Raw genomic sequence first — 222,509 nt, 5'->3', positions numbered from 1 at the left:
CAATTCTTTGTGCCCATTGACCAAGCTTGCTGATTTTTCTTGGGTTTTGGAGGGAAGAAGGGGATTCAGAGTGGTTCACTTGATAGTCACTATTTCAGGAAAGTGGGCAAGTCATAGCATAACCTGTAAATTATCAGGTATTCAAAGAGATTACCCTGCATCTTTGTAAAGTTTGCAAATCATGTTATGCTTATATATGGTAATGCAAAATTCTGCATTAAAACAAGCAGAAGAGAGCTTGATTTATTTCATTGAAGACTATTAAACAAAAAAGTGCCTTAGTAGATCTAGAGCAGCATAACTGACAAGGCTGTGCTGCTGTCTAAACCCAAGACTGGAAAGTTACATCTACCCTGTCTTTAAAGCAGGGAGCAACAAAGAGCATGGTACATACATGAGAGACATCTGGGGCCTCAAAGGCTGTGTCCACACAACACATAGAAGATTCACCTATATTTTCACTCCTCAGTCTCAGTGAGTAGTTTAACAGTGAGACATCTGTTGTGGTTTTGGCGGGGGGGGGGGGGATAACGATCCTGCGAATCTTGGTGTAGAACCTGCATGTCCTACCCTTCTCTCCCTAGTTTGAGAGAATGTGGAGTCTACAGAATGCAAGAGGGATGAGCAGCTCAGCTGGACATTAAGTCTCAGCTGACCTTTACCTGCTGGAGGGAAAAGGACTAACACATCAGAGGGGAAAAAAAGGAAGAGAGAAGGGGAAAGCGGTATTCACACCTTCTAAATTTAGGCATCCAACCGTAGGTACCTGCCTGTCTCCATTTACTTCAGAGAGAACTGATGCTCTTAAATTTAGGTTCTCCAAATCATATCTTAGTGCAGTACATGAAGTTGGTGGTGTTAATGCCTCTGCCCCTATTCCCTGGTGGCAGAAAGAAAGCAGAAAAGTCAGCTGAGAACTTTGACCATAGTAGACTGGCTCTCCCTGGAGTAATTTATTTAGTAATAGTGTGGCACAAAACTGAATGGGGACCTGGCCCTGCAAAGTAGGAAGTTTCTAAGCAATCTGATCCTTTGTTCGGTTGTTTTGATGGCTACTACTTCACACAGAATTTTTTCTTAAGCTGTAAGAGTTAAAACCAAAAGAATTAAAGTGAGTGGCAGTCTTTAGGAAAAAAATAATGCCACTGTGTTGAAAGTTACATCCAGGAGGTTACACTCTAGTTCTGCAATCTGCCTCTAAGCTTTCCATACTTGCTGTTTATTTCTGCACTTGCTCAGGAACACCCAGTACTGTGGGTGGGGTTTAGCTTGATCTCACTGGGGTAGCAGGTAAGGCTGAACTGTCATTTCCAATGAGCATTAAATATTGAAAACACAAAATCATCCTCTCTTTGGCAAGTCTTAAGTTTCCATAAGCAGCAGATGGTATACAAGGCAGGGCTAGGCACCTATAAAGACCTCTGTTTCTCAACTGCATATCTCTAGCACCTGACAGCCAGCCGTCCTCTGATTAGAGTCAGAGGAAGTGGGTGTGCCTGCCATTAGCAAAGACAAAGTAATATTGCTAGAGACTTTTCCTCTTGTGAGCTTTCTTTTTGTGACTTTTCATCTTAGAACCACTTCTCTGCACAGGCTGCAGACAGTGCTTTGGGAGACGGGCTGCCTGAAAGACGCTGCAGAATGTGAACTGTGGCATTGTGGTGCTAAACAGGATTTGGTGAGGTGGGGGGAGAGAGCTAGAAACCTATGTCCTCAAGTAGCTCTTATTTGAGCACTCTGGTTTCAAAAAGCAAGTGAAAGCATACATTGCCTCAGTGGCTGATCTGGATGTGTGTGATAAATGTTAGTCATTCCCCCTTGGTTGCTTGCAGCTGTAGAGCAAGGAACAAGGCAACCTGGAGTTCTGAAAAAATAGACAAGATTAGCCAAAAAGTAATAATTAGCAAGAAGAAAGGTGAGAAACAAGCACAAGCTTTTTTAAACTGTTCTTGCCGTGGAAAACAGGCAATATTGTGAGAGACCTTTTGGGCATCCTCCTCAAAATAGTCTCTTCGGTATAGCATCACATTTGGGGCAGCATTAACATTAGTGGTAGGGCTAGAAAGGCCAGCAACAAAGGCCACCAGCTTTCTGACCACTGTTTCTGAGATCTGTGAGCCAGGTTTATCTTCCCACTGACTTTGCCACTGTAGTTGAATGTGTAGACTTAGGTCCTAGACTTAGGAAGGCTTATCAGAATAATACAGTAAGTGTGGCCCCTGTAACACTTCAGATGTCCACCTGCTTGTTAGTTTTACTGTGCTATCCTGTGGTTACCGAAGACAACAGCTCCCTAATGAGTCCCTTCAAGAACAGACTAGAGCTGACACATCGGTGATCATAAGGCAGTCACACCTCGCCACTATGAAAACTCCCCCCCATAGAAGTCAGTCCCCAGAATGCTTTGGTAGCCTATACTTTAAAGGCAAAGTCTTTAGTACGTTTTTGCATGCTGTGATTACCTGCAGGAGCTGCATGTAAAGATCAGAGAACAAAGCCAGTGTGGCTACTGACAGGTACATCCTGCGTCATTGCAAGCCACATCAAATCAATGCCATTTCTGGCACTTTTTTGCCTCTTAAATTTCATGGGGTATGTAACTGAATTGAACACATAATGGGACAGCAGCAGCTTCCTGGAGAGTCCTACAATTTGGTTAGAATTAGTCATCACCACAGAGAGTTTCAAAGACTTTGGATACAGCTTTAATAAGCTGCAAACACTTAGATCAGGATTTACATCATAAATCTTGCCTTTTTGTTCTACTTAAATGGGAGTGTCTACAAATCAGGTTAATATAATTTAACAGTACAGTAGTTAAGTAACAAAAAAGATCATTATTGGTAGTACTATCTAAGAGCCAGAACAACCCTGCTTACAACTGCCAGCTAAGATCTGACTCATCTAAGGTATTTTATAGCAACCATATGTTAGGCATGTCTGTCTCCCCTATTATGCAAAAAAAAGATAACGTTTCCTAATCAGGATTTACCACTGAGCAGGATTTTCCATAAACATCTCAGTATTGCAAGCACTATCCACAGCTAGGAGAAAGCCTTTTGCAGACACTTCCGATTTGTTATTTTAATGGAATAAATGGCTACAAATCTGTGGCTAGTACTGATGCAGCAAGGCTGGCTGTAGTTCAAAGTATAGGTATGTTACTTTGGCAGTTGACATGTTAAAACATCACCTGGGAATTCTGTGTTAGAAGGTAATTTCAGAATACCTGCACTTCTTATGCAAAAAAACCCCAGGTGTTTCAAATTGAAGACACTGTCTCGAAGCAGGAACAAACATGCGATAGATTAAAAATACTTCACTGAGACAGTGCAAGCAAAGTTCTATTGGTATAGTATATTCACCTGCATAGCCAGAAAAGAGAGGGTGAATTCCTATCAGTACCGGAGAGAAAGATTAAAAATTAAGTTTGAAAATATTAAGGTCTTTTGATAACAATGCAGTTGGTTAAGCTAGAATAATCATTGCATTTTAACAAAGGCAGACACTGTTGTAAACCCTGTTGGCTGTTGATTTTTGAGCAAGTTTTACATCCAGTTCACTTTTACACAGAAACCTGCCTAAGCCTACACCCCTCCGCAGTCTGACTTGAGTCCTCCTTGCACAAAGACTGGTTCAATGTTCATCAGCCTTAACTATTCCTAGGCTCTGGCTGCAGTATCTGAGTGGTCTAAAGGAGTAATATGGAGGATGAAGCTGCAGTCCCCACACTCCCGTCTGTTCTCAAAAGGGCAGTAGTTTTACTGCTTAAAGCTCTGATGACAAAGCTCCTGTTGATGCAAATGAGAGCAAACTGTTTTCTTGGTAATCACATACCTTGTTTAGGAATCACAATCTTTCATTTTTAGAAGAGAATGCCTTCACTTAAAAGCTTTTTTGAATACATTCTTTTTTTCTGAACTGTGGGCTCTCATTAAATAAAATAAAAAGCAAAGTAGGTATTTTTGCTGCTTAAGATCCTTGGCTTATTATAGAATTTCACAACTAGAAGCGTAGTTAAAGTGTTTCTTCCTTATTAAGATAATTTCTCCAGAGGGCATTTGAAAACTTGGAAAATAAGTGGTTTTACAGATACTACATTAGCCCTCAACAGCTCTGGGTCAAATACATGTCATCTCTGCTAACTATTCATTTCTAAGATCCTCCCAAGCTCTGCTTTTTTGTACACCGAACATCTGATGCTTCTTGTTTTTCTTCTATAACCACAGATGTGCCCTCTTCAAAAACTCACAATCTCAAAATACTAAACTGACAAGCTGAGTGTCAAACCACACACCCCAAGCAGCAAGCAGTGCTGAAGAAAAACAGAATCACGCTTGAAGAAAAACAGAAGAAATCACACAAATTGTTTCCAAAGAATGAATCTGAAACATTTTCAACTCAGTGCAAGCATTGTTTCTTAAGAATCCAAATGCCATTTGATGCTTTTTGGTTTTATCCTCACTTACTGTATAAGCAGAGGCTGCTCTCAGAAAGAAGAGATTAATTTGAACAACGCTTTATGTATTTGTGTTAAGATGAGTTTTATCTCTCTTTGAGCTAAACTGGAGCCTTGCTATGGGACCAAGATGGGTCACCTTGTTTGCCAAAAAGCAGCATGGGTGTTCCTGTGCTAGCTGAGTTACACACTAGGGTAAGTGAGGCCTCTTCACTGGGAACGTGTGGTTTGTGTGCGCCATGGAGCCTCTCTGCATCAGACCCCCCATGTGTTGCTCACCAAGAGCACACCAGAGAGCTGGACAGGAGCTGAGCAAAGCTCCTGTCGTGAGCAAGCAGCCCCACAGCTACCGGTTTGCTGTAGCAAGTCCCTACATTACAGAAGGCTATTTGAGCCCAAGGGAGTGAAGTGATTTGTCCAGGTCTTCATGGACAGGCTATAGCAGGACCCACAGCTCTTTCAGCTTTAGCGCATATCTGCAAGCCATCCCTCCTCCCACTGCAGAGGCTGATGTGGGACAAGATTTGGTCCACAATGCTCTAGTGCTAAGGTGCCAATTATTTATAATTCAGCTTGGCAGTAATGCTATGAGTTATCTAAAAGGCCTCATGATACTGTCCTGCAAACGATGGCATGTAGAAGCAGTAGAAGGTGTCATTTTCATACTGAAAAAATATATAAGACCAGCTAGCTGGTTTCTTAATTAAACTGTCAAGCACACTTCACACTTTGCAGCATGCTGTCACCTTCTCTCTACAGTTCAAATTTGTCATAGCATTAAAAAAAAAAGTTAAAATTTAAAAGCATAGCTATAAATGTGTATTTAGCTGCTTTGAAGGCTTTCTGTCAATATGCAGCTGTAAGTTAATGCTGTTGTGCAGGTTTCACTGAAAGAAACATCCTTTTTTTAATCTGGTGATTCAAAGGTAAAACACTGACCTTCAGTTTTGGTACTTGATTGCTGATCTTCTGTAAAGATCTGTGTAAGAGTAATGCTGGATTCTGAGTTACATCATTTATATTTTAAGGGTGTGAGTCAAAAGCTGGATTTCTTTTTTCCTAGTTCATCTCTATCTGATAACCTTGACTACAAAAGAGATGATGCCTGAAGCAAAGCTGATAAAGTCACCAGTACTAAGAAGCATGTGTGTTTGGGGGGGGAAGCACAACAGCATAGATATATATCTTCACATCCTTATTTCCTTTACAAATGGAGGAAGGAAGTTCCTTGCAGGTTAGCCCAAGAGCATCTGCTCTTACAGCCTGAGAGGTAGCAAAGTACAATTTCCAAAAGCCACAGGCTTTTAAAAATACTGAATTCAGTATTTCATACATAATACTCCATCAAGATTTTTCTATACCTAGTGCTACTGAAAGCCTTTGACTAAAAATTCAACTGGGTATCACATCCATCAGAGTTACAGACACCCCACCCTGTTTCATATCTCTACTCTGTTCCTGTCTCTTCCCTCTTCTTCCAAATCTTTCCTATTCTTCCCATCCCAGTGCCTGACCATTCCTCTCCACTTTACCCCTTCACTAATTCCAGCAGCTGGCACTCATCCTCCTGCCTGCTCCCTGTCCGCCACTGTAAAGATCCCGCCCAACAGTCAGTTTCCACGGCAGGAGACCCCTGGGCTTCTCACCCCTCATGCTGGCTCCCTACACCCCACAAGGGGAAGAGGAAGGGACAGCGCTGCCCGGTGAGGGCTGCCTCCTGCCTCCCACACTCCCATCTGCACACCGAGCTACTCTGGGGAACCTGCTGCAGGGTTCATTTTTTCAGCACAGGGTGGTGAACGGGCCATCTCTCACCTTGCTCCTTGGAAGAGGCTCACATGTGTCATTGGTTTGGTGCCCATTTACACAGGCAGCCTCTTTAAAGCTGGGAGGACGCTGCCCTGGAGCCACACGACTGTTGCTGGACGGACGAAGATACTCATATAATGATTCTTACAACAGCATCTATAGATTATTATGAAACTTGTCTCTAAAACAGATAAGAATCACCCAACAGCTACAGCAGTGTTCCTGTGCAGAGATGATTAAGAATTTTTATGCAACTTCTTTAATCAGAAGAGGCCTACTTGGTTGAAAATGAAACCTCTGCAGGAAAAGGTTGGTTTTGATTAATTTCTCAACCTGAAAAAGCGTCCAAATTGTCAGTGTGTTTCACTTCAACATTTCTAAACATGGGGGGGGGGGGGGGGGGAATTAAGTTTAAAGTCACTTCTCATTTTAAGATGGGTTAAATTTCATTCTGATCCACTGGTATCCAGCCATTTTAACACACTTTACACCATTAATTTTTTGTTTGCAAAAATTTACATTTTCACTTGTCTTCCCAAATTCTTTATTGTAGGTTAGACTATGTGAACACTCAAATGTATTTTTCCTTAGTAGAAGTACAGTATTTATTTATAAAACTAAATGTGATGAGGAGCAATAGCAGCTTTGTTCAGAATTTCTTGCTATATAGGAATCCCCAGATAACAGCCCCTGTATCTCTATAGGCTGTTACCTGTCGAAAGCCATTATCTTTCATTATGCAACCTCAGGGAAGATTTTATTGCTGAAAGAAGAGATGCTTTAACTAATTGAAAGAAATTGTCTAGTTTCAGAACTTTGACCAAGATTACAAATTCATCACTGAAGATGGATCAAACTGATCAGTGATTACACAGGATTGTGCTTATTTTTAGTTGCAAATTTTTTTTGACTGAGCTAATGGTCTTCTTATGGTACATTTACATGTATTGAGGTGAGCTCTTTACCATGAGGACTCTTTTAAGAGGATTATCAATTAGCAGTTTCATCATCAATTTCAAAGCATTTTCCAAAGATAGGTAACCCCTTTTCACAGAAAAGGAAAGTGAAAGGGGAGTGGAGTGACTCATCCAAGCACGTGGACTATGTCAGACGCAGAGCCAGAAATAGATTCTGAGCTCCTGGTACCCACACTCATGGCCTGCGGACTAACATGCCTTTCACCGAAACTGATAGCAGGCATCCCACCATTTTGCAAAGGAACATCCCTTTCTGGTAGAACATGCATTTGAAATTCAAAACATAGTTTGCTTGCTTCTTGGTGATACATGCTGTAATACCTCCCTTACTCTTTTGCCTAACCTTACCTACCCAGAGCTGAAAGAAAAATAGAAGTTCATTGAGCATATTTTTCTGTATCAGTTGCTTTGCCTTGATGTTACCAATACTATAAACTTGGCTCCACACCAAACAGAAATATTACAGCTGAATTGGGTCAGATTTTTGTAAGTATTCACCACCAGATTTGGGTCATAGCTGTAGATACACCCACTGCAACCTTTAGACTTGATTTTGAACATGGTTAAGTATGTTGAGGCCAGGCACTTTAAAATAAAAAGAGACTACAAGCAGGCCATTTGCTCTGGCCTCAATTGTGAATGCTGAGGTCTTTGAGGAATCCGGGCCACTTTGTCCATCTTCTTGTCTATTTATAACCTTCCTGCCCATTGAAGAAGACAAGATGAGGCTACAGATGTAAGAGGGAGCCGATGGCTGGAAGAGAGCTACATGGGAGATGTTTGGAGAGCACAGGACAGGAGCACTGTGGGGACAGAGAGTTTGAGATCCTCTGGCTCAGTGCTGCTCATTGCAGCCACCTAACAATAAACTCACTGGGTTAGCCCAGGGGCTTTAAACAGACCGTGGGGAGAAGATAATGTGGCCACTGTGATACAGTGGACTGTTCTAGGCTATCTGAGAAAGAAACCAGGAGGATGTTGTCCTCCTTTTCTGTGACACTGTGGACGGACTAGACCAACTAATGTTAGTTTTTAAGAGTCTTGCAAAACTGGAGTACATTTGAAACCAGCAACAAAATTCAGTATGTTTCCAGTAGTAAAAGATGAAAGAGGATATGAGAGACAGTCCAAGGAATCTTAAGCCAGGTGGTCTGACAGTAGTAGTTCTGGGTTAATTTGGGACCACGAATGAAGAAATAGGTGCATGGGGGTTGGGCATAGGTAGAAGCTCTTCTTAGAAACTAGTAAGACTGCAAATCTTGAGTTTCTTCTACCAGGCATACTTGTTAAAAATAAACTCTTCTCTTAGGGGAAAAAAAAAAAAATAAGAGGGACACATTAAGTGTGTTGAAAATCAGCTTGCTGATGAACCTCAGAGCGGAATTCAGTAGTAAATGGGGCTGAATATGAGCAAAGATTGCAAGTATTAGTTCTTGGTGAAAATGCTTCCCAGTAGGTGGGTTGTTTTGTGGGGTCTGTTGGGGGGGGGGGGGTATTTTACTTTTTTAAAATCCAGACCATCAGTATGGAGGCATTTTTCATGCAGTGAATTGCATCAGCACAACAGGCAAGGTACATACAGTGTGTGACAGCAGACCAACAGCTTTTGCCAAACCTCCCAGCTTAGAGCCCCTGACTAGCACTTGTTCAGAGAGAGGGATAAGGAAGTGCCAGCACCAGGTGCTGTGTGGAAACTTCAGCCACATGAGCGTAAGAGGAGAGAAGACAGCAGCAGAGGCTTAGGGAAGAGAAGGAGGATGACAACAGAGGTTTGGTAGATAAGGAGGGCACAGCAGATGAGCTCGCAGTGAGGAGAAAGGGGTGTGGGGAAGAAGCTGCAATGCTAGAAATCTGTAACAGTAGAATTGACAGAGAACGTTAGAGCATGTGGAGCCATAGGGTGATAAGGAAGGTACGTCAGTGTTACAGAGTGATCTGAATTGCACAGTCACAAAATGTGTTTTAATACAACCAGATGCAAGAGAACCCACCTGGGAGAAAAGAAATCAAGCTCCTGTGGTAGGATGACAATCTGCCTCTGAAAGCAATGATGGATACTACTGTATGAAGTCAGCCTGGACAACTAAATGCTCAGCACAAAAGCGTAATTGTGTTTTTAGCATCTGTATCTACATATCAATGTTATGTACTACTTATCTCTGTACAGGTGTTTCTTTAAGTACAGTTGTAATTATAAATAGGAGAACCACCACAAAATCAGTACAAGCATCGTAGACCTGTGAAACCATTGCAGAGCCAAGCCATGCTGCAGATGGTGAAATACAGTGTTGCGTGGGAGTTAACTATTTCCACATTAACGTTATTCAATCACAGTGGCCCATTTTCACATAGCTTGCTGAACTTAAGAAAGTTTGCACAAAGGTTAAGGTTTGACATTTTGAGACAGAATAGCTTAGTCCTCTATCCTGTAGTGAGAGCTACAATAAATAATCAATAATAGAAGAGAAACAGAGACCCTTACTTCATCCATTTCCAGGGTGGAAGCACTGGAAACATGCTTTTTTTGACACAAATGCTTATTCTGAGGTCTTCATTACCAGGATTTCCAGTAAAATAGCCATAGGCAAGAAAGCACTTAATCTGACTGTTACATTAGGCTTCCTGAAACCACAGGTAGGTGTACTTGTGAGTGCAGGCATAAGAAAATGTCCTCAAACTTCTAATGAACTAACAATGATATTTCTGTCAATATGTAAGGTTGTGATGAGATCCTACATAAAGGGTTGTCATTTAGTGCATGAGGATTTCTTTTATTTTTTAACTGGTGTGACTTCTGTGTTAGTTTATGCAAAGCATGCTTCTAAGAATGAAATGGATTGAGACAGGCCATAACACCTTGTTCACAACAGCCTAATTCATGACTGCACTCAGAAATCACTTCTCTCTTTAGATTTAGGTATCAGTTTAGAGATGCTTACTTCTAGAAAGCAGTATTCTCCCTGAAACACTCAGTTCTACAAATCCCTAATTATGTGTTTAGCTAATTTATTGCTGCTGCACATCTGTTATTTCTGCAGTAGAGGGTAGATACAGCACACCTTCAGTGTTATTACCATCACAGAAACACCATATCTGTAGGTGTCTGCACCACTTCTTAATCAGAACTTTCCAGTTCTAACAGGATTGGTGCAATAATTCACTCCTAACACCTAAACAAGACATCCTTCAATTGGACAATTTTACCACCAAAAGACATGCATCCTCCATCATAATATGCTTAGGGGTAAACTGTTGTCTTCTGAAATGGCTTCCACCACATTTCACTGCAAGGTTTCTTGTCCTCACTTAATGCTCACAAATGGGTGTCATGTATTTGGCTGTGAGGGATATTCTCAGTTTTCAGAGCTGGGGGCACAGAGCGCACATTGCCCACGGCGGTGACACAGTCACTGTGACAGAGCGGAAGTCCAACCTGACCATAACAAGCCACGCAGCCCCTCCAAACCGAGAGTCAGACCAAGCTCTGCATCACACCAGCCACTACAAAGCCTCCATGGCTTGGTGCTGCCCGTTAGCAGCATGGCTGCTCGTTAAGCTTTCCACTGCACGCATGAAGGAAGTGGTACCCTGCAAAATCCCCTATGCTCCAGAAGTCTTCCACCTGTATTAAGTGGTTTGTCCCACCCTTCTCACCCTGGCATTTGGTGTCCTGAGGCTGTGGGAAGAGGAAGGGGACCCTGGAGGTAGTCTGCCTGTTCTCACCTCTGCTTCCTGGATGCAAGGAACCATCCTGAGGGAATTTAGCTGCAGAGACCTTGAAAGTCTCCACCAAACCTGTATGAATTGTGGGTTCCCAGCTTGCAGTAGGTCTTGCAGGTTGGACAGAGGTAGAACTCTGATACTAAACCCAAGATCTTTGCTACAGCCTTGATCCCAATGTCCTGGAACAATGAAAGAGCAACAGACGCACCAAACTGTTACTCATCACCAACACTGCAGGAGTCAAAAGACCTCTGGTCTGTGTGGCAGTGTCAAGTCAGTAGCTGAAGCCAGCTGCAAAGTGATTTCCTGCTACATAGCTGAGAGTCGCTGCTTTGCTCTAGGAAGGGACTGCAGCAAACCCAGTGGTCTCATCCAGACACCACTCACAGGCATGCAGGTACAAGCATGATGCAGAGGTAGTTGGCAGGGTCATTAAGGAAAGTCCATACTCCCTAGTCTCCCTAGGTATAGGTCCCATTTCCCTGTCACACACCTTGAAGGAACAAAGTGCCCGTCTCAGAACAGCAGCTTGAGAGGGATGAACTCTTTCAGCTGCTTTTACCCACTTGGCACAAAGCAGTTCTGCAGGAACCCTCCAAACAGGAGTGTGGAGAGAAGGGAAGACACCCCACCCAACATGCCACGAGAGGGAACTGCAGCTTCATAAAGAGAAGGGCACAGAGCCAGAGTGACATTTCCCCAAGACCTTGTTCTCAGAGATTGCTGAACCACAGCGACTGCATGTAACCCAAGCAGACAGCAACATAAAAGTTCAAGCACTGACATAAGAGAGTTCAACCTACTTCGTTAGTCTGACAGTTACAGGCAAATGAGAACAGGGACCATAACACCAACTGTTAGGCAACTTTTAAACATGCGGTGTATAGTCATAACATACAGCAATCACCAGGAGTAACTTCTCTTAGCATGTAATGACTGCTATGTCACCCACAAGGAAAAAAAAAAAAAAAAAAAAGGCACTGAACAATTCTGCTTTTTAAATGCAGCAAAGAGATCCAAAAAAAGGCATTTGAAATAAGTAAGTTGGACCAACCCACACCCCAAACCACAAAGCATTTAGGCAGGGTGTAATCCCACTGCAAGGAGGCTCCTGTCATACAGTAACCTCCCCTCTCTGCTGAGGTTGGTTTCTGACCAGGAGCGGGTTCATCCTTCGCCCTGGCTTCTGAGGATTAACTGTTTTGTGGTAGCATTGGATATGCCACTTCCAGTTTAATGCAATGAATTTCAGGCTGACCACAACGTGGTGTGCAGCTACTGAGCCCAAGTTCTTTCTCCAGGAAGGTTTAAGAGTAGCCCTTAGTGTTACGTTAGTTCCCAGCCTTGAGGAAGAGCAGAGTGAAAAACAGATGCTGCCATAAGCACAAACCCCAAAATGTGCTGAGCCACACAGAATTGCAGCGGAAGTACTGGAAATAAGAGTAACGCCTACTGACCTGGCATTTCCAATAGTCAGCAGTGACCAGGAAACAACTGTTTTCCCCCAGTAGACCGATCATTGCTGACTTTAGCCTGCAGAAACACCCGCCAGCACCAGTGAGACTCTTGCTATATCAGTTAGATGCAGTCCATGTATTACTGACTGGGTTACAGAGCTACAAACAGGTTCAGTTCAGTGTAGAGCACAGACCACTCAGATTTACCCTAAATATGACAGATTAGATGTAGGTCATCCTACAGTCAGGTTCTTGCTCTTTGATTTCAGTTAGAGTAAGACAAATCTGTCACATGTGAGTCAGCTCCTAAATGTTCTTGGGGCAATGGGAGTTTGCCTATATACAGAACTATGTAAATACTAAAAAGGAAACTAAAGATTTGACCTTTGTTTACCCAAGCGAGTCTCAATTGACCAAAAGGCAAGTCAGATTTTAATACCATTTCTAGGATTGATTCAGCTCTGAATTAGGCCAACTTCCACAGCTCAGCTGCAAGTACAGCACGTCTGTCAGCAGAAAGCCTACGCAGAGACTGCAGTGGCACCAGGAACCCGCAAGTCACACAAAGTAATCAGTTTGGTGCAAAAATCTGGAACAGGAGCACAACCAACATGCCAGAATGCACTGATTTATTCACTGTCTTCACTCCAGTGAGGAGCCCTCTGCTGCAAACATCTCCACCACATCTGGCTGCCCCAGGGGAATGCCCAGCAGGTCAGAGAAGGTGCACAAGCAGTGCCAGTCCCCCAGCAGCACCAGCAATGAGTCAGGCCCTATCTGCTCAAGCACACAGGGGCCAGTCATCAAGGGGGCCATCTGAAACTATTACTAGCACCAGCAGTGCAGGACCAGCGGTGTCAGAGACACCCTACCACAAAGCTCGGTGTCCCTTTGCTCACACATAAGTCCAAGACCAATCCTCAACGAGGGCACTTTTCCCTTTAGTCAGAACTTCATGACCGTCTTTGTAATACTTTAGGCAAATATTGACTCAGATTCAACAGACTGAAAATATTTGGTTTGCACCAGATGTGGTGCGTATATATCTTTGAAACATTAGCTAAAGGAGTGATTTGGGAAAATAAAAATTCTAGGTGGATGTGTTTGCTGTGCAAGGTTGTTCGTGTTGTGCTCAGATCCCAGAAGCGTGCGTGAAGGTTTTAACCACAGGAAGAAAGCCAGCTGTAAGTGCCGCAATGCACAGTAAAACTGTGCACGCACGTGCATTCCTGCATCTGCAGCTCACCCACATGATAGTTGAAGGGCTGAGGATCACTGAGGAGTACGTTAATGAGTCCATACGTTCCTGCCCTGAAGAGACCCAAAAAGGTCTGTCCGGTGAAGAAGAAATTACAGAGCTCATCACTTCAGGACACATCCTCCAAAGTACTTGGCATCTAATGCTGGGTCTGCTTTTTGCAAGAACTTGAGCACCATTTCCCGGGCTCCCAACTGACAGCAGCTTTTGGAAACGCAGACACTGTTCCAAGGGAAGGGAAAGTAACTGCCCTCTCCCCTCCCATTTCTCTTGCCCCAGCTAATTAGAAAGAGTTCAAGTAAAAAGTGCATATCTAAGCAGAGAAACAGCTTTCGTCAGAAGGTTGAAAGCAACAGGGAGGTAGTTTGCGTGGTTTAAGTTGCTTCAGTTTTCAATTCTTAGCTCCGTCCTTGCCCCAAGTGTCAATTCCCTGTGTGCGTCTACTGTCTCCTGCTAAAAATCTTCAGTCAGGTGTGGCTGTGGCAGTTGCAGAGCTTGCATTATGGGAACTGGGGGAGGGAGGGAAAGCAACATGGGAACTAGAGCAAAAGCACTTCAGCACCATTCAGTAACCTATGGATATTCCTTCTGTCTGATAGTTTAATTTTGGGAGTCGATGGGCATTCATTTTGGGGGCCTTTCAGAATGAACAGGAGCGTGAAGAGAGATTCTTTTCCATATTTACCAAATAAGCATAAAAGAAAAGAAAACACATAGAATTGTGTTGGTATATTCACAGGAAGAATCCTAGTGAAATGATTTGTTTTCTGGACAACTTAGGGCCAAACTCAATAGGTAGAAGTTTGTACAGAACAGAATTATTCTTTGGGGCTGTTGGACTGTAAATTCATAACAATGCTCGTAGACCACCTCTCTTAAAACAATCCTCTTTGAGCCTGCAACACATCCCAGGCAGCACTTGAGAAGTACAAGAGTAACGTTTTGCTGAGTCTTTTTCCACAAGTGAATCTCTTCATCAGATATACAAAACACCTGACACCTGGGGCTCTTGTGCCCTCTGAACAGTCAACAGATATTGCCCAGAGCAACAAAAATGAGCAAGCCACACACTGATCCGCACATACACCTACCTCTAATGGACTGCTTCTCAGCCCCACTGGAAATTCAGGGGTGTTGGAGCTTTCCTGGTCATGAAGGACCACCACAGCAGCCAACCCCTCCCTCCAGACAGCTTACCTACAGGCTCCCTGTGAATCCCTGCAGGAAACTAACCCTGAAAACTTCACTCGGACACTAAGCTTGCATTGAAATCCATCTGATAACACTTGGGAGCTGCAGGAACATCACACACCCCCAAAAGGGAATTACAGATTGGTTTCAACATGATGATCAGTTAAACCAGCACTAGAAAAGAGACTGAAACTTTGGCTGTATGTTTCCTTGAAAATATTCCCTTGTGCCACAAGTTCACTACCAGAGGCCAAGACACTTCGTAGTAATATACCACGCGTTCAGGAACTAAGGTTATTTTAGAGGAGCCCCTAGAAAGACACTTTTCTGTACTCGTGGTAAGGTAGTAAAGCTCAGGCCACAGTGTCACAGCAGCATGCAGAGCCTCCTAATGCAGCTGTAAATCCAGAAAGGCCACTTTGAAGTTTCCCCCTGCCAAGGAAACTCTTGAGATATGTTACAGTCAATATGCCTCATACCTGGAAGTTCCTGAGCCATCATCCCCACCAGTAATGCTATGCACAACCCCCTCCCCAGCTAATTATTGATGGTCCAGCAGCTCTTAGCTCTGTGTGTCCAAGTGAGTTCAGCCTAGGTTTTCCTTCCTCAGGATCGCAGCACGTATTTGAGTACTCCATCTCCCAAGTCACATTCAGGTCATATTCCCCCTTCAAGGTGTTTGAGGCATTGCCATGGAGAAATCAAATTGCTCCAGCACCACCTCACAAAGCATTAGCCCGACGTTTCTGGCTACAGCTGCCCAGAGCCTGGACGTGCCAGAGGCACTTGCTGCACACGCATTTTCTCTCAGGTACTGTGGTGGAGTTTCCTCCACCTCTTTGTCAACCACTGTTACAACATACAACTGAACACCACCGTCAGCAAGATGTGCAATTACCCTATTTGAAATTTCTCTGCCAAGTTTATAGGACTGCAGACACACAAGGAGTTCCTAGCAGGCCTCTGTATGCTGTGGACTGGTGGAGTTAAACACGATCTCCCCTGGCCCACAGCTTTCTCATACTGATGGCATCTTCCCTACTCCCCCACTCCCCCTGCTCCTCTGCCCTGACCAGCCTTTACACAAAGGGTCATTTTAGTTTGTTTTTGTCCTACGGGAGTGAATTTCAGTCCTCAGGGCATCATATAAAGCTGTTAAGTCAGATTCTCGGTCAGCCGAAGACAGCTTTGTACAGAGCTAACAATAAAAAGGACGTTTGAAAAGCCCTTTTACTGCCAGATGAGGAATTAGGCCCATTTCACACTTGTTTCAGTTGACAAAATACTTTGTTATGCTGTGAAGAACATGAAACCTCCCAGAAGCATGGCTGGGGCAGCTGCAGTGTCAATGCTGTCAGAGATTATGCTGTGCCCCCTGGCTACTGTGGGCCGTGCTAAGGAGGTACTTTAGCTCCTTTAGCCCATACACCTGATTTCAGTCGCCACCCTTTATTTACGACAAACATAAGAGCACCCTTTTGGAGTAAAGGGACTGAAATAATAGGGAAGAGAGCACTCAAAACACAGGCCAGATGCGTGGCAGGCCATGAACAGGGCTGCGCGGTCACAGGCCTGTCCCTGCCATGCATTGGCCTGGCTGGGAGCCCACATGTGGGACCCAGCTCTTAGCAAGGGCATCTGCCACCAGCTCTCACATAGACGTGACCCTCCACTCTCACAGCATGGGGGGTCAGGGAAAACACATGGCACTGAATCACCCCACAGCAGCAGCAGAGAACAGGCACAGCAACACCCACAGCCCAGCTAGGAGAAAGATAAGCAGCAGCTTTTTCGGTAGGAAGTGAGGCTTGGTATTTGTTGGCTTCTACAGCATTCAGGAAAATAAAGCGCAAGGAAACAAAGGGAGTTTTGTTGTTGGAGTTGTTTTACCTTTTATCCCCCCCCTGCAAAACCAAGCCCACCAGACCTCCAGCATCGCCAGGCCACTCTGGTCAAGAGGCAGTGGTACCACCATTGGAGACTCGATTTACCCACCAATACTTGTGCCCTCAGGGAGCTTCACTGATTATCAGCTGAATTCCCACCACACAGCTAACAAGGAGGAGGATCAGACAGAGGGTAATAACATTTACCCAGGAGACTCTCACTACCAGCAACAACAGACACCCTCACTGTAAACACATACTACACATCTAGTCATGCTGCTTAATTGTAGCATTTTCCCCGATTTGGATGAACAGCAGCAGAACCCAACAAGCCGGTGCAGTTGTCCTTTTGTGTTACTCTTCATTGTATGGGATCCTTAGGATCCAACACACTTCCTGGGTTGAGAACCATGTCTCCTTATGCCTGCATTTTGCAGAGAGCTCCTTGGGTCTCCAGCCAATACTGAGATCTAAAACACCAGCAAAGAGAACGAGATCCTTAACCTTGCCAGAGCATCAGTACAAAGGCTGCGGCAGCCTTCTCCATCATGTGGAGGCCCACAGAAAAAATTGCTCAAACATGAGATTTCAGCAACCGAACATGCAGAGGAACAAAACGGACATCCAAGTGGCAAGTAGAAAGAGCCACAGTTAAAACCAAACCACAGCAGTCTCAAAAGAGAGAAGTAACAGTCAAACATCTCCCCCTCTGAAATTATTTGGTGCCTAGCAGTTTGAAGCACTTCACACTTAAGCAGGCACATGCTCCTCCGTGGCCCCACATCTGGCTGGAGTCCCACTGTGAGCAGCGTGACAGGTTTCAGACAGAGGTATTTAGAATTTAGGGAAAGTAAGAGAGGATGGAGCTCACTCCACTTGCATAAAACCCCTTCCTCCCATAAATGCAACCGTTCTTTTCCATCCCTGCAAGGGTCTGTGACGCAACTTGGGCTGGGGAAACTGGGACGGAAGCGCCCACTGGAACATCGCCCCCCTCGCCTGGGATGAAGGGAGAGATGGCAAACGGCCTTGCCACCTCAACTGGCCACAGAAATCAGTCCAGAGATTGCCAAATCCCTGTAGGAAACAACAGCAGCAAGCCCCACCAGAGCCAGGCCCAGCTTGACAAACAGCAGGGAGGGAGCAAGGCTACGCAGCTCCCGGGGCAGCAGAGCTCACAAGCAAAACACCTCAGCCGCGGTGGAAATATCACACAGGAAGGAGACTCTTCTCAATTGCCATTAATGTTAATTTAAGCTACTGAAAACACAAATAATTCCAAAACTGACTGACAGCAGATACATAGAGTACATGGCAGAGCTCAGCAAAGGTCAGGCCCCTGCAGCACAAAGCCTGGCACAAGCACACAGGAAGACCCAGCTCTCTGCTCTCAGAGCTCAAGGCACCAGCGCCCTGACTCACAGCCGCTATCACTCGGTGCAAGGAAGAGCATCCTGGTCCAGCAGGTCCCAGCTACCCGACCACCAGGTGTGCAATATAAGGGATGTCTACACCTGCAACTGACACTCCTGCACCAGCTCAAAGAGTTGGAACAGCTGCATAAAGAGGATCAAGACCATTTTTCACCTATTCCCTTTTCAGGAGCTGGTTTCGCCCTCCTGCCCACCTATGCATGTTGCTGTGTTTCAGAGAGGCAAAGGCAACAGTAGAGGCAGAGCTGACAGTTTGTGAAATTAGGAATTTAGCAGGTTTAACAGATAACATAAGATCCTTTGGCTTAAATCAGGGTAAATTAATCACTAGGAGCAGCCACTGCAAGCAATTTAGACCAAGTAAATGTCTAATCTCTTCTGGCTGATCACTTAATGAAATACAATTAATTTGTTGTGGCTTTTCACTGCAATACTTACAACTTTCCTATATGAAACACTAAAAACATCTGTTTTGCCTCTTGTCAGATGAGTGTATTCTTTTGAACCGCAGGAGTTCAGCTTCCTGTCTCTGGCACTGATGCCTCTTTTTCCCCTTTGAACTTGCCCATTGAGTCTATCAGTGAGTTTTAGAAATTTATTATTCACGGGGGGGGGGGGGGGGGGGGGGGGGGAAGTATAAAACATAAGGTATATCATACTGAACTGTCTATCACCTCAGAGGATTACAATTTCCCTTTAATGCCAGCTGGCTACATTGCAGTAACTAAATCAATGGAATATATTGGCCATTTTAAATGCATGCTGCGCTGCACTACCCTCCTGCCAGTGCCCTTGGCTGACCAGCCACCTCTGTCCTGTACACCAAGGAGGGAGCTGGCAGGACGAGCCAGCAGCCAAGGTGCCTTCTGGGCTGCTTGAGAGGAGTCCCGTCACCGCTGCAGCAACTGCTGCCAGTGTCTTGGCAAGCTGGGCCTGGATGACCTGGGGGTGGATGTGCCCCATGCACGGTAGTATCCAGCTGGCTGGGAGATCACACACGTGTCAGAAAGCTGGCTGGATGGTATTAAAAGAAGGAAATAATTTCATTAGCTGTCACATTATTTTCTTTCTAGGTTTGTCTTATTCAGTATTCTTTTGTTGTGTCATCTCTACTAAAAAAAAAATCCAGATGAGAAGAAGCATGTTGGAACAAGCACACAAAAATGGTTTGCTTTCATCTTATTTGAAAGATTTATCACATGCTCCAGATTGCCGTTAGGCAACATTATTCTAACAAGGTGTGGCCAGCATTTTATAATGTATGAAACATTTTCTTCGAGATTTATGTGCTCCCTCTATTTATAGTCCATACATTGTGTATATTACAAACTTGTGTGAAAAAGACTCAGGAAATTTTCTGAGACTCATGTTGGGTTCTTTTTCTTTTTTCTTCCCCCAGCAGAGAAGTCATAGGCACAACTAGATACCCATACCCAATGCATATTCAGATGCGTCTGCAGCTTTCGATGTGCAAATAGCTTTTCAAATCTGTTTCCATCACTTTATGTGCCTTATAATGCATTACAGATGTTTACATGCCTTAAATCTATTTAGACTGCTTTATTACTCAGAAGAAAAAAAAATACTGAAAACTACCACTATCCTGTTGACAATTGGGAAAGAAAAAAAAAAAAGAAGAATTACCCTTGGCATTCTCAGAAGCCACCTCCACTGCAGGTGAAAACAGACAGACAGACAGGACATGGCTTGGCAATGGAGTGAAGTCTAGGATTCAGCAGGGAAAATCTCTGGTATTTTAACTCTGAGCAGGCATCTCATAAGGTCCCTGCTAGAGAAGCACTTCATTGACTTACATGCATATTTCAGTGCTTTTCTAAATCAGAATTCCCTCAAAGGGCTGTATGCTGTGCTATATTTCACTATTAAGTTTAGAGTAAGACCCAAATCATAAATAAAGGCAAAATCCATTCCTGATGTGAACTGGGGTTACGCTGGAGATGAATTTGACACAACTGACCTGTTTGGTTTTTCTCTCTTATGGAAGGAAAACGCAGAGACTTGAGGAGCACTCCTTTGTCAACGTGCAACAACAGCACAGCTTGCAAATGCAGTTGCACGAGTCTCGCAATCTTTCACCCAGGGCTTATTCTAGAAAGCTCTTCCTCCCTCACCCCCATCAACTGCAACAAAAGTTTTGGTTGAGGAAGGAGCAAGGCCCAGAAGAGCTGCTCTCTCCCTCATGTTGCAATATCCAATCTGAGTGTTACTATCAGCTTTTGGAAACTGACTGTATAGAAAACACAGATGATGTTTGCATATTTTAATTTTAAACATCTCTGCTGGGCATAAGGATGAAACCTAATAAGTTGCTTTGTTTCTGCCTCATGAATTAATTCAGCCTGCTAACTGATTTGGATAAAGCATTTTGATTCCAAGTAATAAATTTGTCTTCTGGGCAGGCAAAACAACTTTTGGAGGCAAAGTAACAAGTTCATCTGCTTGCCAGGAGAAGTACTTTTATAATACGTATAAGGAATAGACTTTTTCTTTTTCTAACCCACTTGTTCCACCCATGTCTTCTATATCAATCAGATAAATTCACCTTGTTTTTCAATGCCCTGAATCCTGATAGCTCTGCACACTTGATAGGTAATTTAATCATCATTGGTGTGGATGAACACAAGCTCAAATTAGCTTCTGAAAGGCTTAGTCGTCCTGTAGATAGCTCTGCCTTTCCACTTTTATGCAGGAACTGAGCTTCACCAACTGGTTAGCTAGAGGTGTCATTAAAAATTTACAGAAAGAAACAAAGGTGCGCTCCAGCATCTCTCCTTACCCTTTCTACAGTTACTCTGGCAGACAAAAGGTATGGAACCTGCTTCATGAATAATGAGTCATGTAATATGCATAATGTATTTTTAATGGCACGCAGTAATAACATTGAGAGAGATATTTCCAATCTTCAGACTTGCACCACAGCCTCTCAGTAGCCTGTTCTGATTCTCCCCAGATAGATCTTCTTTTCCTCCTCTTCATTTTAAATTCCCCACCTTAAAGCCATAACTTTTTCCCAGAGGTAGCCACATTTCACCCAAATCAGCAGCTGAGCTGGCGCCTGTTGCAAGCAAGGCTGGTGTGGCAGGGAACGCCCTCCCATGCAGCCATGCAGGGCCCGTTCAAAGGGGTTTGGGCCTGAGCAATGGCTCAACACTGGTGCCCCAAGGTATACCAGTAAGTTGCAAGATGCTCTGGGGGAACACACACTTAAACCAATAAAAACACCTGCCAAGTTTCTTCCCTTGAAGAACGGGCTTGCCACCCAGGCTGTGTCCGTGCTGTGGAGCCCTCCCACCCCGCCGGCCGCTGCCTCCCCTGGCTGCCCACCCCCAGCCAGCAGGTCAGCACTAGGCTCAAACCACACTAGTTGTCCTGTTTGAAAATGAGACACTCGGGGGGGGGGGGGGGGGGGCAGGCACACATTGCTATCGTAGTTTTAAAGGTAAGTACCGGTAACTGAGCCTGCTCAGGGCCTGCTGGAGTAAGGCCTGCCTGCCGGGAGGGAGGCTGTGCCTGGCAGGAAGAGCCCCTCCTGAGGGCAGAGGGGCTGGGGCCAGCTCCTGCGCCCCGGCCACCCTGTGCCGGGTACACCCGGCCAGCACTCGCTCCACCTACAACAGCAGCTTCCCTGTAAAATAAACATCGAGCATCACCCCAGGGGCAGCCCCAAGCCTACCTGCGCACTCACTGAGCTGCTCCTCAGAGCCTCCCTTGGTCCGGGCAGGGCCCAGGGCATCACCAGGCCTTCCCCATTACCACTTAGTCTTCTACAGGGATCTTCTGCATTAATCAACCCAGCATAATGGGCCTCATGTGGTCTTCAGAACACCTGGCACCTCCTGCGGTCCCTGTGCCACAGCCTCTCACCCTGACCGCTGTGATTGTGCACCACATTTCTGTTTAATAGAAGTCCCGCCTGTGAAGCCTTGGTGTGGGCAACCATGTGTGGAAGAGCCGACCCCTGCCCAAGTGGCACATGCTGGCTTAGCCCTGCAGAGCTACAGTTCCACCACAGCCTGCAAGGGCAACCCTGTGAGGATGAAGTTGTCAACCTGCAGCTGAAGGTGTCAGAGGTGGCAAAAAGCAGAAGCACAGAGGGACCTGGGTGGCACCATGGCAGGTGGAATGCCACAGCCATCAGGTGGGCAGGGTGCCCCAAAGGCTGGGCCGGCCCAGCAGGGGCCTCTGCTCACAGGTTTTATCCAGAATAAAAGTACAAAGCTGGAAACAAGAGTACATATCCATGTGGGCACACAAGGTTATGTGCACATGTAAAAGCCCAGGCTGCCATGCTGTGCTCTGCTGGGAAAAGGACAAGGGACCCCTCCGTCATCCTCCTGCTTCTCTTTTGTATGGGCTGCGACTGCCAGATGGAGCAATCCCTGCTGACAATGCAGGCAGGCAAAAGGCAATTCCGTGAGTCCTAACAGGCTTAAGTATAAATGACACGCCTGCTGCTCAGGTGTCCCTACAAACTCCTGGGCACAGACATTTAATCTTGCGGGAGGACATTCAAGTTCCTTCTGGGCTAAGTGGGGAATTCTGCCAGTCTACGTTTTCAAAGCAGACACTTAAAACTGCTGTTTCCCCTCTAAACCCTTTTATGGTGATAGTTCTAAGCACTGTATACACCCGTCTTCAAAAGTGTGAAGTGTTTTAACTGAAATCACTGGGAGTTGGACAAATAAACATGGCTGTGCTCCTTAATCACCAGAGCACTTGTGCAAATTCTGCTGTGCCTGCATTCCCTCCTTCAAGGCCGTATCCCTGGCCATCACTGCGGTATATTGTTGTAACAGCTGACATTCACAAACGTGCTGAAGTTACATATTAAATAAAAATCACTCTGGACCATCCTCAATACTTTATTAACTTAAAACATTGTTCCAATAAATATGTACCAATAAACATAAGACACTCCGTAAAATCTGAATAAGGACATTTACCAACCTGTCAAGAGTAAAAACAGCATTTTTTTAAACTGAGGTACATGCAGGGTCATTTAAGGCAAATTCAGTCAATTATACTTTTATAATGATTCCTGCCCACCTCAGCTGAGTTTCCCTTTAAAAATTAAAAAACAAAAACAAATATACAAATGATGCTATTGAGTAGCTATTTTCCAGTTATTAGAACAAGCCCAGAGTGCAGAAGCCAGTAATGGTTCTGGACAGAAAGTCTGTGCCTCCCTGGTGCTCCTGCCCTCCTCAGTCAGGATCACTTGTTGGATGGGTTTCCAGTTACAAGGCGTAACTCTGTGCTTTGGCCTTTCCACTTGTCTTTCACAAGCTTCCTTCTCCCCAGTGGATGCAGCAAGAAGTAACCCCTCATGCCTCAAACACACATGCACACAGCCAGGCCTTGCACAGACAGAGAGATGGCTCTGGGAGGATAGAAAGGGCCTCTCTATAACTGTTAATGCAGCTCCTGATTTGCACCAGAACAAGTGAGAGCAGGATCAGGCTCAAGCTGGTACCCTTGCTTAAAAAACAGCAAGACGTGAAACTGCAAGGTTCAGTCCTGATCCTCCAGGTTTTCCTGACAGGAAACCAAGAGTGAAGCCATTCAGCACTGCAACTCAACCAAGGCAAGCGCTCCCTACACCACATGCTGATGGCTCTCTGTCATTACCATGTAAACACTGTTATACCTATGTTTCCCTGCAAGGTGATTCAAGCTACTGAAAACTTCAGGGGGTTCATCTTGGCCATGGGAGAAATATTTTCCAGCTTACAGATATTTGGTAGCTTATCCGTCTTTTGAGTATCAGGCTTCATATCTAATAGGCTTATTTTCCAGTGTTATTTCAGAAACAGAGAGGGGAAGAGAAAGAGAGAAACCCCAGCCTTTAATTTCTGCTTTCACAGTCATTCGGGATGAGCTATCAATGCATGGCCCTGTCCTCTTCTTTCCTCTCCGAGCTCCTGGTCAGAAAGGTAATGCCAGGGTCTGTGCTCAGGACAGGGCTTGGGTCCAGCGGGGAAGCCAGGGAGTCTGTTCTCATAGTGTTGTAGGTGCTTTCCATATTGCAGATGTGAGTCATTTCAGGCCGTGCTGTGTCTCCCGGTGTCTCCGTAAATCCACCTTCCGTTGGAAGCCTTTGCCACACAGATCACAGCCAAAGGGCTTGAAGCCTGTGTGCTTACGACTGTGGGTGATGAGGTTGGAGCTCTGACTAAAGGCTTTTCCACATACCTGGCACTTGTGAGGCTTCTCACCTGCAAGCAGAAGGCAGGAGAGAAAGGGTGTGAAAGAGGCAACATGCTGCTTATGCTGGACCAGAGCAAACAGGAAACGCACACAGGGCCTTAAAGCTAATCAAGGGGATTCCTGTGTGATTATCAAAGAAGTCATCCTTATAAAAAACATGCAGTTGGGAGCCCCAAAGCATTAGCTGAGCGTGCACTGCAGCTGAGCAGGCCTGGACTTGGCTGCACCTCCATCGGCCCAGTATAGTCTTGGGAGCAGCCTGAAGCACGGAGTGCTCCGAGGACACTGTAACTTGTCAACACATTTGGCTGCATGGGCTCTGTGTGATTTAAACTGGCTTTGTGTCCTAGAAACATGAGGAACTCCTGGAAAGACCCCCAGGTCATGGTGAATCCCTGACATCAATTATTATAGCATCAGCATGGGGGCAGGTGGAATAGATAGATGGAGGTTGTTAAGCCAAACTCAGTGAGCTGGGGTCTGTCCCCAAAGAAGGTATGAGGGCCCTTAAGTGAACCCTGAAGGGCAGGGTTCATCCAGACATCTGCTCTTTTCTGTTACCCACACTGAAATGCTAGCAGTCACCCAAATCAGCCCTGAAGTTCTCCTGCAGGCAAGTAATGTAAATGGGAATAAATCCAGCCTCTGGAACTTCTACAGAGGGGTCAGTGGCAAAACTCCACTGGCCTCCATGGGAGCAGGATCTCAGTGCATTTTCATAGTGTTTATCATCAAATAACATATAAAAGGGAACCCAACCACAAAACCAAGCCTGATTTTCAGAGTGGCTTTGCACCTGCAGAGCCCACTGACTTCAGCTGGAGCAACAAACTCTTTCCAAGTTTGAAGATCAGATTCTTAGAAACATAAAATAATACAAAGTGTGCTGGAGGCTCAGTTCACAAGTGTATGCTGCATATGAAAGGGATCCCTGATTCAGCTAAGGACCTGGTTTTATATTAGCAATTTAAAAGCCCAGGCACAGTTTCTGATCTCACAACAAAATAATGGTTTTGACTGATTCAGAATTTGGCTGAAATTCTACTTAATCAAGCCTAATTTGAAAAAGTTACTACGGAAATACTTTTTATGTTGCTTCCTAAATACTTCATTTTCATCCAGCACACATCTGGTGGAAAATCTAAGTAACATTTATTGTTCGCTGCTCGTCATATAAAAAAGTCACAACCAAGCAGTGCTACATATAATGCCATCTTTCTACATATTTGCCATTTTTAGGCTTCACCCGTGATATCTGCTAGTGGTCACTATCAGGAAACAGGATTTTGGTCATCTGAACCTTGGGTTTGGCCAGTACAGCTGTTATTTTGTGTCTACAAATGCTTCTGCATCTCACACATCATTCATTTACCTCTACTTTAAGTGAATGGTGCAGGTCTGAAAGGCAAAATTTTCTTTTAAAGATTTCTGACAAACCTGCCTTCTCACTGAATGGTATTTTTAAAACAATTTCCTTTGGTGATTCACCTGCACTTTATTAGTTTCCATGTTTGTTACTAACAGTGAAACTTGAGAACTCTGCACCTCTCCTTCCATTCTGTATCAAACTGCAGCCATTTCTCAGAAAGTCCGGGTGGAAGTGCAGACAATCTCTGAACAAATATTTAGACTAAGAGTTGGACCCTAGGCCCTCAAGTTTAGTATTTGGTCTAGAGGAGGAGACTCCTGTTGTTCCTATTGTAAATTGGTAGATCCTGCAAAAAAAAATGCTGCAATCAAATTCACCTGTCATTTTCCAGGGACCTCAGCTGTAAATCAAGGCTACATGAATATAATACTCTACAAATCGTCTTACACAAAAGCCCTTTGAATAAACATTGGTGGGTCCCATTAAGGAAACACTGATTGGATTGTGGGAGTTTGGGTTATTTTGCAGCTGCTGTTCATAAAACCACATTCAAATCACCCTTCTTTGCAAGAGTAGAGCTCAGATAGCATGAATAGCAGCAGGGCAGTGAGAAGCACGGGGAGATGCATGTATTGTCCCAGCTGAGGAGGAATGGACTGCTGCAGAGAGACCTCTTCAGAGACCCGCCCTTATGGTTGGGGCTGAACACCAGCAGCTGCAGGGCTGACCTGTATGAATGAAGGTGTGTTTCTTCATATCGGATTTCTGGTGGAACCGCTTCCCACAGTACTGGCACGGATAGGGCCGGGTGTCCGAGTGGATGAGCAGGTGGGTGGACAGAGTAGAAGATCTCTTGAAACTCTTGCCACAAATCTTACAATCAAAGCTGCGTTCCTGCAGAGAGAGGAGCCCAAACACACGTTACACCACACCAGTGATCCCACCAGCAACAAACTGCCCAGCAGCACATCAATGTTGCCCCTTCTGCCTTAGCAAGCACTTCCACTTCTCCAGAGAGCTGGACTGGCCTGCAGAGACGCTAACACTAGCATGATAGCACCACATGATAAAAAAGATAATGCACCCTCTCCCAGTGCTGTGCACCACTCCTCGCAGAAATTTAATTGAACAGCTCTTCCTGCTGGCAGGAATGGCCAGGTGGGAGCAGCCCTGACTGGGCAGACTCTGCCTGCACATTTCAACAGGGCCCAAGACATGATCACTCCACTGGGAAGCCCAACAGCTGGAGCACTGTTCAGAGGCCACCTCTCCACTGTACACAGGGAAGTGGGTGCTGAGGTCTACTTGGCTCTCCTGGGAAATCTCTGCGACAGGCTGACTTCTGCTGGCAGGGTAACAATTAACTGCTTATTTGTAGTTCCATTGAAATTCAAGTGAAAGGTACCTAGACCATCTGAGGATAACAGCTTTTTGGCTTACCACTTTAACATATCAAAACAAATGCATTAAGACCTTGCTGTCTCTCTCCTCGCTCCCCACACTCCTCTCCACCACTTTCTTCCACCATAAATCATGTCTTCTTTCCATGCCTTAACTACCATCACACGTTCCTCTTCCTGCTATGCTTTCATACAATCACCTTAGTTTATTTGGCTTTTAACACACTCTCCCTGAATGCTGTCCCCTCCATGGATGCAATATGCAGTGCTGCTCTTTCCACCATTATTTAATGGGTGATGAGATATTTCCCCTCATTGTGTGCTCTGCTGTTGCACACTCATGAAATCATAAATAAAACAGCAAAAAAACACTGCTGTAACTCTATCCTCTAAAAGCCAATGTGAAGAAGGAAGATTTGCCAAATCAAGTGGGTGGGTGAAGGGGAAATATGGCACAATATCAGCAGGTGGAAAATGTTACAAGTCCTCCTACCAAAATTAACTACCATATTCTTTTGGTGTGTGACTCAGAGTGTGTCGAGACGGGTGAAGTCTGTGCTCTATACCTGACTGGTCGTTCAGATGTTCCCTGCACAGACACAATGACTACAAACAAGGGAGGACTCACTTCTTTGGGGGAGGGGAGGAGAAAGAATGAGGAGAGCTGTGTCAAAAGAAAGCACAGTGTGTTGCTTTAGCTGTTAAAAAAAGTCCACATCCACATTACAACTTCCAGCTCCGAGAGTGAAAATTTATTATTTATTATCTGTTACTTCTGGAGTGCCAAAAGCGCCCACTGCTTAATACAGATGCACGCAAGGTCTGGGAAATGGAAACAAAGCCTGTGTTTAATTCATTGCTTTGCTCCTTTGCTCACTAGCTGCCCACCATTTCCTCTGCCTGCCACCATATTCTTCACCCACAACTGCCCACTGCAGCCCTACCATGTTCTCTTCCTCTCCTCAGTTTAGATGCCCACCTACAGCCCTGTGACTGCCTTCATGGCTTCCCCAGAGCCAGCTGAAGCAAGCAGCTGGCCCTGGCCCTTGGACCTTCATCCTGGCAGTCCGCCCCGCTCTCACCTGTGAGTGCACGGCCTTGTGCTGCTCCAGGCTGACTGCATGGCCGAAGGTCTTGCCACACATGTCACAGGCAAAGGGCCTCGTGCCACTGTGTGAGCGGCGCACATGTACCTCAAGGCCATGCGGCGTGGAGAAGACCTGAGGGGAGAGAGCACACAGGGTCAGGCTTGCCAGGGAGAAGGGGCTGGGGAAGAGTCATAACCAGTGTAGGAGAAAGGGACCCCGACCTTGCTGCACTTGACACACTTGTAAGAGCCAGTGCTGATGAGCAATGGGCGGCACAAGAGGTCCGACTCCACTTTGATGCCACCTCGCCCCTTCTCTTGCTGCAGCCCGGGCTGCGTCTCAGCATAGAGTCCGGGTGCTGCTGCTGGCGGCCGCTCAAACAGCCCTGGGCCTGGGGAGCCGAAGTCACCATAAAGTCCGAGGGAAGAGCTACACTCTGCACTGTAGAGGGCAGGCTCGGAGCCTCGCTCGCAGAAGAGCCCCAGGGCTGAGGTTCGCTCCAGCGTCGGGCAGGGTCTGTAGCTTTGCACAAGGTGCCTCAGCTCGGAGCCACCCAGGCTGTTCCACATGTACGGTTTGAAGGGCACCGAGAAGGGGGGTGCTTCATCTAGGGACGGACACACAGATCGCTCTGAGGCTGCAGAAACACAAGGGCATAGGAATTAGTGTGCCTCACAGTCCAGCCACTATCGTGGGGCAGAATCATCTCAGCACTCAACTTGTGCCCAGAACCCTGTACTGCACATTAAGGCTGCCCTTTCATCTCTAATGGGAGGACTTTTTATATTGCACAGTAGGGTCTGTGCATCCAGTACTACATACTCACCTGCTGTTACAGCCAAACTATTTAAAGCAGCCACCGATTTTGTCTGCCTCCATCTCTGGGTGCCCAGGTGTGTACACACTGATCTGACTGTTGAGACACTAAACAACTCAGTCTGCAACTTCCTTTGGTTTTATCTGCAGCTCCCCAGAAAAGCATACCTTACTTTGTCCCAAGATGGGCATCAAAGCTGACAGTCCATGTTTAAGCTCTGATGTAGATCCCACATATCCATATAGAAAATATGATATTACAGAGGTGCCAGAAGGAGCAAGCGTGCCGAGATTTACCTGTTCAACAAAACTAAAAACTGCTTGTTGCACAATTTAATGCCCAAATCTAGTCTCTCAACTTCATGCCACAACTGTCTGTAACTGTACTACAGCATAATTGAAATAAAGAACAGCTTCTGAGGTGCTTGAATATCATGTCTCACTTTTTCAGAAAAAAAGATAAACTAAAATCAGTCCTCATCTGAAAGAAAATCATGGTTGTTTCAGATTGCTCCGAGTTTCTCCACGTAAAGAAACTGAGCCCACCTAAGACATAGAGCTTTGCAAAACCATCAGTATGGACCGCCTTAAAAATTGAAGACACAAAAAGATTTTCCTAGCATCATAATCAAAGCGATCTTTCACCAGGACAAGCTCAGATGGCTTCAGTTGGCTCTGACAGGCTCACCTTTGGCAATGGCATCTGACCAAGGCAGTGGGCACCACAAGATGAATCACAAGATGAGGGCCCACAGTGGAGTCTGATGCAATGGCAGGAACACAGCCTTTGAGATGAGTGTCTAAAGGCACAAACGCTCAGGGAGCCTCACATAGAGGAAAGCACAGTTGGGCAGGGAACATGAGGGACCAGACCCCAACTGTGTCTGTCAGAGATGCTGATTAATGCCCAAGATGCTCTGCTTTCACTCTTCATCACAACAGCCAGCAGTGCTGGGAGAGACAAATGTCTCCACTGGACAAGTGTTTTACTGAACCAAGGAACAGGTGAACCAATTAACTGCTGAAGTGCCAATGCCTTCATAGAGATATTGACACCCCTTACAACTTAGGCTTCCAGAATAACCTCCCTTACCCAAAAATTCATCCACCCACAATTTCTCTTTTGCTTTTTCTCATTCCTGTCAGCTTCACAGTTCCCATGGCTTTCTCAGCCTTCAGCAAACCAAAATAACCAGGGGTGGGCTTGGGAAGGAAGGCATGATGTGTTAGACTATCCATTTGGATAGGCAGGTGGTCACTGAGGGTTACAGAACATAGTGGGAAATGAGGTGAAAATTGAGCTTTGAATGACTTGACTGTTTCCTATCTTTTACATAATTTCAGATGTTAACAGTCTTAAATTCTTCCAGTGAAATTAGTGGTCTTTTGGTTGGAAATATATGCGCACGTACCAAATGGGACATTTGAACAGAGCGATGAAATCAAATTAGCTGACATGGTGCTGAGCATGATTTTTCCTGTTCTGCACTGACTGCAAAGTTGTGGTCAGCGTCACATCATCTATTTTGTGTCTTTGCAACCAGTTTCAGTGTTGCCATCTCTCACGATTTTATCGCAAGATTCAAAACTATCTTAAAGCCCCAGCTCTTGAAACTGCATGATTTCATCAGGTCCTCAGCTTTCCTTTTGTTTGCTTGTTCTCATTTTAACTTTTTTTTTTTCCCTCTTAAAGTCAACTTCTAGCCCAGACTGTAAAGAAAAGCGTGAAAACGTAAACCCTCAATATTTCAACACTAGAACTGAATATCCATAAGGTATTACTTACAATCTTGATTCCTAAGCCAGTCCGTTGAGTGAGAGGAGAGGGAAGACTGACCTGATTTTTGAGCCCTTGAAATTGGCAACACCAGACACGGTAAACACTGTACCACAGATCAGTTTGCATGCAATGTTCCTTCCATCACCTCACATGCTTTGGAGACCTCTCAAGCACAAGTGCAGGGGAGCCACTCATGCTATACTTCTCAGGGGCAAGCTCAAGCCATCCGAGACCTGTACCCAGTGTCAAGGCGACCTGCAAACCCTGCTCTGCCACACTGCACGTCTCTCTGCCTCCCCTCGGCTCCACAGCATCTAGACTTCAAAGGGGTGAGCAGGGAGGGAGAGACAGATTCTCCCTCCTCTTCCTAGCAATTCTGTGCTGCCTTTATGTAGACCGCTTCTGGGAGAAAAAACATTCATGTTCTTTTTTGAAGGCAAGGCAAACTCAACCTGAAATGGTTGGGAACAGATTGATATGCACAGCAAAGAAAGATTCAAGTGTCCTCCACAGACCACAAAACACCACGCTTCTGCACAACTCCATCATACCCACTAAAAGCCTCCAAGACTGCAGCATCAACAGGTTCATGAGGAGATGCTAATATACTGCTGCACTGAGCTATCAGGCACCTGTATATGCAAACGCATGTGATTACAGACACCCGTAGAAAGTGAGGTTAAATAACAAAGTGATTTGCACTGATGGAGTCAACAACGTATTAGTTTTAACAGGTATTGTGTCTGTGCATGCCCGCCTGGATCGGCAGCACAGCACTCAAAAGACAAACCTGAAATCTGGATTTCACTGCATATTGAATTGCAACCTGCACCTATGTTCACTTCTAGGGATAAGGGGGTGATAGTACTACTCACTGCACCTGCCCTGAGCATGATTTAGAAACATAAATTTCTCATCTGCCCTGCCTGTCAAAGCACAGAAACTGTGCCCCACCCAGACAAACACAATCATAGAAATCCAGTCTCTCACCAGTGCGTCTTGCAGAAGTGACCTAGGCACAAATTCCAGCTTTGTGCTGAATCTGACAAAGCAGCTGGAAGGCTGCTTTGGGGGGGCAGGGGGGCAGCTGTGGGAGGAAGGCCGACTATCTAATCCTGGCCACTGCCTTCATCATTAGCGTAACAGCACCTCTCTCAAAGCACCGAGGTTCATTTAACAAAGCTCTTTCCTTACAGTACTTGGCAGGCCCTGACCTTCCCGTTCCTCCTGTGAATGGGATCAGATAGTCCCAGGACCACCCTCCCCCACCGCCCCTGAAAAATCTTGGTCTGGGGACGTAACCCTCATTTTGCAAAGATACCTTCCCTGGGTAGCTGGATGGTTGGCTGGGAGCTAATGAATCCCACAGCAGAGGAAGAAATAAGTGGGGAGGATGAAAAGGCAGAGCAGCCCTGGTAAATACCTGCTCCATTTTACATCTTTTAGACACCTTGTGAAAACGGTCTGTTCCCCCTACAGAAATTGTTATTATTTGGGGAACGAGGAGCAGGACAAATTCGTGAGAACCAAAATTACACACATTGCTACATTTTGTGCAGAAATATTAGCAAAAGAGAGACTACTGCATTGCTGCATTTGGTCCGGTCTGTCATTTGCACAGACTGAAACTGTCCCGTGGCTGGCTGTGATGATACTGGGCAGCATTTTGAACGGCCCCTCAAAGGGCTTTAGGACTCTTAAAGGAGGGAGAGGGTTTAAAAATGCAAACCCGCATCATTACAATCAGCTGCTGATATGCAAGGACACTATAAAGACAAAGTGAGAAGATCGGTGGGGAAACGGGAGTATTCATTTGCTGGCATCTGCTGTCAGTTGGTAAAGCTGAGACAATTTTTCCTTCGCTAAAACAGAAATTGTTCTTTTTTCCAGCTGTCACTTTTTAACCGAGGCAATAAAAAGTGCGTTTTATATATACATATTTTTGTTATAAAATGACACCATTGTATTTTTAAACGAGATAAGTGTTCGCGCCAGGCTGGGGACAGCATCTCCCACTGCTCCAACCACATCAAAGGCAGGACGAGGGAGCTAGAGACAGGCGCTGCAGCCATAAGTGTGAGTTTCCTGGATTTGGGGTGTTTTAATCTGACCATCATTATTTTCCTCTGTTTTTTACGAATGCGTTTTTAGAAAAGGAAAAAAAAAAAAGAGCGAAAGAGCAAGAGAGAGAAGGGGGGGGGAGGGAGGGAGAGGGAGAGATCCTTTTCATAGGCAAGAGGCAAGAAATAACCTGAAAGGGAGTTAGGGAAAACGTCTAGCAGGTAGTACAAAACACAAAGTCAATGCTGTTTACTACGGGTATATAGATAGCCTAGTAGAAATTTTTACTGTCTTAAAAAACTTCTGAGCGCTGGGTAGCAGGACCCTGTAGGAAAATGCCAGGCCCTTTAAAACATAACCAGCTTGCCTCTAGCAATTAATCAGAAACCAAAAAATCAACACCCGATGGCATCACAACTTTCCTACAGCCTGTCACCCTCTGCTCCCTCAGCAGTAGGAGATGGGCTGGAAAAGCAACCCAAAAGAGATAACCTGAAAACGAGTGGAAAAGGCAAATCTGCGTGGGAAAAGGCAAATCTGTCCCTTCCACTCGTTTTCGACGGCAGCGCCCAGCCATAAGACATTGCCCCACGGCACCGACACAGACACGCAGTCGGACCCTCGCCCAGCGCTGCTTGCCCCGGTCCTACCTGGCGAGACGGAGGGCGAGGGAGGTCTCCAGAAATCCTCAAACTCGGACACTCTGTCACAGACGCTGCCCTCGCAGCTGGGCGCCGACTCGGAGGTGCCATCGGCAGCCTCGGTAAGGTGGGATTCCGGGGAGAAGCGCCCTTGGGAAGGCTCCGGATCGGGCAGGACGGTGCGGCACAGCCCCGCGTCCTCGGGGATCTTGCTGTCTGCAGGGTAAAGGGAGGGAGGGGGCTCCTCAGTGCGGGTCCACGGTGGGAGCCAGCCACCTCCCGCGGCGGCCCCGCTCCCACCAAGGTGTGCTGCCGGATCCGCTCCAGCCCCGCACCGGCCCCTCCGGCGTCCCGCGGGGGCTGCGGTGCCGGGGGGCTGCACAGCTACTGGCCGGTGCCGGTGCCGCTGGCAGCGGGGCAATGCGGACGGGTGGGCTGTGTCCGCCGCAAGCGAGGCTGCGACCGACGGACTCCTACCTGCACAGATCTGGGCTAGCACCGTCTCCAGCCGCAGGCTGTAGTCTTCGTCGGCGGAGCGGGGCTGGTGGTAGCTGTGCGCTTTCTTGCTCTTCACTAGGAAGGACCTCGGCATGGTGGGGTGCTGCCACGGCCGGCGCGGCCGCACTCCCTCTCCAAAAGCCGGGCACGGCGGCGGCGAGCGTCACCCCCGACTCTCCCGCGGGGCGGCGGCGGGGAGGCGACCTGCGGGGAGGCGCCGAGCCCGCCGGTGAGGGCCGGGGGCGCCGGCCGGGAGGGGCCGCTCGCCGGGGGCGGCGCGCCAGGTGGCAGCGCGCAGGTGGCTCCGGCCGCCGCCCCCGGCCCCGCTCGCCTCGCTCCCCCCCCCCCGCCCCCTTCTCGGAGCGCAGCTACTCAGCCTCCCGCCGCCCGCGGCCAACGCTGCCCTCCCCCCTCCCCCGGGTGCCCCTGGGGCCGCCCCGGCCACGCACCGGCGGCCCGACGGCGAGCGGTGCCCGGCCCGTCGGAGGAAGGGTGCCGGCCCGACGGCGGCTGCCGGATCGTGGGGAACAGGCCACAGCAGCGGCCGGGCACCGTTCCTCGGACGAGCGGGGCCTGAGGGAGCCGGGGGGGGCGGTCATGTGCACCCCCGTCCCTCCGCGGGAGCGCGGCCGCACTCGGCGGAGTGGGCGCACCGCGCTTCCATGTTTGCGTCCGCGCCGGCAGCCGCGGCAGAAGCGGCGCCAGCAGAACGCACCCCGAAACGGCTTATCACTCCCCGCCACCCAGGACGGGCTGGACGGCGCAGGGCTGCCGACGAGACGGGCGGGAGAGTCGTTAGAAACCCGACAGCCTAAACCCGACGCCTGAGAGGCTGTTGCTGTCGGAGGGACTGATTCACCCATCCAGCCAGAACCACGATAACGCGAAAACGAACAAAACGGAATCTCTCCTGCAGCCCGCAGCTGTTGGCGCCGCGGCACCTTGCAGCTGCGGGCACCGAAAGCCGGGGCGGGGAGAGAGGCGAGGTGGGAAACCTCCTGGGGGGGCCCTGCGGGGAGCCGAGGGAGACAGGGACCGTGTTAACCAGAGCTGCCCCGAATCTGCTCCTCGACGGAAGGCGGGCGAGGTTCACTCGAACCCGTCCAGCGCCGGGCCGCCTCTGTCGTTACACTTGACACTTTGCCAAAAGCGAGTTTAAACCACGTTTGTGTGGTTCTTTTGGGGGACTTAGGGGGGTTGCTTTTTTTAAATTTTTTTTTTTTTTAATTTCCCTCCCGTCAGTGGCCTCGGGTTTGCGAACGGGGAAAGGAGGGAATGGGCCCGGCCCCGCCTGCCCCGGCCGGAGCGGAGCCCGTCAGTGGGGCCGGGGGAGCTGCCCCGCAGGTGGCGACCCTGCCTTCGCCGCCAAGCACCAGCCCGCCCGCGCCCGGCGGGGGCAGGGCCGCTCCGCGCCGCCGGGGGAGGCACCGCCCCCGGACACGGCGGCGGGCCGGCGGGTGGGAGCGTTGCTGCCCAGGCCCACCTGCGCCTCAGTTCATCCTTGAGCGGGGGCTGGCAGCTAGCGGGTCCGCGCAGAAGGGGGGGCGAGAAATCAAAGCGGCCCGATAACGCGTCGCCCTCCCCGACAGCAACGGCAGCCGCAGCCCTGGGGGGGGGGGGGTGCGGGCGCCGGCGCCGCTTCTGCCGCGTGTTTTCGTCCCAGCGCGGCGCTTTTCCCTCCAAAAGCCACGCCGCGGAGGCGCGGCTGCACTCCCCCCCGCCCCGCCGCCCAAGGCCGGAGCCTTGCCAGGCTGGGGCTGGGCCCGGGCCCGTGGGAAGGCGAGTCCCGCTGCCCACCTGGCCGCCGCTCCGCCGCGGGCACCTGCCCCCGCTCGCCTCCCGCCGGCCGTTGGCCCGAGAGCCGCGCGCGGCCGCCGCTGGCGCCTGGCGGCACGCGGGGCTCGCGCCCGCCAACGGCCCCCACTGTGGGGGCGCGAGGCCGGCGCCTCCCCCTGGCGCCACGGCTGAGGCAGGGCCGGAGCGGCGCGGGAGGCCGGCGGCGAGGAGAGGAGAGGAGAGGCGAGGGGTCGCTGACACCCCGGCCCGGCCGCCGGCAGCTGCCTACGCGAGGCGAGAAAAGCAAGAGCGCTTACCCATTTGGAGGGGAGAAGGAAGCTGGGCTGCAGACGGGGTTTGCGCCGCAGCCTGCTAGTTTGGGTGACTTTAAATTTAGCCTCCCTTTAAGGAGCAATGGTGCTTGAGTTGGCTTTTTTTTCTTTTCTGTCTCTCTCTACTCCTTCAGAGCTCGGCCCCCTAAACCACAAATTCCACTTCCTGAGCGTTAGGAGCTTCTGCAAGAACAACAACAAAAAAAGCTTTTAAAAAAAAAAAAAAAGCCAGGGCCTCACAAATCAGCACTGTTCCCCCTCCTCTCTTTCTCTCTCATTTTTCCTTAAATGAAAATGTCTTACCGTATTCCACCTCACAGGGCTCGCTGAAGTGACATCAAAGTGTCATTCTGGAATCGGGCGTTTCATTTCTCTCGGGGTTCTGCTCTAGAAATTACACACATCTATCTGAACTATTCTTGGATCCCCTTCAACTTCCGCAACGAGAACAAGTCACAGATTCAAAACACAGATTGACTCAAGGCGGGCAGAGGCAGAGGGCAGGGGACGGAGGAGCCGGCGCCCGCCTGCCGAGCCCGCTCCGCGCAGCATCCCTGGCCCCGGCTCGGCAGCGGGGGGACGCGCCTCCCGCCGCCATCGAGCCGTGCGTGGCGTTATAATCGGGGCTAAGGCAGGGCCCTGGGCGACGGAGACCTCCCCTAGACTAGAAATAACTTGTTGTGGAAAACTCTTTTGGGATAAATACGCCCAACGGCGCTGAAAATACCTTAAGACCCAAGCCTAGAGGTTTGCTCATTTCCCTTCGGATTTAGGTAATGGTTAAATATGGAAGGGGTAGGCGAGATCCCCCCCCCACCCCCCCTCCCCGGCGCACGGTGGGTACTGTAGCTTGAGAGCGATTCAAACACGGAGGCGAGAGAGAAGCGTGCCGGTCGTCAGGCTGCTAACCCGGGGAGGATCCGTAGGGCAGGCACCGGCGGCGAGCACAGTGGCGGGGGTCCGCGGCAGGCAGCGCCCCGCACCACCCGCACCCGCGGGGACCCCCGCGCTGCGCAGCCCGGAAGCCCGCTCCCTTCTGCAAAGAGAAAAAAGGCTCGCCTTGCTTTACACACACACCCCGACCCCAAAACACAGATTTCCAGGTCTAGCCTCGGATTCCTGATGCAGCCAGGAAATCCGGCTCGGGTCTCCTGTAACTTTCTGGGGTGGTTCTCGGCTTCGCCCTCAGACATCTCAGGCCACCAGCAACTTCCTTTCGATGACTGTAGGGCCGCCCGAAGTACGGCTCTGCAGTGAGCGAATCGAGGTTTGCCACCATTTCCCGGTCAGAAACGACCGCAACTGAAGTCGGACAAGGCAGGAGCAAGCAAGCTTCAGCCTCCCTCACGCCCAGGAGCATGGTGGCTTTGCGAACAGGTGCTTTTCTTCACCACCACCCCACCCCCGAAGTATTCACAGAAAAATTAGTCACTTTGTGCCTGTGAGCTCGTGTGGAACATAGGATTAAGCAGACTTCCCAAAATCTAACTAAGCAAGCAAACACCACCACGAGAAAAACTGTCCAGCCTTTGGCGTGATGCTTTAGTAGTGACACAAAAGGAAGTTGAAGAACACGACTTGACACATCGCCCTTAACACCTTCATTGTTGCCGGAAAGTTCCTGGTGCTGGGCACAGCAGTTTTACTTACGGCATCTGTGAACCGCGGTCTCCTTGCTGCGCCTTTGGTTGATTGCTCTGAAAATCATTCACGCCGTCAGCTTCAAAAATAAATGCTGGAATCAGTAGAAATAACCAGGTTAGAACGATTCCGTGTAATTTCATGTGCGCGTCTTCGTTGACTCACTGTTAGTGACTTTTTGCGGAACAATCTTTCTCGTTTGCCTCTGAAGCGGGATTATAAACTCATCGATGACCTTGCTAAACAGCGCTTTGACTGTGTCATGAAAGCAACAGAAAACATTACTGTAAATTACTATTAGCGCTCATTAACAATTCAGTCCTGGTTACAGTGAAATACATATTCGTCTTTATACATCGAAGTTCAAAATTTATACAGGTGCTTTGGGGCGTTTCCTTGCGGAAGGCGCTCGCTGCCTGCCGAGGTGCTGGATGCGCTGCCGGGCGGCGGAGAGCCCGCGCCGGGCGGCTCCGCTCGGGGCTCTCCTGCGGGAGCCACAGCGCCGAGCCCCCTTATGCTTAGCCCACCTGCAGTCGGCACTTTCTCACCTACCGCTTCCTCAACTGTCTACAAGCCTTCAGCAAAAATAAGGAAGTCGAACGAGTGAATCAAGGGAATGCTTAATTCAGCGTGTAATCTCTCATGTAAGGGTGGATGCTGCACGGGAACCAGGAACAGACATCGGGCTCCTGGGGCGTGAGCTTTCTCTAAACGACTAGAGGAGAAAGGGTACGAAAACGGCTTTGTTTCGTGATTTGCAAAACCAGCTCGTGCCCGAAATGCACCCTGCCTTCCCAGGGTTTCGTCAGGACGGACGATTTGCTTTACGCCGGCCGCCGAGGACGGGGAAAGCGGAACGCGGGCGCTGCCCGCCGAGCCGTGCGGAGGACGACCCGAGGCCCCCACGGGAGCCGTGTGCCGGCTTAGCTCTGTCCCCGGAAGGTGCGCGGCCAGCAGCCTCCCGCCGGGACGTGGCCGGCTCCGGGTACTGGCACAGGCTGGCGCTACCGGGGGCCGGCGGCTCCCCGCCACACCGCGCCGCCTCGCGCCGGGCCGCCTCGTGCGCGCGCCGGCGCTGCCGCGCCACGTGCCCGAGGGCGGTGGCGGCGCGAGGCCGGGCGAGGCGGGAAGCGGCCCCTCCTGCCTCGGCGCCCGTGAGGGGAGCCGTCAGGGGAGCGTCCGCCGCGCGCCCCGCCGGGGAGCGGGGGCGGCCCAGAGCTGCCCCGCCGCCCGCGGCGTGCCCGCTGCGGCCCTTTGCCGGCTGCTCTGCACCCGCGAGTGCCTCGGCGCGGGGAGCCGGCGGGCGGTGCTGCTCCCGGGGCTTTGCCGGCCCCGGCTCGCGCTGCAACGCGTGAGCTTTTTTCATCTCGTGGACTTCCAGCCCTTTTTATCTGGAACTCGCCCCTCACGCGTTTTGCCTTGCAACCCAGAAATACCGCTGGGTTGCTATCTCTACGGAACACGGGACTGAAAGAAAAGCGCTGCAGCTGCTGCAGTCTCTAGGTAGGGCCCGAAGGCGATTCCACTCCTTAGCCTCCAACAGCCGTTGTCCCAGGGCTCTTTCCGCCCCCGAGCGGAGCTTGTTACCTGTCGTAACAGCACGCTGAAGAGAGGCGAAGGGACTAAGCTCTTATTCTTGGTTTATGGTGTGACCTATGTGCCGCAGTTCAGTACCCTTTAAAAGGATGGTCTTGTTTATGCAGTGGTCGTCATGTGACACTGCAAGAGCTATGTGACAGTACCAAGTATTCTGTATCCCAGTGTGAAGAAACCAAAAGCCAACGGGAGGGATGTAATTCATGTCAAGTGTAGGGGCTGGGGATGGGTTTTAATAGAGCTGCTCTAATGCTTCCCCCAAAAGGAGTGTGGTACTCAAAGTTAAAACATAAAAACTTGGTAAGATACAGTTGAATGCGATGGTAAGTAAATGATCGTTACCCCATAGTGACAAAAGAGGGGAAGAAATAAAAGGAGGGGTTTAAACTAGGATGGAATTACGTTATAGTCGTGCTTCAGACTGAAGAGCTACTCAATGTAATTTACTGCACTGTTCACAGCAGCTGCCTGATGTCACCATTAGAGCTAAGACGACATCAGATAAGGCACCAAAGGTGATGGGATGCAGAGATCTCGATGTTCAGAAGTGATGAGACGCTTTGTAACAGGAGGAAGGATTTGAAGAACAGGATTTGACAGGTTAGCTGCTTGGTATGTAGGGGAGGAGGAGCAATTTGTTGTGTGTGGAAGTCAGGACTGGGAGAAGGCAGCGAAGAGGGTGATTCTGTGGGGAACTCGTGAGTAACATACACACTTTAAAGTGATAAAACCTGAGACCACAGTTATCCAGAACACTTTCACTATGAGAAGCTGCTAGAACTTGTAGCACTGTGCATTCTGTTGGGAAGTATGTCTCTTTTTGTGCGTGTGTGTAAATATTTAATTATTTTTAACATATCCTGCTTATTGTTTATTTTTTTTCCCCCAGCATCTTGTCACTACCTTCTTTATGTTTCTCCTTATGGCATAAACATGTGCTGTAAATATGTGAGACATTAGTCAGTGATTTTGATAGCAATTTTTTTGATTGCTGGGGAAACCAAAGTAACTTCTGCTGCTCTGAAAGCAGATTAGAAAAGTAGTGATCACTGTGAGCACGAGCTGGAGAGGGAAGGTGACAGTACACTGTGGTGTTGAAGGCTGGGATGAAAAGAGAGAGTCCACTTTTGGTAAGGAGTGGACCCAGAACTTAACCTCCATTATGAATAGAAGAAAGTTGAACCAATGGGTTACAGAATGTAGACTATACAAAATGGTCTCAGGAATTTTAGTTCTCGTAGCGGAATGCTAGAAATTTCAGTCACTTTTGCAACAGTATACAATTCTAAGAGCATGCCACATTGCTTTTTTTATTTTCATAATTGTGAAATGAGGTATTAATTCCTGGAAAGGGAGGGTGTTAAGCTGTTGTATCTTGCATCTAGCGGTTGTATCTTAGTCAATCCGTGTCCATGTATGCATAGGCATGCATCTGTTAGCATGTTTTCTCCACTCTCAAGGTGAAACTTAATGCTATATAGAGGTTATGTTGAAAGTCAATTTACCCTGTGCTTTTCAGTCCATCATTCAGAATCTCTAGTTCTATGGGCTACTGTGTAAATGTATTTCACTGATTTTTCTTATGTCTTGAGCTAGTCTGTAAAAAAAACCCAAACCAACAAGCAACCAAACCTATCAGAGAATTACAAAAAATATATATTGGTACAATTATATTGGTAAAAGTATTTCACAGAATAAAAATGAACTTCATTAAATCCAGAACTAATGGATTGTTAGTTGATACATAGCTTTCCTCTTCCCTCTCAATACACAGAGTCAGTAGCTGGTGCACAATTAAACATAACACTGTAGTTTCCACTTAGATTGTACTAACCTCTATTTTATAGGTTGATTTTTAAATTTTAGTCTCCAGGACTAGCCTAATGGCTTTCCTGGGGGATTTATATTACCCTCTACCTTCCCCCCAAATGAGTTACATTATTTGGAGCCTCTACAGATAAGGGAATTAGCAGCGCATCCAGCCTGAAGTGTGGATATTTTTATGCTAACGTATCTTTAGGCCATTCTAGCTTAAAATATAAACGTTGTATGAGCATCAACTTTCACTAAGTCACTAGCATAGTCTCTGATATAGAACAGTGATTACATTAAAAACCCCAGAGAAACACACAATTCCTTCTGTGTTGCAGTTCCACAAAAGATTAAGTTCCATAATACAAGATTTACAAAGTGGTTTTGTTAAATTTATGCAAACCCCTATGTGGATACTTCTTTTAATCACTTTCATAGCAATTTATTTTAGTTAAAATAATATAGGAAATTGCACATACAGTTGAAAATTTAGTAGGAAAAAACCTACTTCGTGAATGTGTGTGTAGATGAGGCCTGCATTTTGTCAAAAAAATTATGAACATGAACAAACACTTGTTGAGCCATGAATGTAATAAATGCTTCTTAACTTCACAGAAGTACTTTCTCCCAGCTAGTCATGTTCCCAATTTTTCACAAATGTTACAAACTTCTAATAAGTGAAATGAAATAACTTAAGTAAAAAGAGGTCTAACCATAAATGCTATTAGGAACTAATATACTCATTCCCTTAGCCTGGAGAAATAAGAAAATGTAAATATTGAGGCTTCTCTAGCTAGTGAAGACATTTGATTATCAGATAGGGAAAGTAGAACCATTTTCACTACCAAACATAAAACATAATTTACATGGAAACTCTGTATATAGGAGGGCATGCCCCTTCCCTATTTCACCTGTCTTCTTGGCTGCAGCACTTGCATATTCAAGAATCTTAAGTTTTCATGTTTACGTGCTGTTTTTACCTCACGCTTTTAGCATTCACACTGAGCTCTTACAGCCTGTATGTAAGAGCAAATCTAAGAGAACAGCAATGTTTGTTAGAAGGTCACGCAAGCAAGGTCATGGTGTGTAGTGTAATTAGTATGCTTTATTTATTGACGCATTAGTAAATATATTATCTATGCTGTTGATGATTTGACATTATTCTGGTGCATATTCAAATTATAATACACATATGCAAAGAGCTTAGTGTCTTTTTTTTTTGGCAGAATAGTTGCAGAAAAAGTAGGATGATTCTGAACAGCCTCTCTTGGGTTGTCTTCCTAGGATATTCTGTGTGTAACTAAGTCTTCTGAAACTGCAGCATGTCCAGTGATTCACCTTCATCACTAGAAGAGAGGCAGTTAGTTGGATAAGGACTTTTGCTTTCCCCTTGATATTTTTGTTTATGCTGTTATTCAGTATCAGTATTTATTCTATTATTATACTTTAAAACCACAAAAGTTCAGGAAATAACCCTTGCCAACTAATCTCATTTGCTATCACTTGAACAGTAAGGCAGTTATTGCAAAATCATAATACTTCACTGTTCAAACAGACAGGATTTTTATGACTCTCCAACTGAATTTTGCTCCTGCCACTTACTGCAAAACGTTACCTTTAAGAGAGACTTGCAGCTGGTATTGATGACAGACAACAAGACATTTGTCACCTATCCTCTTGGGCAACAATTATCCAGGTGCAAACATAAGTTACCAGATGCTCATTGGAAGGAAAAAAAGGTAACTCTTACTTGTTAGTGAATAAAAGTCCTCCTGATTTGGTTTTGCACATATGAAATTTCCAACAGGGATCAGAATCAGCTAATCTGCCTCAGAGATGGCAATCTCAACAGGCTATACTGGGAGCTACATATGCGCTGATAAGATGTGGGGAGATTTTGTAGAAATACTGAAGCAAGTTAAGAGCTGCAGAAATGAGTAACTTGGAATTTGTCACCCACCTGCTTTAAGATTTAAATTAGATTGCACCTGGGCAGATAATACTGTTGAGAGGCCCAGAATGTGCTGCTTCCATGCAGCCTTCCCTATCATTCTTTGAACATTTGTTCATGTCCTCAGTTGTGCTGTTTCTTTCCGAGGACACATTCAAAATAAAAGTAAAGGAAATGCCTAACAGGAGTAGCAGATGCTTTCAGTGGTATACTTCCCCACTTTTGCAATTTTAAACAACTACACTGCCTCTCATGGGTAGCAAGATGGTTAACACATGTGCTGGCTATCAGTACCAACTTATGCATGGCTTCTTTTTTTATTAATAGAACAGCTGCAAACATTGCTAGAAAAGAAGTCTTAAGGATTGTTTAATTATGTAAGATGGCAATAATAGCAGCTATTAATATTCTTGACTAGAATGCATCTGAGAGGGCAAGTGAGTGTTTATATGACAATAATAGAGTATCTTGCTCTGTTCAAGAAGCTAGGGCCATTTTACTGGATCTCAATTTTCAGGACAGTGTGAAAGCAGAATGCTCAGCTCAGCTCTTACTGCTGTGGTGAATCACAGCTATTTGGCGACAGGACCAATAGCTTATTTCCTAGATAGCTCTGCAATATAAAACTGTAAGAAGACTGAGCTTACATATTTTTACTGCACTGACCATGCTTTCATTAGAACTAACTGTAAGACATGAATAATTTTTCACCTTATTTGAACTACCACTCTAATCTAGAGCCAGCAAGTAACTATGCAGTAACCACTATGCAGTAACCAAGGGCTGTAGCTTAGAAGTGACTAAACAGTAAATGCTGCAACCTTGTTAAATCATGAAAAATTTATTTTCATTACATATATATGAAGGTAAAAGATTTCAGTCAATAGTGTTTTGAACAAGCGCTTCCGACATGAACCTGTTAGTGTAGCTAGGCTGAAACTTAATGTAAAGTTAGTGTTTTGCCTTTTAGTAATTCATTTCTAGTGTGTATATATAGAATTCATTTTCCTGTTAGAATACCAGAGACAGTAATATTGCAACATTTACATTCCTCATATAAAATGGTGTCATGTACATTTTCAGCTTGGTGTAGATATATAAATATGTACAAAATAAACATTATTGTAATTAATATATTCAGACCAGGTATTACTTAGCAACATTAAAGCAGATGCACATAGATTTAAGTGAAAATGGTGAAAAACACCTTTATGACATTAGTGACCATTATTTGTATATATAAAGTAGTACAGATAAAGGCTCCTCTTTCAAGCCTTCTGTGGGCATCCAATAACTTCAGTAAAAACAAAAGTAACTGAGAAGCATAAGATAATTATATATATATATATGGGTCATGATCGGATGGTTTACTAGGTTCCATCTTGATCACAAATGGATAACAATGTAAAACATACACATTTGTTCAGAGCGTAAAATATTGCACAAGAGCAATTTCTTTTGAGGAAAATAAATTCCTGTGTTTGTGAACGGCAAAAATGGTTCTTATGCATTAAAGAAATTATATATTTGCAGTTTCTAAACCAAGGAACACTCAGTAATACTGTCACAACTGTCATCCATCAACTTCTTCCCAGCCTGTTTTATGGCAACGGTACGTCATCAGCAAGATTTGGCAAAGAGAGAAGGAAGATAGACAGTACATGTATGTATTTGTCACAGGCCAGACCAGATCCAATAGTAACCTAAACCAACTGCTGGATAGTTGCAGTTACCTGACAATTTCACCCTTAAAGAAATACAAAAGTCTTCAATGCTAGTCACAGTGATAATCACACAGTAGTAGAGTAAGATTCCATTCTTCTCTGCTTAGAAACCATCTTGTCTGAATTCCCGGTCTGAAGGGCACTTTCCTCGGTATCACTGTCACTGCTGTCTACAACTGTGTGATCCAAAGCCATCTGACCAGTCCTCCTGTGTAGATGAAAGTTCACCCCACTCTCCTGTATGGAGTTAGTTATAAAATCTTCATCAGAAGAATGAAATGATTCATCATCTCCTGTGAAATGGTTGACAATGTGAATCCCATCAAAAGTGGGTTGGTCTGAGAAGTCTCTCTGGCCTTTTAGACATTTGATCTGTTAGAAAAAGCAGAAATTAGCAATTAATCAGACCTGAAGAGTCCAGCAGTAAAAAACCCCACATTTCCAATAAATGTCTCATTGAACTCCTACTGAATTAAATTAAATGCTAGACCTAGAAGTAGCACATTTGATGATCACTTCAAAACTCAGCTGGAATCAGAACAAAGTGACTTCTCACTTCTGGCTGCCCAAGCAGAGACCTTGAAAGAACATCTGAAATAGTACTTGGAATTTTCCAAAGTTCTCCTTACACCCTGTGCTGGTTTAGAGTTAATTTTCTTCATAGTAGCTAGCACGGGCCTATGTTTTGGATTTGTGATGAAAACAGTGTTGATAATACAGGGATGTTTTAATTATTGCTAAGCAGTGCTTACACAGAGTCAGGGCCTTTTCTGCTTCTCACACCACCCCACCAGTGAGTAGCCTGGTGGTGCACAAAATATTGGGAGGGGACACAGCTGAGACAGCTGATCCCAACTGACCAAAGGGATATTCCATATCATATGATGTCATGCTCAGCATATAAAGCTGGGGGAAGAAGAAAGAGGCAGGGGGACATTTGGAGTTAGGGTGTTTGTCTTCCCAAGTAACCATTACACATGATGGAGCCCAAGCCCTGCTTTGCTGGAGATGGCTGAACACCTGCCTGCCAATGGGAAGTGGTGAATGAATTACTTGCTTTGCTTTGCTTGTGTGTGTGGCTTCTGCTTTCCCTATTAAACTGTCTTTATCTCAACTCACAAGTTTTCTCACTTTTACTCTTCCAATTCTCTCCCCTATCCCACTGTGGGGGGAGTGAGCAAGTGGCTGTGTGGTGCTTAGTTGCCAGCTGGGGTTAAACCATGACACACCCGCAGAGTATTTCAGTTTTAAGGCTTAATAATCAAGGTTCCTCGAATCACTAATGACAGATTCCTCCAGGCTATTTACTGCATCTTTAATATCCCCATGAGGATGGTTTATGGTTAGTTTTCTAGAGTGGCTTATTTGTTTTGACAGCACTTTTGGCCTTTACATCTTACTTTTACAGCTCCATTCTTTCCCTTATCACCTAACTTCTCACTTGAGAAAAGCTCTCCCCAATCCCAAAGAGCAGGCTCCCAAGTGAATATTGCCAGTTTCACACAGCCACATTAAAAAACAGAGAATATTCTTAGTTCTGTCTACACTGCAAGATCAAGTGTCTTTTCATTATCTAGTTTAGACCCAATGAGATTTCAGATGAAGAAGTATGAGAGAAACTTCTCTTTGTATGGCATAAATAGATTGCAGTTTCAATTTTAAGAGAAAATCAAACAAGACAAAAATGATTGTCAGACCATGGACAGATACAACATCATTTTAACTCAAAATGCACTGTGGAGTGATAAACTATTACAACCATGCATTCAAGTTATTCAAAAGTAAAACCTAAAGCTCTGAAGTCTTGCAAGTCCCCCGTTAATTTAGTGAAAATAACTGCAACTCATGGACGACATCCCCAAGGTTATTTTTTTTAGAATTTCACTTTTGCTAGCTTTTAGTAGCAGCTACCTCAGGATCAGTTTGACAGTTGAAGAGTATTAAGATAAAAAATCCTAAGGATGCAGAAAAACATTAAAAATGCATTACAGAAACTTCCTAATGTCACTCTGGAAGCTTAAAAAGGAAGATGCACCAAGTGCTATTTTGTAAGCCACTTTTCACAGTAACAGAGACATTTCAGAAATCTGAAGCAATATTCACTTCGATAAATAAAAGGTGCGTGTAGGTCATTGCTATTGACACCAACAGAAGACTTTATGTGTCCATTTGGGGAAGAAGGAATCTCTACTTTCCACGGGCTTGTGCAAAAGATGAGAATAAAAAAGGGGTTGGAAAAAAGATCACAAGTCATAATCATGCTAGAAGCCATCAAATCAGATGTTAACAGCATGTAAAAGCTCCAGCTTTTAATGTATGTCAAAACATCTCTGTTAGGAATATGGGTACGTGCTGGAGATCTAAACCTTGCTTATAACCACACATAGTAATGTTTTTTGCATTTTCTTCACATACACATAGGCTGCAGTTGTTTCATGTGAAACTTGCTTGTGTAAAGGCAAGCAAAACTAGAAGTTCCATACTTTCACAGCATAATTCATGATGTAATCAAAATCAGCTTATGCCAAATATTTAATACTGAACAGTAACATGTATCTGGAATAAATAATTTTTACTAGCTTATATACCTAGATACAGAAAGCCTCATACAGAGATTCTTGTATTTAGAAATATTATCCCTAAAAATATCCTGCAATATGGTCAGATTAGCTACCACATGAAGTTTCCAAAACAGCTATCAATTTTAGTCACTAAGAAAATAAAACACAGAAAAACAAAATGAAACCCAACAATTTCTCTCCACCCTCACCACAAAAAAAAAAAAGCTCCGCTGTACAAGTGACTACAAATTTCATATTAGAGTAAGAAGTTATATGCTTTTAGGTCTGCACAGTTAAGCCATTGGTTGACCTGGAATTATAAAGCTGATACTCAATGTTAGTTGTTTTGAACATTCAGAAAGCCAAGCCAATGACCTCAACTGTTTTCCTGAAGACTTCCAACATGATACCTTTACATGAATGTATTTAGGTAACATGACAAAATCATGGCTTCATGGTTTTAGGCAGTAGCCTTTCCAAACACCAAATGAGAGTCTGGGGAAAATGCTGTTAGTGAAAAAATCATGAATAGACACAGCCTTTGCCAATTCCTAAAGTGAGTCTGAGAAAAAAAGTGTGTTATTTTTTGTTATTCTAGTGAAAGGATGCACAATCTGTGACCTTCCAGAAACTCTGCAGCTTTACACTTGCCTGCCCTTTTTCTCAAGTACTCCTCTCATCCAAGGGGACCAGACTGGTAGGAAGAAACATGAATGTACCATAGAGAATATATGCCACAAGTCTATCGATGGTCATATAGTTCCATAACTTCTCTGTCTGCTTGAAAAATGGCTGTCTCAGCCAGAAGCACAGACAAACACCATAGCACAGAATTTGTATTATGGGGATTGACAGGCTGGATAGCAACACTGATGAAGAGGACATGGGGGTCCTGACACACAGGAGGCTAAACATTAATCAGCAGCGTCCCCAAACAGTGACGAAGGCTAACAGCATACTAGGCTGTATTGACAAGGGCATAGCCAATACATCATGGGAACCAATTCTTATCTGGCACTTGTTAGACTGCATCTGTCCTATTCTGCACTTGCTACCTCACTCCTTCCTCAGTACAAGATATTCATGCATAGGTTTAGTGGAGAGGCACCAAGACAGTTAAGGGGCAGGAGCTTATGCCTTAAGATAGCAGAAAACTGGTTCTTTACTGAAGCGCATGGTGGGAGAAGAGACATTGATCATAACACAAAACACAAGGTTGTGTTTGACTATGAAGGGAAAATAATTGCTACAAGGCTAGTTAAGAATTAGAACAGGTTGTTCAGAGACTGGGGACTCTCCATCCTCAGTGGGTTTCAACACCCAACTGACAAAGCCCTAAGCAACCTGCTTTGAATTCAGCGTTGATCCTGTTTTGAGCAGGCAGTTGGACTAGAGGCCTCCCAAGGTCCCCTCCAACCTGAAAGATAGCTTACAATTCAGTGAGATGTGTGAAAAGCATGGGCAGTGGGATGCATCTTACGGTTCTTATGGCAGCCATTTTGAGTTTAAGAAATTGAAATACTTTGTACCCGCCAAAATTACTGTATTTAAAAATGTAAATGCTGTCATTTGAATCTAAATGCCTTAAATTAATGTACTGACATTTAATGTAATCACAAAACCTAGTACTCAACAGCATGTTACTTTTATTTTACAATTAGAAATCTGTCACTTTAATCTTGAAAATACTTAAAACAAGTTGTTTTTCAATTGAAGGTAGAACCTGATTTGCACCTTAAATTTTTTTTAAACATGAACGTTGATGAAAGCAACTAATCTTCAAGAAATTAAAAGTATCCAGCAGAATAGGTTGGTAACGGCTGTGCACTATTTTCAGTTTTGTATATTTTCAGAGCTGAAGATACTTCAGGGGCACCCCAATCTAACATTTGTGCAGGAGCATTTCTGAAGGAGCCTTATTATCTGCCATTTCTGTTGCAGCAGAAAGGCTTTGCAAGGCTTCTCAAAGCATTTGGAACAACTTGTAGACAGCATGCGCTCCAATACAATTAGATACCAGTGGCTAATGCCAGCTTAAGGCTCTAAAATAGAGGTTTCTTAAAATGAAAAGTTTTGTACTCTCACATAACTTTACAGTCTAGCAAGTGAGGCTCTGCACTTCTAATAGAAAAGCAGTATCTTTTTTTCAAGATGAGAACATAAGAACTATCCTACTGGCTCAGGGCAATGGTCCATCAGCCTAATATTCTGTCTCCAATGGTGACAACTGGACTTTCACGTTGTTTTGTTTTTAAGGGAAAGCATGTGAATATGACCAATTTTTGCAGTCCATTCCCTTCATATTCCCAAGCCCCTACTCACTTGTCCAGAAACTGTTGTAGCAGATATGAGAGTACATCTCTTCCTAGCTGTTTCAGCATCCATTTATAGATCGGTTGTCCATGACTGATGATTTATTTGCTGTCTACCTCCGCAGCTTCCTGTGGCAGTAAGTTCCAGAAATTCTTTTGTTTTAAACTAACCTCCTACTTGTTTCAGGAATTGCTCCCAAATTCTAGTAATGCAGGAACAAGTGGTGAAAAGCAGTTCTGCAGTCATGATTCTGAAACTTACAAACAACACATCCTTCAGCCTTCTCTCTGAAACAAACTAGTCCCAAGCCTTTTTAGCCTCTCATGAACAGGCAGTGCTCAAGACCACTGATCATTTTAGTTGCCCTTTAACCTCCCTACAGACCCTTCTTTAAACTCTCTACATCCATCTTGAGGTGTAGAGACCAGCCCTGCACCAAGGTTTTGTAGTGGCAATATAAACCACTTTATTTTGGTTTACTTCCTATTGAGGCCCACCATTGTCTTGTCTGTTTTGGCTGTGGCTGCACCCTAAGCCAATGATGTCAGAGGACTCTCAGCAACAACTCAGAAATATCTTTCCTGATTTGTAACTACCAATTCTGTGTTTGCCATCATGTAGGTATGGCTTAGATTTTGCAGTTGATTAATTACCTTATTCATACTGAAGCTTATCTGTCACCTTTTTAAGAGGGACTTCTTGAGATTCTTGCCATCAGTGTTTTATTTGAACTTGGAAAAAGAGCTTGAAGTAGGAAGTAAAGCATTATGCCAAGATCTTGTCATTCGTGTAGCCAAGCATATCAAGATAATGGGAAATCTGACTAAGGACTTGGAGCAGGGGGGGCATGCTGACCCAACCCAAACACCTCCCCACCCTCCCCCTAAACCCTAGTTCTACTCTACCCTTATCAGTCCACCTGAAGGAAAAAGAACAGCCTTTTTTCTTGCAGCCATGTTGAGCAGAGTATGGACTTACACCCCAGGGTCTGTCACTTCTGTTCTTTTTTGTACAAAGAGCCAGTATTGGTTAAAGCCTTTCAGTTTTGGGTCTGGCCCTCCTTCATGTGAGGGGAACTAGACCTCTGTCACCCCAACAAGTGACATTCAAATGAACCTTGGCTGTTTCTTACTGCTTCAGTTTTGCAAGAATCTCAAGTCTGATCACATCTGTAAAAAAACCCAGTCTGGTAAACCCACATGTTTTGCTTTTAATTCTCAAATCCAGGTCGTATTGTCTAGATGACTGCAGCTTCAACCCAGTTTTCACCACAGCACATTCATGTGATCTTTAGGACATTTCAAAGGGTTAATAACATGATGTGACCAAAATGTACGTCATCATTATCCCTTCAAAAGCCAGCTGAATCAAGAACAGAATCTTAACAGTAATGTTTGCATTTATGTACCTTCTTGTACCTAAAGAATTCAGCATTTTAAAAACAAACTATATCCTACTAGTCAACACATGAAAAGACTTTAATTGTACATACTCTTAACAGGTAACAGTGTACTTTCACAAATTCAGAAGAGCTGAAAAAAGTCTAACAATCAGATCCTGAGAATAAACTTTCTTACCTGATGCTGACTGCCTCATCAAGCCAGGCGTGAAGGAGAGACAGTAAAGAGAAATTTAGAAGTTTCAGTACATTTCAAAAGTTCTTCCATGTTAAATCATAGAATCATAGAATAGTTTGAAGGGAGCTAGTCAGTTCCAAGCAATTTATATTTCTAAGCCCCTTTGTTTTTTAAATAGGGAACATAGGTCAAATTTTCAAGTGCGACTTCATGAAAGAGAGTTCTACTTAAGCTCTGGGAGGCATTTTTATGTTGTAACCTGTAAGTTTTTTTTTAAAGCTAGGAATTCAGTGGTGGAAAGAAGTAAAAAATGCTACTTTCTGCTCCCTTCAAAAGGCTTCAGTAACTGATTCTTGAAATTTACTCAATTCTGAAGTAGTAAACAAGAGCTTTAAAAAGGTTGCCAATAAACATTCAATCTACTCACAGTAGGATAAGCAACCAATACACAAGTGAGATCAAAATATGATAAAAATATGACCACTGCCTTGGGTGAATGAAATTGGTTTTGGCAGAAGGCAGTATGTTAAATTTTTATTTAAAGAATAAAGATACTGAATTCTCAGTACTTTTACTTATAGCAAGAGGAATCTAAAAATCAGAGTTCCCTCTTTATTTGTCTCCACCTTAGTAACAGTAGGAAATCTTTGTAAGATTTCCTGCTTAAAAACCAAACATGATTCAAAAGAAAACTAGAATGTTGCTGAAAGTATGATCTAACCACGTTTAGCTGAAGAGAAGCAACTCATAAGCATTTTCAAATACCCGTCCCATAATTCAGAAAAATATTGTCAACTTGGCAACATGAAAAAGAGAGATTTAGAAGTCAAAATCTAATTACAAGCCAATTAAAAATATCAGTTATTATCTATTAAATTATAATAACATTTAACATGAATAAAAGCAATTTAATTGGAGTTCTTAAAAATTTCTGAGACCAATGGTCCACAGCATCTAATGAGATCCCTCATCATACAGCAGTCAACAGCTGACTGCTACTTACTGCTGACTCTCTCCCATTGTGATGAGATGACTCCAGTTTAAAGCATATACTAGTATACTATCACTTCTTTAAAAAAGCTCCCAATAACTTCTTTTGAAAAAACATTTATCTCAGAAAATGAAGTAGCTGCAGCATCTCAGACTGAATTAATGGAAAATACGTTGTCATTTGGGAGACAAATATCAGTCCAGACAAATATTATGTCCAGTAGGTACTACAATGCAGAAGCATTTCTGCACATGCACACAAAAAGAATGAACAACGTTAAGGTTGCAGGCCTTTTCATGCTACTTTTTCACTTCCATGAACACAAGCAACTCCTTAGATATCTTAAGCTCTGTGAAGCCCATTTTTAAATATATGGTTGTACTTCCACAGTGAGCCACATTCATACTGAAACCATCGCAACATGAATACCGCACAAATGAAGACATCATGAGCTAAACAAATAGTTGCAGAAACTAATATTAGCAATCCATCATCTAAAAGAATTCTTAGCAAGTTTAATGGCTGTACAGCTACAATGCAAACTGGGTTTCTAAAGTTCCCCAACAGCATCAGCTTCCTTATATGAAAGGGACTGCTAGGCATGCATTGTGACAGAACTGCATCAGAGCATTTTAACAAAAGCCATTGCTTATTAATCTTTGAAAAGTCTTGAGATTTAAAAAAAAACTTAAGTATGGTTTAATATATCCTGCAATAAAGAAGTTTAATGCTAAACCAAACCATCTTTAAAGACATTCTTCATTTTCCTCAAGCATGAGACAGTTTTTACCCAAACATGTGGATCATATGCAAAAGACAGAGGATAGTCTTTTGAGAGCTTCCTGACAACTTGTATAGCTCTCAAGATTACACGTAAAATAAGATTATGTGTAAAATAAGTCCACAACACATACTGCATATAATACTACAGCATTCTTTGTTTAGAAACAGCGACACATTCTCTAACAAATTTAAAAATAAATTTGAAAAAGATATGTTTAATTAGAAATGTGTTATCATTGTAACTGTATTAGGACAAAGCTTAAAGCTGTGGCTTTTATTTCAGTGTCAGCGAATTTCCTGTTTCACTTCAGTTAACATTAAGGTTTTTTTTCTAAAGCCATAGCTATAAATGCAGCCATAATTGGGATTATTAACTTGTAAGTAACAGACATGAGCAATGCCAGACAAGTGTCATTCCTGGAAATTGCTGATGATTCAAGAAGCCCAAACCAACCAGATGCTGAATCCAGGAACTCCCATTTACTCTGCTTGCTCCCATTACCTGATCACTGTTTTCCCTCTTGAGGAAGAGGCCCTAATACCATGCATGGACTCACTGTTTGAAAGATAACAGTCGAGAGGGACTGCATGGGCTTCTCCTCCCTGAAATCCATATGAAAAGCTGCAGAGATGGCCATCCCCACATCTCTTACCAAAGCCATTTTGGATTCTCCCATGCCATATCTACCTCTAGAGATTTAAAAACTGAATTAGAATACATCTTGTAGACCTCAAAAGATATGCAAGGAATATGTAAAAAAAAAAAAAAAAAGAAAAAAAAAAAAGAAGGAGGGCGGGGAGGAGAAAAATCACAATGAGCCTTCTTTTCCTTTCACTGTGAGGCAGACATGTAAGATATCTGCAACAATCAGAGATATCCTTAGTAGAGAAATTCAGGAAATAAGTTACGTCTTCATTTATTGCTTTCACATAGTTGTCTTTTTTTTTTCTTTTTAATTTAAAAATATTAAGAATAAAACTCTCCCAGCACAACTTTGAGTCTTCTCAGATTTCCTAAAGATGTTCCGCTTCAGCTTAAGATCTAACTAATTTTGAAATCGATACAATAGACAATCATATTCTCAAATAGGAAGTGTTACTATGCTGTTCTCTTTACTGCTCGTTTCCCTGAGATTTAATTTTGTGTCAAAATTGAAAAAAACCCAGCAAGTTAGCAAGATTTTATTGAAATCAAGTTGTTCAACACATTCTAATGGGTTGTTGAAGAGTCATGGACATAAGGAGGAAAGTGAATACATTAAAAACTCTGGAAAACTATTTCAGGGAAGTTTTACTACAACACTAACATGGACAAAAATACTTTTCCCCCCTTGTAGTTCACCTAATCCACAAATATTAAAGTTAGCCTGAAGTGTTCGGAGCGGGGGGGGGGGGGTTGACATAAATTTGGGGTTTAGCAGATTGGAATCACCATTACATTGCTTTATGATTTGTCTTTGCTTTTGCCTTCCCCCCATGACCACAAGCAATGTTTGAAAGGCAGTACTCAAGATTCTAATCAGAGTCTAATTTAAGAAATTAGACTAGTTAAGCAAAATCAAGCAAACTGAAATTGCTGTTTAAAAAAATCCAGTGCATTAAGTACTGTGACTTAAGAAAGCAGGAAATGTCTTGATCATGCTTACAAATAACATGCAGTGAGAGCATTTCAAAATCTGCAAAATTGCTTCCTTTGCTTAGTAGTTAATAAATCACTATGAAACATTTAATTTATCACAGAGGCTTATTTATTTTTAAGACTTAGTTTTGTCTTTGATATCCTTTAAATGTGGAAATTCATTTCCTCATCTAAAAATTTTCACCCAGCAGAAGTTCCAGTCAGATAAACAAAATGCCAATTTTTAGGGAGTCTAGCAATGACCTCTGAAATGAAGTTGTTATCCAGTCCCTGTAGGATCCCTGCAGGAGGAGCCAAGCTGCCCTCCAGCATACTCAAGACTGTCTGGGACCCACCTTAGCACATTTGGCCATTTATTTGGGACTGAGTTTAGCATGACTAAAACGGGAAACCTGCACAATCAACAACAAACCCTGGTAAGAGTTAATGATTCTAGAATAGTGCAAGTTTAGTGGTTTCTATAAAATAGTATTTTAAAGAATATAAACTATAAAATAGTTTCCTAAAGAAAATTAACTATGCTTTGTATGGATGAGTTCCAAACTATTTGCTTCCTGCTAGCATTACCTCATATGCTCCCCAAACAATTTTATAATGCTCATACCAAGATAAAAATCAGTTGACAAAAATTCTTAGAGGACTTGGTGGAGTATTTGGCTCCTTATTTTCAAGTGTAATAGAATGAATCTTGGAAAAAAGTTGATTTGATTTGTTAGTGTTTTTAGGACAAACAGAAAGAAGTACATAGAGAATATTAATTTTATATTACTTTCAGTATGGCAGAAGGGCTTAAAGAAGGCTGATTTGCAGTATAACTTAATGGTAGGAAGACCGCGTCTGTCCATATCCAGTTGTCTCCAGGGTCTCCTATGTGTCTGAACTTCTTGATCCACACTTATCTCAAAACAGTACAACTGTTTCTGGAGTTCATAAATTGAATTCAATCTAATATAGTTGCAGTATGCTCTATCCACTTGTTACAGCAATTGCAGCAAAATACCTTGAAACTGGCAACAAGAGAAGCTGATCAGAAGTCAGAGCAAGGATTAAACTCCAGGCATGTTAAGCCTATTGTGGGCCCAAACCAGAACAGCAGTGAATGACAATATTATATACCCAAAGAGATCTAGGCTGCTTTTTTGGTTGTACTGATATGGCTGCTATTGTTAAAAGATAAAAACCCAAAGAGCCTCCGGACTAAGATTTTTTTTTTTTTTTTTGGTCATCTATAGTGGGATTAAAAGCAACAGTCATGAGGCACTACATTAGATGAATCTGCCCACTCACCATTATTAACTCTTTGGAATCCAAGCTCATGTATGTGACTAACTACTGAATTCTCCTGTTTAAGGAAAGAATTACCTTTGTTTTTGAAACTCATACTTTTAAAAGGATGACCCAGAGTAACTGGTATACACTGGTATACAACCTGAAAGATTTATCTTAAATGAACTTTGCTGACCGTATCACTAGACAGAGTTCAAACCACTGCCATGTGTCACAAGTGAAAAGCAAAAGAGCAGCAAGAAATTTCCAAGACTGAGTCATTTCAGGCTTCTGTTTTTTTTAATAGCACTTAAATATTTGGCCTCTGTTTTAAACTGCCAGCTTCTGTAAGTCATATTCAGTCTCACGGTAACAGAAAATGCTTTACAAAAATCCCCATAGATGTCAGGAAGTTTAAATAAAATCTATGAAATAATTTTAATGCATTAAAAGAAAGCTCATCTCCAGTTGTCCTGCTATTTATTTCATATTGCTCTGAATGTACTCTTACATTTCCTGACAAGTTTTTATAAAAAGTGTTTTTTCAACATTATCAGTTAAAGAGCACTTGAGCCAAAAGGAAAAACGATGTTAAATGTATGCTGTATATCAGTTTTACCATAGATGAGTCTGCCGTATTGTAAACGTGACAAAGATTAAAACTAGCAACAAGTGTTCAGACCAGAAGGTTTCCAGTGAATCAGAACAGGAAACCAATAAAGCTATCAATGGGAGGTCATGACTTTTTGATCACTGCACTGTATGGTTAAAGAATCTGGTTTTGATCTAGTGCCGTGTAATCAAATTAAACTTTGAAGTTCTGTATCAAATATGCAATTGAAATAGAAACAGTGCTAAGGAAGTACCCAACTTTTAAACTATTTTCAAAAGAAATCAGTCTTTGGTAACTATAAGTCAGATTTTATCTATTGAGGGAATTTTTCTGAGATCTGACAAATTAGTTGTAGTGAGATTGTATGCAATTCCAAAAAAAAGTTCTAAGATGGCTTAGCCCTGGGAAGTTTCTATCAATAGCTAGTTAGTAGGTGGAAGGAAAGTTCCCAGAAACTCTTCCTACAAGAAGTTCTAATGAAAGTGTTTATTTGGAGTGAGGACACAGCAACAAAAATATTTTAAAACAGCAGCATGATCACACTGAATGTACTGCAACTATTATAGCCAAGGAACTACCTAAATCTCAATGCTCCTTCTCCCTAGAGCATGCATCTATAAATACAAAAGTTACTGAAACCTCAAGCATTAACTAGAATGTACTGGCTGATACAGAGACCGAAAACGTACCCATTATGGGCAACAGTTACAGGAAATGATCATTTCGCACTTTTACTCTGTCCTTTTAAAGCAGGAGTTAAACTCAGCATTTTTAAATGGACTAAGTAACATTTGTTTTTGCCTCTGACTGCAGAAATTACTTCCATCTGTGTTGGCTGCCATTCTGAGAGTGATAAAAGAATTTTAGGAGGGGTTTCCACCACATTTCCACTGTTCGCTCCACTTATATTCAGGTAAATTTAGAGACATATTACAAGCCAATACATAGCTCTTCTGAGCTTGTTTCTCACATAGACGGCACCTGTGTATGGTTGCTAACAAACTTTTTTGCAAGGAACAACTACTCAGATAAATTCAAACCAGTCAAACCTCAATCCCTCCACTTTTCTATCCCCAAAACTTGATTTATAGGCAGAAACACAGGATAGACCCTGACATAGCTCTAATTAGTACAGCAGACAGGTCACGCAGCTTCAACACTCAAGAGAAGAGCATTATTGCCATGATAATGAACTAACTTTATCTATAATCAGTTTACTTGCTTTGGCAATCCAGACAAACTCTAAACAGAGACTTAGTATAGTTAAGTATAGCTAACTTTATTCATCTCTAATGCTGCAATCAAGAACTAGTATATTGCTCAGCAAGACAGATCTGGAGCTTTGACACAGTAGGATAGTCAGGAAAAAAAAGCGGGGGGGGAATGCTTGTAAAGAGAACAATCACCAATCTTCATTTATTTTATCACTGAATCTGTCGGTAGTGGCAGTGAAACAGTTAAGATTCATACCTAAAACTGACTGAAGTGAATGAAGTCATACCTATTCCATTTGAGGACAGACTACATCACTGTCCTGATTACACTGTTCACATTTAGAGGTTTCTTTCACTCATGAGATATGGAAGATATTTTGTTGATGGTGGTGTTACTGGGGGGAAGGGAGAGGAATCAACTTTACCTGATGCAAAGATGAAGATGAGTTTGTGGCAAGAGATTTGTGGAGTAGAATACCATTATTATGGAATCAATCCTACCTTTTTGGGCAAGTGTAACATGTTTGTGTTAATTACACTATGAACACCCATTCAAAATTAATTGAACAACTGATGTTCATAAAATATACAGGGATTCCATTGTGCAATAATGCTTCTGCCTGTTGATTGCTTAGTTAAGCCAGACAGTTTCTAAAGCTGGTTGTTTTATTAAGGGCAGGGTAACTAAGTTGAAGACAGTTATTGGAGAATTAAGACTCCTAATCTGTTCAGTCTCACACTTCTGTAACAATCTTGGTATTACCAAGCCAGTGTAACATCTTTGACTCTCAAGGACAAGCTAAATGAAAGGAATAAAGCAATTCACTTTTCTAAAGCATACAGTATATATTTAACTATCCTGTGTAGACAAAGCTGCTACATTAGATTGGGTGTTTGCAAACCACATGACTTCACAAACGCTATCTTATCACATCACAGGTTCCTCAGACTGACCACAACCACTTAAATCAGACTCTGCCAGCACAGAGGCTCTGTAACTTTGACACATACTAGTAAAGCAATTACATTTTTAGCTGTCCAGCAGCCTTGCAAGAACTTTACTTGTGGGGAGGGAAAAATCTGATGGTCTCTTGTCCAACTGTGCTTGCAAGATACGGTAAAAGAAAAGCACACGATTTATTGTGCTATAAACTTCCACCACAAGTTGAAACGCTTACTTTGTAAATCTGAGAGCTAGCATATTTCCTTTCAGGGACAACATTTCTTATCAAGTAAGAAAACATTTATAGAGTGCCACATACTTTGAAAGCATTTGTCTAGTAAAACAAACTATTAGAAGGTGTTAATGTGATTCTAGTCAGGATTGAGAAACAGGTGCTTTGCAACAGTTAATACAGTACTTTTAACAAATATTACAGTTTTAGTGAGAACTATGAAGTGAAAACAATGTAAAAATTGACTGCAATAAATCCCACAAAGATCAGCTGGTTTTATGAAAGTAAAATGACAATTGCCAAGAGATAAGTATACATCTGCCTGTACTACATGGAAAGCAAGTAGTATACTCCTTCCAGATGAAAGAGAGGAAAAATAAGTTGGCAAGAGACTGAGTGGAAGAGCATTATATCTAATTTTAAATTTTATAGGAAGAGTACTAGACCTTTTTGGATTTGCTGTTCTCTCCTTAGTTCTGATGAAAGAAATGTTACCTATTTCTGTTTCCGAGATAGCCAAATGCTGATAAATCTGGTCTTCTCTCATTCTCATTTGCCCATTGATCTGATCCACTGCTAGCCATCACCCTATAAATGTCTTCAGAGGAGAACTTTAAAAAAAGTTCTAGTAGGTTGAACTTTAACTAGAATTCACTTTCCATAGTTAATCCTATCTCCATCATGCAAAGATATGTACAACTTATTCATAGCTTTAAAAGTTAAAGATGTGCCCATGCTGCAGTCATGACTGCAACATAGCATAGTCACATCCAAACCAAGCAGCTGGACACCAGCAGTCTGAGTAAGCAGGATGATGCTCAGAGTTATCTACCCTGCTTCTGAATGTAGTCTAGGGGTGCTTCAGATAAGAGAACATTTGATTTGGTAAGCATTGAATTTGACTCAAAGGAAGCCTAGTAACGAAATTAACAGAGGAAAGGAATAATGCTTCCTGCTGGTATTCCATGATCAAGCCCAGATGCTATTATTGTGAGAGAAACAGGAGCTAGGAATGCTGCTAGAAGTGGTCAACCCATCTTTTGCTACTCCGGTGTGCCACCAGCAGCATCCTAATTTTGTGCTTATCTATGGCTGATGCAGGAGTCATCATTTAGCTGCTTGTAAAGATATTCCCTCATCTTCTCAGGGCACAACCTGGACTAAACTGTGCTGCAGACCATAACTGCTCACTGTACTGATTTAAGATTATTAACTAATAATAAAAAAAACAAGGAAGAAATAATTTGGCAGCTTTAAAACACAGCTTACCTACCATAAAAGTTTTTGGTATTTAAGACTAAAGGAACTTTAATGTGGTTTAAACTTTTCTCCAGTGTACTAGAGTGCACTGAATTTTATTCAGGTCTTGTATTATGTGGCCTATATAGGTGGGGTTTCTTAATTCTTCACACTGATGGCTACAGTTTACTTTCCCTTCTCCATTTTAGTTTCAGCAGTGAAAGCATAGAAAGCTAACCCAAGTTGCAAAATGTATCCTTAATTCAGCCATATTACCAATTACTCCTTTGGTCATAACTTATGCATTATTTATCCTCAAAGTAATTACTTAAAGTGTCTTGAATTTTATTTACACAAGCAAAATCTTTTAAAAGCATAGTATTTAATCTCCAACTTTTATATCTCTTTTCATTAAGCCAATCTTAAAATGTTAGCTCACCAGGAGCAAGATCAGACCATGAGATAACACCTATATCAGAATCTTACTGACTGCATTAGGTTCTTAAAACATAATATCAGATCCATTCCTAGATAAACTATATGTATGTGGGAATGGAAGAGTAGTAAACTAGTGGTCACTACTTCTTTGAATAGCCATCAAGTTTTCAGATACTGAAAATGTGAAATACTTCAGAAAAATCCCCCCTTTTCTGCATTGTCAATATGCAAGAATTTAATCACCAGAATTTCACTTAAAGTTACTATTATAAAGCCTTTTAAAAGCCTCAAAAAATTATTTTGGTGAAATAATAATGCTCCAGTCATCTGTCATCTTGTTCTTTTCCATCAGCCATCCTTAAATATTGTTAACATGGGCATTTTGCAGAGGGTTTTCTAACTGTTGGAACAGTGTGCCACACTAACATCAGGATTTTGTTTTTCATTCAAATACCAAAACCACATGCATAAGATTTGCACAGTAGAAAACAATCTCATCCTTGCCTCCTCTCAAAATATTTCAAGTAACTATTTGTTAAGAGGAACAGGTAGGAGAAAACTAGCTCCATATTCTGTCTCTGACATTGGTCAATTGCAGATGCCTGGGAAAGAATGTAACAATAGGCAAGTATACTTTTCCAGAATGTTCTTCCCAAACTGGGGCAAGGAGCCCATTTTTCAAATATACATCTGACATCTGTGCATCTCTGGGGATTATTTTTTTTCCCCCATGAACTTAGGCCGTTATTTTTTCCAATCTGTATTAACATGGATTTTAGTATGTGGAATGATTTTGGATCTAAAAGAATTTAATCTTTTAAATTTGCAAAAATCATATGCTCTAGTGTTTTTTCAACACACCTCCAGTTTCATTTGAAGATCCTAATCCTTGCACTGGAAGAGAAGTGAACAAATGCTCCCTACCCATCTTCTTCACGCCACTTACAGTTTGAATATTTTATACCCCCCCCATTCAAATTCCTTGGATGAAAAAATCCCCAGCCATCTCAATTTACTAATGTTGTCTAGACACCAGAAGTAGGTGAGTAGGAATTAGCTGATCCTCCTCCTTAGGGTCACAAGTTGCACTGGCTGCTGAAGGTGACTAAACAGCTAGAACATTATGAGAAGCAAAAGAAATGGCACAACGAAACAAGTCAGTTAATTTCAAAACTTTCTATTTTGCTTCAGTTATCTTCCCGGGTAACTTTGTGTTTATTATGCTTTTAGCATTAGTTCAGTCAAGTCCTAATTCAGTCAGTTTTTTATCCCCTGGGAATGGCAAGAGATAAAGGAAAGAAACATCCCAATATCTTTTGAAAGCTCTACTGAAATTGAAGACAAAAATTGCAGATAAATTCCCAGAAACCTCCTTCTCTCCTCCGCCAGTCTCCTTGACTCTATTGAGGTCTGAAACCTTTTATCTGGAAATCTTTTTTTTTTAACCTAAGAATATAGATCAAGAGCAAAAGGTACCAGGATTATTAAGAATATTTTGTATGAAAAAAATGCCAAATAATTTGTCAAAAAAACCCCAAAACAAAAACACATCATTAAGCTCTGAGTATTCTTCAACTGCTTCCAAGCTAAAAAAAAACCCCCAACACTGGATCCCTCAAGTATAGGAAAATGTTATTAAGAATTGATTTTAAAGAGCTATCTTCAGCATCCATATTCCTGCTTTCTAAGGAAAAAAATACATGCTAAGCGAAGGAAGCACTAAGTTTCTGTATGTTGCTGCTCCCCTTCATAAAGCTGTCCCTTAATGCACATAGTAGAATCACAGCCTCATGGAATAATGCTCCGCAATCCCAAATTGTAGAGGCTACCTGCTTTTGTGGACTTGAATACATTTTAATATGAAAACTGTCACAAGATTAAAACAAACCTACATTTGAAATACTGTAGTAATATAAATAAGACTGAAATTTTTCAGCAAAACAAACTCATTAATGCATTCCAAGAGACACAAAAATCAGCTAGCAGTATGGCAAACACAAACTTTACAAAGTTTCACTTGAAATACAATTTAAACTTAAGCAATTCAGTCCTAAATCACAATGTATGTAAGACTGGAAACCACTTGCTTTTGTCTCCAAAGGTGTCTTGTGGTCTGCCAGTGTAGTTTGTGGGTAAGCACGTCAATTCTAATCTTTTGTACCACTCCTGTAATCTAGGTAACACATACAAGCCTTGCAACATCCAACAGGAAGCAGACAGCTGCTGTGTAATATATATAAAGTGACTGCATGTACAGAGGCGTAGTGCATGAAATGCAGAACTTCAGCAGTTTATAAATCATTAAATTCCATTCAGTTTGAATTAAAAGTAAAAAGTGGCAAACTAGAAAGAACCTCCTCCTTTTTTCCCCAGTGGTTTACGTTGAAATGAATAACAACTAGTTCAAGATTTATCTTAGTTTTTCTTAAGCCTTCAACTTAATGGAAACTTGTAACAGTCCAAACTTTCTACATATTCTTTTCCACATACAGTAACTGCTTTACTTCAGTACTACCTACTGAAGTGGGATACTCTCTTGAATATTAAAAGTGTTTCACAAAAGCTGCTTTCACTTAAGATTTCAGTGTCTAATCAAAGGCAACTTCTGTGAAGTACTAGCACTCCTTGTGCAGCCTGAGTATGTAACCCACAGTACAGATCTTGCAGTGCCTGTATACTCATGCCATTTATGTTACATCAGTTAAAGCACATTAACTGTAAGGTCAAGTGACAGAGTATAGTGCTCAGCAGACCTTTTTTCTCTTGTGTCACAAGACAGGACAAGCAACCTTGTGTACTTACTGACAAGAGTAACAAAGTTGCTTCACAGCAGCTGCAGCCTGTTGGGTCTACACAAGGGAAAAGCCTTTTAGGTTAAAATCCTACTAAGCTAGAAGTCAACAATGCTGTAGAGATAGCTTTAAGAATGGAAGGAAAATGGAGGAAGAAAGGAAATGCTAGGTAGAAAGACTTAAATTAATGAAAAGAAAAAATGGCAAGGGGACACAAATTTCTGGAAAGGTAAGCAAAGTGTCTAAGTCTAGTGCATATTAAAAGCTCTGAAAGAAGTTTACATCATAACTTCCTGTTTGTGACAATCCTCAAAATTTCAGGTTTTCACACTAGTTTCAGCCTTCAACAACAAAGCCCTAAGGCATAAGCATCTAACAGCTTTGTGCCCAATAAAGCAACTCAGCCAGTAAGGAGGAAAGGAAGTGCAGCACATGACACTAAATGTACACAACTCTTCACAGGATTAGCTGTTGGCTAACTAGAAATACTGCAGTCTGAGTGTCCTTCCGTTATGTGCCAGCTGATCTTCGAATGTTGATAGGTTGTGTAAAAGATTAAAGCATAGCTGTCAGTAACTTTCTAGGGAATGAACATAAAAATGACTGATGTATTTACTAAAGTTAAAATTGCAAGTTAATAATTGATCTACATGTATGTGAACTCCGAGTGAAGTTACGGCTGCACTGAGGAATTTAAGTATGAATTCAGCATTTTACATATTAATATAAATTATGTTCAGTATTTTGATTCTAACCCATATTTGGTTACTCAAGTTAGTGTAAAGAGCTGCATGTGAGCAGATCTCACATGGTGTGCATAGAGTACAAGTCTACAACACAAGTCTTGTTACAATGTTCTCAAAGCTCTAGATTTTGTGTGTTTGCTCTCCTGAAGTGTTCATCAAATACAAGTTTAAGAGCTATTGTGAAGTAGTCAATATACAATTCACCTTACCATGCTACAGAAGTCCACTGATTAGTATAAAAGGAATCAGGCAGGTATCTTGTCAGACCAAACCAAAAATCCAATATAGTAATTCCATTTATAGTTAGTTATTTTACTTTATTTGAAAGGTAAGAAAAAAGGCATAATCTTTTTCTATTTAATTTACCTTGTACATTTAATAGCAGTGTGCCTCATTGGTTCAGTTTTGGATGCCATACTACCAATTTCCAGTATATGCAGTTTTACTCAGTAACAAGAACACAACTGCTTGAATTTACTACAAATAAGTCTTCTTATAATATGATCTGAAGACTGACTGTAGCATTACTATTCCTAGATGAGTAATAAAAGCAGCTGCAATTTATCCTTTAGGCAGCAAGCTGCACCATATTTAAGAGGCATGCAAAATTTTGAGCTTGGAAAAGGAAGACCAAAATTAATCAATGGATTCAGGTTACAACAAAGGGCAATTGGTTCAAAGTTTTTAAAAGTACAGACAAAACTTTTTTAAAATAAAATTAATCATCTGAAATTATATGCAGCATTCTGATATGTAGCTGATTTAGGTTACCATGCTGGAACGGGTGAGAGAAATAGCTGAAATCTGAGGGTCAAAGTTTCCTCCACTACAAAGTCAAGAGGGGTCACAGCAGCAGCCTGTTGCACCTGTGCTGTAGTAACCGCCCCCCCCCCCCCCCCTTTTAGTGGGGAGGATTCAGCTTTAGATCCTGGGCAGTAATAGTAACCCTCTCTTTGCCATTCTCCGGTGTTCCTTATTGGTGTTCCTCACTGGTATTCTAGGTTTGCCCTGTCCCTGGCTACTAGCCTGGCTTGCAAACACTGATGGAACAGTAGACCTTTCCCTGGAACTCTGCAATTAGGATGGATCATGCTGTTGACACATCTTGGTACCATCACCATCTGATGGATCATATCACAAGATAGAATTGAAGTATCTAGCTCCTCCAGGTTCCACTGATACAGGAACATATGCATTCAGATTGCTGGCCAAAGACATGAAATAGTGTTTATCAGAAGGCCAGAATATGGACTTAGTTTGCAGTTACTTATATTCAATATAGGATTTGTTCATTATTTTGTTCCATCCTTCAGATGGAGAACCTGCAAGTCTTCTGATGTAAACTTCTGTAAAAATGCAGTAATGGAGACAACAAAAAAAAAGAAGTTCAATAAGTGGAATCAACACTGCCATGCCAAGACATTTAATCTTGTTTCACACACGCCCATCCCACCCCGACCTTAAACTATAACTTTTGCATTAATTTATGTCCAGTTTATAATATATTAGATGGTAACCATGCAGTCACCAAGAACTCTGTTCCTTTACCAGTGCCTTTTACATGTTAACCAGTTGGGAGGTTGTGGTCAGCATGTCACGTACACCATCAGCCTATCTTCAGGAAGATGAATTTGCAAATTGGTAACGTTTCTTTTAGCTTTTGCAGAAGTAGAATCAAAAAGCAGCTAGCCGAAAAGCAAAGAACACGGTCATTAATGGATCGACACCTGAAGACACTTCAGTGCAGATCTAAAAAAGTTGGTTTATTTAATTGGTATTGACTAAATGATACTAATCCTAACATTTAACAATTGAGGGCAAACATTTTTGCCTCTTTCTATTGCCATTTTATTCAGATTGTGCTGTTTCAGGAAGAACTGCAAGCACAGTTCTTTACTTCGCAGCTACATTAATCCAAGACTTGATTATTATTTATTAGCAGCAACTTACCTATAAATACTACATACATTTCAGACTTAACCTTACGTTATCTCAAAATCAGTCCAGTCGGTTATGCTCAAACTAAAGGATTGTGCATGAAATATTACTTTCCCTCCAAAGTTTTTGAATAAAAACTAGACAAATAGATATGTAATAGTAAGGAAAAAAAAAAAAAAAAAAAAGAGAGTCATTAGTAAACAAGGACTTCCAGGCTTTAAGAAACTTTGTATAAGGAAGCATTCAGAAATGCTGCCTATGTAGAAAATGTCTACTACATAGAGAGTCTCCTCCTCCTGTTTCTATTTATCCTAGAATGAGATACTTTGTTCCTATAGTGTTTACCCAGTTTGGAAGTTAAAAATTAAGCCACAAGAAAGCACACAGCTGGAAGAAGACTGCTCTTCTACATGGAATTACTCAAACTCTGCTATTTTTGAAATTCATATTCTCCCTAGCTGGTATTTTCTTTCAATCAAATTAAAGTGCTAATAAAGATTTGTGTAGACTTAACTGTTTAGGAATCACTGGTACTACTCAGAATTATCACTGTTCCGTGAGCTAACAAAACTCATCTTCATTCCAACCTGTTTGCATTAACTTATAGACCTTAGACACGTACACAGTTGTATGCCTTTATGATAATTGAGTTGGCCAGCCAGGCATATGACAAATGCTTGTATAGAGAAAATTATGCAACAGTTTTCCAACAGTAATTTTACTTTTCCTCCAAAGTAGTGGTTTCTTACCTTTTAAACCTACACTGAGTGGAGGAAAAAGTCAGTACAGTGCCTTATTTATTCATCATGCAAAATATGCAAAATATCTGGCTTTCTGGGATTTCTACAAGCAACTTACTTTCTCATAAGAAACAAAGCAAGCTAGTCATAGTCCTTGACTGGAAAAAGCCAGGTTATTGATTTTTAAATTTGTTTTTAAGTAAGCTTAATGATTGGTAAAGGTGCTGGACTGATGGCCCCAGAGACTATCCTCAATCTATACCATAGACAGCATTCCAAGATCCTCCACTATGTTGTAACTCTCAAGGGATTGGTCCTAAACGGTTGAATCCAGTAAGATTGTTATGAAAACACTACCTACACTTAAAGAAAGGATGTGTGTATTTAACAAAAGCAAAAAGCCAACAAAAAAAAATTAGGTTGTATTGCTCTATGATACTACGGTTTTAAGCAACACTATCAGAGCTGTGCGTTAGAAGGCATATGGAAACAGAAGCAGACTACAATGCAAAGATGACTGGGCATTTTGCACACAGTGTAGTATTAGGTAGAGACATTTCTTCACAATGCAGGATGAACTGAAATGAGCCAGCGAGCACAGTAGTTACATAAGCCATTTTGGTTTCAGGACCTTCTGATCTTTTTAACTAACAGAAAGTTACTACAACTATTAGAGCAAGGAAGTTTGAAGACAGAAATTTCATAGGTTGAAGGTTTTGGCAGTTTAGAACTTAAAAATCTGTTAACTGATATTAAGCAAGCATCCTTTTTCTTTTTAAGCAATCTCAGTACACTATCACGTAAAATTCATCCTCACAACAGCAAGAGCCAAGAAAAATCTACACATGGACTCTTCTACTTGCACAAATGCAATTTAGTTTCTAACCAAATTAACCTTAAAAGTTGTAGCAAATAAAGACATAAAGGGGCTTATTTTCATGCACGCAGCCCCAAACGCAGCAAATGCAACAGTAAAATATGATCAACTCATGAGATGAAGGAAAAAAACAAGATGGAACATAAATGCTGATCTCATTTAATGTCAAATCACATAACTAAGCCATTTTTTGTTCTCTTACATCCCAGGATAAGGGCAAGATTCACATGTAAGAGTTAGTTTTATTACATTCATTTAAAACAACATATGTTTGCAAAATCAGGTACTGAAGCTGTAATAACTATTAGATAAGCAAAACCTGCTACAAATGAAAGACAGGACAAAAGGTGCAAGTGATCAGAGACAGTAGCATTTTATCACTTACCTCATGATGCAGCTCAGCTATCTGATCTTTCAGTTCTCTGATGTACTGGTTAGAATCAGATTTATTAAGCTGCCCTTGAATTTTTCCTTCTTCTTTCTGTTTTGGTTAAAAAAAGAGTCTTATTCAAGTTATTCACGGATATACTATATTAAAAATCTTATTTTAACTGTCTGCATATTTTTGTCACAAAGAGAAGCTATTCACAGACACCATCCAGCAATTTTCATTTGGTTGAAGTTACAGCAGGTATGTAGGGGTGTCGACAGCTCAGACCAAGTTGACCCTCTCAATACCAACCATAGTACAGGCAGGATTCTATGGCGGAGCATGAAGAATTAACAAAGCTTCACAGGCGGAATTCACATCCAATGTACATGAGGTTGCATGTGCAATTTAGTAAAGCATCCTACAGAATGTTATCAATATATGGAATGTATCTTAGTGTACGTTATTTTCACTAATGTAAAGCTTTCATTTAGTAACAAGGAATTTCCCTTTGTCTCCAAGTGGCAAGTAAACAAAACATGTTCTTTCCTTGCATTGTAGGACATGCGCTGGGAAACACTACATATGACAAGCTTTTTTTCTACCCTAAAAAAAAAAGTTGTAACATAGAAAATATGGTGGTATTTATCATACAGGAGTTCCAGAAAGTGCAGGTGAAGAAAGGTACATCCCCTAGCACCAATGCTGTGAGAGGTACAGAGAAAAATTCTCAAGTAAAAAAAGCCAGAGGAATGTGAGATTTCCCTCGTTTTGTCAACCAAATGCAGCTCCTAAGTTTCAAGATGCTCAGGAAGGTGTCATCTGCACTTGAATGCCTGCAACACTAACTTTCAGCTTGTCTCTAAAGGGAATCCTAATGTGACTGAACCAAACTTGGCAGATCCGAGATAAATAACCACCCTTGATGGAGAAGGCAGCCCATGTCTTCAGTTTGCTACTAGTAAGTCAAGAGCAGCAGGTTTTGGTTTTTTTCCTAGCTGAGTAATTTCTGAAGCAGCCACCAGCTTTAGAGAACAGAAGCACCTTGATTTTATATAAATCTTTACCTTGACTGTAAATCACATACAACCAATATATTACAGAAATATAAATATAATGGGAATATCTGTTTCTTCTACCTGTAGCTCATTTTGCTGAAGTTTTAATTATACTTTAGGAAAGCAAACAGTTAATTTCAACAACAGGCAAGGTCAAAGTCATTTGCAAACAGAATTTAAATACCTTTTAGAATGAAAGGTGTCAACTATTCCTCAAAATACAAGACAAAAAGCTTTAATGGAGAGGTTCTTTTAAAACATCCCTCTGAAATACCAATACCAGGACAGAACGAGTACCAGGATGTTAGGGGAAGGGACAATATACCACCTTCCAAATACTTTTGCTGCATGAAGAGAACAACCTTGAGCACTGACAGTGTTGGCAATCTCAAAGCAATTTCTCTAATTTGAGACTGTTTTTCTTGCAACAGGGTATGCATTACAATGTTATTCGAAAAATAACTCTGTCATATTCACTACTAATTCACAGAATCTGCAACATGGAGGCACAAGATCCTTTAATGCGTAATTCCACATTGAACCTAGCTTCCAAGGCAACCTATGGCTCAAATTCACAAAAAAAATTATTAACAACCTTACTAATTGTTCCTGTCCTAAATAGGTTAAAAAAAACCCCCAAAAACATAAACCCATCATCTCTCTTTACAAGGATGACTACTGGTATTGGAGAAACCAAAACAGAAGCAACATAACCTGCAGATTAAAAAGAATGCTGTTTACATCTGTATATAGAAAAAGCTTCATTGCTGTCAGAAACTAAGATTCCAGACAATGACAATGACCTTATCTCTCGTGGTAGCAGGAATATATGGGAGAAATGCTTGTCTAAGTCCTTTCCCTCTGTTTGAAACCCTGACTTTTCCATTTAAGCCTCTTCTTCTGTGGACTCCAAATTCATAGCATGGTTTGGGTTGGAAGGGACCTTAAAGATCATCTAGTTCCAACCCCCTGCTGTGGGCAGGGACACTTTCCACTAACCAGGTTGCTCAAAGCCCCATCCAACCTGGCCTTGAACACTTCCAAGGATGGGCATCTACCACCTCTCTGGGCAACCTGTTCCAGTGCCTCACCACCTTCACAGTGAAGAACTTCTTCCCTACATCTAATCTAAATTTACCTTCTTTCAGTTTAAAGCCATTACCCCCTCTCCTATCACTACATGCCCTTGAAAAAAGTCCCTCTCCAGCTTTCTTGCAGGCCGTACCTTTAGGTACTGGGAGGCTGCTATAAGGTCTCCCTGGAACCTTCTCTTCTCCAGGCTGAACAACCCCAACTCTCTCAGCCTGTCCTCATAGGAGAGCTGCTCCAGCCCTCTGATCATCTTTGTGGCCCTCCTCTTGACCTGCTCCAACAGGTCCATGTCCTCCTTATGCTGAGGGCCCCAGAGCTGAACGCAGTACTCCAGGTGGGGTCTTGCAAGAGCGGAGTAGAGGGGAAGAATCACCTCCCTCAACCTGCTGGTCACACTTCTTTTGATGCAGCCCAGGATACAGTTGGCTTTCTGGGCTGTGAGTGCATATTGTCAGGTCATGCTGAGCTTCTCATCAACCAACACCCCCAAGTCCTTCACCACAGGGCTGCTCTCAATCCACTCATCACCCAGCCTGTATCTGTGCTTGGGATTGCCCCAACCCATGTGCAGGACCTTGCACTTGGCCTTGTTGAACTTCATGAAGTTCACACAGGCCCACCTCTCAAGCCTGTCAAGGTCCATCTGGATGGCATCCCTTCCCTTCAGCGTATTGACCGCACCACACAGCTTGGTGTCATCGGCAGACTGGCTGAGGGTGCCCTCAATCTCACTGTCTGCGTCGCCCACAAAGAAGTTAAACAGCACCAGTCCCAATACTGACCCCTGAGGGGCGCCACTCATCACCGCTCTCCACTTGGACATGGAGCTGTTGACTGCAACCCTTTGAGTGCAACCATCCAGCCAATTCCTTATCCACCAAGTGGTCCATCCATCAGATCCATGTCTCTCCAATTAGAGACAAGGATGTAATGCAGGGCAGTGTCAAATGCTTTGGACAAGTCCAGGTAGATGATGTCAGTTGCTCATCCCTTATCCACCAACATTGTAACCCCATCGCAGAAGGCCACCAAATTTGTCAGGCATGATTTGCCCTTAGTGAAGCCATGTTGGCTGTCACCAATCACCTCCTTATTTTCCATGTGCCTTAGCATAGTTTCCAGGAGGATCTGTTCCATGATCTTGCTGGGCACAGAGGTGAGACTGACTGGCCTGCAGTTCTGCAGGTCTTCCTTTTTTCCCCTTTTTAAAAATGGGGGTTATGTTTCCCCTTTTCCAGTCAGTGGGAAATTCCCCAGACTGACATGACTTCTCAAATATGATGGCTAGTGGCTTAGCCACTTCATCTGCCAGTTCCCTCAGGACTTGTGGATGCATCTCATCAGGTCCCATGGACTTGTGCAGCTTTGGGTTCCTTAGACAGTTACTATGTAACCATACAGTATAGTATAAAAAAGCAAGATTAAAGCAAGGTTTATCATAAATAGGAGATAGGTGCCATAGCTCTTTTAAAATGAAAGTGTAATAAATAGCTGAGCTTACATTCAAACTGGGTGCACAAGAGGACATGAAACAGGCATTCCCAAGTTAAGTCAGTATAAACTAACAGCAGAAGCAATAACATTTACTAGCTAAAGTTTGGTGCTGCACAAATAGCTGAAAGCTGTTAGTGTATACTATATAGAGTATACCATATTGGGAGTTACACACTTTCATTATATTTAAGTGGTTTTATTGTTACTTTTTATTCTATAAATAACACCGTAAAGTTAATGCAGATATCACAGAATATTTGACATGTATATTTGCTCATGGAAGAACGGACTCTAGCTCCAATCAGTTAGAGCTGAATGTCAGGCTTAAGCGTGGCTTGCAAGATCCTCATTATTAGTGAAGGGCAAGTAAGTTTCAGTTTTCCTTTCAGAACTACAGATTTTGTAGAGCTGACAATTCACAAAAATGTATTTAGCACAAAAAAGGAACCCTGCAATGTCACTTTCTACAAACATACTTTTCAAAGAAAAGTCATGCTGTAACTTCCTCTTCCGACGTTCAAAACACTGTAAGTCAGAAACTGATCCTTTTAACTGGCTGCAACAGAAATCAGATATTTCTAGCTAACTAAATAAGCCTATGTTCTTTAAGCTACAAAGTCTCTCTGCAGTGGGTAAATTGGAAGGACAACATAGGAGAAATTTTAGGACAAGGCATCAGAGTCTTCTTCACAGCTGCTGTTCATCTCTCTGAACAACAGCAAAGATGTAGTCTACTTTTTTTTTTTAAAATAAGCTAAGTGGATCATGCCATTAATTTAGTTATTTAAAAGACACTCATGCAGGTGCAGTAACAAACCACTGGAAAACATGCAGGGGTCAGACACTATAACATTAAAATATTTTTTAATTCTTACCAAAATAATCTAATTTAGAGAATAAAGAATGAGGAGACAGCTGAAAGTTTACATGTTTCAAATGAACCAAAACATTTATTTTATAAAAAGTAGTTTTATATGTCAGATTCTGATCTTTAAGTTACCCAACATTCTTTAAAACTGTGAGAAGAGATTGGTGTCTCTCATCACTACATAGATTTATTTTCATACAAGTACAAAATATTACTATAATCTGCAAAATTGTTTCACTTTCCAGTCACATTTCATATTTGCATTACTTTGAGATTACTTGCCATTTCCAGCTTCTGAAGTGCATTTGTTAATCAAAGGCAAATTTTAATGTGAGCAACTTAAATTTTGTAGTAATATTCTTTAACACTAGTTTTTCATTAGGGCAGCTTGACAAAGTCAAGGAAAAATTGTTGGTGGGAAAAATGTCAACTGCCAGTTCCTTTTAACATGACAGAAAGCAGTATTAAGAGCTTTCCCTACTATCTGTTGGTATCTGTGACAAAGACAGAATACTTTCTCCCAAAAATTGTGTAGTTCTAGATTTGCTTCTCAACCTACCCTAGATTATATGACACGTTATCTATTACTTCCTGATTATCTTAAAAACCTATTTCTTACTGTTTTTAATCAAGTGATCTTAATATCATCCTAGAGTCTCTTTTAAGGAGTATTGTCAGGGTACATCCAACCTGAGATAGTGAAAACCTCCACCACTGCAAAATAAACCCTATATGCTTCCCCCATGCAGGTTAGATTCCCACTTGTACATCATAATTCCAGATGACACTAGATCAGTGCCAAAGCACAGCTATATGCCACTGTGATTGGTGAAAGCCTGAAACAGCAAGCACACTCAGGCTCCAAACATTTATGAATACACATGGAAACTGCACAAAGGATTTTATGTTCATATTTCATTTAATATCTTAATTAAGAAAGCTTGAGCAGCTTCAGCTTGGATTTTTCTGTTTCAAATATAATAACTATATTATATAGATATAATTTCTAACTCTTGAGACGGATCTCTAGTCATGAGGCAACTGAGATTAATATCAGAGTTACTATTTGGTCTTAGTTCAGAATCTGAATTAAACTTGGCCGAGAAATAGAGGGACAGGGAATTAGCTAGGTTGCAAGTGACATGAAAGTGAGACAAAAACAGAGAAGTAAAGATACAACAAGTACTGAATGGAGCTGAAACAAAGGTAAGAACCTTAGACAATAACACTGATGGATTCTTGCAGATTTCATCTTCAGCCCACTATCTGCAGGATATGGCTGTTGTGTTTATTTAGTTAGTTGATATACTGCAGGGCAACTGAAGATAATAACCTTCCAGGAAAAACTCCTAGCCCTCTATCATTCATTTGCTTCTCTGGACATGCATGTTTTCCATTCTTCCTGTTCTATTGATGCCATCCTTCATTTTGCTTCCAGGTATCATAACCCTCTAAAGAACAGATTAATTCATTTCTCCTCCTAAGGGTCCAATAGTATATGTTGAAAAGGTTTCTAGGCTCAGGCAGGAAGAAATTAGTCTTGTATGGATTAAGTCTTGTCTGGCCTCAGCCACCTAAGCCTAAGAACCAGCTATGGCAGATGGAAGCTCAACTACTGAGATCAAAGGGTAACTTGAGCTGGCAAACAGAGGGCTACTTGCCCAAAGGACAGAAGCCTGAACTCTCCATGGTCCAACCCCAGCAGCCAGGGAGGCTGGAGCCCACATTCAGGACATTCTTGATACCTTCCTTTCTTGTCAATCCTAATATTATTGTTATTGCCAGCTTCTTGCTTCAAATGTTGAGCCATGCAGATGTGCTGGAAAACACACACTGTTAGGATGGATTGATTTGGCCAGTCTTTCACAGCTAAACCAAATTCATCTCAACTCTCTTAAATGGTAAGGGTGCTCAAGGGCAAAGGACATAAAAACTATCTTCTGTAAAACCACCAAGGAAAAAAGGGAGCTGACTGCCCTGCTCAAGGCCCTTTTATATTCTGAATCTGGCTTTTACTTTCAGTTTTTTAAAATACCTAAAATCTAAGGGTTTCTGTTTCCATTAAATCACATTTTCATATGCTCTGGCTGTAAACTTGTCCAGCTTGCTCATAATAGAATAGACTATTTCAGTTGGAAGGGATCTACAGCGATCATCTAGGCCAACAGCCTGACCAATTCACGGCTGACCAAGTTAAAGCATGTTATTAAGGGAATTGTCCAAATGACTCTTAAGCACTGACAGGCTTGGGTCATCAACCATCTCTCTAGGAAGCCTATTCCAGTGTTTGACCACCCTCTTGGTAAGGAAATGCTTCCTAATGTCCAGACTAAACCTCCCCTGGCACAGCTTTAAACCATTCCCACACGTCCTATCGCTGGGTGCCAGGGTACCCTCTCCACTTCTCTCTCCTCAGAGAGCAATGAGGTCACCCCTCAGCCTCCTTTTCTCCAAACTAGACAAGCCCAAAGTCCTTCGGTCCTCCTCATAGGACTTTCCTTCCAGCCCTTTCACCAGCTTTGTTGCCCTCAAGGACCTTAACATTCTTAAATCATGGGGCCCAGAACTGCACAGTATTCAAGGTGAGAGCACACCATAAGTTACTAAACAGCCCCACTGACATAAGAAAAATTAAATTGCTTTCATGTAGCTTGAGTTAATTTAATTGAATGCTTCCTATTGTAGCATTTACTTCAGTAGGAACCAGGCATTTCACTCAGCATTGGTTTTAAACTGTGCTTGAACAGTTTTGTCCTACTGTGCTTGAGCAGTTTTGTACTTCTGAAGAAAACACTCAGATCAACTATACTGGTTCAAAAGTGAATATTAAGACTCCACTTACAATTTAAAAGTCTTTAAGGTATGAACATCGCACCTTTTAGAAGGAAATAGCATAAGCAATTAGTAATCTCTCTCTTCATGTTTTTTTTTTTTAAATCTAAGATTATACACATAGGATGTGGGGTTTTGGGTTTTGTTTGTTTTTTTTTTTTTGAGGGGGAGCACTATTACAGAAAATCTGTGGTATTAGGGGAGGTCACGACACAAAGAAGAATAGCTGGTCTCTAGGCAAATAATAGCCATTTTAAGTTTAAAATTAACATACAGTGAAAAAGCTGGATAACATATCAATAAGCAAAGTGTGAGTATTATCAGAATAGCAAAATAATGAAAGCTAGCCAATTCTGGAATTTAGGAATTTTGTTTAAAAGCACCCTGCGGTCATATGTGAGTGATCTCTACATCCATTTCCCTGGGGTACTGCTTCTGCATATTGGCACCACTGCAGTGCCTACCTCCTTTTCCCAAAAGTGTTTTTAGAAAAGTAATGCCAGTTGGTGTTACATTGTAATTAGAGATCCATGATTTCGATTTCACTGCTTTTGAAGATTAGTAACTCCCCCCAGTCTTATCTCTTCCAACAGACCAGCTCCACCAGCACTAGCAGGGTTAGAAAACCCTCTATCAGGGAAGCAAACACCCTAGTAGCCAGGTATCACCTCTGCTCAAGGAAAAGGTTCTTGTAACAGTGTAAGCAGCCAATACACAACCAACCCAACCTCCTGCCTCAGAGGTTATGTATAGAAAGGGAGTAGCATGGGCAGTGAAGCAGGAAATGAGACCTACAGATCAAAAAAATCAGCTGCTAAAACAGAACTCACTTAGGCCCCTTCAGTTTTGGAACCTCTCACCTCTCTCAGCCTGCTCTGAAGTACTAGAGTGACTGTACTTGCATGCATATCAAGAGTTACACTGAGAGCTCCTGAGAAGAAAAATCTGTTCCCCAAAAATTTGCTGCTTAGAATGAGGAAAAATTCTGCCCACCAAAAATTATCAGTTGAGATTCATGGTTGTAGTATCATACTTAAATCCTCCTTTGTCTGACCTTCTAAGAGAAAAACAACTTTTCTGTACCTTAAAAAGCAGCAGCAGCAGCTAGTCTCAAGAAACACACCCGATGGCTACTGAGAACTACTGAGCATGTGGAGACCTTCCAAACTCAATCAGCATAGGACCAGGATGCACAGCTGGCAACACAAGAGTGCAGGGACAGGCTGCTTCAAAGCATGCTGATCTTAAATACCTGAAACCATTACTGCATAGTACCCCCCCAAAATCAAATATAGTAGTCATGATAAAACAAAGTTTAAAAACAAATAAATCAATCAATCACTGGAAACCACCTGGAAGACACTGGAAGCCTTAAGCCTGCTTTTGCTGCTCAGCCAAGGTCTAAGTATAAGATACAGAAGATCAATGTAATCAAATTTCAGTTGCAGGTGTTTCATCCCAAGAGCAGCACAAGCACAAAGTTTTCTAAAACACTCTTAATGAACACATCAGAGCAGGGAAAGAAATACACATCAACAAGAAAATAAGCCATTTTAAATAATAAGAAAGCATCTAAGGTTGTTTTCACTTTAATAACTACAAACTTAAAAACAGAGAAAAACAAAAACAATGGTTTTATAGGCAGTCAAAATCCAGGCACACCAGTTGCTGTTCCTCAGAAAACAGTGTACCATCTTTACTAAAAACGTCTAGAGGGTAGGACATTTCCCTACCACCCTTAGTTTGATCTTTTCTGACTTAGAAATATTTACTTGGTAACAATCTGCCTCAGCCTCTTTTCAGGGGAGGCTTTAAAATTCTTACTCTGTGTTAAAAGACACTGCATTAAAAATGTAAATGAAGTTTATTCAGAAGGGTAAATGTGGTAACTAGTGTCCTTTCAGTGACTTTACAGTGACTCATTCTAGACTTTCAAAAAACACATCACTAACATCACACACCACTATTGATAAGAGTGAAAAAAAAAAGTTTCCTGTAATTTGAAAAGATGGAAACAATTTCTTTACTCAACAGTCAGTACTTGGAAAAGTTATTAAACAGAGGTCATAGAAAGGCTTAATTCTAACGAAATAGTGCTGAAACTTTAAATTGTGGGGGAGAGAACTAGCACAATCATGGATTTCCTTTACAGTTTTTCTCAAAGTAGCTTTGACACGGTTACAGATAGGGTAAATGTGACAAAATTCTCTGAATCTACCTGGAAACACATCAGGAGGAAGTGATGTTACCCCCTGTCCAGATCAACCTAACAAAGAGAAGAATGAATTCTTATAGATAGTTTTTGCTTTAAGATTACTCAGACCTAAAAACAGTTTTCTGTACTACCAGTGAGCTCTGTAACTCTGCAACCGAAGCCAGCCATGGATAATTTTAAGAGGATGCTACAAGTCACCAGCCTGAATAGAAATGGAGGGAGAGGGATTAAGCTGCAGAGCAGAGACTGCAGCTGCCCCAGCTCTGGTTCCCCAGTCCGCCTACACTTTCACCGGCCTAGTGCTCCTTACCCTAGCCAGCTGATTGACTCTAGCTTGTAACTGACTTGACCTCGCCTGAATTTCTCTGTAGCCTCTTCTCTCATTTAGTCTGTCCTTCCTTCAACTAGTGCAGGGAAAAAACAAAAACACCACCAAGGGACTAACAGGACTGCCCATATGCAATCAGAAGGACACTTACTATTAGGCCAGAAGTATAGCGAAGCTTGGTAGACTTTTCTTGGCAGCTTTAGGAAACCACACACAAGCTAAAAGCAACAGGGTTTTAAAGGCTGATATCAAGAAGTTAAAAGCATTTGCTTGTTGCAGTTTGAAGCTATCAGACCAGTTCAGCTGAAAACAAGAAAGATTCATTCCCTGAGGAAACAAACCTGAGGTTTTGCTGATTGACTATAGATATAGAGGGAGACAATATCCATTCCTTAGCCCTGCCTCTCTACATCTTACAAAAGGATGGGACAAAAGGGATCAGAGAGTGCATGTAGCTTGGCCAAAACAAGTCATTTAGTTATAGGATGTGAACTTCTAACCTTTGTGAGAAAGCAGAACATATCATATTAAAGAGAACAGCTTCTCCCCAGTGTGGAGGTACAAAAAATAGCAGCCCAGCCATCCAAAAATCCATCCGTCATTTGTTAATAATTTGCTCAGATGTCCTGCTCAAAGCCCAGAAGCCTGCTAAATACTTCCAAGTCATGTTTGCTTCCCAAGGGTTTTATAAGCTGAACTGGCAAGTGAGAGAAAAATAAGGAGAGGATAGAGGAGAAAAAGGCTGACAAAGTAAGCCTTTATTTATATATAACTTCAGGGTTTTTCTTTGTCACTTTTGGGGCTTAGGTATATGCAACATAAACTTCAGTTACACTTCAATTTTGTGTTACTTTTGCTATGGAATGACTCACACATTTCTTTTGTTTTTAGAATATCCATCATGTATTGGACTATTCCTTACACTTCAATATGCTTACAGAAAAGTTTAAAAGCTTAGCATCAAGAACTGAACGCTTGACCAAGATAAGATGATATTCAGAACATGTAAAAAATAACTGCCTAACATCATAATAAACTGACATCTTGCTGCAGAATTACATCTACCATTAAATGATAGAGTTCTATCTCTTTCTCCCTCTCTGTCATTATTACTAACCAAAACTAAGAGCGACCCAGAAACTGTGATTTAAATCTAGCATTTTTATGTGTAACGTCAGATCAGTTCTTCTGTGGGAGTAGTGATACTCTGCGTTACAAATTTAACACCAGTGTCTTGCACCTACACCTACATGAACATTTAAAAGAAAACTGCACAATTTAGTTTAAGCATTGCTATGGACCATGTGGACCTGGCACTGAATCCCTACAGCTTCTTAGAAAAGCACCATCCCCCTCAAAAAAAAGAAGGTTATGTGGTAAATTAACTTCCTCCCTTCATCTTTATCAGCTTTGAAACAATATGACAAGCAGACCTATTTGTGATGCTCCGTGTTAAAAGCACAATTAACTTTGAGATGGACACCTACGCTCCAAGACTGGCTAATTGTATTTATGGTATTAAATATTTCATTGCCAGTCATTAGGCAAGTCCAGATTAAAAGGCCCTCTGCTCCCCACATCAGTTCACAGCAATTCCAGTGACAAGCTGAATGGAAGAGAACGGGAGGCAGCTCTTTCTCCAATGAGGAAGAAGTTATCTAGATTTTCAATTTCCTTAAAAAGCAGCTTTTCTTTAAGCTCTATTATCAGTTGCATGTTTTATAGTTTAAAAGCTATGGGAGTTAAGGCTTTCCAACTCCATTATTACTTTTTTTTGGTGCAGGTGTTTCAAAGGCCTTTGAGCATGAGTACCCAAAAAGGAAGTTTTGATCGTAAGTTTCGTATTTGCTGGCAAAACACACTGGTCAAAAATACCTATTTGCTTACAGAATCTTACAAAAAAAAAAAATCTGTCACAGCCCAAAAAAAGCATTTCAAATCACATCTAGAGTGTCAAAAATAAGTAAACTGACATTAGAGGAACTTATTTCTACTAAATCACTTTTATTTTAAATGTCTTTATACAGTTAACACTCAAAACCTGTATTTCACAACTGAAGAAGTTGTATTTCAAGCTAGTGTAAGTTTGAGATCAATAGTTCGCCAAAAGCCTAACAGGGCAAACTCGTTAAATTAGAAACATGAACAACAGCCACAGAATGACTTCATACTCCAGACTGTATACAAAGCAAGCACAGCCATTCTTATTTGCTCAGAAAATGAAGAATCTTATTAAGAGACTACAGACCAAGAAATCATTAACAGGTGATCATCTAAGAACCAAAAAGACTGGAACTTGAAATGCACTTTAGTAGGAAACAAAAAAACAAGGCTACATAGAATATGAGAAAAACGGAAAAACATAACTAAAGATTGCATCATGCAAAGTAGTAATAGTGAAAAGGAAGGAGAGATGATGTGGATAAACAACCGAACATGAGACAGTGCAATATCATGAAAAAACAGGGACAGTGTAATCTTTGGATGTATTAGCCAGAGTCATGAAATAGATTACGTTCCTGCACTTAACTTTACCTGTCTCATGACAAGACATTATAAAAATTTGCATGCAATTCTGGTACTCATAGCTTAAGCAGATATATGGAAAGGGAATAGGAGAGAGCTATGAAGTGATTGAGCACTGATGATTTGATCAAACAACAGAAAACCAAGTCAGATATATTTATGTTAAAAAATGAACATAATACTAATTGGGTGAAAGCTATCAGAAAAAACAACTGATCATTATGGGATTCACCATTTCTTCATTTCATAAAATCAAGACTAGAGTATTTTTTAGGAGATCCATATCAGTCAAACAATGGAAGCAGGATGGCATTTAAAGGCTATGTTAAAGTAAAAATAATGCAAAAGGAGTACTGGCTCCTCACCTACAAAATCACATTGTTTGAAGTAACCTTTAAAGTTTTTTCTTTTTTTTTTTTTTTTAGTAGAACGCTAACACATGAGTAGAAGATTGACCTAAACTCAGCTACTCTCTTGTTATCTTACTAGATGATAAATGATCGGTATGCAATGCTTACTGTACTTATCTAAGTATTTCTAATGTACTGATCACAGCATTATATAAGCATTATGTGATTAAAAGAAATGATTGCTTTATCTTTTAATAAATTTAGTGCCTGCTGCACTAGAAAAATATTCAACGTGCAAATTCTTTATGCAAGTTCCATTAAATATATTTGTACATTCCACATATGAAGAGATGAAAAAGATGCAAGTAGTCAAGAAATCACAGGGAAAAGGCGGCTTTGACACAATACAGTAAAATCATCACCTTGAAGGAAAGATTTCAGAGGGAAGACAGACACTAGCAATACCAGTTTAAAAAAAAAAGTAAACTAGCGAGTAACTAGCTTGTCACTTAGGAATAATAACTAAGAAAACCTTTGCAGATAGGTGCAGCAGAATTCAGACAGGACAACAGTATACAAGTATAGAAAGGACAGACTACAGTAAGACACCATGATTTCTCAAAGCCAAGAAAATATAAAGAACAGTCATTTCTGGTTCTCTCATCAAGGGAGCCATGAGTTCATGGGACTGTGAAAGCTGCAAAAGGAACTGAAAGCATAAGGAACAACACAGAGGCCAAAGGATACATCTTCAGATCCTACAGTGACATGGTAGCAGTAAATAACTTTTCTGGTTTCAAGATTCACATAAAGGGAGAAAGAGTTTTACAACAAATCCTCCAATACTGGTCATAGCAGTAAGTACTGAAAAGAATGGTTGCTGGAATCAAAATGTGTGCATTTTTTGGACAGAGGATGTTTTCAATCTATTAATAAGTAAAAATTACCAATTACAGGACAAAAACCAAATACAGAAGTCTGAGTTTAAAAGCCTGTAGCTGGGTGCTTGTACAGAAGCAATTATTACCAGTTCACAAGTAGATAAGATAGATTTAAAGCCTTGGCTTATAAAGGAGGCACACTCAGCAATATAGCATTATACCACTTTGCAAAGCAGTGCCTTGTATTCACAGTAGGTTAATAGGGAAAAAAAGTGGAGGAAGAAAAAACCCACAAAGTACAAAAAGTAATCAGTATCAAGTTACACATTTAATGCCATCACTTGTTACCTGGATTTCTAATTCAGCAATATGCTGTTGGAGTTCAGCCACAGCTGCAATGCGGTCTGCCTCACGGAGCCGTACTGCCATCACTTCTTCTTTACTCTGAAAGTAGTAATAGATTGAAGCTAACAAATAATATCAGTTTCAGTTGATTAAAGACTGTGCACTGCCTCTACCCAAAATCATGTAAGTAAAGAAAACTTAATACACTGCTGTGTGAAATATCATACCTATTGATAAGGCATATTCTAAAGAACACAAATTTAATTTTAACCCATAGAACTGTGTAGTCATCTAATATCAATTCTAAACTATAATAATCTCAAAAAAATCAGTGTAGTTTTGAAAACATGCTGTTATCAATTTCGAAGTCCAGAAAACAGCTGTCTTGTGTTCCAGAAATGTTATATTGTAAATTAAGAAAGAGTATCAACAAAAAACCAGCTCATGCTTCAACTTTTGACTTTATCTATGAACAGCAAAGCTGCACAGAAGTTATTTCATCATTCTCTTTGTATGAAAAAAAAAAAATTAAAAAAAAACCAAACACAAACCCAGATATTCTCAACCTTATTTAAGTCCAGCTATCTTAGTCACAGTATACAATAAAGATTTGCAAGACAGTTTAGAATAAAATTCTAATGCCAGTAACCTACAGTCAGACTCCTGGTGTAAGTATAACCTGTAAATTTGCCTGTAAATGATAGGCAATTTGAGTTTGGACAAGAGAGAAGGAAATTTCCTTATTTCTGTTTGATGGGGCAAGTCCTAAAGACTTCAGCACAAAACAATTAATGTTGTATCGTCAGCAGCTTGGCACAACCACAGAGAGAAAGAAGTATAGATACTGAGTGAGCAATACTTCCAGCTGGAGTGCAAGTAATTCTGGGGAAGAGACAAACTAGGCTCAGGTACACCTACTTTTATGGCAGACTGGTATAACTGCAAACTGTAGTTACTGTAAATCAGTTCCAGTATTTCAGTTATTTTAATGTCTGCTTCAAACTGACAGTACTTAACCACTCTTCATTAGACAGTTTGGCTGAGACTGAATTGAATATGCCAAAGCTTATCTATAGTAGCTACTTGAAAACATGCTGTTTGTTTTGAAGAGGATTCCTGTAATGAAGATACATCATCTACAGGATCCAATTAACAGCATTTGTAATCAGTGGAGTCCATTTCAGAGGAATCCATCATGTGCTAGCCAAAGTTTAGCCATTATTGCTAAATTCTGCTGCTTGATTGCTTGAATGAAGCCAAACCCACAAGTCCACAGGATTGCATGCATTTAACTGAAAGCTGAAGGACAGACTGGCTTGGTTTAAGTTTGGTATCTGAGATGAGTCAGTAGTGTTGCTCGAGATGGCACTGATGCTTTATCTCTGAAACAGAGCATGTTCTCAATAATTACCACAAAACTTGATATAGTAGGAAAGACAAGACTGGGTTGGGGGCACAAATCTTACGTTGTAAATTCTTTAGCAAAACTGATTAGAAAGATCGGTGCTGTGGTTCAAGAAATAATCTGAAATTAAGTCCTTGCTGTAGAAGCAATAGTCAGATAAAAAGGGGAAAACATAACAGTACACACCAGTGACAGAAAACAGTTGCCGTATAGGTGGTATGAGATGCAACTTGCTACAAAAATTTTAATTTCTGCTTACGTATTTTAAGCTATTCTTTAAAGAAAAATACAAGCTCCAGAAACAATGTGCCAGTTTGTTCTGCATAGAAAAACAATTGGGGAGTTGAAAATCCAAATATATCTTTTTTTGATACACCTCTTCAAGTAGAAATATTGCCACATAGCCAAGATGTAGTGACAGAAATAAAACTAGACCATAATTTCAGATGACTTGAACAATAGGAAGGGAAAAAAAAAACCACCACCTTAATATTTGTCTGAATTGCTCCATGACATTACCCGAAAGATGACTGAAACTTTCTTCATCAGTTTTGAATACAAAGTTGTTATATCAGTAACATGTTAAATAGCTTTATTTCAGGAATTTACACAGCAGTACTGTCTTTTCAGTTCAACCTGCCTATCATCATCTGCATTTCAAGCCAAATCTAAGTTGGTAGCAACACTATTTGGTAAAATTACAGATACCGAACCTACTTCTGGAAGGACTATAGCTATGACAAGTCTGTTGTTACTGCTGGAGAGTAGCCCTTCACACTTGTAACATATGTCTTACATAGTAGCTATAGGACACACTGGTTTCTTGTACAGGTAGTTAGCATTAAAAAAAAGCCAGTAATGTTTCAAGGTTTTGGTTTGACAAGCATAACAATGTTTCTCGTTCAACTTCAAACCTCAGCTGTTGTTTTTTTTCTTTTAATTCACTTTAACATTAAAATCTCATTTTCCTCACACAGTGAGATAACCTTAAGCAATCCCAAGCAGGAATTTCCTTCATTTATCGCAGTACAGAGTTGGGGAGACAGGAACCTAATACAGTCTCTTCTATAACAACAAAAAGTGAAAGCATTTGGCATGAATCTTAGATTAAGCTAAAAAAAAAAATCATACTTCCAGTAGTTTGAGCGTGGAGAGCAAGGGACAGGAAACAGAATGACAATCCTTACAAATCAATTGTCAAAGGACAATGCCTTTTTATATCCTCTCATTTTTCACTTAGCTGTATATATTATAGAGTTTGAAATTGGTAAGTTTTTCTTAAGTTTGAAACAGCAATAGGAAGTTCAATACCAAGTTATGCCCCATTTAAGGAGAGGAGAACACTTAAACTTGTGCATATTGTTTAACATGGCTTAATTTTGTTGATGACACGGCATTCTTATTAAATCTGTAAAACATTGCTGAATTGTTTATATAAATTATTAAAGTCACAATGACAGTTCACAACAAATGTCAGAGGCAGAGGGAAAAGGGAATATGAGGGGAAACTACATGAAATAAAGGTAGTTTCCAACAAGTTAAATTTGAGCATCTTTCAATACAGTTAGCAAAAAAATGTTGCATATTTAAACAGTACAGAAGCCTATATGGTATTATACTAACCCTCATCCCAAGAGGTCACACTCTAGTTCACAGTTAAACAGTGGAACTCCAGGTAATGTATATGCATCAAATCGGTAATACTTTATTTTATATCATAAATGTCAACTTGGAAAACATACTACAATGTAAACTGTGATCTTTTTCCTATCAGTGACTTCAGGATCTAATGTTAGTGTATGTCAGTACTGCTACTTCACTGGCTATTGACCACTGCTACCTTCAAGGAATATCTAAAAAATATGACTGGTGCTTTGCCTATTACTATCACACTTTTCTCTAACCCATGTTAGAACGTAACTTTCCAAGCACGTTATCCCAGTGAGAATAGTCATGTATATTAACTCATTAGTCAGGTTATAGACATATTACTCTTTTTATAGTCCACAAAAACTTCAGAATATTGACTACACCCTCTTAATCTCTTAAGGATTAATGAGGAGCTTCAGTATCAAAACCCAAACAAAAAAGTTGGTTATATGAAGAGACATGTCACCAAGATCATGAATATTAAAAAAAAAAAACCAACAAAAACCAATAAGAATAATCTCATCATTAAAAAAATAGCATTTAGGAAACCAGTGATTATGGTGAACAAAAAAAAAGTCAGCAGAAGCAATTTCTTCTAATTAAGAATCAGTGTCTTGTTTCCTAAAAGCTTGTGATGGAGTTGATGAGTCAGTATAAGTTACATCTTCACTGCACTTTAGATTCAGGTTCCATTGGAAACAAATCGAACTGGTAAGACAGCAAGAAAAATGAAAACCTAAAAAAGCCTGAAATACCTGGAGTACATCTCAGTTATTTACTGTTCTTAAATTTCTTTAAAATGGAACTGAACAACAATAAAAATCAGATTCATTTTGCTGAAAGAACTATAAGGCAAAACTAGCAAGAAATTGCCAATTACAAATTACATACTGTGCCTTTGAGTAATGAACACAAGATCAGCGTTTACTACACAACTAAATCACCTAGATTAATGTATTGCCTTGGAGAAAAGAAATTACAAGAAGAAATGAAAATCTGTAAAAACTGGGAAGTGTGATATTATAGCAAAACTATGCATATTAATAAGGATGTCATTTCATCTCCAGGCTAAGTGACAACGATAAACCACTCAAGCTACATTCTTGATTCATACTGTCCGTGGAAGCCTTTGATGGAATTGCAGCTAATGCAGTCTTTGGGGTACATATGGTGTTACAAGCAAAATGTACATATATTGGATAAAATTGAAAAACAAACACTCAACCACTAACAGCGTTCTGCATGAATGAGAATAGAAACAAGTAGTGCACATAAAAAAGGTTCAGTTACATTAAAGGCAAAACTAAGATGTGATCATGAACAAATTATGTAACAGCATCTGCTCTCAAGTTGCCAATTCACAGCCACAGTTTAATAAATAGTATTCTGATTATTCATCTCATTACAGTACTATTTTTAACATACTAGTAAGTATTTAGAAATTACTGACTGTTCAGCGCTAGCTGATTTCATAAAAGGCTATTCATACATCTTCTAGAAATAAGATTTAAGTAAAAAGTTGTTTTCCTGTCTCTAGCAAATAATGTCTTAACTATAGTGATTTGTCAACTAATAGTGCCCTTTTTTGAAGTAAATCTCAGTAGCAATTTCAGGAAAATTTTCATGAAGTTAATAGAAAAAAAGCTTGTAAGACTTATCCTTTATTTCTTGTCCCTATTATGCATGTTCAAGTTAAAGACATAAGTTATTAGTAAATGGTTATGGATTTAGTTACAAAATTAACTAATTAAATCTGAGATTCAGACTTCAGATAGGGCTCTCTTTTGTACATCAACAGTAATAAAAACAACTCTTCTGCCCAGTGTTTTTGGACTGTCCCCTTAAGGTCTGATTACTATTAGGCAATGACTACTCTAAAACTCCTTTCTGTAGGCCTCCCCATTCAAATAGTACTTTTACTCCCTTTTTTTGAACCTAAACTAATTCTGCAGGAATAGTTGGTATTGAAGTAATAAACCTCTTCTGTCACTAAAGACACTCGGAGTACACAGTGATCAGAATCTGTTGTGTAAGAGTGTTTTTTTATATATTATACACAGATGCTTTTCTGAGTAGAACCACACTTTAAAGAAAAGTTTATCTTTGTGGAACCACAAAGAAGCAGCTCTGTCAAAACCTCAAGTGATTTTTGTTAGATGGGAAATTCAAGATGATATTGTCAAATCAGTAAAAGAAAGTTTTGGTTTTGTGATTTCTACTTCTCAATTAAGACACAATTCTATGCAACAATAGCAGACAAGACTAAAAGTACATATACATTAGCACACAAATAGTTTATTCACAATGTTGTTTACCTTGCATTCAATCTCTGCTTGTCTACGTTTTGCTTCATTCAGCTGAGAAAGAAGTCCTTTGTTCTGTGCAGAAAGATACTGTACCTTCCCCTGTAGGTTGGTAAGCTCTTGCTCTGCCCTTCGTAAATGGTTACTATTGATCTGATTCTGAAAGTTATGACAAAAAAAAGGAAAGAAAATGCACATTAAGGAAAGATCTTTGATATTAATTTAACTCCCCAAAGTCTGACAAGAAAGACTTATAGATCATTTACTATAAAAAAAAACTTCTGATGAAAAAGCATTCAGAATTTTCTAAGTGTAATCAGAAAAGTTTGCATGACATTTGGTTTATGACCAGGATATTCAAATTGTTCTTAAACAACAGATGACTCATTGTAAGAACATTATTGCAAAGCTCCAGTACATCTGTTTTTCCCAATCTCTTGCTTAGGTAAGGCAAAGATTTTGTGAACCTGTATCCCAACTACAACAACAAGCTGATGCATCCAAGAAACATCAGATATGTCAGAAATAATACATGCACATTTCTCCGTCCAGTGAATTGCTGAAAGTAACATGGCACCTTAAGATCAGTGCATTAGTACAAGTCACATTATTTTTATATGAAGCTGTGCATAGACCAGTACATAACACGAGAACCAATGCATTTCTGTCAAATGATAGCTAAACAGCATAGGCGTATACAAAGATGCTTAACACTGAAGTGAGAAGGACCTAAAGATCTTGTGACTTTAATACATGTATCCAAACAGCAGGATACCTATGCCCCCTACTGACTAAAATAAATACATAGATGGGGAAAAAGCGACAAAACAAAAGCACACCTTAACTGTAGTGAAACAGTATTAACACTTCAATGAAAATTTTAAAAGTTAAGGCAAGAGGAAACTTTTATTCAGTTGGTATAGAAGAATTGGTGCCTCTGTCAGAAATAAGCCACCATGTGCCTTGCAGTGAGCTCATCTCACTTCAGTAGCACATCCTTCCTTACATGCTCTCCTGGTTTCTGGGATTGCTGAAGCTTGTCAAGTAAAGTGTTCTTGTTTGTTTAGCTTTTTGGACACAGGTCTCCAAGTAACAGTTACATTTAGCACATATTTCATTGGAAGATTTCTTAAAAGCCTGTTACAAATACTTCTCAATCAACAGCAAATTGTGCTTATTGATTCAGTTGAAAGTTCACTAATATAATAGGAACTCACCAACTTGAGTGCACTTTCATTTCAGATTTGTTCGTTTAATAACAACTTATTCCCTAGTTACACAAAAAAGATCTTGGCAGACAAGTTATTTTTGTCTTTTCTGCACAAATCTCAGCAGTGGTGAATCATGCTTTTCTTTTCTGGCACACGAAAGGTAAAGCTTCTGCTAAAAAAACCTGACAACATGCAGCTGTTTTGCTGAGAGTCCACCATTCAGTAACCAGACTCATGACCTCACTAGGTAGTCTAATATAGGCAATTTCACCAGACGAAAGAAAACACTGCCATTTAAAGAATTAGAACTACTATTACCAGAATCATCAATTAGGTTTATGAAATTTAAAACACCTTTAACATACTGTTGTTGTTACATCAGTTACAATTTAATGAATTAAGATTCACACACATTCAGAGTCTACCAATTAGTCCAAATGAGAAATTCAAGAAAGCTTAGTCCTGGAAAAGACTAAAGAAGAGACGTTAAACTAAGTTGGACTGTATGCACTAGATTTTCCCTCCTAGTCTAACAACATTAAAAAAAGTGCATTTTGAACTAAAGTCATGCCTGTAGATGGTAAAGATCATCATCGGACATCTGACACCAATTTTCCAGCATTCAGCTCAATTCACACATGCTAGTGTTCAATAACATACCTGCGTTTCCATCTCCATCATTCTTTGTTTGGTCTCTTTCAGTTCAGCCTGAGTTTCCGCTTCTCTCAATCGGACTGTCATCAGCTCATCCTGTAGCTCATTCACTGTGTTTTTTCTGGGAGGGTCTTTCCATCTTCCAGTGGTACGAGCTAGATGACGCTAAAAAAAATATAACATGGCATTGCTGATAATGCCTGATCTTTCCTGGTGTTCTCTTATTTCATTTAAGGTCTCAGTTATATGGGGACAAGTTGCTATAGTGCTCCTGTTTGTCCTAAAAACTAGAAACCTATGGAAACTTACTAATTTTAAGAACAGACAATTAAAAAGCTGAAGACAGCCATTCCCAACTACAGTAAATCAGTGAATTGCAAGTATATCCTGAGACTTTTGCCTGTTTCTAGCTCTTAGTAACATTTAGTAAAGTAGGAGTACTGATCAGGTACTTCCTTCCTACCAGAATGGTTAGCTGGTAGCACAGGCTCTCTACCGTCTATAACAACTAGGGACCAATTTATAATATACTTTTGAAGTCATATTTCTTGTGGCAGCTGCATTTACAGATTTTCTCACCTCAGTGGCTTGATCCACCATCACTGGTTTCCACTTGATCTCTACATCTCAAAATTTCTTAGTCTTTTGCTTTATCATCATTCATTGCAAATAAAAATTGCTAGAAGTGTATTGCTACCCATACCTGCCAGTGTTCCTCCAAATCTTTGACTTGTTGCCTTAGTTCTTTGAGACCCATCAGAGCTTCTGCTTCTCTTAATTTTACCGCAATCAGTTCTTCCTGTAGTCTAGCAACATTTTCCTCATCAGGGAGAGAGCTGTTCCTCTGCAACAAGGACCATCCTCTTAAATATGTATTTGAATAAAACTGTGCTTAGTGAGACCCACTCCAAGAATAGAGACATGGAATGATAACTCTTACTACTAAGCAAACATTCTCAATTACACATCCCTTGCAAAATAAAATCCCTCAAAAATCTAAGTTCCTGGATATAGCAAGCGTGTATAAATATCTTCCAACTGCCAACTACAGGAAAAAATTTACGAGGTAGTTTTAGGCATTTGGACTTCCAGACTTCCCCAGATGGTATCCATAACAAAGCATTGTTTACACTGTTTTGCAGACATCATCAAAAATATGGAGATAAATCTGAAAGATTTTGAGCTAGTTCATAAAAGCAAAGCAAACAAGGAACTGAAATTACGCCTTTAGAATTATAAATTTTGTTTAGACTTACAGGAAAAATAATAAATGGAAATTTATTTTTGGGAAAGTAGGTCATCTGCCTTGGAAAAGGAGAAAAGATATGTTGATAAAGGAACCATCCATTAATATTTATAAACAACAACCAGTCAAGAAAAGGTCTTACAGATGAAAGCGCATGAATGTTTACAAAAACATATGAAGAAAAAGTAGAAAGACTAGAGAAAGCTAAACAGAAAACAGGAACACACATGGCAGGAGTGACCTGGGGAAAGTAAAATAGTGATGAAAGCATAATAATGGAAGTCTGGGAAAAAACAGATGGGGAAATAAAAGGACAGTCTGCCTAACTACAATATCGCTAAATCAAATCATTGGTCACCAAATACTTGAAGATGAACTGTGCTTCATCACTTTCTACTTTATTTTGCAGTAGTAATTTTCATCAAAATCAAGTATTTTTGTAGATATGTAATACTGTGACAGTTGCCAGGTTTTCTTGAGAGTTGAGAGTAAAGTACGTTATTAACATTAACAGAACACAGCACAATAGCCATTTATTAGCATCTCCATGTTTCAAAATCATGGGATCCAATTACTGGCAAATATAGGAAATGATAGGGTGTGTTTCTGAATGTTTACATCACTGTCAGTATAGCCATGCAAGTCTTGGGTTATTGAGCAGAATTTTCCCAGATTACATGACACATCACTAACAGCAGTAAAGAGCTGTATTTGTAGGAATTTGAGGGAGTTAACTTCAGTCACTTTCTCATATGCTTAAGTTCATTATGACAGACTGAAATACTACTGTACATCTGAGTTTGTCTGGTACACTGGAATTTCCCCTACTACTCCAGTTTTTTCACATTTAAGTTTTCAGTGAATGCTATCTTCATGCTGATGAAGGTTAGATAAAGAAACAGTCTCTTTTTGAACTTTGAAAAATACCTTAGATCCTGAATTCTTACCAATGTTCAGTACTGTGAAAACTACCACACTACTAGCCTGTCAGACTCCCATCAAGCCCCTCAGATAATTAAAAAAGAAAAATCTCAACTCCAGTGGGTTAATCTAATTAGCTAGTAAGTTTTGGCCACATTCTTTAGTATACAGCTCTTTAAAATTTCCATGAGGAAACATTTTCCAAAGCCAATACAACAGGATCTGAAAAGTGTGCTTTATGTTAGGTCAATTAGTGGGGGGTTTCTTTCCTTTTTTTCCTATTTTACTTTGCAGTTAAGTTTTTCTTCAAAGAAAGGTAAATGTTTGACAGTTGGTTTGAGTACAGCTTGAACTCTGGCATCAGTAAGTTACAAGCTGCGATGGCACCCAAAAAGCAGTAGAGATTTTGATACTAAACAGTGGAGGTATTCTTCCCCTGCCCATAATGGGGCAAAGTGGGAGGCACTCAGGAACTCAAGACCTGGGAATGGTAACATTAATTCTTTCCTCCTCCCCTCCCAAACTATTTAGTTTCACATCACCTCAATGCTCACCCTAAGCCTACTGCTCTTGTTGCACAATATAATTTTGAAACAATTGATGTTTACTGTAAAGACTCCACCAGAATCCCAAGTTTTCCACTGCAGTGGCTTCAAGACCAGGAGAAAAGTGATCTGTTCTTCACAAACCTTTCCCAGTACAAACATATCTTAGTTTTTTTGCTATATTAACTTCAGGTTTAAAAAGCATCTTGCAATCATGAAAACATAGAAGAGAAGATTCTAGAGCACAGTTATGCAAAGAATTACAGGGACCTGTATTCTGTTTCTAGTGCTATTTTATACAGAGGGTCCTGGTTTGATTTACCTTTTCCATCTCTAGAACTTTATCTTGCATCTCCTTCAGGGCACAATGGGATTCTGCTTCACTCAGCCTGGCTTGGACCAGCTCTTTTTCCAGCTGTAGCACAAAGTCTTCACTGTATCGTGAACTGCATTTATGCTACAAAGTTTGCAGAAATACGTTTAGTATGAAGCATGGATGGTTTGAAAGGGGTTTTATATGCCAAATTTGGAGTGAAAAGTACATTCAAATGCTTAACATTAGGAACACTAGCTTAAGATCAACAAAAGTGCTTACCTTATACAAGTCTATTAACATGTCCACCCAGACTGCTAACATTAAGAACCCTAATGCTATGCCTCTCGAACAACTGCACCTCCACACAGCCAAATGTGTGAGACCAAACCAAGACCCCTATTAGTACTGATGAGCAACAACTCACACTTTTGTCTCATTGTTACCCAAACTGAAAAATTCTTAAAGGATCTGTGATTATTTTGTGATATGCAGAAAAAAGATGCTTAGGAAAGACTAGCTAATTACAAAGTTAATACAAGTATCTCTCTTGTTACCTACTCACTTAAACTCCAATTCAACAGAAGCCTTCATAATCTTGGATTTAAAATAAAGCCATGTATGCTTCAATGCACAACCACTTTGGCTTGCCTCTTTCTTCCACTCCAACCCTTGGCTCTTGTTTGCTCACACTATACATATTCCTTCTGAGATTCTCTTCTACGGCAAGCCCTCTGGATTTAGGAGAAAAGTCCAGGCACAAGTAGCAGTATAGCCCCTTCTAGACAGACAGCATAGGCCCAAGCTACAAAGAAACTTGGTTCTTTCCATACAGGACTTACTCCAAGACTATCCCCAGACAGCTTTGCACACCCAAACACATTCCCTCAGTAATAAAAGAGCAGTTCAGAACTTAAGGTCACCCTTTCCAAACTTCAGGAGGAAGGGAAAAAGCCACAGTTCTGCTCAAGTAAGTTAATTCACTGTTAACTTATTTCTTGACTGTTGATTAGCTGGAATTAAAAGTAAGATCTATCCTTTCACTTGCTAAAGCACAATTTTATGAAACTGCATCTTTCAACACATGCATCCAACTGAAGTCATACTAAGCATTTGTATTCAAAAGCCCCACTTAACTTTTTCCTCCAGTCAATAGTTACAAAATAAATTTTATTTCTTTTTTGGGTCACTTTAAAATGACTTGAGATTCACCACAGATTGTCAGGCTTGCTTGACAGGCCATGCCAGAATCAACATTTAAATTTCTGGTTTAGGAAAAAAAAAAAAAAAAAAGGGTGTTGAAATCCCCAAAGCACTGTTGCCTAGTTGCTGAGTATCCATAGCTACCCTGAAAATTAAGTTTAAAGGGAAATCATTTAATACATCTTTGGTGCCATTAACTAGACTGTGAAGAATAACTACTATACTTGGATTCATAGATGAAGTTTTATGCAATTAACAATGCAACTTTAAAATCCATATAGTCTTCAGTATACTAAAGATACAACTATTTCTTACTTATGTTTGCATCAAACAATTTAGATTTCTGCATATAAAAACAGTTGACAAAATTAACAGAAAAGTCTTCAGTGCCATATGCTTCTGTTAGGGTGTGACATTCCCTGACCTTTAATGCACAAACCAAAGGCAAACAGGACAAAAAAAAACATTTACAACATGTAACTACAAGGTCAAGGAAATGGGTTTTCATTTATTTTTATACTTCTGCATGCCAACTAAGCCTTTCATCATGACTTAGAGTACAATGCAAATTCAAAATCTACACTAACTAACCTCAGTGTTACAATTTGTAGTATTTCATATATATATGTCTACAGGGAACTATAATGGAGGGGATATATACAAAACATTAAGAGGGAAATATAGCTCATGCAGGCAGTCTTTAGTGTCACTGAGACTACCCATTTAAGCACTCGTCCTACTTAACTGTGCAGTTGAATAAACACGGAACAACGTACAAAGATCATAGTATATTTAATATTAATTTTCCCTTATACAATACTAATTTAATTCATATTCTTTTCAACCCACATAGTGTCTTTGCCTCAGCAAGCAGTGGAGGTAGCCCTGATTTGAGTGTAAGGAGAGGATGGGTGGACAATGCTGATGCATTTCTACAATTGCTTCATGTGATATGGGAGCATGAGTAGCATATGTAACAACATGCAGACGCAGAGAACAGGCAACAGCTCTTTCTTATTCCCTGGCTGTTTGTACAAGTTCATCAGGTGATACACACAGCAACTTAAATGGACTCTACAGTTCTTGTTCCAGATTCTGCTTATGATACATATGGAACAAGAACAAATGCAGTGTTCTTTCTTCAGGTAAAAAGTCCTCTTGTACTTTCCAGGAAATTGAGAAAAAACAGCAGATTTGAAGAGCTGCATACATCCTGATTTTCCAACAATAAGCAAGTGTACTCTAAATCATTTTGGACTACAAAAAACTAACTAATGTTTGTCAAATAATAAGCAATGGAGAGTGTAAGAAAAGTTACTTATCCAGTTTCAGGCACAAGTCATGCCTTCTTTAAATCTGTCTTCAGATTTCACCTGCTTAAGGAATATGTTAGAATATCTATTTAGCCACAGCAAACTTCAAATCTAGTCCTGACAGACTGGAAAAAAATACAGCCAAGATCAAAACAGATTTAAAAAACAATATTCACAAGTTCAAAGTTGTGATTTTTGCTCCTTAAAAAAACAACACACAATTTCAATAATTTAGTATATAAAGGTAACACAAGTTTATAGACAAAACAATGTTTGAAAACTACTTTAAGAGTGACATCTTTTGCTAAAGATCTGCTTTTATATATTTGCCTTAAGCGCTAGAATTTGTGACAAAAACTACAATGTGAATCCAGATTTCCAGACACCAGCCAAACATTTTAACCACAGTAACACTGTTTTTCTTGGCTGTGTTGAAAAGATGTCTGTAATATAAAGCACTAAAAAAGTAGTTCTACAGCCATTTACTTCTGAAAGAAACAAGTCCTTGCTTGGCTTTACACAACTGGATTTATTTTCCCCCAACTTCTTCTAAAATCTCAGAAATAGTAAGATCTCACAGACTGACACAACCATTCCTAATATTATCTTGGCCAATGACAGACTATTACATGTAATTACAGAATGCTTGCCCAGCTAACTTTGTTTACACATATAAGCACTAAGTGTAGTACTTCACTAAATACAGTATTTTTATTTTCTGCTTTTTGGTTGCAAATGAGAATGTAGTATATTTTACAATATACTTTTTTAAAGTGAAGCCTTCCATAAGGTTGCAACACTCATTTACAAGCATATATTCCCTATATCAATTATTATGCTCTTAATTATTATCAGTCATTTTAGCATGAGTTCCCAAAAAGAAACTATGCATTATTGAGTTGCTGTAACAATAACCAAATACATGGCTATAAATTACCTTGCAAAATGCATATGCTTCCATCTGAATGTTTAGTCAATTAAAATTCTATCTTCACATAATACACTTGAAGAGCCTATTTAAAAATAAGATGTGAAGCAATTTTAGCTTGAACTGCCTCTCATTTCTCAGATTCAATTTTCAAACATTCAGACTGATGAACTGAGTAATCATTGAAAATTAGAGTATCACTGGGAAAGACTGAGATTTGTGTTCTGCAGGTGTATTTAACTGGCAGAAATTGTTAGATTATTCATTTTTATACATCCAGCAGAAGCTACCTTTTTCATTTAGAAACAACAGGAGAAAAAGAACAGAGGAAAAAAAACTTCAGCACATGATTATCAGGACGAAGTTAGAACAGTCTGATTACTCTCACCCCTAACTCCTCAAATACCATCGTTCTTAGCATGCCTCACAAGAAAACCTTCTGTATTCTGTTGAAGTCAGGCACAACTTCCCCATGCAGTTCTTGATTTACTAGCAGTATGAGGAAGAAACCACCTTCCTCTTAATCTTTTGGTTACCCACCACATCTAGAAGTCTTCGGCAAGTTTCTATATTTAAAGATTAGACATGCCAAAGACAGATTAGTACCATTCTCTTCAAAACCAGTCAGGCAAATATTTAGGTAGCTGAAGCACTTACTCTAAGAGCACTTCAGAATATTGTTAGCTTTACAATTATTTTTTCCTAGTTATCAATATAAAAGATTGTACATGTTATACACTCTCTTTAAAAACCTTACACTGACAGAGTTGCTCTCTACCAAGATGTAAAAGTTCACATCCAAAGTAAAATTAAGTGTAACAGTTAATATATGATTTATTATATGATCATTAGTACTGTTTTCAGGTTGTCTGGGAGAAGTACTACAGCAGAACTTCACTTCCTTTCACTAAGAAACAATGTTAAGAACCACCTCTCGAAGTAGACTCAACAGTTTGTAATGAAGTCATTCTGGTTCAACTAAAAACTCCCTATAAATACTTCAGCACAGGAAAAATTAAAGTTGCACATAATTAGGGCTTCTGGTGTTGGACTTCAGTCAAAAGAAAACTCCTCTACCCATCTCTGTATTCAGCCTCACAAGGAAATGCTGCAATGAAGAATTTCTTCATACACACACACGTCCTGTAGGCACTTTCAATACTTACCTTTAAGGCATCCAACTTATGCCATCAAATCTCATAGAACAGATAGAATAAACCCTAGATAATACTTAAATACAAATGCATAACCTTTTTACAAGGGATATGTTAGCCTTCTTAGAAATAGTACGGTTTAGATAATTGTTTTGCTACCAACAAAACAAAAAACCCTACTCTTATTTCTCCTGCCTCATGATTTACAAGTAAAAGTGGGCTGTGTTTTGCTTTCTTTTTTTTAATTCCCATAGTGTTGTTCAAAAGAGGCAGCCACAAGTATCCTTAGGCAGTTCTTTTCATGCATTCCTATTCAGAAATTCCTACCCAAACTTTACAGTTTCTATCATGCTGAAACGGACAACTCAAGATTTGAAAAGATGTAGATTATAAAATATGTAGGATAGGTGCTGTATCTTTAAATAAGTACAGATAAACTATGCAGCCATTTATAAGTTCACTGTGCAATCATTTTTGTTAATCATACACAAACCTGAAATAATTGGAGAAAAAAAACCACATTAAAGCAAATATTCGTAAGACAATACCGAAGAAGAATATTGCCAAGAGCAAAGCTACCAGCACTAGGAAGTGGCAACAAGATTTCAGTGTACTCAAAGTGAAATGCCAAAATTTAAAAGAAATTCATGGATTTCCACTAGGTGGTGGCCTAAGCGCACGCAGCCATTGACAGTTTCTGCTCCTACAGCCATGCTCAGAAACAACGTTAAAAGCCCGTTCAATTACAAATCTTACTAATGCAGCAGAATCTAGGGAACTACTAATTGAAAACATATTAACACCTTCACCACATTGTCTAAGTTAATTCAGATTGAAAACCACAGTACTATTCCTTACACTTCAAAATTAGTCAGCTACTAGGCGCAAATCCCTCTATAACCACATGGATTTACAGCTTCAGTTCCACGCATAGTCAGACTATTTCCTACAGTCATGTTCAGATTTAAGTGGAGGAAAACAAGGCTGCAAGCATGCAGGCTCTTAAATTAACTGCCCATTCTTGCATTTTACTTATTCATCACTCCTGCAGTACCTGTCCACTCTTCTGCCCTCACAGCTCCAATCCAGCCAATTTTGCAATTCACAGTTATCTATAGTTTTGCTCAGGACCAGTTCCCATGCCTAACCAACCTGCCAGGCTTTCCCATCATTGCTACTTAATAAGGTCCCCAGCATAATTAAAAGCATTACCTTTAAAAGTCAAATTACCTATCAATTAACCAATACATAAATATAGCATTTTAGTCTCTTTTAATAACTTTCAATTGAGTACAGGTAATTAACATGGATGCCTCCAGAAACACATTCCAAAAGCACGTGTACTATTGTAATCAGACAGTAAACAGCTGGCTACCCATGTCTATATACATTTCTCATTTTATTTCACTTGAAAGATTACAACACATCTAAAATTTTGGAAAGCATCACTAGAACATCCCCATCTTCCTAATCATAATTTCTCCATGTTTTTTTCCCCTAAAGAAATTGCTGAAGTTAAATAAAAAGCAGCACTACACATTACAGAGTAACAGCTCATTAATAACTACTTGCAACTATTCTAAAAGATGTACCTTTTTTACACTGAAATGCATTAAACAGACATAGTAAACTATTTCTGTAATGTTGCATTTAAGTTACGATTTCTTTTCAGTCTAACAGTAAATCTCATCTCCACCTTCCAAGACGAGATACAAGTATTTCCAGAGCTTTGGTGGAAGATGTGTAAAACAAACTGCTATATTGCCTGTAAGGGATCTGGTAAGCAGCTGCAGTATGCTGTAGTTCTAAAAAATTGTATTTCATACACCTGAAATGCCCAGGGCTTCAGACAAGTACTTGGATACCACTTACTTAAAACAATATGAACATATTCACATCAACACTGCTAGTGCACAGTTTATTCAGCAAGCGAAGACTGCTGAAACTCTTTCCCTCCCTCTCTCAAGAGAAGATACTGAGCACTTTGTAAGCGGCTTAGAGAAAGTAACTTCAGTCTTACAGTAACGGTCTGAAGTCTTGCACATAATACTACCTAAAACACATAGTACATACAAACATAGTACTACATACAGCTGCTAAAATTTATTTTCTGCTCTATATGCATATAAACCCCCACCTTTTAATACAGTCCTGTAGTTCCAAACTCGGGGACAATGCCCTCCTATTTTTGCAAGCAGCAAATTTAAGCAAGCTAGGAAAAAAAATATAGGTACACAGAAGAAACGTTACCATGGAAGAGACTGACTTAAATGAGAAGCTAGGTAAAGGCATTATGAATCTCAAATTTGAGTATTCAGAGGGACACAATTTGCAGTGGCTAGATTCTTAGCATTAGGAGCTACCAAAGGTTTTGGGGTAGGGGGTTTGTTAGTATTTCTTCAGTGGTGGTGGGGTTTTGGGTTGTTTTTTTGTTGTTGTTGAGTTTTTGGCTTGGTGTGTTTTGTTGTGGTTTGTGTTTTTTTATTTTAAACTAATAACTTACATCTATCCAGGGTTATGAATCTCATCTATCAGTAAGAACAGACCAAAATATCACTTAGTCCAATATGTGTAATTTTAAGAATGCAAATCACAATGAACAAGCATTGACAAGGACAGCACAGAGACCATGTCATGATGAGGAAGAATAAACACAAGTGAGTGAAAAAGATGAGATGATGTGCTGCCAGGCTCCTTACCCATTGCTGCTGCTGTTGGAGCTCCCTGATGGTATTCTCAGCTTGCTCCAGTTTAGTAATGGCCTCATCACTCTGCTGTTTGATGGTGGCCAGCTCCCGTTTTATGAGGTAGTTTTCCTCAGCCTCCTGGGCCCTTGTCACTTGTCCCTTAGGACATAATTTTTTTTTTTTAAGCAGTTGAGGACAAACCCAAGAAAGACTGCCTTTGTGATGCTTAGCTGCTTATTTCATCAGATTGGTTTTGCAAAGAGCATAGAGTACAATTGGTAGAAATTTTAGGACAAGGTAGTACTAAACAGCTGCTTTAGTACTTTATTACAAAGTTTAGCAAGCACAATTGCGTACTTGCATTCAATAAAATTCCTTTCATGCAATATTACTCAGTTGTACATGCACAGATTTAAGTTCGCAATATTCAATTTCAGTGTTAATACAGTGTCTTAGAATCCATTTGTCATAGGAATTTGTACCAAAATTTTACATTAGGTTAGGAAAATTATTATAACGTGCAGGTATTGGGTTTATATATTTTTAGTAAACAAAATTAAACAAGTTTCTAGCAAGAGATTAGCTCTATATTTATTCCAAATCAGCAAAGCAGGGACAGAGTACAGCATGCAAATATGCATGCATTAAAGCAGTTTGGGGTTTTTTGAGAGTAGGAAGAGAGTCATACAGTAAAAGACTAAAAGACTATACCTGTATCAATCTATCTGCCAAGGAAGCACTTTCCTACAAAGGAAAAATTCAGATAGGAATAAGGAAAAGAAAAACCAAAAAACAAAGGAGTGATAATAGTGACAAAAAAGACAAGAGCTGAGAGAAAGAAAATGCCCAAATTCTACCCATTTTCTGTACAAACTCTTTTTGCAAAATTAACAACTCTTCATATAAATTAAGGCAACTCAGCCTGAAAGTCCCAGGAAGCAGCCTTTTCTGCAATAGATTTAACACAGTCCATCTTTGATACAAGAAGGCCTCAAAGCCAGATTTCCATAACACTTAAAATTCACCTACAGGAGACTGGGTATTTTTATCTCAATGGCTTGCTTCCCTAATTAACAGAAGTTACTGATAAGTTATCTGATACAAACTAGTAGACAGATGCAAGACATGGTCTATGGTCCATCCACAACACGAAAGGAAGGCATAATTTGAGCACAAAGGAAACTCCACTAAGCACTGAGGCATTCATTCATGCAGAACTAAAGCTTCCGAAAAGATGAAACAGGAAAGTTAAATGGTGCAAACTGACAGACACAAGTAGAAAATTTCAACTATGACAGCTAATATTTTGTTTTACTGAACTCTTGCAGTAACTCACTTGAGCAGTTCATAGATTCTCTTTCCTTGCCAAAGTTTTGCAAGAAAGAAATTTTCATTTATGCACACTGACAAGCACTATATTCCCCCCCACCCAGCTGCACATTTAATTAATTTCTACTCTATCACCCTTGAAAGCAGTGCAATTTTTGCAGATGCTACAACAGATAACAGATCTATTTGCAGACCATCTTTGCGCTTGGAACATTTATTAAAATTAAAAGTTCAAACTGGTTGATAAGAGCTATTACTTAGCAGTTAAGGTAAGATGTTTGTCATTAAGGTACACTAAGAAAATCACAACTAAATCATATAGGTTAGGATATGAAAAAAATATTTTAAAATAAAAATAAGTTTACAACAGAAGAACTGAATGTGTTTGTTCACACTTCATGATCTGTTTTTCAGATGCTGTGATGATAATGATCTTCAGAAATTCTTAATAATAGGTAATATTTTCCCATTTTGAAATGTTCTAATTCCAGTCAGAATGGGATACTCTGAAAGTGAATTCTGAAATTTTAAGTACAGAATTTGCAAAAGCAGTAACATCTGGCAGTTCATCATGGACTTCCTAATTAAAAAAAAAAAAAAAAAAATCTGATTTCAAGCCTCTGCAAGTTAAGTATAAAACAGGGATATTTACTATTATAAATTTGCCAGGAGCATTAAAGTGATTCACTACAGCTTTAACTTCTTAAAAAGTCTGCTGTTTTCAGTTAATTTTATCAGCACTTCAATATTAGAAACAAAGATGTTTATAAAATTCTATTTTTGTCACAACTTCCACAATATGTCCTCATTATGTGCATTTTTCCAAACTAAATTCAGAAATCAATTAATTAGAATTTGACATAGATTGACTGTTTTTCCAAGAAACTGTAACGGATTTAACATCTGAAGTGTGACATCTTTCAACTATGTCACTCTAAATCGAATCTTTACCATTTTCTTCCCTGTGAAACACAAACAACTGTTTGCAACTCACAAGAGCATTCAATTGCATTTATTGAAAGATAGTTGCCATTCATGGTTAAGATGGACAAGAATGTTCTCATTCTAGAGCAGACCAGCTCAGATGCAATCTGTCATAGGAAGCATGATACCAGAATATAGGAGAGGCCATTGGAGAACAATGCCTGCATGTTGGCAGCGTATCAACAACAGTTACCATGCATACTTTTAAAGTTATATCCAGTTACAAAGAAGCCTAACAAAACTCTATTCCAGACTAAATCCGTGAGAAATAAGTCTTAAAAGATATCCTCCCCCCATGTACGCAAAATTGCTACAAAAATTCAAAACTACATAAAACAAATTAATGGCAGCAGACTTCCTGTACTGAATATGAATGCTGCAACAACACCCCTCTACTGCTGTATTTGCTAGCGATGAAGTAATCTGCTTTCATCTCCATCTCTCTCTGGTCATTGGTAGGTCTGTCATTTTGCTCCTACATAAAAACACCCAGCAACTTCAGATTTTCAAAATTGAGGATCTCTCACAATAACCTCTTTTCCACCCAAGCAGTCCACTATTTCATGTAGTCTTCTGGACTTTGAGCAGATGCTTCTAATTCAGAAAGAAAACAGTAGAACAAAAGTTGGGTATGTCAAAATGTTTGATTTCATATTCTCTAAGAGCCAGACAACAACCTTAAACACTTACAAGCACTGACCCTAATTGCTTTGTTATTGCCATACTATTTAGCTAAGCACTGTTAGTAAACACCATAGATTAGCAGGAAAACCAGTAAGCTATAATTCTGAGATTTCCACTTCATATAATAAAATTGCCATCAATTTAAGTATAAATTAACACAGGTTAAATCTAATCACCAACATACTTACTTTTTCTAATGTTTCAATGCGCTGTTTTAGGAGTCTATTTTCAGTTCGTAACCTCTGGAAGGTAAACAGTTCAGAATTGTATTTCTCAAGTTATGAATTGGAAGTCTGATAAAAGCCAAGCAAGCTAACAATGTTTTTATCTCATCACATCTATGAAAATCAATATAAACACAAAAATAATTAGTGAACCCTTTAACATCCTTTTATATGATGTACTAACTCAAAAGATGAGTTTAAACAGCTTGATACAGCGAAGATGAGAAGTCTTGTGTCATACGAAAGCATCTGTGTTGCATTAGATGAAAGCAGTTTGTCTGCAGGTGAACCACAGGGCTTAACCACACATGAGACTTGACAGCTTCCTCTTCTTCATAAACAGAGCCGGACACAGTCTTCATGGTTAAGGGACATGAAAGTGCACTCCCTGCACTATGGCAGGCTAATGAGATAGCTACAAGGTTTCCTTCCTTTTCCTCTCAATAATTTATGTTAAATTATATAATAAAGGGTATTTAATCTGTAAGGTTATACTGAGAATTATTTACCTTGGATGCCCCAGAAGCGAGAAAGAATTGTACCAAATTACATATTTTACCAGTGCATTTCCTGTAAATTTTAGCAGTCAGCATTCAGATGAAGGGATCCGTATCCCTAAGAATAGAGCCATGGATATCAGTTCAGTAATGCTTTACCCTGCCAGGCTGAGGCAGACTCAACATGCTGCTTTTTCCATCTCCCTAAAATAGCAGAGCTTCTTAGCAGAAGAGAGTAAGTCAGAAATGGTTTATATAAGGTCCCAAAGAAGGGCCTAGAAACAGACAGCTCTGGGTTGTTGGGTTTGGTTGGAGGGTTTTTTTGTTGGTTTGTTTTTGTTGGGGTGTTTGGTTGTTTTTTTTTTTGGGGGGGGGGGGCGGGGGAGCAGGGAAGGATTTGAAATAAGTTAAAATACTAGAATCTAAAGATACAGTTGTCTTTCAAATTATTTTATTCCGTCCTATTCTGCAGAGGGCTGTCATTTGAGTCCTGCAAATCTTCTGGTTTCGGATGCCATTACAGCAGGTCCTAATGCTGCTAACTGCCTAGCTGCCTGTTACAACAATAACAAACTGCCTAAAAAAGCTTGGAACACCTTTGTGCTCCCAGGTGCATGTCACTGAATTTTTCTGATGAACTGATGCCTTAGAAACTGATACTGAAAGGCAAAATTACTAGCAGTGGACAGGAAGAAGGAAGGCTGTACCTCACTCCCTCTACTAAGCTTTATATACTACACTTGCCCATCATTTCTCCCACTGCCTTTTCTCATGGAACTGGCTAAAAACATGACACAAGGAAGAAATCCAGATCAAACACCATGCTGTGAAAAAAATGTGAAAAAGGAAAAAAAGCAGCAAAAGCCTATTTATGTCACAAAAGCAAAAAGATGCAGTGATTAAGTACATACAGGAAGTAGGTCAGTTAGTAAAAGGGAAACAAACTGCACTTGCAGGGTGGTTTTTTCCACATTATGTATCAATTGCAGAAACTCCAGAAGAAAGAGTGACTGCAGACAGAAGAATCTTGGGTCCAGTGCATAAAAAATGACTAGACCTCAAAAATCAATGATAAACCACTGAAGAGCATTCGGATAAATTCTACCTTAACGTGTGTCTTACAGACCTCGTGTGTGGGACACCTACATCTAAACCAGCATATTTGGCTACATATACAGATCAAATATGTAACTCCACATCTAGGAATTAAACTGATCCATAAATTTTTGGAGGCTCTCTTACTTTAATTTCAACTTGTTCTTCCATTTCTTTTGTCTTTATTGTAGTGTATTCCTTTTCTAACCTAAAAATTAGAAATAGTAAATTATGATTACAAAAATTGCAGATAACTTACTTGTTGGTGTAGTACCTAACAAACAACAGTAGAACAGAGATACAGATTGTTGATATTTCCTCGAAGTGGCCACTTGAAATGCACACCTGTATATATTTAGACTGGACATTAGATTTAAACACAAAGACTTCTATAGATATGAACAGACTCTGAACCAGCACTTCTGAAGTGCGGGTGCTTGCTTGTATATATTTACAGTGGTAATGATTTGGAGCTACTCCATAATAACCACTCAATGTAATTATACAATAATCAATTCAATAGATTCAGCCAAAAGAAAACAGAACTTGGAAAGCCTGGAAGACAGAAAGATGCAAAGAGATTTGAGACAAATATCTTACACATATAAAAGAATTTTGGCCCCTCTCCAGCAAACACAAAATTGTCCCAACTGAAAACAGCAGCAACAAGAAGAAACAGGCTCAGATAAACAATGCCTCTACAGAAGGCAACCAAGGAAGTTTAGACTGAGAATGGTAGGATTTTAAACTACATGCACTTATATTGGCTTTCAGAGAAAATTTTTTTCCTGAGAGCTTTATTACTACTTCTGTTTTAGAGAAGACTGGTCACTCTACAGCATTAACCATAGGCTGCTGACAGAAGGATTGGCAAATTCAACTTGAAAGACCCTAGCACAATCGGCAGTGTAAGAACAGTGAATGTACAATACATTACAACCAACCGGGGAATCACCAAAGTTAACCCTGGAAAAGCACAATATGTGCAGCTTGGCTTATCAAAACATAATTTACCAAAGGCAAAAAGAGAAGACATGCAACTAACCTTAAAAAAAAATAGTAGTATTATGCTCAGGATTTCAAACCCCAAATGAAAGTTATTTTAAAATTATCAATGGTATTACAAAGTTTCATCAATTTATATTTTAAACAGCACTGATCTTGACCATACATGCACTCTTTAGCACTGTGAATACTTTTCCAGTTCCTGAGAACTAGTCTTAAGAATTGAGGCCAGATCATAAAGTTTAACTTCCTTTCCCTACTTCACCCTGAAAAAACCAAACAATCCCCCCCTTTTCCCCCCCCAAAACCACACATACCCCCAAACACTGCTTTTTCTATTCAGATCCTGTTTACTGAAGTGCTCTAATTCCCCATAACTTGCAGCTTTCCTCAAAAGCTTTTTAGGTTATTTTTGTAAATGAGATAGAGCTTTATTATATTTAAGAAAAGCAGCAAACACTATAAGAATTTTCTTGCAGACAGAACTTCAGTTTTAACTGTTTATAGTATAAAACACCAAAAAATTTAAAAATGGAAAATTCAAAATTAAATACTGATTAACTAGTTTTAAAGATAAACAAACAGTAGCTCTTAGCAACAGTACAATCTATTTTCTCAAAATGTTATACCTACTTTTTCATCTTTTTTGCATTGTATTTGACTTGGTAAGATGCTTGGATTAATTTGTCTGGACCACTGTCAAACTGATGTGGAATGACCTTTTGAAAGTGCTAAAAGCAATCAGAGCACAAGATTACATATAATTAATAGCTGCAAGGAAATACACATACACGCACATTACACATTTCAGACATCTTTTACACTTATTGTAGCCTTAATTTACCTGTAACATTCCTTCCATGTCAAGTTGCAGTAATTCTGCTTGGTTCATCTGAAGTACTGCTAAACCTACTCGAAATACTATCTCTAAACCCTAAAAACAGAAGTTAAGAAATATCCAACAATTATTCACGGCATTGTCAACGGTACAGACAGATGCTATTTACTAATGTAGGAAATCTCACCCAGTTTCCCAAACAAGCAAAAGGGCTACTGAAAAATCTCCCAACAAATTGGTTCTGGGTTTCTTATTTTGTCCCAAGGACAAGTAGTCTGGCTATTTGTCCTGATGCCACACACTCCCCTCAGAGAGGCTAGTGCTGAGGTAAAAACTCTTGAGTGACAAGTGTTCTCTATGTCAACTTTATCAAACATTTTCAATGTATCTAGTACAAAAAGCCCCAGGTACTTCTCAAAAAAGCCATTTTAATTTCAGACATGGTACAATCAGTTAAACTATTTAAACATACAAGGGAATGTCTTGCTCATGTACACTACATCTTGGACATTCTTGAGTGTAAGCTGAAAGGATCCACCTTTGACTAACTATTTCCTAAAAGATGATTGCAGAGCAAGAGCATAAATGGACCATAAACTTTGGTTTGTTACCAGTCACAACCACGCAAAGCTCTAATCCTAAATACAACTTGGGTGTCTCCGTGCCAGTGACACTGAATAATTCCATAAATTTCTTTGGCTACTGTTCATCATCTGGACAGTAAGAGATGCCAACACTCCCTCTCTTCTTGGTCTGCCTATCCCCATGGAGCTTTAACTTTGGCCTGAAAGCAGCATTACTTTCTACCACAAACTTACTATTATACCGAGAAACTGATGTCCCTGTTGTATGCAATGCTATTGCATTGCATCCAGAACTGACAGATTTGGCAGCTCTTCAACAGGCTTAGAGTACAAAGTTGCATACAGGATCTACATTCAAAGATTTAGTTGCTCTTCCTTGACAAACTACATACACAGACATCTTCCCCTACAAAATAATCTGATAAGTATAAGGACTAAAAAGCAAGACTATTTGAGATTTGCTTATCATAACAGAATTTATACCACTGCCTAAATAACTACTTTGAACAGCTACTCTTGAAATAGAACATCTGAGTATTGAGTAGTTACCTCAGACATAAAGATATCAAATATTCTCGTTGCAATTGGTAGTGGAAAAGTTGTAAGGAATATAGTTAAAAACCATGACGAGGCATACATAGAAGTGTGGAAACTCTGAGACTGAAAGTGCACATAAAGCTCTGGAAGATGCTCCTGGAAAAGAAGAGGAAGAAAAAAATATACGTTAAGCTACTGCTGGTAGTTTTAGTGTGTCCATGTTTTTGACAAATTTTGAATAAAAGAAGAAAAGAATTGATATTTAGTACAGACAGCAGCTTTGTAACACAGGACTAGGAAAGATACTACTCATCATTATCAAGAGCCATGCAACAGAAGTCCCAGTATAGAATGCTCTACAGCACTTCTACCCCACAAAACACAGATTACAAAAACACTTCCCGATCTTAGTAGGTATTTACAAGCTTGTGAATTCCTAAGTCATGTCTAGAGTGGGCTACAGAAAAGAGCTGGAAAGATCTAGGGTATGGCCAGAGACCTATATCTTATTTTGCTACGTAAGATCCCACCCCTGATCATCATGTTAGGAACTGGATCACAAAACACAAACCTATTTGTCTCTATCAGCCTGACCAGGAAGAAAAAGTGTTCTGTGTCCCAAATCTGAACACAATTTTAATTCTATGTATGAGGGTGTCTCCCAGCTTCCATCTTTTAAAATAGCTATAAATTGACTATGAAGATATTGACTTTCAGAATCTTCAATTCAAACAGAATTAAACATTCATAGGCTTAAACGGTAGCAATACAAATCCTCATGCTTCAGTGTTTAAAGCCAGTCACTGTCTGCCAAAAGTTAAAAAAGCAGACCACACAGCCACATGCATTTACTTCTGAAGTTCTAAGACTAACTACTGTCAAGATAACAGCCTACTAGCCAACAGACATGCCTGTTCTTGAACTGTAATTCCCAAGTCCTTATTAATAGTTACTGAATAGAAAGTTTGATAGATTTTGTATGTACCTGTATCATGCATTCAAACTGGTACATACAAAGGCCCAGTTCAGCCATGCTTGGTTTAAAGAGTTCTCGTAGTCTGTAATCTTGCATTAATTTAACAAACACACAGAATGCTTCTTCTTCTGGCATCTATATTAAAAATAAAAAAGCACAGTAAAAACTCTGGACAAATGTAAGGATATATCAGAGTAAGTGCCTGGGAAGGTTTAGGGGGTTTTTTGTATTTGTGCATGCAGTGGGGTTTTTGTGGTTTTGTTTTTCTGGGGTTTTTTTTGGTTGTTGTTTTGTACAATTACTATAATGAACTTTTGTATATATTGAATTCTATCAAGTGATTTGAAAACTGAAATGGAGGTCTGCAAGTTTCTTATAATATACCCTACATTGTCATAAAACAAAAGGCAGTAATACAAAGGCAGCTTCGAGATTATCAAATCAACTGTGAAATTCCATTTGAACTGAGGAGATTCAATATAACAGAATTGAAATGAGAAGTTTGTTAACAGTTGAAACAATATTCACCAAAATGGCTTGCAAGTCTGCAGTCCTACCTTAGCTCCGAGAAATAAATGTATTCTCCCACTCAAAGACAGTGTCTTCTTGGCAAACAGAACCACAGAGAATAAATCTCATTTGATTCATAAACAGCTGCCCTTGACAATTCCATCGTAACAAAATGACGAAGGAAAACTATTATAAAAATTCGCAATAAGCCACCACAATATATTATGCATTCAAGCAGGGATTTTAAAGGTTCACATATTTTTAGTATCATGTTTACCTGCATAAGCAGTAATCCAACTATAAAAGCACTTCCTTGACAGTATCCAACTTCTCGATCCACCAAAGAATAAGCCTGGGAAATAAAGTTTTAAGACTCTCAACAATTAAAACCTCATTACCAATAAAAAGTAATCATAGTTCATGCTGTTATTTTGCTAATAACTTACTCTTCCTCTCCCAAATCCAGTGAGGACAGACATTCTATTCAGAAGTTTTAGTCAGATATTGTACTTGCTACCTGCTGCTACAAAGGGGTATGAACTCTGCTCTCTGATAGCCTACAAATCTAAAACTAAGGCATACCTAAAAAAAAATGCATACAGTTTTCAACTACAGGAATTTGCCAAAAGATAACAGAGACAGCTGGCATACAAACTGCACAACGTTACTACTTTTATAGGAGACAGACCAGACAAACAACAGTTCTTTTTCAGAAAAATTATGTGCTGCAGTTTTATTTACAGGTGGAGGAAATGCAGTGACTTCCATACATATTGCATCTTCATTTTAGAGTTATGGAAGTCACTATGAGTTGGAAATCTGCCAACTTTTCTGTTGAAACTATGGTGTATGGAGAAGTCTGTCTTTCAAAATTTAAGCTCTTTATACAATGAAGAAAAAATAATGCAAACTTAATTTTATGGTAGCATTCTCATTTTGTGCTTGGGCACTGTTAACAACTGCACATTAGCTTGTACCTGCCATTTGCTGCTACCACTCGCAGGTTCACAAACACTTGAAAACTGAATGCTAGTTCTGATTTACAGTGTTTCTTGTCTTGGTCAACATTGTTTACTCTACTTCATGGCACACTTTATTCCATTATACTGTGAGCAGTTAGCATGTGACTTTGTTTTAATGCAAACTTAGTAAGTTTTTAAAATCTCTTATAAAGTAAAACAATTAACTATAGGAATACCATATTTGACAGCTATCTTTGAAACTGGAATGTAATTTGTTAAACCATTCCAGTGTCAAGTAGAGTAAGTTTAAAAAAATGTAAACACACAAAACTGATGCAAGTTCACTATATACAAGGCAAATTATTTTCCAAACTTTTGTGCACGTTCTTGCTAACATTATTTTCAAGGGCTGAAATGCTGACTTACCTTCATTACGTTGAACAAGACCTCCTGTCCAAGGCTGTCTTTTTCTTTAAAAAAATCATGTTCAGGGTATGTTCTAGCAATGTCCCTTCTTATTAATTTCTCACAAGGAGATGTCATTTTCAAAAGCTCTGAATACTGATCCTTAATTGGCATGCTTTGAGCACTGCATAGAAGTTGCCAAACAATTGCTCTGAAATGATGAGGTATCCCTTTTCGAACAAGCTCCTAAAGCACAAAAAGACACAAATTCATGTATATTTCCTGAAAATATAAACGTAAGCCTACAAAACAAAACACTTCAACATATTAAGTTCCTCACAACTTCAGAAAATGTTTACGTCATGTCACAAACCAATCATACAGTTTATAATGTGTAAACCTCAATTTTAGTGTAATAGATTGTTATCTAACAAAAGTAAGGAGACTCTGAATCATTTTTAGTGGCTCAATTAGCTAATTAAAGTAGTCCCCTATTCATAGTAAGCTACTTGAAAAACTGAATTTTCGAGTAATTTTAAACAAGGGCTCCCATTAGCCAGAATTTAATACAGTTATTTTTATATTTCACAGATTATGACTGAAGATAACACCCTTTATATTTGCAGTGATTGAGATATAAGAAATCACCAATTAAAAATTATTTCCAAGACAGGTAAATGATAAAAAGTGAAACTAACTGTAGCACAGCCAACTGCAACAGAAAAATTGCACAGTACTACTATCAGAAGTCATTTGACAAACTTGACAAGTTGTGTCTAATTTCTCTGGTATGCCAGTATTTCCAAGTTCTTTGAAGAAAGTATTTAAACGTAGTTTCAGACACTGGACCAAGAAAACATTAAGTTTACATCTACTGAATTAACTAAATTTACTTCATCTTCCCTGAAAAAAAAAAAACAAACCAACAAAAAAACCCCCACCAGCTAGGTAGTATACAATTCAAACCTTCCCAGATCAGTAGATCTAAGAACCTGATACATGGTTTTTCAGAAAGCACAAGCAGAAAGTAGTCTTGTTGCTTGATCTGAAAACTGAGAAAAAAGTATGATTCAGAAGTTTACAGACTGTCTTAGTGGTACTTCTGCAACTAGGATCAGTCTGACCTAGAAGATTGTCTCTTCAAGACAAGAGGGTTCCTTTAATAATTTTTTGTACCTTAAGAACTGCTATCAAGTATTCTGTCTCCTAAAGGATAGTTTCTTTCACTAGTATTCATTCTGAAGCCAGAGTAATCTCCTATTCTGCAAAGCTTCCTCTTTCTTGTTTGTTCCAAATATTTCTCCTACTTCGCCAAACATTGAGATTAATTAATACAACAGTGATAACTTTGAAAGAGACTCTTGCTTTCAAGTTTTGGTTTTGTTAAGCTTAAACACTACTGCAGGAGTTTTGCATCACTGACCTCAATTTTCTAATATCCCCAAGATCTCCAGACTGCTTCAGAACCATCCTCGAAATGTCAGTCCAACTATTTGTCCTGTCTACGACACAACTGTGACACCCTGTGTTATTTCCTGAAAGATTTCCAACTCCAAGACAACAACCCTAACACATTGGCTTTCCACATCTGTCTCCAGCTATCATTTGTCAACAACACACTATCAGATTGTAGATCAGTCATCTAAAGCCTCAAGGGCTACTAATAGCAAAGCATTAGCAAGTGGATCAAGAAGATACAAGTTCTGAAGTGGATCAAGAGATACAAGGATGGAACACATCACTTCTGCAGGAAGGTATACACACCTACATCTAAAACTTAAAATACTTGCCAGATATCTAATAACTTAAGACCAGTTTTTACAGCCAAGACAAAAAGATACCTATGCTACTTAAGTCATACCTACTGGCACAATCAGGAAGTATGGATGTTCTGGTATTCCATTGTAAATGCAGAGTGACACAGTTTAGGCCGACTTTATGCAAACAAAACAATAAAAAAAAAATACTGAGAATTATTTAACCAGCAAATGAAAACTCACTAGCAATGTAATTAAATATTTACTGAAAGTTAGTCACATACTCCCCAAATTATACTTGGCCAGCTGTAAAAACAAGTAATACTTGTGACACTTTAAAATGTTCAAATGGAGGCAGTTCAAATCAATTCTATCCAACCAGATCTACTTATTACTATCTCATTTCTCCTTGCTCTTGCCAGGTTCATGTGGCCTTCTTTTCATGGTCTTTTGGGAACACCTTTCCAGAAACTGTTTTCCCTATGCAAGCAGGAAGTCTTGAATTCATTTTCTTCCCTTGTTTCCTCTCTCAAGTCATGTTCTCTCTTCACAACTGCTTCACATAAAAGATACTTTACTTTAGCCCATTGTTCTGCCTTCCCACAACCTATTCATAGACACACATTTCAAACTGCTCAAAAGACCCTGAAATTTGTATTCTGCACATAAAACTACAGACTAGAGCCAATAAAGAACCAAAGCAGAACAGACTTGCCTACGAACAAAAAATCCCACGCTGCTGTTACTTGCTGCCTCTGAAACACGGATATGTTCAAATGCACTAGATGCTTTTTAGTTTGAATTTAAAGTGTAATTGAATTCCACTTCTGCACATGTCCACAACTAACCCAGACTGGACACACACTGGTCAAAGTTTGTTCGATCCACTCAATTTAGAAACAATGTGTTCTTCTGCTTAAGGTCATCCCTGGGGTCAAAACACTTGGCATGCACAAAAAACCTAAACTCATCAGAGCCTCATACAGTAGAATTATCAGCTCTTCTAATAAGAATGCTTTAAAAAGACAGCTGCGCAGTGGGAAAATAATCACAGCATGCAGCTATCAGATGCCCTTATGTGGTTTTTCAGTAATTCCATTTTGGAAACATGAAGCAAGTCTTCCCTATATTCACAGGAATCTCTCATTAGAGGTAGACTGAAAGCTTTAGAATTCAAGATACAGTAAATGCATCTAGTTTTCACTAAGAGACATTTGCTGGGCAAAACTGTTACCAAGGTCTGGTAACAGTTACCGAGGAAGCACTAAGGCTTAGGGATGGAACAGATTCAACTGGAAGCTTCTATTACATATTTATTTTAAAAAATATAAGACCAACAGGAAGATAAAACAGTATCACTTATACTACAAATATATCCTAAAAAATAGTGTCCAACTACTACCTTAACTTGCTTTTCTTTCTTTTTCCGTACATCTTCCCATTCATTCACAATCCTCCCCCACAGGATCCATGAGTCTTCTTCAAGATGGCTCAGATTGCTAGAAGCTGACGAACTAGACACAAGAGAAGATCCACTATTTCTTCTCGACCCATTTACTGATCGCAAGGATTTGCTATCTGTTTCCAAGAGTCTGCAACGACAGCACACAAAAACCAAATTCAAGTTCTTCTAGTCACAGGACCACACTATTAATTGTTTGTTTAGAAGTCAATTCTTCCAACTTCTTTACAAAGGATGCACCCAAAGGTTCAGTGGAACAGTTTTTCCAACATCCATTTGTACTAAATTTGAAAAGAACTGGTCAACGTTACTGTTTCTTCTTGAGATCTCAAGTAATTCTGCAGACAGAAGAACAGCTCACATTGCAGCATTTTTAGAAATGGATAAAAATGTCACATCATGCATCAACATCACTAAGGGAAGTGAGATTTTAATACAAGTGTTTTGTGGTCTCATGATCTAGATGTTAATACGTAAAGATACCAAATCAGAGAAAGTACAGAAGCATTGCAAGCCCAGTGCTCTTTTACACATTCATCAACTGGAGATTAATAGCCCTACAGGGAAGACGCACAAGTTTTGTTTTGAGGCATAAGTGCCAGCAAGAGGGCTTTGATTTTACTAGCAACATAAAAACCACAGCTGTTGTGCATCAGACTGACAAAAGGAACATAAGGAAGTTAAATGTCCTCAACAATAGTGTCAAATGTCGAAGTACTGCAAAAGAGACAGTAATTTTAAAGAAAAGGCAAAAAATTAGCCTCCTAAAAGTCTACCTGCCAACGTAAGCGCAGACAGAATAATTAAAACCTGGAGCAATTTTAAAACACCTGACATTTGCTGACAACTGTTCACAAATCAACATGGTGTTTTATAAATGCATGGGAAAAATCTCAGACCTAAAGAATGAGGACCAGGCAACAAAAGTGGTTAGTATAGCCGATGAACACGGAATTGAAGTGTGGAGTTCAGATGCAAGCACTTCTGGGGTTATCAGGCAGCAAGTATACATAAAGATGTGCCAAGTGCTAGACAAGCTCCTGAAGAGATTTCCCTGTTAGCTTGTTGCTATGGTCATCAATCTTCCAAGGAGCTGGGGACTCCGGGCAAAAAGGCATGCTTTGGTTATCCTCAACTAATATTGAGCCCCATAAGCAGGGGGAAATTTTTTAGACGACATGTTAGGTAAGAGCAAGAATTCAGACTAACTTGAAAAAGTGTTTTGCTATACCAAGAGTTTCATTTGTGCTTTAACTTCCAAGAATTCCAACGTCTGTAAATCAGAGTGATCTGGTTGAATAATTTCTCAATGCACCTGCAGAAAAGCTAACACACCCCACACCCCCCCAGCATTTCAGCAGGGTCAGGTTAGGTTTTAGATATTTAATAAATTATAACCTGAGTTATACTGTACCTGAGAATGTACACAAATCTCAGCATACCTACAGTTTTTAAGCTGTCTACTATGATAGAGATATTTATACTAGCTCTCCCTGTTCCCAGCTTTCACCTGCTGGTGTTTATGGAAGTTAGGGAAAAAAGTGAGTTAATTCATGAAGACAACAAATACAGTCTCTGCAGTAGTATTTTGTCTGGAAAAGGGTTAAATAGTAATGCCTTTGGGAAAAAAAAGACCACAAGATTTTTCAAGAACAATTTTAAGTTAGTCCATATTAATGGAATGCAGAAAAATCTTCTTTTGAGGAAAAAATAAAAAAAATCCATTTTTAATGTTTAGAAACCTGGCCTATACTGATCCATAATGAAAATTTACAGTTTGGAGCTCCTCCTCTCCACCTGAGATAGTGCCTAAAGATCAAATTCAAAGTAATCACAGAGGAAAAACAAGCACAGAATAAACATTACAATTATAAAAACAAGGTTCTAACTAGTCGCTTTCAGTTTTCACAGCCTTCTATAAAAGTTACACTAAGTTTCTGTAATTTGACCTTACCTGGATAAACTCATTGTCCTTAGATTTGAAAATGGGAAGTTCTTTTTACAGTAAGTTGCAAGTTCTGTCACCTTTAGTCAATGTTTTCTTTCACATAAACTTTATAAATGATTTACTAATGCCAAACAGCTCCACCAGGACTCTGGACCGAGCTACCTCATTATTCTGAGGGAACTTTCAGTATAATTGGATTACAGAATGCTACAAGACATAGCTTGATACAATTTGAGTTCTTTCCCTTTCTAGCTATTTAACTAATTAATACTCTCCTTATTGACATAAAAGCCAACAATGAAAAGGAAACCTTTAAAAATATCCATCACCAGCAATTCTTCCAGCAAGCAGAAACAAGAATAGTTCCCTGTGTTCAGAGTACAATTCCTTGTCAACAAAGTGCCACTGTGTTAAAATGCAGATTCAAACTGTTCTGAGACTACAGTGCACCCAGCATAAGAGCATCAAATTTCTGTATTAAAGCGTAGTATCTCACAAGAAGAGGTACACTTGATAGGATAGCCTCTAATTAGAATTCACACACAAGACTAATGTGGGATTGAACAACAGGTCTGACTAAAATTAAATAAAATCAGACAAGATTTGCTAGCTTATTTACTAAATGAAGAAAGCTGACTTGAAAAAGAAAGCCTAGCAAGCCCAAGCTCACATTCTTCTTTCAACAAGCAAGCTAGTCTAACTGCGGGGTTTAATGAGATGATTCTGGATGTAAAGACATTATGCTCCAACACAGATAAGCGGTCCAAAGAACAGGTATAACTGCTTTTCAAATAAAAGTTAGTCATTTAGTCTTGAACAGAGTGGAATGCCTGAGATTAAATGCAAATTAACTTTCTTAAAAGCACTCTAACTCATTTTTTTCTTCTTTTGATAAATTTTCATTTGCACAGCAAAAATTACATATAGATCATCTTTGAGGGAGACAATCCCATAAACCACAAGGAGAAGAGGATGAGGTGGTTCTAAAAGCTGCCTTACATTCTCAGTCAAGAACTAGACAGATACAACAAATTCCCTGTAAGTTGTATTGCTATTAGGCTGCAGAAAACAAACGTGAAAGACAACATGCCAGGTGACACAATGGCATTAGTCCCTCCTTCTCCCAGCTACTCTTCTCCTCTACTGAAAGTTACTACCCTCATAACTGAATCAGCAGTGTAAAAAAAAAAAAAAACCAAAAAAACAAAACAAAAAAAACCACGGAGTACCTCAGCTGCCTCAGTGCAAAGTCCAGCACACTAGCAGAAGCTGGAACAGAAGCTAGATTGAGCTAAACTTTCAAACTCCGCACTTGACTACAGCACAAGGGATAGCAATCTTCAGTAGGTATCACAGCCTTGCAGCTATCCACTAAGTCTAAAACCTATTTGGAGCTCAAGTTCTCCTTTAGAGTCAATTTCTCATGAACTACTGAAACGTACTTGTCAAGTATAACCAAATTTTGCAAGAGGCCAGATGACTTAAAAGTCCCACCTCAAAAGTGCAAATAAGTATGGGTTCTAGAAATGAGAAATCATACAGTCCGATTTTATTTCTTAGTGAGATCGCCAATTTGCAACCACTGTGCACGTCAAGAGCAACTGATCCAACTGAAAGTTGCATCTTGAACTGTAGATGGTGCAGATAAATACACACTCATGTTGGTTACTATACGAAAAAAAAAGCCAGGATGAACAGAAAGGACTGATTAGGAATTTACTTTTCATGAAATTAAGAGATTATGCATCTGCCACCATTAGTGTAACAGCAGGAAGATGGCTGTTCTATCTCTAAACATAGCAGGTTATATAGTAGAAAGCAAGAACTGGGTAAAAATAGAAAAAAACACAGAAAATGGAATTCAGAAATCTTTTAAGATTTCAAAAAGCTAATAGAAATTTGTCCTGGTTTTGGCTGGGATAGAGTTAATTTTCCTCCTAGTAGCTGGTACAGTGCTGTATTCTGGATTTAGTGTGAGAACAATGTTGATAACACACGGATGTTTTAGTTGTTGCTAAGTAGTGCTTATCCTAAGTTAAGGATTTCCCAAGTTTCCCATGCTCTGCCAGCAAGCAGGTGCACAAGAAGCTGGGAGGGAGCACAGCCAGGACAGCTGACCCGAACTAGCCAAAGGCATATTCCATACCATAGGACATCATGCTCAGTATATAAACTGGGGGAGTTGGCTGGGAGGGGCAGATCACTGCTCGGGCATCACTCAGCGGGTGGTGAGCAATTGCATTGTGCATCACTTGTCTTTCTTGGGCTTTATCTCTCTCTTTTTGTTATATTCTTTTTCATTACAATTGTTGTTATTATTATTTTATTTCATTAATTAAACTGTTCTTATCTCAACCCACAAGTTTACCTTTTTTTCCTAATTCTCCTCCCCATCCCACTGGGGGGGGAACGAGTGAACAAGCAGCTGTGTGGTGCTTAGTTGCCAGTTGGAGTTAGTTTTGATCTAAGGTGAGGAGGTTATATGAAAGTCTCATCCCTGAGGTACTCTATTTTAAATTGGATGCTGAAAATCACATGGGTCCAGTGTAATTTCTTAGGATTAGAGGCAGCTATAAACAGTCCTGTAAAACCAGGAGAGAAAAACACCTTGTAGAGTTCCACAAAAACTAAACTTGTAAAAATATAGCACAAGAACACAAGTTCTTAAACCTTGGGGCCTTGAAATTGAAATGTTGTGCCACAAAGTTTTACCTAATGCCCCTTTAACAGCCTATATGATGAAATTGCAGTAAGCCAATTTCAGTCTCATTACTATACTTTGAAGACCAAAAAGTTTTCCACTCACCTGTTCTGTTCCTCAAGTTTTGCAAGTAATTCTAAGTCGTCTGGACTCAGCTGTGTTGGTGAGGATGGTGATAACGCGGGCGTAGACAGAGTGGTAGAGGAGGATGTAGTGTGTAATGAGGCAGATGGACTTGCCACCTGACTGGCCATTTGACTGACGGTGTGCGATACAGTGTTCTTCACCCATGAGAGAGTAGAGCTCAGCTTTCCTGCAACCTTGTCTGTCGCCACCTGTGATGACAAAGAGAAGAGAATGCAGTAGTTGTCTTTTTTTAATACCTTTTCTTCAGTAAACCTGCTGCACTGAACAAAGGAAATATGCACGAAGTGACATCAAGATTATTTGTTTCTCCAGAACACCCAAGGCTGTCAGAAGCAACACAATATTATAGAAGTAGTAACATGCAAGTATGCTGCTAATCCACAAAGAAAGACTCGAAGGAATTCCTGATGTATACTCACAGAGCTCATTTCTGCAGTACAGAAATACCACAGGATCCAGGATCAGCTCAGACTTCCCATTACAAAAATAAATAGAAATAAAAGCTTATTTTAAAACATCTTGATAAACTAACAATGGCACAGAAACTAGAAAAATAGATATAGAAACAGTCAACTATTTTACTGATGCACACTGGACCCATACAAGTATATCAGTGTAAACACTCCAGACCAGGACACAGGAGCAGAGGCACCACATTTCTAATCCACACCAAAGCCAAAGATCCTTTAGCATCTGCCAGCGTGCAGAAAACAGTCCCAAAGAATTTATGCCCATGAGTCTACAACAGCTCCTGGATGTCTTGCATTAAGGCCTCATGCTGCCAGCTCTTCTCCTTCCTCACTTTCTCTTCAGGTCACCCCTACACCAAGTGTCCTTGACCCCTTATCCCACTACCAGCACCTGGGGTTTGAGAAGGGTCCTGGAGGAAAAGCGAGAGGTGCTACTAGAGCAGAAGGGAGCTCTAAGCAGACAGTCGGGGAAACTGCAGGTCCAGGAATGAGGAGGTTAACTGGGGCTGATCATACTCTGCTGCTACTTCTTGACCAGTGTTACGGGGTAATGCAGCCTAACAGATTCACTGGTCGCTACAGAACCAACAGCAGCCCCTGGGGGTATTTTCTGATGAACCCCTCCCTAGAGCTTCCTTCAGCAACTGAAAACGTAAGAGGCTTTGACCTACAGTGATTGACAACAGAGTTCAATTCTTCCCTGGCCAAACTTGGAGAAAATCTAGATGCACCTTAAAGGAAGAGCTAGCTACCTAGCAAAAGGTTAAAACTTTTCAAAATCAAGGTTGAGGAGGACCTTCCTTTGAAGTGGTGCTACTGGCAACTATTTATTTTGACCTTTGTTGACTTCTTCAAAACACTGAATCGCTCAGTAGTTGTCACAAACAACCTGTCTGCAGTACAGCCTATACAATAATTGCTAAGATATTAAAGACACTGAGCTACAGGAAAAAATCCCTTCCCGAGATGCTCTAATAGAATCTAATTAATGCAGAATTTCAGCTGGAAAACTCATCTCAGCACACTGCATTTATCTGAAGCACAGCATATAGACTGACTGGTTGCTAAAGCAGAAGCCTTTATATAGATACAATACTACAATGAACTTTTTTGTGAATCAAATCCAGCACTATTTTATTTTCACATTGTATCAAAAGCAAGACACACTGAATGCCTTCAGAAAACAAGAGGAACACTACAGGCCAAACACAAAACAGCAGTACTCAATCTCCCCGCTTTCTCTCAACCAGCAACATGAGACTTCAAAGCTCTCCTAGAGGACTGCGAAGAGGTTTCCCATTTCCATATGCTTAACATTCATTCTGGAAACAGTAAGAGATTTTGCTAGAAATCTTCAGATGCAGGGATACAAGCCCCAGGTGGGAATAGTAAGGTCTCAGCGTAAGCATCCAAAAGGTTCCAGTTGGTTCTTATGTCACTGTTGGACAGGAAAGCTCAGGTATATAATATGTTGAGGTTTTTTTTAAATAAAACAAAACAACACATGATCTTTTAAAGATAATCTTTGATAAATCGCTTCAAATACTAGCAACTGACACCATTTCTTATACAAGAAACGAATAAAAATTGCTGGAGATTTCAAAATCTTAAGTTTAATACAAGCATTAATATTTCACTCAGTCAATATCCTTTATTCTCTATTGCTATGAAAGGATAAATTATTGCTGTTTCACTCTGAATAAAATAGCATTATGATAAAGGTAACTCGTACATCTCACTTAAGATTATTTTCTCAAAGGCTTTAAGCTGCTTAAAATATGACAAGTAATGCAACTACTGCAAAAATAAATGCTGGCAGAAACAGGGCCAATCTTAACACCACAGCAAACATGACTGCCATACGCAGCAGGTTTTAAGAGTCATCCATTCTAAGAATCTTACTTAAAATATTAGAAAAGCAGTGATTTTGAGTAATACCCTATGTGACAGAAACAGGAAGAGAAAGTATACAATCAATTTTTATCTCTTTACAAAGTAAAATAACTAGGAAGACTTAAGGTGAAAAAGTAAATCCAAGCTGAGTCTGGCTTAAACATTTTGAAGCTTATATGTCACATTAAGATAACTGAAGCAGGAGGTGGGTGGGGGACAGAAATCAAGATTCTTACTAACATTCATTCACCAACACATCACTAGGCATTAAAAAATTAATGCCAAGGTTTATAGAAGCCAATTATGTGAAGAATACTAAGAAAAAGTATGGTCAAGCAAACCATGCAAGACAGCAGTTAAATCAGAACAATGGGTCTAACAATACTAATATTTCTAAAAGCAGCTCAGAGTTTCATTAAAATGTATTCAGAGAATTAGTACCCAAAAAATATTCTTAAGTCAACTATCTGAAAGCATTAACACACACAGCAAGCAAAATGCACAGCTGTGAAGAGCAGATGTTTGAACACTGACAGTGAAGTTTGTATCAAAAAGAATTCATCCGAGGAAAAACAGCTATGTCAGTCACCCAGGGCCCAGCTAAATTAGGAAAAAAAAAAAAAATCTGATCTAATAGCTAACTAATAGTCAAGCCTACACCCCTTTTGCCAGGCTTTTCCAGGGTTTCCTAAAAATCTAAAGCCAGCTCTCTGAAACTGTCAGCATCAGTGAAGACTCCTGGACCTAGACATAAAAGCATTTAGCTATCAGTTCGTTATCCACTTCCCTAAATAGGATAGAGTAACAGGATTTTTATACTTCATCATTTCACCTATGTTAATTTCAAAATTTATATTCGGTGACAGAAGATTTCATAGAGTTATTCTTTGACAAGTGACTTAAGGCCTTCCAGAAAACAGGTCACACCACTACTCCTATCAACACACACACAGTGCTCCTACACCTGCCCTTCAACCTCTTCCCCCTTCTCTTAATAAAGAGTGAAAATCCCTGCTATGTGTCATAAGCTTTTCAACTCTACGTACACCATTCCATCTAACAGGGTAGTTGTACTTGGCCGTCACTTAAATACAGACCACTGCTACTTCCTGCCTTTCCGCTGACAGTCCCTCCAACAAGAAATCTGTGTCCCACTACTAAGACAATACATACACAGTACGGAAGTGAATCCTACTGACTCCCACTACTACAGCAATACACACATGTAGTACAGAAATTAATCCTACTGACTCCCAGAAGATATGTACCTCTTTCCACTGACAGCACAAAGGAAAGAGCTAAAGGTTTCACTCTAGCCCCTTAGGGGAAACTGGATCTCCCCCAATTAAAAATCACAGAGCTATCAAGTTGTTGAAATGAGTCCTTCTGCCTTTAGTTACACCAATGAGAATAAATTCAGTATGAATGATGGCAGACACTTTCACCAAGTATCACCAACTCCAGGAAACAGGGGAACATCTGTATGAGCATTTGGTTTAACACCTCCCTGCTTGAGAGACATGATTTTGCTTAACACAGCATTCTGGAAAGACTAAAAAAAAGCCAGTATTGTTAAACCTTTAGTCTTTTCTTTGCATTTTTGGATGGAATCTCCTCAAGGCTTTCCTAAACAAATGTTTCTTTTAAAAACTGGTTATTATTTAACCAGTGATATTTCTGCAGGCCTGCTGCAGTGTCTCCCTTTTGGCTACAACAATGATACTCTGCCCTTCAGTTATGAAGTGTCCTTCCCTTTGCTACTCTTCATTATTGTGGAAAGAGATCATAGTCATGTGCTGAGCTGGTTGTAGCAGTAACAAGGACAGCCAGATACACCACAGTGCCCATCCCAAAATCTTAGCTAAGTCACAGTGACAAATCTAACTACACGTGAGATAGGACTTTTGCCTTTGCCATCACCCTCTCACTAAGCATATACACACCTATGCTACTTCCACTCCGTTCTGCCTTACCTTACCGCTGGAGCACTCCCACTTGGGAAGCTGCTCTACCTGGCGCCCTCCTGTGCTACACCGGGTACCGCAGGCAGCAGCTACGCAGACAGCTCAAGCCCTGACTCTGCTCCCGAAGTCCCAAAACTTACCAGGTCTATGCAAGCTCTCCATCCCTTCAGCTAACCAGCTCAGGCTGGAAGCCCCCAGTTAACGGTACTCTTTGCTCAGCTCACCTCAGTCAGTTTTTCAGCTATGCAAAGAGAATTGGTTTCCTTTTTACTCCCAGCATTTTTTCAGACGCTGAAATTCAAGTTATATTTGAAGAGTATAAAAGGCAACCTACGTTGCCTGGGAAGCATGCCAAATCATCCAGAGCACCATCAGGATGATCAAGCCATTATTAATTATTACTAACATGTGATCAAAAACAGAGTCAACCCATTTTAAAAATGTGTTTTTTTCCCCAGAGGGCTCTCACTCAAGAACCTGCCAATTAATCAGACTTTGAACGCAAATGCTGCTCCCGGCCAACTTCCAGGGACACCAACACTTTCCACCGAAGATGGCCAGGTCCAGAGACAAGTAGGCAGCAGTACGCCTTCTTTACCCATTGCAGGAGGACACAGGGAACTGAGCAGACATCATCCAGCTCCAAATCAGGTATATTCATTCAGGCTCCAAGCCATATTAACAGCTACACTGCTTCCTGTTTGCCAACAGACCAAGAGCACAGGAAGACTTCATTTGCATCTGCCTGCCTAAGACCATGTAGATACCTCCTAAATAAATGTGTGAATTTTTAGTTTGAAAATGTTGATCTTTAAAAAGATAAGGGGGACCAGACTTAACTACTAAAGACTTTCTACTCTGCTGCAGTTTCCAGTGAGCAAAACAGAACTACCAGCAATTCTCACCCATCTGGTCAGTCATCAGACAAGGCACAGACCTGTCTGCTACATACTTTAAGCTACTGCAAAGATTATAAATATTTCTATTGATCTCATACACAGATACATATGACATGCTGTTTATATATGCCAATTAAAATACATAAAAGTCAGTAACTCAACTTTATGTTTAGTATCTTTAATTAGCTGCTGATTACAGTGCTTTATTACCAAGAAGAAGTACAATACTGTTTAGATTTTTGAGTTGCTCACAGGAATACTGCAGTGGGGCAGCATATAAAATATTTTAAGTAAGGCTAGCTGAAGGTAGACCACAGCATCCCACATTACATGCAATTATGTAAATCCCCTTCCCTGAGAATCCCAGGGTATTGTGCAGCACCTTACAGTAAGCCCAAAAATGTTACCACCACATATTTTTGCATTTGCCAGACAGACAGTATCTGTTTTTCTAAAAAAAAAAAAAAAAAAAAAAATCTATTTAGATTTCTTTAAAAAAAGGTATTTCACTTACACAATGAATTAGCTTAATACCTATATTCTGCTCCAAGTTACACATCCTGTTTAACCAAAATATTGTGTCTCAACTATTCTTACCGTATGACAAAGTAAAAATAACTGCAAGCCTTACACGAACACTACTGTATATATTATATGCTCTCTACTCTTTCTTCTCTTCCTGGAAAGAGAAAGAAATGGGAACTTCCAGAATACAGGAAGTAATCCTCATACTACCCTACATATAAAAAGAAGTCTCACATATTTGGGGCTGAAATTGTGTAGATGGTTTTCAAGCCGGTTATATAGCATTCTGTGGACCCAGTCTCCTCCTTGCTTCAAAAAAGTTAATAGCATTCTAATATCTGAAGAAAAAATTAAACTGACTCAGTCAATGACATATGCAGGAGAGGTAGCTGGTGAATCACCCTGTTATCACGCTTCCTGACAAGATAAAATCCTGATTTAGAGCTCAAACATGATTTCACTATAAGCTTCATCTAAATCTTTTACACTACAAATTCATATAAATGATTTCTGCTGAAGTCTGAGGAAAAAGTCCCGATTTACTCCCATAGTCCTGATTTTTCTTGTAGTATCACCTAACAATAGTCAGGAGTATCATGGCTAGCATTCACCAGCTTCCATTTAACTTGGTATTCACTAGCTCTCCAAGTCTTCCTAACACAAAGAATAAAGCAGTCTAACATTTTATATTGTGTAACTCCTAAGCTATCAGAAAGCTTTCTGTAGTATCATTTAGTAAATACACGTTCTTTAAAAGTCATCTTCAGACTCGAACATGTTGTAGTTTTGATGGTCCCAAAAAATCTGAAAGAATAAACTTGAAGGTGCAAGTTCACATACACAACATAACAATCTAATACATAAGGTGTTTTAAGGAGACACTTCATTAGCAATGTTGTAGTGATCCACTAAAGGTTGAAAACATTGCTCAAAGTCACATGAGTAACATTTCAATCACTGACCAAATTGCATTGAATTCTATTTAATTCCAAGAACAATTCCAGGTTTTTAATTACCTCTGAACTCCAGTGTGGTTTACAATCTGTCAAGCATTGTCCCAGTATGCTAGCTGAGGAAACAAACCACGGTGCTTTTGCAGACACTATCTCCTGTATGTCTAAAGATGGTCCTTTATCAAACAAGTTTCCAATCTGACATAGGAATGTAACAACCTTCAGGAAACCATAGAGACCTTCTTTCAAGGGGAAAAGAATTAGATACAGTGCTTTTGTACAAAAGATGGCTGAGAGCTCCTCAGAGCTGCACGAGAAAGTACTGAAGAACTACAGTAAAAACCTTTAACAGGGAACTTCCTTTGTTTCTTTGTTCTCTTAGACCTCGGTTTGGGAAACATCTTTGTATTTGACGTTCAGCATGCCAAGTTACATGCAGATATACTTGAAGGACCATCCCCTTGGCTAACAAAACAGAGGGAAAAATCAGATTAATCAGCTAAAATAAAGAACAACTCCTGCAAAGTCAATTTGTTTATGCACTAGATGGGAAGACTTCATTATTTTTTTTTCTTTTCAATAAAATGCAACTCAATCATTTCACTGGAGTTCAAGTATCATCAGGCATTATAAAAAAATAGCATACACTGAAAGACACATATGTTTATCATTAATGCTCCTTTCTACAAATTTTACTTTCCCACTCATTCCCCAATGCCTAGCTTCCTTAATGTTGCCTTTAGCCAACTTCCTCCTGGCAAGGAGCCAGGACTAGCATCTAAACTACATTAGAGCAAAAATAAACAAACACAAGTATATAAACGCAGTTAAATTTACTAAAAGCCTTAGATCCATATTTTGGAAGCAAGAAACAACTAAGTCATATTTTTCAATGTTCACTGAGCCTTAATTAAAATAAATGGTTTTAACACAACTCTTCATTAAAAAAAGTATACAAAATTTGCGAGGAGTTGAATTGGTAAGTTTAAAAGGATCCGATATCTGACAACATGAAAACATAGCATTCCATGCAACATTTGTTTTTATGTACTGGCAGCCCAAGTATTTTCTAGGTGTAATTCGCCTTGTTTATAGAGATTAGATAAACTTAAGACACAATCTACAGGCTAGAACAAAATGCTCATCTTTTTACCAAGTTGTGCATGGTTCCCTTTCCAAATAGATGTATGAAACAAGACTTGATGGAGAAACCAAAGAACATGAGCATGGCCTTATGGAATATGGTAACACTTGAAACTTTATTCATTACTTACTAGAATTTTAAACAAATCAGGTGACAGAAGTTGGCAAGACCCCACCTTCAGGATATTACTCTTCTTTCCTTTAAATGACCAGCTAAAAGGTCAACTTTCTATCAATTACACTCAAATTCAAAAGAGTAAACCAGTTTCTAAATGACTGACTGATAACCAGCTTTACTTTTGAGCTACAAATTCATTGCAACCTGCAGCTGCTGACAGAGAACAAGAAATAAGAGGTAAAAGTTTTAGAAGTGAGAAGTGTAACCAATTTAGTAATTTTCACACAGGAAAGTTGTCTAAACTATTCAGTAAACATAGCAGATTTAAACACAGGTGCATACATCAATAGTAAATTCTTTTAACACAATCCATACCAACCTCTGTGGTCTTGCAGCAATATTTAATTTTGCCCACCAATTTACTTAGTATATCCATGACATGTCTTCACAAGCACTTACAGTGTAAGTCGAAGCAAGCATATTTTTTTGGCCATAGGAGGGTCTTCCTCCATGCTATCGAATTCTTTAACAGTGCTCCTGCAGCTTTTTCTGAGCACAGCACTTAGAGAAAACTAATTTTCCTCAGTTATTGACTAAAGAAAAGGGAGATGGCTCTTCAGAGAAATGACGTAACTACTCATCATCAAATGAAATCAGTTATTTTATTGTTAGTTGACCACTGACTTTTATGCTTTCATTTGGAAATAAGGGCCTATTTTCTTCTTTCAAAAAAGCCTACTAGTGGAAAATTGCAAGGAAGATCAATGAAACACAGATGATTTTAAGTGCCAGTCTGACACCAAGAAGATTATGTAAAAATCCCAAGCCCATTTTATCATGGTTTGTAACTGTCTTATTACAGAATTTTAACTTGCCTTTGTCATTTTGTCTTTAGAAAGACTGATCACAATTCTTTTTCCAAAGGGCTGAGAAATACTTACTAAAGCTTCAGCCAGACCCATAAAGTTCCACCACTAACACATTCCAAGGGGGGAAAAAAAAAAAATTACTTTGCTTAATGGATACTGGTTTTTAGCTCTGCTGTTTCAGAGAGCATGGAAGTTGGGATTTTTTATTATGCCTGAAAGTAGTTCGCTATTTGAACTATAATTGAACTATATATGACCAAGAATACCTGAAAAACGAGAGAGGTAAAACTAACTTCTGTACAGCGTCCCTCTATATAGTGATGTGGACAGTACATGTCCAAAATGTTAGGTTTTGGCTAGCTACTAGTTTCTGACACCCATTTTAAGTGACATTAGATAGTTTTACCCTTCTATAACCAAAAGTAACAGTAAGCTTTTCTAACATCGTCTTAGTTACAAGTGCACAGTCAACTTGTGGCAACAACAATCCACTACTAAAAGACTGGCCCCATCTGCCAGTCTGATGAAACCAAAGAAAAAAACCATAGTTAATTCAGTATAAGATACTGGTGAGTCAGAATTCTTATCATCACAATATAATTATACCTTTTTAATTAAAAAAAAAAAGGATCAAGAACACGTTATGATGTCATCAAACAGGTATTTAATGCTATGCTAAGAATCACTAAGACTTAGTCATGACAGTAAGGCATAAGGAAACTCAGGAGTTTGAAAAGTTCAATAGCTTACCATGTAGCAGAACACATTATAACAACCTACTACCAAAACATTAAGTTGGGGTTGGTTTGGTTTTGTTTTTTTTTAAAGGATTAAACTATGCAAGTAAAAACAATACAGATCTGACAAGATGACAGATTCTGGTAACAAAACCGATCAGAGATAAGTAACATTTGTTCAGATGAAAGAAAATAAAGATATTTGGTAGCGGCTTTTGACTGCTTCCCAGGTTGGAAACTAATACAAAAAAGGTTAAGTGTCCACAGTAATTCTGTCATACCACCTTACTTTTTGTACAGAATAAAGCCCAACCCCAGTATTGTACTACAACCCCAAATATACAATAACTGCCTCACTGGGATTTAGGATTACTTTTACACACAATTACCAAACAAAGGTGACAGTTATGCAGCCTTAAATAACACAAAGACCACAGCATGATCGCTGTCAGCATGACTGAAAGGAGATCCCATTCTTCATTGCCTGAATCCTATAGCGGGCTCAACACTTCCTAGGCCCTCCCCAAAACACCAATTCATGGCTAAATGAATAGTTTCCAGAGTTCACAGGAAGTTAAACAACATAAAGAGTAATTAAGGAAAAGCTGCGACTCACTAAATCACTTCTGCTGCTGCCTTGCGAGAATAGTTTCTGTGTACACGCATACAACAAAAACACATCACAACTGTGTATAAAATGAGCAAAGCAAGACAAGAGCCCCTGCACTATTCCTAACCCACTACCCATTTATTCCAATCACCACTTGCTGGAGAAGGAAAGGGCGCGCTGCAACTACAGACACTTAAGCAGACAAGGCTACAATGAAAGCAAGACAGTAATCCCAATTTCAAGGAATCAAACAGTTACCAACAGATGATGTTGGTTGTTACAAATATGGAAGACACAAGGCTTTAATTCAGCATGCTATCTACAAACTTAAGTGACATATATTCAAGAGCTTCAGAGAACATATCTAACAACTCAAAATTACGTGCTACTATAATATTTACTATTTGTGTGGGGTTTTTTTAAACAGTAACTATTTTAATTGGGTCTTAGAAAAAAGTGAGTTAAGAGTACATAATCAAGGCAAGTATAAGTTGTTTGAGAAAACAACATTCATAAAGTCAGGATTTGTTTTCATTTTTCCTCTTCTCAGACTACCAGAAAAGATTTTTCTTTTAAACTATGCATTTGACACTTAAAATGACACCTAAAATATTAAATTAGAATACGTCTCTTCCTTAAGCATTAGAAATTTACTTATTTTTTCTACAAGTTAAGAAAACAAACCAGGAAGAATAAGAAAATGTAAACATAATATTAAGCATGCATACTCCAACTTAGCTGTTTTCCCCCTTCTAAATCATGATATTAGAACCCTGACTTAGCAAGGTAAACAATTTTGTCTTCCAAAATTCACTGACAAAGGACTTTTCTTCCAATTTTTATTACCTCCCCATTCATTGCCAATCCTACCCAGAGAACAAACTGACAGTAACTGTTTAGGCACGTCACTTCCCCCACCCCTTCTCTTGTAAGCTTTGAAAAGTTTTCTCCCATCTCTTCCTTTCCACAAACCCCATTTCAACCATTCCACTCTCCAACCATCTCCTGCTTACTTGTTCAAAATCAAACAAGTCCACAGAAGACAAACATATGGTGATCCATGGAAAAAAAGAATAAAGAAAAAATCCAAGCCACCAAGCTGTAGCTCAGGAAGTCCCTAAGCCTCAGCCTGCAGGAGGCTAGGAAGAGATATGGGGAGGAAGTAGGGCTGTTCCGTTGAAGCTTTCTTCTCCAAACAGCTGCTGCTCTCAGAGGTAGTTGGGCTGGGCAGACATTCAGAGACAATCACTACAGCAGCTCTCATCCCAGTTCATCAAATTCAGGCAATGCTGATTCATAATACTGAGTGCTTTCCTCCTGATTATGACCCTCTTTCACTGGCCATCTCTGTTTCCTCTCCTAATCCTTACTTGAAAAAGTAATTCGTATCTATAGATTTCAAAGTAAGCCTTAAATCTTTCTAAGTGTAAATATAGAGCTGTACAGTCACGATCAAAGCAGAAACCACACATTGAAAGAAGAGAAATAAACAGGCACATTTATGCAAAACACTTTTTAATACTATCTACCAGACAAACAAACAAGATCCAGTTACCTACTCCTTTAGGCACATGAAGTAAAGCGAATTAAAAGACAATAGGAAAAAAGTTTTGAGTTTTTTGACAAATACTTTTGGAAATAAGTAAAGCATAATTGAATATTGTCAGTTCTTCTCTGTATGAATCTGCCTCCTTTCTACATCTTTTGTATGTGATCTTTGGGGAAAAAAAAAATTGTCCCAGGCTGACATGAAAGACTATGTTTTGATACAGTCAGTGTTAATGCTAGCTCAAGCTCGAAATTCAAAATGGTACGCCAACTTCACGTTTGCTATAAAATTGCTCTGATGGGCAACGCTGAAAATTAGCAGGAATTATACGGAACTACAGAAAAACGACACCAGGAATTAAAGCTGGAATACATAACAAGTAGGCGGAACATCAATATCGACTTTTTACCCTTATTATATAAGCACATTCGTGCAGATGCAGCAGGAGGTGCTAGTAAATGAGATCTCCGAAGCAGCACTTGAAAATTGTCTCTCTCAAGAACGCAAGACCCGTAGGTTCCTGCCCGAACGTTACTTCCATACAACCACGGAAGAAATCGCCCTCCGCAGACACGCCCGCCGAAGTCTCCCTCCCGCGGGCCGAGGGCCCCTCCCCACCGCCGGCACCACACGGCACTTCCATCACCGAGTTGCCAACTACCCGCCCGCGTCCCCGCGGCAGCCCAACCGCCGCCGCCGCCGCGGCCTGGGGCACGGAGGGGCTGAGGCACGCCGGCCCCGCAGCCCCCGAGCCGGCGGCCGGGCCGCGGCCCCGCGGCCTCCCGTCACCGCCAGCCCGCCGGTCGCCGGAGGGGAGCGGGCTTTCCCCGCCCGGCAGCGGCGCGACGCCGCCCGCTCCGCCGCCCACCGCGGCAGGAGGGCCCCGGGCCGCGGGCGCTAGGCGGGGGCGGCCGGCGGTGCCCGCGGGGCGGCGACGCCCCGCCGCGGCCCGACGGGCGGGGACGGGACGGGACGGGACGGCGCGGCCGGGGTCGCCGCGCCCCGCCTAGGCCCGGCCGCGCGCCGCCCCCGGCCCCTCAGCGGCGGGGGCGCGGGGCCGGCCGCGCCTCACCTTGGAAGCGTTGCCCGCGGCAGGGAGGTGCGAGCATCGGCGTCCCCCGCCGCCGGCCTCCACGGAGCTTCCCCCCTCCCCCCGGCGGCTCGCCGCGCTCCGCCGGCTCCGGCAGCCGGGCCACGTCCCTGCCCGCGCCGCGCGCAGGCGCACTCCGCCCGCCGCCACCGCCGCCGCGAGGGGCAGCCCCGCGCCCCCTGCCCGCCGCGGGGAGACCCGCCGGCCCGAGACGGGGGGGGGGGGGTGTGTGTGGAAGGGGCGGGCGGCGGCTGCGCCTCGCCGGGTTCGCCGCCGGTAACGGGCGCGGCAGCGCTTCGGGTAGCCGGGAGCGGGGTCGGCCGGCGGGAAGGCACCGGCGCTGCTCCCGGGCGCAGCCACGGCTCCCCTGCTTCACGGCGGGGTCCGGGCTCGGTGCCGTTGAGCCGGGTGGCAAGCTGCCCTCGCAGCCGCGCAGGTCGCTCGTGTCCTGCCTTCTTGCAGGTCCCCTCCGTTACGTCTTCGCTACTGTAAGGGCAACCCGCGCCCCCGCCCTCGCCGTTCACAGCAACGGCAGAGCGAAGAAGCCGCCGCACCGCCTCGACACAAGGCGAGGGCGCGTCGCATCCGCTCCGTTCAGAATAGGCTTTTTTGGCGTAGACGGAGCGTCTGCCCAGGGATTGCCACAACGCCATCTCTACGTCGGAAGTCGCATGTAACAACGCGTTCTTCGGGAGCACCGAACAGCCTCAGACCAGACGGGCCCTTCCTGACAAGCGTTTGTTAGACACGTTTCGGCCAGATGCCGGTTAGGTTACACAAACAGTTGAGAGACTGTCTGCCCGGAGCAGCTCCCCATCTAATAATGGGCCCATTTGCCATTGTCCTTCTACATTGAAGGATAGAGACTGCTAGACAAAACCGCACAGAAGTTTTCATTTCTAAGGATTCTAATAAAAGCCTACTTTAAAAAAAAAAAATTCCGATGCTACCAGAACTCATACAATACTCTACATACTGCTTTATAGCCAAGTACGCAAAGAACACACTCTTAAAAAAAGAAGTAAGCAGCAATGGCAGGAATAGGTTATAGACAGGCCTCCAGCATAAAATTTTTTTGCTTCAGTAAGGCTATCACTGTTGCAAATGACAGCAGGAAAAGTAAAATTGCTACAAGTGATCACACAGGTCAGTCCAGTCACAGACAACAGCCTTACTGCCTTGGGCCCCCTGCAGACAAACAGGGAGAGATGCTTACAGGAGATGTCGCTGAAGTACCAGTTTCATCAGTCTAAGAGACTTCTTCCAAATACAAGACACTGCTCTGAAAGATCTGCGTGATACCTTGCTCTCCAAACCATACTCAAGTAAAAACACCACATACAACGTAACAGAAATTGAGAAATAGCATCAGAGAAAAAAATGTAAATATACTTTTTTCTTATCAATGTGTTATCAGTAAGAAGTATTTTATTAAAGCATTGAAAATACTAGCTTTTACCTCAACAAGTTCAGAGGCTCTATGAAGAGCAGTCACCCTTTCCACAAACATTGTCACTGAAGTTGAAAGGAGAGATTTGCCCTGAATTTGTAAGTGATTCAGGGGTGGGGCTAATAAGCTCAGCTGGAGCCTCCTTGTTTCGCAGGGTGACAACGAGCAGGAAAGCATGCGGAGGTGTGAGGGGATAACAGGCTGGTGTTTGGGATGGTGAGCTATTTTAGGAGCAAAAAGTCTTCTTACGGAGAAGACCAACAAATTGATTTTATTGTTTCTTGTTTAACAACAAAACTAATGGAGTCTTGCTTATACCATTGACCGTGAGGCATTTCTCATCAAAGTAATTGCCCAGCAGTTGCCAGCAGGCCCTTATTGGAGAGCACGTGTTTATATGCTAGAGAGTAGCTAAGACAATGTGCTCCCCTAGAGTTACTTTATGTAAAAATTGAAAAGCATGTAGAATGCTGAACTTTCTAAAATGCAGACTTAGTTAAATAATTTCTGAAGCTAGCAGGTACCTACCTGGCAGGAACCATGCTGGTACTTGCCTGGTGTAGGAGACATTTATTATTTCCTTCATTCTCTTGTGGTTATTTATACCAAATTAATAACTTTAAAAAAGACTGGTATGTGTATAACAATTAGCATAGGTTGTTGGGTTTTTTAAGTAAAGTGAATGAGGATAACCAGACAAATGTGTCAGGAACAAAGATGCTGGCTTTGTGCATTCTTCTCTGACAATGTCAAGAAATCTGATGCCACTTGACCTGTTTGTCCCAGGATATATATGTGTCTGTATATATATATGTGCAAGTATATATTCTTGCTTTAATTCCTCAAATATCAACTATCCCAAACATCTGTAATTTATTTTAGAAACAGCATTCGACTGGGTTTTGTTTGGTTGGATGTTTTTGTTATTTTCTGTTTGACCAACCGTGAGAATTTTCCTGAGAAAACGATAGGAATTAAAATCCTATAACATTTCCATAGCTGGTGACTTTTGGGATCAAATCTATTGATTTTTCTGTTGTCAGCATCCCTCTGCCGTGATACATCCCTTGCGAAAACCTGCTTAGGCAGTCAACGAAGGAAGACTTGGAAGCGACGGCGCGTTACGCGTAGGCATCAGATGACGGCAGCGTTATTTTTCCTCTGAAGTGTATTTCCCTCATCTGTTCAGAGAGACGACCTGCTGCCTGCAGACAGGGCGAAGGAAGCCCCGCCCACGGTGCGCCGGCCCGGCCCCCGCCCCCGCCCCCGCCCCCGCCCCCGCCCCGCCCCGGCCGGGGGGCCGCGGCAGTGCCGTGCAGGCGCTCCCCCAGGCCGGCAGGGGGCAGCACGGCGGGCGCCGGGGACAGGCCGGTCGGCGGCGCCCCGCCTCGCCGGCCAGCCTAGGAGCTGCGGCTGCGCAGTGGGCGCGGCCTTTTCCCCCCCTGCTGCGGAGCGCAGTCGTTGTGCGGAGCGGGCCCCGGCCTAGGCCTAGACCGGACAGTACCTGGCACGATGGTCAGTACCGGCCCCCGCGGGACCCGCGCGGCGGGGGGGAAGCTCTGCCCGCCGCTCTGGGCCCGCCGCGCGGCTCTGCCCGCCCGGATGGAGCCCGATTGGCTCGGGCCCGGGGCCGCCGCCGGCGGCTCCAGCGTGGCAATGGCTGCCGTCAGCGCCGGAGCTGAGCCGCCGGGGCGGCTCGGCGGGGCCCTGGCGAGGCCCGGCCCGGCCCCGCCGCCGTCCGCGCTGCCGCCCTGGGCCGCGGCCTGCCGGCAGGCCGGGTCGGGCCCGGGGCACGGACGCGTGGCGGCGGGCCGGCGTGGGAGGGAGCGGGAGGTGGGCGGCCGGGCCGGCGGGCGGCGGGGCTGGGTCCGACGGAGCCCCCGCTGTCCGGGGGCAGCTGGCGCTTGGCGGCAGGGTCGGGGCGTGCGGGTGCCTGACCCCCCGCCCGCCTTCCTGCCGCGGGGTTCCGCCTCTGAAACGCGGGCAGGTGCTGGGCAGCGGCCGTCCCGTCGGGATGTCAGCAGGGCTCGTTGTCCGAGCCGAGTGGTCGGGGGGGGCTGCGGGAGAAACTGGCTCCGTGGCACAACTCGCCGGAGAAATAAGTAACTGGCCGTGGGGGAGTGCCTGGGAGTGAGCACGGTTACTGCTCCGGCCCCTGCAGAGAGGCGTCTGCTTAACAAATACGGTTTCTGCTTTTCTCCTGAAAGCATATCAAGTTATGGGGAGAAGTGTGTGTTAGTTCCTGCGGGAAGGATAGAAGTTCTGGGGTTTGATGCGTTGGGGTTTTTTCTGGGTTTTTTTGTGATGGTTTTTTATCTACATGTATAAGGAAATCTGTCGTTTTGCTCCTGATTTCACCGCGGTTTTAATCATAGCACATTTAGTGAGAATGGTCTTGGCTTCCATGCTTTTATGTTAATAACGTCTGGTTATATTTCTTATTCAAGGGGTTTGTGAAAGTTGTCAAGAATAAGGCATACTTCAAGAGATACCAAGTGAAATTCAGGAGAAGAAGAGGTAGCGTTAAATTCCCTGTAACATATAATTAAATGTCATTGGTGAATATCCCTACTTCTTTCACGCGTTTTCCACTTTTTCAGAGGGAAAAACTGATTACTATGCCCGCAAACGTTTGGTAATTCAAGATAAAAACAAGTACAACACCCCTAAATATAGGATGATTGTGCGTGTTACCAACAGAGACATCATTTGCCAGGTAAGGTCTGTGGTGCTTGCTTCTTACTTACTGGCCTTCCCTGAGTGAAATAAACAGAAAGGGGGATGGTGGAAGCACCTGCGGTTTTTTAGGCTTCATCTGAGCAGTTTTTATATTGTAAAATAGTTTCTTAGAGCAGAACAATCTTTAGCGTTGACACAACTTCAGTTATAAACTGTATTCATGATACAGAATAAGTTTTACTAGTGTTGACATTTTTCAGCAAGGTTAGTCACAATGTGAGATTGTACTGTTTCAATGATGGTGAGATAAGTAGAAGATTTTAGGGAGAGGGAAGATGTTTTATTTAAAGTGCTTTGAAAAGAGGGCCTTTTTGCTTGACTGAAGACAACAAAGTTGACTATGTGACCTGTCAACCTGCATCGACTATTGCACTGTATCTAAAAGTGCCTTCTCTTTTGAGTTTTTTTTTTTCTATGATGTTATGTGGATCATATGAAGCAGCTAGGCCTTATGATGGCTTTCCTGTGAGATTAAAGGAGACTGGCAAATAAGAATAGTAGGCATTTTTTTCATGCTTATTAAGTGTGTAGTTGTGTGTTGCATCATATGCTGTTCCTCGCCGTGGTTCACTTTCTTGTTTCATTTTCAGAATGTTTTGACTAATTTTGAAGTTAAAAACTTAGGCATGTTTGTTCTATCATAAATACATGTTGTTAGGCTCAAAAAAGAAGCAGCTAGAAAAGTTTAACTGTCGTTTCTTTTTTCATAGAGTAATTATCTGTTGAGAACAGTGGAGAGTGCTGGTTTTACAGTCAATTCAGACAAAGTTTTGTGACCTTGATGAGGTTATTTTATCTTTGAAACTCAAAAATCAGTGGTGACAGGCGCTTACCATCTGACTGATAGTCCCTTTCCAGTATGTGGGAATCCTGCAAAAAGGGGACAACTTTTGGATGTAGAAAGGAGGTGTGGGAGTCAAAAGGAGAAGGTTCTGTATGTGAAAGGAACAGTAGAAACACATTTGATAGTACTGCTGTCTCACAGGAGACCCCTGAGATGATGAAAATCTCAGACCCATTGATAAAATCATTCCATAAGGTTAGTAATAATGTTATCACAAACTCCGTATCAGATGCTTTTTGCATTTTTCTGAGGTGTGTTTTATACTGTGTTGTATGAGAACGACATGCAGCAAGTGGGACAGAATCCATCCACATCCATAATGATTATTTGAAAGGTTGCTTTTGTAGTCAGTTTCCTGGTCTCTTGATGTATGTGGAGAGGTAAATAAAAGTTGTTGCTGGCATACACTTTCTGGCCTAATACAGATTTGAATTCTTTGTGTCTGTACTTGAGTTAATTGTGCCTTTAACACAGCCCCTTGAGCTTACATGCAAAGGTTGGTAGTTTGCTGGACATTTCTATACAGAATTCCTATCAGCTTAAGTAGATGTCAAAGAAGCAATAAATCAAGCCCAGAATTATTGTGAGAACACTAACATTTGTTTTGTTGTCAGATTGCCTATGCCAGAATCGAAGGCGACATGATTGTCTGTGCTGCTTATGCCCATGAGCTGCCAAAATACGGTGTGAAGGTTGGCCTGACCAATTATGCAGCAGCGTACTGTACAGGTCTGCTGTTGGCACGCAGGGTAGGTATCTGTCAGATTGTCTGGAAGCTGCTGCTCTGTTTTTCTGGTTCTCTCACAAAAGGGAAAGCCCAGTTTCTTAAGTGGCATGTTAGAATAGATACCTGACTCTGTGGGCCTCTCTAAATAATAACTTTGCTCTTTACCATATAGATTTGATGGCCTCTTGTGACTGTCAAGTCACAGTGAGAAGTATGACAGCAGTTTCAACTCCAGCAGCCCACTTTTAAGTCTCAGCACTTAAGTTTGGTGGAGGGAGGGAGTCAGGATAAAAATGTAAGAAATGTACCTTTCAGAGTTTGAAAACATGTAAGCACCATCCATCCATTTTCTATACGAGCTCTTGAGTTCACTGGTGTACCTGTTGGAACAAAAAGTTGAAACTTAACAGATGTGCTTACAGTGGTGGTTGCTAAAAGCTTTGTTATTAGTATGGGGTGCATAATTTTTGTGAAGAAATTTGTTAAAAACATGATTCTACTGCAAATTCATGCTTTAAGGTGGTGGTGATTCTTCATTTTGTCAGTAAATGGAATGAATGAATTTGAGAAGTGCTGCCTTTTTTTTTTTTTTTCCCCACAGCTTCTGAATAAATTTGGCCTTGATAAGATCTATGAAGGCCAAGTTGAAGTGACTGGTGATGAATACAATGTGGAAAGTGTGGATGGAAAGCCTGGCGCTTTCACGTGCTACCTGGATGCAGGTCTTGCCAGAACTACCACTGGAAACAAAGTCTTTGGTGCTCTGAAGGGTGCAGTGGATGGTGGTCTGTCCATCCCTCATAGGTAATTAGTCTGTTTGGAAGAATTCCTTTAGAATTAACCTGAGATGCTTCTGTATGTGACTGTGACAGGGTCACTTTATGTTGAAATAATTTTGTTATGATCTGGTAATGATTATGTAGCCTAGGTTCTGGGGTGGGGTTTTTTTGGTTGGTTTGTTGGTTGTTTTTTAATCCACAAGTGCAATTCTGATAGTGCTGCTGGGAATCTTGCAACTATCAAGAGATGCTATTAAACTTCAGAAACTAAAGAGCCATCTTGTTCTTTTACTAAAAATCATCAAATGACTGAATGCATTTAAGTAAATATCCTTTAGTAGTCTCTTGTTTTAAGTCTTCAGCAAATTGTATGTATTAATTTCACTCTGAAAATCTGTACATATCGGGTACAAAACCATTGACATTTGCTACAGTTGTCAGTACAATAGTAGGTCTGAGCAGTCCACCTGTACTTAGAATTTCCATGTGGAAGTTTTGACAATTCCTGTCATAAGCTATGAATGAACAAATGAAGATTTTTGGCAGTGTTATCTCACTGATATTACAGTTGACTGCTGCTTTCTGCTAGCAGCAGTGGGGAAAAAAAAAGTGTTGTGTGTTTTCCTACTCTCTCCCATGCTGTCCTAGTGGTTCTTGACTAATTGTCCAGTTTTTCTGACTTGGCTGCTACATGATGATACTCCCAATGACTGAACACTCTGTAGTTGGTCCATGGTGTGTATATGATGTACTGCACTGTTTCAAGACGGGACTGATGGCAGCTGAGATGAACTGAAAACTTCTATTTCTTAATTTGCTTTATCTCTTCATTTTTAATTGGTCCTGTCCCTCAGTTATCTGTAGAAAAATCTGATGTACCAGTTGTTTCTGTGAGGAACCTAGCCTCTGAATTAGAGTGTTTGGCAATATGTTTTAATCTGACTGTAACTGCTGTTTCACAGTACCAAACGTTTCCCTGGTTATGACTCGGAAAGCAAAGAATTCAATGCAGAGGTTCACCGCAAGCATATCATGGGCCAAAATGTTGCAGATTATATGCGTTACCTGATGGAGGAGGATGAAGATGCTTACAAAAAACAGTTCTCCCAGTACATAAAGAACAACGTAACACCTGATGGGGTAAGATTTACCTGGCTGGCTCTTGTGCATTAATAGAGATGCTGATAAGTCTTGTGTAGGAGCTTACCTAGTAATGCTAATAAGCTTGATATGTAAAATAATCTGATTCATGTTGTATGTTATCGATGCAAAGAAAGTATTTTTTCCTTTGTAGATCTTTTGAAAGTGAGATCTTTTTTCTTGCTGTGAAGCTTAACATTCTGCCTATAAATCTAAGCTTACAGGACTGCATTCTAAGCTGGACTGCTTTTTTTTTTCCCCGATACGGAAATTAACTTAAAGTTTCTATACATGCTCTCCACTCAGTCCTAATCCTGCACCACAGCCTGTCATTTCTGCAGCTGCGGTGGCTGCAACTGTGAGGATGTGCTCTGTCTAAACTGTTTTCATGATTTGTGTGACCCTATAGGTAGTTCTAGGTCCCAGGTGAATATAGAATAGCCCAAGCTAGCTCTATTGTAGAAACTAGCATATCATGAGATTAAAGAGAGTGTAATACATTTTATTGTAGTGCTACTTCTAGAGTACTGCTTACAAAACACTGGAAGATACACGAGATTACCAAGGTGCTTCTTTCAAGTGTTGAACTCCTTTCAGATGGCTCGTCTTGCTGCCTGTAATATTCTTGCTTGGTTTCTCCACTTACTGGTTGTGAAGCTTGAAACAAATGTTCTCATGTCCCCTTTTTAGGCAACGGAAAACTTTTCATCCTTTATCCCTTTATTGCTATGGGGTTTGGGGTTTTTTTGTAAACTTAACTAATTGCTAATTTTTTGTAACTTTGTTTTTACTAAAAAATAAGTAATGTTGTATTGTAAATGCCAACTTCATCTATTTTACTAAACAATATTTATAGCTTGTAGTGCAATTAAGTGAGTCCAGGACTTACGTCAACAGCTAGACAGTTATTCTTTATACATCTAGAAGATTTTTCACAGCTAGGATCTAGTGGTCTTAATTAACCACCAGCAATGGTATTCTTAAAATTGGTGCCATTACAGAGCCATAGTTGTCTTTGGGACAGAGCAGCATTATTGCATCCTTGGGGATGATGCAGGGACTGTTATGGGTCTTGCAAGACTTGTTAATGTGTAGCTGCTTTCACAACTTAAACTTTTTCTCCCTCTTACTAAGCAGCTTTGTAATGTGTAGGGTCTGAAAAGTGTTAAGATTACATGTCTGATGACAGACTGTGTGTGAAATAATTTTGGTTCAATAAGTAAACATGAGTATTCTAGGTAGAAGTAGAATAACTTTCTAGACTGCCTTTTAATTTAAATGTAGGGAAGCTATGGCACTGAACGTAGGCTTTAGAGGAAATTAGTATTTCAACTGCAAGATGCTAGCATGTATTTATGAGACTTGTAAGTAGCCTGTAGTTGCTCTGTGGCCTTGGTTCCCTAACTGTAAAATAAGGATAAAACTACTTTTTCCATTTGTAATTTAAATTGTATCATAGTGATCATAGGAATCTCAGTATACTGTGGCAGTGATCTTCTGTATGAAGAAAGTGTTTTAAAAAGGTAAACACAAAATTAAAAGCTGTATTGTTATGATACCAGTTTCTAGTGCATGTTCTGGTAAGGGTGTCTTGGATTTTTGATACAATCCTACAACTGGACTACTATGGAGAATTTAACAATTTTTACATTTTTTTTTAAGATGGAAGAAATGTATAAAAAAGCCCATGCTGCTATACGGGATAATCCAGTCCATGAAAAGAAGCCCAAGAGAGAAGTCAAGAAAAAGAGGTAAAACTCTCATCCTCTTTAACATGAATGTGATTTTTCTGTTGAAGATAGTTTAGCTATATTAAAACAAGTAATGTAATTCACTTTCCAGTTTTCAAAACCCACTTGTGTTTTAGATCAGATTAAGAGACAAGCATTTCTCTGTAACTTTGTCAGGAGTTAACTTTAGCAGTAGGAATCTAAAATTTTAAAAGTGGAACATGCTTGTGGCCTGCATAGCTGGAGCTCTTCAGTGTGTATCATCAGGTCTTAAGTGTTTTCACTGCTTCTCTTCACGTGAGGGGAGGCTGACTTATTTGTTGTGACTAAACTATTTTGATTTTTCAGGGGTCTGGGAGAAAAGAAGTCAAGGCACAGCTATTGCATTGGGCTCAATATTGTCTATAGTCACAAAAGAATACTGAGCTTGAGGAATTAAACTGCTGCAGTCTAACTACGCCTTTTTGTGGTGCCCTAACTACAGCCTTAAATTATGAGGAAATAAAGCATGTTACAGAAGTGGGAATATGTTCTAGCATAGCACTCAATCACAGCTCTGGTGCACTGCAGCTTTCTTGACCACCTCTTTGCTTATTTCTGCCTTGGATGTAACATACACTGTGCTTACATTGCAGATGGAACTGTCCCAAGATGTCCCTCGCCCAGAAGAAAGATCGTGTTGCTCAGAAGAAGGCTAGCTTTCTCAGGGCCCAGGAGCGTGCAGCTGATAGTTAAGACAACTTCCACAATTTTCTATGAAGCTTTGGAAAAAGTGGCAATAAATTTATTGAGTAAGCAACTGTGTAAGACTGGCTTATTAATATATCTTAAAGATGCAGAATATTTTTTATGATCCAGCTCTTCTGCAGCCTTAAGATTTTTTTCTCCCCTTTCAAAGTACTGTATGACTTGAGCTCCTTCACGGAGAAGTGACAAACTTGAAAACCAAGGCTGCTGCATTAGAATTATTCCCATAAGGGAAAATCACTCTAATGTTTGGTGTGACTATCAGACCCTAGATATAAGAACTTGCTGCTTCTAACTACAACGATTTCAAGTTTTTAAGAAGGGCTTTACCTGTCCTTCACCATTTTTTTTTTTTTTTTTCAACATACTTAATGTTATGGGGGGGGAAATCTGTATGGAGCTTAAGAAAAAAGCAGAAGTAGTCACAGTAGGTTTTAAAGCCTCTGCCCAAAGGCAGCCTGGGCTTTCAGGAACACAAATGGCAACACAACTTAAACTGTACCTAACACAGGAATACATGTCTAATTGAAGTATTTAAGCTTCCCCCAGTAACTGAAGTAAGCGTTCAGCTCTAGGCTGTAGCTGCTACTGAAACAAGTACTGTCTTAAGCTGAGTACTTCACAGTTAGCGATTAGACAAAAGTGAATGTTCTTAAGTTGCATAGAGATGCTTATTTACAGAGGCCTTGACTTGCCCCTATCCCTTATTTTCTCCTACATCTCAGTTTCATAGGCACTTCTAATTTCTTTAGTTCCCATTAGACTTACTGAAGTTGCTTGCACAGTTAAAACATGAGTCAAGTAGGCTACATGGAAGAATGTTTTGCTTTAAGGTACTGACAGATAGTAAGGACTGCTATTGAAAGAGAAAAGGAGGCCCATGATTTATTGTAAACAAAACTGTGGGGGTTTTTTTTCCAATGAAAACTCCAACTTGATGCAACAGCAATAAAAATGAAGGTTCTGTACAACAAACTGCACTATGAAACTTATTTTCCAGTTGTTTAAAATACCCAACATCATTCTGGGTTCAATAATCTTCTCTGCCCAAAACCTAGTAACAATTACAGTCAGATTTTTCCAGCAGGAACATGACCACTTCATACTTGAATGCAATGCTAGCTACAAATACTTACTAGCTCATAGTTGGCAGACATTATCAAATTAGAGACAATAATTCACATTAGCATAGTAATTCTTAAACTAAAAAGCTGATGTTTACAGAACAGTACACTCTTAACCCAAGCTGCATACTATTACATATAGTATGGAGAAATTACTTCATATTCAGCCTGTATTTTGGTTTAATCATTCAAGGAATGCATTTAATACAGGATACCTAAAGCAATTAACAATGTCAAATATTCAACTAAAGCTTGTCCTTCTTACTGATGGTGAAAATTAATTAAGGGGCCAGGATTTAGAAATATACGGATGACTGCCATTAAAATCATGGATTGAACTACTTCATTCCTAAAACATTTATAAATTAAACATTAACAGATAAGTGTTGAGCACAGTATTAAGGTGTTTTGTGGACATCCAATTCCACATAATTGTTTCTCAGATTTGTATCTATGTTCACAACAGGGACGCAGATTAAAGGTGGTACAGCGGTCATGCCATGTGGAGTGCCAGGATCAGATGGTATTTATTTATTCATAGATGCTACTAGAAAAAAAAGAATTGAAACACTACAGCTCATTTATGTTCCACCTCATTCCTAGCTGTTACTATCTCACAGGCTCCCATTTAAGCAATATTCCATGATCCTGAACAATCCAGCTTCTGTCCTACAGTTCAGGTCTAGCTCTGGCTTAAATCCTCTTGAACTACTGCAGGAAGTAAGTACAAGTCTGTAGCTAAATTTGGAGGGACAGTAAAGAGTCAAGACTTTATTCACAACTATTACTTGTTTCACATGTCCATACAGTCGATTCCTACACTATGTAAGCTTTCTTTTTTAACTGTTAGGATGTTTCTACTACCAGTATTTTTAAAAAGTAATTCAGTTCTTATACAATAGCTTAGTCCACAAACTCTTTGCTTTTCAATATTTGCTACAGCTTAATTTGGGTTAAAGGTTTCAACTGAAGTACAGTAATCCACAGTTTTTGAAACAGATGTTGATATTGCTGTTAGACTATATACATGATTTTAAGAAAACATATTCTAAAATTCTTGGCTCCCAACATGGTTCACTGTATAAGGACTTAATTAAAAAGTGTTGAACTACTTAAACATTCAAGATGTAAGCATGAGGTAACAAGGTGTAAACAGAATCTGATTTAGGTCTCATATTACAACCTGTCAGTTCTAGAATAAAATTCTAATTTTCCACAGTTTAAAAATTATTAATGTGCAAATTCTGCCATGCCAAGGTATTAGTAAACTTCAATCTCACAGTTCAGTTTATTCACAACAGCAGCTTGGACTCAGACATGTTATTTGCAGTAGTGGTGGTTCTTCATAAAACTACTTAGGATAAAAATCTTTTGCAGGTATTTCACAAGTGAGCAATGATTTTCACAGAGTTGCAAGGTGTTCCATCAGTTGATGTGGCAGCACAGTGAATACTTTCACCCTGTTCAAGATCTGACAAAGTACACAGAACAGTCAAGCATGCAGGGTTTTTGTTTCTGTAACAGCACTGGAACACCAGAAGTGCTTCTGGCCTCCACCTGATCATTCAGTGGCATGTTCATTCTTTGAGAAGCCCTATCATAAGGTACTGACTGAATGGCAAGAGTTAAAGAACCATTAATGAAATCTGAGTAAAGAAACATCTTTAAAAAATGCTGCAGATCGTTTTTATCAAATGTGGTAGGCCACCTCCCGTGGCAGGCATCAATATTATCTTCTGCTAGTGGAGAAGCTAAGAATCATTTGTATGGGAAATTTTTTTCCACAGCAAAGTTTTTAAGTTATTGAGTATTAAAGAATGCTCCATTTCCATCTGACTTGCTGTGACTTTAAGGGCAATACACAAGTACAGTTGTTTTTCTAGTTCTTCATGGATATCAGAAGGAGCACCACGAAGCAGATAGTCTTTAAGTAGCTGACAGGCTTTTGCCAAGTTTGGCTGAATTACTTCTGTGGTACATCTCATTCTGCTTTGGTCACATAGAGTTCTACAGTCTGTACCATAAATACAGTCCAAATCCGATTCACACTGACGATCTTTAATTATTTCTTTCAAATTCATTTCTGGCACAACTTTTCTCATGTCCATCATTTTCAAATCATATTTATCATTATATCCCAAGTTTTTGGCACTTGTATCACACATAAGAAAGTTTCCATAAGGTCCATGGAAAATATCTTCCACAAATTCTAAAAGCCCTATAGCTATTTTTGCCTTTCTTGGCCACGATGGAGTAAACCACTGGTCCATGCTTCTTCTGAAGCCAGCGGGAATGAAAAGTTCTATAATCCATGGAAGGCTGATTCCATAGAGAGAGGTATATTCAACTCTTTCAGTCACATAGAGATCGCCACAAAAACCCATTAGCTTGGGAGTATGTTCTTTATCCTGCAAGATCACCATTAACAGAAACTCATCTAGCTGCAGAAGTGCCCATGCAGATTTCGCCTCTGGCAAAGAAACTCTACCATCTTTGTTTCCATCAGCAAAAGATAGGATGAGATTAACCAGTTCTGAAAGATTTCCTTGTTCACCCAATTTTGCCTGAAAGCAACAAACAAAAACGATTAAGTATTAGTTCATTAACTACCACCAATCCACCTGTCATTCTACCTCCTGTTACTCTCCTTCTGTGGATAGTATGGTAGGGTATGTTATGTTATAGTTTTCATTGGTTATACATGTTACAGGACTTGCTATCAGATGCCTGAAGAGCTTCCTTTTTGTTCTGTTTACAAAGGCACCAAGTATATGATCTTCTGAAAGTAATAGCGTTCTTTGCATTTCAAAATGCAAATATTAAAATTCAAACATTGTTCTTGGTCAGATCAGTCTTTAGAAAAATCGTGTCAAGAAGGTTGTTAAAAATTCTCTTAGAAAAAGTATGTAGAATTCAAATGTTTAGATCAGGTTTAGTTTTCAGCTGATTAAACCTTACAGGTGTAGAAAAATTACAATATCAACAACTACATTTTGGCCAACTATAAAAAGTACCAAGATACACTGGGTACAAATCCCGTAAAACAAGTGTACTGAAATACTTGATTTTGTTATTTGATATAACCACCTCCATTGTATCAACACAGAGAAAGAAGCCATTGCTGGTATCAGAATTGTTACATTTTCAACGACCACCAATGCACACAGAAGGTCAGATAAACTTTCCCCAAATTCTGCTAAAAAATACTTGAAAACACCTGCTGCTCACCCATTCTTAGAGACAAAGCTACTGCAATGCATGACAACTGTTACCAGCTTTACATAATTATGTTACATGTGTGTGCGTGTACACACACATGCTCACTCAGCTTAGAACAGCATTATTTCCATCACTGGGGACTTAGGAGCTATGACAATAGCAAAAGAATTTTAAGAAAGAAAACCCAAAATCAGTATTGACACAGCATCAAAGTGATTATATTATGAAAATTCTGGGGTAGCATTAAGGCAATAGAAATAAGTATTCCATTAATGTAACACAGAAAGAACTGGGAGAAGTATGGCTGGTCATTCTGATTAGAGAGATTCCTGCTGCTCAGTTAACATAGTAACTGTTCCCAAGCATGAACAGTTTTCAAATTGTGCTTCAGTCTTTGTACTTGGTTACAATAACCCCAAAAGCAACAACAACAAAAAAAACCCCCACACATATTTTTACCATATTTTCTATACAAATAGAAGTGAAAGCGGTAGACATGCAAGATGCATACCAGCTTCCATCTGTTAAAAAAATAAGGAAAAAACCTGATAATTAGTTACTTCAAACTTTGAGATAAGCACCTCTGGGAAAAACTGGTTTTGTGCTGATTATTTTTCTAACATGCACTTGAACAAGGCTCATACAATAGGGCATTTTCTCCAGCTGCAGGAAAATAAGCCTTTCTGTCAAAATAGAATAAGCAAGCATATACTTACTTTAAAAAGCCCATATACCATTTCTTTGAATTTCTCAACAGTGGTTCCTCTTGTTGGTTTATCAAAAAGGACTATTTCCTTCCTTGGTTCTGGGTCAGTACCAAAATCAAGTTGAGCAGCTTCCTCCATCTGGCATTTTATAACACCTTGCAGATTTCCCCAGATTCCTAAATACATCTATGCAGGAAAAGAGGGAAAAAGGTAAAAAACACTGTAGAATTCCATCATCTAAAGACCACCTGTCCTCCAACCACTACTTCAAGAGTCAGGTGGAAACACAGAGTAGAAGAGAGTCCTGCATACAGACGATGCACAGAGCACATTCAAACAATGGCAATTTCAAATACAATACACTACTGCAGGTACTTAGGAGACACTACTGTCAAAATAAAGACAGCTTGATAAATAGTATATTGGCATTACTACCACCTTTGCATAGGTTGTGACGAGGCTGCTGCTTCTGTTTGGGAAGCAGGATAGCAGAGAAGTAGTAGACTGTACAAAAGTATAGTTATTCTGCCAAAACATGGAAGGATCCAGTATATATCATATATATATATATGTTTCTAAAATATATGTACTATAAAATAATAATATACCCCTCTACATATAGGAATGATATATATTAATATATACAGGTATATTATATATTGGTGCGTATTGTATATTATTAATAATATATATTATACCTATATATTCTACATATATAGGTATATTATATACATATATAAAAACATGCTCTGCATGTCACAGCAAATAAAAGTTTGAAATAATCTGTATTAAACAGATACAGCTTGCTGACACTAAGGTCTACTTGATGTTCCAGACAATGACATTTCAGTGGGAAATAATAAAACTAGATTGGATGAGTAAAGCCTTACCTGGTTATTGGGCTTTGTTGACAAACATTTTCCAAAATACAATGTTTCTTTAGCACAAAGACTGCTACATGCTGACCCATCAATAACTCCAGTCTTGTATTTATCACACTGAAACAAACAGGGAGAAAAATATTTAACAAATTGCCCAAGAAAGGAGGCAACAACTGTATCTCTCCCAACACCCAACTCTTGAAAGAAAAATTTAAGAAAACAATTTTAATAACCCTATACCAAAACAATGTTAAGAAACATAACTGGTTTTATCTGTAACTGAAGATGTAATCTTACTTCAGCATGATGGAATATCAGAATTTGATTAATTTACATGTGGCACTGACTGAATTGGCTGTGGAATTAGTCAGGACAAACACTTCAGAAAGCTATGGTAAATATACTTACTATTATTTTCCTACAGTCATGTCCTCTGCATAGTTCTGTGTAGGTAGAGTACTGAACATACATAACCCAGCTGCCAATAAATACTACTAACCAAGAAATGAAGAGATACTTCATCCGCATGTATGATAAACGTACCTAGAGGACACAAAGAGAAAATATTCTTTGTAATTCATTCAGCTATAGTCAGAATGATAGAAACAAACATGATTTACTATTTCACCTTTAAAAATTTGACTTCCACAGTGATAAAATAAGCAGACTGCATTACATGGAACATTCGCTTCCTTCAGGGGAGGTGGAAGAAAAATTAAGATACAAATAAACAGAAGGAAAGGTGACAGACCCTCATAGGGCAAGCCAGGCTGCAAGAACCAATTTGATCAAAATCATAAACTGTCAAAGCTCTACTACTACCATTTTTCTCAGAGACGAGTCACTTGTGTTCCACTCCTGGTAAACCAAATCCAACAGACCAGGAATCTGGTCAAAAAATAATCTGTGTTACTGTATAAATATGCAAGATAGATAAACAAGGAGCAGGGTGGGTGTCAGGGACAGGTTCCATGGGCTGAAGTCTCCCACTCCTTCCTTGAAATGACACCATTTAATTATGCAAGTAAAATTGCTCTGTACTAGCCTCACCTGCAGTGGTCATTCCCATAACTGTATGCAAGACTTTCCTGTTGTTTCTGTGGCCTCACATTTACATTTTTCACTAGTGACAGAGGAAAAAAGTATTTATAATTAAGAGTTGAGGGAGGGCTAAGTGCTTTGTAAGGGAGGAGGCACATTTTGATCATTCTCCCCTTCTGAGTCTGGTGTGCTAACAGTTTGATTTTCATACATCAGGATTAAAAAAGAATTAGAAAGTCATTATCAGCTTTAGCAACAGGATATAAGGAAAGTGCATGAGAACAGCTATATCAGGTCAGTATGAGATCCATTTCTATTAGTATCCTGATCTTCAGCAATAGCTATAAATGGATGCCATCAAAGAATGAGAACATATAATGTATATGCCAAATGTGCTCCCATTTTCCTTTAGAAGAACTTGCTAAGCCAGATGTGATTTGCTCTATTTAGTAAATCTCAAACCATTTATCCTTCATGAACTTACCCAGGCTCCCTTAAAATCTACGTAAGTTTTTAGCATCCACAACACCCTTTGGCAATTAATTCCACAGGTCTACCATCCACTGTACTGAGGTCAGGGACTGGACTTAATTTTGCTTAAATCTGGTTCATGTTAGCTTTGTTTGAGATCCCCTAGTTCATGTATTGGAAGAGATAAGTTATCAATTTCTGTCTACTCTCCCCACATCTGTCATGATTTTGTAAGCCTCTATCGCACACCTCCCGGCCAAGTCATCTCTTTTCCAGATTGACAGGTCCTAACTTAACTGTTCCTCATAAAGAAACCATTCCGTATGTTTGGAAAAGGTTCCAAGAATGGTAGTAATGATGAGCAGTTTTACCATCACATACATACATACCAAATTAACCTCTCACACACATACTAATTTCAGATGGCTCCATCTGCATGGGCAAAAAAGCACTGAAATAATTCCAAATTACTACAACTTGGTAGTAATTATCTTAAATCACAGTAAATTGAATACATGCCTTCAGCTTTTAAGTATTTTATATTTTAGAAAAAAATAATGTTACTAAAGCGAATAATCTTCCACAGATATAGGAAGATCTTCAAAGATGCATTTCCCCTTCTAAATATATAATTTATTTATTTTTAAGGAAAGTAAGATCAAAGAAGCAGTTCTAATCAGTTGAATGGTAGCTTGGTTTAACACCTATTGCAAGAACTGACTATTTCAAACCTTAACAAAAAAGTATAATCCCTAGGTATAGGGGTCCTACTCTCAACCTAGAGCAGTTCCAACTATTCCACTGTAATTCATCTCGTGATTCAGGGTATACTTTCACACAGGCTGTCGCTTCATCCGAAGGCTAAAGAAGTGTATCTTGACCCCATATAGTTCTGTAAGGAACAGCAAGTCTCAAAGAGAAGCAGGAATGCAAGAAACAACACAGAAAAACGGCTAGGAAAGATGATGCTATATGGCTCAGCCCTTAATTTTATATCCTATTACCATTCCATTTTATAACATAATGATTTTAAAAAATAAATGGGTAATTGTGAATCAAGTGGAAGGTGCACACAAGGTATTTTAACACTTTCAAATGTAAAAGAACAGGCCCAAATGCCATGTGACTCATTCTATGAGAAAGACTGAGAGCCTTTTGGCTGTATTTTGAAAGAAGGGGTAGACACCCCTTATGCCCAGACGATCCTAAGATACAATGCTGCCAATGTCAAAGGCCTCAGTCCAAGGAATTCTTAATCCCCGCCCCCTCACCCTCCACCCACCCCCCAACAAAACCACCAAAAGGCCCAAACCAAATACTGCAAGAAGTTAACCCAACAAGTTACACAGAAAAGCCTGAGTGTGCTGGTATGGCCTTTAAACAGTTCTGGCAAAAGTATTTCTCATGATGCTTTACATCCCTTCAAAACACAAAGTACCAGGAAATTCCATATCAAAATAGTGTTTGTGGTTCCAAGATGCTAACAAATACACATCCACAGTCTCCAAGAATGTAAATTTAGATACAAAATGGGTGAACGCTTCTCCTGAGGACAAGCAGAAGCAGATCAACCCACCCAAGGCCTCACAGGTAATGACTCATACCTAAATCTATACCTCAAAAGTCAGTCAACTGTTCTAACCACAATTTCGTATTTCTCTCCTTCTACAGGAGAAAAAAAAATGTTTTAAAGTTGTCCTTATGTGATCTACTGAAGCTTGTTCAAATCTGCACATTCTTCACCTTGCTCAGCACAAGACTTAAAAGCTTCAGTAAAAAATTAGGAGCATCACTAATGTTAATTTAGGAACAACCTTAAACTTCAGACATCTTATTGAAGTAAATGAGAGTTGTAACATGCTTGTGTAGAAGTCTAACACAAGATGCCCGACTTGAAAGTGGATGTTTACTTTCCGTAGGATCATATATATTTACACTTGTCCACTTTATCATCTCAAAACTTCTTTCCTTTCTTCAATACCAGTTCTTCTGCCTTTGAGTAAATACTGTAGTTACAGCCCAGCATCTGGAGATTTAAGAAAGTGATTTCTATTTTCTTTAATATACCAAGCTATAATTTTCTGTATTTCAGCTGAAATACCACAAGATGATCTGGTCATACAGCCACAGGAACTTCAGTGATAAGCAAATAGTTATCATCGAAACTCATTAGTGTCATATTCTAAGTTTTTCTGATTTTCAAAAGCAGAACCAAAACACAACAATCACATCTTTGGACTTGCTTAGACTGCAATTTCACTGTTCAGTATGGTACTAATTGCTTTGCCCCCACTTCTTCGCATCTCTATACCGAAGCCCATTTTTGTCATAATTACACCCAAAGAACTGTTTGTGAGTCTATACCACAGATGAAATCAGGGAGTTGACCTGATTCGCAGTACAAGCCTGCAAATAGTTGTGTCAGCCCAACCACAGGATAGCGCACCTTGGCAAGACCAGTAGAAATATTCTGAAGTCATTTTGCTAACGTTTTAAACCTATTTGCCTTATTTTTAAGTCTTGTTCCTCCACTGTCTGTGCTGCAAGTGAAGCCAGTTTAAAGACCACCATGTACTGCAAGCAATTTTTTTAAACCATTCATATTTTAGATTGTTGAAGAGAGAGAGCAAAATGAATATTCCTTTCTGTAATATACATAGCATATTCATATACCAAAAAGTCATTTAAAAACCAAATCATCGTACCCACCCACAGTAAACCATGTTTATAGAATTCTTAAACATCCATGAATAAGTCTAAATATTAAGGTTTATTATTATTTAATGTAAAGGGTTTGTTCATGCTAAGAACTACTATCAGAATTTTGAAAGGCTCGTGGTAGTGTAGATGTCTAATAGCTTAATGAAACTACACATATTTATATTAAATATAGGTTAAGAGGAACATAGAATACAAACACCCAAACCCACTTTACTGAAAAAAAAAAAAAAAAAAAAGAATACTTTCAAAGATTTGGGCCACTTTAATAAATGAAGTGCTTGAGTACCCTCTTATTTATACGTAACTAGAGAAGGAAAGGTAGAACAGCACTGTACAGGAACATAGGATTGTCATGCTAGACTACATTAATGGTCCACCAATAAAGATGCTTTGAAGAAAACTGGGGGGGGGGGGGGGGGGGAGGGGAGAAAATCCCATCAAGGAATTATCAATGCAAATTTAGAGACCAAATAATCAAATATTTCATCACAAGTTGTTGATGCAGATCACGTTTTCTTCAAAATAAAAAGCTTTCTTAACCACAGGTGACTGAAAGCTCATCATATGCATCATTATTTCACTGCTAGAAGTCTCTGACAGACATACTCAGGAGAAGTGAACTTTCTGTAACCAGGAGCTTGAAATGCCTCATACCCTTGGGTCCCTCCAAATCAGGGCTGAGGTTAGCAAGGGGCCAGTGTTAAACAGAAAAATTAATAAATTTGTATCTGATCTATGTTTAAGCAGAGGATTTCTGTTTCCAGGACAGCTAGCTCCTCAACTGTTTAAAAATTTCAAACTCTTTTTCAGCTTTCATGAAACTAAGCAAATGTTTTATTGTGAACAATCAAGAGTTCAGCTGAGAAAAGTAAAATTGAAAACTTGATACTGCTTCAGAGTGAACAACTCCCAGCCACAAGCTGAAAGCTTGGAAAGCTTATGGAGGGAGACCTGGGAGGGGACGGAGGAAGTGGGTTCCAGAAGATGGCAACAGGATGAACAATATTACCTAGCTTTAAAATGGAAGGACAACACAGAACTGCAGATGTAAATAAGTCAGCTTTTTTAACTTGAAAGACTCCAATAATTTATAAGTACTTATAAAAATAGGACAAACAACCAGCATGCATTACACCCTTTCCTCTTAGAAGTAATTCAAGAAAGCTCAGTTCCAAAACACCCAAAGGTTATTCCAATCTATGCAGCTGCGGTCCTGCCGCATGCCTCAGCTGTGCATCCCTATTCCTTCACTCCTTCACACACACTCACTTGACATGGTCTTAAAACTACCTAGTTAAAAAAGATAGATACAACTGCTTTTATTCTGGTGATAAATCTTGACCAGATAGTTCCTTCAACCAGCTCTTCTTTTATGATATTTCATTGAGAGTGTTGTAAGACAGGAATAATTTCTGCTATTTTCCTCAGAGCCACAAAGACCTTAGTTGGAGTAACATGTAATTTCCTCTAAAGCATGGTATCCACAATATGGATACAAACTGGATGGAGTACAAAAGGAGACCAATAATAATGCTGTGTGGTTTACAGCACATTTAGAAACAGCTTAGAAAACGTATGAGGAAGCTGGGGGTAGGGAGGACAGAATAGCCAAGAAAACAAAACTGACAGCAAGGGGCTGGGTAGCATCAAAACAAAGAAATACCATACATGAGCCTTTCCCACTGAAAGAACACTACTAAAATGACAGAATTGCAAGACTTTCAGTGCAATTTCCTAGCTTAAAAAAAAAAAAAAGAGAGAGGAAAAAATACCACACCTATATGCTTACAACATGAAGAATCACAAACTTTCTTGCAGACCACGCTACTTGAACAGACTGATGAAAAGCAGTAGAAGTCATCCTACATGGGAACCAGCAGTAAGTGAGAACTGATACCTTACCAATGGGTTCAGAAATACTTCCCCCACCATCACCCCCTACAGGAGAGAACTGAAATCTTAGCTCAAGCCCAGGTGGACTCAGCCTCATCTATTCTTTCTTCCAGACCATTTTCTGTATTTAGTCACTTACAATGTTCACTCACTAGTTTTTTTTCTTTCTAGTACCCATCTCAAACTGTTTGCTCAGCCAGACTTAGTGTCCCCCTCTTGAACCACACATTATCTGCTATTCTTTATCTTCCAGTTATTTCCAGTCTATTTCCATCTGATCCTGCAACACTGCCCTCAGTTCCTGGCTTCCTCCACTGTCTTCCATTCTCAAGTAAGTTTCCATCACTACTCAGTGCCTCATCCACTTCAACTTCTCCAGCACAACTTTCCTACTTCAGAATCCTTGTCCTGAACTACTGCCCATGTACAAAACGTGCTTATCATCCACAAGCATCCTTCTTTCACGGCTCTGGGAAGCCAGCAGAGGTGATGTGGCAAAGCACTAGGAGAGTGCCTCTCTCCCTGTTCTCACTTCCAGAAGCAAAAGAAAGCCGTAAGGAGGACAGATGGATTTTTTGCATAGTTTAGTTCTTACACCCACACTACACAGAATAAACCAAAACAAAACCAGAGAGATCTATTCTTCCCCAGCAGATCTGTCCCAGGAAGAGCAGGTTACCAGCCCTGAGGCAGCCGTCCAGCAGAGGTCTCTTGAAACACAGTTTTGAACTGAGAGCTGAACCAAACCAGTAGATCAAAAACATTTAAGGTACAGGATTGAGGGATCGCCTAATCTAGATCAGTTTTGAGCATACAACCAGATTTTTCTCAGTCCATCTAGAGAACACAATGGGCTTTTTCTTTGCTCCCTTCATATTTTCTGCTGTTTGAAAGACAGATGATACATAATGGTTTTAGCACTCACAAGTAAGGACTACTATAGTATAGTCATGCGGGTTCAATGTCTTCTGTAATAATTTACTTATTTTCATTTGTTCTTATACCACCTAAAAACTTATGGTTTCATAACCTAGAGTTTGATTTTTTTACTGGTTTCAACATAGTAATAATACCAATGAGTGCTCTGTAGTATAGTTCCTGAAATTATCTAACTAGTTGAGTCATTCTTCTATTTTTACTTTGGCCTAACATTTCTGTAACTAGATACAGCATCAAACAGAAAGAATGACCTTCTTTGCCTTTGCAAGCACAATGAGATACAGCAGCATCTGAAGAGAGGTGCCAAAGCTATTTGTAGTTAAAGCACGGTATTTTGGTAAAATAAGATCATATTCAATTATTGATAACTATGCAATGAAGGCATGTTCATTAGGGTTTTTTGCTCATCTTTTTGTCAGGATTGACTTCTAGTCAACTGAACAAACTGCTGCCCATTATTCCCACTTCCACTCCCTTGCCCAAATCCTCTGGCAAAGATTACCACCACAGAGCAGAGTCTGTAGAAGCAAACACAGTTTGGTCTCATACTCGAGAATCATCCTCTTCATTAAAAAACATTTTCACTGGAAGTTTCCAGTAGTCAAACAAATAATGAGCTGGAGTAGCTAAGGTATGGGCGCATGCTCACTCTGCCACTTTAGCTGTATGTATAGTAAACTAACAGAGCATGGGGTCAGAGGAGCATCTTGGACTACTCCAACAAAACTCCACAGAGCTCAGCTGTTAGCCCCCTTACTGACTATGTACAATTAAGATGTGCCAGGCTGAAATGAGAATAGCTGCACTGGCAAAGGCTGACTCAAACCATCCTTAACTTCTTGCATGCACACTGTCACAGAGTTAAGAAATTCTATTTTCCACCTAAATATATACCACCAGTGTAGTGTTGTGAACCTAACCTCAGACAACATTTCATCATGTATTTCATAAAGTAAATAAACCCCAAACACAACCATCACACACACAGAGAACTTGAGCAACAAAACTCTTGAGCATCCAATCTGAAAAGGATGTATGTTTTTAAACAGCTTATGGTACTCTACCCAAATTTGCTGCCAGAAAAAAAGAAAAGGAAAAAAAAAAAAAAAAAAAGGATCTTGTTTGGATTTTCAGGTAAATCCTCTTCCTTCGTACCCAACCTCCTATGTTCCTTACTCAGCCTAGAGCTGCTGAGATAACACTGTATAGAGCAAGAAAGAACGGTAGTCTCCTATCCTCCATCTAGCACTTGGCCTGCAGCAGCTGGAAAAGCTGACAGGTGACATTCCTACACATAAAAGCTTTCTCCAGAAATGTGTTAGGGTTTTGCTTTTGCAGGGTTTTTTGTTTGGTTTTTTGTGGGTTTTGTTTTTGTTTTGTTTTTAATAAACCACACTATAGTGCAAGCATCATAATTTAAGAATTCGTTAACAAAGCTGGGTGCTTTCTCTATCATTTCATGTACTTTAATTTTCAAGTGTCTTTCATTTATGAAGTTTAATTATGTTTCTTCAAATTAACTTTTTTGATTCCTACCAGAAGTCATCTCATATCTTGACATACCCCCTGCACATTCTTGAAGGAAACACTTTCTCTGCAAGTCCCATTTTTCAGATAAGTCTAGGTACTATTTCTTTCAGAAAGTAAATAAAAGCACCAGTTAAAAATAAGCTAAAAAAATGTTACCAATCTAAGCAGCATAATTTAATTAATTTAAAACATTTAAGTTCACAGCTTTCTCCTTTTAGCCAGAAAAGGGCAGGCTGCAACACAAGGGCAATACCAACTATGTAGATCTTGGAGGGAGGGGATCAAGTTAACACAAAGTATATTTAATTACAACATTTCCTCCTTTTTTCCTCTTCAAGACTGCTATCTGGAAACAAACTGCATCCAGAATATCTATTCTTGCAATATAAAAGAACCTAACTTACATCTCAGCAACGCTAAAATTCTGTGCCAAAGAAACACATGCATGGACATCAATACTTACAATCATGCTGATAAACATTCAATGTTAGATTTACTTAGCTTCTTTGGGGCAGGGTATAAGGGACCTATTCATGTGGTCCAAGTCCCAGTTTACCCCATATGCACTCTACATAGTATTCCAAGTATTTCCTTTAAGTTCTGTTATCCAAGTTGGAAGACAAGGAACATAAGGGGAAATACTTTTTTTTTTTGCTATAAAATGGACATTGCCTCAAAACAAAGTAATCAAATCAAGGCAGAAGCTATAGCAAGATACCTCCTTTCTTCTGATAAGCACCAAGCCTTCTGGCAACTTTAAGTGTTTTCTCTTAAATGCAATTTTTAGTTTTGTTTCTCCGAAGAGAAATATGATTTGCCAGATACTATCACAATTTGAAATACATTCCACTTTGATACCCAACACCATGCGTAAAAACAATCCATGACAAAAATTGCATCAGTACAGAGTTTCTGGGTATGTTTACTTCAACTTACCAGCATGTCTTCCAGGGTTTTCTAGCTCACAGAAGCAAAACCTGGATGTCTAACTCCATCACACACACTTTCAGAGATTAAAAGTAACATGAGAACTTATTTTATTATGTGACATTCTACCCACAAACAAGAAAGGATACCAAACAATGGCAGGCAGTTTTCAGTGATTCAAGCAACATCTGTGTGAGACAGCAGCTCATAAAACTTTAAAAAAAAACAAAACAAAAAAAACACAGGTTGCAGATTATTATGAACAAGCAACCATAAGAAGGACACAAATGTCATTTACAGATACTAAATGCAAATATAGGAATGATTACTGTTCCACAGCTGCAGTCAGTCTGGAAAGTAAGTCTGCAGACAACAGGATGCTTGGGGCAGAGTTAGAATAGGAAAGATAGGAAAAAAGTATTTGCTTTTTTAAATTTGATTTTTGGTTTTAGACATGAACCTTTCATTACTATTTAATTACCCAGTCCTTACTAAAATATTGCAGAACACCTCCAGGGAGAATTAAAAATTATTTTATCACACCCTCATTTCTGCAGACAATTCTGACAATGGTCTTCCTAAAGCCTGTCACAAGACTCTTCTCTACAAAATGTCTTCTGTTTTCTGTCTGAAAACTCTAATAAATTAACTTCCTTCAGTACTTTGCCACACATACCTAAGAGGAAGCTCCTATGAATCAGGAACTACAGCAAATAAGTGCTAATGATTCTTTCATCTATTTGAAAGATAAGATACAGTTATTTACTTCAGAGACAGGTTTTGTTGTTTTGTTTTTAAACTATTTCTAGTAACCCTAATATTGTAGAACATTAATAATATAGCACATAAAAGTACCGGTAAAATCTGAAAAAGATCAATAGAAATAAATCTGACAATTTTAGGCAGAGCTGTTTTTATCTGTAAAAACTGCTTGAGAACCAAAGTTTCTGGGACAACAAACCTTCTCAATTCCTCAAAGTTTCTTGCTGACCCCTTCCATCAACCTTTACAACACTAAACTTTAAACCAAAGTGCTATTTAATGCAATTTTGTATTAAATGCATACCATTTAGTACAATATCAGAGACCAGCAGTGGTCTGCAGGCCTCAGGACCACTGCAGAGTATTGACCATATTCATAGTACAGGAGAGGATACTGTATATATGAGTTTATCTAAATTTGTCCTCCTCCTCAGGCAGAAAGAGAATGTGTTTGGGCAGAAAACCCTCTCCAAATGCCATCTGACTACATCATATACTTGGCAGGAAGTTCCGGAGAAGCTAGATTTATTTTGGTCTCAGCACTGTGCCAATCCAGTCACGTAGCTTTTGACTTGTGAAAGACTTATGTCCTGCCAGTTCAGAGCATGGACAAGAGCATACATCTGTTTACAGAAGACCACAAGGTTCCACTCTCTTTGATTCAAAGGGAATTACTTTTTTAATAAGGACTTCCTTATGTTCAGCAAAAGGCTGAACCATACATTCTTCCCATACATTCCCCCTATCAAATTTCCATTTCCTCCCCAGAATCGGTCTTGTGAGTGTAGACACACTTAGCCCACTTCATCTAGAAATGTCAGAACTGATGTGCACGTGCTGTACTAATGCAGCAGGGAGATGGATTTACTGAGCCTGGTTAGGTCACATGTGCGCTAATGCACCCTGAATACAGTGGACTTACTGCACATATGCTACACAGACCATTTGAACATTTCTGAGCAAGAAGTCCCAGACAGAAATCAGGGAGCAATACATATAGACAGACTTCATTTGGAATCATGACAAACTGCTAGGAAACTTTTAATAACAACATACTCAGGGCAACAGAAGGACTGAGAGTTCCAAAATTATCAAAAAAGGAAGAAAGTGTTCAAAACTAGGAAACACGATTTCTCTGCTCTGCTCTACTCTTCCATCAAGACTTTTAAATATGAGCCAGGGAATGCAAGAATGAAGGAAAGCACTTGTAATGCTTAAAAGGATATTACAGAGTTGACTTCTTCCATCACTTGTATATTCTACAAAGTCATGTGTGTTGAATAATAATTAGATATTCATCCCTTGGAACAGAAGTGGAAAACCACTTCTGGCAAAACTCAAGCCTGGATGCACTCCAAAGCACATGGAGAGTAGCGGATCAAAATGTAACATAACTTGCCAGTTTTTCGGTAAGTGTACTTTTTTATTTAAAACATTTTTATTGTTAAAGAGTATGAAAGCGTTTCTTTGTTTAATAGTACAGAGAGCTTAATTCTGTAAAGTATTCCACATAACCATAGCACACTAATCTCCAAATCTGAGTTGCTCACTCCATTTGTTTTACATACTAGCAATAGGAAAGAACAGATTAAAAGGAAGTTATAGGTCGATCATGTTAGAAATCCTGTTTTGTTCTCTGTTCAGGTTGGTTTATGGATCATAGGATGCATTTCAGGTAGGCTGACATGATGTCTGAGAATATTAGCCCACACCGCCTTGGATGCCATGTACTGGACACATTCAGATCTTTAAGAGCAGACAGTGCATGCTTAAGATTATGCTAGTGTCTCGATTTGTATCCTGAGTAATCAAACTGAGCAAACAGAGTTGGAGATATCTTTTGAAATAAAATAGAATAATGACCAAGATGGAAAACAGGACATTTCTCCTTAAAAGATTAAACAAAAACAAAACCAAACAAACAACAAAAAAATTAAAATCTTAGAAGAAAGAGATGATATAGGAAATTTGTTATGTAGGGCTTTAAAACTTGTTTATTCTTTGGCCCTTTAAAGACAGTCTCTTGTACATTACTGAAGTCCACAGGACATCTCTAAAGAGTCTGTAAAGTTAGCTCAGTCTCTCCCAAATTTGGGACACTAACCTCTCCTTGCAAAACATAAAATCCCAACAGTATTAATCACCCAACTGCAAGATCCTATAAATACAATTAGATTTTTTATTTTGGTGGTATTTAGTAGTATTTTAAAGTTTGTCAGGTTTGAGGTTTTTTTGTTTGTTTATTTGTTTTACAATTACATGATTTGCAGTCTAAGCAATGGGAAAATTCTGTATTTCAGAGTTACTGTTTTGTGACAAAACTTTAACATTGCCTCTGTGGGTCCCTAACCACTAGGTTTTGGGCTGAGGTATATCTAAGAGTTAGCCCTGCTCCTTTTACATAAGCTGACACTTGGCAGTACATCCTTCTTAGCTAGAAAGATCATCAACTGATCACCTATGGATCTAACATTCTTCATAAAAGCTAAAGAACATGTAAATTAATAATAACAACAATAGAACATTTGCCATAGAGTATCAGCTGCAAACCTATTACAGCAGAAAAGCTAGAGCGGGTATTAATTTCTGACTCACAGAAACTGATGTTCTGTCAACTCACTTCACAACAGTTTTCAAAAAGTCCAGAACACCAGCCAACACAATTTGGAAGTCACTCAGCAATACCACCCATTGTGCAACCATCTTCCCTGGTGTGCTACTTGAAATATTGCATAGCAATACTACACAAATCTTTCCATCCTGCTTATAGCTACATCTCAGTGAGTTACAGTCTAGCATTTACTTAGAGAGCATTGGTTTCTTTGGAGACAAATCTCAATAAAACAGTTGCAATTAGTATAGTTAAATTATGATTGCATTTGCCATGTACCAACAGTAACCCACAGTGACATGACAAGAAAGGCCAATATATTGATAGCTTGCTGCCATTCTATGGATGCACCAAATATCAACATACATTCACTGTTTAACACAGAAAAATATGTTAATGTTCACAAAGCCGCTATTAGATCTCCTAAAACAAATCTGTAGAATATTCAAATGCAGTTTCCAGTATAAGAAAGCACAGTGAGTATTTTTTTTTTGATCTGCAATAGAAACAAATATTTAACTATTTTGGCTTTTCTAATAAAAGCTTTTGCTCTCTTCCTGTTTCTCAGCAGATTTTAAAATAACATATTTTACTTGAAAGGCCTTAAAGTAAATGTTGAGAAGAATGGAAAACAATGTTATCAGACATCACCATATAATGATCAGAGAGATTTAGCATCGAGGCAAACAATTTGGAGAATCCTAATTTGAAAGGTAGCATATAGATCATTAATTCATTTTTATTTGTATCAGAGGCTTTCTCCTATGGGAATCCAAATGCTGTACAAGTGTCTACTTCAGTAAATAGATCAAGAGTAATCTTTTCTGGTCTAAAAACCAAGTGATACTGACCCTGATTTGCAGATACATATCATAAAACAAATACTAAAGAGGGTAAGATTATAGCTGTATCTGTACACTTCTCCTTAAATGTTACATCCCATTTCAGGTACTTCCAAAATGAGAATAAGATTGAAGAGGTTCCAGACTAGGAGGAATTAAAATATTCCAGACTTAAAAATGCATCAGGATGTTTACTTTTTTTAATCCGATGATCATAAAGCATTTCATAAGATATCAACAGATGATGAACATATAAGAAGAGTAAATATTGTATTTACCCCCCCAACTTAAAAAATGCTCATTTTAGTTACAATTTAATTAAAAGATAATGCAACAGATAAAAAGGAATCCTAGAGAATAACCCTCAAAGTAACACAAGGTCACAACTGACTAACATTTCACAGAACTTCCCACTACATGATAGCTACAGTACTTTCAACCAAAACATCCTTACACGGGTAGCTTAAGTAATACAAACATGTACCTGTACATGTAAACACAGAAGTGTGTCTATGAACTCATACGCAAACGCATGGAGCAACTAACTACTGGACAGCAAAAGAAAAGTGCCCGACATTAATTCTTTTAGGACACGTGAAAAAAAATAGGTCTGTTCATGCAACCTATAGTCCATCCTCTGATGGGATGGATGTCCACAGCACCGGCGATAGGTGTAAAGGAGAGATATGTGGAGAAAAGCATAAGGCTTCCTCCGGGCCCTGGCAATGCCGCAGGTGTAGCTGCCCAACTGAAAGTCTCTCGTGAGTCCGAAGGGGCCGAGGGAGCCGGCGGGCAGGCTGCCGCGTAACAGGTCCTGCCGCCGAGCGGCGCGGGCCCCTCGGGGAGGGCGCTCCGCGGAGTTCGCTGCACCCCGGAGGCGGCAAGAGAGGCCCGATCCGACCGGCGGGAGGAGCGGCAACAGGCACCGCGGCCCCCCGAGGCCGCCCGCCACCTGCTCCCGTGCCCCGAGACCCACCGCCAAGGGGCCCGCCGGCCGCGGCTAACGCCTCAGCCCCGGCGCCGCGACCTCCCGCCGGCCGAGCCGCCGAGCACCAGCGCCGCGCAGCCGAGCCCCGTCCGCCGCCAGGCGCCGGCGGGAGGGAACGACGGCCGCGCCCGCGCCGTGCCAGGGGAAGCGGCGAGCCCTGCGGGGGGCGCCCGCTCCTGAGGTAACTTCGCGGGGGGGGGGGGGGGAGCGGGGAGGGAAGGGTGCTGGCGCCGGCCCGACCCGGCCGCCGCGGGGGACGGCCCGCTGCCGGCCTACCTGCACGTAGTGGGGTTTCCTGAGCCAGGCCCCCGGGAAGAGCCGCCTCGCCATGGCAATCACACATCCCCGCAGCGGGCGGCGATCGGAGGCGGAGCGGTGAGGAGCGCTTCCCCGCCTGCCGCTGCAGCCGCGCCGCCGGCTCGGCACACGCGCGGCGGCGGTGGCGAGGGAAGAGGCAGCGAGCGCGGCGGCCGCCCTCCCTCAGGCACCGGCGGCCGCCGAACGACAGCAGCTGTCAGCGGGCAAAAAGGGCGGGCAGCTGCCGCCCCTGCCGACGCAGAAACGCGCTCGCGCCGCCACCCTCTGCTTAAAGGGAAGGACGGCAGCAGCTGTGAGGGAGCGGGGCGGGGCTGAGGGGCGAGGGGGCGGGGGCCGGGGAGGCCACGCCCCGCCGTGCCCGGTGGGCCGTGGCCTCCCCTGGCCCCGCCCCCTCGCCCCTCAGCCGCGTCGAGCCGGTGGGGCCGTTATCGTGCCTTTTCCCGCTCCCGGGCTGTGAGGGGCAGGAGTGGGGCTCGTCGAGCCGAGAGCCACCCCCGAGTTCCCCTCCGCGCTCATGTCTGCCAGAAAGTGCTCGGGCCCTGTCTGGGGACAATTATGAAGAAGTCAGTTAATAAATAACGTGTCTCATTGATTGCGAACAGGCTCCCGTCGTTTACTGGACAGGGTATTAAAAACAGCTGCGGGCCTGTTACAGTCTAAGAAAAAGAGTATTTCCTCCAAAATAAGGAGGGAGCATTTGCCTGCCCCCATATTAACACAGATGGGGGGCATCAGTCTCATAAAGCGGGGAAAAAATTCTGAATTGCTCCTTCACCAGAGGATCTCTCAACGCTTTGCACACTGTGAGAAGTTCCAGTCCAATTGAAATCAGTGGGAACACTGTTAACTTCAAGTAAAATCGCCCTTTCTTACAAAAAGTTTTATTTTTGTTCAGCCTTCTTGTGTTTATGTGACTTAACACAATGTGTTCAGCAGAGTCAAAGTCAGAAGCTGGGAGTCTCCTGTTCAGATGCTTTTTGGCTATGAGACTTTGGGCAAAAAGATGATGCCACAGTGTGCAGATAAAAATAATGAGGAGATGAACGTAGCATGTTATGGCTTTTGGTATTCAGTATGCTTAACAAGGAAGGCTGCTTTGTTGAAAACATGGGTCACAAAAATACTGCTGTAAGAACAAGTTACCTTCTTCTGGCAGGGCTTACTCTTAAGGAAAGATGTGTATCTGGAAACCAAATATTAGGAGCTCACAAAGTATTAAAACTGCAGAATTTAAAGAGACTTGTGCTTTAAGATTCAAGAACAGTCTGTGACTGCTTTTTGAATAATATAATCACTGCCGGAGTCACTCTGAAGTATAAATCTGAAAGTTAATTAGTAAGATTTGGCACTCCTGTAAAAGCAATCCTGGCTTTAATAACAGCCAACAAGTCTCGCAGTAAGGGTGTTTTCTTCTCTTCCTATTCAGGCAGGCCCAGATGGCTGCACTTTCTGCATCACCTCCCTCTACAGTTCAGTGGTTTGCACAAGTTTAGCTAGATTACGGGCACGCAACAGAAAGGCAACAGAAGAGGAGACCCCAGAGCAAACATTTAAACGTTTTGCTGAATAATCTCAAGCCATTACTTCATCCAGTGCTCTATGCCAACCCTTGGAATGACAGACTGGAAATCATCATGAAATGTGGGTCTCCCACATGGCTGGCAAGGATCTAAATGTTTCATTCCTGTTACGTCTGGATCCAAACAGTTCCTGGCATATGTTCATTAGGGGATATATTTTTCACTTAGTACATGAGATCTTTGTCATCTGTGAGATCAGGTGCTTTATTCCAGCACTGAAGTGTTTAGTTCTTCCTCAAGTAGTTTTTGTGCCCAGGCTCTGATAAATGCTAAAAAGTAAGGCCATTTCAGCTCTTTTCAGCTACCTGTTAAACACAGAATTCCCAGTTAAGCCTCAGTAGAGGCAACTCCCATGAAAAGCTAGGCCATGTAAGCCAGAACAGTAACAGAAAAGGTGTAACATGCACTGACTTGGCATTCAGTGGGTGCGCAAAACCAAAGGAATATTCTAAAGACTGGGAGGCAGATGCAGAAAAGCAACAGAGGTAAAACATAAATCATACTGATGTATTATTTACTGTACAGCCTTTCCATTCACACATGCCTTTCCATTCTGCAGTTCATACATTATCCATTTTTGTATGCCAATGCCAAAACTTTCATATGTCTTAATGCCTAAGCAGTAAAAGTTATGCTGATTTATTACTACCTGTTAAGCTTCCTACCCAGCTATATCAACATTGAGTGTTGTTATTCTAGCGTGCAGGGTTTGTGTATAAGATAGAAATCAGCTGGCTGATTATACAAATGCAGTGTTTGTCACTCACCATGTCAAAAGGTAAATGTGGTTTTACAATACCTTCTTATCTTCACCTTCAGTTCTATGACAACTTGAAGCTTATTGCATACTAAGACTAACTCAGAAAAACCTAAGAGAGGTTACATGTGCTGAAGTGTCCAGGAATTCTGGACATATAATGAATGACAATATGAGACTAATGAAGAGAATGGAAAACTACAGAGAAGAATCTGAATTCTTCAAGATACTCAGTATAATGTGCACCTTTAAAAATATAATAAAGAATTTTATCCAATTTCTTTTGAAGGAAAGTCTGTGTTACTTGAGCAAGTAATACAGGTTTTTTAACATTAAACAAAAGCTAAACATTAACTTATTGCAATGGTGCTGGACTTGCTTCTTACGCAGTTATCTAAAGCAGCAGCACCCACATACCGACTTAACTCAAATGCCATCACAAGAGACTTCATGGGAAATCCTCCGGGTTCACACACTCCCCCCACCATCGTGTTAAATGCAGGGAGCCTCTGGCTAATGTTAATAATCACAAGACTTCTAATGTTCATAATCACAAGACTTCTCTTTCTCACAGCAGCTTTACTAACTTCTAGTCTGCCTACCATGGCTTCCTGGATTAGTGCTCTTACTCTTTGGATATGTCTAAGAAATACTCTATGATCCTGGGCAGTACCGCAGTTTTAAAGTATTACAGCACCAGTAGGAGTGGAATGCCTTAGTATTTGCCAGTTGCGTGGTTTGTAACTACTTTTAAGAAATATATTTACACAACATACAACATGGCAATGATTTAAAATAAAACCACCTGCATTTCCTAAAATAAAGTCTACAAAAATTTAGAGGTTTCTCTCTCTTAATATTACCCCGCTCTCAAGGTGCTTGCCCAGAGATCTGCCTGGGAATCTGTTTTTATACGGACCCTACTTCCTTAGGAGGCCTGTCTTTCTGGAAGAGAATGATCTGGGGACACATCCAACCTTTAGACCTAAACTTTCCCTCGTGTTCCCTTCAGAGTGAGATTCTATTTCCTTCCCCTCCTGCAAATTTCTGTGAACTCTGATTAATTTTATCCTAATAGATTATTTCCTATCACATTCAAATTCTTATAAATGCTAATGCTTGTAGTGCATGAATAGGTGGAGCCATCTCTTACCCAGAAAGCAGACAAAGCCCGTTAAGGATTCCCTTGTGGCTTAACTTGTTATAAACAAATCATTCAGCTATTTGAGGAAACAGAGTCTTCCAGCCAGCAGGTCTCATTTCTAAGGCTGTATTTACATGGTCACTTTAATCTCACATAAATCCACCCTGCTGCAGAAGCAGATGGTATCACCTTCTTCTCTTGCTCTTGCTGTCGATACCTACCTTCTCCCTTGGGCTGGCACAACCATTTCTGTTGTATAAAGAACTCGATCAATGACCTGAACTAAAAAGTAATCTTAATTCTTTTTTCCTCTGAGTTAGGTTAGAGGCAGTCCAATTCCTTTCATCAGTAGCTTGGATTTATGCCAGAGTAAAGTGGCTGTTTGTAACCACTGAAACTTTTATCTTATTTAAACATATCTATATCAAAAATCATGTTTTAATACAGTCAGATAAATGACATAAATGTATGTGACTCATTTGTAGCTCTTGACTGAGATTAGATCCAACTATTATTAAACGTTCAGAGATGCTTGGGGTACAAGTCTTTGCTTTGAGAGACACTATGTCTACTGTTTTTTCTGGTATATTGTTTAAATTCAAAATGTACTAGAAGACATCACAGTTAAAAAGTCTTAATAACATAACATGTTGAGAGTAAATAGGTCTTCATAAATTCAGAATAGAAAGCTTTATATATTACAGTCCTTTATATGTTAGAGGACTGAGGAAACTCCAAAAATACTCTGCTCAGAAGAAAGTATTTGAAGGTAGTTATTACCTCATTAATGGTCAATTGTAAGCAAATGCTAAACAACAGTTCACATTTGTGTTCTCATTGTTTCAAAGTCTACAAAGACAACACAGTTCAGATTCAATCAACCAATAAAATTAAGTTCCTTTGTACGTATTTGTCCTTTCAACTCTATTTCCTCTATTAATTGCTGGAGTTAGGAGGTTCAAGAATTTTACTCAAGATTAATTGAGGTTATATGTTAAAATGCATGGTCAAAATACACTTGCTAGCATTAATCTATTTCTGGTTTTGAAATAATTTTATCATTTTCAGACAACTTACTTTTGCCTAATGATTTTTAAAATGTACCCAGCTTTCAACATGGTTATTTTGCTAAATTACCCAGGATGTTGCCTTCTTTGAATTAGTGGCAAAATAAAGCTATAATCTACTATGAGCTTCTGTTCACACTACTTGGAGTAAAATACTTGTTTGTTCTGTTTATCTTACGCTCATGGTAGTCATCTGTTAAAAAAACCAAACATTTTTATAATCGGAATGTTGGAGTCTTAATTCCTACTTATGGACTTTCCCATAAAGATAAATATAGTCTAGCTGGCATTTTCTTAATGCCCTACTGCCATTTCCCAAAACTTCTTACCCTGAGTTAGCACCTCCACCTTCCTCCTTACTTTATAAGGTAGCTCAGAGAGCTAGGAAACATCCAAGTTCTAGCCCACACTCTTTCAAAAATCCTACTTAGGTTCTAAATACTGGATTCCAGTACTGAAGCTAGTAGACGCTGACGTAAGAAAGTCAATGATGAGGAGATGCCAGCAGAATTCAGTTCAGAAAGAAGATGTTCATTTTTAACTCCTAAGGAAGTTTAGTATTGGAACAAATTACCTAGCAGGGTAGTACGTTTTTCAACACGTGGTGTACTTAATTAAGAGCTCTGACTTAAGCGCAATGCGGAAAACAGCTGCAATGGTTTAATGCATTGCTACCCCCAGCTGTCCTGCCATCCCTTCTGCCGGAGGACATTTCCACAACAGAACTGCTTCAGTTCACAGTCTAGCATATTTGCTTTAATTGCCTGTGAACATCAGGTCACACTAGAACGCTGGACCATGAACCTCAGCTAGTGATGTACAGATATGCCCTGCCTTCTGCCAGCTATGGTACCGAAGAGAAAAATGGGCAGAAGAGCAACTACAGGTAACGGAGCTGCTATGTGAAGCCCTTCCCTCTCTTGTCCTCTACTACTTACACTTACTCTCATGCTGTTCTCCCTCTTCTGCCATGCAACTGTTTGTGTAGCTGAATGGTTAACTGTTTGCTGAACCCAAATTAAAAATAACCTGGAAAAAGAAAAAAGCCACATCAGTTCTCCGGTTTGATTCCGCATGCCACTGTGGACTGTCATTCACAAATGCAGGAGTAGCTTGGCATTTGGAAGAAGTGGCAGAAAGAGGAACTGCTTAAAATTGGTTAAGAAGAAAAGCTCTTCAAATCTGTCCTAAAACTGATGTCTTCTTAAAATATATACTCCAGCCCAGTGATTTGCTGGGCAGAGTGAATGAATCATTGTGTTATGTAGGAATTTGAACTGATCATTCCTTCAGGCCTTAAATCATACATAAGTAAATCTGCTTCAGTTTGCAGGCTTTAATGAAGCTGAGAATCAGGTCCTGTGTGCAAGAATTAGTACAATGTACTGGCATGCCTTATCAAACAGTCTTCATGTTATTGGCAAAAAAATTACTCAAAATGTAACACTTTGTCTTACTTGTTTTGCTACATTTAAAACCTGTATACATGAAATGCAGAATTTTGTACTGAATTGTTAGAGGATTCTGACTGCACCCTGGAAAAGCAGTAACAATTAGCAGAAATCTTTAGGAAATAAGTATTCCCCTTTAGGAAACCTCTAACTGTAAGGATTATAAATTTGTAAGGTCTAAATCCTTTTTTTTTTCTTTTTGGTATTATCTTATTAAAATTGGTAATTCTGAGGTAATTTGTAATACATGAACTTTCTTAAAAAGCTTATCACCCCTTATGAAGGAAGCACCGATGTATTGCTTAAAATCCAAGCTGTTTACTAACTATATGTAGAGTTGATCTACTGAAGTATTCACCATTGTTTTTTCTAGATAAAACAGTTTTCACTTCCCTTTAAATAACCAACAAAACAGCCAGCCATACAGTTAAGTATATTCCTGGCACAGAGCAGATGCCTTTTTTTGATCCCTAGAGTAGGCAGTCTATTGAATGTGTACCAATTAATTCCTGCAGCCTACTTTATAGAAAGTACTGTGGGATTGTTGATAGAAAATATCCCAGTAGGCATAAGGCATTAACTGGATTATTTTAAATTTGTCAACTTCTAAATTTCTACAGTACTTAGCAGCAATTCTCACTAGAATTACTAGAATAAAGTAAAACTATTTTATAGTTAGAATGATTATTTTAGAGTTAAAAATGTTGTTTTAGGCAAAGTATGGAACTGCATACACACACAAATTTTCTTACATCATTAAAAATACCCAAGCAGAATAAATTCAGTAGTCTAAAATATATTCTCCGAGTTCTTCTCTACGTAATAGTACACATTTCTGAACAACAGATGTTTTTGATCCATCTATACAAAATAAATGAATGACAACGCAACAGCTACTAGGTTACAGTATTTCTAAAGGTGTTTTTTTCCCTAATTGAATGACAAAAAGCAATTTGGAGCAGTAACAGTTTAAAACTCTTTAAGTAAATGATCAAGCTTATGCTAATATAGCATACAGTATTACATGTATGTATATGCTTCATTTAACTTTGGGGAGGTAAGTATCACTGCAGTCATAGATTGACTACATCATATCAATATACTATAAAAGTATCTTGTCAAATTAGTCTTATGCCTGGTTCCTGCAAGGCTCTGCAAGCCTGGCTCTGTGCAGTGCTGCAGCTCTCACTGACCGGTTCTGCCACAAGCTTTTTCAGCAACACTGAAGTTCAGAACAGAAGTTATTTTTCCCCTGCCCCCTCCCAGCTCATTTTATATCTGCGTCACAGTCATCCCTGCTCCCACACCCCCCAATCTGGATAAAACTGTTTTGAGACAGTCTTATAACCTAGACAATCAATATTATTAATTTTTTTTTTAAATTAGAGGTTATTTTTAACCCAGACTCTTTCTGTGGTGAAATTCACAGCACAGCTGAACAAAGTTTTTGCCTGCACTAAGGGTGCGTGGAGAGCACCTGAGAAGGATGTTATTGTAGGAACTTCTTAAACCAGCCCAACTGCTAAAGAAAATGCATAGTGGAACTGCAACTAAAGTAATTTTGTTATTTGATGATACGGTATCTGTAGGAACATAGGCCTCAAAGATGTCTTTTAAGATTGCTCTGTATGAATCTACATCAGAAATCATGTATGTGATTCTTTGCCTTTCCTTTAAAAGAAACCAAGGCTGCATTTTATGTACCATTAAGTCTATTAAAAATAGCTGTTATTTGTCTAAATATATAAAGAATAAACTATTGCAGTTAATTAAAGCATTTATTAGCTCAGAAGAAACACATTGAAAATATGTCTTTTGTGATAAACTGAATATATTCAGTGCTATTATGGTGAACAGTGCAACTGTTGTGCATGCCCTGAGTTCTCATTGTACTCTTTCCAAACAGAGTATTCAAATGACAACACCATCATACCCGGACAGAAGCTGTAGCAGATAAAGCATTTTCTTTTGACCGAGCAGCTAATCAGACCCTTTCTAGATCTTTTATATTACAAAGTAGTTGCACAAAAGGAGATTTAATCCGCAAACCCACATTTCCAACCTACAAAACCAATTTGGGTTTGGGATTTGGGATTATACCTGCAAAAAAATTAGTAGTGGGTGAGGTAAACTGAACAGGTCTTTGAAGACATAGAGAGTCTTTGTTAGACTTTTGCACCTCTAATAAGGGTTAACTGGTAGCTGGTCAATGCAGTCATTGTATTTGGCACAGGTAGTGCGATTTCTCTGAAAATATTTCAGATGACTACAGATATTTATTTTCTATTTTGTCTTGATATGTACTAAATAACTTGTTATTGTTTAGGTCAACTTTGATGTGAGATTTGCAGAGTTTTCATTCAACTTACTTTGTGACTGCCTCTATATACACTAACAAACAGACTTACTGTGTGCTGACATCCAAGCTGACCTTCTTTTACCTATGTTTTATCCCAGCTTCTTGTTCACATCCTGCTACTGCCCACATAAAACCCCTTCTGTACACTATTGTTTGAACCTGGACTCATTTACACAACTGAGGATATAGGTTTATGTCCACTTTTACTTCAAGTCAAACTCTAACCACAACTATTGTTCCCCATCAGAAACTGATGGTTACAATTTGTTTTAATTTAAAATCAGAACAAAGTGGAAACCACAAAACTTTTCCATCTCTTTTTTTTTTTCTCATCCCTCTTCCTAGTCATCATGTATGATTCAAAGTGATTCTAAACAGAAGAAAATTACATATTCAGCCAGTGATTATTTTGTACTAAATTTGCTGTTTCTGATTAAAAATGTTTTTAAATAAGACCTCGATTTACAGGTCTAGCAAGTAAGAATGCCCATTTCATCACAGGGTGTCCACTGGTAATTAAATCACACCAGTAATCTTATACAGCATTATATCTTTACTAGTATGATAGCACTGTCACAGACGTTTTACATCCTAGAACCTGCAGTAAATTAAAAAGTCCTTGGAGGCCATCGCTACCTGACCTCTTGGTCTGCTGAATTCCAGGAAGCGCAAAAGAAAATCAATTCTACTTTTAGCAATCACCTGTATGCTAGCGCAGTGTCTTGTTAATGCTTGCCTGCATTTCCTCCTATCCTTGGCAAGTATGGCTCTAGAATCGTTTCTACCTGAGAAATCTGAGACCGTTAGTAAAGGCCCTGAGAGAGGCAAACTGACAACAGACTGTTGTAATCTGAAGGAGAATTAAACTATAGCAAACTGACCTCTGAATTAGATAATCCTCACACATACTTAATACACTTTCCCTTTTGTGCGTTGTCTTCATAAGTTTAATTTGTCTCAGCTTTTTAGGGTGTTTTCATATGAGCAAGCCCTTTGAATGGGGTCTTTCTCATCCTGAAGTTGTCTTCACATCTGCTTATGGTGGGTCTGGTTATTGCCCTTTGCATTCCTCATAGGCAGGAGAATGGACTTTGATTTACTGTAATGGAGCACAGCAGAGCCATTGGGACCCCTGTACGGCCATCAGCGCTGCCCGGGTTGGGAAAGTATGTGGTCCTCAATTCCAGTCAGGCTGAGGCCATCACACAACGCTTTTCAGTGTCAGTGAATTCACAGGGCCAGCATGTCTACTTGGCAGTCCTGCCTGGCAAACTTCCGCTTTCCCGACTCAAAAAGCAGCTCATTTGTCCCATAATCACAAATATTTCAGTTGTCACTTCATGAGCCGCCCACGACCATGGAACATGCATTTGGCCATCTGAAAGAGAGATGGCAGTCCATGGGGTCAAACTGGAGGTCAGTTTATGTTTCCCTGTTGCCTTGTAGCTGTTTCATCCTATAACTGTAACAGAGGAAGAAATAAGCCTCTTCTCTTTTCTAAAATGAATATTTTTATCGCCTCTTCTGCTACCTTGGTTCTGTACACCCTCCTCAATGTATACATACTGTCAGCTCCTAGACTCATGAAGTTACTGCAAGCTGATCTGGCTGAAAACGAAGCCATTTTCCTATGTACATATATGTGTTATATATACATCTATGCATTAATGTTTTTCAGCTGGAGCAGTTGACTGACCTGCCACATCTGCGTGGCTCCTGGCATAGCAGACAGCCACCACGGTAGGCCCCTGAGCACAAGTGAGTGCAACCTTAGATGGCAGCAGCTGCCGGACAAGTTTGGCTGGGTCAGGAAACTGTACCCTTGGCTACAACTGCAGAGAAGAGCCGGACTCGCAGCCCCTCGCTGGGGCTTGCCTCCCCACCCCCTCCTTCAGCCCAGGCCTCCCCTGCCTCTGTGAGGAGCCGGCTCAGGGGACTGAACCAGCAGAAAACCATTTACTACTGTTGTCGGGTTAGTTTATACTACTTAGTGCTATGAAGCAGGTCACTGTAATGTCAGAATTCACCGGACTGCAAACAGCTGTAAGTGTTAGCTGGATCCTGTCATGCTGCACTGTTCAAAAGTATTCGGTCTCCATCTTCATCAGATAAAGAGATGCTATTAAGGAAAAAAATAAGAGAAGTGAGGACTTTCCATGTGAGTGGGACTTGGCAGGTCTGCTGAAAGCTTGTGAGAAGGCCCATACTGCATTCCAGGTGGTGGGAGAGCAGAAGGAATGCTGTACTAATTCTCCCTCCGGCCAGACTGATGTCCAGAACAGATTTTTCACCACAGATGAAATGGCAATATTCCGCCATGTAACTGTGTCCTGAGGGGCCATTAAACATTTCTTTACTTCAGTTTAAGAGTTAAGAGGTAAGTCTGGTCTGTACTGCTACAAAATTTAACCACACAAGAGCTGGAAATTCTGCTCTAGCAGACATTTTTGCAGTCCACAAAGGAGCATAGATGCTGACGGACAAAACCTTGCCATAAAACTGTATGGTGCCACAGTCTTCAAGCAGTTATGATACAACCCATCACAATGTAAAACTTTTGAGACTGCAATTAGTTCTGCAGATCCATAGAACATAGTTAAAATGAACAAATAAAATGCTTGCTTAGGCTTTAACTCTGAAATGCTGACTATGCATTTTAACTCTAGTCACTAGGGCTTCGGTAACTGCTTTCAGATCTGTGCTTAGAGAGTAGGGGAAGGAACGCATCACACCGGTGCATGACTGAATTCTCAGGGAGTTTGGGAACCAGAATCTCTTTCTGATCCAGGCAATTAACCAAAATTTCAAGTCTTGGCAGCTGTTTGTTTTCTGAAAGAAGGTGATTATATGACCACGGCAGCACAATGACAGTGCAGAGAGAGTAGTAAACCTCTCTGAAATTCCAACTCCGAGTAATAAGCTCATATTTTTATGCACTGGTCTCACAAGAAAAAGACAGGAAGAAAGATTACTCAGGACTGCGCTTGCATACCTTCACAAAATTCCCACTAGCTAGAATAGCAATAAGCTGCAGTTCTCTCACAGCTATTTTCTGAAGCTAAAATAATGCTACATATGCTTATAAGTCTTCAATATAGAAAAGACAGTATTCCCAGTAAGAACACAGTAACTCATACATAAGCACCCTGAGCAAGGCCAAACCTAGCCAAGCACTTATTTTTTTTCCTTCGGACCTCACTCGCTGTCTTCAGGTACAAAAAAAGCATTAGTATAACTGAGATAGATGAGACACATACTCTCTCACAATAAAAGCCTTTCCCACTCTAGCTAGCATACTCAAAGATGTTGTAAATAATGTAGAAACACTATGTCTCAAGCTCTTACTATTTCAGTCCTTGAATATCTCAGTCTATCACAAGTGGTTTTTTTTTCCACTGTTATACATACGTGAATTGAGGGATTGCTTCTTGTTCAGCCACTTCCAGCAAACAGAGAGATTTCAGCCATGGCAGGGTATGAACTGCAAATTAGGAATAACTAAGGTCTTATATTAGAATTATGTGAACATTTAATAGCTTGTAAGTGCTTTGTGAACTATAGAGCACCTGAAGCATCTATCTACCTACCAAAGACGACTCAGTCATACAAAATCCTGACTTACGTTTTACAAGTAATTTTGGAAAGGTTACACATCTGTAATAAAATTTTAAGTGAATCAGGTATTAAGGACTTTTTAAGTTGCAGCTTGTTTGACATTTTTTCAAGCATCTGAAGTGTCTGTTACTAGATGCAGAGCTAACACCCATAGTTTTTGGGTTTTTTAAGTCTTTGGTGCTATGAGTAATAGTGCCAGGGAAGGATTTAAAGTACAGTTAGATTGCTAATTGTTACTTTTTAGAAGGTAAACAACCTTCTAGTGGTTTTCAAATTTAAATGTGGCTTAGTTCAAAGGCTAATAAAGATTGTGATACAAACAGATCATATACTAACCCACTCAGTAATTGCTGTTTAACGCATGTGTTGCAGAAGCACTTTAGAGACTTAACAGTCAAAAATAGGACTGCAATACTCTCATAATATTCTATCTTCAAAAGTTACAAGCAGTAAATTGTTAATATTAAGGAGATAAGAATGAAGAAATAATTGCTTAGGATTAGTGGTGCAAATATGTTGTTTTTCTGTACATTTAATTTAACAGAAAAAAATAGTATTTGACTGGCTAAATTGGGTCAACAATGACCACAACAGTGAACACATTTAAAAGGATATTTACAGTTTAAGATTCATCAAGCAAGATCCTGACATTCACAAGAAGATGATGGAGTACAGGACAGGTTTTTACAGGATTTCCTGAACTCTGAGAAGACAAAAAAGATGGGAATGGCAAAGTTCTTTTACTAGAAAAAAAGGGTTTCTGTGTGAAGAGCAGTATCAGAGTACCTTACAGCCAGTAATATTATTTTCCTCTGTATTGTTGATACATGAGAATGAAAAATTATTCATATGCCTGTCTGTCTATAAAAATATGTAAAGATGTCTATTTTAAAATGTTTTCAGTGCTATTTTTATATCTTTAGTATACAGATAGAATTACTGTAATTTTATGATAACAACTGTTAGCTAGTTGTAAGACAATTAATACAAATTTCTTTATATCTTAAAACACCACTTACCTATTTTTTAAATTTTGAAATTGAATATTCTTTTCTAAGTTGAGCCATAATAAATGCAGCACATGTGCATTGTCTCACTAATTATTATGTTTATGTAAAAATAGATGTATCATATTTATCTTGATTTAACATAGGAAGATCCCAGGTGAGCTTCCTCACTGTTTCCCTGGTTAAACAATGCACAGAAAATGGCCTGGGATCTAATTTTCCTTCCTTACTGAATTGTGGTCATGACAACCATCTGTACAAGGATAAGCTTTACAGTATTGTCTTGTTCAAGGGTATCATTTTGACGTTGTGTGATACAATAAGGTAATGGAAAATAATACTGTGCAGCAGTTGGTGCTCTCATCTACATGTACTGCTGACTTACACTTTTGGTTTTTGTGTGTTTTGCTTTGCTTGTTTAATATTTATGTGGCCATTGTAGCAAGGAAAGTATATAAACATAACACCAGCCTTTAAAAAATATGTTAGCATTTGAGAGAAGGGCCCTTGGCTAAGGGAAATGCCACTGTTTCTGACTCTTCAAATTTATCCATCTCTACCAGGTATCAGGGAATTTACATTTTGAATATGAAACTTAATTTTTCTCTGCTGTGCCAGCAAGGCAAGATACATTTTAAAAAAGCCAAGACTTTGCTTTTGCATGTCTTTGTGGCAAGAGCTTGTCTCACATTATGTGGACAAATATAAACAGAGGTAAAGACAGTGCTAGGCTGTTATTCTTTAGCTCCTTTCTGAAATCAGCTATTTATGAGATGACATGGAATAAAGCTGAACATATCTAGTATTAAGCAGAATCTGTTAGATAATCAAAGACTATTCTTTTCCTGAAACTTCTATACAAGAAAGCCCTTACTGACATTGGAGGGAAAGTAATTTAATTTGGCTTTGGTCACTCTGTGCCTCAAAGTACATACATAATATGTCTGGAATTGAAAACACAACAGGAGAGATTGGTTAAACTGTATGTTCAAATACTTTTGAGGTATTAGCGGAAGACAAAAAAGAAAGTAAGGCGGGAAAGCTCATTCTAAAGTCATGACATACAGTCTTGCCATATGTTAACAGAATAAATAACTGGTTGTTTACTACGAGCACTGAGTAGAAAGCAAAGACTCTAACTTGCTCCAAATCAGATTAATCATACATGTCTCATAGTAGAGTAATGGGAATTATGGAAGGAGTGTTTAAAGTAGCTTTTTTACTATTGCTGTTGATTTCTTTGCCCCACATATGCCAGTGATTAACAAGGATCCTCCTTCTGCTGCAAATATAGGTTTGCTGATTTGAGCATTTTGACTTGAAAACCATTTATAAAGGATCATTTGCACATTTCCAGTAAGATCCCCAATCCTGTAATAATCTGGTCAGGTTGGGCAAAGGAACAATGAAAGTGCCTCTTCCAGTGCAATTTCTCCTCCTAGAGTACAAGTTGTTGAACTTAAGTCACCCTGTGTCTACATATACCTCAGCCATTTGACTGACTTGGTCTAGCAGATGGATCGGATGGGTAGGAGTCACACAGTCACGGCTCTAGAAAGGGGCTTCCTGTCAGATGGAGATTCAGTTACCTGCTAGACTGATTAAAAAAGGATGTTATAGTACCAGTTACTAAATTAAGGTGGTGGGGGGCGAGATGTGTATGTGGCAGGTACATGGCTTGGAATTTTTCTAGCTATCAGTAATAGCTGGCCTTAAAGGATACAGGGTTTAAAATGGTTTTATTTGGTGTTTGGCTATGAGGTCATATTGTACTTCTCAGATATTATGGGAGAAAGATATTATGTAGAATCTAGCTTGTGGGATAATACTGATACAGTCTGCTGTTTGTGGTAATAAAGCTAATCGTAACATGCTTTGGGAGGTGCGTTCTGGCCTAACTAGTGCAATCCCTGTAATAGCAATCTAATCAGTTTATCAAACCCTAATTATTGTTATATAACGTAGGGATTCCTAGCTTCTTTTTGTGCTGCCCTCAGATAACGCTAGTGCAGCAGGAACTCCTAGCTTTGTGACAAGTAGTACTTTATGGATAGGATGCGGCCATGCAGCTCTGCAATTCTGCAATGGGGTTATGCAAACTGCTTTTGGGAACAATATTCTAAGGACAAGGAGGGTAGAGCTAGCATGTGTCTTGCTGGTCAGGAGCTTTTGTGTTGGGTTTGTGGGGGTTTTTTGGTGCTGGTGGTGAAAAAGTTTACATTATAGGGGAGTGATTCTACTTTGACAAGTTTTGATTTAAGTAGTTTGAAAGATACAGCAGGACAAGGCTGGTAAGACCCTCCAAGTACGACACTAAAAAAAGTAAGTTGCGAGGGAGGCAATTATTGATGTTCAATCATGTTTATTCTGTTGCTGACTAGGAAGTTTGCTTTTTAACTTAGCTGAACACTGGTTCTCGCATGACTGTTGTGATTAAAAAGTAAAAACCTGCATGCAGGTATATCTCAGATTGAGTGCAATTTTATTCCTCCTGCTGGTGACCCTTCTTTGCCTTTAGCACTAGTGGTACGTGACTGCTGTTCGCAGTATGTGAAAATCTGCCAAAAGCAGCCAGGGGCCCTTGTGTTTTGCAAACCTGTTTTTAGCAGTAAACCATCATGATTACTGAACAGTGTCTAGTTAGCACATACAGGGGAGAGCTATCCCCTAAAACTTGTATTTAAGACAACTGTGAACAAGAGATTTTGATCATAAATATTGCTTTATTCTGACGTAACCAGGAGTTGGCCAGACGAGGCTGTACTCTGCTGCTCTGCCCCAGCTTCCCTCCCCGGGATGGCAAACCGATCCAGTGTCTTCTTTTCAGTGGCTTATCCCGTGAGGGAAGAAGACTGTGAGACCGCAGGCAGCAGGAGCGGGACAGAGCTGGGAACTGGAAATTCACCCTCCACTCCACTGAACTCAGCCACTCCCCGAAGTGTCTGTTACACCAGTCGGTGAGATCTGATCTACTAAGTATTTGCATTTCAATATTGCGCCGAGTAACTGCCCTTATGTGGTTAGGGCAAGCTTTGTAACATATGACACCGCTGTATTGGGCAATCGCTGCTTTTAATCACGGGGACTACGGGACTAGTCCAATCCTATAGTCTAAAAAACTATTCTCAAAACCAAGCCATGCTCAGTGACAGAAAGTGAAAAGCCTGTTTCGCTTAACTAAGACAGCTACCACTACAAACAGAAACCAAGGTTTAGCTCATCTCCTAAAATGGCAGTATCCTGGTGACTGTCACTGCAGAGGAGCACTCTGTTCAGCCCGCTGCCCCGTGCCCTTGGTACCAACGAACTGGCGGCAGCAGCCTCCGGTACTTGGGCCGGGCCGGGCCGGGCCTCGCCGGCCACGAAGCCGGGGTCCCCTCCTGCCCTCCCTGGATCATTCTAGATACCAGGGCTAACCCCCACCGAGGCAGGGAGCTGCGCCGCGGCCCCGAGCCCGAGCCCGGGCCCGGGCGGGGGACCCCCAGGGCCGCCGGGTGCGGCGGGGCGAGCGGCGCTGCCCGGGCCCGGGCCGCCTTCCCCGCAGGTGCGGCGGGAACAATAGACGGCTGCTAGCGGGGCACCGCGCACCCCACAGCACTGCCGCAACGAGTCCCGGGCGGCGGGCAGGGATCTCTCCTTCGGCGAGCACGCCTAAAGTAGTCCCTCTTTGTTCACCAGCGGCAAAGGTTCGGCTTCACCTGTGTCCTTCCGCCGCGGCGCTCTTCCTCCCCGCCCCCTGGCCCAGGAGCTGCCTGTCGGCGCAGGCGGGGCCCGCCGGGGCGGGGCCGAGGCCCTTTGTGCTCCCAGAATGCACCAGCTTCTCCTCCGCGGGAAACAAAAATGGCGAGGGGCTACGGTGGAGCCGGGCTGTCTGTGAAGCGGGTCTGACCCCTCCCCCGCCGCCTTTCCTCCGCTGCGCCGCGGGGTCCGTGCTCGGGGGGGTCCCTCCGCGCACCGAGGGCCCGGCCGTACCGGGGCGCCGGGGGGAGGCTCCTGAGCTCGCTGATTTCCCTGTATGAGGCGGTTGGCACCACTGGAGAGACCGAATGAGGTGAGGGGTGGGGGGGGCGGGCCGCGGCGGCGGCGGGGGGGTGGAGGGAGTGGCGGCCGGGCCCCGCGCGGGGGGCGGGGGGCGGGCGGCGGGCGCGCCCCGCAGCTTGGGTCGCCGGTGCCGCATCCCCCCCCCCTCCCCCCCCTTCCCCCCCCCGCCGTGGCGGCCGCGCCGCCCGTCGGGGAGGGGGTGCGAGGGGCCCCGCTGCGGCGCGGGGGGGGCCGGAGGCCTTTGGGGGAGGGGGAGGAAGCTCCCTCCGAGGCGGACGCTGGCAGGCAAGTAAGGGGTCGGTGGTGCTCTTCAGTGACCAAAACAAAGGGAACGGAGGCGGTAGGCCGTCTAACGGGGTCCGTGGAGGTGCCGCAGCGGTGGGGCTGCGATTAGGCTTGCGCCAGCTGTATTTTTATCTTCTCGTTGAAGGATGTTGTCCGAGTAGGCTGCGTTTGCTCGAGAGCGGAGAGAGCAGCACAAAAGAGGTGGTGGTGTTCGCTGGTAACTTTGTTTTTGGTTTCTTTTTTTGTTTGCAACGCCTCACCTTTTCGTCTCTGTCAAGCTAGACAATTCGAACGTGCTTGGAAGCTTACGTTTTTGGTCCACTAAAATATGGTAACTGTTGCAGGCTGAAAGGATGCGCGATAACATCTTTTCTTTGGTATTTGACTTCTGTAGGAAGAATAGGTTGATACTTTTGTTAGTCAGAGAACAATATGGTGCTGTATTGGATGCTCTGGACGCTGATACTAGTGTTGAAATACTAGGGCTTATCATCCATCCATGAAGTATCTGGGTGCTATTTAAAGGAGAGGGCCTGCATAGTTAAATGAAAGAGCCTGCCAGGAAAGCAGTGTAGCATTATGCTTGTTTCTTGAATTTCTTTCTGTTAGTTAGGCCCTGCTCATGACTTTAAAAGGTCAAACGTAGTAATGGATAATAGCATGATTTTCTCCTGACTTAGTGTAAGGGAAAGTGATCAATTAATGCTTTATACCTAAACTGTCAAAAGCACGTGATAATAAGAAAACAGTTCCCCTGTTGTTTTTTCTTTTGGTCTTCAGGTTGGTAAAAGTTAACATGTTAATGTTTGTCCCTTTTTTTGAGAGCTCAAATTACAATTAATTTGAAAGCATTTGAGGTTAAAAGAAGAAAAAAACTTAGTTTCTGTAGTACTAGAATACAGGTTAATAGGTTCATAGCTTTTTAATGGAAGGAGAGTAAGGGAGAGCAAAGATTAAAAAAATGAAAGAAGGTGCGCGATAAAGTAGTGAAAGCGAGAAGGATCTTTGCAAGGAGCTACAAGCTGGTAAAATGTTGGATCTATACTGAGAGTATAATGTAGTAATGTTTTCCACAGTTAACTCTTAATCTGTCAAATAGAGATCTGTGGCTTCTCAACATCTTGTCTTTTCTACTCTGGGAGGAATTTTAAATCAGATGTAGATGCTTATCAAAAGTTGGCTTAATATGGCTAGTCACCAGTTGTTGAGGTATATATTATTTTTTTTTTAAATAGGTGAAAGACATATGCACTGGTAGTTAGTATCAAGGGTGGCCTTGGATACAGTCACGTTTGTCCTTCCCTGCATTAGGAGATCAGGTAAAGTTTTTGAGAAGAGCAGCTGTAACAAATAAGTTGCAGCTCATTTCCTAGTGGAGAGTGAACTTCTGTATTCTCTGGAGATAGATGTGAATGAATATAGTACTAGAGGCACCTAAAATGCTTTAAAGCATATTTTGTGCTCCTCATGCTAGTTGTGGAGGAGAAAGCTTGGAGGGAAGAAACACGTGTGACTAGAATTCAATGTGAATCTTCCCTTAGTTTGTGAATTGACAGTGCTTTTTGTGTGACTGACCTCTGAGCTTGCTGCAGAGTTGGTTTCACCTTCTTTACAGGCCTTCCTTGCAGGAAATGGAGGGGAAGTGTGTCTTTGAGTAAAACACAACAGGAGAAGAATTATAAAACCACAGGTATTGCTGGAGGGTCCTCGGGCAGGGTAATACCTGTTACTGAAAGCGCTGAAACTAGTTGAATTTGCACCTTGAAGAATCTAGATTTCAAGCTAATGGTCTCTTCCTAGAAGGTATAATCTCTGTGGAGGAGTGAAATCAAGAGGCTTAATTTTCTTTGAGAGAAAGAGAGCCAAGGATGAGAACGTTCCTAATGAGCTGGACATATTTCATTCACTAAATACCTTGGAGGACAATAATACTTTATTTATCTTTTAGATTGATTTATTTTTAATTTCTTTCTATGGAGTGCTTATGAAGGTTGCTGTTTTTGGAGACTAGCCTTAAAGAAGGAGATTTATCTTTATGGGTTTTGATCACCTCTGAAATCCTTTTTCTCCACCCCACACCCCTGGCTCCCCCCAGTGCAAGTCAGCATGTTGTCTGTTATCTCTTTTACTGCTTGGGTGCATGCTCATACCATATTCCCTTACGTATGTTGCTGGACATCCTGTATTTGGATACTGTAGAAACCCAAAAGGCAATTGCTGTGTTCGAGGAGGTGCTAAGTATGCAATTGAGGGAAGTTCTGGTCTGAAAAGGTGTGTTGCTACCTGATAACTGTTGTTCTTTCCCTGATACTACCTTCTGCCTCTTCACTTTGTGTACAAACACAGGATCAATCCCAGACAAATGGCTCTTATAGTACAGGACTGCCCTACCCTTATTTCCCTGCATACTAAATATATAGGGAAATATGTTACTATGTAATGATCTTTTAAAGACTAATACTTTCACTTTGCATATCAAATAGAATTAAACCACTTCTAGTTATTTATTATTTCTTGAGGGAGAATGTGAGAAAGTAAAACCAAAATCACAAATGCTTGTAGTATTGTGGACATGAGAATGCCCTTATCCTGCTGGCTACCTCTTTTTAATAACATGAGTCAATCTTATTAAGGACAGTCATACTTCACAGGGTCAAAAGATGACTGGGGTTAGAAGGGATCTCAGGAGTTCTCTCGTCCTGCTCAGCGTAGCATCAGCCATGAGGCCAGAGCAGGTGGCTTTATCCAGTCAGCCCTTGGCAGCCTCCAGTGCGGGGGGGCCACACAACCACCCTGGGCCCCTGTTCCACTGCTGAACCCTCCTCATGGGGGGAGGAGGGGGAAACATTCCCCACTGCCCCATACCTATCAGAATCTCTCTTATTTCAGCGTATGCGTGTTACCTCTTGTTTTCCTGCCATACACAACTGTGAAGTGAATAATTCCATCTCTCTGATTTTCTCACAGGAGCTGGAAGGCTGCTGTTACGCCTCCCTGAAGCCTTTTAATCTCCAGGCCGAATGAGCCTGGTTCCCCCAGCCTCCTCTCATAGGGCAAGTGTTCCAGTCCCTGACTGTCTTGGTGGCTCTTCACCAAGCTTGTCTAGTTTGACGTTCTTGCGCTGGGAAAACCAAAACACAGTATTCTAGATGCTGTCTAACGAATTCTGTGTAGAAGGAAATAATCGCTTCCCGTCAGTCTTCTGGTTCTGTTCCTGTTAGTATAGCCCAGGATACCATTTGCCTTTGCTCACAGGACATGTTGCTGGGTTGTGTTCTGCTTTCTGTCTGTCAGACCCCCAGACAATCTTAGCCTGGGGTTCTTCCTTCAGATGCAGGACTTTGCTTTTGTCTCTGCTGAATTTCATTAGGTTCCTGTCAGGCAATTCCTTCAGCCTTGCTGAAGTTGAGGTAAGTGGCATCGACTCCTCTCCCCTTGTCCACAAATCCTGCCATTTTTAACACAGAAGGTGCTCAGGTTGGTCAGGCTGTGATTTATCCTCGGTAAATATGTGATGATGGTTTCTAGTCACCACCTCTCCATGTGTCCAGAAATGTCTTCAGGAGGACTTACTCCATGACTTTCCTAGAGACCAAAGCAAGGCTAACCAGCCTGTGGTTCCCAGGGCTGAACTTTTGCCCCTCTCTGTGAGGAGGGTTCAGCAGTGGAACAGGGGCCCAGGGTGGTTGTGTGGCCCCCCCGCACTGGAGGCTGCCAAGGGCTGACTGGATAAAGCCACCTGCTCTGGCCTCATGGCTGATGCTACGCTGAGCAGGACGAGAGAACTCCTGAGATCCCTTCTCACCTGAATTATTCTGTTATCCTAAACAACTGTAAAAATTGAAAATAATTTTGAGAATGTGTTTCTTATCCCCCAACCATTACTCTCTGCTTTTCTAGACTGAGGGATGCCCAGGTTAAAGTCCCTTTATCCTTATTCTGTACAGTTGGTGATGTGGCTTAGGCTTTTGATTGTAGAAGAATACAAAATAGTTTAAGGTTAAGGAGCTCAAAGTTAGGCTTTTGATTGTACCAGAATACAAAATAGTGTAGAGAGAAGGAGCTCAAAGTGTATCTTGTAGATGTTCTGTGACATGGCACACTGGAAGCTCAATATTAATTTGGCTACGTGAAGTAGCACAAAAGGATAGGCTATAACCTAGACTTGTACTGGATCCTCTGCTTGAAAGAAATGAATGGCAATTTACTAATATAATAGATTGTTCATGTATAACTGGAACAGTGACTGTTGCAACAAAGTTGCCATTATGAAAAGCAAAGTGAACTTTTTATTTTTTGATTCAGACTGATCTTAAGTTTGGGCTCCAGGATGGGGCAAAGGAAGTATCCTGCTAAGTCTGTCTGTCTGTCGTCTTGGCCCAGCAGAATCTTGCTATTTGGGTGGAGGTAGGTATGGTTGACAAAGTGAACAAGTAATGTTTGACATTAGATCTCATAAATGGCAGAGAAGCTGCAAGGAAGGTGGGAAGAAACATGTGGCTGGGATCCAGCACCTCTCCAGCTGTTAATAGAGGTACTGGATCCCAGTCACAGGTTAGCAGCTATGTTGGAAGCATGGCTTGGGCTTGGTTATGTGCTGCTGGGTAAACCAGCTAAAATTGTGGCTCTCGGAAAATATTCGTTTCCCTTTTCTGCTGCCTTCTGGCTGTGAGTGCTTGCTGCTTACCTGGCTTGTCTAGTCACCAGACCTTTCTGTGAGGTGCTTTAATTTGTTTAAAATATCAGAAAAATAATCCATATTAAGGGAAAGAAAACTGAATAGAAAGCTTATGGAGAAGTCAGCTTGTCATTCCAGAGCTGGTGGGAGGGGAGCAATCTGCTGTATTGGATAAGCCATGTGTGAATGGCCCTCAGTTTTGTGTGTTCTGAGCCCTTGCTAGACCTCCATGCCCCTCCTCGTTCCCTGTGAGATGTCAACTGTCCTGTTTTAAGGAGAGCAGAACAGACTGCTGGTATTTTACAACCCTTCATAATTAAATTTTCTTTAAAGTTTAATAAAAGCCTAGTTTGTAACTTTAGACACAACAATTGCAATTAATCAGCAGTAATGTCACACTTTCAGAACTTAAACTGATTATCTCTAAGTTCTTTCACTAGATCTTCCTCTCCTATGTGATACCACATTTTCCAGTTCTGAGATAGGTTTAGGATTTATGTGAGGGGGGGGGGGGAGTGTGTGTGTGCACACGCACACCCTTCAGTGGATTAATATGCTTTGGGCACTTAGTTGTTAAAATCTAGTATCTTTAAATTGGCTTCCAAAAACTATCTGTACTCATAGGGTAACTATCATCTGTTACTGTGAATCATACAGCCCTTCTGGAAGAAATTTACCGAAATTGCATAGATTGTCAATGAAACTGTCTATAGTACAGTCACGCAGTCTGGTGGTGCCAGTTGAGGGAATTTGTGTCCTGAGTTGCTTGTTTGCATTTGTTCTGTTGTGCTGACAAACCATTCTGTGAAACAAAGCAGTGAACCGAGATGGCTGAAAAAATAACTCTGTCAAGGGAGTTTTTCTTAACAGGAGTTGTTTCACAGCAGTTGTTACAACGGAAGGAGTACAGGACTATGAATGACCTTAGCCTGGCACTGCTGCTGAGGAAAAAGACACTTGGAAACAAAAGGGAGAGTGCTCAGCCTTTTTAATCCTCCAGCCTCTTCACATCTTTTCCCCTAACTTTTCTGCTTCTTCCTTTGTAGTATTGCTGTGGAGCTACAGAAGTCAGAGGCATCAAATGAACATTGAAGTTTTCTAACCTCTAATAAACAGGTTAGAAAGAGTTACAAACAAGTCAAAACTAACAAATCTAATTTGGATAAATACAATGCTCTGCATAGTGAGTTGTCATGGTTCACAGAGCAGACTGATTTAGGTAGCTTACCTTCCGAGGGAGTTTGCCATTCCTGTTGACAAAGAATGACAGGCTATCTCCTGCTGCTGAAGCATATTATAAATTAATTCATTAAGTAGATAAATAGAAGGTCTTCTGCCTGTCTTGCTTGAATATCTATGTTTATGACCTAGACCCCAAAGTGAAAAATCAATGAGCATTTTCACTAGTTCATGAGATCAACTTCTCAAGAAATGGTGAAAGTGCACTTCTATTTTGAAGTGTATTTCAACATGCGGAGACGTTTTACTGACTTCCCTCACTAACTTCTGAAAGGTTGTATAGGCACATAAGTACTTTCTTTATGTTTTAAGTGCTTGACTAAGAATACAGCAACAACATATCCAGTATTGAGTAAAGGATGTAAAGGTTGGACATGCTGTATGACATGCAGTGTAGCTTAGCTGTGCAAGTGAAATGAGATAAAGTAGATTTTTATATTGGATAAGTTTTTCAGAAAAACTTAAGACATCTGTTGGATATTTTGCAATGAGAAGTTCTTGGAAATAAGTTTTTAAGATGGTGGGGAAATTGTTACTTAAAGGTTACTAATTTTGTTAGTAACTATAAATGGTATAGTAGGAAGGTGCTATGGAGCTGACTTCATGGAAGACTTGAAAGCAAGTTTCTGGAAAATGTGGAACCTTCAATTTCAAAATTGGCAAGCAAGAAGTTAACCTCAGTTTGCATTTTTACTTCCAACAGAAATTTTATTTTAATGGTACATGTGACTTCTTGGTGCTCCACTACAGTCTGCACTGAATTTCTTGTGATATGTGCCATGTTTCTAGAAGGCACTTCAGAGACACCTACTTCAAGTAACTTATGGCTTGCTAATTAAAGTCATCTTGTTAAAACAGTAGCTCTTCCCACTTAATCTCCATCAAAACCATTGAGGGAATGTTTCCCTCAAGAGGAACTTCTTATCCATGTGGAAAGCAACTGTTAAGCTAGTGTCAGCCTATTGTGATAACTAACCCTATTTTCAGTCTGTGTTAGATAAACCATAAACTGCCACAGCAGGAGCTACTTCGTGAGCTGTTTAGTCATCACTTCAGCAGTGCTGTCTCCCACGGAGAGCAATGTGGACAATGGAGAAGTGTCTGCTTTATTGGCTCGGACCTTTACTGTGTGTCAAGATCCTTCAGTGTCTGAAGTAGCTATTGTGAATTTAGGCTGTTGTGTAAGTCAATGTATAGACTCATTTAAGTGCTTTGTGCCAGAAAATGATGCACAACATATTTTTGGTAGAATTTGAATGGAGTTATGGGACAAACTGCTGTATTTAAAAGAAAGTCTCATGCTTTTGAAGACTTTTTAAAATATAAAACTCAAAAATAGTTGTTGATTTTTAAATGTAAATCTGTACTAGATTGTGTATAATAAATTAATTGATTGTGTCTTTTTGCTTATTCTGCGCAAGATCTTTCGCACCTTTTTTCAAGTACTGGAAAAGAGGAGCAACATTCCTGCTTTTTAGCTGCTTTCTCTAGTCTCTTAAATCAAACCAGATAAAAAGCTGGAAAGAAAATCTTTGAACCCCTAGAAGCGAGTAGTCCTGTCAAAACACTTGTAAAACAGTTTCAAGGTGCACTAATGAATTTAAGTGCTTCAAACTACACATGGCAACTTATTAAACCATTTAATATGCTAAATCAAATTCATAGATGTAATTTGAAGTATCTAAATACTATAATTCTTTGTAATGATGAGCCTTTTCCAGGGAAAGAATTATTGGCTGAGACCAAGTTATAGTTTCACAACTATTTCTAGGCTGCTTTGATCAAGCCTTGCCTAGACTTTGAACATTGCTTGCTTTGTGCTAAGAGGGACATGTGTGTAGTCGGAAAGGTTTGGGAAACTGATGAAGGTAAACCTTTTTTTGCTCTCTTGCCTGGCTGACTTCAGACACATTTGTTTCTGAGCCTGTTTGGTACTTGGCTGTGTAAATGGTTGTACAGATACAAAGGAGAGAGTAGAACAAACGTGGGTTGCACCAAGTGCTAAGGGCTGCAGTCCTGCTTCAGAGGCCCTTGCAAAAATTTAAGCTACTGTACAAGATAAGGGGCAAAATCTTGCAGTGATGTACAAAAGATGGTAAGGTTAAATGATGAAATAATCTAAGGGTATGAGGTTATTCAGAATAATGTAGAGAGTGTAGAAGGACTTCAAGCTACTGAGTCACTGGATAATGAAGTGGCAAATGAAATCTGGTGCAAACAGAAGCAATCAACGCCCAGTGGGAAGAGAAACAATAGTCTGGGAGCAGTTAGAATGAGAACCTGCAGTTTCTAATAATTCTTTGACATTTTTAATTCAATGCTGGATTGTGGGGGGGAGAGGGGGGAAAGGCTACAAATGTTATTAGTTGGAAAGGAGCAAAGAATGAAAAACGGCCTGGGCTGCCATGCTATTGCCCTGTTATTGTAAACTTATTTCGAATGCTGAATGCATCCTGTCCCATTTATCAGAGGTTAGAGTAGAACTGGGGAAAAGCAGTGGTAACTTTAAACAGCTTTCACATGAGAAGCAGCAGCATTGGTAGGATTCTTTAGCTGGGAAATATGGCTGGGTGGGTCTGAACATTGTTACTGGGGCACAAAGTGAGAAGATGGAAAAATGACAGTTTAGTTTTCTGATGCAGTGATGAAAGGTGTCAAATGAAGTGACAAGGTACCAGCTGTGAAACAAGTAAAAAGAAGTGCTGCTTTACAGGTTCAGCAAAACATGTAGGAAAACTTGCAGAAGAAAATTCCATTAAGGACTGAAAAAGAAAAAAGAAAAAGTAAAGATATTGCTGCTTGAGATCTTTGGATCCACACTCTGTAAGAGACCTAGAGAATATTTGGGAGAGGAGAGCTGTTCTAAGTTTTTTGGTTTGGTGGTGTGGTTGTTTTTTTTTGTTGTCCCCCCCCCCCCCGCCCCCCTTGCTCCTTTGGTCTTCCCTAGTCACCTGTCTGAATATTTTTGTATTTGGGATCAGGCAGGACTTAAACTGGTGACCCAGTTGTGCATGAGGGTGCCAGAGTTATTGGGCTAGGTGGAACACTCATCTGGCCCATTATGTCTGCTTTTACTGTCATGTCATTGTTTAGGCTTACACTGATTATAAATATGCTTAAAACAGATGTCTAATTTTCTTGTGTCTAACCTTCTTGGTTTAAAGTGTTTAATGCAAAACCCTGTTGATTGCTCTCTGGAATATTAACTTTTGCATTTTTGCGTATTTTTGATGTTTTAAGCTATTATAATTCCAGTTTAATTTTCATATTGAATGTAAATAGTAAACTTTTTAGGGAGAAGGGATCCCCTTCTCTTTGAAACTTCAGAGTAACTTCTCTGACATCTGAATAGCAATTCTCATGAAACTGTGTAGGACACTGATTTATTTACTGGTTTTGTTGGTGCTTTGTGATTTAATTCAAATGTTTCTGGTGCTGATAATATACCAAAGCTATCTTGAGTGAGGTGAAACTGCTCTTTCAATTGACTCTATCCTATTTAACTCCCTGATCTGTCCCTTGTGTTTGTCATAGTTATACATACATTTAGTTTCTAAAGAGAAAATACATTTGGATATAGGAATGCTAACTTTGTTTTGTAGTCTCAAATTCTGCCTATTACTTATGAAGATTCTTGTGAATTATCTGGTCTTATTTTAGAATTTTCTGTATCTTACTCTTGGAGTCTAGTGTTTGATAGCTAGTCTGACATAAAAGCATATTCACACTTATATATAAATAGGCTATATATTATGGAATTGTGTGAGGAAAAAATTATTACTGATTCAAGTAATTTATAATTTTGAGTTTAATGTGTGAAGAAAGGTTGCAAGATCTTTTGTTTTTCCTCTCTGATTCTAACGGAGAGGAAACTTACTTTACACTAGAAATTTAACATGTAGAAATTCTTTTGCTGGAAACCTCTACAGCTATGCTTAGTTGCAAAGCATGATACTGTGTTGGAAGTACCTGAGTTAATATAGACCTTGAGTTAGCATAGTGCTCAACCTGGTTTGTTTCTTTTTTTTTTTTTTTTTCCTCCCTATGTTTTTGGTGGTGTTGTCTTTTGGGTCTTTTGGTTTTTTATTTTAATTCGAAGTAACTAACTGCCGAATACCACGTTAATTGTCAACTACTACCCTCCCTACCGAGGTAATGTGGTTAGAATTGGCTTTTTAGCTACCTTGAAATTTTAGAAAACTGTCAGCAACTCGAGTGACTAATGTTTTAGTCATAAGTAATCCTGTATTGAATGTTTTTGATGCATTCTTTGATGCTTCTGGTGACTTTATGAAGAGTCTCTGAGCTGGAAAGTTAGTGTCTCCCCATTCTCATTTACACTAGCTAATTTCATAGAAGATTTTTTCTTTATATAAACTTGCCTCTTTCAAATTTTGTGGACTCTTACAGTAGCAGAGGCACTGCTACTAAAGGTGTGTAGAGTCTGAAAACATAACCAGGTTTTTAATTACCTGAAGTTAGCTAAGTGAGTTCTAGCTGTGAGTCATATTAATATTTAAAATATATGGTTTCTTTAACCTAATTCTGATTACCTTTTCCCTTGCTTCCCTTTCTTTAGAGACTCTACAGCGGTGGGTAATTCACTGGTCCATAAGCGGTCTCCTTTACGTCGAAGCCATAAGACCTCAGCATCTCTGACCAAGCTGTCATTACGTGATGGACAGAAAGCCAAAAAGCCACTGTGTAAATTTGAAGAAGGTCAGGATGTCCTAGCTAGATGGTCAGATGGCTTGTTTTATCTTGGAACTATCAAAAAGGTAAACCATTTTTTAACTTCACTGGAATCTTACAGTATCATCTGTTGGTTAAATATTACAGTATTATTGTCTCAATATTAAATACATTCTTCTGTTTAGTCCTTTTACTCTGGCTTCCACTGGATTTTTGTTTTTCAGATAAACAAACTGAAACAGAACTGCTTCATTATATTTGAAGACAGTTCCAAATCCTGGGTTCTCTGGAAGGACATACAAACAGGCAAGAACTTCAGTGAAGTAGTCATTGTTTGTTATTTTTGGTATTTGTTTAGATTACTATATCTGTTAAAATAAATTATTACATTCTTGCATCCTAAAGAGTGATATAGTTTAATGTGACCCAGGATCATGAATTAGGCAAATGGAAAAAAAAAAAAAAATTCAAACAACTCTCTATCATTGCAGTTACTTTTTTGGGTTTTTTTTTGTTTTCACGTAACTACGTGCAGGGAGGGGAGAACACTTCTAAAAATAATCCCATTTGAGTTTATTTGGATGGGGATAGAGTATAATACTCTGTCTTAACAGAAAACTCCAGGCCCTAATTTACACCGAGTTTATGTCCTCCTATTGTTTTCAGTTGAAACAACATGATGTGGAAAGAAACCAAAGACTGGAAAAATCCTAGATTTGAGTGGAGTTTTCACATTTAAAAGTAACACCATAACTGTTGTACATAAGAAACCATTACAGATTTTGGAGTATTCATGTGATAAAGAAATGTGCAATTATCAAGTGAGACATCTATTGTATATTAGCTTTGACTTTTTTTTTTTTTCCAGATATTTGGGGAGTAGCTAGTATTTTGATAATCTAATGCTAATGAAGCATGGATGACAATTTTAGTGACAAGGTCTTCTGAAAATCTGATTTCCTCATCATATAAAGGCAATGGAAATCTGATCTGGCTGTTGCCGATTTTTGATGTTTAAACTAAGCACTTCACCTGTTAACATGAGAAGCTTTCTATTCATAACAGCAAAAAATCAATGGCTTTATTTCTGAGAAGCTTTTAAGATACTGCTGTTCTGCTTCTGTATAGTACTAGTTATGATCTTTGATTCATTTATTGTAACTATCAAACTTTAATGCATGAGTATGACAACATGTAGATTAAGAAACTTGTATTTTAATCCAGATTTTTAGATTGATACATGGTATAATTGGAGCAAGATGTAGTTTTGTTTCCAGTTTGCAAGCTAACTTTTTTTTAACTGTGTGCTTTTGTATGCTTGCAGATATGTATAAGAAGTAATAAAGTTTCCTAAGAGTGTTGGAGTTTGATATTAAAGCACCTTGGCAGATCTGTCAAAAACATATGCACCAAATTGTGCATATATTTACAGGAAAAGAAGCATATCTATCAGTTGTCCAGATAGGTTTTGTTTATATCTATTTTTTAGCCTGCATTTACATTCATCATTCAGTTATTTAATTTTTATTGTTGATATTAAGGAACAATGGACTGCATAGTAAATGGGCAATATATAGCCTATAAATATCTGTTAGCCTATGATAAGTGATATAAATATTTGTGACACATACAGTCTGTACAAAATGTCTGAATTTATTTTTGTTAAGAAGTTAGGCTCTGTAACAATGTTTCTACAATGCATGGATCTGTAACTGAAATTACGAAAAAAGTCATACATGTGGTAACTGTTCCAACTGCAGATATAATCTGAAAAAAATCACACTTTCATCTTTGTTTAGGAGCCACTGAAAGTGGGGAAATGGTCTGTACAATATGTCAGGAAGAGTATTCAGAAGCACCGAATGAAATGGTTATATGTGATAAATGTGGGCAAGGTAACTAGATTTTTTTTTTTCTATTTACTGCATTTTAAAAGATTTTTTGATTTGTTTTATGAAGGAGGATATTTGCCTGGCTCTGACTGACTGCTCAACTGATCTTAAATTTTATAGCCCTTAGCGGCTATTAAAAGCTCAGTGAATAATGATAATCCATGTTAAAGTGGCTAACACCTGTTCTGTAAGTAAAGTTTATTTTTTCTGCTAAGAAAATTTAAAATACTGTTTTGAATGTGTTAACAATCTTTTTGATCATATTTTTGGCACTTAATGATGGATAATGACTTATAGTTGCATTAAAATTATATATAGTTAATTCTGTGTAAGCTTCTTTTGCCATTATAATAACACTTTGGTTGATCATTTTTTATACAGGTTATCATCAGCTGTGTCACACACCAAATATTGATTCCAGTGTGATTGATTCAGATGATAAATGGCTCTGTCGACAGTGTGTTTTTGCAACAACAACAAAGGTGTGTTTCTAGAAAAACATCTCTTAATACATCCCATATTGTTTGCATACTTTGTTTTTGAAGTTGAAACAAAAAAAATAAAAGATACAGCATTTTTTTCAGTGATTTCTTTTTTGTTAACTTTGATCTGAATGGAAGTTTTATATGTTGGGAATTAATATTTAGATGAGGTTTGGCTTTCAAGTTATTTTTAAACAAATATGTTAGTATTAAAACATAAACGTGGAAGTACTTTACATGATTCTAGACAAATTTTCTTAATTTTCAAATTAAAGGATTTGAAAGTTTAAAAAATATATTATTGTTTTTGTAAACTAATGTATTTGTTCTGGCCCAGAGGGGTGGTGCACTTAAGAAAGGACCAAATGCCAAAGCACTGCAAGTCATGAAACAAACATTACCGTATAATGCAACAGACCTTGAGTGGGATGCAGGTCATAAAACCAATGTCCAGCAGTGTTACTGCTATTGTGGAGGACCTGGAGAGTAAGTAAACAGATAATATATAAGAACTTTTCTCCATAATGCAGCTGCAGACTTTGGCCCTGATCCTGTAGACTTTTACTTGTGAACTTGTTAGTTTCTATTTCTGTTGTGTGTAGGTATTAAACTCAATGCAAAGTGGAATTTTGATTTATATATACTTTTTTTTTTTAAATGTCTCATGGGAAAGAGATTTTTAATGGCTTTCCTTCTCCCATCAGATATTTTGGTTTGTTCTAATATTGTCATGTGACCATGACATAACATCATAGTCCATTCTACAAGCAAGAATTTTTTTTTTTTGCATTGCTACTGTTAATGTGTTGAGATTGGAGTTGTTTGTTGATCTTCTTGCAATTCTAGGCAGTGTTTTTCTGATGTTAACTCAGCTCTGCTATTAGTCACAAATATGGATGTATCTAGAGATTAGTTCATTAAATTTTGTTGGAATAGGCAGCTGTCTGATTCTACCATAGTGTCATACCCTGGATTGCAATTATTGGCAGGGTAAAGACTTTTTTTCCTCTTATGGCATTACAGAGTCCTCTGCTGGTTCTTTCTTACAAGAAAGGCAAGAAGAGGACTTCTTAAGCAGGTAGAGATAAGTACTCTGGTGTCTGCATGAATGAGTAAATGACTAAAATAGCATTGAAGATTTGAAGTCAAGGCAAGTCAAGAGTCCAACAAAGCAGCGAAGCTTTTGAGTTGATATTCACAGACAGAGCTCTGGTTTGAGAATTTTGCAGACTTGGACAAACATTGCCTTCAATTTTGCATGGTTCCTTTTCTCAAGGGAGAAGCTGAAAAAGGAAAAGGAAAAAAAAAAAGTATAAACTATGAGGTTCATTTTGAAGATTCAAGTAGTTGAATCCTCAGAACAACTGTTTGTCACTTAACGCGGCTGGGTTGTGCTTTGGAAAATAACAAGGAGGCTAATCCGGTGTGTGGGAAGGAGCTTATATGGAGTTACTGAATACTTATTATCAAGAATTAAAAGGTGGTTGTCAGAGGAAATTACTAAATGAAGAAAATAAAAATTTAATTCATCCTTTTACTAGACTATCTTTTATTGTTCTTAGTCACTCTTTTCTAGTAATGATTCATTATGGAACTAAATATTACTGAAGTATCCGTACAGATGACTTGTTTTATAAACTATGAAAATAAGTTTGGGTCAGAAGATCCCTTGCTAGTTAATTTAAACGTAACGAAGAACAATTTTCAGTACTACTTTAACACATCTTGTTTTTCTTTCTGTTGGTGAAGCTGGTATCTAAAGATGTTGCAGTGCTGCAAATGTAAGCAGTGGTTTCATGAGGCTTGCGTGCAGTGCCTCCAAAAGCCAATGCTTTTTGGTGACAGGTAAGGAACTTAAGCTGTACTTTATGGTTGTCTTTATTTAAAATGCAGAGGGAATCTCACATATGAGCTTTTATTAAGGCACCTGTAATACAACAGTATTTTCCAAAAATGGGGTGAGTTTTATGTAGATTATATGAAATAAAGCATGTGTTCAGGTGCCAGGAAAATACAGTTCTTCATCTCAGTTTAATGAAGGAGGGTGGGGTGGTGGGTGGTGGTGGGGTAACCAACGGATATTTTAATTCAAAGTGTTACTGACTTCACTTTGTGTGGAAGTCCATTATACTATAGGTGCTGGCTATTGGGAGGTTGGAAGTTTTAAAGCAGACCACTTTAGTGGGCCTATAAGTTAGATAAGGGCTTTCAAGTTCACATTGTGTAGGTGACTAATCCTTTGTATGCAACAGGCACCATGCTTCAAGGTAGGTTGTCAGTGTGTGTATGCAGTGGTAGTTGCCTGTACTAACAGTATAGGGAACTGGAGAGAGCTGGAAGGATAGTTTGAGGGGAACTATGTACATCCTCTGCTCATGTGTGATGAGTCGGGACAAAAGGAAATGAAAAATTTTGAGCGCTAGTCTGTGTTTTCATGTTAAGAGGAACTTGGAGGAGTTGGAGCAGATGAGAGAGAAAACTGGAGGAGAATCAAGTATTATCTCATTCATTATCTACTATACTTTCTTTTAGCTGTTGGTTGTGTTGGAATGTTTGTATGAAGGAACTGAGTTAAGACCCAGGAATTCATGGGTCTTTTAAATGCATGCTTACACTGGTGCACAGGTTTCTGCATTTGAGAGAGTGGAGTGGGGACATTACAGAGCACCATCACTGATACAGTCACAGGTTGAGGGACTTTCTCAAGGAGTATGAAAAAATGGTACCAGGATAAAATTGAGGAATTACCTTGTATCTGACCTGGTAGGTACCAGCACGGACTGTGGAGGTTGATAAAGGAAGGTGAAGGACAAAGGGACTCTCAAATATCGTATGGCTGGCTTTCTAGCCTGCTTAACTTTCATTTTTTCATAACTAGGGTGTTAAAACATTAAGAGAGTGTGTGTGTGTACAGACACCCACCACCCAGACACATGTACATATACATATGTATATATTTTTAGGTTTTATACGTTCATTTGCTCAGTTTGCAGTTCTGGACCAGAATACCTCAAACGTTTACCCTTGAGATGGTAAGTATGAATTTAAAAAAAAAAAAAAAAAAAAAAAAGGGTGAGTTGAATACATGCTCTGCTTTTCTTTTTGGTATTTTGATTCTCCTTGCAAAAAAGGAAATCTACTTTCTGTCTTGTTTTCTGAGCTGTTCTTACTGCTTGTATGAACAGGGACAACTTTTCCTTCAAAGTTTATCCTTAAATGTAGAGATATATTGCAATTGTGTGCTCTCAGAATTTATTCCTGGGATTGTTCAGTGAAGTAGCAAGCGGCTACTCACTTGTGTGTGTGAAGACTGAGATATTCGAATGAAGCCTTTAGATAAGCCAAATGGAGTGAGTACTAGCGTATGCATCTTGACACATTTTATAATAGCTTCCGATGAGATTTAATGGTTAGTTGTAGTTTGAAATCTTTGAACTAAGCCATACTAGAAATTATATCTAATTTAGTGGATATGTGCTAACAAATATGTGGTGGAAATTATCTTGTTAAATGTTAATTCATCAAAATACTTGCATGAATTCGAATTGATACATTCAAGTATGAATTTGGACTTACTTAAATATTCCATGGTTTAGACCAGTTTTGGCATTTAAAAGAACATCATGACAATGAGATGAGGCAGAGATGAAAGTAAGATTGAAAGCAGAAGGGATCTTGAGGAAAAGAAATGACAGGAGACTTCATAATGTTGTTCCCTGGATTGAGTGTTTTAAGTTGTGCTTTGTGTTCCTCTAACTATATCGTGCTAATATCTTTCCTACTAAATTATTTCAAATAAAAGCAATTGGAAGACAAAGATGACTTTTTTTTCCCTCTGTTTTTTATTCAAATATTTCTGAATTCTAGGGTAGATATAGCACATCTATGCCTTTACAACCTAAGTGTTATTCATAAGAAGAAATACTTTGATTCAGAGCTTGAACTCATGGCCTACATTAATGAAAACTGGGATAGATTGCATCCTGGTGAGGTAAGTAATTGAAATACTCTTTCTTGTTTTAACTCACAGTGCATACATATGTCCTGAAAGTTAGTGACCTATGAACTGTTCTATTCTGGATGTTAAATCCTTTATTACCTTAAAATCTGGTAATCTCAAATAATGAGGTAATATTTAATTTCCTTGCAGAAATAGAATGGTTTTTGTGGTGTATGTTCTTCTGAGCTGTAAAATTTCTCCAGTGATCCATGTATCTGTTATTTTATTATTTGCACGGCAACTTTCTTTATATTCAACTGTTTATTCTGTTGCATATATATTTTTTCCTTTCTTTTCATTTTATAATTCTCGTACTTCTTTGATATATTCATGTGCACAGACCAGAAAATCTAAATGTAGAACTGAATGCAGAGTATATTACATATGAAGGCATCTTCAAAGTCTCTAAGGTGTAACATATAACAAATTATTGTACACAAACATTTCCTCTTTCTTCCCTCTTGCAAACATGGGTGATGATCAGTTCATGTCCAGGTCTAAAGATTGTTTTGATCCTTTTCTAGTCTGATTCTACTACTTGTCAAGGCATCTTGTTTTTAGTTCACTACTATACTAGTTATTTTTCCAGCTATTTGATTTATTGGGCAGTCATCTTAGCATTAAAGGAAATCCATTTCCCCAAGCAGACTGACTTCATATTTAACTAAGAGGAGCAGTGTAAATACTTGTTTCCACACGTAAGGTTGGATGTAAAATTTATGTCTAAATTCAAATTGGCATACTGGTAAGAGAGTATGCACGTTTTTCATGCATGAAAATTGTTTAGAGTTTTGAAGTTTTTTAATGCAGGTGGCATATAACTAGTTTGAAATATTCTGATCATGAGTACATCCTAATTTCATACTTCTTTTCAGTAAATTCTTACATGTGTAATCCATTTTTACTAGCAGACACAATTTGAGAATCAAATGTATGTTCTTGGTTTATATGAGAAACTACTTTTCATGAATAATGGAAAACAGTTTAAAATACATATCTTTAGGCTATAAGCGTCAATAGTTTCTTAGAAAGACAAGCAAACACTCAAGCATTACTAAAAAATGACAATTAGTGTCATTATGAATAGACATCTGGTTTACTTTGGGATGTATGGCATCTCTTAGCTAAGTCATATCAAGTCAGTAATTCTGTCATATCAAGTCTCAAGCTTTAATTAAAAAAAAAAAGCTGCACAAAATGTGGTAATTCTCACACCATCTTTTCCATAGAATGAAGCGTTCTGGCTGTCTTACTGTGCAGTTTAACAAATAGATAAGTGGTGTTTAATTTTGACTTTTGCTTCTCTTAGTATTGAGGGAAATATAGAGGAAATTGTTTATTTCACAAAAGAAAACTTTCTTTTAGATTTAACATAATTTCATGTCAGAATGGCTGGTCAGAGCAGCCGTGGTGTGGATGAGGAGAGTGGAGCTATCTAGCTGCCATTGACTTGGAGCACACATACCATTTTGAAGAAGCTGAAAGGCTACAGTCCGCACTGCGCTCTTCCCCCTTTCCACTTTCAATCCATCCCTGCTCAATCTGTGATAAACACGTAACTAAGGGGGAGGAAGGAGTCGGGAGATCCAAAATAAGGAAACTCACCTCTTTGTTAAGTGGTACTTTCAATTCCTTAATCAATATTTGTACACCTTCAAGAAAGCTACTTTTTTTAAGTCTGAAGACTACATTTTTGAAGGGGTAGATTTTGAATAAATGCAGAAAAGCTGTGTTGAGGAAGTCTTCAAGACTTTATTCTGAAAAGATTCTAAATGTCTCTCACTAAGCTGGGAAAAATTGTGTCTTGAAAAATTTGAGGCAAATGTATTTTACTACTTTGGTTAATCTGGTTTCTTAATTAAACAGAAATTAGTCACAGAAAGAATAACATCTACAATATAATGGTTTTAGGTTTTTTGTAATATTCTTAGCTTGCCACTGTTCACTGCCTGAACAAGGCCACTACTAGAAATTACACTTTGGTTTCTTTCTCTAGCTGCTTTTAATTGAATAAGAGGAAAAGTTTTTTAGCCATAGGTAAGGTAGGAGTAAATGGTGGAATTATCAGACCTCCCAAGCCAGTAATTTTTAGCATGTTATTATTTAGGATGTAATAAATATATGGCAGTTTTCTGTAGTTAAGTGCTGCAGAGTTGCAAGACCTCTGGATAGCAATGAACTGTGCTGAATGCGTATGGTAAAGATGTATAAAAACAGTTGTTACTTTCTTTGGCTAAAATGGCTTGAATATCTCCCTGAACTTTAGTAGTCAGGTAGACTGACTGTGAATCTTGCCCAAAATTGTGTTAAAAGGTTGGATTTTGAGTATATTTACTCATTTATTTAGCTGTTAGCACATTTAATCTTTTGAGCATTTCTATCTGTCCTGTTTGGTCAGAATTGTATTCTTTAGAAAGTATTTGAAGGTTGGGTTTTTGGGGTTGGTGGGGTTTTTTTGAGCTGCAAATGTTGTACAGTCTGCTCTGTAGTATTCATACTAATAGTGAAACTTACACTGTTTGTGAACTCTATAATTAAAGATAAATTTTCTGCAGAGCCAATTGGATATAAATTCTGGATCATTTCGGCATGGCAACTGGAAATATACTAGCTTCACTGGAATTTAAAAATAGCTGTCTAAATATAAAAATAAATAATCTTATTCTAAATTCTATTATATAAATGTAGTGTCCACTTCTTTATAGTCACCACCATACTTATTCTGCTTTATGTCTCTAATTCATAAGTATGCAATTTTTTAGAGAGAAGATTCCATGTTTTGGTAGCTTGATAGGGACTAGCTGCTTCAGGCTTTCTTCAGCTTCCTTCAGGTGCAAGGAGGGAGGTTAGACTGGGTCTTAGCAAAAGGGATATGAAAGTGGATTTACTTCCCCGCCCCCTTCCCCTTTTTTATTCTTAACTTTTCTGGGCCTCTTCCAGTTTTTGTATCATGTTGAATAATGTTGGCAAAAATGGGAATTGGGTCCTGCGGCAGGTTTTTGGTTAAAATGATCACCAATAAAATAACTAAGTTCTTGTGTCAATATAATTATCTTCCGCTTGCAGTCTCAGTTACTGGGAGGACATAATGCTGCAGAAGAATTCTTCTCAGCAGTCTTGGGAGGGCAAGCTAGTATTATGTTCTTTGAGTATATTAATTATTTGAGATATTTTTCTTGCACTTACTACAAGTGAAACTCAAATTCTTTGGCCTGGGCTTGATCCTGGCATGAATTCCGTTGATGTAAATCACAGAATATATGGGGTAATGATTAAGGTCCTTTGGGGTTAGGTAGTTTCCACAGCTAATACTTCATAAATGTACTTCACATCCAAACCTGTAGTTACAGTGACTCAAAGTAACTAGAATCTTTCTATTACTAAAGAATTCGACAGGTTAAATGTTTTCTTAATACTTCACAGCTGGCAGATACACCAAAATCTGAAAGATATGAGCATGTACTGGAGGCATTAAATGATTACAAGACCATGTAAGTTATTGGTACTTTTTGTTTTAAATGTTGTTTACCTATTTAATCTGTTGTAGATTACAGTCTTCAGTCTCCTTTGCTCAGTCTATCTGATAATCACTTTGGCTGCAGATAACATTTAAATTTTAAATACTGTTTCTATTTCAAACTATAAGATTACATAACTGTTGGAGTGGAACCCAGATAATGATAAAAAATTTGTTTTAACTTCCATCTTCTTTCCACTTCGCGTTCTGTATTTGAGAGTGAGGATTATGTTAGGGGAAAGAAGGGAATAAAATACCACTAGACTATCCTAATTTGCATAGTTTTGTTTTGCATGTACACTGCTATTTTAAAAGTTGCTTTCCCTGGGGTCAGAATGTTAACAATTAATTTAAAATCATCTAGGTTTATGTCTGGAAAAGAAATAAAGAAAAAGAAGCATTTGTTTGGCTTGAGAATTCGTGTTCCTCCTGTGCCACCAAATGCTGCTTTAAAGGCTGAGAAAGAACCAGAAGGAACTTCTCATGAGTTCAAAATTAAAGGCAGAAAATCATCTAAACCAATCCCTGATGTGAGGTAAAATAACCCGTCATTCGAGCAATGTTGTGGTGAATCGGGGCTACTTTGGGTATATTTTTGGGACCTACAAAAAAGGTATTTTCATTGTAGAATGTATTTTTTTTAGATAACTGTAAAGGTGGACTGTTAGTGAGAACAAGGTCTTTGAATGAATTTAATTGGCTTTCTATTAGGATCCTTCTAAAAAAAAAACTAACAAACCCCACATGAAATTTAGCAGTAAGAACAACAGAAAATATCCCAACTTTGCTGCCATTTAGGAAACAATCTTGCGTTTCTGGAGCTCTTATGCAATAATCTAACTAGAATTCTAAATAGGAAGCATGATGTGAAGTTGTAACTTACGTTAGTAAATGTGCCATGTTTTTTACCAGTGTGATCACATGAATAAACAACATTTAACACTTGTTCATTCGTCTTCAATGTTAGGGAATCAGTAATGTCACTAGAAAGATATTGTGTTTGTTTGTTATTCTAGAGGCAAAAATATGTAGCTTTGTCAATTTTGATTTACCAGAATAACCTCATTTAGCACAATGTTTTAGCAATACACATCTAATCGTGTATTCATTGTCAAAGGAAAACATGTATTCAATGAAAATTATCTTCAATAATACAGAACAAAATATAAATTTTCTTCTAGGGAATTAAGTAATGGTCTAGAAAGAAAGGGGAAAAAAAAATCAGTAGGTCGTCCACCTGGTCCCTATACAAGAAAAATGATTCACAAAACTCCAGAGTCGCCTCCTCTGGTAAGGTTTTTGATATTCCCTGCCACTCCCCCACCCTTTTCCCTCTAACTGGATTATCATTTTTGAAGAAAAATATAACCAGTTAATCTGAATCGTGATATTCCCCCATTCATCCTCAAACAAAATTGATGCAGCAATTAAAACTTAATTTTGAAGTACTCTTTTTTATTTTCTTTTTTTTTTTTTTTTTTTTTGTCTCCTATCTTCTTAGGATAATGAACCAGTTCCAGTGATAGAGAACCCAGCCTTGGAATTACCCTGCACTGTTGGGTAAATTAAAAAAAAAAAAGGCAAAAAAACAAAACCCCAAACCCTGTAAAACATTATAATACCATGTCATTTATCTGTTTGCTTCTGAAATGTCAGCTCTGTTTTTAATATAAAATTATTTTCATTACATGGCAACCCTGTTATCTTGCATATCAGGAAATCTGATGGAACTGCACATTCATCCAATACCTCAGATGTGGAATCCACAGGTGCTGCCAGTATGAAAGAAACTACCTCATCTAGCATTTCCAGACATTATAGGTAATTATTCAATTACTCTATCTGCTATAAAGATTTGCAATATACTCATTTTAATAAAATTTTCTGAAAGGGGGGGGACAGGAAACAATTGGTTCAACAATAATTCACCCTTAATAAACAGATGTTGCAGGGATCCTACAAGAGGTATCTTGCCAAAGCATGACATGTAATGTTCGGAGTCTCTGAAAACCTGAGTTTCTGTTGTACTTCCAGTCAGTTCTGAACCTTTTGGCTAACTTCCATGAAATCTGATCCTGGTAGTTCCAAAGAAGTTAGTCTAACAAGATTCATGAAGATAAATGCTTGGATGAGAGAGACCCAAACCAGAAACCCACACTTACAGAAAGGCAGACAATTTTCTAATCATCTGTGATCATCTGTGGCCTAGTCATTGCCAGTGCTGTTTTGTTGTTGGGTTTTGGTTTTTGTTTTTGTTTTTTTTTAATTTTTTTTAGTTGAAGCTTTGGCAAAACAAAGGTAGAAGATAAGGTAGGAGGTTGACTTAAGTTATGAGGCAGCCATAGGGTAAGTGAAATGGACGTAAGGGTATTGCAGAACTGGTGGGAGAATAAATAGAAAAGAACTGAGGATATTGTGAAGGGGTATAACATTGAGGATATAGTAATTCACTGGGTTTTGGAGTGATGAGCAACTGAGACTCAGCGTAGAGCTATAAATTGCGTGGGGAAATCTGAAGAAATAGGACAAAAGAAAACTAGTATGTCTTAGTCCTGCTTACAACAGACAGGGTGAGAGTTTTTTGTGCTCACTAACTACTGTTCTTTGATGGAAAATATGTAGTTAAATTACGTTTACTGAAGAGAATTAAACTCCTTAAACACTTCCTGAACTTAGTTTTCTAATAAAGGCCATAAAAGAGCTGATGTGTACCCTGAATTAATCTTAGCAGCTTTTGTTTTTGTAGGTTTGTGTATTCATGTTAAAGAATAGTTAAGTATGTGGTGATTTTCTACAGGTAATAGAGCATGAAAAATTTTTGGCACAGTCTTCATTAATAAATTATTAACTACAATTGACTTTTCTGCAGATAAATTGTTGCTTGAACTTTTCCGTCTCTCAAGTTCAGCAAACATATATTTCTCTTTTATTGAGGTACATGGATCCTCAATCTACTTATTTTGTCTCCTCTCTTTCTGGTTCATGCTATCAAGTGCTTTCATGAGTCATTTTTGTGTGCATTACTGCTACAAATAGTCTGTCTTCAAAAACTCATATTTAACTTACAGACTTCTGAAATTGTTACCTAAGCACTTAAGTCACTGTTTTGGATTTCTGCCCTTTATTCCATTTTTTTTTTTTTTTAAAGTTAAAAAGATGTGCTTTTTTCCTTGGTATGTTACATAGGAGTCTTGAACATCAAACTTTGCATACCATTTAATTAAGGACTTTATCAAACACTTTTTAGTATGTGCAAATTATAGATGTAGGTTTTTACATAAGGATTTGTATCTTGGACATTTTTAATATTTGGATGATGGTTTATTCTTGGATAATGTCATAAGCTTCTTTTTTCATTACTAGATACAAATCTGTGTGAGTTTTGGATATACGTATTTTTCTGGCCACATACAATAAATCTTTATAAGGTCATGTGTACTACTGTAGAAAGAGGTGATGTAGAATAGATTTTGCAATATCTTCTTTCATATTTCAGAGTTTTCACTTACTGACATAAATTCAGCTTGACAAAAATAACTGTGCATAAATTAATTTTTTATTTACAGTCTTAACAAACGTCAAGTCTCAAACTCTTTTATAGTATAGCTTTTGTAATTGAGGCCTACCTGTGCGATAAAGCTGTATTTTTAATTTGCAAATTTAAGTACATTTGGGGCACACTTCTCTGAACAATTTTTAATTTGCTGAAGAATGGGATTAAGCTGTATCAAAATAGTATTCTTAATATATCTAGGCATAAGTTAATATCACTTAGGAAACCTTTCTGACATTTTGTTAAATTAGTACAATTTTCCTTATGTAAATAATCTTTATTTTGCAAGTGCCATATTTATAGTCATCTATAGGCAACAAATATTTTTCAGTGAAAAATAGAACAAAAGAAGTTATGATAGGAAATAACTGATGATAAAGCATACATTTTGAATAAGTTTCTCAGAGTTACCGCTTTTTTTTTTTTTTAATAGTTTATCCGACTCGAGAAAAAGGACTCGTACAGGAAGAACTTGGCCTGCTGCAATACCACATTTGAGAAGAAGAGGTCGCTTTCCACGAAAAGCACTCCAGACTCAAAATTCAGAAATTGTAAAAGATGATGAGAGCAAAGAAGATTACCAGTATGATGAACTCAATACAGAGATACTTAACAACTTGGCAGATCAGGAGTTACAGCTCAATCATCTAAAGAACTCTATTACTAGTTATTTTGGTGCAGCAGGTAGAATAGCTTGTGGGGAAAAATACCGTGTTTTGGCTCGTCGGGTGACACTTGATGGAAAGGTGCAGTATCTTGTGGAGTGGGAAGGAGCAACTGCATCCTGACTGTAGGACTGAACATTATGTTCACTGCACTGTCATCTGTAAGTACAGTTCATAATGCAGAGCCACGACAGAAATGTGTCTTTAAGTGTGTTTCTAAAAACAAAACAAAACCAGTTTAGCCTTAACATGTAATTGTTATCATTACAGTTCTTGTGATAAAGACTTATCTTTTTAAAACCTGATCTGAAACTTAAATTTTTTAATCTGAACATTGTTAGATTGTTTTAGGTTGGGATATTTTGGGTTACAATTGCTTAAAAATGTGCATGGTGTTTTAAAAAAAAAAAAAAAAAAAGACATTTTCTAGAGAACATTCCATGGATACAGTTATTGTGATTTAGAGAAAATATTATGTAGATAGCACAAATATTTGAAAAATTTTGGTTTGTTTTCTTACCCAAATGTTTGCAGAAATGTATTTCTATTTCAATACTTTCTAGATTTCATAAGTGCAGTGTATATAATGCCTACTGAAGACTGTAAAATACTGAAGTTTTCTTTCAAACAAAGTGTAAAAAAAAAAAAAAAAAGAAAAAAATATATTGAGCCTGTAAATTGCTCTGTGACCAGACTTCATTGTCGTCTTAATATATTCTTTGTGTGTGTGTGTGTGCGCATGTGTGTGCGTATATACATATGTATATATGCACACACATACTTGTGCGTGTATATATATGTGTGATTGTGACCTATGCAATACAAATTATGGGATCGGGCAGCTTCTGAGAATACATCCCATAATTCTTTTTTCAGGAATAGTTGCCAGTATTTACACAGCAGCATTTCTTCTCAGGCTTATTGGGTGCTGTTGCTTTCTGTGTACTAAGGAAAAGTGTCAAACCAGTGCAGCGTGTTCTGGCAATGGGCGCGGTCATTGATGTTCATATGTTTTAGGTAATATATTCCATTATTTTCCATGTGAATTAACTGTTAAAATTTAATGCAGGATCTGAACGTTTGGAAGTTAACTCTACTAGAAATAACAATATGAAAGTTATTGTGGCACACTGATTGTAAATTTTGTGTCCCAGTTATAAACTAAGTTGACGGGAGTCACACACAGGATTCCTACATATCTGTAGAAACAGTCATATTTTGATAAATGTAGTATGAACAAAGTGTATTATTGCACAGGGTCAACAAACGGTTTGTTGCCATTTGAAGTAACATTACTGATTTTATTACAACATTACCTCTTTTGTTTTTATAAAATGTACCAACTTTTAAATTGATAAGTTTATTTTACTTGTTTTTAAAAAAAAAAAAGTCAAAAAAGTCAAAAAAGTCTCTTGCCAGTATTAGATGTTTTTTCTTTGTCTGCTACTTTTGAGGGGATTTTAGCCAAAGAGTAAACAGAAGAATATTTTTACTTTGGTGGTTATTCACTGTACTGCATAAGGTTAGTTTTCTTATATGCTTATAGTTTACCACCAAAATAAAATTATGTAACACTTACAAATGACAGAGTGGTTTAAAGTGTACTGCCTGGGTTAGTACTTATTTATTCCATTACTTGATTATTTGACTTTTTCTGCTCATCTTGAACAACTTGAAAAGGTGATTTTTTTTTTTAATTTTTTTTTTTTCCTGTCACCTTGTAGCCAAAGGAAGCAGAGAAAGCTTTTTAATCCTGTGCTTGGTTTATGGCTGGCCGGGTAATATTAGCTTTATAAAAATGCTAATTAAAAACTGCCACTTCTGTTTACCTTCACTAAAATGTGTGGGTTTTTTTTTTCCTCACACCCTCAGCTATTAATTTAATGTTGCCTTGCCTATAGCTGCAATATTTTGATAACACAGCAACTTCATGTTAATTTTTGAATGTTTATATCTTGGGATAATGCAAAATGTAAAGCTTTTGTAACCTTATTCGTACCATCTGTATCTGTCTTTATTGTTTCACTTTATCCAAGTCCTTTAATTCTAACTGAACACCAGCAGTATTTTTCATAAAGTTTCATTTAAAGATAAATATTGGAATGTACTTGGGGACTTGGGGGTGGGGGTGTGGGGGGGGAGAAAATATTTGTCAAACTTAAGCTGTCCATAGACTTAACTATTGTGAATGTCATTTCATTTTATTAAGGTGGTTGACTTGACTCTGATGTTCAGTTTGTATTTTTGGAATTGCTTTTTTCTTAGAATTAAAAGACCAACATTAAATGTGTGTATTTTTGAGAGAGAAGAATGAGTTTTGATTCTGTATTCTTGTGAACTACATGCTTGGTGGCATCCTTCCATCCATTGTTTCTCTAACTCTAGCTTTCCTGTCCTGGAGACACTTGCCCTGCACGTAGACACTAATTAGTGTTCAGCTATGCTTGAGGGATGCTTTGTTACAAGGTGTCATGTACTGGAAAATGCTGCAGTAGTGCTGCTGAAGATACAGCTAGGGTAGTAATTAAAGCACACCTACAAATGCCTTTCTCTCATTTTATGTGAATTTCATTGTATGTAGTAATGGAGTGTCTAAAGGAAAAATACAAATGTTGCTGTACGTAACAATTTCAGTTTGGTATGATTTGATCATTGTATGTATGCATGTGTGTAAATATATGTAATTCAACTTTGTTGTGGTCACTGATTTAGAACCATTTCTATGTGTATCAGATTTAATATTTTTCCATTATGTATTATTTGTATTACAGTAGTATTTAGGTAGGTGAAGTCTACTGAGGCCATTCTAAAAATGTAGGCATCACATGAACAAGACAGCAAAGAAATAATGGCACATTACTGGTCAGAATTGTAAAATAATCATCGTAACAAACTACTTTTCAAATCATTGTTCTCAACAAAAACTTCAAGAGGAATTTTGAATAAAACCTATGCTTTTCTATGCATAACAGGCATTTTGAGTGAGCTTACAAAGGAATTTTGAAAAATCTCTGTGTGATATGTGAAATAAAGTCAATATTTTGATTTAACATGAAGACAGAAATAAACCAAAAAAGGCCTTGAAGGTGAAGACAAGCAGTTTGTCTAGGGAGTGGGGGGAAAGATATGTGAATAAACAGAAAAATGGTCGTGTCTTTGAAACATCCTACTAAAGTGATCTCTAGTGTTATATTTTAAAAGGAAATTGGTGAATTGAGATGGAACATGCCAAGGCTGGAGACGGAGCAGTAGTCAGAACACAGTGATGAGGATGAACTGGACAGGAGCATCAGTTCTGTGCACAGAGGGAAGAGGATGAATCTTGCAAGTGCTATGCAGGTAACATTTTCAGGCTTTAAATTGTTTCACTTCTCTAGTTCCCTCATATCTGCCTGAATGAAAAGTAACACTGCAGTTAAGGGGATGATGGCAGAAAATGGTATTTTCTATAAATGGAGAAAAGGGTTTAGGATGGTGAGTTGTATTTAGTCGATGCTGAACTTAAGCTGATGGCTAAACACCCATGCGGAGGCATCAGATCTATTGAGATCCTGGTTTGGTCAGAAAAATGTAATGCATGAGGAAAAAAATCAGAGTTGTCAACCTAAAGTTTGTAGAAAAGTTGATTTCTTTATGTGTAAATCGGATCATCTGTTGGTGAGGTACAAAGAGAAAGATAGGGAGGAAAAGAGACTCCTTTGGAGTCCCTGACGAAAAGTCGAAAGGGGAATGACCATCTTCTAGAAAAGATAGTGCAGGACAATAGAAAGAAAAGCAAAAGATGAGTACAAGTAGAAGCTGTGCACAGTCTGAGAATGAGCTTGGAATTTGATGCTTTTGCTACTCTTTCACTTCTATCATTCAGCAACAATGAAAGAGAAGATTTTGTATTGTTGTGATGTCTTTATCTGTTTTGCATTTCTGAATTCCTTAACGTTTCTCTCAGCTAGCTCATCTCTGCTATTTTTTATCAGAATTTTTCATATTCCAGCAATGAGGTCCATGTACCATAACATCAACAGTTGTTCTGGTTTTTATTGATACCAAAATATTTTGCTTTGCAGATACTAGTTTTTCAAATATAGCTGTAGCTCATACTGTTCTTCTCGTATCATCTTCCTTCTAATCTGTTCACTGGTATTATTTCACCAGTGTGTATTTCTTTTTCACTTGTTCTAATTTATATTTCTGGCTTCTGAATTTGACAATATTCTGTTCTCTTCCCATTATTAGCTATTTCGTGTTTGGTATTGATTGACTTCCATGTGGTTTTGGTTTCCTAGTCTTCTGTTTACTTAATGTCCAGTGTGGTAGCATTAACTTAAAATCTTTACGTCTTCGGTCTTAATCTAATAAGGTCACTTGCTTCAAAACCTGCTTTATAGCGAGAAGCTAGTTAATAGTTCTATCTTGCTCTAAATAAAGTTTATTCTTCTGTAAGCACCATTTCAAAGTACTTCATTTGTGCTCTGCCATTCCCTAATGAGTACTTGCAAAACTGTTGCTATTATTGCATTCACCCATGTCATCATCCAATGTGATAGTTACTGCTTTGCTATGTACGTGTTTCTCTCATTCATGAACATTACTAAGGTTGCCTACTTCATGTTTTTCACCTGCTTGCTCTAAGTTGGTATTCATAACTTCACAAATTGGTTGGTGGCATGATAACAGAGACTGGAAAGCACTAAGAGCAAAATTCTAGAGATGATCAACAGTGGTTAGAGAAATTCAGGGAAAGGGAAATAATGAATAAACAATGGGAAAGGTTTTCAAGCTGTAGGATGTTAAAATATATTTGTAGTGGTAGCAGGAGGAAAAGGTGAGTCCAAAAAGGGGAAGAATATAAGGTAGAACTAAGAATTGATCAGGATAATGCAGAGTTCCTTGTTTAGGGAAAGTGATGCTTTTTGTACAAAATCCACACTCAGAACTGTCCTTTCTGACAAACTGACTTGTTGCAGAAAAGTATGTGTATATATAAATATATGTAATATGTATACTTATGTGTAGAAATCACAAGTCTGAGAAATAACAATGAGAAACAACTTGAATGTATTTAATTACAATGGGAAGTTATTTTTAAGGAAGTCCGTAAGTGGGCTGTGAAATGCCCACTTTGATGGACTACTAAAAAAAAAAAAAAAAAAAAAATTGCTAATTCAGTCCTTGCCTTCTTTCCTCCCATGCTGCTGCTTCTCTGCTTGTGGTAATGAGCCCAGGTATTATAGGTGCTCACCTGCCCCACAGTCGTTCAGAGGTAAGTGCTGAAGCTTTAGAATGGGAATTCCTGTTTGTTTGGCCACTTGGCACCTCAGCCTGCTTCCTTCTTCCCAATCTTGTGCTGTCATCCTGTGGGAGAGAAGTGACTGGGAAGAACGATTTCAGGAGAGGCAGCATAAGTGAGTAATGGCTGAAGCATGCTCAGGGCTTTGGGGGGTGGGGAGGTAGGGTCTGGTTCTGCCCTTTTCCTGTCTTTCCAGAAAATGTAATCTAATCTAGAGTCTTCTCATAAACACTTTGGAACTAGGATTGATTAAACTGTCAGAAGCTTTTTGTATGGACAGTCATGGGTATCTTTCACTTGACATTAACTTGACTTTACCACTTCCTGATATCCTCCAGCATAATAGAAAAATGACCTTAATTAGATCATTAATGTTGGGTCCTTTAACATAATGTTGAAATAAAGATAGACTATAGATACATACGTTTAGAACTTTTATCTTGGCAACACTATGCCTTACTTACACACCTGTATTCCAATTTGGCAGGTAGCAGATGCAGAGTGAAGAAGGATATCTTGTTTCCAGAAACTTGGTACACGCTAAGAGATCAAAGGGACTTGTGAGCTGCATGGGTTTCAAGTTTCATTAACTGTCCTCAACTATAGCAATTGATAGCATGAGAGAAGATACTTCTGGTGAAACTTCAGCAGTGTAGGTGTGTTTACTGCTAATTTTTTTTGTTATTATTTTATTACTGTTTTATTATTTTTACCTGTGATAAAAATCAACAGTTACCTTAAGTAAATTTTTGGTTTTGCAAACAAAATCATACAATAAGGCATATAGCTTTTGATCTGCTCTGCAATACTTTACAAATATGGTGCTTACCTCTGTACTAGGATTCTTCCTGTATGAATAGTAAGTTTCTGTGATAGGGTACTACTGGAGCAAGGAAAGTGTGGAAAGGAAGGGTTTAACATAAGCCATTCCTCAGCAATAACTAAAAGTTGTATGTCTCCTGTCTGCACCAAAAGTTGTTAAGTTTTAAAATGAAACAGTCTTAAAGAGAATTGTTCTTTGAAACTAGGGAAGGCACAGGAACTGTTAGTTTTTAAAGACATCAGATATAGCTCAATCTACTTAGTTCCAGGCTGTCTTAATTAGCTGTTGGGGATAATGAGTCTTTAGGACAGATCGCCATGTAAATATTTATTTTAAAAATACTCAGGAAAAAAAAAAGTAATTGCTGTGGCTGGCTGAATAAAATTTTTAACAAGGTAGTCTTTCCACTGTACCACATGGTTGTGGACTCAGGATAGTGCTGCAACCTGACAAGCAAGCCGAGTTAAACAAGGAAGTGCTGCACCGCCGAGTGCATGAGATGCTATGGACTTGTGCCAGTCTGAGGTACACGAGCGTTGTCTTGTACATAGGAAGAAGTTAATGCAGAAGGTCTCATTTCTCATGGCGTGCACTTCGAGAAACAGGAAGGGGAACTTTTTGTGCATTTCTGATGCCTTTGTCTAAAACGGCTTTTGATAGTTTTCACTGTGTGTGTAGCTTTTCAAGTCAAACCACTGTTCTTTCTACCATTAATTGCCCAACCTGGCAACATAACATTGTGCCTTAGTATTTTATGGTATCTACTTCATCGATTCAAAACACAGTACAAAAAGGAAGTTCCTGTTTCACTATTTGAACAATGTGGTTAGCAGGCTTCCGGACAGGCCTGGTTTCTCAGGAGTCTTACGAAACGGTAAACAAGCTTGGATTTGTCATGTGTATTACTCGATTAAGCTGAAAAAAGTGCTCCAAAATTTTGAGCTTTTAGTCTCAGGATCTTGCATCTTATGAATGTGAAATTATTACATATTAAAAACTAGTAGCCATTTATATTATGGGATTCTTAATTGCTACAGTTTGATATTCTGTGATACTACTTTCCTGTTTTCCTTATGTTTTTCCCTAGGTGTTTATTTTTAATGTTGACTATACCTAATCGGAAATGAAAATACTTCTACTGTGAAATAAATTTTCTTTAAAGGAGGAAAATAATGGAAGCACTCAACAGGTCATCAGATGATGTCAGTTGATGTTCACTGCTAAAAATACTTTTTTTTTTTTTTTTTAATCCTTCTCATAGTTTCATGTGACTTAGGTACTGCTGTTAACTGGAAATGCACAAACATGCACGCAAGTTAGAACAACGTATCAAGCCAAATTACCTTCTCTGAAATCCTTTCTAAAAAGGGTTTGTGAGGACAGATGGCCATTGGGTTAGAGCAGTGAAGTTGTTTTTTAAGTATCAATTTGATGCTGTCTTTCTGTGGTATTACAAGCTTACAAATTCCCATAATCTGTTCCTTGAGGTATTTCCTCTCACTTTTTTTTTTTTTTTAAACGTGAGAAATTTGGGACTTGGTGTAGTTACTAACAGGTAACACTCAGCTTGACAAATAGTTTCCCAAAGTTACAGGTGCTGATTTAATACCAAGCTGTCCTGACTTAGGCTGGCCTGAGGGTCTTAGTGTCTCTTGCTTTGAATGCAGAACTTTACCAGTCTCAGTAGTAGTATTGACCTCTACTATAATTTTGCACAAGACAGTACCTACTATTCTTCCCAGAATTTCTCCTAACCTTGCTGCCTGCATAACTGGAAGCTATGCCATTCTGTCTGTATGTGTGTAATAAACTGCAGGTGCAATATGGAATATAAGTATTAATTAAGGTGCAAATCTTGGAAAAAAAAAACCCAAAACATTAAGGCTCATACCTGACATGCATCTGATAACTTTAAATGTATTTTCTGTTACAAAGATCAGAGGTTGGTGTCATTCTGATCTGACACCTATGTAAATCTTAAGTTATTTGCATTGGTAAAGTTGATTTTGGGTTACAGTGAATAAGAACAGAATTTGAACACTGTATGAAGAAGAAATGAAAAAGCTGCATCACTAAAAGTTCTTGTTAGCTTAGCATCCTTCATATTTTGCAGCATTCATAGGTAAAGCATTCTTCCTTCATTACAAAATGAACACAAACACACATTTAAACTTCATTTATTGAAAATCTCAAGTTTTGCATAATTTTATTCAACATCTGCAAGTCTTAAAACATTTAATTCTGAATAAAAAAATCCATTAAAAATTAATTTATATTCTCCTTTGTAAATTTTATACAATCAAAAGCAATCTACTCTTCAAAACCCAAATGGAATATTATTTAGCTGCAAGTTTACAAGCCAAATCCTTCACCTATGATAAACATAGTCCTGCTCCCAAAGTCAAAGCACAGTTACCTTTTGTAGTTATTCCCTGTTTTGTTTTCTGTAATGAACCTTGAATGGGGAGAAAATACAGTCAGAGCTCTTAGTTGCAAAATAATAATTTCTTCCAGATGAACTCTGCTGACAATTGTTGCGTTATTTTTCTTCTGCCAGAGACTGCTACTTGGAATTGGAGAAACTGCTGCAGTTCGGCCTTGTGTCTTTGATCACAGAAGTCTGCATTCTTTAGCAGCTTAAGCTAATACACCATCCTGTTTTGCCACTGGATGTATAACCACTGTCGGAGAGGCACATCAGAGCAGCTGGGGAACCTAATCCCTTAAGGTGCCCTTGGAAACTGTGGCAGACCTCATCTGTTGGAGGTCTAAGATGAAATCTAGAATCTAGTAGCTTTGATTTAAGAGGTAGATGTCTTAGTAACTGCTTCACAGAGCTGGTTCAGCATTTTGCAGATGGTTTGTAGCATCATACTCATTGTGATGCAAGCGAAGATAGATCTCCTCTTCTAGCAAAAGGGGCAGAGCCCTACAAATCTTACTTGCCTGTCCTGAAGGGACCTGATCAAAACCTTGGAAGTTGACTTCAGTGAGCTTTGGCTTATGTCCTGATGTAGATATGTGGTATATTGGTACTGGGAGATATACAGGGAAATGGCAGAAAAATATTATTTGCCACTCTAGCAGAAAAAATTAATTTCTCCTACACTTTGTCCTAATCACAGAAATAAGCTTTCTAATTCCAGGCGGTTTAGAATAGAAAGCATCATGTGGAAAAAGAAGATATGCAGAACCCTTAAGTGAAACAATCTTATTTTGGACACAGCTTTGCAGAAAAGAAAAAGTAGCTCAACAGCCTTTGGAGCCCTCTATAACAACTTCTGTAAGGAATAGTACTTCTGCTTATAAAATCTATTTAGAAATATTATTGCTAGGTCCAGTTGTCTGAAGTTGAAGCTGAAGTGCTGTTTGTATGTACTGTAGCCCTTGCTAGCATCTGCTTCATTTGAACAAAGTGTTTCTTCATGCATCTATTGACCCTGTTTTATCTCCATAAAATAATTTTTAATCACAGCAAGTCTCAAAGTTGCAATTCTGCTCTTCACACCCAGATGACCCAACACCAGGCAGAATATTCATACATACATACTTTTTTTAAAAAGTGTTTTTTAAGGAAGTGCTTTTTAAAAACACTTTTGTGATGAAATGTAATTTAACGTGTTTATACAGGAAATTTCAGTGACTTGGCACATTGTAAAAATGACTAACTCTGAACTATTAAAAAAAGTTAATTCTCACACAGCAGGGGTTTGGGCAAAAATTCTCCATACCCTCACTACACTGTTAAAAGCCACTTCATATAGAAATTACAAATTAGTGATTTGAGGATAGCTTTGCCTTAGTTAACTGATATTACTGATATCCAGTTGATCCTAAAATTTGAAGCCTGTACTTATTGCTCATGTAATTCATGCCTTACTCATATAAATAGCTATGGAAACACTGCTCATATGAACTGAGTGTACTTATACAGCTAAAAGACTTGTGAGGGTGAGCAAAAAAGGAAAGTTTAGGTGAATAGCTTTGGTTTTTCATGCCTCTGTTAGTCACCCTACTAACTGCTACATTAGTCATGGATGTAGTAGACAAAAACTAAAAAAAAAAAAAAAAAAGGCAAATAAGAGGGATTTCGAGACTACAAAAATTAATGTTACGTTTTCACATACTGTGACACCGCCCCCCCCTCCTTTATTAAAGGGAAAGAATAATATGAGAAATGACTTCTTGAAAATCATCTATTACATGAGGTTACAGTAACTAAGGGTTCGCAAACATACTTGAAGGTGTGTGTGCATTTGTTCGTATACCATACAGTCACTTGTCTCTTGATCTCGTGTAACAGCCAAAAAGGAAAATGAGGTTGTACAGCTACAGGACAGAAAGATTTAGGAACAGGAATTGCACCTATTTTCTCTAATTCTTTTCAACACTGACTCGATTTCACACTGATGGTGCTTTTTGAAAGTGCTGATGTTAGTCATCTGTATATAAAAAGAGTTCTCATTTTGTTCTTACAATGTTAGCCCAGTGTTTTTCCATGATATAACAAAAGCTGAGGATTTTAAAAACACATAACTTTGAAGGTAAATGACAGTAACTACAGACTACCCCTGTGGGTCCTAATCCTGTAAACACTTAGGCACATATGTAAATTTATGCAATATTTAACAGCAAATAAACCAATGTCTAAGTTACCATTTAAAGTTTTATGTGACCATGAAAAAAGTGACACTATTAACATCACTTTGCATATGTACCAAGCATCCTGTGCACTATGCATAAGTTAGTCATTAACAACCATTAATAAATGCTACAAGTAAAAAAAAAAAATAGTAGCATTTGCAAAAATGGAAGAGCTTGGGGCAAGGCATTCTGTTCATATTAAAAAAACCAACCCAAAACAAAGAAACAAGACCACCACCACAAAACAACCAAAAAACCCAACATGAATTGAAAACTTGGTATCTACTGCCTGTTTGAAAGAATCTGAAAGGTCATGTTTTTGGTTTTTTTTTTTTTCTTTACTGTAGTAGTTCATTGCTCTACCTCTCCCCCCCATACCTGTTCTATTGTTACGATCATACTGAATATTAAGTTCTACTTTTCCTCTTATCTTCAAAGAGACTTTTCAACATGTAAACCTGAACAGCTGATACCACCACCATTACTCCCAAGTTGACCATGGACCAGAAATTCACTCTGTCAAAGTTGCTTTCTTGTATATTTCGGTCACGAGCCTCAAATGCTCTGAGCAGAGTCTGAATCTGGACACTTTTGCTTAATCTGGCTTTGACACTGTTGATGGATTCCTGGTAAGTAACAAGAGAGTATTTTTAGAAGAAAAAAGAACACCTGAATTAATTAAATGTATAGCTTGCAACACATACAAAATATCAATACCGTATACCACCTGTCATTTAATTTCTTGTCAAGTAGACAGTTAATTTCACTTTAAAATATTTACCTTATCACAGTTTTCATAATTTGTCTAGCCTGTTTATTGTATATCACCTAAAAAGGCTTAATTCACATAGCATTAAGGTTCTACAGTAATTTGGTTTTTCCCTTTTACAGGTTGGGGAGGTAAGAGAGAAATCAAACCTAAAATCAGTTTTTTAATATTCTATGTATCTTGGGGAACTGTGATTCCAGATATTCAGACAAGTAAAAATGCAGTGATCTCTACAGAACTAGTCTGAAAACAAGTTGTGTAGTAGCTGATAGATGTAGGATTTTTTTCTGCTGGATAATCAAATTCAGGCACTTTTTAATGCAAAATACCATCAGACTATAGCTGTAGCAAAAGAATAGTAGTACAGTAATGTTATATTCCCATCTTCTTTTTATGCTTTCAGTGTAGTGGCTATAATCTGCTGCTTCAGCTTAGATAATAAAGCAGAATTTTGACAATAAATCATCAATAGGACAACTGGAGGTCCTACAAAGGACAGACAGTGTGTCTCATCAAACCAGAGGAAGTACATCAACACTAGCCATAACAACAGCAGCTCAAGATCCACTCCTTATTCTGCATTTACGAAGTAAACACCTGGTCCTATGATCTGTTAAAGTTTCATCTACAACATAATAGAAAGTCCTAACCCAACCTAAAAGCTGATCTCATGAAGTGCTGATTTATGTTCTTGATATAATTATGGGACCCTGAAGTAACTTTTAGTGAGGAGAGTAATATGTGTAGTAACAGGAGGCTATAAATTGGGGGGAGGGGGAGTTACCACAGCAGTAACATTTTCTCTATGGAAATTTTCTGTTGCATATTTAACAAATATTTCATAAGAGCTATTTTTGGAAGCCAGATAATTTTATGATGATACTAAAGTTCATCTGTTACACAATAAGGAACATCAACACTATGAAAGAGCTTTAAAAATAAGACACAATTCCTCATTTTCCCCAGCAATATGTTGTTTATCTTTAAAAAGTTAAACTACTACGTGTTTATGCAAGTCCTCGCAGAACTTGCAAGTAAAGTAATAGCTTGACTAAGTAAAGAATGGCATCAAATACTAATGTTAACTTTCCAAAAATTACCTACTTTATAAGATCTGCAAGGCTCTCAAATAAAGACAAGTTCTGCATTTTTTTTTCTTTTAGAAGAGATACCAGGATGTACACAAGTAGTTATCACATCCATCCAAGTATTGCTTGTGATTAGTGTGAGAGGGATTTTCTTCCCAATTTCACCTATAAATTTTGTTTCTTCTAATTGTCTTGATTGCCAATTTTAAAGAAGATCTGGCCAGCTTTTCAGATTCCATGTTTGGTTTTAACTATTTAAGAGTGTATTGTACACCTATAAAAGATCTTAAACATGAAGATTGTGCTGTTTAAAAATCTGCATTTTGTTTATTGCAATAAACAGAATATAAACAATGTCATTCTCTACACCAGTGTATTCAGTAACTGTGGATGTTGGTTTGTTGTTGTTTGTTGTTTGTTGTTTTTTTTTCTAAAGACTCCTGTCCTCTGTAGCTACAAGCAAACAAACAATGGCTTACTGCATCCTACCAAGCACTAAGAATAGTGGTACAGAAACACCTCTATTTCTAGAATAATCTCAACTTTTAATGATCATGAAAGGAAATAAAAGCTTTGACTTGGCAGTAGTCTTCATCCTGCATGAAATAAGGTCAGCATACAGTTTAAGCAACCATTACCATTCCTAGAATGTTTGCAAAGGTGAACCTGCAGCGTAGTACAGATTAACTCCTGTCCTGTTTTATTAGTTTGAAAAGATGAAATAGAACTTGGAGGAAAAACCCCTAATAAAGTAATATATAAATTATTGAAGATAGAAATATTAATGCATACACTGGTTGGGGTACTTCTGCAAAGACAGGAAGAAGAGGCTAACAGTACTTCATTTTCAAACATTGATAAAAATCTATGCAGTGATTCCAACTACATTGGCATTAAACAATACTTTAATACTATATTTATTTCATTACTGCTAGGGAAAAATGTCCCATTTTACAGTAGGAAGAAAGGAAGCTGAATTGGAAACAGAGTGACTTTGAGAGCTAGGCAGTTTCTTCTTGCCGATTAAGCGTCTATTCTGAAAATATTCTCAAGCTTCTGTATGGAAGCAAGAGATCCATGATGCTAGGCTTCATGTATCAGTAAAAGCAATATATGGAACTGGAATAGCTTCTAGGATGATGCACCAGAGCAAGGCAGAATGGCTAAAAAACACTGCATTTTTTCCCAAATGTTCTTACGTTGAAAAGAATTAAAGATCAAATACTAACCAGAATATCTTCCAGTTTCATATCTAGGAGATCTGTGCCGGTAACATACTTCTTCCAGTCTTCCTGATCTTGTCCATCTTCTCCCATATTGTCCAGGATCAGTTCAAAGAAAATCACCTTTTCAGAAATGGTACTGAATGTGTTGTCAAAGCAGAACATGTAATCCCCATCTTCTGTTTCCACCCTGTTTATGTAAGCAAAATGTCACTAAATTAACTACACTTTTTGTGCTGGTTCTCAAAAAGCGAGTTTGTAAGCAAACTTTCCTCTTTAAGACTGACAGTTGTGCACTTAGAAATAACTGAATATGCTTTTTATATAAAAAAAACTCTAAAGACCCATTACAGATTGCACAGTCACAGGAAAACAATCCCACTGACTCTAAAGGCTTAAACTGATGAAGACTGCAGCTTTCTTTCATTTTCCTTATTGGGATTTTGAATCCTTATTGTTACAAAAAAGCTATAATATGAGTGGGATTCTTATACTCTGTAGTAAAATTACAATAATTACTACATATTTTGATAAAAGGACTGAAAAAATAGGAAACTTTTCAGCTTATTATTTATATGACTGATAAGATCTTTTGATATTAGATGCGGAGACCTTTTTCAACTCCACAATAATTATTTTTGTTCACTGACCATTAACAGCTATCATCAAAACAAAAATATCCTTCACTTCATGGTAAGATCCACCTAAAAAGCATTCAGCGTTTATAAAAAGGTAATTGGTGTTCTCAAACTGTCCTATTAGAAAGTCTTTTGTAATACTAAGGAATAATAAGTACTCAACCTTTATTTTAGGTGTATTTGTTAAAGAAACCAGAAAAGTACTTTATGTAACACTTCTAAGTTTGAAGATTTTAAACTTACGTATGAACTCCATCTGATTTTCTTTCATCAAAAACCAGAGTTTCACCTTTTGGAGACAGCAGATGAAAATCAACATCTAATCCTGCTCCATCTAGAACCTGTGAAACAAACAAAAAACACCCTCCAACCAGTAGAATTCCTGTTTGCATTGCTGTTGGCAACATTTTTAGGGAAGGCAAACATTTTTAGGTAAAGGAACAGACACAGAAAGAATCTGAAAGCTGAATCTGTCTGTATGAGTTCACACCAAGTTAATTGGAAGCAGATTAAAAACTGGTTCAACCCAAAAGCATTTTAGCCATTTAAAATCTTAAACTAAATATGATCTAATCATGCTAGGCTAGGCTTATATTGAACCCTTCCCTAACTGTTTTTAAGAATGCATACAATTTTATCAATGGGCAGGGTTAGACAACCTGTAAGAATACCAGCAGATGGCCACATCTAGTATTTCTATGGCAGACATCATCGATGGGCAAGTACCAGCGCTAGTTCAGAAATTTTATAACAAAGGTCTGTCACTTTTATGTATATATGCATATGTATTTGTACAAGAACAGTCTATGAAGTGTAATCCCTAAGATCTCTTTGTTGGGAGAATTAACAGTAGAAGACAGGACTAGACTTCTTATGCCAATCAAAGCTGTACCACAGACCTTCTCACCTTTTAATGCAGATTTAAGGTCTGAATTCTCCCAGGGCATTCTCATTTCCCAAAGGTAGAAGGAATTGAAGGCATTTAGCCTCCTAAGCTGATAATAAGTGTATACAGTATTATAAAGCTGTGCGGCTTTAACTGTATAACATGGCTACAGTTGTATCACCTCATCTGTTGTATTGTAGAAATTCTATATAGGGAAGGTAGTAACTGCATAAGGGGGGTGAGAGGGCTCATTTTTATGACATTACTTAGGTCCATGCTAGGGCATTTTTTTGTTTGTTTGTTTTCCAGTGAGCTATTCAAGTATAGCAGTCTGTTCCTGCTGAAATTGAGGGCAAAGTTTACACTGACTTAAAGTGACACTGGAGACTTACCAAAAAAAAGAGAAAGGACAAGGAAAATTAGTAGCTAACAGCTGATTAAATTAAAAATTATACATAGGGATATACCTTTAGGGCTATGATAGAATCTAAACACCCGGAACAAAACTTTGTATCAGCATTGTGTTTACTGCATTATGTCTTTGGATAATGACCTGCATCCTGCATTAAAATATTCCTATACTTTAGCCACTCACAATTTAGGATAATTAAGTACAAAGTAAATCTATTTCCAATAACATACAGAGCTCCTTTTCTACACATTCAAAAAGAAAGGTGAATCACTACTGTTAGCAGTAGTGCTGAGAAATTTATGCCTGTGTAGAAATAAATTCAGTTATGCACATTTGTTCTCTCAAATAAAATTTTTGATTATGATTAAAATAAAATCCTACTTTGTCAGTGCAAAATAAACTTCCGTTTTGCTTAGACAGGGCTCTGAACAAAGCTTTAACACCTCAATCTTTCATTCTTGTTCAGTTCTGCATGTAACAATAATTAGAAAATAACCAGGAATTTCAGTTTTGTGGTTTTAGTTGGGAAGCAGAGGGGAAAAAAAGGGAGGGAGGGGGAAGAGAGAGACAGATCCCGGCCAGTTCTGAGGCACAGTAGCAGGATGGGGAAATATTCACTGGACCTTCCTCTCACTGTGCCTGTTCTGCTGAAAAAAGTCTTTAAGGAAAGAAAAAAAAAACCTCTTCCAGAGATATCTGGGGAACTCTACTCTCCCCAAGAAGGGCATCAAGACCTTAACGCTAGTCTAGTTAAATAAGACTGTTGTTGAAAAACTTTCACCATCGAGATAAAAGCTGTTTAATATCAACACAAAGATAGGTACGTAAGGGTTTTGTGCATCAGCAACAATTTCGGTTGTGCTTCAGAGCTACTGCGTAAGGTCACGGCCGTTAACTTCCTACATTTTTGCGGTTTTGAAGGATGGCAACGTGACATCTTGTAAAGTAAAAAAAAAAACCCCACCCTATCAGAATAATTTAAAAGAAGGCTGCAAACGTGTATTTTTTTCCCTCCCAAAGACGCAGCTCTCAGCAGCGGGTAATTCCGACGGGGATCTGTGGGCGCTACGCGGGGCCCGCAGAGCCGCGCACGGCGGCGAGCGCAGGCAGGGCGCCCACCCTGCCCGGCCCAGGACGTGCGGGCGGCAGGGCCGCCTCCCGCCGCCGCCGCCGCTTCCTGGGGGAGGGCCGGCGGGGCTCACCCGGGCCGCCGCTCGGGGAAGGGCCCCGGGACCCCGCCGCCTCCCCGAACGCGGCCCGCTCGCAGGGCCGCGCCGGCGGAGGACGGCGAGGCGGCTGCGGCCGCGGCCCTGGCCGAGGGGTGCGGGACCCCCGGGAAGGCGCGGAGAAGCTCCCGCCGCTGGCGGAGCCTCGCCCGTGTAAGAGGGAACCGGCAGCGACGCCGTCGCGGCAGGATGCGGGACCGCCCGGCTCCCTTCAGGACCACTCCGCGGGGAGGCCCATCGCCCTCCTGGGGCGACCCCGGTCGGCCCCGCCCCGCCCCGCCCGCCCGCCCGCCCGACCTGGTACTCGAGCTCCAGCGAGGCCTCCTTGCGCATGGGCTGGTAGAAGCACTCCTTGCGGCCGGCGGGAAGCGTGAAGGTGAAGTCGCTGTCCAGGGAGGGGCTGAACTCGGTGGCGGCGGGCGGCGGCAGGAGCAGCGCGAAGCACCCGAGCGGCAGCAGCAGCAGCGGCCGGGGCCACGGCAACGGCCCCATGCCAGCGGCGGGCGGCGCCCTCCGTCCGCGGAGCCCAGCCGCCGTCGCGGACGGAGCGAGCGAGGGGCGGGACTGACCCCCGGGGGCGTGGGCGGGACCGGCCCCGCCCCTCACGCCGCTCCCCCAATCGCAGCCACCGCAGCGCAAGCTCTCCGCCCGCCCACAGTGCACCGCGGCAGAGAGACGTGGTGGGTCGGGTGTACCTCTTGCTCGGGAGGCGCTGCCCCCTCCCAGGTACGGGCGCGGCAGCAGCGGCGCAGCTGCCGCTCGCAGTGCGCAACGGGAAGGGGAGGGCTGCGCATGCGCCGTTAGGGCCTCGCGGGGAAGGCGGGCCTCGTCTCCCATGGCCCGCGCTGTTTGAAGCGGGGTAAGGACCGGCCCTGGGGACTCCTGCGGCGGGGAAAGCGGGGCGCTTGGGGGCGGCTCCGAGGCGGCGCTGTTGCCGACACGGGTCTCCTCGGGGCCGAGGGATAGCTCCTTTCCGCCTCCCCCTTCCCCTCGCGGCGGGCGGCTGGCTGGCGGCCGAGGGCCGTCGGTCGGAGAGCGCTGAGGCGGGCGAGCGCCCGATACCGCCAGCTCTCGGCTCGCCTGGGCCCCATCGCTCCGGCTGCTCGCGGCGCCGGCCCTCCGCCGCCGGGCGCCCCACAGGAGCGGCGGCTGCCGCCGTCGCTAAGCCGGGCTGCTGCGCTGGCGCTGGTCCCC

At 40.0% G+C, this 222,509-nt stretch overlaps 6 protein-coding genes and 1 non-coding gene across 14 annotated transcripts; 3 read left to right on the top strand and 4 right to left on the bottom strand.

The window, feature by feature from the left end:
- Positions 1 to 23,024: 23,024 nt before the first annotated feature.
- GFI1 (growth factor independent 1 transcriptional repressor) lies at positions 23,025 to 34,409 on the bottom strand. The gene is made up of 6 exons (XM_052802340.1): positions 34,054 to 34,409; positions 33,586 to 33,792; positions 28,500 to 28,915; positions 28,273 to 28,410; positions 26,519 to 26,684; positions 23,025 to 24,429 (listed from the first exon to the last, which is right to left on the bottom strand). Exons 1-6 carry the CDS (start codon positions 34,166 to 34,168, stop codon positions 24,251 to 24,253), a joined length of 1,221 nt encoding a protein of 406 aa, XP_052658300.1. The 5' UTR covers positions 34,169 to 34,409; the 3' UTR covers positions 23,025 to 24,250.
- A 9,595-nt stretch (positions 34,410 to 44,004) lies between these two features.
- On the bottom strand, positions 44,005 to 131,263 carry EVI5 (ecotropic viral integration site 5). Of its 6 annotated transcripts, none has more exons than XM_052802267.1 (20): positions 131,148 to 131,263; positions 118,304 to 118,533; positions 113,490 to 113,679; positions 110,352 to 110,576; positions 109,241 to 109,315; positions 108,463 to 108,588; positions 107,490 to 107,633; positions 106,363 to 106,452; positions 106,152 to 106,249; positions 104,661 to 104,721; positions 102,886 to 102,939; positions 100,412 to 100,444; positions 99,713 to 99,859; positions 92,425 to 92,559; positions 90,094 to 90,234; positions 89,397 to 89,555; positions 87,538 to 87,684; positions 82,171 to 82,266; positions 68,194 to 68,289; positions 44,005 to 45,278 (listed from the first exon to the last, which is right to left on the bottom strand). In XM_052802267.1, the coding sequence occupies exons 2-20, from the start codon at positions 118,450 to 118,452 to the stop codon at positions 44,973 to 44,975; spliced, it is 2,472 nt and encodes an 823-aa protein (XP_052658227.1). In that variant the 5' UTR covers positions 118,453 to 118,533; positions 131,148 to 131,263; the 3' UTR covers positions 44,005 to 44,972. The 6 variants fall into 6 exon arrangements, with proteins under 6 accessions (XP_052658227.1, XP_052658222.1, XP_052658224.1 ...); XM_052802262.1 differs by lacking the exon at positions 131,148 to 131,263 and adding an exon at positions 118,765 to 119,505; XM_052802264.1 differs by lacking the exons at positions 92,425 to 92,559; positions 131,148 to 131,263 and adding an exon at positions 118,765 to 119,508.
- A 2,732-nt stretch (positions 131,264 to 133,995) lies between these two features.
- RPL5 (ribosomal protein L5) lies at positions 133,996 to 141,373 on the top strand. The gene is made up of 8 exons (XM_052802270.1): positions 133,996 to 134,130; positions 135,063 to 135,132; positions 135,216 to 135,331; positions 136,813 to 136,947; positions 137,527 to 137,729; positions 138,667 to 138,844; positions 140,507 to 140,595; positions 141,210 to 141,373. The coding sequence occupies exons 1-8, from the start codon at positions 134,128 to 134,130 to the stop codon at positions 141,307 to 141,309; spliced, it is 894 nt and encodes a 297-aa protein (XP_052658230.1). The 5' UTR covers positions 133,996 to 134,127; the 3' UTR covers positions 141,310 to 141,373.
- Positions 138,391 to 138,487, top strand: LOC128148648 (small nucleolar RNA SNORD21). The gene has a single exon (XR_008237342.1). It is a non-coding gene; the product is annotated as a small nucleolar RNA SNORD21 (small nucleolar RNA).
- Positions 141,374 to 143,348: 1,975 nt separating the features above from the next.
- Positions 143,349 to 162,590, bottom strand: DIPK1A (divergent protein kinase domain 1A). The gene is made up of 5 exons (XM_052802269.1): positions 162,254 to 162,590; positions 147,661 to 147,795; positions 147,262 to 147,369; positions 146,381 to 146,557; positions 143,349 to 145,009 (listed from the first exon to the last, which is right to left on the bottom strand). Exons 1-5 carry the CDS (start codon positions 162,305 to 162,307, stop codon positions 144,197 to 144,199), a joined length of 1,287 nt encoding a protein of 428 aa, XP_052658229.1. The 5' UTR covers positions 162,308 to 162,590; the 3' UTR covers positions 143,349 to 144,196.
- Positions 162,591 to 179,063: 16,473 nt separating this feature from the next.
- On the top strand, positions 179,064 to 207,288 carry MTF2 (metal response element binding transcription factor 2). Of its 3 annotated transcripts, XM_052801374.1 has the most exons (15): positions 179,064 to 179,326; positions 190,098 to 190,296; positions 190,435 to 190,516; positions 192,010 to 192,105; positions 192,484 to 192,584; positions 192,922 to 193,070; positions 194,334 to 194,429; positions 195,548 to 195,616; positions 196,452 to 196,575; positions 200,008 to 200,075; positions 200,466 to 200,636; positions 201,283 to 201,391; positions 201,603 to 201,661; positions 201,818 to 201,922; positions 204,088 to 207,288. In XM_052801374.1, exons 1-15 carry the CDS (start codon positions 179,322 to 179,324, stop codon positions 204,440 to 204,442), a joined length of 1,788 nt encoding a protein of 595 aa, XP_052657334.1. In that variant the 5' UTR covers positions 179,064 to 179,321; the 3' UTR covers positions 204,443 to 207,288. The 3 variants fall into 3 exon arrangements, with proteins under 3 accessions (XP_052657334.1, XP_052657336.1, XP_052657335.1); XM_052801376.1 differs by lacking the exons at positions 179,064 to 179,326; positions 190,098 to 190,296; positions 190,435 to 190,516 and adding an exon at positions 190,877 to 190,951; XM_052801375.1 differs by lacking the exons at positions 179,064 to 179,326; positions 190,098 to 190,296; positions 190,435 to 190,516 and adding an exon at positions 190,933 to 191,031.
- A 5,302-nt stretch (positions 207,289 to 212,590) lies between these two features.
- TMED5 (transmembrane p24 trafficking protein 5) lies at positions 212,591 to 221,857 on the bottom strand. Its single transcript, XM_052802438.1, has 4 exons — positions 221,613 to 221,857; positions 219,035 to 219,132; positions 218,160 to 218,343; positions 212,591 to 215,699 (listed from the first exon to the last, which is right to left on the bottom strand). Exons 1-4 carry the CDS (start codon positions 221,805 to 221,807, stop codon positions 215,481 to 215,483), a joined length of 696 nt encoding a protein of 231 aa, XP_052658398.1. The 5' UTR covers positions 221,808 to 221,857; the 3' UTR covers positions 212,591 to 215,480.
- Between the last annotated feature and the right edge of the window lie 652 nt (positions 221,858 to 222,509).

This window comes from Harpia harpyja, chromosome 11 (genome assembly GCF_026419915.1).
Source record: "Harpia harpyja isolate bHarHar1 chromosome 11, bHarHar1 primary haplotype, whole genome shotgun sequence".
NCBI lineage: Eukaryota > Metazoa > Chordata > Aves > Accipitriformes > Accipitridae > Harpia > Harpia harpyja.
Note: the sequence above shows the minus strand (reverse complement) of the source record. Positions and strands in the feature narration are given on the sequence as shown.

What these genes read in the sequence shown, in the direction of transcription:
- RPL5 (XM_052802270.1), top strand. An exon ending in ACAGAGACATCATTTGCCAG is followed by an intron (nt 135,332 to 136,812) that starts GTAAGGTCTGTG and finishes TTTTGTTGTCAG; the next exon opens with ATTGCCTATGCCAGAATCGA. An exon ending in GGTCTGTCCATCCCTCATAG is followed by an intron (nt 137,730 to 138,666) that starts GTAATTAGTCTG and finishes GCTGTTTCACAG; the next exon opens with TACCAAACGTTTCCCTGGTT.
- MTF2 (XM_052801374.1), top strand. An exon ending in AAACGTTTACCCTTGAGATG is followed by an intron (nt 195,617 to 196,451) that starts GTAAGTATGAAT and finishes TCTGAATTCTAG; the next exon opens with GGTAGATATAGCACATCTAT. An exon ending in CTCCAGAGTCGCCTCCTCTG is followed by an intron (nt 201,392 to 201,602) that starts GTAAGGTTTTTG and finishes CTATCTTCTTAG; the next exon opens with GATAATGAACCAGTTCCAGT.
- GFI1 (XM_052802340.1), bottom strand. Translation starts at nt 34,168, where the DNA reads ATGCCGAGGTCCTTCCTAGTGAAGAGCAAGAAAGCGCACAGCTACCAC. An exon ending in ACAAGGCCGTGCACTCACAG is followed by an intron (nt 26,685 to 28,272) that starts GTGAGAGCGGGG and finishes CTCTCTCTGCAG; the next exon opens with GAACGCAGCTTTGATTGTAA. An exon ending in ACACACCTTCATTCATACAG is followed by an intron (nt 24,430 to 26,518) that starts GTCAGCCCTGCA and finishes TTCTGCTTGCAG; the next exon opens with GTGAGAAGCCTCACAAGTGC.
- DIPK1A (XM_052802269.1), bottom strand. Translation starts at nt 162,307, where the DNA reads ATGGCGAGGCGGCTCTTCCCGGGGGCCTGGCTCAGGAAACCCCACTAC. An exon ending in GGAAACCCCACTACGTGCAG is followed by an intron (nt 147,796 to 162,253) that starts GTAGGCCGGCAG and finishes TGTGTCCTCTAG; the next exon opens with GTACGTTTATCATACATGCG. An exon ending in ATGACTGTAGGAAAATAATA is followed by an intron (nt 147,370 to 147,660) that starts GTAAGTATATTT and finishes TGTTTGTTTCAG; the next exon opens with TGTGATAAATACAAGACTGG.
- TMED5 (XM_052802438.1), bottom strand. Translation starts at nt 221,807, where the DNA reads ATGGGGCCGTTGCCGTGGCCCCGGCCGCTGCTGCTGCTGCCGCTCGGG. An exon ending in CGCTGGAGCTCGAGTACCAG is followed by an intron (nt 219,133 to 221,612) that starts GTCGGGCGGGCG and finishes TTTGTTTCACAG; the next exon opens with GTTCTAGATGGAGCAGGATT. An exon ending in TGAAACTGGAAGATATTCTG is followed by an intron (nt 215,700 to 218,159) that starts GTTAGTATTTGA and finishes GTTACTTACCAG; the next exon opens with GAATCCATCAACAGTGTCAA.
- EVI5 (XM_052802262.1), bottom strand. An exon ending in AAGAACAAGTTGAAATTAAA is followed by an intron (nt 102,940 to 104,660) that starts GTAAGAGAGCCT and finishes TTTACCTTCCAG; the next exon opens with AGGTTACGAACTGAAAATAG. An exon ending in TTGCTGAATTAGAAATCCAG is followed by an intron (nt 68,290 to 82,170) that starts GTAACAAGTGAT and finishes TAACCAAAACAG; the next exon opens with AAAGAAGAAGGAAAAATTCA.